Here is a 288,358-nt window from a genome sequence, read left to right as displayed (position 1 = left end):
AATCATCAAGCACTCCGATACTAAACTTCCACATATGTAAAACATAGACAACATTGTTTCCATTTTTCATCCAAAGCTTCTATGAGAAATAATGGAATGAAGATTCTAATAACACTTGTAAATTAAAAAGCAAAATAAATATGAAAAGGGAGATCATGGTGATGATGATACATAATAACACCCCAACGCCACAAAAGATTTCTTTCTCTGTATATTTATGGCCATATAAATAGCACTACATAGTGTACCATGGGACCATTTCTTGCTAAATATTCCTCTCTCTCATATGTAAAGATTTTGTGTTTTCTCAGCTATATATATGCTATGAGGATAAGAGTTATAATTTAAGGAGGGATTGCACACTGGTGACCCACAGATGTGCTTTGTCTTTAATGCCCTGACCATCACACTTTCTCTTGATCACACAGTCAAACTATTCCCTATGAACTTACCTGTCTCCTCAAACCTGCCGGACCACTACAGTATTTGAATGTGACCCCCCTCCTTGGCCTCCAAACAAGAAAGAGCATGGACCAGAGAGGAGGAAAAGCTGTTAGTTTAAATGATGGTGGTAATAAATTTTAGAGAATGTTCTTTTTAACAAAACAGATTGGTAGTCCATTATGGTTATGGATTTTTTTCTCCTCCACAGTATATATATATATATATATATATATATATATATATATATATATATATATTTGGCTATACCCCAAAGTGTTAACTGTGATTACAGCTGAGAAGTAGAATCTTTTTCCTACTAAAATAGTAAGATCTTTTTTCCAAAAGTGCTAATATTTTTATAAGAGCAAATTTTTAAGGTTATAGAGATTTATTGTGTGGGATAGGAATGAGTAAACGTGTCCAGGCAACTACTGGTCTCTGGCTTGGCTGATAATCATCTTTGCATTGATTTCTCGGGCTCTCATCCCACTCTGCCCTAGTCTATTTGAAAAGCTGCAGTTAAAACTCTTCCCCTGCTTTCACCATTTTCTGCCCAGTCATTTTATGCTTCAGCAAAATTCTTGCTGCCTTCCTTAATGGACTTCTGGGAATGGAAGAACAACTACAATCAAAGTACAGTGATGGGGCCAAGCCATTAACAAAACTCTAAGCTTGTCCTAGATTCCCAGAACATATCACATTAGCATAGCTCTTCTAGCTTTTAGCATATTCTAATGCATGCTACTTAATTTATTTAACAAATGTTTGCATTTATCAAATGCTTTTTCTGCATCAATTTAGATAGTCATATTCTTTCCCTTTTTTTTTCTGTAGGTCTATTAATATGGTGAATTCTCTTCATACATTTTCTTATGTTGAGACCTCAATGCATTCCTGAAATAAACTTTATCTGAATAATTTATTGTTGTTTAATAAACAAGTGTTTGATTATCTAATATTTAATTTAGAATATTGAAACAAGTATTCACAAGTGAAATTGGCTTAGAATTTTCTTTTATTGCCTTTACTGGTATTGGGATGAAGATTGTAGTAATCTCATTAAATAAGCTGTTAGTGCTTCTTTTCTGGGGGAAAAAAAATTATAAGATTTTTTTTTTTTAATTTAGTAGAAATTTCCTGTGAAATGACTAAGGGCTACAAAATTTTGGTGGCTATGAGGTCTTGTGTGACCATTTTAATGTCTCTACTGCTTATTGATCTATACAGTTTTTCTAATTTTTCTAAGTAGTTTATTACTTCTTATAGGTTATCAAGTATATCATTATATAGTTGTTCATAATGTTGTTTTTATTTAAAATCTGTTATGTCTGCAGCTATATTTTCTTTTCATTGCAATTTTCTGTTTTCATTTTGTTTTTTCCTTTTCTTAGTGTTTCTAGAGACTTAGTTTTATTGATATTTTTATGTTTTTTCTTTACTGTATTAATTTCTCTCTTTTATTGTTATTAATTCCTCCTTCCTTATTTCTTTCAGTTGGTTTCTTTGAATTTACTCTATTACATTTTCAGCTTCTTGAACTAAATGTTTAGCTCATTCATTTTCAAACTCTCTGTCCTCGTACATTTATTTGAAACTATACATTACTGTCACAGGACTGTGTCTTACAAATGTGACAAGTGAGGCTGCATTGTTGTTCGAGTCCTAAAACTTCATAATTCCCTTAATAATCTCCTTCTAACCCAACTATTACTTATTAATATAAAACCTGAAATTTAGGATTATAGAAACTATACATTTCTTTTTAAACATTTCTAGCACCAATTGATTATGGTCAGAGAATATAGCCTACATCACATTGATTATTTTGGAATTTATCGAGGCTTCCTTTATGATCTAGTAAATTTCCCGTGTGAGTGAACACTTTGTACTCATGAATGATTTGTGTGATCATTTGTATTCTCAGTTGCTTCAGTACTGAGTTGTGTTTGTGTGCATATGTGTGTGTTTGTGTATATCTTTTGCAAGACAAAATTTAACCCACTACACATGACAAAAGGAAATTTGTATATGTGATTAACTTAAGGATCTTGACGTGGGATATTGCCCTGCATTATCCGGGTGCCCAATATAATCACACAGACACACATGTATACATACATATGTCTACATATATAAAATGGTAAATGTAAATAATATTCGGTAAAACATGTATAGATATATCAACGTCGTCAATATGTAAAATAGTTCAATATTTTTTATTACCTTACTCAGTTCTTCTATGTCTCTATTTAGTGTTTCTCTGATTTATTTATCAATTTCTGACGGGAGCGTGTTAAAATTTCTTGGGACATATGTTGATAAATCTATTTCTCTCCACTATTATGCTACTATTGTTTTATATATTTTGAGGCTATATTGTTAAAGCATCTATATAAATGCTGATTTTACCCCCTTGCCCTATTATTTTCTTTACCAATATAGGTCACCATCACCATTTTTCCAATATAATATTTTTTGCTTTGATGTATCTGAAGTCAGATATTAAGACTGCTACTCTAACTTTCTCTTGGTTCACATTGGTCAGTATGAGTTTGTATCCTTTTATTTTAAAATTTCCTTCATCTTTTTGCCTGAATTGAATCTAAATAATGTGTTGTTGATATTTTTATTTTTATTATTTTAAATATTTAAATCTCTATTGTTTAATTGGTGAAATGACCAATTTACATTTATTAAAATTACTATTTATGACTCTTTTTAATAATTTTCCAATTATTATACTTTCCCCATGCATCTTTTTTCCCCATTCTTTTAACTAAATCAAGTTTTCTTCTCTGATACATATATACAACATTGATCTTGAGAAGTCTGATGTCAATCTGATTTCTCTTCTATTGTAGTTGATCTATTCTTTCTCTATGGAAGCTTTTAGAATTTTCTCCTTGTAGTCATATAGTTAACTTTTGACACGATGTGTAAGTGTAAAGTTTTTCCACATCTATCCTGTGTGTCAATCTCTGGGTTCTTTTAATCTAAAGTCTTACATCTTTATTTAATTCTGAGATCTTTTTCATAATTATTTTGCCCTTTGCATTCCCTCTGCCCCTTCTGGGGTACCTTATTATCTAGATTTGGGAACTTCTGCTTCTATTCTGTATATTCCTCCTTCGTTATTATTTACTGCTTCTTCTGAGAAGGTTCCTGCTCCAATTTACCTGTTCACAAAGTCATTCTTTGGCTTCAGTTTTCTTGCTATTTATTCCATCAAATTGGTTCTTTATGTCAACTCTTTTTCATATCTAATATTCCTCCTTGGTTCTTTTTGTTGTTGTTAATTTGTGCTACTAACATACTCCTGTGGTAGGTAGACTATTGCCCCCTCCCCACCACTGCCCCCACTCCCCACCCAAGATGTTCACATCCAAATCCCAGGAACTTGAGAATATATTAGTTTACCTGGTGCATTAATTTCCTAGGGCCGCCGTAACAAAGTACCTGACCTCCAGTATTGTAAGAGAATATATATACATTGTTTTAAGGTATTAAATTTGTGGTAATTTGTTACAGCAGCAATGAGAAAGAAATAAAACTCCCTTATCTCTTTGAAGGTTTTTTTTGTGCTTTTAAAAAAACTATTGACTTATTTGTCCCCATATTTCCAATTTGTGTGGTGTACAATGTTTCATTATCTATCTTTCATGAACTCACTCTCTGTCAGTTTATCTTCCCGTTACTGTCTGGTCACCCTCAGAGCAAGCCTTTGGTATCGATATGGGTTTGGCTTAAATTTTTTCTGGTAATTCCTTAGATACAGGCTTTCTTCTTTCTTGTATAGATTCTTCAAAGTGGACACTGAAGGAAGGACCCAATAATCCATGTGAGTTTCCATTTTTTCAGCTTTCTTTTCTACTATTTCCTATAAAACTGGACTACATAGTAATGCTAGGCATCTCTCTGCAAATATGAGGGCAGTAGTTAAAGTGGGCGTATAAGACAATATTGGAAGAACCAGGGCTGTATGTGAGTATTCAAAGTTCCTCACTCAGGAATCAGCATTGTCCAGGCAATTTACATGTGCACAGATGGATGGATGTCCAAATCTTGGAACCAATTTCATTTGAAATAATTTCTCTGTGTGATAAAGAATTTTGTTTTCATGAAGCTAATGATCTTCAGGTTGTCACTGGGTTCATGCTGTTGGTTCTTTTACTTTATGTCTTTATGAGGAGACATCTTATGAACCAACTTCTTCCAGAGGTGCAAAGCCAGAATCCAGCCCCCTCAGTTCTTATACTTGCATACGTTACTTGAAAATGCCTTTTCCTTTCATCTCTCTTGTTTGTATTCTGTGAGTACTACTATATCCAAATCACTTTTAGGAATTCAATCGCCCTATAAGGAGTAGTACAAATGAAAAATTCCTCATAAAAGAAGAGTTCTGAGAGGAAAAGCAATTTTTTTATAGTTTTATAAAATTTTATTTTACAGAACTTAAGAGTTTTCATGTATATTATTCCATCCAGAGCACGATAAATTATGATCCATTCAATGCTAACTAAGAAATAAGTATATTGTCTAAAACTACCTGATTCTAAATAAGTATAAGATACATTGTTCAACTCAAACTTCATCAATACAAACTGAACAGAATGCAAAAATAAGGCACCTAGAGTTTCCAATTAACCTTGGCATGCTTTAGGACTAGTCACAGAAGTTCTACAGTCCCTTTTGAAAAACGTCAGAGGAAGCAATATGGTGTTTTCAGACAATGGACGAAGAATAAATATAGGATTTTGGAAGCTGAGTACATTGAAAAAAACCTAGGAGATCATATACCTAATCCCCTCATTTACAAAGGTTTAGATTGGGGTCCAGAATGATTTTATCCAGTGTTCCAGAACTGATTAGTGGCAGAGATTAAATCAGAGTCCTGATTATTTGACTTTTAGTTCTTTTTCTTTTTCTTCATCTTGCCTCTTGATGGGAAATGGCAACAAATTGAGAGTTGCCTTCTTTAAAAACTAATTTCTATATTTCACAACTAGATGTTACAATGTTAAAATGCCCCTTACTTAAAATGCAAACCTCATAGCAGTGGAAGCTTATAATTTCAACAATTCTCCATCTGTCCCCTACCTCCAAATTTTAGTGGTTCTCTGTTGACTACAGCATAAAATTCCAAGCTTTTTGTTTGAGGTGTAAGACATAACCTTATTTATCTGTAGATAAATATTTACCTTTCTTTTATTTACCCTTGATTCTCATGGCCAACCTGTGGTCTTGCCTAAGTGAATCATTTATTTACAGGTTCTTTCCTATTCTTACTGACTTCCCTGGTTTCATTCAGGCTCTTCTCATTACACTGAATTTTATTTACTCTCTCTCCATATAGCCTTAAACTTCTCAGCAGCAAAGTTAATCTGAAACTCTGTATCTTCCATAAAGTTTTCTCTGAACCCCAGAGCTGGAATTGAGATCTCTCTTCTCTGAACTTCCTGAGGTATTGACCTACAATGTATCCATTTTTATCACATTTGATCTGCCAGATTATAAATTCTTTGCAGATTAGATTTCTGGCTGCTTGATCCTTATATTTCCAATAGCACTTCCAAAACATAATGTATTTTCTCCCTTTATTCATTTGTTCATTCATTCACCGATTCAACTAATATTGCAGGAAAAGCAATTTAAATTGATGCCCATCAAGCTTTTCTTCAGACAATTTGACCTAGTAAATGACTCCTATACAATTAAAGAGGGATTGTTAAGAATCATTTATTTTCTTTAAATGAATTACTTATAAATTGGTGGAGTATTTATTAACTCTAGCTCTGCAAAACTAACAAGCATAATTACACATATGTTTACTAAAAGGTCAAAATAATAAGACTCCCAAGAACTAATAAAAGAAAGACAATGAACCAAACAATACATACACATAGAACTGTTGAAACCAATGGCTCCAGAATTTAAAATGAGCATAGTATTTTCAAAGAAACAAAGAAGGAAAATACATTATGTCTATCAATTAATCAATAGATATAGATAGATATAGATGTATATAAGTCATCTAAGATTTCCTTCATGTTCTCCTTCCTTTATCTCTCATCACCAAACATAATTCATGCTGGAAGTATTTACACATGCTGGCTCAATTTAAAAAAAAAAAACTACATTATTGAGCTATGATTGACATACAAAAATCTGAACATATGTAATTTATATAATTTGATGAGTTTGTAGATATACACCCATGAAAACATCACCACAATCAGGCCATAAACATATCTACCACTTCCAGAAGATTCGTCCCATTTCATTTATTTATTTACTTATTTATTATAAGATCCTAGCATAATATAAATATCTAAACTGTTAAAAAATTTTAAGTATACCATACAGTATTTTTTACAAAGCTACAATAATCAAAACAGTATGGTACAGGCACAAAAACAAACATATAGACCAATGGAATAAAATAGAGAGTCCAGAAGTAAACCCACACACATACAGTCAACTGATCTTCAAAAAGGGGGTCAAGAATACAAAATGGGGCAAGGATAGTCTCTTCAATAAATAGTGTTGGGAAAACTGAATATTCATGTGCTAAAGAATGAAATTGGACCCTTACATTACACTCTACCAAAAAGCAACCTGAAATGGGTTAAGGGTTAAATGTAAGAGCTGAACCCGTAAAATTCCTAGAAGAAAACACAGGAGAAAAGTCTCTTGACGTTGGCCTTGGAAATGACTTTTTGGGTATGACACCAAAAGTACAGGAAACAAAAACAAAAATAAACAAGTGGATGATATCAAATGAGAAAGCTTCTGCACAGCAAAGGAAATAATCAACAAAATGAAAAGGCAACCTATGGAATGGGAGAAAATATTTGCAAATAATATAGCTGATAAAAGGTTAATATTTAAATATAAGGAATGTCTACAAATCAACAGCAAAAATTAAGAAAGAGGAAATGGATCTGAACAGACATTTCTCCAATGACATATAAATAAGCAACAGTTATATGAAAAGGTGCTCAACATCACTAATCATCATAAAAATACAAATTAAAACTATAAAGAGATATTAGCTCAGTATTCTTCTTATGCCTTTTAAAGTAGGGGTATAGTATTATCACCTGTGCATATGATAACCAGATACCATTTCTCCCTTGAAAGTCAAGCCCATAAAAGCAAGGAATATCATTCCCTAACAGAAGTGCAGCAGAAAGGAAGGTAGTCAAGAACTCTGGGGTCAGCCTGCCTTCTTTTCTTTAGTCTTTCTCGTGATACACAGGATGTTTTTTTGTGTGTTGAATAAAGAGCAATATTGAGCACACTCTGCACACTCAGCATTTTATAAGCATGGAACCGTTCGTTTCCAAATAGAAGTTCACAATCTCTGTACCTCATTAGTGAGGCAGCATAGAAAGAGCATAGACTAGGAATCAGGAAACCTGGTTCCAAAAATTCCAGCTCTGCCATGAAATTTTAGCCAAGTGATTTAACTTCTCTGTAAAGTGAAGATAGTACTACTTCACCACAAAAACTTCTCAGGGTTGTTTTAAGGATCAACAAAAGATAACGTAAACTCTCAAAGAGCCTAAGGTCTAACAAGGAATGTTGTATAGTTCTATAAGTACAATATGACATAAAGTGGAAAGTACAATATTCCATCTATTAAATGATGAAGAAATGTTAGGGCACCATTTTTTCAAATGCCTAATAAAATAATAAATCTAGACAACGCTCATCAATGTTAAATAACATCACACCAAAAGAGAGAGAGAGAGAGAGAGAGAGAGAGAGAGAGAGAGAAATAGACATTATCTGTGATGTATTTATAAAGGGAAAAAAAGAGAACCTAAATCAGATCAAACCATCAAGCAAAGCCTCTAAATCTAATTGCCAGTGTTCAGGAAATACAAAAGAGAAAAATTGCATGTTAAATGACACTACAAGGAAGCAGTTAGCAAAATCCAGAATTCAAGAAACTCTACAAGATAAATTGCTTGGTTTCCTCAACAAATTGCTAAGGGAAAAAAAGAGATGAGGGAATCTATTCATTAAAAGATAATTAAGGGACATGCGAGAGCCAAATGTATGTGAAAACATTGTTTAGAAACTGATCCAAACAACCAAGATTAAAAATCATTTTGGAGACAATCAAGGAAGTCTGAACTCTGACTGGATAGTTGTTGACATTTAGGGATTATTGTCAACTTTTTAGGTGTGACAATGGTATCGTGGTTATGTTTTTAAGCAATTCGTTATCTTTTACAGATACAAACTGAAATATTCCTGGAAGAAAAGATGTAATGTCTGGAATTCTCCTCACAATAACCAGAAGGTGTAAGGATGGGGGTTGCAGGTAGAAGTGGATGTGGGACAGACATAAGTCTCAAACTAAACACATCTAAATGAATTAAACTTAAATGAATTAAAATTAAACAATGAACTAAAATTTGAAAAAAGTTATAAGCATAGTACTTAAAGTATACAGTGAAATGTGTTATTTAGAAAATCTTGAACACACCATGCTCCTTGCGGAGTGAATCAGTATTCACCCAAGCATAATTTATACCACCCCAAGTTCTCACAATGGCTCTGGAGTCAAAAATGACAACACATGGAAACTTACTATTTTTCAATACTAAACTCTGCAGTCTTAAACATGCATCAATAAGAGGAGTATCTGTTTATTTCCATTGCCGATTAGACATTTTCTGGGATACCAAAGACTTTTAATTTGCACATCCTTCTTTTTTGTTTCAAAGTATAAGTGGAAGGATGGACTTTAACTTTTTGAAGAAATCTTAGGAACTCTTGTGAGATCTATGATCACTAACTATTATATAACCGTCAAAAACAAACAAACAAAGAAACAAAAAACCAGTGTTCTCAGGTTACTTTTAAAAACTGATTTGTGGTGTTCTTTAGGCTCCCCAGACTCTTGACCACACATGCTCACAATACATTTCAGGTGCAAATTATTTGCACTGTTAAACATTATGGTTTATAAAATGAGTCATGCTGATAAAAAATTTGAAATGCTAGATTTCTAGAAAGAAAGATGAAGGCAAATTGCCAGCCAGCATTCCTATATTTAGCAGATTAAATAATTGTAAATTACCAAAGACTTCAAAGCATCTCAGCTTTATATATACTTCCTATAAATATATAATACTAAAACATTTTGGAACAACTGTACATAGAAAATAAAAATGTATCATTAACCATGCAACCTCAATACCACCCAGTCTACCTTCAGCTTCAATCCTTAAAACCCGCCGCAATTTGAAAGTAGTTCTGTAACCAGGTGATGTCCCAGACAGAATGAAGAGAAAATCTCAGAGTCATTCATCTCAACCACGTGAATCTATTCTCCTTTCATTAAATGATGGGAACTATATTAGGTGCTAGGGCTACAGAAAAATGTACCACAAACTAAGTGGCCTAAATAACACAAATGTGCTGTCTCACAGTTCTGGAGGCTAGAAGCCCAATGTCAAGTTGTTGGCAGGGTAGGTTCTTTCTGTTGGCTGTGAAAAAGAATCTGTTCCATTCCTCATCCCTAGCTTCTGATGGTTTGCTAGCAATCTGTGGCATTCATTGGCTTGTAGAAAGCACCACCCTGATCTCTTCCTCGTCTTCACATGGCACTGTCTCTGTGTACATGGCTGGGTCCTAATTTCCCCTTTCCATAAGGACACTATTCCTACTGGATTAGGTCCCTCCCTACTCCAATACACCCTCATCTTAACTAATTATATCTACAACAGTCCTATTTCCAAATAAGGTCACATTTTGTGGTATAAGAGGTTAGGACTTCAATATATGGATTTGGGGGGATAAATAACTCAACTCATAACAGGAATTGAGATAATTTGCTCATATGATATACATACTCAATTATCCAGGACATACACAAGGCAGAAAAAACAACAATCCATTTAGAGAGAGGTATTCTACATATCAAAGTGGTATAGATCGTTTTACTTCAATCATTTATTTTTTCATGCACTCAAGAAAACGTATTAATACTAATGATGCATAGATACAGCTGGGCACAAAGGAGCTCACACGCCATTAGGGACAACCAGACACACGTTTTGAACCCTGCACAGACTAATAATTTTTAAAACACTTGTTCACTATTTATTTTGTGGCAGTAAAAAGAAACTAACATTCTATAAATAAAATTATATATTTTATGTCAAAATCATGTGTCAAACCTAAAATTAACGTTTCCTTTATTTGGGAAAGTCTTCCTGTTCAGTTTTCTGTCATTCATAATTAAATCATGTTAATAATTCATACTCATTAAGAATCAAGGTGGGGGAGGGCGGCCGGTTAGCTCAGTTGGTTAGAGTGCAGTGCTCTTAACAACAAGGTTGTTGATTGGATCCCCGTATGGGCCACTGTGAGCTGCGCCTTCCACAGCTAGATTGAAACAACTACTTGACTTGGCGCTGATGGGTCCTGGAAAAACACACTTGAAATAAATAAAAGTTTAAAAAAGAAAAAAAAAAGGATCAAGGTGGGTTACAAGACTATAGTTACAGCTAATTGTTCAACAAATGTTTAAAGGGTTTTTTTTCTTCTGGCTTTCATGTTGGCAAAATACTTCCTACTTTTCTGTAGTTCTTGATCTCTTTTCATTTTCCTTTTGCAATTTGCAAACTAAGTGAGGTCTTAGGAGGTATACCTCAGAGTTCAAAATTTAGATAATAAAATAAATTACTCCTTCTCATCAAATAGAACTCTACCATTTTGAATTCCAGCTGACTCTGACTCTTGACTTCAGGGAACTGTCACTGCTGGTTTCAGAGTGGGCAGCACAACTTCATGTACCTGTGTATCCCAAACATACTACAAGGAGATAAAAGAACACCTAAGAGGAACCTCTTAAAAGTTTTCCTTTGTTGGCCCTGTATAGTAAGAGGTAGAAAACAGGAATGATATGCATTTTTACGGTTGTACAAGGAATTATTTATGGAACTGTAACTTGACAAACACCATATTTCCCATTCATTCCAGTAAGATTTACCATCTTCTTATGAATTGGAACCCTAGGAAGCTCTCTGATCTACCCCTTAATTAGTTTTGCAAATTAGTAGGAGAAATGACCACATAAATCAGGACATCTCAAGATTGGAAACACCTTATATATAGGTACAGGAAACACCCAGAACACCTCTGTGGTCTGTCTTTTCCCAGCTTTACGCACCATGAAAATCAACTGTCCAACAAAGTGGTGTACAGACTCTGAAATAGATATCTGGATAGAAATCCCCCTCTTGCAATTACTAACTAAGTGACCTTGGGTAAATCATTTGACCTTTCTGTTTTTTGCTTGTCTCTTGTGCAAAATGGTAATAACAGTAGTATTACCTTCATGAAGACTTGTGCAGATTAAATATATCAATACCTGTAGACTGTTTGTAACAATACCCAGCACATACTAAGCACAAATGCTAGCTATTATTAGAAGTTTATAATTAAACAGTAACTATTTTGTTGTGATGTTACGTGTTGACTTGAACTTTAAACAAGTATTTCTTAGTTGGCATGGAGTGGGCAGTGAAGCAGTTGGACATACATATCCAATAATCTTCCTAAAAGGGAAACACCGATCTCTCTCTCTCCAGAGTAGCTCCACCCACCAGGAAGTTGCTCTCTGACCATGCTGATCCTGTCAGACATGATTCAGGAAGCACTTTGCTAAAGAAGAGAACCACCCAGCATCCTACTGCATAAAGGCTTACCAATCCAGCCTTTCTTACATTTTCTTAATTAGTATTCACAAACTTCTACCAGCACTTGAGATTGTGGGTCCCAATATCTACTAGGGTCCCAATATCTACTAGGGTCTTTCCCTTTCTCCCCTTCTGGATCAAGAAAGAATGAGAATCAATCTCATTGTGTTGTAGTTGTTTAACCTGAAAGCATGTATGTACCTATGGGTTTCTCGATGTTAGGCAGAATCAAAAGTTATAAGAAACTGAAACAGTCAGTCACCCCGAGATAGACCTTAACATGGTCTTCTGGTTCTGCCACTCAATGGGTTCTTAAATCAGTAACTGGAAAACACACAAATAATTTTAGAAAACCATAATGAAAGGCCACAAGATGAACCAAAGTTTATGGGCAGGCAGAGAAGGAAAATTACCGTGTGCTGGAGGGAATAAACAAGGGAGAGGAAAGGGACTTAGGTTGAGGAAGATTCTACAGAAGAAGCATTTAAACTAGGTCTTGAAGAATGTATGACAATGATTTGCAATTCTTTACCTGTCCTAAGAGAGGTAGGAATGGACCCATTTCTAACATAAAAATAGCTCACTGTAGCAGTGACTATAATAGAATCAGGTATAATAGGAAGAGAGTGGCATTGGTGGCTTGAAAAGAAACTCACCCATTTGTCCATTCACTAATCCCTACCCACCCATCTTCTACAGAATTGCTAATGCAAAGGAATGAAACTATGGAAAGAGCACAGGTACACATTCATTTCTTTCACTGGACATGAGTACAGAATTACAAACAGCAGGGTTAGGACTAAAAGATGAAAATAAGTGCCATGGAAATACTCAAATGTATGATTTTTCACAACTTTACACTGCATGATTTTAATTTGCCACTTATTTCAGTTGTGATTGTGCATACCCTACTGTAATTAAGTTCCTCTTTGTATTTCTTTGTCAGTTAACATGATCTATAGTGCCCAGAGGTATTATTAAACAGCTACCAAAAGGGAAACAGTTGCCCGTGACTTTCAGGATCAGCAAACACCTAAATGTGGAGTTACTGCCTGTTCCCACACGTGCCGTGCATGTGGTTAGGGATGAGCACAATCAATTCTCAATTACCCATGCATTTAGTTATGTGTGAATACTGCTAAAGATAGAAGGGAATGGTAATATGCAGTGCCTAATTCTACCCCCCTTGTTTGGAAGATTAAAATCTAGTTGGGAAGATAAGATATGTATTTATAAAAGAACAAGTCATTGTGCAAGATGGTATACAATTAAATGTCCAAATGAATGCGAGACATTTGGGAAGCCATTGTCTAGCATTGGCTTCACACTACATCGTACTACAGAGGGAAGCCATTGTGGGCATGAACAATAGCAAACCTTGTTACAGGAGGGACACAGGCCAGAACTAGAAGAATGGGTATTATTCAGCTTTTAAAAATAATTAATATGCAGTCAAGGAGAATACAACTGAGAAAAGCCAAGTCAGGAGAGCTGTCTCTACAAATTAAGAGATAAAGAGAGTAATGGAGAATCAAAGATAAGGGTCTGATCAAATTACTCGATGGGTTTAAAAGCCACGCTCAGGCATTTGTAACTTTCCTATAGTCAAGAAAGAGTTGTTGATATCTTCTATGACACATATAAGTGAAATCATATGACATTTGTCTTTCTCAGTCTGACTTCTTACACTCAGAACAATACCCTCTAGGTCCATCCAAGTTGCTACAGATGGCCAGACTTCATTCTTTTTCATGGCTGAGTAATATTTCATTGTATATATGTACCTTCTCTTCTTTATCCATTCATCCATTGATGGATACCCAGATTGCCTCCATATCTTGGCTATTGTAAATAATGCTGCAATGAAAATATGGTTGCACATGTCCTTTCAAAATAGTGTTTTGGATAAATATCCAGAAGTGGGATTACTGGGTCCTTCTTTGTCTCTTGTTACAGGCTTTGTTTTGAATCTGTTTTATCTGGTATAAGTATCGCTACCCCAGATTTTCGTTTTCACTTCTATTTTCATGAAATATCTTTTCCATCCCTTTGCTTTCAGTGTGTGTGTCTTTCAATATGAAGTGAGTCTCTTGTAAGCAGTATATGTCAAAAACAAGCAGTATAGGTCTTGTTTTTTTATTCATTCAGCTACCCTATGTCTTTTGATTGAAGCATTTAATCCATTTAAATTTAAAGTAATTGTTACTAGATATGTAGTTATTGCCATTTTATTATTCATATTTTTTTATCTTTTTTTTTTCTTTTTCTTCTTAAAGAAGTTCCTTTAACATTCTTGTAATACTGATTTGGTGGTGATGAACTCCTTTAGCTTTTTCCTGTCTGTAAAGCTCATTTTCTATCCTTCAATTCTAAATAATAGCTTTGCTGGGTAATCTTGGTTGTAGGTCCTTGCTTTTCATCACTTTGAATATTTCCTGCCAATGCCTTTTGCCTGTAAATCAGCTGACAGTCTTATTGTGGCTCCTTGTAGGTAACTAACTGCTTTTCTCTTCTGCTTTTAAGATTGTCTCTTCAACATTTGGCATTTTGATTATTATGTGTCTTGGTGTGGGCCTCTTTGGGTTCATCTTGTTTGGGGCTGTCTATACTTCCTTAACTTGTATGTCTATTTCCATCACCAGGTTACAGAAGTTTTCTGTCATTATTTCTTCAAATAGGTTTTCAATCTTTGCTCTCTCTCTTCTTCTTCTGGTACCCTTATGAAGCGAATGTTGGCATACTTGATGTCCCAGAAGCCCCTTAAACTACCCTCATTTTTTTGGATTCTCCCTTTGGGTGTGTCATGTGTGGAGGTGGTTGCATAGTGCTCTAGTGTGCTCTAAAGTTTGCCATTAGATGTGTTGGCTTTCACAGACAGAAGTTGTGGGGACTTCTCTCCCCAGCACTGGAACTTTGGACCAGGAATCCTGGTGTGGGGCTGGGACACCTCAATCCTCTGGGAGGACCTCTGCAATCAAGATACCTCTCCAGATTTATAACAGTCACACACGGGTGTGGGGCCAGCTTATTTCACTTCTCTGCCCCTTCTATCAGTCTTGACATGGTTTCATGTATGCCTTTAGTTATAGATCTTTTGTTCAGCTAGATTTCAGGTGATTCTCAATGATGGTTCTTCTGTCATTTATTTGTAATTTATTTGTAATTTTGATGTGGTCATGAAAGTACATAAGCTCAGCATTTACTTACTCCACAATATTGACCAAATATATACACACACACACACACACACACACACTTATTCTGGGGCATACGCTCAGTGGAACAACCCTAACATAGATAGTTACATCTACAAAAGTTAAACACTTACAACTCTATGGTGTGTACATTTTTGAGGGGAAGGCAATTTGAGGGCAGAAAAGAACATATGTTGATATACCTACATGACCTTGAAGGATATACCAGATGTAAGATTCTTAGTGTCAGGCATTCAGGAAGGATTTAATCAATTATAATGTCAACATTCCAAATAAAAAATAAATGAATTAAAGAATTTTTGAGCCCTCACATTATATCTGAAAGTGTTGCCTCTATGCAGTAATAAAATTTTACTCTTAGATAAAAATTTAGAGATAATTTAAGAACAGTTTCTCCAAGATACTGAAGCTTAAAGAAGTTTGTGACTTATATAACCACTGTGCTGTACACATGAAACTAACAGAAAATAATATTGAATGTAAACTCTAATTTAAAAACATATAGTATATAGTCACGGGATATAAAGTGCAGTATAGGGAATATAATCATTGCTATTGTAATAGCTGTGTACGGTGTCAGATGGGTAGTAGACTTGTTGGAGTTATCACTTTGTGAGGTGTGTAAATTTCTAATCATTATGTTGTTTTGTACAACTGAAACTAATAATAATAAACCTTTCCATGGGAATTTAGTGCCCTTTTACAAAAAAATAAAAGTTTGTGACTTGCCTGAGATAGCATAGAAAATCATATTATAGGTAAAGCTTAGCAAGGGTCTAATAACAGCCAATAAAACAGAACTAGCAGATGTATGAATTAAATCCTCTTTATGTTGTCATTAGCATGACTGTACTTAATGGACCATATCCCAAACTGTTTCATCCCAGATACTTGTGTTTCTTAGAAGACATCCCAAATGTCTTATCATGTCAACTGGTTGATATGTTCCAGGCTCTTTTCATTACCCTCCTTTTGATGTTAATGCCAAGAGATGAATGACATCATTCTAAAGGGTAGCGTGGTGCCCCTATGTCTGGCTTTAGTCTCCTACTTCCAGTCCTGGTCCAATACCAGGTTAGTTCCTTATTGATTCTGGTTGGCAAGAAACCAAAGTCTTTCTAGCCCTGGGAATTACAAAAGATAAAATGAAATGGAGATGGCAGTGTGGAAACCCAAATTTAAAGGCTCACTTCCAACTCCTGACCCAAGACGCAATTTAGGTGGAATATGTAAAATAGTAACAGCAGACATTGGAAATTGCACAGAATATGCTGACTAATTTTTGGCCCATCCACAATTTCTGCCATGAATAATGTATTAAAAAATATTAGATCATTAATGATTTTTCCCATTTCTAAAACTCTAACATCCAAAACTTTTTTTTTCGTGAAGTCTTAACTTTCAAATGGATATTAAAGGTTCTAATTCAGACTCCCAGGTGGCAGCCAGCTACATTGCTTGACCGATCCAGTTACTAGAAAGTTCTTAATTACATTTAACTAAAATCTTCCTTTCTGTAACTTTCAGATGCTGGTCAACAAATCAATCTTAAGACCATAGCACGTCAAAGCTGGCAAGAATCTCAAAATTATTCTCTCTGGAACTTCCACAGATAAATTAAATCTTTTTTCCACCATAGAGCCCATATTCATTAGTTTTTGCTGAAGAACAAGGCATCCTAAACAACAAACACATTATTTCTTCTGGGTTTGTGTGTCAGCCGGATAATTCTTCCAGTCTGGCTGGCTCGAGTGTGGCTGGATGGTTTAAAATGTCCTGACTCTCATGTCTGGCCATTGTCAGGCTGTGGTTTAGAGATGCCCTCAGCTGGGACAGTTTGTCTTTGCTCCACTTTGTCTTTCATCTTCCAGTAAGCCAGCCTGGGTTTCTTCACGTGGTGGTCTCAGGGTGTCAGAGAGCAGTACCTTTCCAGCCTCTGATGTACCATGCTTGCTAATACTCTTTTCGCCATAACAAGTCACATTGGTATAAGGGCTGATAGTGTCCCCTCTAAATTCATGTCCTTCCCAGAATCTCAAAATATGACTTCATTTGGAAACACACTTGTTGCAGATGTGATTAGTTAAGTTAAAGCAAGGTCACACTGTAGTAGTGGGGGCTTTTGATCCAATACGACTTGTATCCTTATAAGAAGAAAAGAAGAGACACAGAAACACAGGTAGAATGAATGCCATATGATGGCTGAAGACCAAGGATTGCCAGCAACATCAGAAGCTAAGAAAAAGGCATGGAACAGATTCGCCCCTGGATAATTCAGAAAGAGCATGGCCCTGCCACCATCTTAATTTCAGACTTCTAGCATCCAGAACTCTGAGACACTAAATTTCTGTTGCTTTAAGCCACCCAGTTTATGACAGTTTTTTATGGCAGCCCTAGGAAACTAATACAGATGGTCAAGCAGAGATTCAAGGGATGGAGAAAAAAATTTCACCACTAAATAGGAGGAAGTGAAATACCATGTTGCAAAGTGATGTACATACAGGGATGGAAAGAATTTATGGCCACGTACGTGTTCAATTTACCAGGGAGCCCTTCAAGCATATGACACTTGTTATAATAACTCCCCTTGATCATTCTTTCCAGGATAATTCCTCCCAGTTCCTGTAAAAAGATTTCAAAACCCCTTGTATGTAGGTTGTTCTCTCATTGTATTACAATTTTCCCATGTCCATCTGAAAAGGCAGGGCGGGGATCTTACTACACACTCCAGATGTTTTTTCTTGAATAGTACTGTTAAGTTCTGTGTTAGCTAGGCTGTGTCTGGTTGCAAGTAATAGAAAACAGGGGTTTAAAATATAAAGCTATTTATTGTTTTGCTTAACAAGAAGTCTGGAGATAGCTGGTCCCAAATTTGGCAACTCCACAATGTCAGGAGTTGAGTCAAAATCTCTGAAATTCTCTTAGCTTCCCCTATGTGGTTACAAAGAGGTCTGCCTTAGTTGTAAATGTGATATTTTTATGTGGCCTAGTTACCATGTCCAGAGCGGGACAAAGGAGTGTACAGAGGAGTGAGAGAGAAGTTTCCTACCTTGTCTTTCATGTCATCAGAAAGAAAACAGTTCCCCAAAAATCTCTCAGAAAATTTTCCCCCAGTCTCTTTGGCCAGAACTGAGCCATAAAGCTACTCCTAGCTCCATGGAGGCGTTGAAAGCACATTCCTGCTTTGTCAGCTCTGTGGTGGGTACCCGCAAGGGAGAAAGGAGGTGGGAATGGCTACTGGGTATAGTTCTTGTGCAGCCAAACAAGCGTGTCAGGCACACGTCCTCTGCAACCAACACGTGACATTTTGAGGCAGACGTATTGATGTGGTCACTTTTATGTAAAGGACTTTTAGAGATGACTAAGAAATTTTAACCAACTCTTTAAATTAGCAAGTATTGTGTTTGTCATATAGGATAGAGACTAATAATTAAGCCTGAGGGCTCTAAAGTCAGACAGTCTGGGTTCAAATCCCAGCTTATGATTTGGCAGGTGAGTGACCATAGGTAAATTATATAACTTCTCCATATCTCAGGTTCTGCATCTTAAAAATAAAGCTAATAATAGCACCTACTTATAGGGTAGAAAAGATTAAATGTATCGCACTTGTGACAATGTGTGGCACATGGTAAATATTCGATAAATATTACTATTATCCCTGTGTCCACTCCCACTATGGAATAAGGTAAGGGCAAGAGATGAGACAAAGAACAATGATGTTATTGCACATGTATTTACATAAAAAGACCTGGAAGAACACATAAGAAACTACTAAAAGTGATTACCTGTGGTAGGGAAACAGAGACTTTTTAGTGAATACCTTTTATATTTGAGTTATCTGAATATATATTATGTAGTCAAAAAACATTTAAAGTCCCTATTATGTAGTTAAGTCAACTGGCTTATGATTTCACAAAATTATAAGGCAAAACATTTTCCAAAATGTTAACAGTAGTCATCTTTGGGTGATTGAGTTAAGGACATTTATTCACATATTTTTACTTTTTTTTTTTTTTTGGAACTCTTTTATGGTAGGTAGCATACTGCCCCCTCCAAAGATGTCTGTGTCTTAATCTCTGTAATTCATGAATATGTTAGGTTACATGGCAGAGAGTAGTTAAAGTTGCAGATGGAATGAAGGTGGTTAATAGTTGACATCAATAGAGAGATTCTCTTGAATCATCGGGTGGGCCCAATATAGTCACAAGAGTCCTTAAACTTGGAAGAGGGAAACAGAAGATTCAGAGTCAGAGTGATGCTGTGGAAAAAGACTCAAATGGTCATTGATGGTTGGGGAAGGTGGAAGGGGACAATGGACCAAGGAATACAGACAGCCTACAGAAGCTAGAAAAGACAAGAAAATGGATTCTGCCCTAGAGCCTCCAGAAAGGAATGTAGCTCTGCTAATTCCTTGATTTTAGCCTAGTGAGCCCCATTTTGGATCTCTGATATCCAGAACTTAAGATAATAAGTTTGTGTTAAGTCATTAAATTTATGCTAATTTGTTATAGCAGCAATAAGAAATTAATACATTATCCATGTTTTAAATAGAGTGCATTTTAACAATCAGGAAAAAGTAAGACTTACAAACTACATATATGTACATATGAACTGAAAATGTGACTAGTGTACTAAATTATATTTGCTTAATGTGTATATGAATTGATATACACCATTAGCTTGTAATTATTCAGAGACATGGCCCCAAGACACCCAAGCAATCTTCAAAAGGCACATAGCGTCCATTGTGTGCTCCCACATTCCTGGTATTCATATTTTGCATTCTCCTCATTCCCTAGTCCTTCATCTACTGCTCCACAGGCAGCAGGCATCCCATATATACAGTAGTCCCCCCTTATCCATGGGAGATAGGTTCCCAGACCCCCAGTGGATGCCTGAAACCACAGGTACTAGTATTGAATCCTACATATACTGTTTCTTCCTATACTTATGATAAAGTTTAATTTATAAATTAGACACAATAAGAGATCAACAATAACCAATAGTAAAATAGAACAATTATAACAATAACTGTAACACAAATTATGTGAACATGGTCTCTCAGAGCTCTCTGATAAACAATCTGATTACTGGGATGCCTACTAAGAAAATAAAGATGGGAGGGCAGCGTGTACAATGTGGAGACACTGAACAAAGGGGTGATTCACATCCTGGGCAGAATGGAGTTGGATGGCAAGGGATTTCACTGTGCTACTCAGAATGGGACACAATTTAATACTTAAATATTGTTTATTTCTGGAATTTTCCACTTAATATTTTCATACCACAGTTGACCACGGTGTTACTGAAACTGCAGAAAGTCTGGATAACGGGGGGGGGGGGGGGGGCTACTACACCTAGCCATCAGCGAAGTGCAGATTTTATAGGAAATAAGAAAATCAAACTGTAAATAGGAAAGACACATATCAAAAAGATATGTGCTTGTACATCATGGTTTGAACCACAGGAAATGTTCTGAGACACCAGATAGGAATCTGTTTCTAACGTTATATACCTCGTTTTCCAGAGAACAGAAAATTGCCTGTTAAAAAAGCATTGTCATGATGACAACTGGAAAGTGAACAAAAATTGCACTGAATTGCTCTCATTCTATTATACCTTTGAAACCTAGGGGTCTAAAAATGCTTTACATTGTAGCAGCTTGATCTTTTTAAAGATGGAAAATAAAAGCAGTTGGAAAATCTTTTTTAAAACAAAATAGAAGGATAGCCGGATGGCTTAGCTAGTTAGAGCGTGAGCTCTCAACAACAAGGTTCCGGTTCAAAACAGCGACTGGACTTGGAGCTGAGCTGTGCCCTCCACAACTAGATTGAAGGACAATGACTTGGAGCTGATGGGCCCTGGAGAAACACTGTTCCCCAATATTCACCAATAAAATTAAAAAACAAAAATAGAAGCTAAGTAGTTCTTATAAGAAAAGTGTTTAACAAACTTATTCTTAAATTGTTGATTTCCTTCCTGATTATAAAAGTAATACATACTCATAAGAGAACATTTAAAGAATACAGAGAAGTACATAAAAGAAAATATTAACCGTTCATATTCTGAGGAAACCATTGATAAAACCTTTGCTGTATTTTCTCCCATTTTGTGGGCTTCTTTTAATAGTAAAGATATAATAATATATAGTATATACAATTTTAAATCTTGATTCTGTTAACATTAAAACAATAGCCTTCAGACGTCATCAAAATGGCGGCATGAGGTGAGCCTCTGTAAAGCTCCCCTGGAATTTACAACTAATTGAACAACAATAACTCCACAAAGGACTCCCTGCACAACAGACAGGCAAGACAAAGAGGCCCACTACTGAATTCACCTAAAGGTGGGCGAATCGCGCGAGCGGGGGAGGAGGGAAGGGAGAAGTGTGGAGACTGAGACATGCGGGCGCAGGACGCAGACCTAGCTCAGTGCTGCGAGCTCGCTGCATCCCAGAACTACCGCAGCTGCGGGAGAGGGAAGAACTCGGACTGCTAGGGCTCCATTTATGGCCCATAGGGCTGAGGGGGCGGCATATAATGGCTAAACCCAATGCTCATGGCAGAGACCTCGGAGAAAAGACTGAGGGAACAAGGTTGAAAACTGTGGTTTAAGCCCGCACTGCCGAGCAGAGAACAGAAGCTTTAGGCACTGAGACCAGCCGCCCCCTCCCTAACCTCCCAGAGCTCGCCCTGCCCCCATCTGCCCGGTGCTAGAAGCAGAACAGTAGCAGTGTCAGATCAAAAGAACAAAATTTTTGCTGTTCTGAGAACTGTGGACCGCAGACATTGATTCGCAACCCAACTAGTTCCGGCAAAGGGGAGGGAACTGTGGAAGCAGGACTGGCTGTGGTGGTGGTCGCCGCCATTGTTCTGGGTCACATCTCACAACTCACCCAGCCCCTGGCCCCACCTATCTGGGCGGATCCCTGCAGGAGTAAACAGAACTGCTGAAACATACGGGCTCTGAATCTGGTGCAGGAAGAGCTTTGGAACTTCAAAAACTCTCCGCATACCCACACGGACACTGAATCCTGTGACCTAGGAGAACTATTAACAGAGGAGAAGCCCATCTCCCAGGGAATCCCCCCATTGTGTGAGAAGCTGGAATAGTGCAGAGAAAACATAGCACTACCGTGTGAGAGAGAACAAAAATGCTGCAGTTGGACAGAAAATAAAACATTCTACCAACAAGTACTGGAAAACAAAAGAAAGACCTCTTCCTATCAACCTGTTGCAGAAGCCTCTCCTGTAGATGTCTGGGAAGAGAAATAATAAATCAGTAATTGCCATGAATAACCAAGGCAACAAGACAGCTCAGAAAGAAAGTGAAAAGTCTCCAGAAAAGGAACTTAAAGATATGGAAATATGTGACTTAAATGACAGAGAATTCAAGATTGCAGTTCTGAAAAAAACTCAACGAGATGCAAGAAAACACAGAAAGGCAGTTTAATGAACTCAGAAACACAGTCAAAGAACAACATGAGAATTTTACGAAAGAGGTTGAAATTTTAAAAAAGAACCAAATAGAATTTCTGGAGATTAAGAACTCAATAGAAGAAATTAAGAATAAAATAACCAGCTTAGGTAGCAGAGTTGACCAGATGGAGGAAAGAATCAGTGATGTCAAAGACAGAAACCTGGAAATTACACAGATGGAAGAAGAAAGAGACTTGAGACTTAAAAGAAAGAACTCTACAAGAACTTTCTGACTCCATCAGAAAGAGCAATATAAGAATAATGGGCATACCAGAAGGAAAAGAAAAAGAGAAGGGAACAGAGAATATATTCAAACAGATTATTGATGAGAACTTCCCAAACTTGTGGACAGAACTGGATCCTCGAATCTAAGAAGCAAATAGAACACCTAATTACCTCAATCCCAACAGGCCTTCTGCAAGGCACATTGTATTGAAGCTGTCTAAAATCAACGACAAAGAATCCTCAAGGCAGCCAGGGAAAAGAAGACGGTAACCTACAAAGGAAAGCCCATTAGATTATCATCAGATTTTTCAGCAGAAACTCTACAAGCCAGGAGGGAGTGGAACCAAATATTCAAACTATTGAAAGAGAGAAATTATGAGCCAAGAATAATATATCCAGCAAAGATATCCTTTAGATATGAAGGAGGAATAAAGACCTTTCCAGACATACAGAAGCTGAGGGAATTTTCTAATACACGACCTGCACTACAAGAAATACTAAAGGAGGCTATTCGACCACCATCAACAGGGACAATTTGTGGCAACCAAAACATAAAAAGGGGGAGAGTAAAGGCCTGAACCGGAATATGGAAATGGAGAAAGTAAGCATGCTGAAGAAAATAGAATACTCTAAATATCAAACTTTCTTTTACATAAATTTAAGGGTAACCACTCAAAAAAAATCCAGAACTGAAATATATACTGAAACAAAAGAAGAAACAGAGGGAAACATCATAGAATACCACCACACAGAAATAATAGACAACAACAAAAAGGCAAAGAAACAATGGAGACACAGCCTTACCAGAAAACTAAAGATAGAATGACAGGAAATCCTCACATATCAATAATCACCCTAAATGTAAATGGACTGAACTCACCAATAAAAAGGCACAGAGTAGCAGATTGGATCAAAAAACTAAACCTAACCATATGCTGTCTCCAAGAGACACATCTCAGCTACAAGGACAAGCATAGACTCAAAGTGAAAGGGTGGAAATTGACACTCCAAGCAAATGGTACCCAGAGAAAATCAGGTGTAGCCATAATGATATCAGATGAAACAGACTTCAAGGCTGAAAAAGATAACAAGAGACAAAGATGGACATTTCATAATGGTAAAGGGGACTATACAACAAGAAGACATAACAGTCATCAATATTTATGCCCCCAATCAGGGAGCACCGAAATATACCAAGCAACTACTAACAGAACTAAAGGGAGAAATTGACCAAAACACAATTATACTAGGGGACTTAAATACATCATTGACAGCTATGGATAGATCATCCAAACAGAAAATAAATAGCGAAATAGCAGCCCTAAATGACACATTAGATGAAATGGACATAATTGACATATATAGAGCACTTCATCCTAAAACATCAGACTATACATTCTTTTCTAGTGTACATGGAACATTCTCAAGGATAGACCATATACTGGCACATAAAATCAGCCTCAGCAAATTTAACAAGATTGAAATCATCCCAAGCATATTCTCTGATCACAAGGCTTTGAAATTGGATATCAACTATAAAAAGAAAGCAGGAAAAAACACAAATACGTGGAGATTAAACAACATACTTTTAAAGAAGGACTGGGTCAAAGAAGAAATTAGAGGAGAGATCAAAAGATACATACGAACAAATGACAATGAACATACATCCTACCAAAATTTTGGGATGCAGCAAAAGCAGTTTTAAGAGGGAAATTTATATCATTAAAGACTTATCTCAAGAAACAAGAAAAATCCAAAATAAATAACCTCATGTTACACCTTAAAGAACTAGAAAAAGAAGAACAAGTGAAACCCAAGGTCAGCAGAAGAAAGGAAATAACAAAAATCAGAGCAGAACTAAATGAAATAGAGAACAAAAAGACAATAGAAAAAATTAATGTGACAAAGAGCTGGTTCTTTGAAAAGATTAACAAAATTGACAAACCCTTGGCTAGACTCACTAAGATAAAAAGAGAGAAGACACTAATTAACAAAATCAGAAATGAAAAAGGGGAAGTTATCACGGACACCACAGAAATACAAAGGATCATCCAAGAATACTATGAAGGACTATATGCCACCAAATTCAATAACCTAGAAGAAATGGACAAGTTCTTAGAAACATATAGCCTTCCAAGGCTGAACCATAAAGAACTAGGAAATCTATACAGACCAATCACCAGTAACGAAATTGAATCAGTCATCCAAACCTTCCCAAAAGCAAAAGTCCGGGACCAGATGGCTTCATTAGTGAATTCTACCAAACCTTCAAAGAGGATCTAATATCAATCCTGATCAAACTCTTCCAAAAAATTGAAGAAGAGACAGTACTCCCTAACTCATTTTATGAGGCCAACATTACCCTGATACCAAAACCTGGTAAGGACAACACAAAAAAAGAAAACTACAGATCAATATCTCTGATTAATACAGATGCAAAAATCCTAAACAAAATTCTAGCAAATTGAATACAACAATGCATTAAAAAGATTATTCATCACAACCAAGTGAGGTTCATCCCCGGGGCACAAGGATGATTCAATATCTGCAAATCCATCAATGTGATACATCACATAAACAAAATAAAGGACAAATATCATATGATTATATCAATTGATGCAGAAAAAGCATTTGACAAGATACAACATCCATTTATGATGTTAATAAAATAGGTATAGAAGGAAAATACCTTAACATAATAAAGGCCACATATGACAAGCCCTCAGCTAATCTCATAATTAATGGTGAAAAACTGAAGGCCTTTCCTCTACGTTCAGGAACATGACAGGGCTGTCCCCTATCACCTCTGCTTTTCAACGTAGTGTTGGAAGTCTTTGCCAGAGCAATCAGGCAAGAGGAAGAAATAAAAGGCATCTAAATTGGGAATGAAGAAGTTAAATTATCACTCTTTGCAGATGACATGATGCTATATACAGAAAACCCTAAAGACTCCACCAAAAAGGTATGAGAAACAATCAACGAATACAATAAAGTTGCTGGCTACAAAATCAATGTACAAAAGTACATTGCCTTCCTATATACTAACAATGAAATCTCAGGAAAAGAAATACAAAAAACAATTCCTTTTGCAATTGCAGCAAAAAGAATAAAATACCTAGGAATAAACTTAACCAAGGATGTGAAAGACCTATATGCTGAAAACTATAAGACATTTTTGAAAGAAATTGAAGAAGACACAAAGAAATGGAAAGACATTCCGTGCTCATGGATTGGAAGAATCAACATAGTTAAAATGGCCATATTACCCAAAGCAATATACAGATTTAATGCAATCCCCATCAAAATCCCAATGGCATTTTTTAAAGAAATAGAACAAAAATCATCAGATTTGTTTGGAACCACAAAAGACCCCGAATAGCCAAAGCAATCTTAAGAAAAAAGAACAATAATGGAGGTATCACACTTCCTGACTTTGGCTTGTACTACAGGGCTACAATAATCAAAACAGCATGGTATTGGCAGAAAAACAGACACATAGACCAATGGAATAGAATTGAGAACCCAGAAATAAAACCACATAAATATGGACAGATAATTTTGACAAAGAAGCTAAAACATACAATGGAGGAAAGACAGCCTCTTCAATAAATGGTGCTGGGAGAATTGGATAGCCACGTGCAAAAGAATGAAACTGGACTGCTATCTGTCACCATGTACCAAAATTAATTCAAAATGGATCAAAGACTTAAGCATAAGACCTGACACAATAAACTGCATAGAAGAAAACATAGGTACTAAACTTATGGACCTTGGGTTCAAAGAGCATTTTATGAATTTGACTCCAAAGGCAATGGAAGTAAAAGCTAAAATAAACGAATGGGACTATATGAAACTTAAAAGCTTCTGCACAGCAAAAGAAACCATCGACAAAATAAAGAGGCAACCAACTGAATGGGAGAAGATTTTTGCAAACAGTGCCTCCGATAAGGGCTAATATCCAAAATATACAAGGAACTCATGCAACTCAACAACAAAAAACAAACAACCCAATTGAAAAATGGGCAGAGGACCTGAATAGACATTTCTCCAAAGACATACAAATGGCCAATAGTCATGTGAAAGAATGCTCAACATCACTAATCATCAGAGAAATGCAAATAAAAACCACAATGAGATATCACCTCACCCCAGTCAGAATGGCTATCATCAACAAGACAAATAGTAACAAGTGTTGGAGAGGCTGTGGAGAAAAAGGAACCCTCATTCACTGTTGGTGGGAATGCAGACTGGTATAGCCGCTATGGAAGGCAGTGTGGAGGTTCCTCAAAGAATTACGAATAGAATTGCCATATGACCCAGCAATCCCTCTCCTGGGTATCTACCCAAAAAATCTGAAAATATTTATACATAAAGACACATGTGCTCCAATGTTCATTGCAGCTTTGTTTACGGTGGCCAAGACATGAAAACAACCAAAATGTCCTTCGATAGATGAATGGATAAAGAAGTTGTGGTATATATATACAATGGAATACTATTCTGCGGTAAGATGATATAGGAACATTTGTGACAACATGGATGGATCTTGATAGTATAATGCTAAGCGAAATAAGCCAGACAGAAAAAGCAGAGAACCATATGATTTCACTGATATGCAGTATATAAACCGAAAACAACAAAAGAACAAGACAAACAAATGAGAAACAAAAACTCAGAGACACAGATAATAGTTTAGTGGTTACCAGAGGGTAAGGGGGGAGGGGGTTGTGAGATGAGGGTAAGAGGGATCAAATATATGGTGATGGAAGGAGAACTGACTCTGGGTGGTGAACACACAATGGGATTTATAGATGATGTGATACAGAATTGTGCTCTTGAAATCTATGTAATTTTATTAACGATTGTCACCCCAATAAATTTAAAAATAAAATTTTTTTTTAAAAAGTAGCCTTTCATTTACAATGTAAAGTTGTATAAGCATAATTTTTATATTCCATAGTTTTCATATTTGCATCCATTGTGTGAACACACAAACATTTATTTACACTTTCCCTAGTGTTGAGTAATTAGGTTGCTTCTAACTATTCACCATTTATAAGTAATACTGCAGCAAAGACCATCATATGTGAAGATTTTTCTACATTAAAGATTATTAATGTAGGATTAATAGAAGTGGAATAGAATAACTTAAAAGTGGAAATTCATGAAAGGAGATGACTCTGGGTGATGAACCCATAATGTGATATATAGATGATGTATTACAGAATTGTACACTTGAAACCTATGTAATTTTACTAGCCATAGTCACCCCAATAAACTTCAATTTAAAAAAAAAGTGGAATAGCTGAGCTAAGATGTAAGCAAATTTTTGAGAATTTAATACATATTACTAAAATTCTTCCTAAAGATGTATATATTTATCTTTAAGCAATACTTGAGACAGTCTATAGCACCAGCTCTCTCAAGCACTGAGTATTATTTTTTTAAATCTTTGTCAATTTGATAAACAGAAAATATTTGTTTATATTAATTTTATTTTTTACTTAGGTGAAACACTGTTTGCTTTCTATTTATATGTCCTCTTTTATCAATTTTCTAGAGACATTATTTGTCAATTCGTTTTTTTAGGGCTAATTTATGTATTAGAGTTTACAGCAGTGGGGCAGAGATACTGAGCAAATGACAAAAGCAAATAATTTATTACAGGTTTAGTTTCAGATCAGATACACCCAAAGAGCATCTTCTATGATAAGCAGGAAATGGTAACCACATAAATGCTGCCAAGACCCTGCTCTCCGTCTCCAGAAAAGTGCTTCCAAGCATCACCCCAACCCTCAGTGTTTGCACTCAAAAAAGTGCCTAATTATCAGCAAGATATAAGTCACTTGTCAGCACTTTTCTAAAAATTCTACTTTCAGGTACAAGGAGGTGGCTCTGAGGAAGGCCAGGCATATGTCACCTAGGTGATTCTAACAGAAGGAATGGAGATAAGCAGAGCAGAGCCAAAAACACCCTATACAAATGAGAGCGTTCCCCATCTATTAGATGTCTACTGAGATGAGTCTTTAAAAGAGAGAGGGTCCCTAAGAGCTACCATCATGGGATGAAGAGCTGATCATTGCGTTTCAGCAGTTATTTGTGCTCAAGAATACAAATCATAATGGATTTGTAGGCATGATGTTTTTAGAGTGGCTTTGTATCATTTTCATTGAATACTTTGTATAATTGACTTTTTACCCATTAGCAGCTTGGTTTGAGCTAAGAGCAATGTAACAAGCCCACTGGGCTTGGTGGGTTTTGTTTGCGGTGTTTTTTTATTCCCTTGAAAGTCGTTGAATAAATACAGGAAAACAATGGTTTCATATAAATAAAATTCAACATTACAGCTTTGGCAGTGAGGGGAGGGGTGTGCAGTTCCAGGTGGGTTTTCCATGTCAAAATCTCATCCATTTGAGAATTAAAAGAAAAAAAATAGCTATGTCATGAAAAAGGAGAGTCTCCCTATTGAGTGAGATAACTTACTGGTAGTTTTATGGATCTACTCCCTCAGATTCCACTTGCCTGCTTAAAATGATATGTGTGCAGCAAAATATGACTCCTTTTTTAGAACACTTTTAAAACAGAAAAGATCTGTGTAAGACTGAGACCATGTATGTTATTTCAGATTATTTTGGTTTCATCTAAAACAGAACCCCGCGAAAAATGGCTTAAACAATCAGAGAATTACTATCTCAAATAAAAAGAAGAGCAAATTAGGGTGGTCTAGAGTGGTTAAGTCAGTGGGTCAACAATGAGTGGACTCCAGTTGGCATTTCTGTGGTTTTTGTCCTCTTAGGTTTTCAGGTAGTTGCCATAACTCCAATATCATGTCCTCAAACAACAGTGTCAATAGGACATGTTATCAGGGAAGAATATTTCCCAGAAGTCCGCAGCAGAAGTCACCTTAAAATGAACTGATCAGAATTGGTCCCAAACCCCACCCTAAGCCATTAGCAAAGGGGAACAGGATTACTCTAATTATATTCAACCAATTATGATTTGCCCCTGGGCTGGGTTAGTGCTTCCCAACACCTGGACAAATCCACATTCTATTGGCAAGGAAACAGTGGAAGAATGCCTGAGATGTTAGTAACCTCCTGTCTACCACATCGTGTCTTACTCAATTTATATTTCTCCAGAATGGAGTGAAAGGCAAAGCAAACATTTGTAAACTAAGTTAATAAATGAAGGTAAATATTGGAAGACCTTTGTAAAATATCCCCAGCACATGACTTGTATCGCAATCATTCAAGAACTATGAAATATTACCCTATGTTCTAAAAGGTAACACTTAATAAGTGAACTTGTAATTATTTCCTTGAAGGAGGAAATATGCTGAATTTATAGATTCAGCATTCTTGGAAATGGAAAAACAAAACACAAATAGATCATACTGGTTTGACAAATTTGGGGAAATTAAACTGGAGAAACATTTGTAAGGAAAAGACTCAGAATTGTGCCCATCACCTCTAAACTGGAATCAACATTGATGCTATTTTTCTATTTGTATATAACTAAGTTACCTAAATAGCACCTAATTAATGAAAGAAATTTTGTTAGTTTCAGTACCTATTTGGTTAGTTCCTCTGCCTATGCTCCCATGGTACTATGATCATAACTGAGTTGGAACATTTATCACAGTACATTATAATTTATCCTATAAATTGGCCTCCTTTGCTCTTCCTTGAGGGCAGAAACAGGTCAGATTCAGCTCTATACTTAGGAGATAGTCTGTAAAGTATTTGCCCAAGACCCAGTCACGAATATCTACTAAGTAGCTTGTTCTGTTTCACAATATTTCCATCCAAGTTATTAAATAACTCTTATTAAGTGACCCACTCGTCCATACACTCTATATCCTGCTTTCACACCTGGAACTCGTCAGCTTGCTCCTGCGAAGCTCCGACACTGGAGAGAGGCTGCAGGACTGGAGGAGGAAGAGACTTGATGGGTCTTATCTGCTTCCTATTCCGGGGAGTGTCACCCCAGCAATGCTTCTTCACCCCAGGACAGCAGTGCTTTGTTGTAGCAGCAAATGAACCGGGTTGGCAGTTTTTCCAACACTTGAAGAACCAGCTTCAAGTCCCTCCATCCTGAGACTCCAGCATGCCTTCTTCAGGCCCCCCCTCAGAGCTCAGACACACGAGAAACAGCCGAGCAGAAGCCCCTCCTCAGGAGTCTGGTATCAGCTCCACAGGGTGTGTCCTCTAGAACTATAAATTTTAATAATTCCAGCCTCAGCTCCTTGTTCCCTTAGCCCTAGCTGCTTCCTGCCGTTGCTACCTCCAGCATACCTTAGGACTCTCTTTGGCCCTTTCAGTTACCTAGTAAACGTTATGCCTAGGTAACAATTTTTGTATGTCGAATTTCTCTGTTCCAATCACATGGTCCCTGACTGATACTACTACAAGTTCCCCCATTTTACTAATCCATAGCATTAAATTCCACTGATGTTTTACCATCCCTTAGAGTTTGGCACACTAGGAAGCTTCTCTGCTCCCCTGATGCAGCTCTGCAGATGGGCACATGAGATATATTGTTCTGTAGAAAGTAGGAACTGAACTCTATATTTCTGAAGATTTGTATCAAAAAATTAACTTCTAAATACACAGGCACACTGAATCATAATACCGTGTTTTCCCGAAAATAAGACCGGGTCTTAAATTAATTTTTGCTCCAAAAGATGCATTAGGGCTTACGTTCAGGGGATGTCACCCTGAAAAATCATGCTAGGGCTTATTTTCCGGTTAGGTCTTATTTTCGGGGAAACACGGTAACTAACACTGAGCACCAAGCGCTGATGGCAAGCAATAAGCAAGTGTCACCTCTCATAATGCAATGATGATGCCCTGTTGTTATCCCCACTTCTACGTAAGGAAGTCAAGGCAGACAGAGGTTACATGTCATTTGCTCATTTTCTTTACATCAGGATCAAACCCCAAGCCATCGGGCCCTTAATTTCTCTCCTGCCAGACCTTGACCGCGAGCAGCTCAGATCCGGTGTCCTCACCATTCTCTGGAGAGCAAATGCAATCCTGGGCTCCCACTTCTGAAATGATATTGGTTTAACACATTCAGGAATGGCCAGTGAGTACTAAATCAGTGTGAAAACGAAATGTTTTCAAGAAAACTTTGTTCCACCGCAGCACAAGAGTGGGCTTTTAAGCTAGACCCACACAGTGTGGCTTTAACCAGCTAGCTTCTTGGGGGAGTTTGCATTGATGACACAGTGCCAATTCTTAAAGAGACTGACATACAGGATTAGACAAATAAACCAAGTAATGGCGTAAGGCAGTAACGGGAAAGAAGTGCGATAGATTAGATGATAGAGACCTCCCTAAGGAGCAGTGTGTGTGAAGCCTCCTGGGGGAACCGAGGCTGGGAGCTGCCCATTTACTGAGGCAGAGGAGTCGAACAGAAGGAGCGCTCGCGCTTTTCTACTTGTTTTCAAGTTGGACTCCAAATATAGCATGTTATCTGCGTCTATCTTTAAAAGGACACAAAAAAATAAGGGATTTAGGCACTAAGCTGACACTGCCATGGAGTAGTCTGGAAATCTATTACCTAGAAATATTGCAGAGGATGTTGGCCAGAATTTTTAGAGTGGAACAAACTCATTTTGTATATTGACTTTCAACATTCATTAACTGACTTCCATAGACAGTGTCTCATATCATCTCAAAGAGGATTTTGATCTACATAGTCCCAAGAGTTCCAAAGCAGAGTAATACAAAACAGAAGAGGTGCGACGTGTGCGCTGTGTGTGCAGGTTAATGCAGGACCTGGCCCTGTGTGTCCACAGATCTATTCCTGGCCCTTCCCCTCTCTGCTCTACACAGCAGTGGGTCTGACTCCTGCAGGCTGTGTTTCCCAGGCTCCCCTGTCAAGTGGCCGCCTGCTGAGTCAACCAATGAGATGTGCTGGGAAGAAATCAGAGCTCAGAGGGCTGGAGGAAGGAGATACCTCGGGGTATCCGACTCCCCCAACCCACATCCCAGGGTTTTTCTCCTGATGCCCCACCATGTCACTCAGTTAACTCTATGGCTCCTGCTCCTTCTGGACAGACAAGCCAGGGTTCCAGCTTCTTCTGAGTGACTCCAGCCCCTGGGCTCTGGTAACATCGCCTCCTCCCTTTGCAGAAGGCGGGTAATGTCTTCCTGCTGCTAATAAACTCTGAGCTATCTCACCAGCCCCCATTGAGCTTCTCTACTCCTTCATGGTCTGAGTAGCCAAATTAAATGTCCTCTGTTAAAAAACATCAGAAGTAGTTTCTGTGTTTCTAGTTGAAACGTGATACAGAGGGGAAGGCTTTTCCCTTTCCTACATTAGCATCTAGAAGGAGCTCCAATTATGAAGTAACACTGGCTTCTCTCTGTGCCATACCCACGGACCCACTGACAGAGGAGTGAATAAACCTGAGCGATGAACGGGTGAGGAGAAGCCAGGCGCACAGAGCCCGGCCCCTTTCCTCTGGAAGTCAGCCCCCCTCAGTCAGTGTGTGCTGTACTCTATCAGCCATATGGTGAAAGGGCCCTAAGGAGGATGCTTGCAGGTTTCCAGGGCTTCCTATAGCTGGGTAAGTCTGCCTAATTTTAAGTTTCTGAATCAGGAAACCCACTGGCCTACAGATACAAGCACATTGTACTAGATCAGCATTACCAGCAATGAAGGTAATAGTTTGATTCCCTTATCTCCATCACTCTTGTTGTTTATATCTCAATTGGTTCAGAACTCAAACACAGAAGAGGGTCCTTATTGGGACTCCTCAGAAATCCAGCAAACATAATATTCCTATATATTTAAGTAATCATATTCCTAAGTCACTAGATCAATTTAAAATAATAGCTAACTTTTTAGCTTGCAGGGTACCAGAAATTGTTCTAAGTACTTTACATATAGCTCATTTACTACTCAAACAAATGTGATAAGTATTACTAAGATTCTTATTTTACAGCCCAAACAATGGAAACACAGAGATGATATTATATAACTTGCCAAAATCACATGGATAATAAGTCGAAGAATCTGTAATGAAATTCCAAAAGTTGGACTATAGAATCTGCACTGTGAAGCACCATGCTATGTTGCCTACATTTAGATTTTAACAAATTATTCTGTACTTCAACTAATGTGATTTTATTTTCAGTCTTGGATACATTATTTTCAAATACCTTGTATAACCCAGCATGCAGTCTCAGTTTTTGCCCCACCTCAACTTTTACATAGAACTCTGTATTATTTCCCTCTCCAAAAAGAATCTATGCCCACTAAAGACATTACTAAACTATGCAGATTTTGCCAAAAATCTCATATAAGAAATACAAAAGGGGATTTGCATCAAATATCCCACGGCAAATTACAGTGTTTTACACAATGAATGCATTCCTAAGACTCCAATCATTCTACTCTGGCAACTGGAAGATAACAATCCCCTAGAAATGAATGTAAAGTCAGATGATAATATTTAAAATTTGTATATCTGTATGAAATAACATGTATATACCTTCCACATGGCTTTCTTAATGAGGATGAAGGAAGTATTCTTCTCCATCTTTCTACCACAGAGCAAGCCAACTCTTCCCTCCAATCCCTTGTAATCTTAGCCTTCACCCACTCCACACACACAAGTTTCCAGCCTTTATGACACTCTACAGTTTACTCCTGTTTCTTCCTTCAGACGTGCTTACCTAACCCCACACCACAAGGTTCAACAAAGATTTCCCCAGCCACAGGAGCCCATTCTGCTTAGAAAAGGGAAAGAAGCAGATAGAATAGATCAATACAGTGCTGTGTTGGAGCCCATTTATACCTGCTTGCAAAAGGCAATTGCCAAATTTTCAGGAATTTGCAAGCAGTTCTTAAACACAGACGTTACTAAAAACTAAGTTATATGAACTTAATGAAATCAATTGCATTAAAACAAAGATCACAAATATTCAAAACTGATCACTCCCGGGCTGGCCCGGTGGCTTAGGTGGTTGGAGCTCCATGCTCCTAACTCTGAAGGCTGCCGGTTCGATTCCTACATGGGCCAGTGGGCTCTCAATCGAGGTTGCCAGTTCGACTCCCGCAAGGGATGGTGGGCTGTGCCCCCTGCAACTAGCAATGGCAACTGGACCTGGAGCTGAGCTGCACCCTCCACAACTAAGACTGAAAGGACAACTTGAAGCTGAACAGCACCCTCCACAACTAAGATTGAAAGGACAACAACTTGACTTGGAAAAAAGTCCTGGAAGTACACACTGTTCCCCAATAAAGTCCTGTTCCCCTTAAAGTCCTGTTCCCCTACCCCAATAAAATCTTTAAAAAAAAACAACTGATCACTCCCTAGTTCTTTTGCTATATTTTAGTATTATTTATGCTCTTGAAGTTATTTACATCTATTGTATCTGTATGGTGAAAATAGTGCATAAAAGTGTTCTACTGTGCATCACTTCCTAGTTATGTGTTCAGTGATAGCATATTGGTAGCTTCAGATGAGCCATGGTGGGAGTATTTATGGCATGGAATCTGGCAAAAGTTAGAAACAAGAGTTTGCTTGTTTGTTTTTCCTGGAGAGCCTATTATTAAATATTGACTGGCACACGACTAGATAGCTGATGAGAGATATAAAAATAGATGATAGATAAACAGATAGATGATTAGATAGATACGTAGGTAGAGAGATATATATATATATATATATAGAGAGAGAGAGAGAGAGAGAGAGAGATATGTATATACACAATTAGATATGTAGGTAGATCAACACATTTTCTTTACAGAAATACCTCTGTATTTTCTTTAATAAAAATCCTTGTAAATTTCCTCTAACCCACTACATATTATATATATTTCCCATTGGAATACAGAGCACATGTTTTCATACAGAGCATGGAAATTAAAATTCAGGCGATCCATTAAAATGCCTTTCACGTAAACAAACAACAATAGGGAAGGGCACTAACAATACAAACCATGTAGAACTGGCACAAAAGTCTCTTTGAAGAGTTAGGGGGGAAATGCTGAGCCAGCCCAGGTCCCAGAGAGCACATTTACATATTCCAAATTATAGGTGGTCAGCATAAACATTCCCTGATGCTAGGGTGTACTTAGAAACGTCTTCTCTAAACAAGAAAAATGGTATTTTAAATTGCACTGGAGGGTAACCAATCTCGACAGAAGAGAGCAAGACCAAGTGAATTTGCAAAACTCATCAACTAGAGAACCAGGGGGCTGACATTGTGGGACGATCTGCTCCAGTGCCAACTTAAGTCAACAAATTAGTTTTTAAAAATGTAATGATACTGCATAGTTCTGGGTTTTATCATAATGCTAATGACAATATACAGTAGTAACTGTAGTTTAAGACCCCAAAGAGCAGAGGCAGCTCTGCTTCATGTTTTATTCTAGACAGCCTATGTCTTCCACAAAAATACTTGCAAACACAAAGTACCTTTTCATACAAAACTTGAAAATGTCACATGTTTTATGATTGTACTTATAAACATTAAAATAAACATAGGGTAGAAGCAATTTGTTTCAAATATTTGCAATGTTCTAATCACAGTTCTCTTCACCAGAGAGCTATGATGACTATTCTACAAGGGCACCACTCTGCAGATATTTACAGTGTTGTTGGGGAGACACAGCCAAGTGTCACCTGGATAACCTGCCTAACCAGCGTGGAGTACAAATATGATCCCATGTACAATAATCCACTTGCCCGTGCTTGAATCGTTTAAGCTCTTTCTCCAGCAGACATGTGGGGGGAGAGGTGCTTACTCAGTTTAAGAAGGACCATTTGAAGTTGACAAGACAAAACTAAAAAGTCTGATCAGAGCATTGTGAGCCTGTTTATAATTTTCACTACTTCTGTTGCTACCACCTGGTGTCACTGTTGAAAATGGATCCTCGCCTTTGGCTATTAAGTCATTCTTGCTGGGTCAGATCCTAGCACAGGCTACCCTATACCTCATGCTTAGGCTTCTAAAGTTTTATCTCTGTCAGCTTGCACTCATAAGCCCACCACACCAAGGTGCCAAATCAGAGAAGTTACTAGCCCAAAAAGTTATGTCGGAAGCAATCAACCCCCATAAACAGGGACAGTGGTGGGGAATCTGGGTCACGAATCAGATCCACCTTCCTTCACAGTGAGGTCCCTTCCAGGTCCTTCATGAACTTTAGTGGCAGGAGACACATCGGAACCTTCTCCATCTCTCAGAAAAGTTACACCATTAAACTTCAGAAGGAATGAGGATGGCACCTCAATATGTCTGCTCAGGATAGTCTCTAGTCTCTCTTGCAAACATACCTAAATCTTCCCCATGAATTAGTTCTGCGTGTTGAAGGGTCCTACAAGGGTGAGGGGTAGGTACTGTCCATGCTGTAGGTGCAACCTCACATTTTAGTTGTACAGCGAAGAGGGAATGTTTAAGTTACTCTCCCAGAGCTAAAAAAAATCTGCTACCAGGTCATATTCTGTATCGACAAAGATAGATGGCCACTTCGGTCCTCTTAAAATGTAGTCTTCCCAGATATACTGCATCTTAAATAATTTAGAAAGTAATCTGGGTTATGATAAATGTGTGCACAGATTCAATAGGAGCACAGAGTACAGGGCAATTAAGTTTGACTTAATAGATTAGGAGAGCTTTCCAGAGCCAGATATTTGATCTGAGACTAAAAATGTGGATTATGAAAACAAACAGAGCGAGAAAGGTGTTTATGGGTAAAACAGCCCAAGGGAAGAGAATGTTTAAATATTTGAAAGGAAAAGTGAGCCATTTACCTGGATGACAGAAACACGGGGTTCATGGGTGGCCAGGAATGAAGGAAAGTAGAAAAAAGAAAATGAGGTAAAGACCCATCTTTCGTTCAGCTTTGAGTGTCATGTTAATGAGCTTGATCTCTATTCTGAAGACAATGGGAAGGTGCCCAAGGGTTAAGAGCAGAAGGAATAAAGTGCTTGGATCTGTAATTTAGAAAAATATTTGATACCTAAAGCAGAGAGTGGACAGGTGGGAGGCTGGAGGCAAGAACCTAAGCTATTCTCAAGGTCCAGGGGAGAGACGGCATAGCTGAGTAGAGGCATGTTTTCTCAACCAAAGGGAGAGAATTGATTGTAGTAATATTTCAGGACAGAGTTAGAAAACATTAGGAAATAGCTGTATATAGGGTGAAATGTAAAAGGAAAAGTCAGAAATGATTCTGAGGTTTGCAGTTAGGGAGACTGGATGAAAGCCATTCCATTAACTGCACTAGGAAACATTAGAAGTAGAGAGTTGTAGTGGAGCTGCAAATAATGGGTTTCTTTTGGACAAACTGAATTTGAAGTGCCTGCAAGGCATTCATGTGGAAAAGCATTTTCTAAACTCACATTTAAAAAAAAAAAGGAAATTGTTTTATTTGTCTCTAGGCTCAAAATGGTAATAACTGTGCTGTAAGAACACCCAGACACATTCTAAAACCAAATTTCTCACCACATACAAATATTCTGCTACAAAAACATCTCTGGCACCAAAAGGACAGCATAGATAGGCTGAAAATATATATTATATAATAAATGAGACACTACAAATTGATGCAAAAGGGAAAAGTTATTTCATAAATGGCAGGGGTTCACAATTAGCTATTTGGAAAAAATATGTGGATTTAGAGCTTTACCACATACCACACACCAAATTAAATTAAAGAAAAATAAGAGAGAAGAAAATGAAGGTGAATATTTATGCAATTTCTAGATCTCAGGATAGGAAATCACTTGTGTACATAAAAATAATGGGAAAAAATCACAGTGCTTCTGATTAATGAATTTGACTATGTGAGCATTTTATATCTTTCTCCTTCCATGAGAAACAGTAGCTAAATTAAAAAGACTTTGAATATATTGATATGTATAAGTAACAAACAAGACCAAAAAAATGAGTATTATTTACATAAAAATATCTAATATGATTCCTTAAGAAAATCAATAAGGAAAAAAACAAAATGAAAAAAGCTAGAAATAGACAAATATCTTTACTTCAAACAGAGAAATTTCACACATTTTTAAAAACTGTATGAGAAAACCTAATGCTAGTAAATTTTCAATAAACAGACACTATCAAATATAATTGGTAGGAACGTAAATTTTTAATTGTTTAAAAAAGCATATTGGAAGAGATCCAAGATGGTGGAGTAGACAAACACTGTACCTGCAGCCTTCCATAAACACATTAATATTACAACTAAATTATAGAATAGTCAACCTGGAGAATCATCTGAAGTCTAGCCAAACAGAAGTCCTATAACTAAAAATGTAAGGAAAAAGCCACATCGAGATGGGTAGGAGGGGTAGAGATGTGGAATGGGCCCCAAACCTCTCTGTGGCAGTGGAGAATCAGGAGGGATATCTCAGCTGTGTAGGTTCCCCCCAGAGGAGCGAGGGACCCCAGACCCCCACACCAGGCTCCCCAGCCCAGAGCACTGGTGTTGAGAAGAGGAGCCCTCACAACATCTGCTGTGAAAAACAGTGGGGATTCCGACCATTTGAGTGGGCTGGAAGACTGCAGGAAACCCAAACATCCTCTTAAACAGCCCTCACACAGACTCATTTGCTCACAGGCACTCACCTTGGGCTCCAGTGGAGGGACAGTGACTCTGGGGCCTCAGAGACATACTAGGGGGCAGGCCGAGGTGTGCGGCTTCAGAAGGCGAACTGGAGGGTGGTCAGCATTTTCTCTGTGAGGAGTCCTTCTCTTCTCCTGTGCAGCCGGCAGCCAGACGCCATCTTTCCTGTGTTGAACCCACCTCCATTCAGGCCAATCTGAATCCAATTGGCCTGATTTGCCCTGTTGACTCAGCTGGGACCCACCTCACCCAACTCATGTAGCACCAGAGGCACTTTCTCCTCAAGCAGCCAGCCCCACCCACATTGCATTCTTTCTTGGAAAACTATTGGAGTCCTGCAGGCCCCAGGCAGGTGAGAACTGGCCTCGGTGTGCTCTGACACTTTTGCTGAGTCGCTCCAAGCTCAGCACTAGCACCAAACCAGAATTTACATTAACCTGGTGACCACAATTCTTCCCATTCTAGTGACTCCCTGAGACCCTGGTTCACCCAACTTGCATACTGCACAAGGCTTCTTCAAATGTCTATTACACTGTTTTGTACACCTGAAACTAATAAAAAATAAATTTAAAAAAAATCTTAAAGGTCAACTCTTACTCTGCAGTTTAGGATCAACTGAATTGTATTCATTCCTTAATAAATCACAAAAGCTGCAATTCCTCTTTGTATCTTTCAGAAGCAGTGTAGGAATATATGAAGCCCTCACAGAAATTAATAAATATTGTCTTCTGAGAGCTCATATTCCATTTGGCTGGCAAATCAAGATTAGTTCAATAATCTAAACATCAATTGAGGCTAAATTAATGAGCTCTGTGTACGAGGTTTCTTTCATGTAAAGGGAATTGAATCCAAATCTTTAATGTTACAAAAGTGCTTGCTATTGGGACTTCATAAAACCACGGTGGTGCTATGAATACGAATGCTAATATTGTTTTATACAAAGGGGTATTAAACACGGTAATAAACTATTACAAATTTTTGCTTACCAATATCGTTCTCATCTCCAGATAAAATTGTAAAAATAACCCTTACCATGATAAATATAATTTTTAAGATTTAAAATTTGTGGCTTTTTTGTTGTTATTTCTGCCATTTTTGTTTTTTTATTCTTGTTTATACTTTCTACCATTGAAAAATGATAATATTTACCTGAATAAACTGTGTCTTTATCATGGTCTAATCATTGGGATGTATTCTAGGTAACATTACCATAACGAACATGGAAACTTCTAGACATAATATCTATACAGATACATAGAAAAATAAAGCTAATGTCTGGTACTGGCACATTACATCCTGGGGCTGCTTTGGTCTTGATCTCAGTAAGACTCTCTGTAGAATATTAAAAATAATTTCCTAGAGATTTATTAATTTCACATGAGATAAAAATACACTGCAGGGCCCAGCCCAGTGGCTCAAGCAGTTAGAGCTCCATGCTCCTGGCTCTGAAGGCTGCCGGTTCAATTCCCACATGGGCCAGTGGACTCTCAACCACAAGGCTGCCAGTTCAACAGCTCGAGTCCCTCAAGGGATGGAGGGCTCAGCACCCTGCAACTAAGATTGAACACAACACCTTTAGCTGAGCTGCCTCCGGGATGGCTCAGTTGGTTGGAGCGTGTCCTCTCAACCACAAGGTTGCCGGTTCGACTCCCACAAGGGATGGTGGGCTGCGCCCCCTGCATCTAACAACGGGGCTTGGAGCTGAGCTGCCCTCTCCACCCCTGGGATGGAAGGGACAACAGCTTGGGGCTGAACAGCACCCTCCATGGCTAGGATTGAAAGGACAACTTGACTTGGAGGAAAGTCCTGGAAGTACACACTGTTCCCCAGTGGAGTCCTGTTCCCCTTCCCCAATAAAATCTTTAAAAAAAAAAAAAAATTCATTGCATGTCCTTTCATTTTCATAACTTCTTTGTAAAAGGGAATAGGAAAAAGACTGCTTTGAGTTAAGGGCATTTTGAAATTGATCCACTTGGTGTTCAATAGAGTCAATGATTCTATCAAATTTATATTTGTAAGTAATAATTTACTGAGAAATGATTTTTTAAGAAGCCAAAATGTGCACATTATTAATACGCAATGCAGTGATTTGAGGTATTCATTTTTGAAACAATGTTGTAATTATATTTCTTTAAGAAATGCTGTTTATGAAAATGTTTACAAAAAAATGCCATAATTTTGCCTTAGATGAAATTGTAAAACTAGTAAAATAAAATAGAATGAAAACCATAGATTATATTCCTGGGTGCCTGCAGCTCAGATAATCACTGAACAGCATGGTGCACTTCATAGCATGATCGAGGGCATTCTGTGTTTAAAGAAAGAAAATCAGTACGTACCAAAATTTTTCATAGTTTTCTGTTTTATTCTGAAATTATTCTATGCTGAAATCTTTGTTAAAAAATGAAATCATTTGTTGGACTTCTAAAGTCCTTATTGCATCCGTGGAATAAACTCCACTTGGTCATGTAGTTTAATTCTTTTTATATATGGCTTCATTCTGTATGCTAATATGTAAAGGATTTTTGCATATATAGTCATGAGGATATATATGCCAAAATATGGTATTTTTCTACTGTCTTTGTCTCTTTTTGGTATCAGGCTAATACTAGCTTCATAAAATGAATTGAGACATATTCCCTATGTTCTTTTTTCTAGAAGAGATGGTATAGAATTGGTATTAATTCTTCTTTAAATGGTTAGAATTCTTCAGTGAAACCATTTGGGCTTGGAGATTTCTTTGGGGGGAGTTTTTCCATTACAAATTCAATTTAATTTGAACAGGGCTATTCAAATCATTTATTTCATACTGGGTGAGTTGTGGTAGTTTGTGTTTTTTGAGGAATTTATTCATTTCATCTAAGTTTTCAAATTTCTGTATGTAGAACTGTTTGTAGTATTCCCCTATTATTATCATTTTTGTTGTCTGCATTGGTTTTAGTGATACATCGTTTTCTTCCTGATGTTGGTTATTTGTGTCCTTTTTCCCTTTGACATTCTTCCTAGAGGGTTGTCCATTTATTATCCTTTCAAAGATTCAGCCCTTTATTTCATTGATTTTCTTTACTGTCTTTGTATTTTTGCTTTCATTGATTTCTACCCTTTATTATTACCTTCCTTCTGTTTGATTTAGGTTTGCTTTGCTCTTCTTTTGTGTAGGTTCTTGAGGTGGAAGCTTAGATTATTGATTTGAGACATTTCCTCTTTTTCAATGTATGCATTTAGTGCTACATTTCCCTCTAAGTGCTTTAGCTGTGTCACACAAATTTTGACATATTGCTTTTTTATTTTCATTCAATTCAGTGCATTTTTTTCGTTTCCTTTGAGACTCCCTCTATGATTATTTAGAATGTGTTGTTTATCTATAGTGTGTGGTTCAGTCTCCAAGTGCTGGAGATTTTCCTGTGCAAATTTCTTCCCTCTTCTTAAATGAAAGCAGTTGTATTGGATTCAGGGCCCATTCTCATCTATTATAAACTTAACTTAATTAGATCTGCAAAGACTCTATTTCCAAATACATAAGCTTACATTCACAGCTTCCAAAGATAAGGACCTGAATATCTTTGGGGGTCATTTTTCAACCTACTACATGGGCTTTGTTTTAACTCTAGAACAAAGTAGTGGGAAAAGAATCATCCTTTTTTTTTTTTTTTTTTAATGAATCCAAAGAAAACATGTAGCACATTTTACTCACAATTGTATACAGGATTAGGATGGGTGGAATTGGAGATTAGAGGAAGTAATTGATAACTGGCAAAAAACTGATTTTAACCATAAAATGTTTTTATTCAGTAAATTTGATGATAAATACAGAAAATTCCAGATCACACACAATTATAACTAGTTTGCTTTTAGTTATAATTTTGTAATGATATATGTGTCTGACTAATTGTTATTTTAAAATGTGTCTTTCTCAGGAGAGATTAACCTTGAGAGCAGGGATCTTGTCCTGCATGTTGAATCCTAAGTATTTTTAGTTTAGTACCTAATATAGATACTCAATAAATATGTGCTCAATAGATTGAATAAATAAAAGTATACAATATGATGATAGTATTTGCATGAATTCCTTGTACAAAACCAATGTTGAAATCCTCAGCCAGGAAGGAAAATGGCAGTGCTTCCCTCATGGGCCTGGTCTTCTGCTCTAATTATCTAGGTGCCCATTTCTGTGGTGGACACTTCTAAGGTGGTCTAGCCCTTTCTAACACAAATGCTGATGTGACATGCACAGAGTACTCCAAATATTTTTGTATGAAGTTCCCCAAAAATGCAGTCCTAAAAATTAGAAAATTTCTTCTTCAATTACAGAGTTCTTTTCTTATTTTTCATTTTTTTTTACATTTTTCATTTTAAAAATTTTGAAAACACAAAAATATAATGAGATAGCAAACATTCATATTCCAGCTATTCAGAATTGTCTTTAGTCTTTTTAAAAAGGAAATCAATCTAGCTATAACTAAAGTCCACTTTATTTCTCCAGTTCCATTTTACTCTCCTACCCCCAACTCTATCTCATCACGATCACAACTTTGGGTTGTATACTTTCAGTTCTCACTAAAAAAAATTGTCTACATTTAGATCTTCTATCCATCTTCATTCCTTCTTATACAGTTTGAGTAGAGAAATATTTTAATTTTTAAATATAAGTCAATTGTCCTTAGAGTGTTTATTCATGCTTTACTCACTGATTTGTAATGTGACATTTTTTAAATAAATGTTTCCTCTTATATTGGCCTCTCCTGAATACTCTATACAATTCCACTGTGTTTTTTTTTGTTTATGTCTGGCCAATAGTATACCAGTTTAATTACTACAGTTTTATGAGCATTGATACCTAGTTCACCTGCCTGAAATTAATATAAAATAATATTGAATGTCAATTGTAATTGAAAAATAAAAACAAATTTAAATCCAGTTTAATTTGCTTTTTCAATGTTATTGGTTAAAATGATAAGCTCATATTAAAAATGTAAAAGTAAAAGTGTAAAATCTAAAGTGATAAATAGGTAAATGCCATTTTAAGAGTTGTGTTGATCTAGAATATTAAATAATTCTGTAGCTGCCTGGCCATCTAATAAGAACTAAAGAATAAGAAAATGATTTTTGAAAAGGACAAAACATTCCTGAATTCTGCAGGTACACACTAATTGGAAAGGGCACATCTCGTACTGTTAATAAATAGGCCAGTGCAGATCTTTAAGGGTGTTACCCAGACAGGCGCCATGAACCACACCACGAATGGGGGGAAATAATCTCTTTATGAGGCAAAAGTTAATTATTGTTAATTCTGCCTTGAGTGATAGCTTGACTCCATATTCTCATCTTTTCAAGTTGATGTCTCCAAAATAAACATACATAGTTTATTATTGTCTGCTTGATAATTTTGCTCTCACAGGCTTATGTGATTGATCCGTGTTAGATTTACACAGTTCGATTCATTTGTAAATATTAAAAAATTATCTTCTAATCACAAAACTCCAGGGTCCTTCGTTATGCTCTTTCGAACTCAGCCCTCATGGTTCTGAGGATGGCAGACTCTTAGTCATCATCACAAACCATTAAAGCTCATCATCTCCTACTGGGACCACATCTGAGGATCGAGATCAAGCGCCCAGTAAGGCTCTGCAAAAGTTAATTAAAAATCACCTCAAATCTTCACCTCCACAATAAACAATTGCTAGGAAGTCACACCATTTCACTTTCTTCTCATTCCTTGCAGCCTCTCATTTTTCAGATATTTGTATTAATGTACCCGCCTAAGAATGGAATTGTTCTCCAAAATGCTCAGGTTATACAAAAGGTAAAGTGAAAGTCTTCTGAATGGGCTGCTTTGTAACATAGCTTTAATGATTATTCTTATTATTTGTATGATTAATCAAGTTTGATAAACAACTGGTGTGGGGACAAGGAGTCCTGGCCTCCAGGCAGTGCGGCGAGGTGACCAAGGGCAGCAGTTCTGAGTTCTGAAGTCACATAGCCCTGAGTTTCACTTCTAGCTCTGTGAAGCTGACCGAGTACTGAAGTCTTCTAAGTCTATTTACAAGTCCACCTGTCTTAGAACTTCACTGTAGGGATTATCAATAACATTCACGAAACCTGCTCAAGAAACAATATTAGCTATTATTTCATCATCAACATCTTCACAGCACTGTCTGAAGGCATGACTGCATTATTGCTCTGTGTATGAAGGCACTGACTCCTCAATGTTTAATATATTCTGTAAAATAAAACAAGAAGGTGGATACCATTTCATAGCAAGATTTGTATATAAATGGTTGAATTAATAATAATAGCAATAACTTCTGTGACTCAACATATTTGGCATTGTTCTAAATGCTTTACATATATTAACTCATTTAATCCTCACAAAAACACAGAAGGTAGAGTCTATTGCTATCCCACTTTACAGATGAGGAAACTGAGGGGAGAGAGGTTAAGTACAGTGCCCAAAGTTACAAAGCCAGGAAGTGGTAGAGTCAGAATTGAAATACAGACAATCTGCTTCAGAATCTGTGCTTAACCACTACACTACACGGCTTCTCAAAGTGAAAAACAAATTTTGAAGTTTAAGGGAGAAGTTGGAGCTGTTTAGAAAAATACACTTAAATGGAATTTCCTATTCTCCAGTGGATAAAAACAATGAAACATCTTATCCTTATTTCTGCTACCTGCTCTATAAGTATCTTCTATATACATTAAATGCACCCAACTGATTCAGTGGAGAAGTGGGATGGCTGTTCCCTCTAAAATGATAGGAGCTAGTGAGAAATGCACACAGTGGGAAAATTCATTGAGTTCCCTAGCTTCTGATTTTCTCAGTACAAGGGCATTCCAGGATAACAGAACAAACCATTGCCCTCTAGCAGCAACAGTATGTCTGCTATGTCTGAGTCAGATGCTCATACAGTTGAATGTACTGTGAGGAAATAAGACAATGAAGCCCAAGAGGAACAGGCTGCATTTCTCCGAGTTGCACTCTATACGCCTGAGCAACCTGCCTGCATGGCTATGTCTCAATAGGAGGAAGCGGGTCCCTTGACCTTCCTGGATAGATTTTATTGGGTATTCGTCAGGGCTTTCAAAACTTCTCAGTGTTCTAAACAAGAGAGGCCTAAACAAGAGATGCTACACAAAACGAGTCAGTCTTTTGGATGGAAAGCTGCAAGACAGATCAATTTTACCCTGAACACATTCAGTCTCTGGCTTTTGAATGGCTGCCAAATTCTTCAGGTTTTTTCAAGGTGATCAAGCCAAATAATTTGCTCACTGTTTCAACACTCTCAATTTTCAACACTCCCAAAACATACTGTGTTGTGATAAGAAACAACAACAACAAAAAATACACACCTCCCTATTTACTTCCCAATGCCAGAAAACAATCTAAAATGAAATTGAGAGTAAGATTTGTTTTTCCTCTTATCATATAGGATAAACTATTCGTTGGACCAGATTTTTGGCAGAATGGCAATTTCAATAAATGTGCTACTCCTCTCATTACCTCTCAGTGAAAACGGCACCTTGTTTCTCACACACCACATTCCCTAAACATCCTCTCTGATATGTTATGGGAACAGACACTGGAAAGGACATACCTATGTTCGACTCTATGAATTTTCCCACTATCTAATCGATAGAGAAAAACTAGGAGCAACAAGATCTCTTGTAGGTCAGAGTAAAATGTTTCCTTTCACTATGACTTTTCATGTATGCCGACATTAAGAAATTTTCTACAATAAGAAAAATTTCCCTAGCTTTACATCCAGCTTATCTGCAAAGAACTGCTAAAAGTGAAAGGACCTTGAGCTTTTACTAGATGTATAATAATATTAAAGAATTACTACTAATTTTGGGGTGTAATACTAGTGTTTTTGTTAAGGTTAGTGACCGATCTCATGCAGGAACTAAGCTTCCCACATAACAGGAGTATGTAAGATCTATAGGACAAATTGCTTCAACGTCTTTTGGAACAAAGGTATTAGGTAAATTATTCAGCAGAAAAAGCTTTCTTAAGTGTCGCAAGGTTAAAAGGAAACATCCTCTTACTCTCCACATTATATAATCCCTTTCAGCAATCCCCAAAACTCTCAGTGAATTACATTTCAGGTGGTCTTTACAGTAGTGTTCTGGAAATTGAAGAGTTGGGGGAGTAATGGGGATCGGGGTCTTCCCCCCACCCTGCACTCCCTCAACATTTTGCTAAGGCTAGTGTGGACACATCTGGACCAGAGAGATGTAAGGGTAGGTACCCATGGCAGAGCTGAGAGCAGGCAAGTGGACAAGTAAGGAGTAGATCGGGGCGGGGCCAGGGGGGACAGGAAAAAGAAAAAGAAACAGCAAAACTTTTTTTCCAAATATACAGAGTAGAATAACACCATATGACCTAATTAAAAATGTGAAATTAGTCTCCCCACCAGATACTTGTACTAATTACAAAAGGATAAATAGTAACCTTACAGCGGAGGAACCTGGCAATCACCATCTTAACTGATCATAGTTAACATCAACAGTAACAGGATCTCCACATCACGTGTCTGCTGATAGGATGCAGTGAGAAGAAGACAACATCACATCTGTAGTATTCCTGCCAAAATCACAAGGAGGCATCAGACAAAGCTAGACTAAGGGATAGTCTACCAAACAACTGGCCTGTACTCTTCAGAAATGTCCATGTCATGAAACACAAAGAAAGAAGAACTGGTCCAGGTTAAAGGAGACTAAAGGGATGTGACAACTGACTCAACCCATGATCTGGGGAATATTATTGGGATAAATGATAAAATCTGAATAAGGTCTGCATACTAGATACTAGTTTCATTTTAATATTAAATTCCTGGTTTTTAGCACTATAAAGAAAATACTAACTGAAGTATTTAGGAGTAGGGGTCATCATGTCAGCAACTTACTCTCAAATGATTTAGGAAAAAAACATCAGAGAGAAAAAAGAGAAGGATAAAGCATATAAAGTGTTCTTTATTGTATTCTAACTTTTTTGTAAGTCTAAAATATGTCAAAATTTTTAAAATTTGTCATGTAAAACTTAAGAAGAATGTGATGTTACCATGACCAAAGAGGAAAGGAAAAACAATAGCTTGACCGCTTCACAAGGAGTTGCCTTGAGGGGATGGTTCACTTTCTAGACTTGCTGCCCTGTCGTGCTGTTCATTCTTCTCCCCTCCCATCCCACCCACCCAAATGCTTAAACCTTTAGTGCCAACTTCCATTTCTACTTAAGAATATCTTCATCCCTTTGAAACGAGTGCAATATATTGGACTCAGGAAACCTATTTTCCAAAGATTAAATAGCTCAGTCTAGAGTGAAACGTGCAGAGGGAGGCTTGTAGAATGGATGAACAGTGAAGGACCTGACTGCTATGACATCCTTCCATTGGGATGAGGCACCAGCATGGCTCCTCAGTCTTCCTGCTCAATTAAAAACTAATAATTGTATCAGACTGGCACACCTCTCTCTCTTTTTCTAACACACACACATACACCTACATGCACACACACACATATGAAGACCAAAGATGATATTCAGAGAAAATACAGAATAGATTCCTACTAACGAATAGATAGGTCATTAAAAATTAATAATATTCACACAGTCCCCCTTTGGGTAACAAGAGAACACTGTTCATTATTAATGTGTATTCTAACTACTACTCTCATATTCATCCTTCAGTTTCAAAACACAGGGAGGCGACTGTTGGTGAGTAAGAAAATTCCATCTTTTCAAACAACAGACATATCTGCCCTTGCTTTTCCAATTCTGGTCCCCAAAAGACCCAGAGGAAGCTCTGAAATTATAGCTTTTCTATACCCTAGTCTAGATACATATTTTAGGATTGTGTGTTCTCATAGGTAGGAGAGCATATCATCATCTACCTGGGGAGCTGGAGAGGGACAGGTAACATGGGTGAAGATTTGGTACCATCACACTCCACCTTATTATTGAGATCTTTGCTCAATGTTTCTTCTTCCTAGAATCCATTCCTAACCTCAACATCTACTCCCTATACTCCCTTCATGACACCTCTCCATTTTCCCCATTGTTTCCATTCCAATTGCCACCAACTTCATTCAGGGCCCCTTGACTATAAGCTAAGACCTTAAAACTAAAATGAATCAATTAGGAAAACCCTTGGAAGATAAGCAAAATTCAATCCATGTCAAAGAAGAACTATACACATTAGTGCTAACAGATAGGAAAAAGATGAAAAAAAATAAGATAGAATAACACAGTAATAGATTAGTCGAAATCAATCAAACGAGCTAAATGTGGACTTGTAGAGAGAAGTTTTAAATAATGGATGACTTGAATTTAGAGAACTGAGGTCCTTTGACAGTCAAAAATGATGAAAGAAAAATTTCAAGGTATCTGTAGTTCTAGAGCTCAGATATCGCAGATGTCCATTGAGAGTGTAACGTCCAAAAGTGCTTGGTATGCTAACCCTATAATTGCTTGGATGAGAAAATTATTTCCAAGAGAACTAGTAGTGTTAAACCTGGAGAATTAAGTATGTATGTAAATAAAGATATAGTGCTAATACTTTTTAGTATGGTTTAGAAATAATCAATGTATTTAAGAGAATATGACCTATTACAAACATATTTCACCCTTGTGATTTCAAACTAAATTGACAGAACTGGAAAATTGATTTATATCAAAGATTTTATGTTGAAATCTATCAGTATTAGTAAATTTAAGAAAACCCACAACTTATTTATATAAGTTAAATTTATCCTATTATAATGGTTAAGTGGTTGGAAGGCTCTTTCAGGTTTACTAAGTCTTTAAAATTTTTACCATCTTCATAAGCATAGTTTAAAATGTTCAAGAGAATTTCAGTTTTTTTAACAGAACCAAACATTGTAATCAACCAGCTCCTTAAAAGAAATTCTTCAAATTTGTTATGATTAAGTTGAATTTCAAAGCTTAAGGAAGAATGATGCTTTTAATATATAAATTTAATAAATTGAATATTAATGTTTAAAAATAAAGTTTGCTTCGGCTAATCTTTTCAGGATCCAAAAACCATCCTCAAAAATAGAAAACTCCTATTGATAAGATGGCCACAGTAGTTTCCTAACATGGTACGGCTGTTTCCCCTATGTCATTGCCGTCTGTGCACAGCTGAAAGACTGATATTCTCAAAATGCTATTATATAACATCTCTATTCAGAAATCTCTAATTCTTTGATTTTTTTGCCTTTTCTGATTTAAGCAGAGAACAACTGAAATAGGAGATTTTTCCACGTTTTTACTTTATCCGTTGTTTCATGAGTCTCTTACTTACCCCTAAGATTTTATTTGTTTTTAATCAAGAAGTCATCTTACTAACTAACTTACTGCCTCATTAAATTAATTTCCCCTATTTTCTACTGTACTCAATTAAATATTATATTCAATAAGCATTTAATAAGTTTTTGTTAAGCCACAACTATTTAAAACCAGTTTCATCAAGCATAGTTCTAAAATGAAGCAAACATTTTTCATTTTTTCTTATAATTAAAACCACAATTTGAACAAAATGTAGTTTCATTACTATATCCATGGAGAACTTCAGGATTTTCATAATGCAACATTGAGAATGATTTCTGAGATGTATGGGAAAGTGGCAGAGAATACTGGCTCCCTGCCTACCGTCAAATCCATTCTTTCCTTCTCGTGGGTATCAGAATCCCAAATTTTACCTAAGGTACATTGCCAACTGAATATAAAACTAAATTTACCAACCTCCCTTTCAGCTAGGTATGGCCATGTGACTAACTCCTAGCCAACAAGACATGAGCATAACTTTTAAGTGAGACATCAGGAACGGATGCTGGCTCAGCATGCTGGGCTCGCTTTTTATTCTTATTCATTTTCCCATCTTCCAGTGTGGATGTGTGGCTGGTACATCAGAAGCCAGCTAAGACTATGAGGTGACCTTGAGGATGGAAGCCATACGTTAGCATGGTAGAGCAAAATGGAAGAACCAGGATCTCTGATGACAGTTTTGAGCCTATCTTCAGCCTTCTGTTATATGACAGAGAAAAGAACCGTCCACCTTGTTTAAACTAGATGGTTATGCACTATATGCAGTTGAACCTTATTCTAAATGACAAAAAGAGGCATATTTGTCTTAATATTTTAATAAACATTACTAATGAACATTCCTGCAACAAGTCTCTTGAAACCAATAAATAGAATTCTACGTTAAAATTAAACGTACCTATCCAACATTTATACCATTTGTCACAGAAATAATGGATTAAGTAAATTTGCATTATTAGACTACACAAAGAAAAGCATTGAGGAAAATGCCTCTAGTATCTATAATCATTTAATTTTATGTTACAGAGTAGAAAAAATGCTAGGTGCACTAAATAATAATAAAATAGTAGCTAAAATTTATATAATACATAGTGGTAAATTATCTCATGTACCTCTCATGACATTCCTATCAAATAGACATTATAATTGTTCTCCATTTTACAGATGAGGAAACTGAGGCACACAAAAGTTAAGTAACATGGCCAAAGTGATACCACTTGTAAGTGGTAGAAACTGAAGCTGAATATAGCTGTTAGGTTGCAAAGCCTAAATGTTAACCCACTAAACTAATTTAAGCAAATGCTCAAATATAACAAATTTAGCATCTTTCAAAGGAACAAATGTTACCTCCCCTCTCTGAATGTCAGAATTTCCAACTCAATAAGAAACTGGCCCAACATCTACAAAGTTCATATATAGCCATATTTATATCTATACTTATATCTGCAATTACAAAAATTAGATGGGTTTTTCCAGATAAACAGACTATTGCCCTTTATTCTCCATAGTCCCATAAGTATTACTAAAACTGTTTCATATTACATTTAAGCTTAATTTGTTTATATCTCCATTTCCTTTGTTATTTATTCATTTTTTTTAATTTGTCTTAAATTTATTGGGGTGACATTGATTAGCAAGATTATTAGGTTTCAAGTGTACAATTCTACTATACATCATCTACATATTGCATTGTGTGTTCACTACCCAGAGTCAGTTCTCCTTCTGTCACCATATATTTGATCCCCTTTTTTCTCTTCTACCACCCACCTCCCCTTTACCCTCTGGTAACCACTAAACTGCTGTCTGTGTCTATGTGTTTTTATTTCTGTATTTGTTTGTCTGTCTTGTTCCTTTGTTGCTTTCAGTTTTATATCCCATATATGAGTAAAGTCATATGGCTCTTGATTTTTCTGACTTATTTTGCTTAGCATAATAATCTCAAGATCTATCCATGTTGTTGCAAATGGCACTATTTCATCCCTTTTTTATGGTAGAATAGTATTCCATTGTGTATATATACCACATCTTCTTTATCCCATCATCTATCAAAGGACACTTGGGTTGTTTCCATGTCTTGGGCACCATGAATAATGCTACAATGAACATCGGAGGCAAGCTACAGTCAGAATAGCATGGATTCAGGAGAAAAGATGTCCCATTTTTAACAAGCTGAGGTCAGTTTTTATGAGTTCAGACCAAATAAAACAAAGACAAGAAAAGACAGGCAGAGAAGAGGAGTTGACATTTGAAGTCTGATTCTGGCAAGCAGATCTCTACAAAACGTCCAAGCTTTTATTCTCATACTTGGCCCCAGTTCACTTTACTCTTACCTTTCATGTCTCCAGCTCCACAAACCTTGAATCTGTAGTCAGTTTCCTTCCTTTATATCTTTTCTTTATAGTGATTCCCCCTGGCTTCTTTTATTTGGGCCAAATACCAAAATGTAATCTTTGATTAAGTATTGGTTCTCTTTTTCCATTTTGTGGATTCCCTCAGAGTGCGAAGTTGGCAAGAATATATAGTGATAAATGATTCCTCTTTGCAGCAGATGTTGTTTCTGAGATTTCTGGGGATCAGAGGAAAAAAATAATTGTGATTTTTCCAATAAATCTGCTAAACACTGCAGTGAATTATGAACCTGAGCAGAGGATAATTATCCAAGAGGCCCAAACACAATTGGCAAATATTTCATATTTGAAAGCTATAGCTTAAATCAATTAATCTGGAAACCATCTTGTTGAAGATAGGCATTCTATCAAATCAAAAAGTCATGGAATTACAAAATTGTATTTGATAATAATACTCATTTATCTTATGTAGTGTCATACTCAATTTTTAACAAAAAATTCTGGGATTTTTCATCTCTTTCAATACTTTTTACCTCATTATTGTCACTTTTTCTCCCTAAAATAGCACCTAATGTGATATTGCAAGAAAAAAAAGAATTTTCTTGGGAGTTTCTTTTCATTTACAATATTGGCTTTCTGGTCAATGCCGAGGAAATTAATTATAATAAAATCTCTTGTCTACACTGGTTATCTTTTCCATATAACAAACATCACACTCTTTTCAAGATAACAGTTATAATATCCACTAGGAAAAAAATGTCAATGTACATTTCCAGTTATATTGCAAACGCCCATATAAGCAAATTTAAAGAGTTTTAGATATAAGTGTGAAAGCCCAGAAATACTTTGAAATACCATAAATATATACATATGTAGATTATTTTTCCTTTGATGTACAATATACAGTTGCAATTTTACATTTATTTACTTATATAATTATTTGATTAATGTCATAAGTGCTATATGGGTCCAGAACCTATTTTTTTAGCTGACTACTCAATCTCCAATACCCAGCTCAGTGTCTAGAGTATGATGGGTACTCAATAAACTGTGTTGAATGCATGAAGAAAAATCAATTTTAGTTCCACATAACAACGATACCAAGGGGCAAGAGGAAATTTTTGGAAGTGATGTATATATTTATCATGAATGTGGTCATGGCTTTATAGGTATATACATATGTCCAAAATTATCAAATTCTACATTTTAAGCATACAAAGTTTATTGTATGTAAATTATACTTCAGTTAACTAGCTTTTTAAAATGTAAAAATCCATAATAATACTACACTAGACGTATATCCATGACACCTCTAGGGACAACTTTTAAAACAACTTTGAGATATAATTCACATAACATACAATGCACCCATTTAATGTATACATATGCCCAATGAGAACCTTTGTTGCTATCAAATCAGCCACTTTGTTCCCCACCTCCAAACATATGTTTTTCTTTTTTTTCTTTTTTTATTTATTTTTTAAATGTATTGGGGTGACAATTGTTAGTAAAATTACATAGATTTCAGGTGTACAATTCTGTATTATATCATCTATAAATCCCATTGTGTGTTCACCACCAAACATATGTTTTTCTATCATTCCGTTTACCTTAAACATTCATCAAACAATTATTATTGAGTACTTTTTACATACATGGAACAATGGCTCATTTCTATAGCCTTAACCCCTACTTCAAGACCTACTTCAACCCTGTTGATCACCCTAATTCTTGGCCTCTTCCATTCTCTCAATGGAAGTTTTTGTCCCCTTGGCGTTAAGTGTCAGCCATCTAGTTACATACTGGTTAACTTTCACATGTGCACTAAGTGTCTTTGTAACCTTGCACTCCGGCTCAGCACCTCACATATATTACACATTTAGTATATATTTTGTAGAGGATGACAAAATCTGGTCCATGAAGAAGCTGTCCTTGAATAACTCTCTTCTAAGTTCATCAGCAGTGGAGTCATAGGACCTGAAAGTTTTTAAATGATCTTGCTGACATCTGAATTGTCCTACGGATTCTGTGACAAGGTCATGTTGCTGGAACCAGAGTTCCCTGCCAGGGGCTGGCACATTGTGCTTCTTACAACAATGGAAGATGAGAAGATCTGAGAGGACTTTGAAATCAAATAGATACCGATTAGTACCATACTGAACTTCAATTAGGTTTCCGAACCAATAAAAATGTGTGTGATTTCTAGCAATCAGGAATGAGTGATTTTTCAGAAATGAGTTAATTGAAACACTCTTACCATTATTGATAAGGTAACAGAATAATCTGGGAAAGGATACACACTAAGCTATAGACTATATCATGCAATGTTCTTCTCTGTAACAAAGACCGCTGTCATTTCCTGTATGAATGATGTATGTTGTCAACTTTGCTGATGGGTTGTTAATGGGACACACACGTATAGGCACATATAAAATGAATTGCTCTATAGAAAATAGGTAATCTCTCTGGAACTCCCTCCAATTAATTGTTATTTGTAAATAAACAGCATTGAACTTCATTTGAGAGCTCAATAGGAATTACAAAGGTGATTGCTCATAAGTCAAATACTGTCATGATACTGTGCATTGATTGTAAATTAAAAACTGTCTTTCTATAAAATTACATCTAAAATGTAAATCATAAAAGCACTGTATTTCCCATGGTTTCTGTTCATTGACTTTTAAAGCTATTTTTTACTATTTATTATACTTAGCCTGTTAATTTTGTTTTAGACTTGTGTTCATCAAGCCAGAGGAAGCCTGCTTTATACTGGGAGGTCCGGGATCTGCAAGGAGTACAAATGGCCAGTGATGACAGTCCTAAAAAAGCTGTGTGCTCATCTCTCACTTTTAGAAGACCATACGTATAGATCGTGACCATCACTGAAACACATTTATCTGGAGTCCTGCTCTACCCTGTGATGTTTCCTGAACACTGGAAATACATTTTTTGGTTCTAATCCCAGCCTCTGAATGAGAGCCAAGTAGAGTGGGTTTTTCATAAATATGCATTGAATGCCTGACTCAGTGTTAATGTAGGGCAAGACTCATTGGCAAATGCTACCTGCAGGAGGCAGAGGAAATACCACAAGTGGAGATAAGATGCTATTAGCAGAGTTTATTTTTCTTGAGGTTTGGGAATAATCACTTATCTCTCTAGTCAAACCTCTATAGATCGCTCCCTTCAAGATCTGAAAGCAGTTCACATAAAAGGTCTCCATATAAGGCCCTCTTCCATCTTGTGCTGGAGGAAGAGCACAAGATAAAGAAAGAAGCAAAGTGCATCATCTAATTTAATTTATTCCTTTCTTGTCATTTCAGCTGTTAACCAGAATCTATATAAAACTTTACATCCTAACTTAAAGACGAAATCAGTAATAAATTAAAAATACTGTATTTGTTTTGATAACTTGTATACAAAAGAAAAGGTAACGAGGTTACCATGTTCTCTAGGATATGAGGCAAATTAAAATTTTACATTGCAGATTTTATACTAGGACCCCTCCTCTCCTCTTTTCAGTTAAAACTACTGCACCAATTTCCTGCAGGTTTCACTAAAAGCAAAAACCCAAAACAAAAAAACTCCCTTTTTAAGCACCTGGCCCAGTTTTTTTGCAATTCCAGAGCTTTGTCAGGCTGCAGGGCACGCACTGGGCGGGATGCACCAGGCCCACTCATAGCCAGCCCCAGACGCACACAAGCACCAGCAGCAGGAGGAAAACAGGCGCCCAGGGACTGCGCCTCAGAGCCTGTTGCTTGTGGGCCAGGCTAGGAAGCAAATACGGCTCAGACCCAGAGGGCTGGCGGTGCAGGGAGGCTAGAATTCCACCCCGGCGGCGAACTCGCGGTCCCTTTCCACTCTCGGGGCTGGGACTTAACCCTTGGCATTCCCGCCCCTTTAGCCCTTCGCCTTCCCACTCAGACCCAGCCCCACTTTCCACACCCCGGGTGACTCCATTGTTTTTAAAAGCCAGAGGGCAATGAGAGGGGTTATTCAAGGATGCAGGAGCCAGAGCAACCCTTCCTCTCTCGCCAAGACTTGGGAGAGTCAGAAAGACGTTCAGGAAGGACTGGATAAGCCGGAGTCGAGGAGCGGACTGACAACCCTGTGAGGAGGAGACAGATAGATGACAATTCTCCCCTCGCAGGGATGGTACGGTCCGAGGGGGGCGGGGCGGAGGAGGTGCTCTACGGTCTCTCCCTGCCCCTCTCCCGCCTGGCTCGCCCGGCTGCCGCGAGAGCGTATGAGCGCCCGCCCCGGCGACCCCTCCCCTGGCGCTAGCGCCCGAGCTCCGCCCCTCGCCCGGCCGCCCCCTCCGCGGCTGCAGGCAGAGCTCACCCAGCTCTGCGGACGCCGCCACCTTAGTCGCCTCTTCCTCCTGCTGCAGGCGTGTGGGGCCGCGCCCCGCGGCTGCGCTGCCCTGGGTGGGCGGCGGGGCCCGCACGACTGCTGAGCGCTCGCTCGGCAGAGCCAGATCTTCCGCCTGCGCGGCGCAGTGACAGGTGCAGAGTCTGGGCTGAAGATCCACCTGCGGCCGTCGCCACGATGCCCACCATGCGGAGGACCGTGTCGGAGATCCGCTCCCGCGCGGAGGGTGAGTGGTTGCCGCAGCGCGGGACTGTGCGCGGTGGGGGGCGTCAGGGTAGCCGGGGTCGTGTGTGTGTGTGTGTGTGTGTCGGGGAAGAGATGCCTGTTCCACCTCTTCCCCAGGCAACTGGCTGTCGCCCCTGGCAGACCCTTCTTCGTGTGGTGCCTCCAGTACACTCGCAGACCCCTTTCAAGCTCCAGAGCCCCAAGGCTTGCTTTACACTGCTGCGTGATCGTTTGGTCCCGTCGCCGAGCGCTCGAGCCCAGCCCACTTCCCTTCCCACTAGCTCATAAACCTCCCTGTCTCCACTGGACTTCCCCACCCTAGTGAACAGATTCCCATCCCTCCGCCCCCGCCGCCCACCTTTTTGTACATTACGGCTCGGGGAAAAGCGAGTTTGCCTTTCCCAGGCTGCAGGATCCTTTGATCTACAGCCCCTTGCCTCCCAGACCGCGAGGAGCCTTAATTGGGGTCGGGTGCTCAGCGGGTCCTGTGCGTTAAGGTCTCTGCAATTCTGCCTCCTGCCGCGGAGTCTCGTTTTTCATTTTTTCCTTTTGCCTGAAGCCCGCACTTCAGGCTGAGATGACTTTTTAGCAAGGTGGAAGCTGTTTCTTTTGCTTCAACCCGGGGCCAGCTGTTGAGTGGCTACACTTGTCAGCAATGAGCAACAGATGCCCAGGGCAAGTAAGCTTTTGGAGGGCCGAGACTCTTCCTAAGGAGCCCGCAGCATCCTGCCTCGCAGGTAGCAGTCACCCGGTAAATAACCTTTCATTTTGCTCATGGCAAAGCCGAGATCGTACATATCTCGAGTTTTCTTTTGTTTTTCTCTCCCGTAAACCCATACTTGAACCTTGCAAAGGATGGAATAACATATTTTTGAGAACTAGTCTATGTTGCGGTAACCACCGATTCCTTCCCTTCCCCACACTTCACCCTTTAATGTGAGGCAGTTGGTAAATGTTAGGAAATAGTAGGTAAATGTTAGGAAAATGTTAGGAAATAGGATTTCAGGGGTTTGAGACAGGACATTGTATAATTTTTCCTCCTCAGAGTCCCCATGTAAAAAATGGGGGCACTGGGTTCTAATATCTGTGATTTTTCTGATGCTGCTTGGGAAATATTAAATGAAACTGCTCCGGGGAGGAGGCCACCCCAGAGTCAAAACTGACCTGTGTCCTACATAGGAAATTAGTACATGCTTATTGTTGTTTGTAATATAAGGAAAAAATATACAGGATATTAGAGTTTCAGATGCATAGCTGTTATAAAAATGTACATAGTAAAAATGTATTCTTTTTTTATACTTCTGAGTGAAATGAGTGAATTTTTCCTAATCACTCTTTGAGTGAAGTATACAGGTAATGAAAATATTAATAGTTGGGATTGTTCTTTCAAACAATAACAATCGATGAGTCCTATGTTGTGGGACATAGGAAAGAGAGAAAAGAGACCAGAAAACAATGCAAAACCTGTGGCATGTGAGAGTATTTTATTACTGTTGCAAAAGCTACAGTATTGGTTTTGATTGGCATGTGTATTTTTCAAAGCATTTTCACAAAGATTACCTCACGGAACATTACAACACTCCTGGAAGAGGACGAAGATGGGGCCACCTGATAGTTGAGGAAACTGTGGCACAAGTGGTTTCGGTACTTGGCCAAGGTCAAGTAGCTAGTGCAGTGATATATTTGGATTAAGAGCTTTGGGAAAACAAGGACTGTTTCTTATTTAATCTTTGTATTCCCTGTGCATCCAGCATATTTCGGGGGAATAGTGGCACTTGGTAAATGACACTTCCCTCCCATGTTGGTTGGTTTCTGTTTATTATGTGCTCAGCATTGTGCTCTGGTCTGTGGTGAGGATGACATAGATAATGACTGTGGGTTGGCACCGTGGCTCATTGCCTGCTCTGCCCACACTTGTCTTTCCTAAGGAGTATTCTCCTTGGACAGCTCCCACTGCCTAAAGGGGCTTGTTCTGAACTGCAGCACCTTTGGCCTTGGCTGATGGCACCAGGGTAGGCTCCTGACCCAAGGGCAGACAATCTGTGGGTGGCTCAGACACTTGTAACCTTGTGGGTTGGCTCCAAAAGATCCTCTGTTGGTGATCATCTCTCTCATGGGATGAGTTAAGCTGGGAGACTTAGAGTGAAAATTGAAAGTAGAAAGAGACACAGGTGAACGGGCTGCTAGAGGAGAGAATGGCTGGCTGTATTAGGTCATGCAAATGCTGCTGCTTTAAGGAAGCCAAGCTACCAGTATGAGTGAACAGAAAGATAGGAGAGAGAGGGGATTAGATGGAGAGACTTGGGCAGAGAGAGACAGATGCTGAGAGGGTGGCCAGACCCTGAGCACCCCTCCCCTCTTTCCCTCCCTCCTTTCTTCCCTCCCTGAGTTTTCTAGTCCCAGTTCCCAAATCGAGTTAAAATAGGCCCCCCTTTTTTCCTCCTTGAAGTGACTTGAATGGGTTTCTGTTTCCTGATCCAGGTTGGCCAGATAGATGCATGACTATCCTGCGTGCAAGTTATTTACAACCAAACTGGGGAGAAAAGGCATGAAATAAGGACGACGTAGTCCATGAGGGGATGTTATTACTTGAACATTGCGCTTGCTCTGGGTGACGTAGGACATAAGAGCATGAGGCCTGCCAAGAGAGCACTTCATTAAGGAAGGACTTGCGATGAGTGCTCATACACGGAGCTTCTCAAACTTTAAGATATACCTGAGTCACCTGGGGGTCTGGTTAGATGCAGATTCTAGAGCAGAGATTCTGCTGTGGGGCTGGAGTTGCTGCATTTCCTACAAGCTCATGGGTAATGCAGATGCTGGCCTGCAGGTCACTGTTTGAGTAGCAGGTTTCTAATGGATATTGCCATCTTTTTTAGTAGTTGGGATGGTGTTGAAAGTAGAGCATAACCAATTGAAAAAAGGGTCAAAATGAACATGGCTTATTTGCAAGTTCTTAAGGAAATTGGCCAGGAGCAGAGGGAAATTTGGAAGAGGGAGTGGGATGGAAATTTGGGTAGGTGAGGTACTGCAAGGTTACAGAGCGTTTTCAATGCCAAGATGTGTCATTTGGCTGGAGAATCCAATATTTTAGGAGGATCTTATAGTTTGTCTAATCCAATTTTATCATTCAAGCATAAAAGGGCCAGTTAGGAGCCAAATCCCCAAAGAAGTGTTTTAGAAAGATTAATATGGAAGTATGTTGGATGGCTTGGAGAGTATGACACTGTAGATAGACTCTTTTGTAAAAAAGAAAAGAAAAAAAAAAAGAAAAAAGAAAGAAAGGTCTAAAAATGATAAAGGCCAGAATTAGTATCAGAGTGAAACAGTGAGAATGGGAAGGGAGCAAGCAGAAATATTTCTGAATAAATCATTAACTTGTTTAACAGGTATCTATTGAATGCCTACCAGTGAGCAGCGTACAAAAAGCCCAACCCTGGAGGTACTCTCTAATTCTAGTGAGGTGAGAGAAAAAGCGAACACAGTAAATTAGTAAATTATAGAATTTGTTATGTGGTAAGTGCTGTGGAAAAAGTAAAGAGAAGGTACGATGCTTAAGGTTGGTGGATGGATTGCAATTTTAAGTAGGTTGGTTAGGCGAGCCTTCATTGAAAAGGTGAAGGAGGGGATGTGGGGGAAGGGTGTTCCAAGCAGAAGGAACCACCAGGGTAAAGACTTCAAGGCAAGAAATAGTCAGGAATGTTAAAAGAACTGTGAGGGGGAAAATAGTAGAAAATGAGGTCACAAAGGTTACATCATAGGACATTGAGGTATAGTGAATAGATGCAGGAGACATGAAAATAATAGGAGAGTCTCAAGCAGTAATTTCAAATTTTAATGTTTACAGTATCTCAGGTATCTCATTAAAACTGCAGTTTCCTGGTCTGACTCACGAAGATTCTGTTCAGCCGATCATTTTTTGAGGAACACTATAGTCTTGAAACTGATTGGGAAAATATATTAAAAGATAAGGTAATTGAGAAGGAGGGTCAACACAATAAGAGATGTGAATTCCAATTTTGAGCTAATTATGGGACATCCAAATGGACATATTTTGAAGATACTTAGAAATTTGGAGGTTAGAGGTGGTAAAGATCAAACAAGAATCTTGAGTTCAGAGGTAACAGTTGAAACCCTGATAGTAGATCAATTTGCCAGAAACCAAGAGTAGGTGAAGCTGAAGGCGAAGAATTTTAGATCTCTTCACTTCAACCCTAAGTCTAATGGGTCTCTGAATACAGCATTACGATGCTAGAAACATGAACTGAAACAATAGTGATTTTACAGAGTAGTTTTTCTCTTTCTTGTAAAACTAATATGGAGGTAGGCAGTACCCACTCCATAAATTCATAAGGGACATTGGCTCCTTAGGGCTTTCTGCTTCACCATCCTGAGTGTATAACTGCCTAAAGTCATAACGTGGTCTCTGGGGTTCCAGCCTTTGTGTAGGAGTTCCAGGTAGGAAAAAAGGAGAGGGTGAGAGACCAAAGGGTTTTCCTTGAAGTACTACACAAAGACTAATGTTTATTTTGCATTGGCTCCCATATGTAAGGCACGCAGGGAAATGGAGTTTTCTAGCTGGGCACATTACTCAGTGTTTTAGTACTACAGGAAAGGGGAAGAATGGTTATCAGGTAAGCAACTAACAGGCTCAGTCACCATCAGGTACTCAGATTATCAAAGGCTTTCGTTTGAATAAAAGAAGTATTCTAGAGCTCATATTTATAAAATAATAAGCATTCAATTGTTCAAAAGTAAGGAAATGCACCCCAAACACATACCTATTCAATTATTTGCATTTTCTTCTGCTGAAGGTTATAATGCTAAAACGTAAGACCTTCATCTGATTATGGCAAACGTGCTAAGTGATAAATTTAGCAGTTGTTTCAGAGATTGCTGTTCTAAACTGGTCTGTATAAATGGCAGCTTTAAAGTTTGTAGTTAAAGAGAATACTATGTTTCATTTACTTAAAAGGTAACAAAAGACTCATTAAAGTATTTCTGTAAGAATTGTTAAAGAGAAAACTTTAGGAGGCTACTTCATTTATCCAGATAAAAGCTAAGATTCTTTGTTCATGTAACAAGCATGTATTATGCACCTGCTGTGTGCCAGCTAGTGGGGTGGTGAGACAAAAAGTTGTGGTGTGTGAAGGAGATCCCAGAGGAAACATGGCGATGAGTTAAAGATTTATAACTGGCATGGCCCTATGACAGAGAGGGTATGTGAGTTTAGTGGTATTCTTCTTGTAATCAACATTTGAGAATCTGCAATGCATGTCATTTTGCCTTGTGTAAGTCTTGGGATTTAGGTGTGTGGGATAACTAAATTATTTTAGGTTTTCTAATCTGTAGTGCGTTATTCATTTTTTCATTATATGTCATTTCAAAAACAGTGAGAATTGAATCATGTGCTTCCCTTACAGCCATAGGAAAGTTTGCATAGATCAGAGTATACTTTTGAAGTTGGTGATGTTTGCTGCCTGGGTCTCTGTCCACATAATTTCATTATTGTCATTCAGGCATCAGTTTTGTCACTCCTTACGGGAGCCCACATCTTTCAATGCTCTCATCCTCTGGATAGTAAGGTCCCTACAGGCAGGGATTTTTGTCTGTGTTCTTTTCTGATATGTTCCTCCCACTGAGGACATTGTCTGGCACATAGTAGGAGCTCAGATATCGTTTGAATGAATAAATGAATCTTATAACCTAGACAAGACCTAGAGACACATTATAATCAGACCTACTTGATACTCTCCTCCTGGAGCCTGAGCTCCACAAAGGGAACAATTTTTCTGTGATGGGTTCATTGTTGTACGCTCTGTCTTTACAGCTTTGCCGGCCTCACAGTCGCCCTCCATGATGGTCAGATAAATGGGTAACTCCGACCTTTGTTTTTAATGGAAGAATCTAACTTTGTTCTCTTGATTGTAGAAGAAACACCTGCTCATTGGAAAAACTCAGTACAAAAAAGGTGTCAAGAAAGGAAAAATCACCCCAAACTGTGCCATCCAAATATAACCATTGTTAACATTTTAATGTATACTCGTATCCCTTCCAACTGTTTTCCAGGAGAGAAGAGTATTTATTTGTTGAGAAAGATGAGATCATACTCCACATTATTTTCATCTTTTTTCCACTCTTAGTATTGCATGGGCATCCTTGCCTATCAAATAGAGATTTATGTAAACTCCATGAAAAGGATAGGATTTTTAAGTATACTTTTCTAGTTTTATTGAGATAATTGATACATAATAATGTAGTAGTTCCAGGTGTAAAACATAAAGTTTTGATATATGCATATTTGCAAAATGACCACCACAATAAGTTTAGTTACTACCCATCACCTCACATAGTTACAAAATGTTTTTCCTTGTGATGAAAACTGAAGATTTACTCTCCTAGCAACTTTCAAATGTACAATACAGCATTATTAACTACAGTCACCTGTTGTACATTGCATCCCACACCTTACTTATAGCTGGAAGTTTGTACCTTTGGACCACCTTCACCTATGGGAAGGGATTTTTGTCTACTGGCAGGACTTATATCCTCAGTGCCTAGAGCAGCACCTCACACTTGGGAGGGCCTCAGTGATTATTTGTTGAATGCATAGATCATTAATTTGATGGCAGCGTAGCATTTTTGTGTTCATGTATAATAATTTACTAAAGAATCCTCAATAAGTGGACACACAGTTCATTTCGGTCTTTTTTTCAAAATCACTTTTGAATAGCCTTGTGGGGACAGAGCCCCAGAAAGCAGTTTCCAGGCTCTCGGCCTTACATAGAAAGGTGCTGGCTCAGGTAGTAAACGGCCATCAACTGTGATTGGATGGCCATCAGCTGTGGCTAGTTGGCCGTCACCTGTAACCAGTGAGCCATTGGCCACTAATATAACTGCCGTGGCTACGCTAGCAAAAAATGGGGGCCTAGCAAGAAGATGGTGGCTGAGCTAGCAAGAGAGGATTGCAGAGAGGCGGATGCCGCCAGCGAGAATATAGTGGTATGACTGCCCTACTTATGGCTCCGTGGGTGTTCCTTTTAGGCCTCACTGTGTCCTGCGTTCTTATGTGGGGAGCGGGAGCTGAGACCCCGCCAGACGCCCTGCATGACAAGCCTCTTTATACATCTTTGTATACTTTTCTGATTATTTCTTTGTAAAAAGTCCCAGGAAAAGGGATTGCTGGGTCAAAAGTATGTACCCTTTAAATGATTGTTCATACATATTTCAAAATTGCTGGAAAGAAAATACCAGGTTACACTCCCAGTGAAAGCGAACATTTCTCTAGCCTTTCTCCAGCCTTGTCTTTTATCCTTAGGACTCTACAGGGCAAAATGTGAATGTTTGAATATATATTGCTTTGCTTATTAGCTTGAATACATTTTAATAAATATAATGATTATTTTTTTCTGAATTGTTTATTCATGTTACTTTATGAAGTTTGTTTCGTTTGAAATTTTAAGAGCTTCTCATGTTGAAGATAAGAACTCTTCTCTGTTTATAGTTTATCTTTTAACTTTTTTATATTATTTTCACATGCATGTAATTTTATGAACTATAGTCTTTCTTTTTTTCCTTAAAATTGCTGTTTTCATATCATATTTCTCATTTCAAGTAAATGATCATTTTTCACTTGTTTTTCTTCTCGTCCTTTCAGGTTTCATTTTAAATAGTTACATTTGTAATTTCTGTGTGATTTATTTTGTTGTGAGATGTGAGGTAGGGATCTAATTTTACCTTTCTCAAATTATTATCCACTTGACATGATGACTTTATCTTTAATAATCCATTCTTCCCTACTGATTTGAGGCACTTCTTTATATACCAAATTTACATATATAATTAATCATTTCTGGATTTCGTCTCTCTTTTCCCCTCTGCTCCCTCCCTTGCATTTTGATTTGTCTCTTTTGGCCCCTACTATCTAATTCCTCTACTGCAATTAACACGTTGTGTACGGATCACGAGAATCTTCACGAGGGATTTAAACCACGCCGTACGCAACGTGTTAATAAAAAAAATATCCCAACAGTGGTCCTAGTCTAAATGCTCTTTCTCTGATTTTTTTCTGGGTATTTTCATGTTTATTTTTTCACTTGAACCAGTGAATGCATCATTGAATCAAGTTAAAAAATGTATTGGGATATTGATTGGGATTTGAAATTTAAGTCTATAAATGTGGATTGCAAGAATCGACATCTTTCATCTATTGAATCATTTAAGCTTAGTTTTTCTATTGGTATTTCTTTTATGTGCTGGGGAGAGGTTTCTTCAAATAAACCCTGCCCATTTTAATGATTTGTCCCTATATGGTTTATATTTTATGAAGATATTGTGAATGTAATCCTTTCTAAAGTTACATGTTCTTGTTTGTAACTGTTAGCACAGGTAAGGTAGAAGCTGTTGATTTTGAAACCATCAGTCTGAATTCTTTCATTTTAAATAGTTTTTCAGTTAAGTTTCATCACTGTAGGTTTAAAAATTATGTCATAAAGCAAAGTATTTTTAAAGAAGGTTTTCCATAAATCAGACTTGACCAGGTATATTTTATAGTTATATTATTTTTTCAGCAAGATTGGTTCACTTTTATCTGTGGAAATATTGTGGACTCTGGTTCCAACTTACCACTTTTAAGGTTTCACAAAGTAGCCCTTACAGAATAGCTAAGATATTGTTCTTTTTTATGCTTTCTGCTAGGGGTAAAAGTCAGAATTTAGACCAACTGGGATTTAATTAATGGTTTCTTTCATGCTATGTACTTATAACACATTGGCACTCATATTTTTTATCAACACTAAAAAAAATAAAATGTGAACCACAAATGCTGGACACAGGCATAGTTTTAAATAGTAGCAACATTTTAAAAAATAAAAAGCAGCTAGTATTAATTTTAATAATATTTCACCTAACATATATCCAAAATACTGTTTCATCATACTATTGATATAAAAATTAATGAGATATTAGGTTGTTGCAAAAGTAGTTGCAGTTTTTGCAATTATTTTTACCCAGTTAAACCGCAGTTACTTTGGCACCAACCTAATAGTTTGCATTCATGTTCTTTACTGATTTTTCTAAATCTGCTGTATATTTTATATTTACAGTACATCTCAATTTGGACTAGTCCCATTTCATATGCACACTGGCCACATGTGGCTGTTGGCTGCCATACTGGACAGCACAGCTGTGGATTGTACCTCTAGCCTGGGTTCTGTGTTAGGATTTCCTAGTGTTTTTCAAAATCTAAAAATCTATAGTGGAAATCATAGCTTATTAAAAATACAGCTATGGATATTCGTAAGTAGAAATGTAAGCCTTCAACTTGCTTCCTTACAACAGAAGGCAATCACAAATGTCCTCATAAAACTTCACACATTATGTTAGTGCTTAGATAATGCTGCTTTTGTTAAGGCCCTTGTGGCAATTTAGAGGTTTTATGTAAGTACATCATGGCATCTTTTGAAGCCTGTTGTTTTTGTTCCCATTTAAAAAAAAATCCCCTTTAAATAAGTTGGATAAGCAAAAACCATCCTGCCCTACTTCCTATTAGTTTTTTTTTAAATGTTAATATGAATCTGTATACATAGTAACTTGGAGAAGTATGCTTTTATATACAATGTTGCCATCAGTTGGTTGACCTATATACAATGCTGCCATCACTTGGCTTCATGGGTTATTTACACAGCTAACTGGGCTGTATAAAGGGAAGTGTGGATTTTGAATTGAGCCTCTGTTCATTGTTTTGTGTGAGCCACCTTTGAAGATGACTGAACTTGATTCATCTGGGGCTGTGCTTAATGGGATAGGGTTAGTCAGGTGACAGTTTAAGCAGAGACTGTTACTAAGAAGGCCAAAGCCAACCTAGGCTCTGGACCAAGAAACCATTTTAGTGGGCCAGACCTATTCAGAATACAAGATTGGCTTTCGTGAGTGAAGCAAGCAAGCAAGCGGTGGTATGCAGCGGTGAATCAGAGAAGTGGATCGTCCTGACACCAAGCTATAACAATTGAGCTTCTGTAATTGGCTTAGATCCCTGTGACTAACTTTGATCCTAATGTAAAGCCAATTTGGTGTCAAAGACATCTTCCAAGTCTGCAGCCCATCTTTTCCCCTCATCCCTCCCTCATCCCATGTAGATTTAGCCCTGCCCCATTCTTGAAAAACCTTGGAGATGTTTTAAGGACTCAGCACTCTAAGGATGTGTAATGAATCACCCTGTCATCATTTCTCTGACCCTGAGTGCCTGTCACATAGAGCTCCAGGACGGAGGGCCCTGCCTCGCTCTGGGACAGGAGGCCCTGGTCCCTGACCCCAGCTTGGACTCGAGGGCCCTGCACTTGTGAACAGTCCTGATGCCATGCCCCTGCGGCCAAAGTTCTGAATATCATTTGCTAGAACTTTCTGCACTGATGCTCTTGGCCAGCTCGTCTGGACAAACTTGTTGCCCCACATGGGAGGTCTGTGGTTCTGAGTGCACCTGCTTGCTGTCTGAGACCACATTTTCTGGACCCCTTGCTCTGCCACTGTATTCTTATCCTAATGGCTGCTGACTAGTCGACCCTTTCCAGTCCCCTTCCAGTCTTTCTCAGTGCTCCTCTCCTCTCCTCTCCTCTCCTCTCCCCTCCCCTCCCCTCCCCTCCCCTCCCCTTCCTTCCCCTCCCCTCTCCTCTCCTGCCATGTTCTATCTCTAACCAAAGAAATGAAACCAATCTCTTCACATAGATTTTACCCAAATTGACCTTAAGCTTAAGTCGAGTTCAGTCCACTCCACCATTAAATCCAGAATGGTTGTGATACATGTTCTCAGGTGGATGGAGACTCAACTTTCGTAACTTTGTTTCTCATAGTTTTGAGTCATGGTTAGAGAAATGATGTGAACAAAAATGACTCTACTGTCTTTAATGCAAATGGTTTCCCATGTGGCCAGAGCAGTGGGAGACTTGTGTAATGTGGATTATCTATACAGCCATGTTTGTACCTCCGCACTCAGTGGTGCTCAACCCTGGCTGCACAGTGAATCAAATGGGGGAGCTTCAAACAGTGCTGGTGCCTGGACCCATCCCAGACCCATGGAATCAATCAGTCTGGTCCATTGGGCATATGGACCAAGCACTGACATTTTATCTCCCAGGCAATTCTAATGTACAACAGTGTTGAAAAACATCCTTGAATTTATAGTACTTTCTTGCCAAGAGAAGGAGGAGGAGGGTGTATAAAGTCTAGTAGATTGCCAACCAAGAAACCAAAAGCATATAGATATTTTTGGTAAATTTTTTGTCTGTTGCCCAGTTACTTAATGGGTCTAATTATACTTCTATATAACTATATATATATAACTATATATATATATATATATATAATTGTTTCATTGGGGAATATTGGGGAACAGTGTGTTTTTCCAGGACCCATCAGCTCCAGGTCAAGTCATTGTTTTCAGTCTAATTCTGGAGGGCTCACTGTCCCATGTGGGAATCGAACCGGCGACCTTGGTGTTATGAGCATCATGCTCTAAACAACTGAGCCAACTGGCTGCCCCTAATTATAGTACTTCTCTTAATTTTCCTTCTCAGAAATGTTAAAGTTCATGTGCTGATAACTCAGTTATTAAGTCTGGAGGACTTACCTTATAATTTTGAATTAAACATTCAGTTCAGCACAACCAAATGAAGAGTAAACACATTTGTTTTTATTTTTAGCTGGTGTTATGGGAGCTTGAAAAATATGAACCTTTTTGTCGTGTCATTACTAGTTTTTTGCTAACCTACTTACTTTGAGTATGGTATAGTAATTAATTTCTTTATTCATCTTATATTTGTAGTCCACGTATGTAGTTTTTGTACCTGGAAGATAGACTTCAAGACTGTAAAAGTCTCTGAAACTTTGGCAGCAACGTTTTCAAGGGGTTTATTTTCTTTGTGTTACAATTATTTATTTATCCCACCATGATGTTAAATACATTGTTTCTATGCATTAACCTGTCTTTTACAGGTTAATGTATAGAAAATTAAAATTGACCACAAGTCCCAGTTTACCTACCTTCCCTGGATACTGTGATGAAACTCATTTTTGAGACTCTTAGTTTAACCAGTGTGATTTCTCTGTGGCCTCATGCTTGGGTGCTGGGTGTCTGGCTTCAGGACGAGATGATGGTTATTTCAAACTCTGAGGTTTAGAAAGGAAGCACCACAGTACCATAGATGGTGTGCACTGTGTTCAGCCATTGTTTTTTTTGTTTTGTTTTTTCTTATAGTTCTCTTCTGTCCTTTTTGTTTCTGCATTTAAACTTGGCTTTTTTAGGTGATAATGAGATTTGTGCTCTACAGACGAGAATCGTTTTAAAAAGTCAAAATTTGACATAGGAGGGGAGGGAAAGTTCTGAATTGTTGGCTCAATTTCACCCCCAGATGGCTACTTATTGTTTAAAGTTCAATGGAAAAATCATTAACACAAGTTGGCCTTTTGTTGACTTCCAAGTGATTATAATTAACAAAGAAGAAAAAAGCTCTCTTAATTTCCCGAGGTACCAAGTTGAAGCTCCCTTGATCTTAAGTCACTTTCCCTGTGCAATTTATCCTTTTGGTTGGTGAACTGCTCTCCTGTGTGTTTTCATTTTAACTAAGTCTAAGTACCAAGGTCTTTGATATGAATTGGTAGTTTACTTTAAAAGATGTTAGACATTTTTTCATATGTTCAGCTGGACTTGTCCTTTTTCCTTTTAAATTGCTTTGATGCAAACTAGAATCACCGTCTTTATTGTTTATACTTCATATGCTTTGAGTCTATGAGGAACCAGTCTATTTGACATAGTAGTAGTCATGTAAAAAAGTAAAGCGCTTTTGTTCTGTGACACAACAACAGAACTTGAGACTATAACTCACTTAGTGCTCTCTCCACTCTCCTCAGCATCTTTAGCTAATGCCCTTATAAATAATTGACTTGAGAGAAAATGAAATGAGGCACCTGGGGCTCCCAGGAGGCCTGGAGTGATGTTTGACGTCTGACTCTTCCAAGCTGTGTGGCCTTGGGCAAGTCACATAACTTCTCTGAGATTGTTTCCCTGTGGCAAAATGGTAGTAATACCTATTGGTAAGTCATATGCCTGTTGGGTAGAGAGTAGATAAAGCCGGCTTGCACATTGGAATCTCCCAAGAAGCTTTCAGTATGCTGATTCCTGCATCCCACCTGCAGAGATTCTGATTTCATCTTGGGAGTAAGAGTTGCAACAAGGAGAGATGATGCTGGTTTGGATTACCAGCATCAGTGGTGGTGATGAGAAGTGCTCTGGATATAGTTTGAAGGTATAGCCAATAGATTTGTTGATATGTAAGATGTGGAGTGTTAGAGAAAGAAGAATTGAAAATGACTAAAGTTTGGGGCCCTGAGCCCCAAATGGTGGCACCATTACTCGGATAGAAAATACTGTGATGAAGAAATGAAAACCGTCTTAGAAAAGAGTGTGACAATCCACATGTGCCAAAATATGTATGTTTATGTGCATTTCTTTTGTTCTTTTAGAAGGATTATTGCATTTATCCTAAAAATCAGGATTTCCATCCTCTACTTTCTCCATCTTCTTTTCTCTGAATATTCTTTAGAGCCTCAGTAAACATAAGTATTAGTTTCTGACCTGTTCCCCATTGCAGTGGGTTTTAGACATCTTGGAACTGTGGATTCAGTCTGTCTGGGATTGATAATTCTATTGCCAGGACTTTTCGCTTCATAATCAGAGTTGATGAGAACAGCCTTTCATGCCATCATCGTGTTCCTTTGGCTCCTGGGGTGCTCCACCCTGCAGAGGTGTCCTTCAGAGTGAGGAATGAAATGAGAGCACTTGCTATAAAGCAGGTGCTAAGCACATGGTACTTGAATCTGCTTCTGGTGAGCAATCAGGATGCGATTAACCTGTTCAAATTTTGGAAGCTGAGCTTTTAGCAAGCTGAATTGCTCTCATGGAGTTTTCTTCTTATCATGCATAGGCCCATTGCACTTGGCTTAACAATGGGCTCAGGTACCCAGCACATCTAAGGGGCTGATTTCGTGATTCTAATTGGTTGGTGGTAGCATATGGAGGCAAAAGTGTTGCATGAAGAGGCTCTTTCTGCACTGGGTAATTTTTATTTATGACAGTAGAAGGTTCTTGAAATATCTGTTCAATCTCTCCTCTCATTGTTCTTGTTCTGCCTGTGAATTGGGGAAAAGCTAATGGCAATCTCGTACACATGCGTAGGTGTCATTACTTTAATGTTACATAGCACTGTTGCTGGGTCTTTTAAGTTGCAGCCCACCTGCTGTCATGCACACAGCCTGGTTTAATCTGCTGAGGGGGGGTTTGTCTTCAATTGTAGCCACATCCTGACAAACTGAAGGATGCCAACCATGCCTCACTTACTTTTGTGCACGTGGCTCCTAGATCTTTAAGCCTGTCCTGTCCAACGCGTCTTGATGGGTTCTTTAATTCTGCCCATGGCACACAACCACTCCAGAGCCACACCCATTCTCGGGGTTATGTTGGGAGATGGTGGAGTTTTCCAGTGCGCCGTTATTGAGCTCCTATTCTTCTAGCCTTGTTTAGTGCAATTGTTGGATATTTTGCATGCCAGATGGCGACCCTGCTTGTTATCCATAGGCAGATGAGAGTGTCACCCTTTCCTTATCCAGGGTGGTGTCTGGTTCTGTAGAGTAAAAAGCTCTTCTCGCTTGTAGGCAGTTTACGTTCCTGTGTGTGCTGCCCTGACTTCGCTGAAGCCATCAGTAGCAGGTAGACTTTTGTTTCTTCACTGGGTGTGTTTGATGGTTAAGGCTTTGTTAAAAAATTAAGGTGAGTTAGTTTTTCTCTTGCAGAGTCACAATGGTGATAAAAAAAACAGGTGCCTGGCAACTCCACTGACTCATTCTGAGAATAATACAGCAGCAAAAGGGTGTCATGTGGGTGTTTCTGTTCTTTTAATGAAATAAGGACTAGTCTGTTGGTTCCAGTCATGAACCGCCCTGTCTTTATGTTCTAACATGCATGCATAGCTCCAACAATGAGAGTTGTAATAATTAGATAACTTTCGTGGCTGTTTATTAGTATTCTTTCCAGTACATTTTAAGGGCTGACTCATTCAAAACTATAATCAATTATATCTTCCTATGACTGTATGGCTATTGAAGTCAGTGGGGCCAACTGTCCTGCCTGCATTTTTATCAACTAATTCAATAATGCTTTTTTCCATATGCAAAGTGATTAAAACGTACTTGTGCATTGGCACTATATTAGTGATTCTCGGGTGACCTCTTACTCGCCTTTTTCAAAAAATCTTTTTACAAAGATAGCATCACAGAATTCTAGAGTTGCAGGGAATTTAAAGATCATATACCATGTTTCCCCGAAAATAAGACCGGGTCTTATATTAATTTTTGCTCCAAAAGACACATTAGGGCTTATGTTCAGGGGACGTCATCCTAAAAAAATCATGCTAGGGCTTATTTTCTGGTTAGGTCTTGTTTGGGGGGAAACACGGTAGTACAACCCAGTCCCTGAGACAGCCTGCGAGCAATTGGTTACCCAGCTCCTACCTGAGGACCTATCAGTGTCAAGAGTCACACGCCCTTGTAAAGCTGCCCATTTCATGTTCAGACAGTTCTAATTCTTAGCAAGTTCTTTCTTGCTAAGAAAGGAACAAAAGCATTTATTTTACACACATCTTGCTAGGCCAAATCCACCGTATTATATTTGTGCATTTGATCTTTTTTTAAGGCCTTAGTATGGGACCTTCAGTTTTTACCATCTCTTTTTTAAAATTAATTAATTAATTATTTGTTTATTAGTTTCAGGTGTACAAAACAATGTAATAGACATTTATACCTCTCACAAAGTGATAACCCCCCACCCCCAATGTACTACCCCTCTGACATTGTATAGAGCTTTACAATCCACTGATTATTTCCTATGCTCCCCATCCTATGGCTATATTATATATATATATATATATATATATATATAGTCATAGGATGTGACTAGGAATATATATATATATATATATATATATATAATATAAAATTTTAGTTGACATTCATTATTATTCAGCTTCAATCTCTTAAAACTTTCCTGAATTCTGATTATTTCATGTCATCTATACATTTATTAATGGGGCCACGTATGTCCTTATCCTGTATTGGAACCCAGGCAGGGTTCATGAAGTTATGCATTTGCCTATCCCGGGGACCCTCTTGGATCACAGCAGGGCTTCATGGGACTTGGTCTTTGGGGTCTCTCCTTCTGCCTAGTAGTGCCTTGTTCTTTCCTCTGTACATGCATCCATTCCATACCCCATACCTTCCGCACGTATGTAGCTACAGGGTGTTGTAACTCCCCTCCAGCCCAGCTCTCCATGTCAGTTCCTGCTAAGTGCCAAGTCTGCCTGCCTGTATCTCAGGATCACAAGTTCACATTCCCAGAAGGAGATCTGATTGGCCCTGCTGGTCACGTGCTCCCTGTTGATCCCAACACCCAGAGCCAGGAAACTAGGTCAGGAAAGGGGCGGAGGCCTAAGAGCCAACTGTTCCCAGGGTGCACTCCTTCAGAAGGGCTTGCAGGCAGGGGGAGAACCGAAGGACAGCTCCAGTTTGAACCCTCTCTGTGCATGTTTGTCATCTAGTTGTGAATCCACATTGTTACATAATCTCAGTTTTATAAGAATGGGGCCTAGCTGAAAGTCTTGTTGAAATCCAAAATGGGCAACATCCTTATTGTTCTGACTTACTAGATAATGTAAAGGATCATTTTTAAAGGGGGAATTTCCCTCTAATCTCTGACTACATATCCTGTGTATGAAAAACACCACTTTCAAAACAATGAAGTCCTACTCAATGTTAACTGAATTTTTAATACAAAAGGGAAATGTTCCTTTTAACTTCTGAATTATTCTCAAAATTGTCACATAAATCCTTTAGAAGATATAGATCCCATTATATAAGTCTGAACTGTGAAAGCACATCTGTAGATCACCATTTTCGTAAACAGTAGTTTATAATGTACACGTGTGATCCATTATCTTTCTTTTTCAGAGCACTGACACCTTAGTTTCTTCAGCTTTTGAAACCCCTCTCATTCACTGTGGTTCTTCTATGATGAGTGACAGTTCACTTAACCATTCTGCAGTTTCTCCCAGTTCTGTAGGTTTAAAAATTTTATATATGGGCTATAAGATATGAATTCATTTAGAGCAGCTAGGTACTGCCTTTTCTTTTTTCTTTTTAAAAATAATCCCCTACTGGGGGGTGGGGGGTGGGAGATGAGCGTAAGGGGGATCAAATATATGGTGATGGAAGGAGAACTGACTCTGGGTGATGAATACACAATGGGATTTATAGGTGATGTAATACAGAATTGTACACCTGAAATCTATGTAATTTTACTAACAATTGTCACCCCCAATAAATTTAAAAAAATAAATTAAAAAAAAAATCCCCTACCTTCTTTTTTGCTTTAGTTCCTCCAACTATTGTTTGTTCTAACCTGTTTAGTCTTAAGATGATTTTCCTTGATAGAGAGTAAAGTAGGAGTTGAGAAGTTCTGCTTTTTATTTTATTATCTGTTAACATTGCACCATCTATTACAGGCAGCAGACCTATTCCACAAATCCCTTGTATTCCAAATGGAAGGAAGAAAACGTTTTGGTAGTCTCTAACATTTTTAAAACCACCTTTCCTTCTTTCTCAGATGTCTGTGCATCTGTTATTAGTCGCTGTTGAACATTTTCCAACCTTTTCCATGATCTTTTTTTATCTTCTTGTACTTGTTCAGTGAATTCCTGTGCAGCAGCGATGATCTTTTTGAAGACACCTCCCTTTTCCCCTTTGTCACAATTAGCATGCTTCTATGGATGGCCTTCCAAACTTCTGCCCTTCTTGGGTCTTGATAATAACTTGAAATGTGCCCTCCTGAAGTCTAGAATGCATGTCTGGCTTAGCCTGGTTGTTTCCCTCTTTGGCTGTCCAAAGCTTTTTGGTACAATTATATTTTCTATGAGTATTATTACTACTTTGTCATTTGTGTATTGATTAGAATCCATACATAGAGACAATTCCTCATCTTGTTTCCTGACTAAATTTGATGCCAAGATGAGTTAACGATGCTTGTAGCTAATTGAGACTTCTACGAGACGCCTGGTATACGTCTGGTAGTTGAAACTCCTCATTGCAGGTGCAGTCTGTTTCTGTGCCAATTTTTAAATCTATATGGGGAACATGCCATTTATTTCTTCTATCTGACCAAATGATCTATGGGATTTATCATAGGCATTATCATTAAATTCCCTTTATCTTGCATTGTTCTTCCTTTTCCTGTTAAGCGTGATTTGGATTAATGTTTTCATTACTAATTCCAGCAGCTCAGCATGCCCAACGTGATTTTTCTGGCTTAATATCCAAGGCTGGCAGCCAAGGAAATGGAGTGCTTACTATGTGTGAGGTGCAATGCAATGTTATGCACGCCATAAATTTCCGTGTAATACTCCTTAAGGATACACTTTTCTCTGAATGTCAGGAGTACTTTTTTTAGTGTCTGCCACTTAGAATTCATAGTACTACTTTTGGAACTTGCTGCAGTTCAGCATGAGTTCAGGAAGTGTTAAGCCTTTTTTTTTTTCCTGTTTTAGACTAGAAACACTGTTGATGTGCTTTCATACTTGTTTATTTTTACATCAGTTCCCACAAAGACACTTAAATAAAAATATCATTTATGTATGGTAGTGACAGGACATGATAGGAAAATATATTAGTGGGTATCAGGATAGGGATAAGATTATAAAGTCAGGGGAATTTTCGTTTGCCTGATATTAAAATAAACATTTTAGTGAACATTTATTGCATGCAAGGCACTTCCCTGAAGTGGTATGTTACTTACACATATTAGAGTAACATACCAGGTAGGTACATACTTACCTGTACATTTATGCCTGCCCTGTCCTCAGTGCACACGTTAGGTACATCTGTAAGGTCTATTGGTTTATTGTCAATTGCTGTATATACCTAAGTATGTGGGTCAAAAGATTAATATTGGTGTGGTCAAAAAACCACTGTATATTTAAAACTTCTGTAGGTGACAACTTCAAGGAAGAATGGTCAGGGAGAGTGCTTTGACATCTAAGGAGCATCTAACCAGGCCGTGAGGGTAGGAAAGGGTTGTGGTTGGAAAACTGTGTTGAGGAACAATAGGGCCAACAGAGGAGAAATAGAGGGAGAGGTCAGGTCAAGCTTAATTGTTGAGCGAATGAATATGTCCATCAGTGTTAAAGCTTTAGATCTGGGCTGGACTTTATCAATTTCCAAATATTGTCCTGACTCCGGTACTCATTGGCTCGCTGACCATGAGCAAGTCTCCATATGAGAAGCAAAGTTTCCTCATCTTCATCATTTCGAGAACAATTCTTTATTTAAAAAAAAAAAAGTGAATCCTTTTGTAAGATCAGAAACAACCAATTTTTGAAGCAGGTAACCACGTTTTACAACATCAGGGTAAGTGGGTATTCATTTGTTATAACTTAGATTTTATAATTTAGATGGATCAGTGTTGCATGAACAAGTGGGTAAAGGAGAGGAAGCTAGAGATGTGGAAAGCTTTTTGGCTGTTGTGCAAATTCCTTAGGGTGACAACCCATAGCTATCCCAGAACATACTGGGCCCAGGGCTAGGCTGGGCAGCTGTTCACATCAGAGGAGATCTGATCTAGCAAGTAGGGCCTGTTGCGGTAGGTTCCAGGCAGCCTGGTGATTTTGGGGGCAGGGTAGTTGCATTGTGGTTCTAGGTCATCATTCTATGCAGAGCAGAAAAGCTAGCTAGTAATTGGGATACAGGAAACAGTGTTCACCTTCTTGAAGAAGATTGGCCAAGTCCAGATTCATTGTCACTGCCCAGCTACATTAGATGGACATTGGGACAGGAGTTGGCTTCCAGCAGAGGACTAAAATGCCTCCACTAAAATTACACACTAGAGAAGCCAAGCATAGTCTTTAAGTAGGTAGAATAGTTCCTAGAATCAAATGTAAAGCTTTACAGGAAAGTCAAGGATGATCCAGGCATCTTGACTAATGGACAGTTACTTCAGGATGCCACAGATTCAGTCTTATCTGTGCTCAGCCTTTCCCTATGTCCAGACTGAAAATTGACTGCAGTTAGCTTAGAATGGTTCACCATTCTCTCAAAACTTCCAGCTGGAGAAAGGGAGATCTCCAAAGAAAACCAAGGGACTGTTTTCAGGAGAAGCAGACTCTTAGTTGGAATGAGTAGCAGATGTCCATGCATAGAGCCTGGATCAATATTCTGTGTGGGGAAGGTATATTGATGCAATTGAAAATTTCATTTTCCCTCTGGTTATTGCCGTCATGGTCTAGAAATTTGAGACATGTTGCTGAATAGTTTCTGTTTAATTTCCAGGGTTTTTGAACTATTGGATCTCTTCAATGCCATGTGTGAAAATGTAGTATTAAAGTCTTAACCTTTAAAGCACCCAGTTCATTGTGCTCAGAGTGGTGGTTCGTTTCTTTAGTGCCCTCTCTGAACGGCTGCTGTCAGGCTCACAATGGGATATTTGCAATGAGCGATCTGCTCCCACAATACAGAACATGGTATTTCAAATCTCTTTTGTACTTTTAGTAACTGCTTCTGTATTTCTAATTAAATTATGCATATATAAAGAATATCACTAAAAACAAAATAAAATACAAACATCTGAATTATTCAGCCAAAGATTTTGTTCCAGAAACTTGAGCAAAAAAAAAAAAAATATATATATATATATATACACACACACACACACACACACACACACATTAGATGAGGATTTTTGATTTATTATTATTTTCCCCCAGAGAACAATATAAGAACATATTTAACCTTTGGAATGGACTATCGGTAATGCCCACAATTTCCTACTAACTAGCGCCTATCTGCAGTCACCCCTAAGTTCTGCATTTGTGCCTTTGAAGTCGCTGGCTAGTTGTCCAGTTAATATTCTTTTAGTAGATTCTATGACTGTTGCAAGCATGTTTCCCTGTGTTTCCCCGAAAATAAGAGCAGGTCTTATATTAATTTTTGCTCCAAAAGACGCGTTAGGGCTTATGTTCTGGGGATGTCATCCTGAAAAATCATGCTAGGGCTAATTTTCCAGTTAGGTCTTATTTTAGGGGAAACACGGTAATGACCACATTCTAAGTCAAGAAACATGAGCAATTAATATGGTTTCTTTAATCTCTAATACTTGGAAGCCTTTGAACAAAAAGGATATATAATTGGATTCTCCTGAATATGTTTAGGAGTTAATATAACAGATATTCTGATTCCAATTACAGCCTTACTTATAATTGCGATAAAGTTGAGTCTACAAAAGTGTAATGGTTTTATAACCATATTACCAGGCAACAGAATGATTTTGTATCTTGTTGTCTTCTTCCTACCTACCTATCCCTGCTTTTCTGCTGCATAACCCCTACACAGATGACAATTTGGGGGAAAACGTGTAATTTATATAACTGTAGAGTAGAATCTATTATTTTACTCTGTAGATTCATTAACTGGTCACAACTTCAATTAAATTGTATCCAAATTTTGAAAAAAATGTTAATACTTACATTAGTGTTTCTAAGACTTTTGTTTTTTCCCATCTCAAGTATTTTGAAGGGGAGATTAACTTTATACTCTCTGGGGAGAATGGAGTAACAGGAACTGTCTGAGTGACAAGTATTGTGCTACATTGCTAACATAATGTCATTTAATCCTCATATTAACCCTGTTTTATGCATGAGGGAAGCTGAGGCTCAGAAACATAAAATAATTTGCCAGTGTTATGTAGCAGTGCTGTAATCCAAATCTGAACACAGGTCTGACTACAAAGCCTATTCCTTTCCCCCCTAGTCTGTTTTCTGACTTCAACAATAAAAATAGCTGGAATGTTTGTACATGAGGAGGTAGGCACTGCCCCTATGCGCTTTACACATGCATTATCTCATTTAATCCCCTCCAAAACCTGTGAAAGGAGGGAGGCCGCTCGCATTAAGTAATGTCTAAGGTTACCATAGCTCATAACTGATGGTCCCAAATTGTCCCTCTTACTCCATGGCCTCTGCTCCTAGTGCCGACTCTAATGCCTTCTTTGATTACACCCTGTTTCATTTTGTTTTGTTTTAATTAAAGTTTACTGGGGTGACAGTTGTTAGTAAAGTTACATAGATTTCAGGTGTATCATTCTGTAATACATCATCTATGTATCATATCGTGTGTTCACCACTGAGAGTCAGTTCTCCTTCCATCACCATATATTTGTCCATTGGTTCGTTTACCCTCTTCTACCACCCCCCTCCCCACTTACCCTCTGGTAACCACTAAACTACCCTGTGTTCTTGATAGTATTTGACAACTATGCTATAAAAAGAAAAAGATCCATGACATCTAAAGATAGGGTTGTTTGGTTGTAAAGAGAGATCTATAAATGGTTAATCATGTGTTGTATTTAAAACCCTACGTTTCTTTCAAGTCTTGGACTTCTGCTTAGACGAGGATCAGACAGTGGGTGTGTATGTCATCAGACAATGGTGGAATGACGGGATACGTGGAGAGGCTATAAGGGTCAGACCGCTCCACCTCCAAAAAAAATATCATGTATGCATCCCCTTCTTTTCACCTCTGTCACCACAATCTCACCCAGGCCCCATCATCTTTTACCTGGATTATCACAGTAGCCTCAAAATGACCTGCCAGCCTAAAACTTCTCAGTGGATTCTCATCCCATAAAGAATATAAATTCAAGTCTCATTGGTTATCGCAGTGTGGCCCTACCTCTTCTTGTTTGATGCTCCCCCCATTCCTATTACCAGCCCTCATGCTCCTGGAAATGCCAAGTTCATTCTTGCTTCCGGGGCTTTGTTCCTGTTCTTCCCAAGTTAGTTTTCACTGTCCCTTATCTTTCCTTATTGAGGTCTCAACTCTGTCTCTTTGGAGAGGCCTTCCCTTACCACTCTGTATAAGGCAGCAACAGCAGTCGTGACAACAGCAACACAATGAACACAGCTAACATTTATTGAGCTCTTACTATGTGCCAGGCGTTGTTCTCTCCATTTGTTAACCCACCAGGGCCTCACAACTCCCTCTGAGGCGGTTACTATGATCAGCTCCATGGAGACATGGTGAAACGAAAGCACAGAGTTTTGTCAGTGACTTGTTTTATTTTCTTCATTACACTTACTATGGTCTGTAATTGTCTTGCTCTCTGGAAGAAGCAGCCTTATCTTATTTTCTGCTGTTTCTGCAGCTTTTTAAAAAATGTCTGACCCTTAGTAGGCACTTACATTCAACTTACATTGAACATGTATGAGTGAATGAACCAACGAACAATGGGTTGATTTGATCATGATATTTGTGATGAGAAATGGAAAATTGGAAATGATGATTCTGTTGTAATTATATGAAAGGACTAACAGTCTTTCACTGAAATAATGGTTGAGCATTTTTCTTCCCTGTTACGTTATACTGTGTGTGCGTAAGTATGTGATCATGAGTCTAGACAGAGGAAGGAGGGCGGCTATATGCCAACATACTCAGTAACCCGTGGTCACTGGTCATAGATGGGTGCCAGGTACAGTAGTGGCTGGCAACAGATTATAGTCACTACTTAACCTTTTCAAAGACGGCGATTTAGCCATGATCACTGTAGGGACAGAGCCAGGAGTGCAGTTTCCAGGCTCTCGGCCTCACATGGAAAGGTGCTGGCTCAGGTAGTAAATGGCCATCACCTGTGATTGGATGACCATCAGCTGTGGCTAGTTGGTTGTGAGCTGTAACCAGTGAGCCATTGGCCACTAATAGAACTGCTGTGGCTACGCTAGCAGTAAATGGGGGCCTAGCAAGAAGATGGTGGCTGAGCTAGCAAGTGTGGATTGCAGCTAGCAAGTGAGGTTGGTTGGCAGAGAGAAGTGGACGGCAGGTTGCGGATAGTGTGGCTCCTGCTTCCTGTGTCTCCAACCCAGCCACCAGCAAGACTATAGTGGTATGACTCCCCTGTCTATGGCTCCGTGGGTGTTCCTTTTTGGCCTCACCATATCCTGTCCCTGTGTTATGTGGGGAGCGGGAGCTGAGACCCTGCATGACAACCCAGCATGACAATCACAAAGCATCATCTGACTTTGTGACTGAGTCCTGGCTGTGGATTATGTCAGGCAGCTGTTGCTGTGAGACGCCTGCCTCCAGGAGGGAAATTTTGTTTCGTTTTGTTTTTAAACATTCCTGTTTTTCTGAACAAGTGAGCTGTGGACTTTTTTCTTCCTGGTGCCCAGCAGATACTAATTTCACAGGACTTAGGAACTGAAAGAGAAAGTCAGATTATTAACCTACCTTCCTCATTTTACAAGAGAAGAGAATACTCTTCAGGAAGTAAGTGGTTCACACACGGTCACATAAATAATCAGTGGAAGAACCAGAGCTTGCCACACAACCAGTGAGAGGGCTGAATGATCAAACACTGCGAGGGGGTGATGCATATGTGTTCACTTCACAGCCTTGATTAGATCACTGACCCATCATAAGTTGTGTTTTCTCAATAAAGAAAATTATTGCTGGAAGCTGAAATGGTCACCAGGAGGATGTTGCTTATATATCCTTAGTTAGTACTGCAAAGTAATATCTTCTTGTAGCACATTCAGTAGCTAAGACCTTTTGCATGACGTAAGGACAAGGAAGAGTCTGAATGGGCCCCACTTTCTAGGAAGACTCCACGGGAACTGCTGAGAGATTATGGCCTCTCTCCTTCACTGTGCATTCTGTGAGGGGCAGATACAAGAACTGGTTCCATTCTTAGTCATCCTTAGAAGTCGAGACAGGTGGATTAAGAGCTACTAGTGAATGTGAATGACTTATATGAACAAACCCTCTAAATTATTAAACAAACCCCAAGAGTCAGAACTTCCCTCCTTAAAGGACAGACTGTTTTTTATCTTAGTTTTATCTTCTTTGGGGCAGAGTGGTAGGGGGATTGTTCCCCCAATTACCATCGCCACCACTACACATCAATGTCTCAGTGAAAGCACTGCCCAAGTATGAACGTGGAGCTCATGTCCCTGTGGTCATTATAGCTGTTGAAGGTGTCAATTTGCAGAGGCTATTTAAAGAAGAAAAAAGAAGCATAAAAATAGAGTTGTATGGTACATATTGAGTGACTGTCAAGTTGAATGTTGGTAATGTGTTTTTACCTCTAACCTAGAAGAAGTGTAAGATCTAAATTGCTACCAGCCTCCCTCAGCATGTTGATTAATTCATTCCAATGGAAGAGCCTTATTTCTTCTACACAGAGGGAGTCTGGACTATGAGTCCAGACCTAGCCTGCCTAGTTCTACAATGTAAGGTAAAGAGTTCATTGAGATTCTAAAGATAATAGTTACAAACTCTCACATTCCAAATTAGTAAGAATGCAGTGTTTTGCCCAGATGTCTTCATGGAACATTCCTGAGGATCTCTGAGGTTGCTCACAGTTACCTGCTAGGAGTAAACATGGAATTGTTCCTATACAAGGTGGGTCCTGCAACCTCTGGCCTTCAGACATCCCAGGATTAGACCTCAGATGCCTGAAGTATCTCTGTGTCACTGTTGGTGAGGGAGCCTGTGTGGCTGAGCTCGCGGGAGCCCTGAGGAGACAGGGCAAGGGTGACCACCATCTGTCATTGTCCGAGTGCCTTACCTCCATTCTGTTGGCACAAGTCTCTCTCCTGGACTACCTCACCTGCTCAGGGCATCCCACTGCCTGAGCCCCAAGGGTTCTGCTCTATACATGCAGCATCACGTGGGCTGTCTTTCCAAGGCGTTTCCATAGCGCCTGGTGATGAAGGCGTACAGCATCAGCAGTGTTCTGTGCCTAGGACCATCCATCCCCTTTACTAGCCCTACTCTTGAGAACAGGTCATCAGCCCAGACTGTTTCCCTCGTTTGATGAGATTTTCCTTACAGGTCTCTTATTATCAGAGCTTAGTCGGGGCCTACAAGTCTATTAGGATTGTTTTCTTTACTCCTATTTAAGGGAAGGGGTGATTCCAATCCCTTTGTCCCAGGAGAGTTTTTCGCTCCACAGAAATTCTTGAATACAGATTAATACATAAGGGGGAGATGTCATGTCCAACTCTACTTGGTGACATTTGAGACCCCAGTATAAACAGATATGTCAGGGAACGAGTGACACATAACTCGTTAGCTAAGAACATCCAAGGAAGGGCAAGGCCCTCAACAGTCCAGTTACATACAGTAACTGGAGCAGATTAGAGAGCTGGTCTTTCCAGTCGAGGTGCCAGAAGCAGTGCACTATGATCTTTGTGCTGTCATTAAGGAAAATCTAATAAAACACTTTCAAGAATTTGTAAGATTGACATGCCTCTCTCTATTTGATAATCCATGTTGGTCTGGTTGGGCTGCTATAACAAAATTCCATAGACTGGATGGCTTGTGAACAAACTGAAATGTATTTCTCACAGTTCTGGAGGCTGGGAAGTCCAAAATCAAAGCCCCAGCAGATCCGGTGTCTAGTGAGGGTCCGTTTCCTGATTCATGGATGGCTGTCTTCTTGCTGTGTCCTCACATGGTGAAAGGGGTGAGGGAGCTCTCTGGGGTCCCTTCTACAAAGGCACTAGTCCCATTCATGAGGGTGCAGCCCTCATAGTCTAATCACCTCCTAAAAGCCTCACCTTCTAATACCATCACATTGATGGATAGGATTTCAACATGAATTTTGGAGGGGACACAAACATAGGTTATAGCCATACACACGTGAAATTTTGGTTATATAAAACATGGGGGAGAAAGCTTGTGTTGTATCTAAAACCCGATGTAGTGAAAGATAATTATTCACCACGTGACCATGGGCAAAGTTGCTAATGTGTCTAAAACTGTAAAATGACGATCAGAGTCCTTCGCATGAGGCCACGTGCTCTCCAGAGTGATGAGGCTAAAATGTGACTCACTTGACCTGACTACCTGGAAAGCTTTCCCTGGCTTACTGCCAACAGAGGATGCGATCCAGACTTCTTTACAAGCATGAGAGGTTCTCTGAGTTCCAGGCTGTGTGCTTTTTCAACACATCTCAGCGGTCCTCACCTTGTCTTTTGTCTCTGCTTCAGCCTTATTGCCCTGTTCGCTCTCCCCTGCGCACACTGCACTGCTCCCTACCCCCGTGGTCCCTATGCTCCCGTTCCCCACCTTTGTAGAAAGCCGAAATTATGTTCTGGTTTCATACAGCAACCAAACCCCACAAGGCAAGCTCTTCTTGTACAATTTGTTACCAGTACTTGGCTGTCCTTAGTCTCCTTATCAGTGGGTGGAGAACCATTTGCTTGCCCTCAAAAAAAAAAAAAAAGACCAAATAACCGCGCCTTTGTCGTTTGATATATTTATTTGGCAAACATTTACTGAGTACCTGCTGCTTGTTGTACTGGCGTTAGGAAGATGAGTAACACCCCAGCCATAGCCCCAGGGAGTCCGCATTCTGGCAAGGGGAGACTGACTAACCAGCAGCAGGCAGTCACCAATCCTGCGGGTAAGTGTTTTGCTGGGCACAGGGGAGGCCCAGACAAGGTTCCCTGTCTTCAGCCCGATAAAATACTTCAGAAGAGACTCCATGGCAGCAGGTCTTAGGGGAGGAGATGGCATTGGCTAGCCAAAAAGGAGAAGAAAAATGGGTATTTCCGATAGAGTACTGTTGGTAACCCTTTCTAGAAAATGGGTAAGGGGCTGATGGAATCTAGTCTCATTTTATTCTCACTAGAAGGTAAAATAAGCAGTTTAATTTTCTTTTCTGTTCCTCTAGAACTTGTATGTAGTTTTAAAAGTGTTGTCAACTTTGCAGGATGGTGTTACCCAGTTGAAATTGCCTGAACCTGTTGCATTGTTACAATGATTATAAGATGATTTGAAATGATCTTAAGACATTTAAAATTTGTTTGTGAACATAAAGTCTAATTAGTGGAAAGATTAAGATGATCTTAGTGACTTAGATAATTGTGGTGGTTGCCTGCTTAAAACTTAATGTTTATTTTTTTCTGTCTTCAGATAGAAAGGAAAAAAAGCATTAAATATATATACTTAATTTTTTAAATTATATTTTAAATGACCTCTTGTTAATCTCGTCTAAAACTAATGTAAATCAGTTTAAAAATTTTTGTTACTTTTAGACATATTGTTACGTAGTGGGAGGAAATAAATTAAACATGTATGGGAGAAAGATGAGCAAAAATTGAAAATTGATATTACTGCTTTTGAAATGGGTTCGTTTTACATGACTATTAAATGCTGCCTTTTAAATTTAGTAGAAATGTTAGCTGTGGGAATTTTTCTTTAAAAGAAACAACACAGATAAGGAGAGGCATGTTGCTTATAACAGATTTTCAGATTCTGGAATAGTGATGAAATGTGTTTTTGGTCTGGATAATAAAATGAAACATTTCTTATCGAGTTAGAAGACTGTCTCTCTTAATTTAAGGTTATGAAAAGACTGATGATGTTTCAGAGAAGACTTCACTGGCTGACCAGGAAGAAATACGGACAATATTCATCAACCAGCCCCAGCTGACAAAATTCTGCAATAACCATGTCAGGTAGGAACTGCTAAAGAAAGCTGTTGAATGGGCTATCCCAGCAGAGCCCTGCAGGCCGTCTCCCACCCACACTGAAAATGCATGCGAAGAGCTTTCAGTTAAGTCAGTTAATATTTGAGAGCTTACAGGAGGCTGTATGAATCGGCTGTTTCTCCATCTTGCAGCCAATGAGGAGATGTTAATAAGACCTGAAAGCAGGAAGAAGCAGAAAGAATCAGCAGCCGTATCTACCAATTCTGTGTATAGCATATGAATAATGAAAGCTGCTCCTGGCCAAATACCTTTGTCTTAAATCTGTTAATAGAACGATAAATTATTGTTTGGGGTTAACAAGTTTTTACATTTTAGAAAATGTCTTTGCAATTCTTCATAGAGAACTCCTTTCAACAGTTAGTCTTTAAATATTGGCTTTTGAGAGTTGTGAAATTTAGCATGGTGTTGAGGAATGGAGGGCTGTGAGAAGTACTTAACTGTTACATTTTCATTCCAACAATAATATAAAAAGTATCTCTGTTATAATTCCTATTCTTTTAGTGGCCTCTGGAACCAAGTGAGCAATCCCTGTGTTATTAGCCCACTGGTTCTCCAGTGGCAAGATTCCTAGATTTGAGACATGCCCATTTAGAATTAATATTTATAACTTCAAACTTTAGAATAACTTTTCACAGTCTGGGGAGTGTGGTATGTGTCCCTTTAATCTCCTTTCTCTATAATTAACAAGAGGAAGATTGGACATTTCCAAGACCTAAATGGTGATGACTGACTGATGGTGAACATATCTGGTGTCTTTAGTGTGGCGTCCTAGCCAAGTTCAAAGAGGGGCTGAGACAAAAAATTCAAACGGAAACCCAGAGAACTCTCCATTTCTCTGAAGTTATCCCGGGAAGGCATCTCGATTTAAAGTTTCTGGTCCTGCTCAAATTGCTGATTTTTTTTTTTTCTTTTATTGCAAGATTTTATTTTTTATTAACGTATTATACACTGTCTTAACTAAAGTTGCTCTTTGTGGGCTACTGTTAGTAATGTTAAAAAGGATGATTGGCCAATGAGAACAAAAGATATGCAGGAACTTAAACTCTTACTATTTGTTTAGACAGTCCCTTTCACGCTTTTTCATTTAGGTCAATGACCATTAGCAATAATCTCCAAAATTGAAACAGAGGGCAAATGTTCATCATCTAATTTTTTATATTATGATAGTAGAATTTTGTAAATGTGACAGCTAACTGTGCAGTAATTAAGTTTTATGCTACTTTCATTTTTGTTTTCTAGCACTGCAAAATACAACATAATCACATTCCTTCCAAGATTTCTCTACTCTCAGTTCAGAAGAGCCGCCAATTCATTTTTTCTCTTTATTGCACTGCTTCAGGTAAAGTCATGTCATAAAACCTTAGTTTAACATCAAGTGTTCAAATACTAATAAATTTTTGTTAAGCCTATGACCAATCTTCTGAAGCTTCTCTGAACACAGAGAAATAAGCTGGTTTGGGTGGATATTTCTGGCTCCTGCTACAAGCAATGTTCGAATTCCACTACCTCTCAGCCTTTTGATTCATTTTTATCAGCTTATTGTGTAAATTTCATATGGCAAGGACAGTATTCATTTGGGTGCTAAAGGGGGATGGGACTTTTTCTTAAAATATCAACTTATTTTTGTAACAGTAAAACTGTCAATTCTGAACCTTGCAATACAAGAATTACCACGTTAAGTCTTGTTTCTCATTGTATTTGAGTTAATGGTAGTTAGAAAAAAAAGTTTCATATTAAAAAAATAGCATACATTCATTGTAAAAAGAATCAGAACACACAGCAAAGCATAAAGAAAAAAATTTTGAACTCATTATTCCACCACCCAGAGGCAACTACTCTCTTAAAATTTGGGTGTACATTCTTCTGCTTTTTTTTTTCCTCCCAAGCATTGTTTATTGATTTAGTTTACAAAAAGGGGACCATAGTGTACATATGTTTTATAACCTGCTTTATCCATATAATAATGTGTGGATATTTTCCCATGTGATTCATTGTGTATCTAACATAGCATTTCTAATGGTCGTATGATATTTTAGTGTATATACTGTAATCTTTTAAACCAGTCCCCCTTTGTAGGTGTTAGTCTTACACACAACTATGACCCCCAAAAGTTAATTAACATGCTTTTCCAGATATTTGTTAGATATGGACAAATTACTTCACCCAGTGTTAATCTACCGAGATAGAAAAATCAAGGAGGCATATGTTAAGGGGCACTAAGACTTTGTTGTTTTTGAATGTATTATACACTTGCTAGTTCTCACTGATTTCTCTTTTTTTTCCCTTCAAATAGCAAATACCTGATGTATCACCAACAGGTCGCTATACAACACTGGTTCCTCTCTTATTTATTTTAGCTGTAGCAGCTATCAAAGAGATAATAGAAGATATTGTAAGTAATTTTTTTCATAAATAAATGTGACTGTTATTTTTATATACATATTTTTCAATATTAGTTTCATCTTTAAGTTGTTTAGTTCTTGGCACAGGCTATTTAAAATGTCCATTTAATTTTAAAAGTATATAGCATAGGTGCTGCCACCTCTGGAGTTAATTCCTATTGATTTCTATAGGATTAGTATTAAAGAATTTTTCTTACAGTGTTCTATTATGTTTGTAGCTTATTAATGAAAGAAATGAACAGGAATGGAAGAATTGGTTTAGAGAGAAAACTATATTTGAACATTATTTTCAATTGTGCTCAATTTTCAATTTGAACTTTATTTCAAGGTAAACACAATAACCTCCAAATTATTTAAATGTAAAGGTGTTTTTTGTATTTTTAAATTTATATACCATAGCTTTCACCTAATTAAATACCTTTGATTACTTTTCATCTTATTTTAGTAATTCTAAGTTTCCTTTTCTTTTATCTTAGTTAAGAAAAGTAACAGCACGTTTGCTATTTTTACTTTTCCGTAGTAGCAGAGAAAAGGGGAAGTGAATTTCCCCTTCATAAAATACATTACTCAAAATAAGTTCAGGCTTTTGTTTGTCCTCTATTTTAACTATTATTTTAACTACCTTAGTTGAGGAAGCCAATATTTTTTTCTATGTCCTTTAACTACTTTGCCTGTCTGAAATGACCTTCTGTCAAGCCTTAGGCAAGTCAGATGGTAAGGCGAGGAAAGGCTGAGACATTCTTTAGAAAGGTTTAATTTAGAGTTGCACAAACATTCGTATTATTTCTGTGGAGAATTAAAGTGGGATCTCATTCAGAACACATGAGCCATAGCATCACTGGACCCATTAGACACGGGTCAGCTGACCATTTCCATCAGCCCTCTCATAAACATCCAAGTCTGAGAGTACATACAGAGGTTGGTGTGTGTGTGTGTGTGTGTGTGTGTGTGTGTGTGTGTGTGTGTGTAAAACATCATAATCTTCTTGATTGGAAATGACATACTTGACAGCGACCACTAGCTAAAAGTTTCAGTGACTCTCTTCTCACCTGTGTATTGTTCCACACAGACTTATTATCATCCTTTAAGTTATGGTCAGATTTGGCAGTCTATAAGGATTGGTCTCTATCACAATTTTGTCTTTCTTTGCCTTTTGTGTTCCCTTATCTTTCTTAATTTAACCTAATTTTCACTGAGCATCGGTTGTTGTACTATTGTTTTGCAAATGTTTTTCTCATTTAATTCCTTCAATAAGTTTGAAAGTTGGATATTAACCCCATTTTAAAGGTAAGGAAGCTGAGTCTTAGAGAGGTCATCCAACTTGCCCAGAAAGGGATGGAATTTCTATCCTATCTCGTGCTCTTCCTTTGTATTATTGTGGTGAGTCACCAATAGTAATAATAATAGTTATTGAAGTTCTGGGTTCCATGTACTTACTCTATGTCCTTTATACTTATTAAATCTTATAACAGCCCTTTAAAGGATAAATGATATTATCCCCATTTTACAGATGAGGGAGAGGAGGCACAGAGGAGAAAGGTAACTTGCCCCATGTCACAGAGCTATTTAAGTGGGGCTGTCAGAATTCAAACAAGGCAGTTTGGCTCCAGAGCCCTGCCGTATAATCATTGCTCTAAATTGCCTGTCCTTTTTTTTTCTTCTCTTTTCCCTAGCAGAACTGTAAGCTCTCTAACTATGGTTTCTAGTACCCCTCTCTGAAAATACATGGTAAATAAAATGATATTCAAGAACTTTTTTTTTTAAGCGTAGGTCTTATTGGCATGATGAAATAATTGGATACTATTAGAAAGCAGCTAATTAGGCATGAAGGATATAATAGTATTGTGGGGACATAATAGTATTGTTTAAAGTCATTTTTTCCAATAAAGTCAGTGTTAAAATGTGGACTAAAAATGGTCTGTAACACTGGTATAATAAGAAGTTTATATCAACCCATAAGGTGGTAGAAAGTTTGAAATATAACTCTCTAGAATGGAAAAAAAATCAAATAATAGTTTAGAACGTTGGAAGAAGAGTATCAGTAATTATAATAAATACATATATTCATTCACTCATTCAACAGACATATATGAAGCAGTACTTAGGTGGCAGGCATGCGTTAGGAAATGTACTCGGGTGTGTGAAACTTTTGCTGCAGGTAGTCATCCTGTCCCAAACGTCAGTGGCTTGCACAGGAGTTTATTTTTCAGGTCTCAAACATACAGCAGGTTGTTTTTGGGGAAGGAGGGCAGGAAGCACCGTTGTTCATTTAAGTCGCTCAGATGCAGCTGAGTCAAGGCTCTGCTATGTTTGGAATGCTGGTGGTCACTGGAGTAGAGGAAGAGAGAGAAGGGAATTAGAACTAGTGACATGACAAGAGGTGGCATAACCTCAGTATCCATTGAAGTAGAAGAGAAACTGGATATTGATGAAGACTAGTGATGTCTGCCGTTCTTAGATCAGTGAATAAAACGGAGGTGATATTCTACTGAACCTTCCTTTATATTCCGTTAAACAACACTGAAAACAATTTTAGGATAAAGCGTAGTACTAACTGTCTCCAGGTGAGATGCCTAAGACTCACTCACCCCAGTGCCTTTTAACTCCTGATGCTTTGGACAGTTTAACATAATATGATTTCCTGTTTTTATGTGTGACAAATGAGATATATACTTACTTGAAAATGCTTTAAAATTGTTGGAGAACTCTTAGTTTAAAAATTAAAAAGGTGTATCGTGTCAAATGTCAATTCTTAGGATGAGGGTCAAGATTGTTTGTTAATATTCCACCACTAATAAAAATATACCTTCTTTGCTATCAACTTAAACACTGATAAACTTCTTCATTACAAAACAAATATTTTAAAGTCTGCAATGTTCAGAGATCAAATACTGAGTATATGCTAGTGAGTAAAAGTAGCCATGATGGCGTTTGCAGTCCAATGAAGGACACAGATATGAATCAAGTAACCACACCAGCTCTTACGAAAATTAAATGATGCACATGCAGCCCTTAGAACAATGTCAAGTATATATAGTAAGTGCCAAAGAAATGTTAACTGTATTGTCATGATCCAAATATCATTTTGACTAAAATATAGGAAAATGGATTGTAAGGAAAACAGGATTTAGGTAGACTTGTTAGAATATTCTAGTAGCTGGTATGAGAAAAATGAAGATATCTTAGACTAAGTGGTATGGTAGAGATGAAGAAATGTAGGAAAATGAATTCAATGCATATTTAGGAACAAAATTAACAAGACTTACCACCATTTGACATGCTACGTACCCTACTTATTTTGTTTATATTCTGTCTCCAACCACTAGAATGTAAGCTTCATGAGAGCAAGAGTTTTTGTCTCTCGTTCATTGCTGTATCCTCAACTATAGTAACAGGGCCTGGCACTTATTAAATGTTTAATAAACGTTTGTGAAGGAAGAAATGGATTGGATGGGAGGGAGAAGGTGCAAGGATGACTTTCAAGTTCATGGTTTTTGTATGAGTGGATGGCGTATAGTTCTGTGTCTGGGACAAGGACCACATCTTGGGGGTTAAAGTCTTAGACTGTCCTTTGGACATAGTTTGAGGTGCCTTTGAGACTTCCAGAAGGAGATGCCAGGGAAGCAACTGGATCTAATTGACTTGAGCTCAGATGAGAGTCTTGACTGGTATATATTTATATATTGGTTATCATTGAAATATCAGATATGAGTGAGCTAAGAGAGTATAGAATGAGAAGCAAAGAGGGCAAGAGAGTAAGCCCTCATGATAGGAATTCTATCATGAATTACAAGGGAGGAGACAAAGAAGGGGCCAGGGTGCAGGTGGCACAATTGGGCAGTTATGCAATAAGAAATGGCTAATGCAGGGAGAGTTCCCAGAAGGAGGATTGGTTAATATTGCATAGTTAAGTATCCTAAAGTTCATGGAACTATTAATACAGTACCATTGATTGGTACCCTGTCAATCAAATATTGGAAATAATAAATTCACTAGCTCTCAGTGGTATTAAATGAATTCTGATTATAGGACAGTAGAGGCATTTGAACTCAGAGAATAACTATATTAATTTTTATGAACTATTGCTTTTAGAAAGAATAATGATCTCTTTAGGATACAAAAATGCTTTCTTTTTGTAGTCATAAGATTAGAATCTGCCTCTCTGGGTGGGTCCTTATGTGTATTCAACACAATTGTGTTTTGACAAGTAACCTAATTTATTCTGTGGTGGGAAGGTCGAGGTAAGACATGCTTCTGTACAGGAATTCTCTGTAGATGGAAAGTAATGTTCAGGATCTCCTTGGGTTGCACTAAGATTAAATTTCCTGTTGAGATGTAATGTTTCATTAATTAGCCTTTATTTGTCTCCTTCAGTTGGAAGTCTAACTATTATATATTACCAATGCGCATTGTTTCGGAAATAGTTATACCTACTTTGAATATCTGATTTTACCTTGAATCATTATCTTGGACTACAATTTACTTTGAGTTACTTTTAATTTTCTTAAGATCTTTATTAACAAATGAAAATGAATGCGTATTTTAGAGTTTTACCAATTATAAAATAAGCTCTACTGATGCTGCAAATTGGACAGAACTTTAAAAATTCAGTGAAAAATAGTTGCTGGCAAATTATGTGCTTACTTTTGGAAGCAATAATTTGCCTGTTAAACGTCTACATTATTATACTTTTATCAGTGAGATTTACTCTGAGAAAGAATTATAGTGTGTTCTGTATATGGATGTGGTAAGAAATGTGTTCCACAAGCCTCCCACAGAGGCATTTTAAATGCTCTCTTTGCATTTTGTGCAATTCAGTGGCTGATAGTTTGAATGCAGTGAGTGCACACTGCCAGCTATTGTGCCACTCTTCCTGAGTGTCGCTGTGTTCTTGGAAGCGTCCTAATTCACGACTTCAGGCTTTTCTGTTGGAAATTGTTTTCATACGTGCACTGTGGTTCTAAAAACCACGTGTCTTCTCAGTGGAAAACTTAGGATCTCATTTGTTTTCCATTTGTTCCAACCCACCTTAATGTCAAGTATGTGCAGCTAAATCTGACCTTGGATTTTAGATGATAAAATCGTTGAGCACAGAGTTAGTTACACTCAACACTTCTCCAATGCCAAAGGAGGCTGACGTGTTACACTTGATGCTGTAAGTTCAGATGGAAGCCTTGGAAAACCATTAGTTGAACTATAGAGAAGATTGTCTCCCCTGGTCAATCAAATTCTCACCTTGCCTCTGACCTTCCATTTCCTTTTCTTACTGCTGTAAAAGTTTGGCTTATGTAATGCTCCAAACTCACCCACCTAGATATAAACCAAATCACCTGTTTAACACTCAATTTATTTCCAGTGCTTTTTGGAGAAAAGAGAATAGGATCATGTGTTCCAGTGGCTTGTGATTTGGGAGGAGGGCAGCTGTTGGGGAGCAGTAGACAAGGCTTTATGCAAAGGGTAGATGTATTTGGTTCTAGTCATTGGTAGATATCAGCACATCATTAAATTATAGAGGAGGTACTCAGCTTAATGAGATAATGAATTTCATAAGTTGAAAATATTTCAGTATCATTATTAAATGGCAGTTACAGATAATTCTCTTGGGCAATCTTCCTTTTTAAGAAAATTATTTAAGCAAAAGTTCTAAGTCAGCTTTTCAGCTCAAACTGTTGTAATACATTAAAATTTTAGTCTTATTTTTATGATAACATAAGATCCTTCCAAGGACCACATACCTGTACTCCCAGAGAAGACTACTGTATAAAGATGCTGTGGATTGCTTTCAGTTTAGAATTCCTGAGTACCCTCTGATTCTCCCCATCACCCCACCCCCAGCATATTTATAACATTGATACAGGTGTGAAAGGATAAAAGCCTTGAAAAACATAAGTTAAACCTCTTTTATTGTAGGCAGTATTTTGTTTTATTAATCTTACTCACTTTTTCACTTTTTTTTTTTTTTTTTTTGCTTTTAAACTTTAGAAACGACATAAAGCTGACAATGCAGTGAACAAGAAACAGACACAAGGTAGGAATTTCACATTTTATTTCTCATATCTGTCAAACACGTTCATACTAATATATACAAATCACTTCAATTAAATGTAATTCAATTGAAAATGCTATTTATCTCCTAAGTTTTTGTTCCTGGGTAGATTATTGCTTTGTAGCATCTATTATCATGACACTTAAATTAGAATTAGAGTGATTTACAGTGGTAATATTTTTAAAAAGTAACATTTTTAATGTATTTAAGTACCGCATAGCAATGTGCTTATAAGTACTGTTCATAAAATCTGCAGTGGTTTTGACAGTGTTAAATGCTGCAAAATGTCTTTATTTTGTTTGTGATCTATAGATATTACTCTAGAGAAGATTTATAGAAAATAATCTGATGTGATGCTTGTTGGGTAAAAGGCATATTAGAAGCACTTTGAGTTAGTTATAATGTACATGTAGATGATATATGCTCCATAAATAAATAAAATTAAAACCAGCCCAACTTCTGGGAAATGCATTGCATTTTGATATGACTCTTTTGTTGTGGGTCTCATTTTGATGCCGCCAAAAACAAATGACCTTCAACATAAGCGAATAGACCATATACTCTCAGACTTTCAGAAATACCCAGGAACATGCAAAACAGACATCCTGTCCCATCCCTGAGTTTGTCCCATCTGAGAGTCTCATCTCTCGCTGATGTCCCCTGATGTGATGGGGATCAGACATGTCAGCCCAAATTAGCTGGTAATTATACACAGTATTGGTAATACTCCTGTGATTTCTATGGGACCCTGTCAAATGCTCTCCTTCTCTTCTCACCACCTTCTACCAAAGGGATTATCTACTGACTGTTGTTGATACATTTGAGGAAATTACATTTATTAAAGTGTCACCTAATAAATTAACAAAATACTTACTGAAATTATATTATACTCCCTATGGGGACATAGGAAAGAATATAAGATGGGAACTACATAAAAGCACAAAGAGATGATTTTGTGTGGAAAATACAGGGTTTCAATGACATGAGCTCAATGTCTCTCTAGATTTTTGTGGCAAATAAAGGTTCCTATGTCAAATGCTATATGAATTTAAAAGGAGAGAAAATTGTGGGATAACTGGAGCTAGATCTTGAATATGGGGAAATTATTGGATGAACAGAGGCACATGGGGAAGACATTACATGTCAGTTGAGTGAGAAAGTGGGAGGAGAGGTTATCCTGAACAGAGGTGAAGAAGGCTGTTGGATTGCTTTGTTTAACCATCATTACAGCACCAGATGAAGAAGGAGATTCATACCAAGGGAAGCAAACACATGATGAAAAAGGTAGGCCAGGGTCAAATTTTACAGGGCCTTGAATACCAAGACAAGGGGATTCCAACTTTTCTTGTGTATACTGAGTAGCTATTGAAGGTTTACAAACCAGAGACAGAATGAACATACAGGTTAAAGATGGGGAGCAGAATGAATTGGAGTATGAGGCTATTAGAAGGCTGGGAACAAAGCTACTCCAGGAAGGTAGAAAGGGACAACCACAGGGATTGAGAAAAAAAATCCCAGATGTTTTGGGGCAATATGCAGTATTTGCATTTGTTGTCATGTTGCTCAAAATGTTCGGTAACAGCTTTTGAACCAAACACTTGCAATTATTTTTACGATACATAATGGATCTTGCAGCCAACGGCTCCTGTCTTCAGGGATGGGCAGTTATTTCCAAGTCTTGGCCCAAGAAGTCATTGTACAGTGAAAGAGTAGCTGTCATAGGCATAATGATTTTCGATTGCCGCACCTTGAACCGATACGATCTATGATTTCCCAGGTATTTACTTACTTCCAAAATACTCCCTTTTGTCTACTACTCAGAGAAAGTATTCTTTCTTGGTTATCATTCTTGGTTCATCAGTTCATCCTGGACTAACAGGATTAGCAAAATGGCTAAACATGAAGAATAGGCAAGTGAGAAGGCAGGCTTTTAGAGTGAGTGCATATAAAACTCATGTCAAAAACAAAATATTAAAGCTATGAAAAACCATGTTCATTAGCAGAATACTTGGTACTCCCATACATAAGAAAGCATGGCTTTCAGTTTGACATTTGAAATTGTTTTCTGAGAGATCTTTCTTTTTTTCTTTTCCTAATTTGAGCATTGGTCATCTTTTTGATTTTGCAGTTGATAGGAGTTAACAGAAATGTTTAAAGGAGACTGTTTGCTGTCAGATAACTCAAATTGCTTAATGTGAAAGCCATCTGTTGTCATTAGACCAGAATGAAATTCAGTTTGCTTTCCTGAGGTAGGAGTGGGCGTAGGAGTGGGAAGGGGAATTTTTGACAGATAATTAATTTGTGACAGACATTCGAAGTATTAAGCTTAAATTTTCAATTTCTAAATGTTTACCAAGACCATGTAATGTGTAAGAGGACACCTTTCCCTTAGATTCAAATATTAACTCTTCTGTATTCTTAGAGCAATGAATCATTTCTCTCCATATTTTGCATTGAGGCACTAGAGTAACATTTTTCTCTGTCATTCCCTAACAACTTTAGAAATACAAATTCATAATTTTATTTCCAACAGTTTTAATCATTTAACTGTAGATCGGTACCTGCCTGATGCCTCATTTTCACTAGTTAATGAACTCAGCCAGTGATCCTATTATGGATTTTGGATCTAACTCAGGACTTTATAAAGTTTCCATGTTGAGCCTGTCATCAACACTTGAAAACAAGCCATTTCTTCTCCTTAGATATATAAGTTGGTTAGGTAGATGGTTCAGCGAGCTGGCAAATTTCAAATTTTATGTTGTCCTCTGAGGACCTAGTTGTTGAAGGAGAGCAGAGTAAACTGATTGTCAGAAGTTCAGGGAGTGTGAGTGAGTCTTGATGAATTTTGTGGTGCACGCCTCCCAGGGAGTTGTCACCACCTGTCTTTGCTCCTGTCTTCTTGTAGTGTGATGGCGTATGTGTACTAGATAGGAACACTGCAGAGGGCAGGTCCACCCTCCGGCTCATCTTTGTGTCCCCGTCGCTCCCAGTCCAGGGGCTTGTCCTTAGCAGGTGTTCTGTGTGTGCAGGGCACATGAACGGGTGGATGAACCCCTCTCCACATAGATACCTGAGTACTGATAAGGAAGGGAAGAGACTAAACATGAAATTCATCATCTGGGGTGTGAGCAAGATGCAAAGCAATATTTTCGTCACACTGTGTCCCAGACTGTTTCACAGTCCCTGATACAATACTAATGTGGCAGAAGCTCTTGCCACCTCTTTCCCTCCTCCATTGAAATCATTGCATCGTCATTCTTATTCTGCTTTGCTTCCTGTGAACAGAGTATTGTCTGTGTCCTTAGCAATTCCATTACCCAGAGTCCCAGAACGCTGCCATATTCAGAATGCCCGATGCCCTTGCATCTAAACTTACCTTCATTTTCTCTGACTTCTTCCCTCAATAGTTGAACTCACAGTATTTAACATACCTTCCTTCATGTGTCTAGCACACATGGAGGCAGTCTCTAATTGCTTTCCCTAAATGGGGTTGTTCTGCCAAATGTAGCTCTGCAGGAATTTGTAAATGATAAATTTTTAATTATTATTATAATATGTAAATTGAAGCCAATCCCCATATGAATTAATTGTGGTTGAGGTCCCTTTCTAAATTGTAAAAATGTGCTTTTATTTTCTGTGAACTGCTGTTATGGCTAGCCAATATTTCAAGTGAAATGACAGTTTCACAGTCACAGTTTGGAGGCCTGGGGAAGGATGGGGTTCAGGTAGAGACAAAGAAAGATATTTGGGAAAATTGAAAAATGCCTCCTAATGGAATAGATTTGCTTTTTAAACAATCCCAGGTTTGGATCTGTTCCCTGACGGATGCTGTGTATACATTCTGTGAGAATGAATGGGAGATACGACTGTGACATCTGGCACACCGTGATCACTTGCTTTGATGCTGTAGTTAAATGAGAGCCATCTTTATGACAATTAAATTGTTTAATACCTTATTTTGTTATGATAGTAGGCATTAAGTGACAATAGGTATTTATTTAATAAAGCAACTTTGCTCTGTTTTAATCTAACTTGGGAAATGACAGCGTGACATTCTTTTAAACTAGGCACATAGCTAAAAATAACAGATCTCATCTCCACCTACATCTCTCTTCCCCGGAGCTACACCAGCCTTTTAAGACATGAATTATATTGCTGGTTGTGGCTGGTAGCCGCTAACAAGGCTACTTCCCTGCAGGGCACATAGTTGCTTTTCTACCCCTGGAAACCATTTCACCTTTAAAGTCCTTAGTGGAAAAGATGTTACGTTGGTGCGGATGGAATACGTTTTTGTTCATTAAGCCTGAAATGACCTGCTAACAGGGCTGAGTCCACTGGTTCCGTTCATTTCAAGAGCTATTATGCTAAGGGCCTTGAAATTGCACTGCTCTCCTGGCTTATTGAAAAAGCGAGTGTGCTACCTTTTGTCCCCCTGAAGGGATCTCCACATCTGATCCATCCAGGGGTCCTGAACATAGGCTGTGACACATGGACATCGACTTAATTGTGAATAGTCCTTAAAAAGTATTGTTTCCATGGTCGTAAAATTTTGGCTTAAAATCTGAACACTTATATGCTCTAAATATTTTCAGACACCTATAACAGTGTTAATATTTTCAAATTATTACAAAGATTTTAGGATTCTATAAGTTGAACTGATTAGATATTTTCAACAATTGCTGTGGGTGGAGCTTATTTGGGGGAAAATATAATAGCAGATTGTCTTTCATGTGTCCTATTAATAAAAGTTGCCCACAAAAGAGCAAAATCCACTGCGGTCCTTTAGGGACTTTAGTTAAAGTGAGAGAGGAAACACAAGTGTGGTTCAAAGTTAGAACATTTGTTATTTCACTTCAGTAAATTTTTACTGGACATCTGCCTTGTGTAAGACCCAGTGCAGGAAATGCAGAAAGAAACCAGTCTTCATTCTTATCTATCCTACTGGGAATTATAATCTAGTCTTGAAAATAAGATGCTCACTGATGTCATAATGTAAGATAGGAAAACTAATAAAGGGCCAGATGAGAGAGGTAGGGATTCAGAAATGTCATTTGCGAGTTTCCTGAAGGACAAGTGAAATTTCAGTAAGCAGAGCTATTAGGGTGGTAGCAGTGGGTGATCCGGGAGGAAGTGGGAAGGCACGAGATACATTCTGGGAAGAGCAAATAGTCCCTTTTGGCCAGAGCATCGGACACGCCTCAGGGAGCAGTGGGCAGGGACAGGAAGGCAAGTTAGGGTCAGATTGTGTAGACTTTTGAAAACCAGGGGAAGAATTTGGAGAGAATTTCTGAAGGATGTGGCTAGGTTCCCAGCTGTACTATTGAAAGAAGGATGTGAAAGCTGGTACGGGGAGAGCGAGGAGTGAGGCACAGAGAGACGTTTGTTTTTGATTCATTGTTGAAGGGAGGAGACTAGGGCCATGGCTATGAGAAAGCAGGGAAAAATACACAATGGATAGATCCAAGTGGCTGTGGAAAAGGAAGGGAACCCTGTCACACACCAAATGCTGCTGAATTAAAAAAGGATCCGGACTGTGATACTCGCCATCCAGCATTTAAGAAGTGACATTTCATCACCAGAGTTCCGTTCTTACCTGGAAAGCAGTTGTGGAGCTGTGAAAACTGAAGCTCGATTGTAAAGAATGATGGCGTGATTGGTGAGGCAGTGGAGGGAGATTTTTCTTTGAAGAAATGTCTCAATGAAATAAAGGAACTGGTAGTGACTCATGACTCTGAACAAGATTGAGGAAAAACATTTTAAGAAAAGGATTGCTGACTCATCTTTTTTTTTATAGGTCACCAGTTCTCAAACAGCTTGCTGGGACTCACCCCCAGAGTTTTGTAGGCCTGGCATGGTGAGGACCTTTGTGAGAAGGTTTATAAGTTAGTTGATAGAAGTAGTATCAACTGAATACCTCTGTGTAGAATATGGGCAAGAGGGGAATTCAGGAAGGTCCCTTTGTTTTTTGTCAGTAGATTCCAAGCAGATCGTTGTTTACTTTGACCTGTATAGGCAAGTTGATACAGGAGACATTTGTGCATTGTCGGTTTGTGCCCTTTAAAGTTGTCTTTGGAAGTAAGGGTCTGCATAGCAAATGAATTGATGCTTTCATACGGGTATGTTGGTTTTCCTTCTTTGCCCAGTTCAAAACCAGTCTCAGCTCCCCTCTTATCTTTCTTGATGCACTAAACTTCCTCTTCAATGCTTATTCCTGGATAGGGACTGGGTCATCCTACTTTTTCTGTGGTTTGTTTCTCTGTCCCCTGTGCCATCACTAGTGCCCATCATCCTTTAGGATAACCTGCCTCTTGTTACCCACTTCAAGAACTGGCTTGACTGCCCGCGAACAGCACCCCAGTAACTTGCAGTAATGGCCCCCGTGATAGGCCGTACAATTGCAGTGGCGACTGCCTCGCAGAGGAGACCATGCTCAAGGCTCCGCGAGCACGTCTACCTGCGCAACAGTAAGCCCTGAAAGCTGCCCGTTGCTGCAGCGACTTTAGGAATTCCCAGCAAAAGCCAACAGAATGTTTTCATTTCAAAAAAGACACGCACTACAACAAAGCTGTTAGGTCGTCACCTGCTAAGGAAAAACAAGTTTTACTTGTGGTGTTTGTTTAAAGTCTGAGATCTCCTACGCATACTGTCTAACTAGAGTGTGGAACCTTTAGCAGGTGTGTTTGGCTGGAACTGGGGAAAGGTAGAGGAGTTTTGCACTTAAAAACAGAGTTGTTAAAATACTGTAAGACAGGCCATTCTGATCATTCAGTCCATAACTTGTTCTGACTCTCCTTCACTCATCATCTCCTCTACGGCTTACCTTCGTGAACTCTCATACTCTCAAGTGTACAGCCCGTAAACTTTTGGCCCAAGGAAGCTAACCGCTCAGCAAAGGAGCCAGCACCATTTCTTGCTTCCGCTAAATCTGATTAGAACTAGGTCTGAGGAGGTCAGTGATTAAAAATAACTAGGTTGCTATTTCAGTCACCAGGATAATACACGTGATGCTGTTTATTTTCATTGTTTGGTTGTTGGTTGTTTAGGAACCAGTTCCAAAGTCAGAACAACAATGAATGACATGATTGCCTTTGATCCTTGGCCAGTATGCAATCTATATACATCCTTATATTACGTACAGCAGTTGGTCTTGATTTGCACAGAAACCTGTTATATGTTGTCAACTGATTTTTTTCACTGCCCCAGAATTCTGTGTTGTTCTCTATATCCTAAGGTGGTTCTCTAGCCTCAAGTTTGAGGAAGCTCCACACTTTCAGTCTTTATTTCTGTGTTCAGTTTTGTCTTTCATGAACAAATGAAATGCAGGGTGAGATGGGTACGCTCTGTCCTAGTAAGCCCCCACGTACTGCTGGTCCCTGTGCCACCTGTGGAGTAGCAGGGTTCTATAGTACATTCAGAGAAATGTTGCTCTACTTACACAGAATGCTAATTCAGTGTAGGGACAAAAAGGAATTTACACTTTCATTAATCCAGACCACTGTAACCTTCAGAACAAATGCCAAATACACATCAGATAGACAAAATTCAACTGCTTGATAACACTGCTTGTGTAGGTGTGTAGTCAGTGGCGCTTCATACACTGCTGGTGAGAGTGTGGGTTGCTGTAGATTCTTAGGGAAATAATCTGACTGTATCTGATAAAAGCACAAACACAAATACCCAGGAGTCAGCAACACTCCTTTTGGAATCCTCTCCCATAGAAGACAATCATGTACATACATTTCAGTGTCGTTTGAGGTGGTGGGAAAAAAATGGAAGTTAGAATTTCCATCCAGAGAAGTATAGGTGAATATATTATGGTAGAATTGTTGTTTAAAACAGAATTGTTTCACAGCTGGACTGAATCAGCTCTGTGCTTATCTCTGGGACACCTGGAAGTGTGATGCTGAACTCCGACCAAGATGGATTAGGTGGTGATTTATAATGTGCCATATAGGGCTTGAAATTCCTCTGGAGGTACCCAAGACCAACTGCTGTACGTAATTTAAGGATGTATAGAGATTGATGGCTTACCTGGTTTAATATGTTATACATTCTGGCGTGGCTAATTGACTAAGGGGTATAAAACACTCCTGGAAACTTTTTCTCAGGCTTCCCAAAATTAAGATTTATCGCACATATCACAGAGGTTCAAAATCCATGTCCTAGCTTAATGAGAAGGGACCTCCGGGAATGTGCCTAGAAGTTCCTCAGGCCCCTGATGCTTGCCTGGGCTTTCATTTGCCTGCTGTGCCATATCCTCTACTTTGATTAAAGCTTTATGTGAATACATCCTGTGGAGTCTAGAGTATCTGTTCAGTTAGCTGGCCCATTGTAATGGATGCACCATACAATGAGCTATTTGTTTAAAAGGAGTTAAGTCTCTGTTCTTTGTCCTGAAAGCATCTATGATAAGTGGAAAACCAATTTGCAGAGAGATAAAATTTTTAAAGGAAAGGAAAAAAGTGCATACATACATGTTTGTCTAGAGAAAGGTGTGCGAGGAGGTATCAGTTAGTATTCCTTACCCTGAGAAAGAGGCATGACATTAGGAGACAATGTCAGCTTTTCCTTTATATACCTATCTGGTTTGTTACAAACACACGTTGGTTTTATAATTTGATAGAAAATGTTGTTGACTGAATATGTATTTAAAAGGTTCTTAGACATGTAAAATTTTGCAGCAAGCCACATTTTCCAGTGCATCTTTTCATTGATAAATTAAGAGGAAATGTTTGAGTGGAGAGTCAAATCAGAGAATGTATGTTTGGGTGGAGGCAGAGCTCCCCTAGGAGACAGAAGGACAGGTTAATAAAGAGAGAGAGAGGGAAGTATAGGGAGGTCATCTAGGGGAAGGAGGTAAAGAGGCTGGGATATGCAGAGAAGTGATGGAAGCAAGGTTGAGTGGAAGTGAACAGCCCTACAGAAGGTGGAGAAGTGAAGCAGGTTTCGAGCACTGTTTGCCGTGGTCCCATTGAAGTGCCACTGGCGTTCACCCTTCTTAGTGGAGCAAAGACTCCCTGGCATGGTCTGCGGATTTGGGGAGGCCTGTTGTGACACTTCTATCCTGTTAAGTGGAACCCAGTAGGGTAGCTCAGGGATATTTTTAGATGTGAACTAACAAACATCTGCCAAGTGGAAACATTTCAAAGAAGGCTAGTTTAGATTACAGAGCTGGAAGGGGTCGCCCTGAGCTGACATCAGAGGATGCTCATGTTACTGCATCTAATGGTTACATAACCATTTCCAGCTGTTCACACTGGAGTTGTTTCAGTAACTTACAAAACTGACAAGTCTATTTTAAGCAAATGTTTAAATAGTTCATTGGTATGTTTTTATGTCGCTGGTTTTTGTTGTTATAATTCACATACCATAAGAATTAGTTTTCAAATATACAGTTCAGTTTTTTTTTAGTGTATTCGCAAGCTTATGCACCCATCACCACTATCTAATTCCAGAATATTTTCATCAACCCCTAAAAGAAACCCCATTCATGTAAGCAGTCAGGGTCCATTCCCACCTTCTAAGAGTCCTTGAGAGCCACTGATCGGCATTCTGTGTCTATGAATTTGTCTATTCTGGACATTTTATGTAAATGGAATCATACAATATGTGGCCTTTTGTATCTGGCTTCTTTGACTTAACTTCAAGATCTATTCATATTGTAGCGTGTATCAGAACTTCATTCCTTTCTATGGCTGAATAATATTCCATTGTATAGATCTACCACTTTTGTTTATCCATTCTTTTGTTGATGGATATTTGGGTTGTTTCGATTTTTTGGCTTATAAATAATGCTACAGTGAACATTTCTGTACAAGTTTTTGTGCAAGCATGTGTTTTTAGTTCTCTTGGATATACACTTAGGCCTGAAATTTCTGTTACATGGTAACTCTGAGCTTAACTTTTTGAGGAACTTCCAAACTGTTTTCCTATGTAGCTAGTTTGTGGTGGTTTTTTTTTTAAATCCTATGTTGTGTTTAATATGAGATCTACTAGGGAGCAGGCTTGTATCTCGTAAATCTATGTGATTATTGCTATGGCTTCACATGGTACCACACACTTAAGAACAACGGTGGATCCAGCTTTCCATCCAACGACTATCTTCTGAGCACCTTTGTAACACAGGATACAGCAGTGAACAGAATAGAGAAGGTTTCTGTTGCCCAGATCTTACAGTCTGGGGGAAGAAACAGCACTTACATAAATCTTCTCTCAACTAAATATATAGTGTAACTTGTATATACTAAATATATAATAAATATATAGTAAATATATAGTATAATAAATATATAGTAAAACTTGATCAGTGCGCTGGAGGAAAAGTGCAAGAAATGCATTTATACTTGGGGGTAATGGCAAAGGAGTGAGTATCAAATGAACGTCCCCTGATAAAGGATGTTAAAACTGAGATATGGAAAATACATACCAGTTATGTAGGTGAGGATGGAGGGAAAATGTTCCAGTCACGGACACATGAGAAGGATTTGAGGCAGGAAAAAGCATGGCACAGGGAGAGGGGAGAGGGAATGGGATGGAGAGTAGGCAGGAGCTGCTTCATCCCAGGCCTTGGAAATTATTGGACTTATTTTATGAGCCTCGGGGAGCCAGCTAAAGAAGAATTTTGAGCAAGGAGTGGCCTAATCTTGTGTATGTATGTGTTTAAGGATATATGGATACATACAGATACACATGGATACATACATAATTATTACATATGTAAAATCATTTTAGATAGTCATTATAGTAGAAACTAAATTTGAAAGAGACTAAGAGTGATGCAGGGAACTAGTGGTGTGGCTAATGCAGACCTCCAGTTGGGAGATAAAGGTTTCTTAAAGTAGGGGTGCTGGTGCTGGTGATGGTGGAGATGATAAAAAAAAAAAAAATTGGCAGAATTTGAGATGTTTAGGGTATAAAATCAACAGAACATTTTTAGTAGTAAAAAATATTCTCAATTTTCAAAGGTTTCGGGGTTGTTGCTTTTTTTTCATGATAGCAAAAGAGTTTAAAAATAAAGAGATGAACAGCAGGGAATAGGCATATGAGCATAGTAAAGCTGCCAAAAATCATAATACAGCATTGTTAACGAACTGAAATTAAGTTGCTTAGAAAGTAGTGCTACAAAAAGAACAATGAAATAATAGAAAGAAACCCTTTCTATTTTTTTTTATTTTATTAAATTTATTGGGGTGACAATTGTTAGTAAAATTACATAGATTTCAGGTGTACAATTCTGTATTACATCATCTATAAATCCCATTGTGTGTTCATCACCCAGAGTCAGTTCTCCTTCCATCACCATATATTTGATCCCCCTTACCTTCATCTCCCACCCCCCACCCCCCTTACCCTCTGGTAACCACTAAAGTATTGTCTGTGTCTATGAGTTAATAAGTGACTTTAACAAAGTTATAGCATGATGGGGTCATTGTATGAAAGTTTAATTCATTCCTTTATACCACCGGTTGGTAAATGGAATAAAAATAAAAAAAGTTGACACTATAAGAAAAAAAATCATATGTCAAGAAATAAATCTAACAAAAGACTCATGCACTGTAAGCTGCGAAAATATCTGAGAGAAATTAATGAGGACATAAATAAATTGAGAGCTGTACCTTATCTATGAATTGAAAGACTTGAGTCCCAAATCAAAATCCTAATGTTTTTAAGAATTGACAATTTGATTCTTAAATGTATATGGGAATGCACAGGACTTAAATAGCCAAAACAATACTGAAAAAAAAACAAAGTGGGAGGGCTTCCACTGTGTAATTTCAGAGTGGTGTGAAGATAGGCAAATTGATCAATGGAATAAATACAGAGTCTAGAAATTGATCCACCATAGTGTCGTGTCAACTTAATAGGGGAAAGAAACATCTTTTAAACTGAATCTCAAATACGTTAATTGAAAGCTCAATACAAAAATACCTACATATTGTATAATTTAATGTGTATGAAATGCAAGACCAATCTATGTGACTAACTTATAATTTGCCTCTGGGGATGGAAAGATAGATTGTAAAGGGCCACAAGGAATCTTGCCCGAGTTCTGTACCTTGTTCTGAATGGTGGATTCACGGGTGCTTATAGCTCTCAAAACTCATTGAAGAGAACACTTAAGATCTGTACATTGTGTTGTAAGTTATACCTCGATTAACACAAGAAAACCTCTCAAGCAGGAACCAGACAAATAGGCAGGTTCCCTAAATAAGGGAAGCAGGCTGGGTATAAAGCAGCAGGAAACCTGAACGCGGTGATAGAGCTGTGAGCCCCATCGAAAGAAGTGGACATTGCTCTCTTCCAGGCCCATCTCACCATGCGGGTCCTGACCGACCCAAAAGAGCTTTCCAAAGAAGCCTGCAGTCTTCATCTGCATGTCACATCTCTTGATTTTAGAAATATTAGAGACTGATTTTTTTTTTGATTTTTTTTTTTTCTTTTTTTTTCACAAAACTAGGTATTGCACTTAGGAGAGTGTTTACTAATTGAGATTTAATCAGAAGAAAATAAATGGCAATAAATAGCTCTAGATTAATCTAAATTAATGCAAATTTTAGCCCCTTGTTTCAATGTCTGTTCATCTTGGTTATAGTTGATTTGAACAGCACTTTCCCAACTCTCTTTGTTGATTTACTATATGGTAGCCTCTGGGTTAAATGATTAAAATGATGAGTGCTCACTCATATGTGGGATATGAAACTAAAAGCAACAAAGAAATAAGGCAAAGAAACAAAAATTCATAGACATAGACAACAGTTTAGTGGTTACCGGAGGGTAAGGAAGAAGGGGGGCGGGGATGGTAGAAGAAGGTAAAGGGGGTCAAATATATGGTGATGGAGGGAAAACTGACTCTGGGTGGTGAACACACAATGTGATATATAGATGATGTATTATGGAATCATACATTTGAAACCTATGTAATTTTACTAACCATTGTCACCCCAACAAATTAATTAAAAAAATGAAGCGTGCTCTCATTTATTCTTTATTCTGGGTAACAAATAATTTTGAGGAAGATACTGCAAGGCAAAGACAGAGACGGCATCTGAAACCCAGGGGTGTTTTACTCTTAATCTTATGCTTCGAGCCTCTAGTTCTTTGGCAGCAACACTAAAGAGCAGATTTACTTCTGGGGTCGGTTTGGGTAAACTGCAGGCATTAGAGTTTTGTGTAGTAGGACACAGGTCAATTTTAGATGCCTGTGCTTCAGATCGTTGACCCCTAACTTTATGAGTACCGTAAAAATTGGAACTTTACCTTATTCAATAGTTACAGTTATTATACTGGAAATCGTTTTTTGGGTTTTTTTTTTTTATTTTAGCTCCTCAACTTGGAATTCTTTTTTTTCTTAATTAATGAAGTTGATTCATCAAAATGCACTGTAAGATATTCCTTTTTGCATGTATTCATTTGTTTAACAAGCATTTAAGTGGCTTATGTGCCAGGAGTGCCATGGGGGGCTAGAGATAAAGAAATAAATAAGACACAGCCCCTGGGTTCAGGGAATTTTGGAATATAAAAAGATTATAGTTAGATTAAAGCAATGTGTATTGTTATACTGGTTTGAAGACCTGTGTGTATGTAATTAATGTTTGATTTGCCATTTAACATTTTGGGAATTATTATTGTGAATTAGAAAAGGTTCAGGCTTCATCTCTTCTAAGATCAAAAGAAAATGAATCTAATGTTTTGATACCTACAAATTATTTATTCTGCAAATATTTGCTGAGTTGCTGCTCTGCGCCTGGGCACTGTGCTGTTTCCAGGGAATAGAGTGGTAAACAAAGCAAATACTAGCTTTGCCCTCATGGAGTTTACTGTCGGGATAATCTGTTGACTAACCTTGACTTATTCCTTTTCTTCAGCACTAAGTTCTGTGCTATTTATATTTCACATATTCTTTCCTGTTTTTGTTTTTATTTTAGTGTCTATTGGTATATTTGGTATTATGCCATTAATGCATAGTAGGGATAAAAAATGGTTCACTGAGTAATGTTACTGTTGTGAAGCAGTAATCAGACACTAGAAAATAGCAACTTTTTTATCATAATTTAATAGTACTCTGTCATTTCTTCTCCGGAAACCAACTATAGAAATGTTTGCTCTTTTGCATTATTATAAACCTAAAGCTGCAGATTCTTATCTGTTGGTTTATGTGTTAAATGTTTACTAACCAATTAGACATCTGTTCCTTCTATGCTTGTGGTTCTTTTAAAAACAAAAAAACAAAAAGACATTACTACTCTGACGGCTTTCTTTCTACCCTCAAGTTTCTTGTGGCAGGTCTAATAATCACATGGACATGAGACAGATTAGCAAGAGAAAATAACCAAATTTAACACATACATATGTATGGGAACCCCACATACATGAGAGAGAGACCCCACATGCACGAGAGGTTCAGAGATACAGGGAATATGGGCATATATGACATTTTGAACTAGGGATGAGCTAAGGTGCCTTGGGGGCTTCAAAGGATCTTTGCAGAACAATAAAAAGAGCAGATGTTTAGCAAATAGAAGTTTGCCCTGCCCTGTAAATAGGTCAAAAGGTTATTGCTGATGATTTCTTATTATGGGCAAGGTCCCTAATTCAGTTACTTCCAGGCAGTTAAGAGAGGCGTGGAAGTTTCTCGAGTTGCCTTTCCTCAAAACACTCTTCATACTACAGAGACACATCTTGGGGTGACACGTTCTGAACCCCCCAAAATGTTTTTAAGCTTGTCACTCCCTTTTTTCACATCATTTTTGTGGCTTTCTCCACCCATGGAGCTGTGTAATTCCTCTAGTTTCTGAACAAAGCCTTTGGTAACACCAGTGAGATTACCCTCTCTTCGTACTGTTATTGTGGGATCTACAGTGTACATTGGTTGTTTCTAATTCTTAGTATAATTTTACATATCCTGTCATAATTTTAAACCTGTGAAAATTGCTACTGGTTAATTTATTTGAAGCTATTTATTTAAAATGATCACTTCATCAGAAATAGGCTTTGGATTGATTAGTAGTAAAAAATGTTCCTGAAAATATGACCTTTTCTCTTTTCAGTGTTGAGAAATGGTGCTTGGGAAATTGTGCACTGGGAAAAGGTATGCATTGATTTTTATTTTGTTCCAGGAGAGTAAATGCATAGAGGTGTACTCTAGTAGATGTGATTTTTGTATGTAATATAAACAAATGTCAAGAATTCCACTGATATGAAAGCTACTTAATAGTTAATGTTGTAAACATACATGGAGTTTTCATTTATGCAATTCCACTTAATATTTCTGCAATATGCTATAAAGACAATTATCTTGAAAAGTAATATTTAGAACTTTTTGTTTCTTTCATGGTATATTTTGAGTACTGTTTTCACAGATTTCGTTTAACCATGAACTGTTTTCTGTTGTAATTTTTGCTTTAATCATCTACTGTCCAAGTAAAAATAAAAATTAGAATTCTGATATTTCACATTTGTATATTTTACTTCAAATTCATGTATTGTGACTAATCAAATTTACACACTGCTAATTCCTTAAGGGAAAAAAAAAGTCTTATAAGGGGGAAAAAAAAGTCTTACTATCATCTTCCAAAGAGCTGGAAATCAGCTCCATAACATTAAGAGGTTAATTTGCTCACAGGACCTCGAATTGGTAGTTAGTGAGTTGAGTCACAATTTAGTAAGTGTTATCCAAGTGTTCATATGCTTTTCAGACCTCAGTTTCAAAAGGTAAGCAATTGTTATTCTCCCTTAGTTCTGAAAGAACATTTGACCTCTGGTCATCGCAAATGACTAACCTTTGTAACTTGGTAAATGGACTTTCAGTTGTGAGGCCACTCTCCCCAGGGCACTTTGTTTCCTGAGATTGCCAGGACAATGGAGAGTAACCCTCATGAGTTTATTGGCACTCCAGGGTTTCTCAGCAGGTTAAAGACCATGTCTTGATTCTACCTTGAGAAGTTCATAGTCACCTTGTATCCCTGTCAAGAATAGGATTCCCTCTGAATTCATTGCCTTGTTGTTATTTTAAATCAGTGACTAGACTAGAGATTGACATCTCCTCTTCCGGATATTTGAAAATTCATTACTCTCTCTTCGGTCTTTGACATAAAAGTAACAATGAGGAAAATACCTTGATTGTGCTTTCCCTACATATGTGGTAGTCACCCCTTGTTCAGAAGAGCAAGACAAGGAAGCTCAAAGTGTTTCAAAAGAAGTTTCTTTTATGCTTTTGTCTGGCATTTGTGGATATAAACATTTTAGAGAGAAGATAGATCGGAGATAATCAAGTTTGATAAATTGAATTTTATTATAAATATATTTCCTTTACTAGAATTTTCAGTGTAGTTAACATAAATGCATATCCTGACAAATTGATAATTTCTTCTAGCCTAGAGTACTTGTTTAGAAAATACATAGTGGTAAAGTCAGAAGATAACCATCTATTACTTCACTCTTAACATTAACCTGTTAAAATGTCTTATTTTCCTAATAGACAGTCATTATTTCAAGATCCACCTGGATTATTGTAACTCTTTTTCAAATTTACAGACAAAAAAATTAAATTAACAGCCCACAATTACCTATATTGATGGCCTTTTCAGCCATTTTGCAGATCTGCATCACCTTTGAGATACTGGCATCCAACTTTGAGATACAGAGGGATAGAACTTAGTGTTGCCAAAAGTCATCCAGCCAAAATGAGCTGATGTTACTTAATAATTAGAATTAGAATTAATTAGAATTAATAAAAGTTGGTTCAGTAATCAATTCAAGATACATATTCAAAAATTAACAGCATTCTATTTGTAGACAATATAGTTTAGAAAAATATAGTGAAAAAAAAATTCCCAGTGGCATATGAGATGCTTACAAGTAAACTTAAAATATGTATATTGCCTTGATAAAGAAAACATCAAAAATTTAGGTATTAAAGATTCACATAAATGTACAAATATGTCATATTCCTAGAAAAACTAAAAATATCAGTTGTTTGAAAGTACTGATATGGTATAATCCCAGAGAAATTATCATTTTTTTCCTTCAAGAGTTGAGTAAATTTTTCATCTTAATTTCAAAAAATAAACAGTGGATAAAATAGAAAAATATTTTGGAAAACACGAAGAACAGTGTAGAAGCAAATGGAAAGCAAAAGCTTTTAAAATAGTGTGTACCTGTTGCAAAAAATAGACATTGATAAATGTCTCTTTTACTCTTAAAATAGACTATAACAGAGTACAATAGAGTAGAATCAAAGAGAATAGAATACTCTGAAATAAAGCCCATTTTGATAAAGGAGGCAAAAATCATTCATAAACAGATTGTATAATAAATTATGTAGGGATCACACATTAGCAATTTCAAGAAGTTACGCAGTTTATATATAAGTCACAGCCTATGCTAAAATAAATTCCAACTAGCTAAAAGAGTTAAATGTTAAAGCATTGTTTTAAAAAAAAAACAGACAAATAGAATAAAGACTTTAATATTTGGAGAAGAGCAAGATCTCAAGATCTATGGGATTTGATTATATAAAATTTAAAAATAATACACAACAAAACAACCACAAATAAGGTGAAATATGGAAAATAGTTGTACATAACAAAAATTTAAATTCATTACGATATAAATAGGAAATAAAAGTTGGCAATAAGAAAAAAGAGCTATAATAAGAAACCAGACTCAGTATAATATCCAACCTAGTAAAAGTTATGAATTTAAACAATATTGAAGTTTCATCTGCTATCCAATAAATAAAAACAAACGAACTTGTACTTCAGAATTTTTAATTTTCTGAAGTATATCATATATTATTATGGATTAGCAATTTGGGTCTTCATACCAAGAACCATTGAAAAGATTCTGGGAATTTACCCCACAAAAACTATCAAAGTATGGGAAAACCTGTATATGTACAAATATGTTATTGTAGCATTATTTATAACAGTGAAAACTTAGAATATGTGGATACCCAACAATGAGAGATTTTTATAAATAAATTACAACATGTTACACTCTAGTATATTTTGTGACAAGTAAACGCTATAATTTCAAATACTGTGGAAACATAGAAAAATATTACGCCATTCATCCAACAAATATTTATTAAGTGTATGTGCCAAAAGTGAGCTCACAGCAGCAAGCAAGATGGTTTCTGTGTCGTAAAATATAATCATAGATGAAAAGAACAGGATTGTGTACAATAAGGTGCTGGCTATGTAAAAATGGTTTACTGAATACGGTACTAAGTGAACCAGGCATGGCAGCAGGCTTATTGCATTAGCCAGATTGTGGGACAGGGCTTTTCTTTAGCTTATGTAGTATTTTGTGCATTTAAAAATAAAATCAATAAACCGAAACCGAGAGTCACATCCACATGCCAAAGTAATGTGATAAACCGTAGTGCAAAAGAGCTTTAGTTCCAGGTTCTTAATTTCTCTGCATTTCTAAATGTGTGGTTACTGTGGTTGCTTTAGAATGGTTCTCAAAGGACCTACAAATTTGCACAGCACATCAGTCATTCACAGATGGGCAGACTTCCGCTCTCAAACATTAACAGTCATCCCTCCAGTTGTTTCCCTGACACCTTTTCTCTGTCGCACAAGGCTAAGTTGCCAGTATCTGGGCTTTTTAAAAAAGAAGTGCAATTCCAAAGCCCTGTGCAGGTCATTGACTCCCCACTCTTGAAATGTAAGCAGCTACCTTCGTGTGCCCTTAGCACAAAATCAGTTCTTCAAATTGAAATGTAGTTGAGACTGTTCACAGGTTTCTTGAGACAGTTGCAGGGGGTGGAATTTAGGTGAAGAATCTTGAATCAATACGTTCTCCTGGCTTCCTAGAGAAGCATGGACAGGTGGGTGGGCTGTATGCATGTGTAAAAGTCATTTATAAAGCTGCTTTCATGCATGATATTTCCACCATGAAATGTATTTCTTTGGATTAAGAATTTGTATCTCAAAAAATTCTCTAGTAAAAATATAAATATGCTGGAGCCTCCAAGTGGACAAAGACAGATTTTAAGTCAGTCTGTTTTAGTTTAATAAGCTTATCCTTTTTCATAATCCTCAGTTGTAATGCTAATGTGAGTAACTTGAGAAGGTGCAAGGTAGTGGCCTAAAAGCCCTAAATATTTCCTTCACTTCAGCATTTTGGGGATTAAAACTGCTGTCATGATAGTCCTCTAATTAGAACACATGATCAAAGAATTTTTGCCATCTTGACTTTCTCTTCTGTCTGTTCCTCTTATGTACACACCAGGCTGCAAGGGGCAGTGCCACATTAAGAGCTCAGAACCCAAAAAGAAAAATAGGTGTTGGGATGTGTTTGAGAAAGTGATCTAAAACATAAGCATCATAAAGAGGAAGGAGTTCCCTGCTTTCCTCACAGTACCCTGAGGATAGCTAAGTACTTAGCACTCAAAGAGCCCTTGGCTTTTCCCAGCCACTGCGGTAACTGTGCCATATAAGGTGCTAATGTTTTCTTTAGTCTTCAGTTTAATAACCACAAGCCCTTGTCTCACAATGAACAAAGATTTTGGAAAACAGAGTGTAATCATTTAGGGATTTTCGTGAGTCTCTTAGACTCTAATACTGTAATGTAAACAAATATCTTGATTTGATGAAGCATATAATCTAATTGGAGAGTAAACATTAACACACAGATCGTGATTAAAGAGCAATTGATTGGTAACCTGCTTAGCTTTCTCCCTAAGTGTCATGGCTACAGAGAACTGACATTTCTCTGTCTTGCTCTCAGTGGGTACTATCAGAGCACTACCACCACACATGACTTAGGGGCTGGTTTACACCTCTACTTGCTGTTTTTCATTTTCCCAGTTTATTGTTTTAAGGGAGGGGGTGTTTGATTCCACAGTCCCTGGCAATGTTTCAATGCCAGGTAATCCAGATTGCAGCTGAAATAAATCTCTCTTGAATCAAGGCATCCAGAGCTTCCCTACATGGATAGCCAGGATACATACAATAGATGAGACGGCTCCATCCAACATTTCCTAACCTGTTCTGCCCCCAGTATATAATGTAGACCCCAGTGGGCTATCTGCTGTGTTTCCCCAAAAATAAGACCTAGGTGGACTATCAACTCTAATACGTCTTTTGGAGCAAAAATTAATATATGACCTGGTCTTATTTGAATATGAGACAAAATATTTGAATATTTTATATTAAAATAAGAACGGGTCTTATATAGCATAATATATAATATAATATAATACTGGGTCATATTAATTTTTGCCCCAAAACCACACTAGAGCTGGTGGTCCTGCTAGGTCTTATTTTCGGGGAATCACAGTGTGCAGTAATTTCTTACTGTGATTCCCATTGAAGACACCATTCGCTCCTTCCCCCGAATAAAGTGCTTTTAGGGTTCAAGGAAAAATAGGGAGGGGGAAGAACAAAATGACTTTAAGGACAACAAAGAAAAGCTATAACAAAAAAGGCTTTACTTGATTCAGAACTGAACTTATTTCAGGTTCATTTGGCTACTAAGAGAGAGGGCAACTTTCATGATACAATAGGAGTGGCTATCGATGTATTGTTGGACAAAAGCTATCCCTTAAATTATTCCTAACAATTTCTGGCCATAGCTTGTCTTTAATTTGTCTTCAGGCCATGTTCACAAAAGTGCTAACAGTTATTAAAATGAAAAGGAGGTTAAGCTGTTTTTGTTTTTAATTTAAAAAACAGTAATAGTTTCACTATATGCAAAATCAGACTTTGAAGAAAGTCGGATGTGGGTTTGAATTAACCTCTTCATCTCGCTGTGATCTTGGGCAGATAACTTAGACTCTAATACTCATTTCCTTCCCCTCTAAATTATGAATTATAACTAACACCTATTTCATAAGGTCATCATGAGGAGTAACGATCATATATCCAATAGTTAGTTTTTCCAGTTGTACTGACATTTCCTTAAATAGGGTAAGGTTTTTCATTTGGTAAATTCCTCCTTTTTATTTTTATGTCAGAGGGAGAGAATATGAGAAGTTGAAATGTCAATTCAATGGCTAAATTAAGATAAGTTAATATAGCTGATAAAACAAAGATATAAGTTCATTTTTTAAAGCATTGCCCCACCCTTGGCCTCACTCCTAGGTCATTTTATGCCATTTTGTGAAGATAAGTGGTTCTTGTTTGCCAATAACCATTTTTACTCTTTTCTATGTTTAAATACAATGGGTTGTATATTTGTAACTATCTTTCAATGCAGATAATTAACCAATTCCCAGTTTTCTTTCAGGTAAATGTTGGAGATATAGTTATAATAAAAGGCAAAGAGTATATACCTGCTGACACTGTACTTCTCTCATCAAGGTAGAGATACCTACTGTTGCTCAAACAGTGTAGAGGACGGTTTCTCTACCCTGCATTGACCTTGTGATTTCTCCAAGGAAATAAGGAATAAACGAAGAATTTTAAACCTCTCTAATGATTATGAATTAAGCATTAAAAAAAATTGATTGGACTTAAAGGACTCTTTCATGTTTGCCATATAGAATAAGTGATAGGTACCATCTTTCATAATTCAAAAGTTATTACAATTACGAGCCTACTCCCCCTCTGGATATGTCCAGATCCTTTTCTGTGGACTACTGACTCGTGTAAGATTTCCTGTCATTTATTTTATATAATACATGGATTGGGTTCTTTACTGATTGTTACCTTGCAATATTTGTTCATAAGTTCCTTTATGATGCATTCATATATCCAAAGTTTCTTGATCTTTATGGTGCATTGGCACAAGAAAATGGATTTATGATTTCTTTTTTTGTCATCATATCTTTTGAAATGCCATACTCTTCCAACAAAAAAATTAAAGTATTTTGCTCTTTCTTTAAAGTTCTTTCCGTTACTGCATTTAGATAATTTTTATTTTACTCCTACTTAAGATAGTCATGAATTGGTATTCAGAACATATGGCACTGTTACCCTTTAAAGAATGTGACTTTCAAATGGTCTTCGGTTTAAAAACTATAAAACTAGTCCTAACGTAAATTAAGAAAAAATGTTTTTAATGTTTTAGAGGTTGTTTATCATCATTTCCTTGGACAGTTTTATTTGTAAAATCCACATGTAAATATGGACAGTGTCCTTTTTTCAAAATCTGTTTAATCAGGTCATTATTGAAAATGATTGGATTTATGACAAGTTAGCGAAACGTAATTAAGCAAAAAGGAGTTATCCAGATATTTATAGAAGTAAGTCTATAGGTAGTTGAAGTAACTACGTATGGGTAGTTACAGTTCCATATTTTATAGTTGGGAGTTCTTTGTGCCATTTACTTATAGGTTTTGTTTTCAATAAAATTAAAATTAATAGCTTTTTAAATTAACCTTTATTTTTAGTTTCGTTTGCCCAACCTTTATCGGGGTTGGTTTCTAAAACTGAACCAAAGGTAACGGTCCACACATGGCAGTGGGAGAATAAGTTTCACCTTGAACTTGCTGTCTGTGTCTCAGGGACTGCATAGCATCAGGATTAGAGAGGTCTGCTCAGGAGGCAGAAAAACCAGGGTTCTTATCTTGACTTGGTGATTTTGAACCAAATACTTAATCTTTCAGGCCTTGATTTCCTATCTTTTAAAGTGAGGGAGATGGATTACTTGATCAAATGCTAATATTGCTCAATTCTCCTTTTTGTTTAAATTGATACTATTTCAATTAAGTTTTAAGCATGCCTGTTTAACCAACAGAATGGTTGGCACTTAGTGGTACCAAGTAAAAGTTTGAGAAATGTAATGGACATTTGACCATCTGAATGTCATATTTATATAACTAAGTTCAAAATGATAGTAGAGTATTTCAGTGATTTAAGAAAGTATTAATGTTTTCCTGATTAAACTTAGCATGGAGACGTTATCATAGAGCCATCTTTGCTGAACCATTCATTACAGTATTTAAATTGTATACTCAAAAATGTGAAGATAAGTAACTGTACTGCCCTGACTATATACTTAGTTCTAAGTTGAAAAATTTCAAAATATTTTTCATCTGCCTCTGTTCTATCCCAGAGACTCCAAGAAAGCTCTGTGCTTGTATTTCTTAAACTTGAGATCATTTTTACAGAATAGGTGTTCTAAACATTAAAAACATTCCCTATCCCTATCTGGCTATCAGTATTGGTAGATCAAAATAGTTTCTAAATTTTAATGTAACACCCATAAAGATAAACTTCCTTTAAAGATTATTATTTGTAAAAAGATTACCTGTTTTGTAGCTTTTTGTGATTTAGTAGGATTCAAAGTGATATGCAAGAGCTGGTGCTGTTAGACAGATATTTTTGTCCAAGTGGCAAAGTACCATCTTTCAGTTTTTTCTTTTTGTTCTCAAAAGAGATTTTGCATTACTTGACTCTTTTGAACCTATATTGGCCTTAAGAAGTAGATAAAAGTTCTGTCATCATTTACAGAAAGAGGAATTTTGACTTTAAGTTTTATTTTTAGCCACTTAACTTTAGCTAATGATTAGGTCAGAGTTGGAATACTTAACTCCTAATTTAATATCTTCATATGCCACACTCTCTGCTACCAGAATAAGTACATGGTGATTGTCACATGCAGAAGAGCACTGTTTAGCAGTAGCAATAAACACCAGTTTATAATATTTTAATTTCCAAATATTTTTCAATTATTAATTACTGATAGTGCATCTTCTTTGAGGTAGTTTGAAATTAAGGTATGAACATGGTTGAAAATTACTATTTTAAATTGATTTTCATTTTGAAATAAAGAAACTGAAATTTTAGCATATAATGAACAAATATATATATATGAGTTTAAAAAGTATAGAGTAAAATAACTCAAGCTATTAATTCAAGTCCAAACAGGTTCTTGGCATGTCTACTTTATACCTTTGAAAAATTTTTCCCAGATGCAAAAGATATCCTTTCCAAAACAATGCATTCCTTAGACTTTATTAATTATTAAATAACTCAAAAGACTGCAATTATGGCTTCTAAATTCCTGAGATCCATGTCTTTGCATCTTTGCATTAGAGTCAATAAGATATTTATGTAATTAACTTTGAAAGATTTTGGAATCAGAAAATTTTAAATAATATTTTTAGTGTACTTATAGTGTTTACTATAGTATAGTACAATTTGTTTTTCAAAAGCCTAAAAAGTAGTTTCCACAATTATTTCTTTTCTTCTTGGGTAGGAGTGGATATAGAATAGAAGGCATGAGAGTGAGGAATTAGAGACAGAGAAATTTTTAAGATAAAGTAGCTCTCTATAAAACTATCTTTTTATTTAATATAAGATATGCTTGTGAGTAAACTTTTAAATATCAAAAGTTTCTGCATTAAAAATTGAAAATTGGGCTTAAAACAAATAAGTAATCCTTAAATATTCCATGTTTTCTTGTGCCTTTAGACCTGATCAAAATAAATTTTGAAAAAATTGGCATTAGACATTTTTATTAACATGTATTATTTTCTATAATAATTTCAAACTTTCTGTCTCCTTTGTCCATTTGTTTGTTTTTTTCTCTGTCATTCATTTTTTTTTTTTTTTTTCCATTTTAATTATTTTAAACTGGGACCTGTAGGTGGCAGTGGGGGAAATAGTGAAAGTGACCAATGGGGAGCATCTCCCAGCAGATCTCATCAGCCTGTCCTCAAGGTTAGAACTGCTGAGTCCTACAGGATAATGTGTATGTGGGTCCTCACCCTACACCAGAGACCAGTTAAACCCAAAGATGGTCAAGTTCTGTGTTTCTTCCTTTAAAACACAAACTTTTTTACACTTCTTGGTGATGGACATTTCACAGATGTTTTAAAGGCCTTTTATGAATATTATATTGGATGATGTTCGTCCCTTCACTGGGCCAATTGAGCTCCTATTGTTACCAGTAGGAGCCCATGAAGCATGCCCGTAAATGTAGATTTTATTTCCTATGCATCATTAATATATATTCATATTTAACAACATGCCTAAATACTAAAGCTTGATTTAATACCTCTCCAGGATGTTGTTTTGAACAATGTTAAGGTTTACATGAAACAAAGTTATTGAGAAATTTCTAAGATTTTAAGCATTTGTCTTATTCTTATATTTGGAATTGTTTATACGTTCTATAGAATCCCTTCAGCAATCATGACTGTAATTTGGGCTTGTATAGGGTTTACAGAGGACCCCCTGCACAAAGCTCGATGTTGTACATTTTTGTACCGCATGCTTTGGGATCAATTTTTATCCCACTTGTAACTAGTGACAAAGTGCACGTTACTGTGATAAATTTCAGCTGTCTGTATTGTGAAATGCATCTTGTTTCATTTTTCCACCTACTAATCAAAAAGCTTGCTTTGCCTCTCTGACTGTAGTTTGTGTTTTGGATGTCCTCATAATTTGCCAAAATATTTATTATCTAGCATGATTCCTTATCTGAGACATCTTGCTGCCTTTTCATAGCACTGTTAAGAACTGCTTCACTAACAGCTGTCTTAAGGGATTAAGTATGTTCTGAATTTGGATGCATATTTTATTTGCCCCAATTGAAATAGAAGTCAGCCATTTAACTTTCTAAGTTCCTTGCCATTTAAAGTCCTAGAAAAGTTGCTTTATGAAAAAAAGATAGAAATAGAATTAGAATGTTAATGTTATTCTCGTTTAATATGAGAATGGCCTTGGATGTGCAAAGTAAAACGTGGATGCGTGTTACTGCCAAAATATGGAATCATCATTGTTCATTTAGCATTTGTTTGTCATCATGCTTCTGTATTATTAGATGTGTTTTATAATTTTATAAACATTTATGTTTCAAATGTATACATAAGTAAATTACAAATTGGGAGCAATTGCCAGAGTGAAATTACTGTTGTGACAGTAAGGAAAAATACCACGTTCAATGATTGATAGAGTGAAAATATAAATATTGAAAAACTCCAGTTAGGAAAAAGTATCAGCTTTTATGATATTAAAAAAAAATAGCCCATAGAGTAAATTGAAGAGCTTGCAAAGTTAATTTAAAATGAATCTGTAAAATAGTTGATCAATGACCATTTGTTTTAGTAATTTTCACAAATCTTCAGGCCACAAAACTAAGCTACGTGCCCATTTCTGAAACTCGGATAGTCTGTTTTGCACATGTACAAATTGGAAGTTGATTAGAAAATTCCAAGTGTTTGTAACTTAACAAGTTTCTTTCTTTCCAAATTTGAATACACATGTAACCAGAGATTACATTCCTAGTTACTTATATGATGTTAATTAGGCTTATTATATAACTGAGTGCCAATAAGATTAGTTTAACTTTAGAATGCTTCTCCTTATAGTTGAGGATCAGCTTATGGTGTTGGACTCACTTGTTTATAAGGGCAAGTAAAGTTAGCATGTGAAGCAGCAGAATTTAGATGGTCCAGGAATAGTACCTGTGAAAAGAAGTGGAGAACACAGAACTCTTATACCAGCTACTGCACACCAAACTTTACTAAAACACTCTGATGGGGACCAATAAAGTGGATCTTCTAGATTCAGGTCAAGGAGTAGTATAGCCAAGTGGGCTGATTTTAGTTTTAACTTTTGCTGCCACAAGAATCTCTGAAGCAACTTTAAGAAATAGAATAGGAGCAGGAAAAATAGGGGAAGAAAAGTGTATATCTACTTTCATTATAAAATTCTGTGCATACAGTCTTTAAAACGTAGCCTTAAAATTTAAATATTTTGGTTCATATGATCCTATTCATCTTTTTTTAAAAGGATAGTAAATGCAAGTTTTTAGAAGCAGCAATCTGGAATTTTCTAATCAACCACTTTCCTTAACCAATTTACATGTGGGCTATGAGCATGAACTCTCACTTGATATTTTTGAGCTAAAGGTAAACCTGGACACAAAACTGTTTTACACTTCAGATTCAGTCTATGTTGTGTCTATATGGATGAACAATTTAAGTGTAATTTGACAAATTTAATCATTTACAGTATCTTGAAGAGCTATACTGATTGTTGTCAGGAAACTGCTTTTGGGTCCTTCTGGCTGAAAAGCTGATCCATGAGTTGTCCTGCATGGGTTCGCTTCATAGCATTTTGCAGTTAGAATGAAAATCATCAAGAAACTGGGGAATTAAAGCTTTGTTTAGAACGAAAGGCTTCAGTGAGTCTGACTATTTAAGTAAGTTGTTATTGTGCTTTCCTTCCCCCACTAAATCTTTTTGCTTTTCAATTTCAAACAATAGTGAGCCCCAGGCCATGTGCTACATTGAAACATCCAACTTAGATGGTGAAACAAACTTGAAAATTAGACAGGTAAGATTTAATACATGTTTATGTAATTGTTGCTATATTATTACATGGAATCAGGACCTTTATTTCTTCCTGTCTTGAGTTGAAGTAATTTTATCCAATTGCAAATATTTTCTCATTGAGCCACTAGGAAGAGGTTTTATTAATTGGTATGATTAAGTAGTCTAGAAGACTCAGACTTATTTACCTGATTAAATATGATCCATCATATACATGCTATTTGTAACATTTTTAATATTTTATGTACTAGCCAACACTCTGATGATAATAATAGTAGTAATTAATTCTAAGTGCTTTGATATGTGTTAGCTTACTTATTCACCTGACCCAAATTATTAGGCTTTACCATATTGAAAAGATGTAGTTTCCATTGCTATTCTAAAAGTCACACTAATCTCAGGGAACAGCATAGATTTTTGTACTTAACTTCTCCTACCATCCCTAACAGAAAGCAACTGTAAGGATTTTATCTTTTAAAATTTTAAAGGGACTTTAAAAAACTGTGGCACCTAACCACCGGAATGCGTTCTGAGAAATGCGTCTTGAGACGATTTCATCGTTGTGCTAATGCATGGAGTTCACTTATATACACCTAGGTGGTACAGCCCACAGCACACCTAGGCTGTATGTTTAGCTTATTGCTGTGAGGCTACAAGCCTGTACAGCACGTTACTGTACAAAACAACACAAGATTAAATTAAGCACAAGAAAAAATGATGCAATAAACACGACATGTATGAGGCTGCTGCCGGCCTAACATGGCATAAGTTTTACAACAAACTTTTTTGTCTGTAAATACAAAGAGTACAACAAAAAGTATAGTATGGTAAATACATAATATAGTCATTTATTATTAAGTATTGTGTACTGTACATAATTGTATGTGCTATACTTTTATATGACTGGCAGGCAGCACACAGTAGGTTTCTTTACACCAGCATCACCACAAACACGTGAGTAATGTGTTGCACGATGACATTAACACAGCTATGATATCAGTAGGCAGTAGGAATTTTTCAGCTTCATTATAACCTTATGGAACCACCGTCACAGGCCGTCAGTTGTTGATCAAGCCATCCTTAAGTGATGCATGATTATTCTCTTGGGCTCTAGGTGAGTGGTGAGAATGACATGTAGGAGAATGGGGATGTGACACAAGTAGGTCATCACCGAGCGTCTGAATTCTGGCTGCCACAGGAAGCGGGGCCTGTGCTGTTCCAGGCAGCTCTAGTTGGCTGGAGGGGAGAACTATTTTGGAGTTTTTCTTCTCAGTGGACTAAAAGGACAGAAACATAATGCTCTTGAAACATCACTCCTGTTCATTTCTCAGCCACTTTCTGAGATTCAGCAGACAGATTCACACTGTATAATGCTAAATATTTGTTTTTGGAAGCAAACAATTCTTGAATGACTTATTTCAAAATATATTTTCAGACTAATTTGTAGTCTCATGTATTTTGGAACTTTCGCAAAATGTGCCCTATTTTTGTGCTGAAACCTGTGTTCAAGTGGCGAAGAAGGTATCCCTTAATTGTGATTTGACAAAGAGAGTATTATATAAGGGAGAGAATTGCTCATATAATAGTGGGGTCTCTTAGATCATAAGCCTGGATGAATTCAGACTATCCCCCTCCCTCCCACATACAATGTATTTAATACACTCTTTGCTTATTTCAACATTTCTAAACAGGGCTTACCAATAACATCAGAAATAAAAGAAATTGACAGTTTGATGAGAATTTCTGGCAGGATCGAGTGTGAAAGTCCAAACAGACATCTCTACGATTTTGTCGGAAACATAAGGCTTGATGGACACGGGTATGTAAAATCCGTCTTCATAAAAACAGCATTCACTGTGTCACAGTGTATTTCGGATCTGGGTACAGAATACTTTCTTGTGCTTTAAATCTGAGCACTCAGAATCTTTTTCTTAAGCACTGCCATATTACTTCTACCCAAAGTCCTTTTGTGAAAATACTAGAGCTTAATTAACACTATAGGTATCGCTGAACACTTCTCCAGGGTTCTGCCAACCTGGCAGTTGGATGTTTTCAGGTATATGCCAGGCTTCTGGCATTGCTTAATGGCTTGCTTTTTGGCCAGAATCCTTACGTTATAGGCCTAGCTGTGCAGCCCATGGCCTGGGTCCTTTCCTGTCATCTCTCAATACCTCAAGGAGTTCAGACTCTGCCCCAAAGGAGTCCATTGTACTGGATAAATTCCTACTGTCTTCTCTGCATAATTGCATATGCGTTTGCTAGGCCATGTTATCATTTATATTCATCTTTTGCTGTTACCTGCTTCCTGCCCTTTTCCCCTCTCCCCCCTCCTTCCTGTTCTTTTTCCTGCTTCTCCCCTCATCCACTCAAACAGTACTTACTAAGCACCTGTGCCAGTTAGAGATGTTAAGGAGACAGCAATGAAAAAAGCAGATAAACACTCCTGCCCTCGTGAGCTTACTTTCTTCCAATTAGGGAAGGGCAAACAGACAAACAATAAAGTGAGAAATAAGAAAAGTCTATACTATGTTAGAAAGTGTAAAATGCTTTGGAAAAAAAGTAGCCCAGGAGAAAGGAGAGATTTGGGAGCGAAGCACTTTTAGTTAGTGTGGCCACAGTGAGAGCCTCATTCAGAAGGTAACATTTGAGCCAAGGTGATTTGGAGATGAGGAGCTTAGCCATGTGGTTATCTGGAGGGAGAGGATACCAGACAGAAAGAATAGTGACGCTAAGTTATTAGTTATATCGTTATATCATCTGTAAGTGGGAAAGTGCCTGGTGTAATTGTGGAATTACAAGGGGACAGTGTGGTTGGAGTGGAATGACCAAGGAAGACAGTAACAGAAAGGCCAAGAGAGAACCGTGGGCCAGACCACGCAAGGTTTTGTAGGTCATTGTGTGTTGCTCTGAGTGAAATGGGGATCCACTGGAGAGTTTTGAGGGAGGAATATCAGCAGTTCAGTTTGGAATTGATGAATTTGTGACATCCAAATAGAGATGTTAAGGAAGCAGCTGAATATATACGCCTGGAGTTTGAGCTAGAAGTCCAGGCTCATGACGTAAATTTGGGAGTACTTGGCATAGATATCTAAAGCCAAAGAGTGGAAGAAACCCTAAGGGCGAAAGGTAAAGAACCCCAAGGACTGTCCTAAGACTCCACCATTAAGGTTGAGGGAAAAGGGAGAAGAAGGGACTGACACCACCGTGGTAGGACGAAAACCGAGAGAGCATGAAGAAACTGCCGATGCACATGGAGGGACTAAAGTGGGTCAGATGTTATGACGGTCAAGTACAACAAGGCTGAGAATTGACAGTTGGATCTCTATTTCCTAAAGATCCCTGAGCTCAGTTAGAACAGGTAGAGCCTAATAAGAGTGAGTTTGAGATAATGGAAGGAGTTGAAAATAGCAAATACAGTAAGTCTTCACTTATGTCATCGATAGGTTCTACAACTTTAAGCAAAATGACATGTAATGAAACCAATTTTATGGTAGGCTAATTGATATAAACAAGAGTTAGCTTCCTACGGCATCTCATTAACACTGTAACAGAACCACCTTGAATGAAGTGACATTATTCGAGGACTTGCTGCATAGACAAGTTTCTCAAGGAGTTGTGTTGCAAAGTGGGCAAAGAAATGGGGCAGCACCTGGCAGCAATGGTGGGTCTTTCCGGCCTCCCTTCGCTTTCCTCTTGCCCTACCCTCCCTTTTTCCCTGCCTCCCCTACTTTACAGTGTACCTTATCTACCAGGCATTTGTAAGTGGCCGACTAAATGCACGAGTGCAACCCACCACCCTGAGAGATTATCAGTGCTTGCATTATTTTGTAATTGCATTATTACGAAATTTGAATTCTGGAGGACATTTGAAATATACCCTGAACTGTCATCCTCATTCAGATCTACCAAAAGCTTTCCTGTGATTTTTGAAGTAATTATATTTTGTTCTAAAGCTTGACTTGCACAGAGTGATCTTCCCATGAACATATGGTTATAGACTAATGATAGATTGGGCCATTTATACGAGTAACGTTTCTATAGTCTGACATTCCTAAATGGCCAGCTTCCGTTTCTTATCAGTTCCCTAGCAAATTGATGCCAAGCAAATCCATGCAGGGAAGGAGAATCTGTGTATAATTGTGCCAAGATTTAGGGTACAGACAAAATTTATATAGTATGCTTTAATTTATATGAAAGGTAGAAATAGATTGTCAGTACCTTTCTGTTTGTAGCACATTTGACTTTTTTTAATTTTTTTTTAAATTTATTGGGGTGACAATTGTCAGCAAAACTACATAGATTTCAGGTGTACAATTCTGCATTATGTCATCCATAAATCCCATTGTGTGTTCACCACCCAGAGTCAGTTCTCCTTCCATCACATATATTTGATCCCCCTTACCCTCATCTCCTACCCCCTACCCCCCTTACCCTCTGGTAACCACTAAACTATTGTCTGTGTCTATGAGTTTCTTTTACTGTGATTTCCCAGAGCTCTTGGAGCCCCTTTGAATGAGCGTATGTTGATTCTATTAAGGATGAGGGTCATTGTCTAATGCCAGAAGCTTTGGAATTCCAGCTGTGAGGAAAACTAATAATAACTAACACTTGCTGAGTCCTTGTAATTGAAAAGTAGTATTTTTTGCTTTTGAAGAGTTTATACCTAATTCCAATCAATCTACACTACAGATGATAAGGTGACATATATGTGCCCCAGAGCATAGAACAGCAGCTTCCCAAGAACTTCTTAGAAACCTGCTTTAGGCCTGAAGCTCCTGCAACTCTGAAGTGTACCCCAAGTCTTGAGACATACACAGGAGGGGTTCCCTTCCAGATAGGTCTGAAAGGTATCCTGCTATGCATAAAAAAATGAGAGTTATAGTTGCTGCTTTCTTTTCCTAAATTGGAATATATTGTTTCCTAAGGTTTTACTCATTTAAATGGAAGGCTTTAGGTGCTGTTATTACCTAGTCATTTGGATTGATTTCACTGGAACCGGGGCTGTTTGTGTAGTTCCTGAAGGAAGCCTTTTACTGGACATAAAAGTCCACCAGAAATGAAAGCTTCAGTCTCACATGCCTCCACTGACAAAGAAATTTTTTTGTCTGGAGACTTCTCTTGGGGAAATTGTTTCCTTCTTTTTCTAGAAGTTATTTTTTATTGTATTTTTCTTCATATTTGTCATTTCTTTTTTGCTTTTTTTCCTTATTAAAACGAAGACTTTGTGATAGGAATCCTTGAGCCATTACATTCGAGGTAGTACATTTCCATCAAGAGTCCCACTATAGCTGTGATAGCTTGTACCCTTCTGATACCTCTGTGTGAGGTTATAGCAGCCAACTGCCTACCCTAGTGTATAGCCTGGCAAGAAACTCACAAAAGACCTAATTGACCTTTAGTCATGAAAAATGTGGTTTAAATTATATGAAATGGATAGCCTCAATTTGCTTTCATTTCATTGAAGTGCTTAAGATTTGTTACCATTTATTGGAAATTTTTTACGGTTCTTGGAGAACTGATCTTCAAATACAATAAAATGAATGTCCTAGAGATTTTAAATACAGGGGCTTATCTTTAGAGGACAGAGATGGCAAGTGTATGATGAGATCTGTGTGTTTATCTTTTTTTTTAATTCATTAATTTTTATTAGTTACAGGTATACAAAATAATGTAATAGTTAGACATTTCACCCCTCCTGTGTGTTTATCTTTTGTGTTTTTCGAACATTTATTACTGTGTTTCCTGAAAAATAAGACTGAGTCTTATGTTAATTTTTGCTCCAAAAGACACATTTGGGCGTATTTTCAGGGGATGTTTTATTTTTTCAAGTATGACAATCTATATTTATTTAAATACAGTCATGTCATCTTCGTCTGGAACATCGTCATAACGTACTAAATGCATCCATCTGGCTGACGATCTTAACTGGGGCTTGTTTTCGGGGTAGGTCTTATTTTCAGGGAAACATGGTATGCACAAAGCTATTTTTAATTTAAAGGAAGGTGGGGGAGGGGAAGCAGATCTCCTAACCTCACCACTTCCAAGAATCTCAGGATCCTAAATGGACTTACTAAATCAGGAAAAGTCTCAAATAGGCTTGAGAATTAGCCTCTGAATTCCAAAACATTGTCTACTATTCTAGATAGTGAAATTGTGGGAATTGGCTGGTTTGATGTTAAGGAGAAGCAACTAAAACATTTCTCTCCAGCTGTTCTTCTGTAAGAAAATTATTCTTCTTGGTAAGAAAATTACTTTTCTAAAAATGTGGTACATGTGAGAAGGGTTATTTTAATAACAGAACCATTTTGGAACTATACAATGCCTGTTGAATTCTTAAGCATTTTAGAAAATGTCATTTCTAATGTCAACATAATTTGTCATAGCACTGTTCCCCTGGGAGCAGATCAGATTCTTCTTCGAGGCGCTCAGCTGAGAAATACACAGTGGGTTCATGGAATAGTTGTCTACACTGGACATGACACCAAGCTGATGCAGGTGGGATTTTTATCTATGAAAACCTCTTGGACCTGAATCTTTTGAATGTGGGCGATTTGTAGCTGGCAGTGCAGTCGTCCCAAACATAACAGACCATCTATCACAGATTACTGAGCCCCACTCTAACATCCAGAAGCTCATTGTTTGCTGAGAGGGCCGGCAGTGACTACACACAAGAGTGGCAAGTTTCACCAGCGATCGCCCAGCGCGCTGAACTCGCAATGACTATATATTGGGGCATAGGCAACATTTACTAACTGTTGCTGTGACTGATTCAAGTTGTCTGTGTAACAGTGAGTGCTCTGCATTAAAGTGTGTGTCTTATAATTTTATTTTAATACAATAATCAAATTTAAGACTTATTTTCATTTTTTCGTAAAATTCAAAGAAAAGCTTGTGAATCAAATGTTGACCATTTTTCCTCGGCAGTATGATGTTAGGCCATCTTTCATCAGCTTTAATCCTAGCCACTCGTAATGTTTACACATGCCTGTGGATGTCCCTTCTCTATGTTTTAATGTAATCAGTGTTCAGTGGTTAGATTGGTGTGGTAATATAATCAATGTTCAGTGGTTAGATTCAGTTTTAAGATACTGCATGAAAATCTGCTGTAAGGGCTGGTAACTTTGCTCGTGGTAAAGGCACAAAGATGTCATCAACAGGCAAGCAGGACTGCTACCAATGATTCTACTCCTAATCGTTCTATAAATTCTACAAGCCCTCACTTTCTATTGATTATGACAGATTGAATTTTCTGTCCTGTGGCTGCCTTGGTTAGCACACATCTAGCATAATCATTTCTTATCATTATATACAGCTGAGGACACTTACCGTTCTTATTTTTTATAGCCCGGACTGCTTAGATTGCTGCTGTACAATTACTAAATGCCACCAGAAGTCTGGAAACCAGAATTGTTTTTAAATGTTGCCTTCATACTTTGGAATTTCCAGATCTCTGGGCGGATAGGCCGTCTTTTTGTCTGTCTCCCTGAGCTAAAATGCTCACTAAACTAGAAGCTTCTAGTCTACTGTTTGTTTAAGTAGTCAAGTAAAACTATTCATCTTACCTGCCAGAATGCAAAAATCTATGTTTACAAAGAAAAAGAATCTATTTTTATGTCTTTCTCTCATTATTATTTTACATCCTCGAAAAAGGCTTAGGTGACGTAGTAGCCTTTAGAAAAAGAGGTAGTTAACCTTTGACAGCTTATTACGTTATCTGTATAGCTTTCAGGTATCTGCCCATGTCTAGATTTTGAGGTGTGACTTTGTCATCTTCATCAAAATGCTAGATAAACATTACTAAATCATTTGTACACATTTCTTATTACTCATCTTCTTTCTTTTTACAGAATTCAACAAGTCCACCACTTAAACTCTCAAATGTGGAACGGATTACAAATGTACAAATTTTGATTTTGTTTTGTATCTTAATTGCCATGTCCCTTGTCTGTTCTGTGGGCTCAGCCATTTGGAATCGAAAGCATTCTGGAAAGGACTGGTATCTCAATCTACACTGTAAGCATTGAAGTTCTTAGTCACATTTTTTTTTCTTTCATTAAAACATATATTTGTTTCATAGCAGCTCTTAGAATTTCCTATTATTTCTAAAAAAAAAATCTTGTTGCCAAGATAACTGGGCATTTAATCTTTATTTTTCAATGCAGTTTCCAGTGAAAGTAAGTAAAATGTTAGAATCTCTAAAATGTCAGAATTCTTAAAAATATAATGAGCACTCCATAGTAATGTAAAATGTTATTTTATTAATGCTATTTTAATTAATGTTACTAATTTAGTGTTTAAAGATATTTTAACACAGGTAGTTCGATAACTGTCTGGTAAAGAAAGCAGATTGAGGATATTTAAAGAACCAAAAGTAGTTTATATGTTTATAAAATGTTTAAATTGAATGGCTTTCATTTGAACTCATGAATGCAGTGAGTTCTGTGTTAATGGTCAGCTTGTCTTAGGGCAAATGCTATTAAATAGTATCTTTTTGGAGCATTTATCCTTGTACTATTGTAGGACTAATGTACCACCGCTGAATATTTCTGGGAAGTGCATTGCCTTTTGATGAGTACTTAACCAATAAATACTTAATTTTCAAAAATGTGAAAACAAATTCTAGTAAAATCTTACAGCGAAATTGATTTTTTCAGGTTTTATATATATTTAGATTTTATATATATATAGATTTAGCTTTGCACCTATTCCAAGGTATTTTTTACAGTCATTGATTGACTATTTCAACATTAGAACTATTACGGCTACCATCAGTTTATGTCTTCCTATACCTTACAGTGTACTTAGGATAGCTGTTTTATTTTCATTATTGAAAAGGAAAAGTATAATTTACTTAGGGCTGAATTTACCTGGGGTCCAGCTCTATGTTGTTTTTGCTACTTGGGTTAGTTTTGCTGCTGTTGCTTTGTTTGTTTGCTTTCCAGGCATGCTTTAAAATGGAAATGCTTTTCAAGAATTTTTATAAAAATGATTCTCCCCAGTTAAGATTTTACATTTATAAACCCTCAGTCTTGTCCCTGATATCTCTAAACTTTGTGTCTGGAACAGAATTAGTAATACTGATAGTACTTTCACTTTTGGTACCATTGTGCAGTTCTTATTAGGATTAACATCATATTGTGTACAAATGATGCTATTCCATCTTAAAGAATGTATTTGAGAATAAGGATATGTTATCAGCATTATGTTCCTCCCAAACTATGTAGAGATGCTGTATAATATGGAAAAATTTTGTTATGCTTAAAGTTCTGGTTGATACAAAATAAAATACATAAAACTCTTAATGACTTTCCTTTTACCTCCCCCAACAGATGGTGGTGCTAATAATTTTGGGCTGAATTTCTTGACCTTCATCATCCTTTTCAACAATCTCATTCCTATCAGCTTGTTGGTTACATTAGAAGTGGTGAAATTTACACAGGCATACTTCATAAACTGGGTAAATATGAATTATTTTTTTTATCACTGTAGACATACGTTTTATCTTTTTTTTTCCCTGATACAGTTTTTTGACCTCTCAGGAAAAAAAAATTATACCTTAATTATACCTTACCTGCAAGATGACATTGCAAAATATTTTGGAGCCTAGTATAATTATAACAAATTCATTTGACATGTAAAATCAGTAACAACATCTCATCTCAGCATCCTACATAGAAATGATAAAACACAAGTTTATAGACCAGACATCCCTGGGGAAAATAGGTCTGCATGTCAGGAAACCTATTTTGGGTTTTTTAGTGGTCTTGGGGAAAAGGAGAACCATCGGGTTTGGAGTTAAAATATCTGGATTGTAGTTCTAATTCTGTAATTTACTAGCTGTATGAACTTTGCTAAGCCACTTGACTTCTTTGACACATACTTTTTTGGACACTCATATAGAAATGATAAAACCTGTTTTACCTGCATCTCAACATGGTTATATAAACCAAAGGAATTTCACAACATAGCAGACAGCTTCATAAACAATTGAGCACTATAAAAATTATAGTGTATTCACTAGGAACAACCAGGCTGTCTAGCATGTTTTATACATCTAGGTAGTTTATTTTACCACATTGTAAACAATTTCAGCTGTGCTTGAATTTTTCTTAATTTTTTTAAAATATTTTTTAAAATCTTGGGAAAATGTGCTGGACATCTGTTTCCTAAATGTTTTGTTTATAAAATATGTTGCTTATCCTCAGTTTTATTTTTACCAAAGTTAAAATTAATGAATTTATGTAAATTAACTAAATCTTCAGGCCTAATCTCCCTGAAAGTTTAATTTGTCTTTTATTTTGAGGCATTTTGGTATTATCTTTTGATGTTCCTTTTTAATTTTTTTTTCAGTTACAGTTGACATTCAGTATTACTTTATATTAGTTTCAGGTGTACAGCATAGTGGTTAGACTGTTATATAATTTATGCAATGATCTCTTGGTGTCTCTTTTTAAATCACTTTAAAAACTTTTTCAATATGAACAGTATTAGGATTTAAAAAAATATAACAGATGATACTTATGTAACTCCTCATTATCTTCCCATGGTAAATGATCCACTTCAACTGTCAGTCTCTTAATTCATTGGTAAAAGATCAGTATAATTTAGAAATCTAAAATGAGCTACAAGTGGAGCTCATTTCATGCAGGAGATGTTACTGGAAAATTGTGCAATAAAAATTTATGTAAGTACAATTAAAATTTATTGAATGTTTCCCACTTATAATAAGAAATAATAAGGTAACTCATTGTGAAAAATACAATAACTAGTCAATCACTTTACTATTTTTTATTTGGATTTTCAAAATAATATTGGCTTTAAATAATTATATAATTTTAGTATTGGATGAACCCAGCCGGCTTATACTTTTCAACCACCTTTCTAATATACAGATATTTTATAACATTCCTGACAGAAGAGATCTTCCTCTACCAGGCAGCTTCTTCCTTATATGGAAATGAAATTAGCAACTGCCTCCTCTTGATTCTGGTTCTGCCCAGTAGATCTTTCATGAAAATGTCTAATCTTGTTTCCAAATGGTAGCCTTGTAAAATATTTGAACTCTACTATCATGCCTATTCTTCTATCATATCCTTTCCTCCCAACAAAATACCTTCTATCTCGTTCTGTTCTGCATTTTACATGACTTCGGACCTAATCCCCATTCCAGTCACTCCTCTCGGAATCTCACCCAGGTGTTTACTATCCCTCTTAAAACATGGCACCTACAACTCAACAGCCTATTCCAGAATTGATAGTGCTACTGATCAGTCTGAAATACAGATGTGGAAGAGATCAGATTGGGCCTTTTCATGTGACATGTGAAAACCAATAAACCCTGACTTGTCAGTAAAATGTGCTCCTATAGGAAATATTAATTTTTAAAGTATTACTAGTCAAACTTCATAATTCTGGATGCAAAGCAAGTACACATTGGTACAAAAACTATACATTTCTGTTTGGGTTTTGAGAATGCGCTCATTTTGCTTTCAAGTACATGCAATGTAAGAAACTTGACCAAGAAAGTACAGCCCAGTAGGATCCCTTAGGTAATTTTTCCAGGGGTTTAAAGTTTTCATTATTTGAGCAATATGTAGTTGCTATTATGTTAGCACTTAGCGTGAAGCACTTAGATTGTCAGACACCATAGGAAACATTTTACATACATAATCTTAATCCTTACAGTAGGGCCAATAGCTAGGAAATGGTGAAATGATAGTTTCACCGGATTCCAGTGACATGCTCTAACTACCATACTGTTCTGCTCTTACTGTGAAATATAATAGTCTGTGTTCAGTACTTTTCAGGGAAATCAACTGAAATGGGATAGGGACAGTAATATAGCTCACCAATTAAAATAAAATTTGACTCTATCTCTTATTACCAGTTGTATTCAATGATTTATTTTATATATTTTTTAAAAGGATCTTGACATGCACTATGAAGCCACAGACACTGCTGCTATGGCTCGGACATCGAATCTGAATGAGGAACTTGGCCAGGTAAGTAAAATTTCTTGTTGAGGTATTGAAGTGGAAGTCAAGTTAGTTGTAATTTCTGCCGTATGTGGCAACTTCGTATGAATTGACAGCTCCTAATTTTCCATTATTTGAATAATCAGCATAAATACAGGTTAGTACATACCTACCAGTTTCATTTTTAGTAAATGAAGTTTTAAAAACATTATTTAAAGCATGTTTTCCTCTGATAAGGTATTACACTGAGGGATATACTTCAGTATATAATCTTATTAGTAGTAAAATATTGGCTGTTTTTGAGTTATAAACCTTCAGTATTAAAATTGTTCATAGGTTTTGATCAGAAAGGAAGAAAAAATTAAATTGATCAATGAAGTTTTATGAGTCGAACTATAATAGTAGTCAAACAGGAATTTTATATTTATAATTCATACAACATTCACATATATGTGTATATTTGTAATCCATTTATACATACTAGCTAAGAAAAGATTTTTTTTTTTCGTAACATTGCCATTTGCTCTTAATTTTCAAGTAACATTTGGACCAGAATTATTCTTTTTCTTACCAATTCAAATGGTGTATAAAGTTAATTGCAGAAGCTATTGCCAATTCTATAATTGTTTGTTATGTGGAAAATGCTGATAGATGTTTGAATGTTAGGTAGCAGTAATAACTCTTTCTAGTGGTAATTCAGACTATATTAAGGCAGATTTCCATATGACTGTAGTTCTTCTAATATCTTGATAGTCTTCAGTGTTCATGTATGAAGTGATTCATTGCTGAAATACTAAAAAATATAGTTGAACATAATAATGTGCAGAAAGTAGTCAATTAATAGTATTTATCGTGCCCCTACTATGTAACAACATTGATAAAAAGAACAAGGATTTTCCCCCCCTCTGTAAGAGACTGACATAAAATTACTTCTGAAATTTTAATGAGAAATTTCAAACTTTTTTTTAGGTAAAATACATATTTTCTGACAAAACTGGTACTCTGACATGCAATGTCATGCAGTTTAAGAAGTGCACCATAGCTGGAGTTGCTTATGGGTGAGTTTCCTTTCCTTTATTTAGAGTATGAAATACACATTTAAGTAGTGCTAACAGTTTGGTACATTTGGAGAGTTCTTTTAGGGGAGATTATTTTTTTAATCTAGAAAGCAACTGTTTTAATTTCAGCACACATGTATGTGTTGCATTTTATATGTAAGTATTGCTTTTCATTTGGATTTACCTATGAGGTGCGGGCTCTGCCCTGTAATATTTCGATGTTTAGAGCTGTCGAAGGTCTCTATCTGGCTCTGGTAATAAGGTTCAAATACACTTCCCTCTACCTTTCCTCTAAGTTAGAGCTTGCATGTGATGGGAACATGCAGACTGTCCGTGGGCACTTTTCAAGTGAAAACGTTGTTTCTCTGATAGTTGTCCCTTTGATTCGTTTTTGTCTTTTATCATCTTTCCTCTTTGCAGTCACAGAACAGTTTCAATACTGGATGACAGGAAGGAAATAGGGACATGAAACTCTTAAATCCAGGGGTAATGAGTATCATCAAAACATTTAATCTGTCTATTACTGTCCCATAGAATGTGCTATTGGGCACTTATTTATTTTTACATCGAGGTATGCCTGCCAAAACTGTTCAAAAGCTTTTTCTTTTTAGACACTTTGTAGGGTAAGGTGAAAAAATTAACTTCTGCCTTTCCTAAGAAAACATGATCAAAAGGTGAAACACCCTCCTGGTTGATTCACAGTCATCTGTTACCAAATTTTCCACCCATCTTTATCTACAAGTGAGATTGGTAATTATCTGTCCCTTAGCCAGACAAGCAATGGAGCTTGCTTTTGGGTTTTCTGGTCTATACCCACTCTTCCCCACTCACACTCTGTCTCCAGGCACTAGGCTAGTATAAAAATAGTATAGTGAATTCTGAGAATGCCTTAGTTAAAATTTTAAGGAACCATTTGGTAAAAAATTCTAAAAGCATCTGATGACTCCTACACTCACTGTCTACAAAGAGAAATAGATGGAAGCAGATATGCTTGTTCTTTGGGTTAGCAGAAAGTGTGACTAAAAATGGCTTCAAACTGTGTAAATGAAGCTAAAAAGACATTTGATTGAATGGCTTTTTCACATTGTAAAGACAGGCTGTTCGTGTGAGAAGCATCCTGACTATTTGCAGGGCAGAGTGCGATTGTTCATCTTTCCTCTTTGTCTGAAGATCTAATTCCCTTAGACGGAAGAGCCTTTCCTCGCTCCAACCCCAAAACTGCTACAGACCTCACTGTTTAGTCAGCTGCTGGAGCAGGAGACGTACAGCCATACTTTGTGACATCATGTGTATTCGACCCACATTATACCAGCTGGGAAAAGGAAAGGCCTGTTGTGATTCTAGAGTTTGTGGCATTATACCTGCGGACAGATTTACAGTTATAGAGGTTTATTTTTACACAAATTATGCATTCATTCATAAATGTGATTTTTTAAGAGCGATCTCTTTTAATAATTGACATTCTTTTTGATTTTGTCTCATTTCTAATTGAATAAGCAAGTTCTCCAAATTAGTAAGATTACTGATTGTGAACTTACCAGAACAGAAACCTGGAATGATACCTAGCTGGTCTTTTCTCCTGCATTTTATCAGGGTTTTTTTTCTTATTTTGGGGTAAATCCTTAAATACTTGTAAGCAGTAGTTTTAAAGAGCAATGTTCTTCCTGTATCTATTGGTGATACTGTCAATAACAACTGTATCACGGTAGCATGGGTTTGAGACTAGTAAATATCAAAGTAGTATTAGGAGTTAAGAATTGTCCTCATTTAGATTAAGTTTCCAGTGAAACAGATTTCCTCTTGAGAAAATGACCTTTGTTAGTATTGAAGTGTAATCATAAGACATGAGTTCTGGTCACAACTTTGGCACTAATTCACCATGCAACCCTAGACAATTCCTTTCAAATATTCCAAACCCTTTAAAATGAGGATAGTGAGACCAGATGATCTTTAAGGTTCTTTTTTTCTCCCAGATATAAAATTCTAATGTATTTAGAAGCTTAAAAAAATAAATAAAAATAATGTTCCTTTCTTTGCAAATTTTAACTATATAAATGGAAATATGGCTCTTCTTTGGATGCTGCATCATGCTTCTAAGTACACCAGAGCCTTGTTGAGTGGAGCTAGTTGTTAAAATGCTTCCAATAATCATGTGTAGGTTGTGGGTGTGCTTTTATGTAGGATCCTTAACCCTGAATGAGTTTTGAATCAACATCCTCGCCCCAGACACCCTGAGGAACACTTGGACTGTCAGCTTTGTAGAGTTGTCAACATAGGAAGGCTTTGGAGAAACCGTCAGACTTCAGCCTGCTCAGGTGTTTACAGTAGGAGGCACACCACTATTGCTTAATTCTGCCAAACTCCACAGGAAAAAGTAATTACCATCAGCCACCTCTCTGTGGGACTTTCCTCAGGGCACTCTTGGGTTACAGGAATCCAGACAGGGAAATAACAGGCTTTCACTAGTCCATTTGCCCCACAGCGGTGTTTTTAACACTTGTTTAATATGGGGGACCATTAGATAGGTGCACTTCTAACTGCAGCAGAAGAAAGCATGGTGTTTATCCCCCCAGGAAGTGGCAAAACAAGGAAAAGAACACAAATTTTCACATACTAATAAATGCCTTTGGGGCTATAATTTCAGAGCTGGTGCTTTTTAAGAATTTGTAAGAAGTAAGATAAAACCTACTTTTACCCTAAGTAGACTCAAAGGTGAGTTCTCTTGACTTTTATCAGTTTGAGGGACAAGTTTGATCATATAATCTTTGCCTAGTTCTGTGTATTCCACAGGTTTGTAAGAAGATAATATTTACCACTTAATGCTTTTTAGTCTTGGTAAATTTTCTCTCATTTCACATAACATTTGCCCCAAATTGGATTCATGATGGGCAATGAAATAAAAAGATTTGCACACACTTACCGATGGTAATTACTTTGTAGAGATCAACTTTGTATCAGAGATGCCACCATGCTTAAATTTATTAGAGTGTTTTAGTAGATCGTTTTTTAGTTAAATGTAAATGAATTGTGATGTCATTTATAAATTTAACTTATTACAAACTAGATACACTGTTAAACAATTAAAGTATCATTTTAGCAAATTGTTTCCTATAGGGAATAAATCAGTTTTATTGTAGTGACTTCAAAGCGAGGAATAGGTAAGGAGGCTTTTATGTTCAGTGGCTGGGATTCTCAGTATACGTAGTGAGTGTTCTAAGCTACAATCACGAGTATCATCTTTGTCAATTATTTAGACCTTACTGTTTGCATGACCTGATGAGTTGGGCAAGGCTTAACATGGTACAATCTCTAAAGTTAAAAAAAAAAAAAAAAATTATTTTAAGCAAGCTAAGCAGTGCTTTTTGTGTAGACAAATCATTTAATCAGTATTAAAAACATTTCATAGACATTTTCCCTTTAATTGAAAAATGAATGTTCTTGAAAGAAATCTTTATATTATGAATACAGTAGGTGAATAGCTTTACATGACAATATTTTTTTTAGCATTATGTTTACTGCAAGGATCAGCTACTTCTTTAACACCAAGAAGAGACTGACCAGGAGAAAGCTCACAATTACCATAATGCTTAGCCCCAAATCTAGATTATAACTAACAGACTTACCTTACTACTCACCGTGACTGGTGGTGAAGGCTGGATAAACATCCTTAATTGTTTATTTACATACCTCAGCAAATGTTTATCTTGTGTGGATGTGGCGCTTTGTTAGATGATGGGGCTCTAATGATCAACAGCATGATCGTGGTTCCCGCCTCCTCAAGTTATAACCTAATAGGGGGTAACGGGTGTTAATTAAGTAATCATACAGACAAATATAAAATCCTTACACTGTACAAAGGTCTGTGTGAGTCTGTGATTGGAGGTTGATCTAATTACAGAGGTCAGGAACTGCCTTCTGGGGAAGTGATACTGGAGCTGATATCTAAGAATGCGTTTGATTAAGTGAGGAACTTACCAAGCAGGTATAACGGCACTGACAGGCCAACAAAGGCAGACAACCAGACAGGGAGGACATACATCCCAGGGCTGCTAGAGAAACTCATACAGACAGGAGCAGGAGCAGGTGTGTGGGTGGCCTGCTGCTCATCACGCTGAGCAGCACTCCGCATCTGCCAGGGCTGGACCACACTGGGGTGAGGGACTCTGAGCCGTGAGCTCTGTGGTTTTTAGCTGCATAACTGGAGAAGCAGTGCCACTTCCTTCTCCTGGTTAGCAAAGCAGGGGCTGCTGTACAACACCAGTGCAACTTGGCAGCACCAGCTCTCACCCCCACCCCTGTAGAGTCTGGGGGCTGGAGTCCAATCCTTGATGTTGATCAGAATTGATTGCTCTAAGCCCTGCCACTGCCCTTCCTGGGAGTGCAGCCCGTAAGGGGCTTGGTTAGCCCTTCTTCTCAAGCATCTACAACAGTGTGTTAGGAGATAGAATAGTGAGTAAAAGGGACTGCCATCATTGTGGTTGGAGTGAAGGTAGTGGATACTGCACTAGAGGCAGTTCAGTGCTTTGGAGCTAGAAGAGGTGCCTTGGAAAGATGGGGCCCATATTATGGCCAGTTTGGGGAAACGGTAAAGAGAGTGGTTACCTAAGAAGTGAAAGGATCTCAATGAGGTCAATTGTACATCTGTCAAAAATAACAATGATTCTACATTTGTACTGAACTCTGCATTTTTTAAAATTTACCTATAATATATTTAATTAAAAGGAAAAATATTGAATGGACATATATAATGAAAGAAATGGGAGATAAGAAAATCTGCTCTAGTTGCTAAGAGAATAGATCTTAAATGTTTTCAATCACAAAAAAAGAAATGGTAAATATGTGGTGTGATGGAGGTGTTAGCTAACATTAAGGCGGTAATCATTTTTGCAATATATACAGGTATCAAATCAACACACTTAAACTCACACAGTGTGATATGTCAGTTATGTCTCAATAAAGCTGGGAAAAATGAACAGTAAAAAAAGAAATTTAATAAATACATACATGCATACGTAAAAGAAAATCTGCTCTATCATGTATTATGGGCCACTTCTGAAGAATACATGATTGGCTGGTTAAAATTAAAGCTGTACCTCAATCAAACTTTCTTAGTGAGCTAGTGAATGAAATTAAGGTATTGACGAATGTGTTTTCTGTTTGAGATGGCAAAAGGTTTAATAACTGCATTATGGTTTAAGTGAAAACTTTTGAATCTCAGTTCATCTTAAAATGTGGTTCCATTTAATTATAGAAATGTAATTTTACTTTAAATACCTGCTTAAAGAACCGTCACCTCATGGCGGTCAAATTTGCTTCTAAAATATATTTGGCAAATTGTATCTGTGTGATCATTTGTTCCTAGGTATTAGCATGTTTGTTTCCTTAAAACACTTTGTTCTGATTATGCAATATGTGATTGATTTTCTATTGGCTTTCGCTTATTTTTAAACTGCTAAGTTGAAATATTTCCTACTGAACACTGAAGTCTGTGCATAATTTCAGTAAATTTCATGGTGAAGAGGCAAGTTGCCTATCCAGTTATAGAATAACTTTGTAAACTTGTTTAGTTACCATAACTCATCATTCTGCTTACTATACTAACAGTCATTCTTTCAGAATCAACTAGGAGTTCATTTTCTTAACTTTTAGTGATCTATCTTTTAGTACTTGCCATATTCACACTGTTGTTTCCAGCCTTTCTGTGATGATTTTTGCTCTCTTTCTGTCCCTCCTCTTGCTTTCTGAAGCCATGTCCCTGAACCTGAGGATTATGGCTGCTCTCCTGATGAATGGTAAGCTGCATGGACCTTTCTGTCTCATTGATTCCTTTAAAAGGTTTACATTGTCCTGTTTTGTTAGACACATTCACTACTTTTGAGAAAAAGCATTACTGATCGGCTAGGGCAACAGTGCTGTAAAGTAGGTAGTTGTTGAAATTCATTGACTATCCTTGATTTCCTATGGAATGACCTTTAGTCATTTTGTCAAGCTTTAAAGTTTAGGCTTGTCAGAGTTTTACATTATGTATCAATAATTAAGTCTGTAATGATCAACTGGGGTCCATCCCTGGGCTATGGACACCTACGATTTCAGTTAAAACTCTGGAAGCTTTGAGTTATTTAGCTCAGCACTGCCACCTTCTGCCGCTACAAAACGAACTACAAAAAGATGCCACTGAAACTTCCCCAAGCAGCGGAAATTTCCTTTACATTTCTTTTCATTAATTCACTAACTCTGTTTGGGAGCTAGAAAATGAACTTTTTTTTTTTTTTATGAAATGCCTGGAACAGGTGTTGGAAAACTATGCTACCAAACACTAGAGTTAACTGGAGTATAATTAACTTTAGAATTATTAAAGACGGAATTTTGTGTTTAATTTTAATACTTTTGGGAGTTTGGGTTCCTTTTATTGTAAAATCTCCCCTCTGTGGATTTACATTTTCATTTAGAACAATAGAAGTTTATTTTGATATTTTTATAATTCATCATGATTTAGTGGCAAATGAAATTTCAGAAAACAGGTTCTTTTAAAGCTGATGACTATAGAAAACATTGTGGCTTTATAAAGTGGTGACATTTTTATTTTTGGGTTACATATGTGTTTCATGGTTAAGCCACATTTCCAATATGCATGGAAGTTCAATAACATTTAATGTTTTCAACTTAGGTTTTATTTCAACAAACTGGAGATTTGGTAACAATTTGCAGTAAACCACATGATACCTAGAGTTACTGACAGAGGCAGCTAGCTGTTTGGTTCATGTGACAATTGATGGGGCATCACATTTAAGCTCATTGCTTAGAGTGTCATGCATTTTAACACCTACAGACAACTGAATGATTTTTAGTATTTTTTTTTAAATGTGCCAAAGTATCTTACTGTTGGTGGGTAATTCAAATTTAATGATGTAGCTATTCCTTTTTATTTAATCCTTTGAGAATATAGCTAAAATTTTGACTGTATCTTTTTTATTTGTTAGTTTTCTATGGCATTAAGATAATTCTCATTTTAAACACTGTTCATTAATGTAGAATTAATACATATTTTTCTAAGAAAATGCATTTATTTTTAAGAGAAGGAAATTGCCTTTACCATATTTTTATTAAGATAGAATGGAAATGGTAAAAATTGTTTAGTCGGGTCATTTAAAATATCCTACTTTTGACAGAGTTTGTTTCATGACTTTTTTATCATTGTTGTGAAGAGAATGTTATTTTATCTAGCTTAATAAGTTCCTTGTGTAAAACACCCTTTTGAAAAATTTGATGTTCGATACTCTAAACAAGTTAACTCCAATTTAAAAAATGTCAGCGTCTTCATAAATTTTTTGTACAATTCCACTTGCAGTTACATATTAACTTAGATATTAATGATATTTTTAAGAATAAACACTAGGGAAGGCTTTTGCCCCCTTTATAATATAGTGAACTTTATTTTAAATAACTACTTGGATTCCCCATCTGTCGAGTAGTAGGCTTGTAGGCCTGCAAAGATGAAGGAATAGATATTTTTTGAGCTTCTGTTGTGTCCTGAGACCTGTGCAGTGGTCAAAGAAGCGGATTTTGAATTCTGACCACACAAGTGCACATCCTTGATCCTTCTGGTACCTTTGAACAAATTGCCTAATCTCTCTGCCTGCCTGTTCTCATCTGGTAGAATGTGGACATCATAGGGAGGTTGTGAAGATGCAGCGAGATCTGTTTTTACAGAGTTTAGAAGGGTGTTCGGATATAGTAAGCTCACAGAGAGTCTTAGCTCTGGTGTCTCACTTACACCTCATGACGTATTTGAGGAGTCGTGATTGACATGACTATTTTAAAGTTGGTGAAATTTAGGCGAAGAAGCTAGTAAGTAACTTGCCCAAAAGCATACAGCCAGTAAACATGGAAGCCAGAGAACCAGCTCGTTCAGGCTGGTTCTAAGGTCGGTGCTGTTCACATTACATCCTACAGACTTTAAAGAACTTTGGAGGATATATGCTTTTAGAGCATAAGATATCCTTTCTCTATGTCATTTTAGTTTTTCTTTGTTTCTTTCTTGTTTTGTTAAGGTAACGAGAGGAGGTACAATTTAACTTACGTGAGGAAAGTTAGCACGGGGTTGGGGGACAGCTTTGCACATTCATAAAGTTGGCATTCCCCCCAATTTCCTCCAATTGGTTTCGTGTCGTCAATGAAACCAGTAACACAAGTGTGAGCCTGGTTGCATCCTCTGCTCCAGGCACCTGACCACATCTTCATGCTGCTGGTCTGCAGGGGTAAATTAGACAGTGTGATGACTGTATGTCCAAAATCTGAAAGTTCATTCCCATCTGTCAGCAGCTTCACTTTGCAATGTGAAGTCCATTGAATTCCGTGTATAAAACCTGTGTCCTGTGTATGTTTTGCTGCCCTACTTGAACCGTATTCACCACAGTGAATGTCAACTTTAAAAAACACATAACAACACTTAAATGTATGTAGGTTATTTTACATTTAGTTGAATTTGAAGGCAAACCTGTAATGTATTATAGTAACCCTTTCAAGCATACTCTCTTGACTTTAAAGATAATTGGATGATGGCTATAGCTCTACTTGCTTAAATCTATTAATATAAATAGTTGAGAGAAATAAAATCATTTTCCAGCTAGTAGCCACTTACTCCAAAATTGGCATGGTGGTGTTGTCATTTCCAAGTACCATAGCTAACATAACCTTACAGATTAGTTCTTTCTATTAAAAATCTACCATTGGAGGAAAAAATCTGCTTATTCTCAGCATCCATGTTGCCCTAAGATACGGTTATTTTCCAAAACTGTGTATTTCCATAACCAGATTTTTCTTTTTCTCGTGTTTATTGTGGAAAATTTCAAGCACAAACAAAAGTAGACAGCTATACCCATCCACTCACTTCAATAACAAACAATGTCAATTTCTATTAATCTGTATCTTTCCCTCACTATTATTTTAAAGCATATTCCAGATAACATATTTGTTTTTCTTATCTATTTAAGAAATAGTTCCACATTATTCTTTCTGATAGTTTTTTGCCTTTTAAGTTAATACTACTAGTGAGGGTGATTCTCTAGAAGGATTACCTTAAAGTGTTCTGTGTTTAACCATTTCGCTGTGACTTTTAGTATTTTAATATTAGTGGATAGTACTATTTCCTGGTTTATTTATTTTCTCATTTCATTCTGGTATACAATTACATATGGAATGATTGGTATTTCTTTATTTTGCTCTAACAGCTAGGTTCACTAAAACATTCCTCCAGGTGTGACTGCATAATAATGAGATCTAATGCATCCAATTTAGTGTTAGTCTTCAAAGCAATTTGACAGGTAATTTATTTATTCCAATGAAGCAGCTGTTTCAGAGAATGTTTTGGAACTCCTGTTCTGTAATTGCCTTCAGAAATACTATGAGCCACACGAAAAGCAGGTCGCATTTCTTTGGTTAAAACCAGTGTCCAACAGAAATATTGTTGGATTCAATCACTTGTTCATATTCTTGAACTTGACCAGACCTGACTCTGAATAACAAATTTATTTCTAAATATTTAAGTCTTCCTTTAAGGAATTTTTTTTTTTATTAAATTTATTGGGGTGACAATTGTTAGTAAAATTACATAGATTTCAGGTGTACAATTCTGTATTACATCATCTATAAATCCCATTGTGTGTTCATCACCCAGAGTCAGTTCTCCTTCCATCACCATATATTTGATCCCCCTTACCCTCATCTCCCACCCCCCATCCTTTAAGGAATTTTGATTTGGAACCAGTAGAACCATTTAAAAGCCAGAGGTACAGATCCTTTGAAAAAACAGTGCTTCACAATCACACAGCCTTTTGTCTTCTTGTGTGTACATGTGTGTAGCGTGTCTAATGTGTACATTTAGTTTACATGTAAGGTGTATTATTTCAGGTGGCTGACATGGATTTTGTTCTTGTTTTTTATTTTTCATTTTGATTTATTTTTTAAGTTCATAATGCATTATCATGTTACAAATTCAAAGGGTGTAAAGAGGGAGAGATTTTCCTCCCTTTCCTATCTTAGAGCCCCCCATTTCCCCTCCCAAAGGCAGCCACGGTAAGCAATTTCAAATGTATCTTTCCAGATCTATACATGTGTGGATTTTTTTCTCTCATATTGTTACAGAAAGTGAAGCATACTGCACAGTTTGTTATCAGTTTTTCTTCTGACAGTGTATCTTTGAGATTTGTCCATATTTCATGAAGATCTAACCATTTTTTGGTATCGTATTCAGTTGTGTGGATGGAACACAATTCTTTAAGCGGCATACCAGATAGAACTTAGGTTATTTCTAATCTTTTGCTATTAAAAATGAACTGCAATGAATGAATTTGTATGTATAGCATTTTGCACCAGCTAAATGACTAGTATAAATTCCTAGAACTGGAATTACTGGATCAAAGGATACATGCATTTTAAATGTTGATAGAAATTGCCCAATTGCCCTTGTTAGAAGTTGAACCAATTTTCCTTCTTACCAGTGATAACATTTAACTTTTTCCATAATCACAACCACACAGAGTTGTCAAACTTTATTTCTGTCAAATTGATACATTTAAATTTCATTTCTTTCATAAAGGATTCGGCTGAACTTATTTTTAAGGCCAATTGTATTTTCTTGTCTATGCACTGTGTTTTTATATCACTGTTCCACTGCATTGTTGATTTTTTTCTTATTGATTTCTATTAGTTCCTTTTATTTTCTGGAAATGAACCTTCCATATATGAGTTGGAAATCATTTTTCCCAGTTTGTTGTTTGGCTTTTAACTTTGCAGTAGTTTTTGCTCTACAGAAATGTTGTAGCTTTATGCAGTCAGATTTATCTATTTGTTTTGTTTTCTGAATTATGTATAACACTTAGGCTTTTCCCACTCCTCAGTTACTTTTTAATTTTTGTTGTATCTTTAGTACTTTTATTAAATTGTTCATCCATCTGGAGTTTATTTTGGTTTAAGGTGAAAAGTATGGATCTAACTTTTTTCTTTTTTTTTCTGGTGACTCTCTTGTTGACAAGAATTTTGAATTTAAAAAAAAGTCATAGTTCATACTGTCATATAGGAATATAGGTAATACCAATTAAGCCATATACATTCTGAAGTCTCTGTTAATTTTTATTGCAATGGGGATTCTTCAGTTTTATATGATCAGAAAATAATTATTTACAATGTGTCATAACGTTTAAGTCAACCTTCAAGAAGCTGCAAATTATATGATGTTATGGGCTCCTGGCTCATTGTTCTCCTTACCTTAGTAGACTCCCTACCTGATTGGTTTTTGCAAAACTCTGTGATTTCTTTGTCTCCTTGTGAGCAAATTACCACTTGAAAATTTCTACAGAAAAAATTTAATCAAATGTTGATGTATTTTTATTTGTGAGCAGTTTGCAAATTCAGGTAGTTTTGTCTATTGTCAGTTTAAGGTATTTTACTTTTAATGCAGGTGGTTCTTATTTTGAAATGACAGGAGCTTCCTCATGTTATCTGTTTACTTTTACTAAAAGTGAACATTTTGTAAGAATTTTTGGAGAGGGGCAATGTGAGCTCCGTGCCTGAGTTACTCAACCCAGGCTATGTGATTAGCAGATGAGTTGTTTATGGTTTTTATGGTCGTGGAAGGGAAGCTGTGTTCCGGAAGAAGAGTTCTTATGTAGCATAATCAATGGTGGAAGCCTTCATGGTGAGTGGAGGGTAGGATGTGCCCACGTAAATATTGCAGTTGCATATCTAGTGTTATGTGTCACAAATACATTTGAAAGTTATATCAATTATGGTAGCTGTGATTTATGAAATGAAAGAATTACTGGTGAAATTAATAAGACATATCTTCAGATTTAGAAAGGCTTTCAGTCTGAAATTCTTTGAAAAGAAAATAGACTTCTATATACAAGATGTTACTGTGAATATTCTTTGACATTTCAAATAACCCAACAAATAAGTAGGAAAGTATTACTATGAACCACCAGTGAATACATTTTAACAATAGGGAGATTTCATGGAACCCAAATAATAAACTGTTTTTAATAAATAATAATGTTTGAAAGAGAACCATGTTATTTTTTTCTGTCTGTTGATCACTCATTTAAAAGTTCTTGGATTTTTCCTTGTAGCTTTAAAACTAGAGGGTTAATAATAATAATGTGTACATTCTGCTTCTCAAGGATGTTGTGAGAATTCTAAACTACTACATGTTAATAAAGCTGTATTATAATTTTGGAATTAATAGACCAAAGTACTACATGTCAATAAAGATGTATTTTATTATAAACGTTCTAACTTCTTCCTTTAGTTTATGGGAAAATATATTTCATTGACGATGTTGTGTATATTCAGTTATTCCAAATTCTCTTTTTTCTTCAATGGTTTCTCATTCCTTTTAAACTGCTGGCTTTAAAATATGAAACTCTTGGTATATGGCACATTGGCATTGATAATACTCTTTGTAACCTGTAAAAAATGTGATTAAAAGTTTTCTGGGTTGCAGTTACTTAATCTCGGACACATTTTTCCATTGGTAAATTAATTCTGAAATTTTCTTCTATGCACAAAAGCTTAGATCTATACATTTTAACTGAACTTCACAAAGTATATCTTTTGGGTTTGACATTCCTACTTAAATGTTCCTTGTTCTTACTGTGAATCTCAACATTTTTATATTAAATTGCATGGCCATGAGATTAATAATAGCTAAATTGCAAAGGCAATTCTCAGTCCATTTGTTTCATATGAAGTACATAATGTGTTTGCTGATCTGAAGATAGCCACAACACAAACAAAATCCCAAACGCTTTTATGATTTGTTCTCCTCATACCGTGTTTCCCCGAAAATAAGACCTAGCCAGACAATCAGCTCTAATGCGTCTTTTGGAGTAAAAATTAAAATTAATATATATTATATTTATTATAATAAAATAAGACTAGGTCTTATATTAATTTTTGCTCCAAGAGACCCATTAGAACTGATTGTCCGCCTAGGTCTTATTTTCAAGGAAACACAGTATATACAGAACAAATGTGATATGTATGTAAGTGTATCAGATATTTGTTAGTGATGATAAGATATGTAAACAGTTTATTCATATTTTTATATTTCATATGATAATAACGTAGTGTTAGTAACTACAAATAAAGATTTCTCATAGGTTAAAGTAAAAGAATTAAAATTACTTTTTATGATAACTATTAATTCTCAGAATTCTTAAAACCTGAAAAAATTATAGAATTTGAAGAAATGCAATTCCAGGTATTTTAGCAGTTTGTTACATTTTTTTTTTTTTAATGTATAATTTTTTTTTTATTATTAGTTTCAGGTGCACAAGACAAAGTAATACTTAGATGTTTATCTTTTATATCCCTCACATTGTGTGAACTCCCTCCCCCATCCACTAACCCTCTGACATCGCACAGAGCCATTACATTTCCACTGTCTCTATTCCTAATGCTGTACTCAGCTTCTTGTAAGTACATACATATACACATATATACATATACATATATATATATATATATATATATATATATATATATATATATATATATATATATATATATATACATACAAACTTGTAGTTGACACTCATTATTGTTCAGCTTCAGCTTCAGGTGTACAGTGCAGTGATCAGGCATCTACCTCATCCCTGAGGTGGTCTCCCTAATGAGACAAGTGTCCATCGGATACCCTACAAAATCTTTACAACATTATTGATCACATTCCCCAAATTAATTTTCAGAACCCCGTGGCCATCTTGTGGTTACAGACTGTTTTCTAATCCCCTCACCTTCCTGTCTATCCCCACCCCCGTCCCATCTGGCAACCCTTAGTTTTTCCTCTATGGCTCCAAAACAGTTTCTGATTAGTTCATTCACTTATTCTTTTCTTTAGATAGTTTGTTACTTTTTTAAAATTATTTTTTTTAGAATTTCATGTGGCTATAATATAATGTCACTCCAGGAAAATGAACTTTATGCTGTTTTTCATTATGCTGCAAAAATCTGTCACATTTTAGAATGCTTGAAAATTGCTTATGATTCAGTCATGAAATCTGTGCTGTCTTATTTAGCAATGCACTCTGTGCTATAGTTAATCTATTAGGTTTGCCAGCATAATGACTTGTTTAAAAAGTTACAAATCGATCAGTGAGCTGCTGTAAATGAACCTGGCTTGCTCCATTTTTCTCCCCTGCAGGCAGAGCTCACAGTTGGGAGACGAAAAAACATTTAGTGATTCATCATTGCTGGAAAATCTCCAAAACAATCATGTAAGTGACATAAAAGCATTATATTTTCATTAATGAGTGAAAACAAATTATCTTAATTATCTTCCATGTTTATACTTGTTTTAAGTTTTATGATTATTTTTAATAATTATCAAAATCTATTGCCAATTTTTTTTTTACTTAGCCAAAATGAATTCATGGTGATTAGAAATTTAGTTTTAATATTATTATTATCATCAATAGTCTATATTTTCAAAATGTTTTATGATGAATATTAGAGCACTATTTGTATGAAACAGCTCACTGTTAACAATTTCAAAATATGTACAGAAATGGATTAACCTGCTCAAAATGATAGGCCAGTACCTAATCTGTACAATAGGAACTCTCGACATCTGCCACCCATTGTGAACATTCCATTTATGAAGCGACTGGCACTTATTAAAATTCTGTCAGGTCAAATGGTAGGGTTCCTGGGAGTTATATGCCAAAACTTGAGCTCATGCTCATGACCCCTGAGCGTGCTCCCTCTGTAGTACAGGTGGAGCTCTAGCAATGTGTTCCTGGGGGTAGTTTTGTATCCTTTTTTCTTAAGAGTGCCTCCAACCAAATACCAGCTTCATGAAACCTAGATCTAGACCCCCTCTTCCCTCTTGCGTCCTCAGGTTCAGTAAGTGACACCATCACCTACCTTAGTGCTCTTCTAGGAACTGAAGGGTTGTTTTTGATACTTCTTGGTCCTTCCGTCTCCTGATCTATAGTCACCAAGTGCTTCTCAATACTGACTTCTAGAGTATACCCTGAATGTCATCTTCACTTCATTCCCGCTCTCACTACCCCAGTCCCGACTACCAGGAGCTCCTATGTGAGTTACCGTAATAGCCTCCTAACCAGTCTCCTTGTTGCCATTTTTACTCCCTTCCAATTCTTGCTGCGCAAGGTGACTGCAGTGATGCAAAGGGAAATCAAGTTCCGTCACCTCCCTGTTTGACACCAATCCCTCTTAACTTACAAGGTTAAGTGATCTGGCACATGCCAAAGGCACCAACTTGGGAGCCACTCTCCCCTTTTTTCTCCTCAGGCCACACTGGCTTTCTTGTAAACACGCTTCATTATTCCTTCTTCAGGATCTTTTCAGTCATGCTTGGTTCCTGCTTGGTGGAAAACTCTGCTCAGGTCCTCATGAGGCTAAAACCCCATCAGCTTAAATATCACATTATCTTGAAAACAGCCACACACTCTCCCAAATCACATTACATGATATTTTCACATTCTCTTCTTTATAGCCCTTTTCAATCTATAAATAAATAATACTTGTGTATTGATCTGTGTTCTGTTTCCCCCACAAGTCAAAGCTTCCCAGGGCAGGGGCCATGTCTGTTTTGTCTACTATTCTAGCCTGAGCACAGTTTTTTCTAACAGTGTTCTGATTTAGTTTCCCAATCACTTCACTGTTGTTTTTTTTTGTTTGTTTGTTTTTTGGTCCAACAACATAGAGGAATATTTTTCTTTATTAATTTGAATGACATTTTTCTTCATCAGGAGCCAGAGAGGCAGACAGATGTTTAATTTAAAAGGTCTGGCTTCTTTTTTCCTATAAACTCTAAGCTCCTTGCAGAAAGGATTCATTTTTATGTCTTCCTCAGGCTGTAAGGGTCCACTGTATGTAGGAATTGCTCAGTCGATTCTTTTTTATTTAATAAAACCTGTATGAGGTTATGCTTGCCGTTTTTAGAGGGAGGGAAGACAAAGCATTACAGAGGAATCCCCTGCCGTCATCACCCCAACCCAAAGTAGTGGAACCACAGTACAATTAGGATGCCTAAAATTTACATCTGATCAGGAATTAGAACCAGGTAAATGAACATTTTAGAATTTCTCTCCTGTCTTCTGAGGGCAGTATTGACCATAACTACCGTTTTTACTGTGCAATTTCTATTTGACAACACAAAAGTTGCCTTGTATAAATATTTAGAAAATGAAAGAGAAAGTTCAAGAATGAATGATTTTAGTTAAAACTTATCTTCTTCATAATAGATGTTGGCTTCTTAATTGGCTATCACCTCACACCCTCAATATTTAACAGCTATACTCTTAATAGACATAAAGTAATATTTTTATGACTAGTGTCAAATGTTTAAATTAAAAAGGCTAAATAATGTGTTTATTTCTTACAGCCAACTGCACCTATAATATGTGAATTCCTTACAATGATGGCAGTTTGTCACACAGCAGTACCAGAGCGAGAAGGCGATAAGATTATTTATCAAGCAGCATCTCCAGGTACAAATGAAGCAATTGTGATATATTGTTTTTGGTGGAAAATTGTTCTGAAATTTGATACTATCAAGAAAAGAAATCAATTTAATTTGAAAAAATAAAATAACCAAGTTATGTTTTGTAGACAAAAACAATTATTTACTAATTAGAAAAACCTTGGCTTTCAGAATTAAATATACATGTTAAAATATAAAAGTTTGTGTATATAATTTTTGGTAGATGACATAAATTATATGGAAATTTGAATAACAAAGTTCACACAAGTAAAAAGTACTTTTCTATATGTACATAGTAATTTATCCCTTCTTCATAAAAAAACTAATAATAAACTATTAGTCATAAACTCTTTCTGCACATAAGCAGACAGAAAAAGAAAGATATGCCTAAATCATATGCATTTTAGAATACCAATTTTGCTTTCCTCTTTTGACTATGATAATCAGTGAGCTTGTTGTGTATTTATTTGGATAAGGACAGTTTATACATTTGAAGGGTTCCATAATATATGTATTAGCACTGTTATCAGTAATTTTACACCTATTTTCAATGTAAAATTGGATAAATAATCGATTTGATTATTGTAAGATTTTAGGAAAGAAGGGACACACTTTGGAGAACTCTGTTATAAATATTTTGAAATATATTCTAAACCACCTGTGACTTTGCAGGATGTACCAAATTTCTACTAAGTATAAGAAATGTTACATCTCCTATTGTTGAGATAGATACTGTGTGAATGTTCTCTAATCCCACACCCTACTCTCAGCAACAAGGTTTGATATACCATAGTGATTAAAGTAAATAATGTATGATGAAGCATCAATTCATTTATATCCATTTAAATTGAATTCTCAATTAATAGGCAGATTTGTGTCATTCATTTTAGAAAGGTTTTCTACAGAATATTCTGGAGCAAGGAGTACATTTAAATTTTCCTTCTTGTGTATGACTAAGAGACTTAATCTTCAGAAATATGACTCTGGGGTCTGTACTTATCTCTGATCCTTAATATTATTCCAATCATTCCTTTGACATTGTCACATAATTTTAAAAGGAATTTCAATAATGGGCTAGAATAAAAAGAATTTTAATTCTTTTAAAATTAAACAGAAAATTATACCACATTAATATATTTCTCTAGTATCGGGAATAATTTTTATTTCACCATGTATTTGCTTTTAACTGTTTTCCCAAAACAGATGAGGGAGCCTTGGTCAGAGCAGCCAAGCAATTGAATTTTGTTTTCACTGGAAGAACACCTGACTCAGTGATTATAGATTCAGTAAGTTATTTATTTTTATCATCAAAAATAAATTTTCTTTTTCGTCAAAGTAATACATATGTATAGCTTCAAAGATAAAATGCACAATACCAAAAGCCTCATAATAAAATGGAGCTTCCCTACTCCAGTTCCCCTTTCCAGAAGCAACCTCTTTCTACTCTTTTATCTCTTTCTTCAGGCATTTATCTCATATATTCAAAAAAATATGCAATAGATGATATACATTTTGATTCTTCAATTTCAGACGTATCTATTGACTTTCTAGTCAATTCTGTTAAATGAGGATTTATCTCTCCTGACTAACCATCCCTCCCCAATCTTTTTATAATTATATTACAGTTTTTGGTTAGACTTGAACAAACATCTCTCAAAAGAAGAAATATGAATGGCCCATGAACACACGGAAAAAACATTGTTAGTCATCAGGGAAATTAAAATGAAAATCACAGTGAGATTCTACTACATGCCACCAAAAGTGCTAAAATGAAAGACATTGGCACCAAGTGTTAATGAAAATACAGAGCAAGTGGAGCACCCAGGTCTTGCTAGTAGCTACGTAACATGATGCAATTGCTTCGGAAAAGCTTTTAGAGTATTCTAATACAGGTGAACGTGGACCTGAGCCAGCCATTGTACTCGTAGTTTCCCAGGAGGAATGAAAGCTTATTTCCACAAAAAGATGTCCAGTGGAATGTTCATAGTAGCTTTAGTCATAGTAACCCACAACTGGAAACAAACCAAATGTCCACCAATAGGACAATGGACAAACAAACTGTGATATACAATTGACTATCTAAACAATAAAAAGGAAGGAATTATTGATTCATTGATAAATCTCAAAATCATTATGTTAACAACAACAACAAAAAAAATCAAGCACAAAGGAGTACCTACTCTTTAATTTCATTTATATTCACTTGAGATTAGGCAAAAGTGATTTGTGGCGTTAGAATTCTGAACACTGGTTGCCCCAGGATCAGGGAGGAGATTGATTGGAAATGGTCACAAAGGAATTTATGGGGTGATGAAAATGTTCTGTGTTTGACTGGGGTGATGGTTACACCAAGTATGCCTTTGTCAAACTATATAATTTTCATTGAACTATATACATTTAAGGTCTGTGTACTTTATTGCATATAAATTATATCTCATTAAGATGTTTAGTGTTTATATTATTACACATGTACTGGCATTCATTATTACACCTGTACCAGCTGAACATTGTTGTATTCAGCAATTATTCTCTTGTTTTAATTTTGTTTCCTGACATAGAACTATTTCCTGAAAACAATTCTTTCCTTTATTTCCTAATGATAAATCCCTCTCTTTTTGAGTTGCTTAATTTTCTTTCTACCTATTCTTAATTGTCCACCTTCGAGAACACTTGTATCAGATAATCTGTCCGTTGGCAATTCTGGTCTTGAGTCATCGCTCTTGAAGTCCTCCTCTCTCCTTGCTCTGGGTCAGTTTTGTTCTATGGCCTTCTTCTGTGGCATTTTGGAATTCCTTTTGATTTTCCCCTGTTTTGGACTATTTCCTATATCTCAAATCTTCTTCCTTAGTGAACTCCTTTATTTTGGTGGAACATGTACTGATGTACGAGTTCACAGTTGTCAGTCTTTCTCAGAGTTGTCACCCTGGAATCACTTTCCTATCTTTCTGGGGACTTTCTGTACCTCTATCCTGTGTTAGATATTTTAACTCCTAAATCCCATATCTTCCTTATTCTTGGTTTACTCTTGTTTTTGTGGAACACGTTCTTTAGTGGCTTCTTAAGAAATGATGCATGGGGAATTATTTTTTTTTTCATCCTTTTAAGTCTAAACATTTTTTGTCCTACCATTATACTTAATAATTTTTAGTCTGGCTGAATATAGAATTCCAGAGTGGAACTCATTTTCCTTAAGAATTTCGGTTGTTTTACTGTCTTCTGGCTTCCAGTACACCAAATTGAGAAGTCAGAAGCCACTGTGATTCCACATCTTTTGTAACTTGCTCCCACCCCGTCTCTCTGGAAAGTTGTAGGAGCTTCTTTCTCCCAAGAGTTCTGAAAGTTTATGATCATGTGCCTTAGTGGGAATATTTTAATGTATTATACTGAGTACTAAATGGACCCTTTTCCATTTGGAAATTGATATGCTATCTTTCAGTTCTGGAAATTTTTCTCGAATGATTCCACTTTCCTTCCTTTTTGCTCTGCTCTCTTTAGAATCCTTGAACTAAACTTTTAACTTTTTTCTCATGCTTTTCAGATCTTTCCCTTTTTGTTCTACTTTTAGGAATATTTCCTCAGCTTTGTCTTCTTAGCCTTCTATTGATTTTTATTCTCTGCTATCATATTTTTGATTTCCAGAAGCTTTTTTTGTTCTTTAAATATTTCTTTTTAAATAGTATTCTGTTTTTTGTTTCATGAATGTCATACTTATGTTACTTCTCTGAGGGAAATGATAGTTTTTTTTGAAGTTCTCATTTAAAAAGAAACGTATAAGCATTACAATTTAATTAAACAATAGACTTTTACCAGAATATAATATGGTCTTAAACTATCCCTGCAGTTGTTCTTTTGCAGCATTATTTTGGAAAAAGCATACTTTACCAAAAATTAAACATCAGCTTTCAAATGTTCTTTTTCAAAGTTTCTCATTTTTCACTTAGGAGAAAACAACAGCATTTAATTATTGTATCCCTTGCATATGGGATGTGTGATAGACTATACCAAGTCTTTGATAAGAACTGCAATATGCAGAAGAATAAGGCCAGTCTCCTCCTATACCACCAAAAAGCAGCACACAGGGTATAAATATTAATACCCCAAACATAAGAGTTGTTACGAGTGATCTTATTGTTTCAAACATTTTCTTCATCGATCCCATTAAAAAGCATGTACTGGCTAGTGAAGCAATATTTTCAAGGGTATGAAGCACTGTTAAAGTTGTATACCATCAGGAAGCCACAGCAGTGCAGTCCAAATATAGAAGAAAATGCTACAGATGAAGCATGTGACAAACCACTTCAATCTGGTGTTGACACGAAGTGAAGAGGCATCCAGGGCTTTCTCACCAGGCCCACTGGCCCATCGGAAACCCAGAACCTGTAACTTCATGAGCTGACATGAAGTTTTATTTTTGAACTGTCTTTCCTCCACTTGCTTTGATCTATGTGTTTTGGGTATCACTGTGCCATGTTAGTGGCTTTCCTTAGATGTCTCTTACTCTTTGGGATTCTCGTGGTTAAGAGTGAGGCGGTCTGTGCATGAGGGTATTTTCCAACATTGAGCTTCACTATAGGGTGGCCTCATGGGATTAGTTTGGAAGGTTGTGGTGTCTATTCCTTTAGGGCTTCTCTTGGGCTTGTTGGATTCTCCAGAGAGTAACCTCCAAGTTTCTGCCTGGGAAAGTCTGGCTGCCACAATGTAGGGAATTGAGTAAGTTTGGGTATTGGGGCCCAGCATTTGGTATAAATATAACAATGCCATATCTTCAACTTTGCCAGTCAGCTTCTAGACAGATGATGCTGTTTCACCCTGTATAGCGCAAAACCTCTGGTCTTCTGTCAGCGTGCAGGAAGGGCCCATGCTGAGCACTGCTCTTCAGGTAGCTCTGACCCGGTCCTCCCATCCTTTACTGCACAACCTTTTAAGGATTACATGGTACCAGTCGGGTTTGTTCTTAGCTTTCCCCGGGACTACTGTAGCATTTTACATTCTTGTATCTGTACCACTCATAGATCTCTGTTCTACCTTCCAAATGTTTACTGCTGCTGTCTCTTTTCTTATTTTCCTGCCGTAACGAGTTTCTTTCCTTCTTTTTAAGTATTGACTATAATTTTAGTGGGGCTTTGGGAAGGACAGAAATTAAACCTGCATGGTTAGTCTTCCATCTTAACCAGAAAGTATGTTCAATTACAGATGATGTATTTCAGAAGGGGCAATTTGTTAGTGTTAACATTTTTTACCTTAAAATTTCATGACTTAGGGTTCGTTTCCAAGAAGCCAAAGATCCTTCCAACTTTATGTAATCATGTATTGCTTTTCTTCATAGCTGGGGCAAGAAGAAAGATACGAATTGCTCAACGTCCTGGAGTTCACCAGGTAAAACATCTGCTCTGTGATTTGTGCCTATTAGATAAATTTTTATCTATTGTTATTTTTTCCCTTCTAAATAATTAGGAAGTGTGCTTTATTCTGATTTAACTAAATTTACTTAGATAAAATATTAAATTAAAATCTTCAGTACAGTATGTACTTACAAGAAGCAGAGTACAGCATTAGGAATAGAGACAGTGGAAATGTAATGGCTCTGTGCGATATCAGAGGGGTAGTGGATGGGGGTAGGGGGGTTCACACAATGTGAAGGATATAAAAGATAAACATCTAAGTATTACTTTGTCTTGTGCACCTGAAACTAATAAAAAAAAAACTGTTGTTGCAGAAAAAAAAAGCCTATCCTTGATATTAGGGAGAATACTTTGTGATACTTGGCAGCTATATACTGTTGAATGCAAGTAACCTATTTTTATTAAATATTTGTTCATTTACAAAAAAAAAAATCTTCAGTACAGTTTTCAATTGACGTAGCTATAGATAAATCATAAATAGCTTCCTTCAGAATAGTACATGGTATGACTCCTGAAGATAGTGTAAAAATATCTTTGAACATGACTCTGCATCACAACCGCAGGGTATATGTAGGACCAGGAGTCTTATGGCTTGTGATCTGGAAACACTGTTAAACTCAGAGGGGCCAATGTTTACGTGGAGTGATGATGAATCTGTTAGGAACCCACCATTCTAATGATGTGCTCATTAGATCTACTTGTCTTTGGGATTTTGGAAAACATACCTATCTCTCTGTTAGATATAAAATCATGTATCACCTAGTGAGCAAAGCAGAAAGCAGACAGGTTAACCAACTTGATTTCTTAAAGTCACATAATAAGGGCCTTTCATTATAATCAGTGATATCTCTATGAGTTTTTGACTTTTTATTCCTGTGTGACTATGTAGTTTTTCAACTAACCTACAGTCTTGGGGAAATTAGGCCTCAGCTACAAACAGGAGGGTCTTGCATTCACAGGACACTTAAAAATATCTTCAAGGCTCCAGCCAGGAAGTAACGCTGCTGTTCAAGGAAATAAGTGTCCAACTGTTTTCTTGAACTTTCTCCCACATAAGGCAGGCCCACAAAACGCATTTCCTTTTCTCTGCCAGCTTTGGTTGCTGTCTTGGTTGGGAGTGGCTACATGCCAGTGGTTAATATAAAAATAATGGGGTCTCTTTAATTTATTATTTAAACACTGTTTTATTTCCTTGTATGCACTGAAAGACTCAAAGGAAAGTGCATAAGAACTTGGATGATTAACTGTAACAGAGTATTCTTAAAATGTATCCTCCATATCTTTTCTTTATTTCATGTCAAAGTGACTGTTTCTCCTAAGCCTCCTTGTATTATAAAAATATTATAAATAGTATATCAATTAGCATTTGAATATATTTGTGTATTAACACACACTTAGAAGCATTATCTAAGTGATAAGCGCCATGAAGAATAAAGCCTGAAACCTATAGAATTTTATTAACCGGTGTCGCACCAATAAATTTAATAAAATTTAAAAGAAAGAAAAATAAAGCAAGGTTAGGAGTTGAAGCTTTTTCAGGATGCTGTGATGGAGGCAGGCTTAAGGATGAAAGTGAGAAAAGTGAATATGGTGGTATAAACACAGTCTCTGAAAGACATTGTGGTTTAGACCTCGATGATGGTAATGCAAATACAGTGAAGTTGATAGAATTCAGATATTTTTTAAAGTATTCAAGGGACTTTGGGATGGATTGGATGTGGAAGGAGAAAGGAGAGAGGGATTAGAGCCCATGGCATGAGCCGCTGAGTGGATAGAGGTACCATTTACACAGATGGTAGATGCAGGAATAGGAATAGATGTGGAGGATGAGAGGTTTGAATCGTTAAGTGTCACATGCCTGTGAGATATAAAAATGGCAGTGTCAGATGTAGGCAGTTGGATATAAGGGCCAAGAGCATAAAAGAAAAGCATGGCTGAAATATAATTTGGTAGTCACGGGCGTGTAAATGGTATTCAAAGCCATAAAGATGAGTTGGGTCTCCTGGATATAAAATACAGAGTGAGGGAAACAAAAAGGATTGACCTATGAGTAACTCCAACTTGTAAGGGTGGAGTAGGAAAAGAGGACTCAGCAGGAGAGACTGCTTTGTGGATAGAGAAGTGGAGGATAAAAAGAGGATAGTGCTACAGAGCCAAGGGAAGAGAGGGATTCGAGGGGAGAGGTCACCTGTGTCAGAAACTGCTGCAAGGTCAGGTAAGAGAAAGGCTGAAAAGTATGTGTTGGATTTAGCCATTTCGTGGAATGGTGATGGGAGAAGTGTGATGGGAAGGAGAGGGAAGTGGAACCAGTGGGTATAGCGATCGCGACTATTTTGAAAGTTGAGCTGTGAAGGATGATAAGGATAGAGTTCGAAGGGGATGTGGCTCGATGGGGGAGAGCCGTTTGGAGTGAGTTTCGTAGGAGAGAGACTAGAATGGATTGAAATAACTGAGGAGAAGGATCCTTTCTAGAAGAAGATAGAGATTCAGGAGAGAGCACCATAAGTTTAGGAGTCGGGTTACTAAGCAAGTGCGGTGAGAGAAGGTTTCACGGCACAAGGGAAAGGAAGGTCTCTGATAGGAAAAGAAATACTTTAGATAATTGTACCTAAAGCTGTAAGGCACAATTATCTCTGTATCAAGGAAAGAGACAGAGAGATGTACAGTGGATAAATGTGTGTAGGTCTTACTGGCAGAAGAAATAGGGATTCCTTGTCTGAAGCTCCCATCCAGGTGAACTGCAATGAGGATGCACTAGAAACTTGGAGAACGGAGAAGGTATTCATAGTCCTGTGGAGAGTGTGAAAGGAAGCTTGTTAGAAAAATTCCATGGGTTACTGGGCAGCAGGGAGCATCCGGTTGACGTTGGTGTCATGTATTTGCTAGTCACTGTGGATGGATGACTTTTCTCCAGCAATAGCCACTGACTCTGATGTACCACAGAAAGGGTTCCCATTCACCCAGGATTTGGGAGTTTTAAAGAGCAAGGAAGTTGATGAGTTCGGGACCTTGTTATCAAAGCTGGGTTAAGAGAGAAGAATATACAGATGTCATTACAATTACAGAGGCCCAATTAAATGTATTCCTAAAACACAGGGATGGAGATTGGAGGTACTAATACCGCCATGTGTCACTTAACAACAGGGATACGTTCTGAGAAATGTGTCATTAGGTGATTTCATCGTGTGAGTGCTTAGGGACTCTGATGAGCAAAACAACACAAGGGAGAATCAAGCACGAGAAAATGATGCAATAAAGAGAGGAAGGGAACGAAATATATGAGGTTGCTGCTGGCGTAACATGGCATATGTTTTACAGCAAGCTTTTTTTTTTTTAATAACTAGAAAGAGTACACTCTAAAATAACTATAAAAATCATAGCATGGTCAATACATAAACCAGTAACATAGTCATCTGTTATCATTGTTAAGTACTATGTACCGTACATAATTGTATGTGCTATACTTTTATACAATTGGCAGTGGTTTCTTTACATCAGTATCACTACAAACAGGTGAGTGATGTGTTTGCACGATGACATTGTGATGGATTCAATAGGTGATAGGAATTTTTCAACTCCATTATGATCTTATGGGACCTCCGTCACAAATGCAGTTTGTCATTTACGAAAACGCCATTATGTGGTGCATTACTATGCAATGGAGATTATAGGTGGAGAAAAAGAGGGTTAAATATTTTGAGATACCTCTGAAAGAAACTCCCGGCTGTATGCTATGACATCATTTCTAACTGCTACTTAATATTGAACTTGTCTCAGTTTTTTAGCAGCAGAACATTATAAGGTAAAACAAACAGATGCAGACACTTGAGAAGTCCCTTTTTCCCCTCATTTCTGGAGAGAATGCTTATATACGCTTGGTTCCCAATGAGGCTTATCCTGTGCAGGGCTGTACCAGCTTGTTCTCGTCAGTGTTATTTGCTGTCTGTTTGCTAATGTTTTGAAAGATTTTATATGTTTGACTATCAGTTTTCATTAAACTGTTTATATCACCAGCACAGTGTTAAAATGTTAGCTTAGCTTTGTAATATAAATTAGTTTTTTTTTTACATGATGCCAGTGGTTTGCTAGTAATCATTTAGAAACAATAGTTGTGAATGCTTAAGTCATTTTTATAGTGCTAGTGTTTTCCTTTACATGTGATTGGGTATGTACTTAAAATTGATTATGATTCCTGATATTAGTAAAAGCTGTGAGGTACAATTATCTTAAAAGATACCATCTTAAATATGTGTTTTTTTTTTTAATCTGAACACACTGAACCAGAATTCCCCTCTACCCTGGTGGGTACTAACTCCTGCAGGTCTCTAAAGAGCTGTTTGTAAATTGTTCCTCTAGGGCAGCAGATGGTACCCTGGTGCCTTAAAAAACATAACGTAACTTTCAAAGGTATCCATTGTACACCCAGAGGATGGTTTGTGTATATGGAGGGATATGGCTCATAATTTGGTCAAATTTATTTTTTCACTGTGAGTATTAAAATATATGAGGCATGACAAACATATATATGCATATGCTCAGTATGATGACACATTATGGAAAACCTTTTTCTTTCAGTACCAGAAAAAGAATGTCAGTGATTGTTCGCACTCCATCCGGGAAGTTACGACTTTACTGCAAAGGAGCTGTAAGTTTTTATTTTTGTCTTTTGCAGTTTAGATTTATGATGGTTTATAATGTATATGTTAAGCATTCTTCTATGGAAATGTAACACAGATGTTTAGCATGAAGTTGCTGACATCTACTTTTGTTGGTGTTTTATGGTAATAGTGTTCAGCCTCTTCTGGTGAAATGTCGAATTCCTTCTGGGTAAATTTGGTGCTTTGAAAAGTTTGGACTAGGTTATTTATATAATTTAAGTTTTGATACATAATATTTGAGGTTTATGTTATATAAATATGAAGACACTTACAGAAAATATTTTTTAAATTGTATTAGAAATGTAGTGAGCCACACCCATTTGAATGTAGTTTTTTAAAGACCATAGAAATGAGGGGAAATTTGGATCACAATTACTGCTATAATTTCTTCATGAAATGATCACTATTTGTCTGACATTGTTTTAATTATAACAGAATTTCTAACTATTGGTTGGGTTTGGTATATTGACAGAAACAGTAATATGTTGTGCTAACTGAATTTTCCTAGTAAATATATGTTTGCACTCTTGGAAAAATAAGAAATCTACTGATCAGAACCTTTTGTTGTTGTTCTTTAAATTAGTAAGTCTTTTCCTTCTGAATTATCCTTTCCAAGTACCTAGTCTACTTGGACTAGTCAGGTAACTTACCAGCTTGGAACTCTGAAGTTTTCAGTATAATCAACAGACTTGCTTTATCACATGGAACCCCGAAATAGCTTCTTAAGAAGCTCAAACTTATTACTTAATTCCTGTCAATGGTGTTTTTCAATGCCTTGGTTTTAAAGCATTGAAATGCAATTTTCCAATGCCTTGGTTTTAAAGCATTTGGTAGAACTAGTTCTGACGTTTCATGAATTTAGTTTTAGAATTCTTTTGGTTGCTGATTCAAACAATTGACATTTATTAGTTGTGTGTGTTTTATCTACCAGACTTTGATCTGGATGTTGGAGATAGGAAAATGAGATCCAAGACTTGTCATGAGCTTAAGACTAGTCAGGGAAATATATATATAAAGAGAAGATTAGGATAAAATATTAAGATGTCTTGTAAAGATCTTCCACACCTCAGTGATAACATTCAATGATAAGGGAATAAAGAGAGCCTTTAAGACCTCCCACTTTAAATGGTTGATATCTGTCCAGTTTACGATGCCCAGCTCACATTCTGTCTTTCTTAGTTTTGAGTAATCTCTACCTAGAAACTTTGTTTGGAAGTTAAAGCATTGAATAAAAAATAAAAACATTTGATCTCCTTTTTGAATAATCACAGAGAGACTTTGCACACACTATTTCCACCCCCCATTCCCAAATTGGCCGTGAATTGTGGTTAACTACTGAAAAAGCATAAACATAGAAAATAGCAAGTTCCATTTGAGCACTACAGGTAATTTGGCAGGGAATAGCAGAATGCAAGGCTGGAAAGATGGGCATGAGTTAGGTCATGGGTTTTTTTCCATGCTCAAGAACTTGTACCTTTTCTTTTGGATTGTTCTGATGACATTTAGGAAGATAAGTTAAGGCAGAAAAGAGATGCATACAGAGTTACCAGTTGAGGTTATTGACAGTCGTCCAGACAAGAGTTGATAAGGATCTGAACCAAGACATTTGCAGGGAGGATTAAGAGAACAGAGATTTAGGACTTAGTAATTGATTACATATGGGTGATGAGGAAAAAGATGACCTAGGATTATTACCAGATTTCTACTTGGCTAATTGAGTTTACTAAAGTGATACCATTTACCAAGATAGAGGGTTGGGAGCTACATCTGGGCCATAAGGCAGAAATACTTGATTCTCACAGGGGAAGAAATCTGGGCTGCCGATACAGATTTAGGAGTTAACAAGTATAGCTGGAAAGTAAAAGCAGGGGGTTAATGAGATCTCGTATGGAGAAAATATTACAGGAGTAGAGAGGAGGACTAAAGGTGAAAAGTAGAGGATCCAAGAGGGGAGACTGAAATTTGGAGGAGAGTCTGAGGAGTCTGCTGATTCCTTGGTAGAGGGAATAGTCAACAGTGACACGTGCAACAAAATAGTAATAAAAGTCAATTAAGACGTTATCGATAATACTTCCCAGGCAAGATAGCATAGTCTGTTCATACTTTGATGTATCTCCTCTATCCAAAATCAGCAGTAATGGTATAGTATAAAGAGAAAACAGAAAGATACAACCAGACTCAAAAGCAAGATAAATATTTTTTAGACCAAAATAGGAATAGAAAATCAAAGTGGTACATTGAAACGATGCTTGAGCTGAGTAGGGTGGGAGTCCCAGGCCTTGGGTTTGGAACTGGGGAGCAGTGGGCTGAAGTTCAGTTTCTGCAGGGCCATTGGGGCACATAGTGCTTTCTGTAAAATGCAGATGGGAGTCCAGCCTCCTTCTTTGAAGACTGAGACAGCAGTGCTTTTTCTAATCGTGAGATGAGGCGAAGTAAAGCTCTTGCCAACCTCTGCTGGGGATTATAGAAACCCACTAGAGTAGGATGTGGGCAAAGAGGGAGAAAGCAAGAGCAAAACTGAGACACATGAGGAAAACTCATCATGCCAAAGAGAGAACAAGCACATAAACCACTGGGCCATGAATTCACTTCAGATGAAGTCATCTGTGTATACCAGTCTGACAAAGGTGTTTACAGCTCAGCGTGATAAAGAAATTATTATTATTTTAATGAAAAAAGAAAATGGGGGAGGGAAGAAGGGGAATACCTATAAGATAAATTAGAAATCATTAATAAATATAAGAAAAAACATCAGTAAGTGGGGTAAACTCTAGATTAGACAGAGTTGAGGGGGTGGGGATGAAGTTAGTGAATTGGAAAATAATACTGAAGAGTTCATCTAGATTATAACACAAAGAGATTGTAGGTGGTTGGGTGTGTGTGTGTGTGTGTGTGTGTGTGTGTGTGTGTGTGTGCTTATGGATGACTCATTTTCTTGTTTTTTTCCAGATTTTTTGCAGTGAGGATGTCTTACTTTGTTAATTTCTAAATGAAAGAAAGTATATAATATACAATTTGTATCTGCAATAGAAGCCAATTTAGAAAAAGTTACATTTACACAAAAATTTAACTTACTCAAGAAGATAAAAATCTTACTCCAATACTCATATACCAGCGAAGAAATTAGAAACTTGATTAATACACTTCATGTTGTAAGGACCTTAAAGTGACTGAAAATTTCAAATGAAAAGCCCCCTAAGTACAATTCTGTGCCATATGCCAAAAAACCACATCTGAAATTGGTTATTTTTAGCAGTTCACCACCACATCAGTGGCAAAGTATAGATAATTCTGAGTGGCACACATAAACCCAGAGAGTGTTTGTCTACGTTTAAACGTAGATGTGTCTAAATGTCTTCAGCAAACGTTCCAGTTCATAAGGGCCCAAGCTTATTGCATCAGGTCAGTCTTGTTGTTTAACTTGACAACAAGATCATGTTCCTTGATGGTGATTTACTAATTTATAGCAAGATCATCTAGATAATTTCAGTATAAACTGCAGTGCTGCAATAAGTAATTATGGAGGCCTTTTTTTTTCTACTTGTTCCCTTCCTATTGTTGACCCTTGCACTTCCTGATAGGCCTTTATTTGAGAATATTGTCTAATGTGGTAGTCCATAAAGTGAAATTTCAGGATAATCGGGGATTACTTCAAATATTTTATTCATTTAACACATTTTTTGAACACCTGCTATGTGCAAGTCACTGTAGGTAAAGACAGAGCAACACTGGAACTTCAGTCTAAAAGATGAATAGGAAAACAAGTGTTTGAATGAAAATTCACCTAAGCATTTTCATCATGAAGCCCGAGGCCCTTTACAGTAGTGTCTATAACTGACCTCGCCCTGCCAATCCAGCAGCAGACCCTCACCATGATTTTCCACTTGGACCTGGCCAAGGGCTAGGACACCAGATCCGTAAACCCAGTGAGGATTTTCTGTAAAAGTACACTCAGTAGGTTCTAAATCTGATCCTAGGGGATGCACATGCTCTAATTCCTGTGAAGAAACCTTTTTGGTTCCTAACAATATACCAAATATTTGACATAGCCCCTCTGAATAAATGAGTGTTACTTTGGGAGAGAAGGTATCTGTACGTATATATTTTTCACATTTAAGCATGGCATTTGTGATTGTCATTTAAAAACATAATGTACAATTCATGCAAAAAAGCCTATTCTGAGCCCAGCTTTCCTTGATAATATAAAGAAGTTGGAAAATGCTCCTGTTATGAGCATCGGTTTCTGTCACAAATTGCATCAGTTGATTGCACTGCAGAAATTCATCTCGCTGGCCTTATTATCACTGTTGTTTACATGATTTTAATTTTTGAAAGATTTTTTTAAATTTATTTTTTCAAATTAGTTTTCAAATGGCCTATTGTAATTTCACTGAAAGTTTCATTAGCCTCAGGAAAAAATAGAGTTCATAAGTTATACCTTGCATTCTCAGAAAGGAACCATGAGGGGAAATTATCATTTCCTTTTGCTTTGCCCCCCTTCCCATTCTGCCACTGAAAAATGAAAAGAAATTCATAATTGGGACCTGGAATATTCCATGTGTTCTGAGGTCACTAAGTTCTGTTTCTCTCAAGGGTTCTAAATCATAGTCCATTAGCCTGCTTCCAAATCTCAGCCCTGAGACTAGAGACCCCAAAATGGGTAATACCACTGAGAAAGTAATTACAGGTAAATGATTTATTTTTTCCTGGTCTAATAAAATCGTGAAGGCTGAATACTAAAATTCTTAAAACATTAAACCCAAGCCAAAGAATAACTGAAGGAAAAATAGGCAATGTATAAAGGGGCAAAAATTGGAGAAACGTAAGTGGTGCACGAAAGTAAAGCTGAAAAGGATTTTAAAGGTAATCTAGCAATTGGATTTGACAGACTAAGTAAATTGAGTCTTAAAGCTAATGTGGCACAATCAGAAATATCCAGCTCTAAGGCAATGCTAGGTCTATCCAAGAGTCTCCCTACTACACCCACCAGCCCTCTAGGTGGATTTAGACCTGTGTCTCTCAAGAGTTTGTTCTTTGGTCATCACCGGTCCCATGAAGATGCCCTAACCCCTAAAAAGTACAGCAATGAATGAGTTTGGGGCACAACTGTATCACCCCCTAAAGATCCACCGTGCACATTCTCATCTTAAATGCTCTGAGAAGTCTTGCAGCAGGGCAAGTGTTCGGCTTTGTTCAGTCCAGCATTTCCCAAACTTTTGGAGTGCTGACCCTGCCTTCCTTGTAGCATCTCTAAACCCTGCAGTGTTTTGCACAACCTTCGGGTGTGGGGGAGGGGAGTGAAGTATTGATAGACTGTGAGATTTTGAACACTGGAATAACTACAGATTTATTCAGAGAGGAGAAAGACGAAAATACAGGACTTAGGGTCGTTCGGGACATGGTGTTATTAGGAGAAAAACATTTTATGCTTTAAAACCAATTCTAAACATGGTTGGTTGTTTTTATACTGATTTGCTGCTAATAATGTTGCCGACATCAATTTTATTAAACTTAGAATGCTGAATTTACGTGTATTATACCTTCTGTTTGTTTTCCAGGACACTGTAATTTATGATCGACTGGCGGAGACTTCAAAATACAAAGACATTACACTAAAACATTTAGAGCAGTTTGCTACAGAAGGTGAGTGTAATATGGCAATAAAGCATGATTGAAATAAAAAGAAATCATGGACTACTGATATCTGACAGGATCATTGTCATTATTTTAAGATTCCTAAAGCAAGATAAAAGTTCATGTTGATAATTAATATACATTATACTATATGCAGTTCCCACCCATTATTTTTATTTTGGTTTCCTTTTTTTTATTAAAATGTTAAGAGGCTTTGTTCCCCCAATTTTAGGAGCTGTAGGGCGTATAAATCTGTTCACTTTTTAGAATGGACACTATTTACATTAAATACTTTACTTTGTATCTCAAGCAATGCAGAAGGAAAAGAAATGAGACAGAGACCTGGGTATTCTAGTCTGAATAAGAAAGAGGAGAAGAGGGGGTGGCCGGTTAGCTCAGTTGGTTAGAGTATGGTGCTGATAACACCAAAGTTGCTGGTTCGATCCCCATATGGGCCACTGTGAGCCGCACCCTCCTTTAAAAAAAAAAAAGAGAAGAAATAAACTTATATAACTATTGAAATAGTTATGCAGTTTAGTTTCAATTCGAGACTTTCTATTAAGCCCTTAACACATGCCAGGCTCTGTGTGCGGCCTGAGCGTCTGTGGTAAACATACTGAATCCTGTCTGTTTGTCCTGCTGAAATAACTCGATCTGTACAGCAAAACCGTGCATAGTCCAGAGAGACGATCTAGAGTGGATGAAAGGAAGTGAGAGTTGTGAAGCATTAGGGTCACAATTTATAGTCTTATCTCTAAACTTAATAAAAGTGGCCAGAGCTGTATCTAAATCTCCCATCTAGGTTTTCACTGTTGTATTCTTGGGCTAGAACTGCTGCCAGTGGCACCAAACCTGACCTCTGATTAAATCCTTTTTCCTCTTAATCCAATCTGCGAAAAGATAGGAATGTTTCAAAGCACTAGGCTTTAAAAAGCAAGGACTTAAAGACCCTTCTCCCAGTTCTCTAAAAATGCAAGAACATAGAAAGACACATGTCCGTAGGGTTCAGATTCCTTAAGGCGCAACCACAGACGGGCTTGGCAGGTGTTGCCTACCCAGTATATGAAAGTACAGGCTGTTAATAAGTGGAGCATCTTTCTCTTTGGTTGTGAGGTTAGACATTCTAGCTCCTAAGCAGATGCAAATTGGCATGGCTTCCACCTCCACCCCATTCTTTCTGGTTCTGGTCTGAACAACACTTCTTAGCTATCCCAGGATAAGTTCCCAGCCAAGTTTCCAAAAGAGAAAAACATGTCCTAATACTGTTTCCTCGAAAATAAGATCTAGCTGGACAATCAGCTCTAATGCATCTTTTGGAGCAAAAATTCACATAAGACCTGGTCTTATTTTACTATAATATAAGAACGGGTCTATAATATTATAATATAATATAATATAATATAATATAATATAATATAATATAATATAATATATAATACCGGGTCTTATATTAATTTTTGCTCCAAAAGACCCATTAGAGGCGATTGTCTAGCTAGGTCTTATTTTCGGGGAATCACAGTATAGCCCCAAAGATTTAAGTTCTTCTTTCAGTGATCTGGCAGTAGACAACCCATTGCTTTCTTGGAAGATACAGTCCCCTGGGCACTTCATATCCTATGTTCTTTGCTTCTGTTTCTGACACGTTCCCAGGCCATATTTTACTTGACCTGAGATCACTAGCACCTAGTTATTCTGACCTATTTAAATGACCTTGAGCAAGAGCATTATCTTCTTGGGAACCTATTTAACTGCATTTGTCATGGCTGACAGAATCTTTTTGCCTCTTCCTTGTTCCAACCCATCAACTTTGTTTCTGGCTGAGGGTAGCCTCCAAGTGAGTTATGAAATTGACAGGCACCCATCCCTGAGAGCAGGTCCCCTCAAGCATCAGCTTTGGTTGTTTTCCCCAGGGCATTTCTGATGGGTATTTGGGGGGAGAGGGGTCACTATTCTTCAATTTTTTAAAGACTCTTCATAAGTAGAAATTTACAGTGGTAAAGAGCAATAATAAACACAACCGTGTATCACAGTAAGAGGAAGGAAGCTCTCCCAGGAGACCTCACTGGGGTCTCTCTCTTCCGGCCTTCATAAACATCTGTGAAGCCATTATGATGAGCCAGCCACCATGCTCAATGCTGGAGTGACAGATATGAAGAAATCCAGGTCCTTGCCCCTCTGGAGCTTTAAGCTAATATCGGAGAGCCACAAGAAAAACAATTTATGAAACATTGTCATTCAAACCATAGTAGTGTTTGGGGAGTGGGGGCTGGGTGAGAGCAGGATGCTTCAAAGAGATGATTTTAGGAGAAGAATCTTAAAGTAGATTGAAGGCAGAGAGCGGAGGGGAGTTAGAGAGGGTGGAATGAAGAAACAGTGGCCAGCCTGGTGTGTAGGAAGTGAATGGCAGAGAATGAGGCTGAAGACAATTGATGTGTGGAGAAACGAGCCAGACTTTGGGGTTTGAACTTTATCCTAGGGAACAAATGAAAGATTTCAAGGAGACACATAACCTGATAAAATTAGGATTTAAAAAAAGTCACTCTAGGGATGGAGGATAGATTGAACGAGCTGAGAATTAGAAGCAGGGTGCCAGTTTTAAAGAAGAGGGAAGCGTTCATATATGTTTTATACTAGGGTTTTGTCATACTTGAATTGGACTTCAACATATTGTTTCAATTAAGTCAGTGTTTTCAAAATGAGACTTTGTTGAATAAAAATGAAGTGTCAGACTTCTGCATAACATTTTATTTTGTTTTTTGGGGGGTGTATGCTACCTTTTTTCAGGGTTAAGAACTTTATGTTTTGCTGTGGCTGAGATTTCAGAGAGCAACTTTCAGGAGTGGCGAGCAGTCTATCACCGTGCATCTACATCTGTGCAGAACAGGCTGCTTAAACTGGAAGAGAGTTATGAGCTCATTGAAAAGGTACGTGGAAGACTATTTTGCTCATATAGAAAGTTTGGTTTCCACAAAACGTCAATCTTTACTCAAGGAGCCAATAAAATAAAAATCTTTATTTTATCTTGACATACTACTTACTATTGAATCTCCTTGGGTCTAAGCATTGACAAATCTTTTTTTTTTTTTTTTTTAATTTATTGGGGTGACAATTGTTAGTGAAATTACATAGATTTCAGGTGTACAATTCTGTATTACATCATCTATAAATCCCATTGTGTGTTCACCACCCAGAGTCAGTTCTCCTTCCATCACCATATATTTGATCCTCTTTACCCTCATCTCCCACCCCCCACCCCCCGTACCCTCTGGTAACCACTAAACTATTGTCTGTGAGCATTGACAAACCTTAATACTGGTTACACTTTTTGCTGACAACATGTCCCTGGAATGACTTTGTATCGATTTTGACCGGTGACAATTTGAGATCAGTTTGGCTAGTCCAGCAATCTCCTTGCCATGTATTCCATTGCTTGTGCGTCACTGAAGATACCCTTGCCCCCTCCACACACACAAACATGCGCACATGCTCATAAGTCACGTATGCTCACGTGTATAATATGAAGGTGTATACTGTGAAGTACAAAATAATATAACATATAGCTTATGACTCTGTAGCTAATAAAAAAGAATGTGTCCATCATTGTTCACTGACACAAACCCATCATTTATGTCACAACGGTAAACATTCTTGTTTTACTGTCCAAGGAATGAAGGCTATTCCACCCAAGTGATGGGTACACTATGGTTGATGCTGTACAAGTAGCAAGAAGTCTTTCTCCCTTAATTAACAATAGCAAACATTGTTGTGTAGTGTTTACTGTGTGCCAGGTGCTGTTTGTATCACTTGAGTCTTTACAACACCCTTTGGAGGTAGATACTGTTAATTATCTCAGTGTTGTAGATGAAGAAATAAAGGCAACAGAGAGGTTAAATAATTTGGCTGAGATCACACAGCTCATAAGACGGCGAGCCAGAATTCTCACTCTGGCTCCAGAGTTCATGCTCTTAGCCACTCAAGTATCTTCCTTCTAACCTTTAACTTTCCATTAAATAACTTCATAACTACACAATTCCTTCAACTGTACTCACATTTGTACTGCATAGAATCAAGCTTGCCTGTTAGCTACAATGTACTTGATCTGACTTTCAGGTAAGTAAAAGCCAACATTTTTTTCCCCTCCGTCCTCTCTCTCAAGTACTTCCTGCTACTTCCTGTCTTGAAAGGCAGCCAATACCATGGACACCTCCCTGGACTTTATCCCCCTTCTTCTCCCCACATGTCCCCCCCCCAGTATAATACTGGGAGTATCATGCTCCAACTGCAGGTGGTTTTTTCTATTGTGTGCAGTTGCCATATGTGACTTTAGATACTGTTCTGCTGTCTCCTCAATAGATAGTGATCACTGTAGGAGCTGGTTTGTTTCTCATGTCTCCCTTATATTTGAAATTATTTCTCAGAAGACTTGTGATGGCATGTAAGGTACCTTCCAACTTGATAACCCCCTCCCCCCACCCTCAATTTAGATGTGCATAAATAGTAAAGGGCTTGTTATCAATCAACTTAGTGAATTTCTCTCTCTTTTTTTTTTTCCTGACATTTTTAGATATGATTATGCCTTGGGGTATTGTGTGGTGAAATAAAATGATATTTTATTTATGAGGCCATGATCATAATCTCTTTCAGTCTCTCCAGCCAGAGTCACATGTTATCTTAAAGCACTAATGGTATTGATTTTTAATCTTCTGCTTTTCTTACTCTTTTGAAAAGTAAAAAAATAAAATATTACCTTGCTTGGAAATGATTCCTTTACTCCTGTCTCCTTTTCTACATAGCCCGAATATAACGTGGCATTTTCTCCCATGATAACAAGATAGAATTAATATATAATAAGTGACAATAAAATATTTGAAAATGGATTGTAAACATTACATTTTGTTTCTGTTCTGGAATTGAATGTTTATTATGCCTAACATTTTAAATCTGAGTGTCCTAGTGTATAGATTAGGTTTTATAGGTTGAACAATGGAGGTGGTGGTTGTGTGTGTGTTTAATAATCTATTATCAAAGCCTTGTGACTTCCATCTTTTCAATGAAATAGATGTTCAACCTTTTTCCAGCAGATGGAGATGGTGAGTCACATTGAAATTTAAGTTGCATGCAGAAATCCATAACCTGTGGATGTGTTTTTAGTTTACAAATTCAGAAGCCTCCCTTACAATTGCACCTAAAATAAATGGAAATGGGAATTTTTAGCTAATTCCTCATTCGTTTGTGCTAAGCAATGGTCTCTAAGTTTTCTTGAGAAATCTAAGACCCAGAAGGTGAAAAAGATTGGTTCCCTTGTTCAACCAGCTTGTTCCAAATTAAGATTGGTTTCCTAATCCACCCCTACCCCTGAAGCCATCGTTTCATTCATTTATTTACTTAATTAGCTTTCCTTAGGCAGGTAAGAGATGTTAGTTATCAGGAATGCACAAACCCGTAAAGAACGCTTGGCTGTGCCCCCCTGAGTGGCCTGGTCTGAACAAATTCTTTAAGGAAATCTGAAGGAACCCAGAAGAGGGACCCACAAACTTGATGCAAAGGAAACTCTCAGAGAGGTGGTAACTCTTGAAATGAGTCTCAAACGATGATATGCCCAGTGCAAGGAGAGCAGAGGTCTTGTTAGAGGAAAACAATAAGCCCAATGACAAGATGGGGTCTTTGCAACTGACAGCTGTTTTTCTTCATGAAAAGTGCTGTTTTTGACCCTGATTGTTTGAGGACGGTAAGGTTTTTAACCTCTCTAGAGCCAGGGTGATACCCTGTCTTCATTGGCCTGAGCTTCCATTCTTTCCTAAAACCAGCTGGGGTGAGCGCTCAGGAGGAGGCGTGGATGACTGCCATTAAAACCACCCTCGGGAGGCATGTTTCGACCTGGCAGCCCGCGCTCCTGCTGGCGTGTCACCCTGGCTTTAAATTTAGCCGGCATAGTCTTAGGGTTCATCCACTTGGGCTTCGTCCTTGCCTGTTTTAAATGAGACATGTTAACTATGTCATCTTTTTTTAATGTGATTGGAATCTATTTTTTATGTAGACCATAATATTGGGCTTACCATGTAACACAGTCAATTATAAAATGAGTGGTTTTTCAAGTCTCTCTCTCCGTCTTCCTCCCCCTCTCGCTCTCCCTCTCTTTCAGAGCAGAACCCGTTTTCCAAACAAAATATTGCCTGATTCATAATTTATATACCAGATAATAGTAATGCTGCTCTAAAGAGTGGAGATGGTAGGCAGAAGCCCCAGTTGGCTCTCCCATCAGCCCCTACCTGCCCTCCTCGTGTTCCATGAGCAAGACTCTGGGGCTCCACTGAGCACAGTGTGAAAAACATAATATTCCATCTGGGTGTGAAGTTTTTGGGAAACATGCTTCCCAAAATTACTATAGGCATCTTCCCTCACTTTTTAAGAAAAGATCAAAACGTCATTGTGGTCTCATACAGGATGTTTCTGAACCTATTTGAGTTATTGTTGCAAAATGCCATTGATGCATTAATGGTAGTGTTCCATTAAAAGATGTTCAAAATTTGAAAGATGTTGTAGAGCATTGCCTGAAATCAAGAGTGCTTTTCATATGTAGCAAAATAGGTGAAAATTTTATAATATGATTATTATAATTAAGGTTGTTCTTTTAAACCCTGCTCTCTATCTTATCCCTGTAATATTTGTTCGAACAAGTAATTCAGGTGTTGAAATGTAGTTAAAGCCTTATCCCCTTGGGGACTAAAACTCATAGTATAACCTGGAAAAAATATGCAAACATTCAAAAAGATAATAACATCTGTCCCTTGGTGCAGTGCTTTGTCAGTTTTCTACCCCAGCATGGCTAAGCACTAGAATGCACTCCCTCAGCCTCAGGGCACACTAACGGAAAGATGACTTGGGAGGAAGGGGGTTGAAAAAGTCTCTGGATATTGTCATCCATATTGACTGGCACTGTTAGATGAGAGGATTTAGGATTTTTACGTTCATCTATAAAATATCATCATCTCTGCTGTGAGGTTGTACGGTTTGGATTCTAACCATTACATTCAGATTCCGGATTTTTAAAAAATTAACTCTAATATTATGAGTTGTTTCAAGATGTTACTGAAACATCTTTTTTCTGTTACTAAATATACACCAAGAGGTGACATTTATTACTAAGAAGATGTTCAGGAACAAGAAGATAGTTAAAACGCAAAAGAAATTATTAGTCATATCAGATACTTGAGATGTCTTGACCCACTTTCAGGAAAATGATAGCATCACTTTGGGTTTGTGGACAGTAATACTTCTTTGTCTCTCTCTTTTATCACCGATTGAGAGAATTTACATTTGTCTCATACTGTCAGACAGCACACTTGACCTGTTCACCTTCTTTAACCTCATTCTTTTGAAAGACAATGTGTGTGGACTTGTAATTTTAGATTATGAAACCACTTACACTGTTGGTCTATATTTTTTAAACTCTGATTTTTAAAATAAAATTAAGAATTAGTTTATTTGTATTCAGTCAGGGAAAATGTCAAATAAGTAACAGAATCATTATGAAGTTTTATGCTTCATCAACAGTGGTTTCTCTGAAAGTTCTCACCTGCTTTGATCTGCCACTTTGCATTTATTCTAACATAGTTCTAAGACTCAGATTTTTTTTTTTTTTTGCCCCATATGCATACTGTGCTGCTGGGTTCCTTTGAAAATTAATAGTACAGAGGGCTATGATCTTACTTATCAGGGAATAGATTGTAATTAAACTGTTGCTTGAAATATGAAGGTGTGCCTTCGTGCTAAACATAATATTTTGAAATTTTTGTTGTTTATTTGCTTCAGTAGAAAATTTTAATTATATCTTTAGCATTGCATAAATTATAAATTAATCACTTCTAATGTTTACAAAAGAAATTATTTATCTTGAGCGTTACAGAAAACTGAGTAAGATATTATATACCTGTCTAGATTGGTATGATTGAAGCAGTATTTCTTAATGATAAAATTGTTCTTTTCTTTGTCTCTTGTTATGAGGCATGAATTGCAAAATATGGTGTTTTGTTTTTAATGCAAAAGTTATCCAATACTTTTACCTGATAAAGGTTTTTTCATAGATTATGGGACAGAGAGGATCGTTTCTGAGCTTCAGAGCACAGGCATACCTCATTTTTCGTGTTTCCCTTTATTATGTTTCACAGATATTGTGGGTTTTGGGGGTTTTTTCGTGTGTTTTTTTACAACTTGAAGATTTGTGGCAATCCTGCATTGAGCAAGTCTATCGGCACCATTTTTCCAATGGCATTTGCTCACTTTCTGTATCTGTGTCACATTTCGGTAATTCTTGAAATCTTTCAAACTTTTTCATTATTATGTTTGTTTTGTGGTCTGTTGTCAGTGATCTTTGATGTTACCATTGTAATTGTTTGGAGGTACCAGGAAGTGCTCCCATGGAAGACCGCGATCTTAATCGGTAGATGTTGTGGGTTTTCTGACTGCTCCATCAACCAGCTGTTCCCGGTCTCTCCCCTTCTCCTTGGGCCTCCGATGCCCTGAGAAGCAACAATATTGAAATTAGGCCAATTACTAACCTGACAGTGGCCTTAAAGTATTCAAGTGAAACAAAGGATTGATCGATTCCACAAACTTCATTGCTGTCTTCTTGTAACAAATTGCCACAGCCATTGTAACCTTCACCCACCACCAACCTGATCTCTTAGCAGCCGTCACCATTGAGGCAAGACCCTCCACCAGCAAAAAAAGTAGTAACTCGCTAAAGACACAGATGATGTCTAGCATTTTTTAGCAGTAACGTATTTTTATTTAAAGTATGTGCGTTATTTTCTTAGACATGCTACTGCACACTTAATAGACTACAGAATAGCATAAACATAAGTTTTACATGCCCTAGGAAACCAAACAATTCATGTGACTCGCTTTATTCTTTGTGGTATTCACTTTATTGTGGTTTGGACCCAAACCCACCGTATCTCCGAGGTATGTCTGTCATCAGAAGGCTGTATTTTGGGTACCATCTAGCTCTCCTTTAAATCAGATACCAATGTTGTGTTTTACACACATTTTATAATTTATGATTAATGTATATCTTCTGCTGCACTGAAGCTGCATGAGGGCAGGGACTCTTTTGATGGTATTCATGGCCATGTCTCCAGTGCCTGCCTGTCCGGCCTATGTGAATAGCTGAATAAATATTTGACACATGAATGAATGATTCAAGCAAATAAATTCAGAAGCTACATTTACTTTGTAGGTTTTGTTTAATGAAAGTCTCACCCCTGTTACTAACATAGTTCCTGCTGTCTGCACGTTGAAGATGCTGATATCAGTGTGTTGTCACCAAGAATATGTTAGAAAAGGGGCTAATAATTTTAAAGATTGCATTCTTTAGAAATTTAGACTCAATCATTTAAAAAAAAAAACCTATCTCCCAAGTTATTTAATATGTGAATGTGAGAAGCACATGGTTGAAAAGATTCAGAAACAAATGCCTGAACACATGGCAGGCTCTGTTCTGGGTTCTGGGGTACAGCAAGGGAAAGGATAGAAAAATCGCTGTCTTTGTTTTAATGGTGGGAGATAAGCAGTAAACGTGTAAACTGAAAAATACAATTTCAGGTAGGGCTCAGTGCCCTGGGAACTGAAATAAAGCTAAGAAGATCAGACAGTTGTGCTAGTGATGATTTTTACGTTATTTCCTTTATTCCTCCCCAAAATATGGTTGACATTTCTGGGATTTTTTTAAAGACTGCCTTGATGTGGTGTAATATAGGTCAACCATTACACTCAGTGTGACTAAGTACAACAGTTTAGCGTCCTTTGCAACATGTGGCAATGAGTGGTTTAGAGGATTCCTAAAGAAATATAAAACTTAATGGAAAACAGGACTTTTCTTGAACATTTATGACTGCCAAGTTCATAGTAACTTCTGTATTAGAGTGGAATGCTTTTTCAGATAAAACTACCACTTCTATTCTTAGTAGCTGCAAATATCACTTTCATTTGTACTAAAAAGTGAAATGTACTAGATAAAAATTTGCATGATGTGCTGGTGATTTGGTGGTTTAAAATTCCAGTAGTTTCCTATTTTACTGTTTGCTTAAGAACATTTGCACGTCTGTCAGCTCATCTACTAAGAAGACCTGCCACGTTTTGAACATTTACCAAGCTCCACGTCCTCTGCTCTTTACCCTGATTGTTTAGTTCAGGGGGCCTCTAAAGTGGGGTACACACGATCATCTACGGGCAAGAAGATGATCTAAGCAAGAAGATGTTATAACTTCTGTTTCTACTTATGTTTGATCTTTTTCATAATTCCTGTTTTTGCATTTTGCAGTGTACATAATTTATTGATATTACCAGAACAAATACATTATACAAAAACATCACAATGTCAAAGGAGAGTACTCACCATTTTTTGCTGACATATTACACACACACACCCAAAAATAAAAAAGTTTGAGAGGACTGATCTAATTTCATCCTCAGAACAACCCTGTTAAATCCATATTATTGGCCTTACCTTGCTGATGTAGATATCCTTAGGTAAGTTAAGTTGCTTGCTGAAGGACATAGATCCAGTGGTGGGTAGAGTTGTGATTCAAATCCCAGTTCTTTTAATTCCATGTTATTCTGCCAGAAGGGTTTAGAAGAAAGAGAGAATGTGTGTAAAATGTTGCAGACGTGAAAAGTAAAACGTAACCAAGTGTGTATGTAGTTGTGTAATCACTAGATCGGCACTTGGGGTTAGGAGGCATCGGCGTGTTCAGAGCAGGTCCACTTAATGAACAAGGCAGCCTCTGTGCGTCCTGTGGAATGGAATGTACTGTGTTTTCCTTTGAAACGAAGGTGGAAATACGGGTTTCATGATTTTCCCTCAATTCATCTCTAAAATCGTCTCATTCAAAGTATTTAAGATGTTGCTAGCACTCTAATCCCATGCTTCTCCCTTCTGGCCTGATAGATTTCTTATTAGAAACGTTTCGTGGTAGACTTTCCACACTGGGTATTGCTGTCTTCTCATTCAGATAAGATGGATGTGTTGTTTTTGCAGGCTACACCCAGTCGCCGCTGAAGTTCTGATTCTTTTCAGCTGGGTGTGTGAATTCTGGCCTTATTTGGTGAACCCTGGGCTGTGTGAGAGTTCAAATATGATTTCTGTGGTTCAGAAAGCACCAAGTTAAAACCTACTCCTTGGCCTTGAAAAAATTAACCGATTGCATTCTCCAGAATCAGGCCAATGAGCCACTCCAGCGATTGAATGGCCTTAGTCTGAGTGGACTGTAGCCCAGCATACACTGAAAGGAAAGAGGGATGAGATTCTCTTCTTTTAAATAAAACCCCACTGTTATGTGGTTGAGAAGAAAAAACACAAGAGTGGAATGGAGAACAGAGAGGAGCCCGGCAACCTTTGAGACCCAGTGCTCTCAAAGAATGACTGGGGATCTCACAGCCACCAGCACATCCGTATTCCAGGGTTACTGTACTTTAAAGGTAAAGAGGGGGACGATGGCGACAAGAGCCTCTTACCTGGTCTTGGCCTCCTTTCTGCTAAGCCATCCCCATCGCCACCAGTGAACTTGATGAAACCTAAATCGGATTCTACCCCTCCCCTCTAAGAGTCTCCCCCAGGTGCCCTTTGCCCTGAGATCCTCAGCAAAACGCGCAGACCCTTCCGTTTCCATTCCCTGCCAGCTTTCCCTGCCTCCTTTTTCCTAATATACTACTCACAAAAAGTTTGAAATGATTGATCTGGTTTCATCCCTAGTAATACCTATCAAAGCAGTGTTTTTTAAATCCCCGCCACACCTCACTTCAATTATTGTTTCCATATTGACTAGATGGCAACTTCTCAAATACAGTATGCTTTTGCATACCTCTGTCTTTGTACATGTGATTTTTTCTGTTTGGAATTCCTTTCCCCATCCCTCCCCATTGCTTGACGAACTCTTTGTTTAGGATTTAAGGTCAAGTGTTAACTCATGTTGGATGGGGTTTTTGAACCACCCAGACTAAGAAGATACCTCTTTCCTGTGTTTATCCTTTGTACGCACAGAAAAATTTGTGTTTACTTTTAAGATAGTTTGTAACATACAGTAATGTGATTATTTGGGAAGAGCACTGTTTCTCTCTGGCGGTAATCTTATATTCCAGGAAAAAAGGCTTTGGCCATAGTTTAGGATCGCCAGGAGAGGAGAGAGAATGGGGGCCAGAAGGTCTAAGACCAGGCTAAGAAACAAGGTTAGAGGTTGGACAAGGACACAGGCAGAGCAGTGGGCCAGGACGGAGCCCAGTGCAGGGATGGGCTTCTCCCAAGAATTCTGCATCGGGGCTGTGCAAACTCCACACGGGCAAGGCCACCCGCTGCCTGTCTTTGTAAATGAAGTTTTACTGGAGCATAGCTCTCTCTCTCCATCTGTTGACAAATTGTCTTTGGCTACGTTCGTGTTAAATGACAGAATTATGTAGTTGCAGCAGCGACTGGCCCTCAAACTAAAATAGTCACCACTTGTCCCTTTATGGAACAAAATTGTCCACCTTGCTGTAGATGCCAGTTTTCCTAGTTAGTCCTCAAGCCAGTGGCACCGTCACTGTTGCACACCTCCAGGCCTCACCTCAGACCTGCTCAGTGAGAAGTTCTGGGTGTAGGGCCCAGTGATCTGTGTGTAATAAACCCTTCAGGTGACTCAGAAAACCACCACTCTAGATTCCTGGCCCCAGGGCTAATGACTTGGGGCTTGATGACAGCCAGACAGGCAGGGTCTAGGAGAAACATTACCTGTAAAAGGCAAGGGAATACTATCAGAAGACACAGCGGGGGTGGGGAGGTGTCTCCCCCATCCAGAGAATCTCTAATGCATCTGAAGTATAAATTCCATAAAGGAAGGCACTCGCTGTTGTATCCCATCTCGCCTAGCTCTACCTGCGTGTACATTTGTGAATGAATGAATGCAGGCTTGCGTGGCTGGAGCCAGGTCCCAGATGTGACTGGGGCCTGCACATGGAAACAGAAATAGGTACACCCAGTAGGTGTGGCTCAGGGCAAGGCTGAAACCCATTCCATAGCAAGAAAATATTACTAAAGACTGACGAACAGAGACGTGTTTAAAAACCTGATAATTTGATAAAATTCTTAACTTTCATTGTATCTGTTTTACTTCCCATTTGCTTGCTGCCTTTGGCTGCATATTGGTTTTGCAGGTTTTGTTTTTACCCTCATAGCTCAGCTGTACCTTTGTTTGACCTTAGATAATTTACTCAATCTCCCCGAAGCTATTAACTGAATTAATACATATAAAGCACTTAGCCGCCAGCATCTCGTACATTTTCTCTGTTAAGGAACTATTTCTTCATATTCCTAGTCACAATCTTATTTCATGGTGAAGTAAAGGTTACCAATTACTACTAGTATTTTATTTATATTTATTCCAATGGTAAAACTTTGCTTACGATATTACGTTGTCTTTAAAGAGACTTCTACCAAATAGTCCATGTTGCAATATGAAGCCTAAGTTGATATGAGTTTGATTATTATACTTTTAGGAACATATCACAAACTTTTTTAAAATACAGAACCTAAGCACTAACAAAATATTTGCTAATATGGAAATAGGTCATTTTGAGGTTCTGTTATTTAGCAAAATATACATGTGTTGGGAAAAAACATAATATCTAAATCTGTCATAATACATTTTGCCATACAGTTTTTAAATACTCTGTGTGAAGCTTTTTATCTTCACTAGGGTATAAATTTTGCATTTATATGCCGTTTTTAGAACTCCACATACATTATCAACACGTGAAAAAGAAAATAAGATTATTGAGGGCTTTACTAAGTGAATAAATATTATTTCATGATTTTTCAGTGATAACTAAATCTATATTGTGTCAAAGAGTCATCAACTTGAAATCTTTATAACTTTTGGCATAGGGACATTTTGAAAGTAAAATTAGTGTTTGGTGTTTTTTTTTTTCTTTTTTAATTCCATAAATGCCATGGGAATTTTATCATGTTTCAACACTTGTTGAATATGTAATTCCCATAGTGCCCATTAGTGGCCATCTGTGTAAGGTAATACGTGTTTGGGATGAAATTGATTATGGCCTAAATACTCTTGTGTTATGATCAGGAAAAGCATGCAAAGTTCACATCTTTTTTTCTAATGATCATTATGTAGCTAAAGATATTAATTTCCAGAGGCAGAACAGCCTATCACTCAAGATCCTAATCTCACAATAAATGACACCAGCGCCAAAGGAAAGGAGGCTGCAGAACCTTCCACTAAAATTAGTCAGTGCTGTACTGGGGAGCTTTAGGATACAGGGGAAATTAACAGGCTTTGGAACACAGCATTTCCTTTGCAGGGATCAAAGTGGACCCATTGCAGTTTTGCTGAATGTTCAGAAATGTTTTATTACCCTATTTAGAAATTCCTGTTATCATAGCCACCAACACATACCACGTTAACCTTCCTTGTAACTTTTCTCAGCGTATGCAGTCATTTTATTTTTATTAGATTTGTGCATGGTAATGTATACCTATGTACTTGCTGAGCTCATTTATCCCCTTAGAGTAGAGCTAGGAAATGTACAAATATACTTGGTTATATATTTATAATGCACGTAGCCACACCTTGGCACTCACATTATCTACCCCAAGGTTTTATGAAACATATTACAAATACAATTTTTTGGTTTAGAAAATTTTGAGAGCTTGTATTACCCATGTAGTCCGATGATCATTTTAAAATCTTATCCTGCCTTCTGTAGACTAATATTGAAACACAGCTATATCCTGATATTCGCTGGCTTGTAGGCCAGGATGACCTAGCTGCAAATGCCCTAAAAGCGCTGAAAGAATTGATAAAATCATTGTCTAAACCTTGAAATACAACAACTGTGATGTTGGCGTAGTTGATGTTTGTTCTTCCTTTTCATTCTGGAACTTCTTGATGGTAATTATTCATCAAGTTTTAATAGATTTCAAATCTGCTCCCCACTAAAGGTAATAAAATAATATTGTCTTCTTAAAGAATGAAATTTGCCTTCCTGTCTCATATTTTATGTACTGAGAAGTCCTGAATCAAGTGCTTCTAATAGCTGTATAAGTTATTTGGAATCTAATGAAAAGAAAATGGGCTGGTATGCAGCAATTCTTAATAAAATTTGGGTTTTGGAATTCAGTTTTTTGGTCATTCACTCAGCAAAGATGCTGATATAAAGATGAACAAGACATGGTCCCTGCTCTTGAACAAAACTACCAGAGCCATACATTTAAACAGCTAATCTTAATGTGACAAACTGAGATTTGCAAAAAGCAAGAGCAAAGTTCTATCAGCACAGCAGAGGGGAACACTTGTTTTAAGATGTAAAGGAAAGCTTCAAAGAAGCAGTTAAGTATTGAGTTTGGCCTTACAGGATGAGCATGAGCCGAGTTTCCCATGGCAAAGCAATAGGAGGGGTGTGTGTGTGTGTGTGTGTGTGTATGTATTTATACACCTATGTACACACATACACACACACGAGTGCATATGCAAGCCCATCTATATGTAAGCACGTGGCAAAGACTGTTGGGGGGCCAATTTAACACCAGTCCCATCCCCCTTCTGCCTGCCACCTCCACTATGAAGGCTGGAAAAGCTAAAGACTAACAGGGTTGGCCCTGTAAGATAGTCTGGCCAGTTGGCCATATCTGGAAATATGCTGAGGACTTTTAAAAACTTTTGCTTTTAAAATAAGAGACAGAGACAGTTAGTATTACCCCCTTTTTGTCTTCTCTGGGGTTGTTGACATTCTAGCTAACAGCCACCTTGAGACACTGAGAGAGATCTGGAGAATGAGTTGAGATATGGTTGACTCATCAATCTAATACCCACAGCTACCTACTTCAATACAACTTATGTAAGGAAAGCTGCATCTTTAGTTAAGCCATTGTATGTCAAATTTTTCTATATAGCCCACAGCATTCCTCATTAATATACTCAAACTGCACACACATGCATTCACTCTTATATATAGTCAACGTTATTTTCCATGCCTACCAAGATTTGGGACTACTTTTAGACTTCCATTTTGGTGATGAGTAAATATAATAGAACTTAGCATTAGAGGAAAATAGGAAATGGAACGCTTTCTCTGTTATTACCAACCTGGACATTATCCTTAGCACTTAGTTTCCTTTGTATCTATTCTGTCTTTGTCTTATATTGTAAATGAAAAATGAAGGCAAGAAAGGAGAGTAAGGTTGAGAAGGATAAATGCTGACGTGAATCATGCTGGAGTCTAGAGTATGGGAAAATGGGGTACGACTGAGTCAATTGATTGTGGCTTGCAGAGAGAGCGCTGTTGGAAAGGGTGCCCCGCTAGTGAAAATGCCTGGTCACATGATGGAAAGAAAGATTTTAATCCTAGTCCATCCCTGCATCACTATGTATTCAGGACCAAGAACACCATTACCTGTGTCCCTAACAGCCAAGAGATTATTCTCTGTTTTCCTCTAATTCGGAAGATGAGAGTAGAAGCCATTCTTGTTTGTGAGAGAGTAGAACAGCTTTCCACAAAGCATATTATGTTGGTTGTGGTCAGTCTTGTATGAAACATGCTGTTTAATGAGAAGAGATGGTTAATGGACTCGGACCTTCTACTATGCAAATGTGAAGCAGTTTGAAAAACACTCAACCTGTTCTTTTTTTATAGAGACTAATGCTATCACTTTATTGTTCATCATTTCTAATTGTGTGTATCGTGTGTGTACATTTCCTGACACTACATCAAATTGCAATTTAACAGTGTCAGCATATATCCTTATTCTTTTTCAAATAGGTCAGCAAGATTGCTACTTCACTGTGGGGATCTACCATAGTATTTTGTTTCTTTTTCTTAGCTTCTTTTAAACTGATTTCTTATTACCCATTTCTACAGTGTTGTTGTTGTTGTTGTTTTTAGAGTCAGTTTCTTACCTTAGAGAGGAGTAAGGTAAGATGGGTAGCCTCAGTCTCATGCCAAAGGTACTGAATGAAAGTCAGGGATCCTGAAGAGTGAAAGTCAATGGGATAGTTGTAATTTACACCACAGTCCACGATTTACCATTAATCTTTGTTTTAAAAGCATATGCACACTTCAATTTTTTGTTCTTAAAGAATCTAAACTGGTTTTCTTCTTAACATGTTTGCCATTTGTTTTCCCCAGAACCTTCAGCTACTTGGAGCTACAGCCATTGAGGATAGATTACAAGATCAAGTGCCTGAAACCATTGAAACTCTAATGAAAGCAGACATCAAAATCTGGATCCTTACAGGGGACAAGCAAGAAACTGCCATTAACATTGGTAATTCACCTAATTTAGACTTTAAATTGTGATGCTTTGTAACAGGTTGATGCATTTTAGAAGATAAATTTAATATATTTTAATATTTGAAAGATTTGGTATTGCAATATTTCCATATTTGTATTATTGGGCTTATATATCTATTTATGACCTCAGTGCCCCTTTAAAATTGCAATGGTTATATACACAGCCAAACGTTTGCACTTGCAACCACGTAATACCCCTTCTCCCCTTGGTATCTCTGCCTACCCCTACATACCATCCACAACTGGCACATGTAGATAACATTTCTATAGTTGTCTCTGAAAGTCTAGAGATTGGGATTATGGCAGGCTGTGTATTAACACGTGTTTATGTGGCCAAAGTTACTTCTGAGAGAGGAAGTAATAAGAAGGTTGACAGTTTCTATTCATTCTACAGTTCATTCCAATTTTTTGGAAAGAGGTTATGTTAGCTCAGTCTGCCATAACAGAATACCACAGATTAGATGGCTTAAACAACAGGAATATTTTCTCACAGTTTTGGAGGCTGGAAATCCAAGATCAAAGTATCAGTAAGTTTGGTTTCTCCTGAGGCCTCTCTTCCTGGCTTGCAGATGGCTACCTTCGCAGTGTCCTTACGTGGCCTGTCCTCTGGGTGTGCATTCTTGCTGTCACTTCCTCTCCTATAATTGACACCAGTCCTGTTAGATCAGGGCTACACCTTCATAGCCTCACTTTAACTTCTTAAAGGCCCTACCTTGAAATACAGTCACATTGTGTGTTAGGGCTTAAACATGTGAATGGGGGTGGGGGGAACAATTCAGTGCGTAAGCAAGGTCTTACTGAGAAAAAAGTTAGTATTTGGTGTTAAAGGCCTATAGTACCAGTACTATGCAAGAAAACGTCACTCCTTTTTTTCCCCAAATTCAGTAATAGTAGGTTTCCTGAGCACTATAAACACTGATATGGACTCAACCTCTGGATATTAATGATAATGAATTACATGCAAAACTCTCCCAAAGTTGAATAACCTATTTCAGATTTTTCTCATCTGTTCACAGCATGAAACCACATTTTTAGAAAGTCATTATTAAGTATCATCTGTCTAAAAACATTTAGCTAATATTCCTTTTAGAAGTGTTAGTAATCACAGTATTCTGTGTATATAAAACTGCTACAAATGTGTAGTGAACTGATGTTAATAGAGGAAAATTAATTTTTAAAAAACCCTAAATGTTTAAATGTGTAAGCCACACAGGTTGCTGATTTTGACCATATGTGTTATCAGTGGTGTTAGAGACAAAATGTAAAGATGTACAATAATACAGAATGCATGCGAATTGGCAGACCTGCAAAACACAACTCTGGTAACACATGACTACAGGCAGAGAGAGAATACATGGTGGTAAAAAGTGACATGTGAGGAGCATAAGAAATCCTAAAAAAATAGCTCAGGATATAGAGCCATTATGAAAGGTCCTCCAAAAATGAAGAGTACGGTGATGGTTCCTGGTCACGTTTATCTTTTAGAGTCTTGTTCCTAAAAAAAAGTAGGTGAGATTCATTCATTCAGCAAACGGTTATGGTACCTATGGTGCCAGTGAAGAGCAGGGAACAAAAGCAACATCTCTACCCTCCTGGACCTAAGGAACAGACCATAAAGTAACACACACAGTATATTAGATGCAATAATTGCTATAAAGAAAAAGCAGGAAAGGGAATTATGGCATTGCACAGACGGATTGAGTTTTAAATCAGGAAGTCAGGAAGACCTCACTGAGCAGGTACCATTTGAGGAACCACTTAGGAGAGGGAGTTTGTCACTTGGATGGGTAGGGGAAGCTGTCTTCTGCAGAAAAAGAGCAGAAATGCAAAAGGGAAGAGTAAGAAGAGAGGTCAGCCGCATAACAGAGCCCAGGTTTGTTGGGGCCTCCTAGGTCATTGTCCGGCTTTGCGTTTCCTCTGAGTGAGATGGGAGACCATTGGACAGTTCTGAACAGGGGAAAGACATGATCTGACTTTCTTGTGAAAACAATCAGTTTGGCTGCTAGACTGAGAATGGACTCAGAGGGAAGCAAGTGTGGAAGCAGGAGGACCGATGAAGAGGCTGTTACGTGAATCCAGGTGAAACTTGGTGGCTTGGACCCAGGTGGTAACAATGGAGGTGGTGAGAAATGGTTGGGTTCTGGATATAATTTAAAAGAAGAACCAGCAGGAATGACTGATAGATTAGATGTAGATTGTGAGAGAAAGAAATAAATCGGGTAACTCCAAGGATTTTTAGCCGTAGTGATTAGAGGATAGAGTTGCCATTAACCAAAATTAGGAAGGCGAAAGGAGGAGCAGGCTTTGTGGGGGGAGGTCAGGTAGCTGTCTTTGGCTGTGTTAGGTGTGAGATGCCAATTGTATAGCTTAGTGTATGCTGGTACTAAGCAGGCGCTGGCATGTGAGAGTCTGGAGTTCAGGAAAGAGGTCTTAGCAGGAGATATGAGTTCCAGAATGGTCAACATTTAGGAATTTAAAGATGGGAAGGAATGAGATCACAGAGGGCCTGAGTATTGATGCCCTGTTTCCCCGAAAATAAGACCTAGCCGGACAATCAGCTCCTCTAATGCGTCTTTTGGAGCAAAAATTAAATAAGACCTGGTCTTATTTTACTATCATGTAAGCCCCAGTCTTATATAATATAAGACAGGGTATATAATACAATATAATATAATATCATGCCAGGTCTTATATAATATAATAATGTAATACAATACTGGGTATAATATAATATAATTATATTACGGGTCTTATATTACTTATTTTTGTTCCAAAAGATGCATTAGAGCTGATTGTCCGGCTAGGCCTTATTTTCGGGGAAACACGGTGGTATTAAATATGAGACCAGTCATCAGTGTTGCCTGTTTTTCTCCAGCCGCATCCAGCTGTAGGCAAACAGATTCAGAGTAAGTAGAGTTGGTTTAACCAGCCAGTGATTTTGTTTTGCCTCAAGTACAGCAAAGCAAGAGAAGGGAGGAAACTAGAGGATGTGATGGCAGTTCCAGGGCAGGGAGATGGTGGTGAGATCAGCGGTCTGACTGACAGCCAGACAACCCTCCTGCACCCAGGAAACAACCATCGGCCCATCTTCTGCTCTTCATGTTGATCATCATGAGGGATTTCCATCCACATTTATTAGTTTTCAGGACGTTGAGGAGCGTTACTACAGGCTCTTTCCACATTTGCTTATCAAGATAGCCGCAACACACCAGGTCCTGTCCTTGTATCACATGCCTCCTATAGGAAGCAAGACCATTTCTTTTTAAACTTCCTGCAAACCTGAAAAAGATCTGACCAGCATCTTCCTAATAAAACAGATACAATTTTATCTAATAAAATAGATTAAAAATAAAACTTAGATATTTTTATAGTATTATTACTTTAACATCTCCACTTCATCTCTCTAGAGAAATTAATCACATCAATTAATTTACTCTGTTTGGACATAGGACACTCCTGCAAACTTCTGAGGAAGAACATGGGAATGATTGTTATAAATGAAGGCTCTCTTGATGTAAGTAAAATGGTCTTTTTAAAAGATCCTTTCACCACTTAATCAGCTTGCAGTATTCTGTCTTATATTCAGATAGTTGTGAAAGTATTTTATCTTTCTGAGGTTAAAAGATGCCTTACTACTGTTGTTCTGTAACATAATGTACACTGTTGTAAACCACATTGATATAAACCAATTCCAGTTTCGTGTCTGTGACAACTAAAAGAAATTGCTTAAAGTTGTGAGACAAAATAGCTGCATTATGTCAAGTGGTTACTGAGTGATTACAACTTGTTTGTATCTATCAGGGTATTTTCTATATTAAGCATTTAATGTTCTGCTTTATTTCCCAATGATAATATATATTTTGCTTTTTCTTTCTTTTTTTAAAATTTAATTGTATAATTAGTTTCAGGTGTACAAAACAGCATAATGGTTAGACATTTACACACCTCACAAAGTGATAACTGCAATAAGCCTAGTACCCATCTAACACCATACATAGTTATTACAATACCATTGACTATATTCCCTATGCTGTACTTTACATCCCATGACTATAAATATATGTGTGTGTATGTATGTATATACATATATATGTATGTGTATATAGGTATATATACATATTTAATTATAGTTGACATTCAATATTATTTTGTATTAGTTTCAGGTGTACAATGCAGTGGTCAGGCATTTATATAATCTATGAAGTGATCTCCCTGATAAGTCCAGTACCCATCTGACACCCTACATAATCTTTACAACATTATTGATTATATTCACCATACTGTATTTCAGATCCTCAACGAAACAGAAAGAGATTCACAGATATTCTTGCTTCTTTTTAAAAAACCTGTGGAAGCTATTGAACAACACAAAATAACCATTCCTAATAGGAAAGTTGTGGGGTTTTTCAAATGTTCTAGCTTCTGGGCTGAAATATAAGTTCCTAGGATATCTTTTTGTCATGGCTGTGATCACTTGAATTTATATTTGGAAAAGGGGGAAAGATTTGTTAGGTGTACAGTGTAAAGTAAAAGTTAACAAAAACATATGTAGGTCAGATGACCTGTAAATCTTTTAAAGTAAAGGTGACTATTTGTAATTTAAGGTGGAAGACAGAAGAGGAGAGGTGATTATACAAGTGCCTGAAATAGTCATTGTGACACAAAGAGCAGAGCAAAGAAAATCTGATAATTAGGGATGTTGGTGAAGCCGAGAAGCTAAATATGCAGAAGAGACAATAAAGAGGCAAAGGTTTAGAAGTCAGGTAGAGAACAGAAATCCTGTGTAAGAAGTATTTGACTTCCGATTTTTAAATTGAAATGATGATCTCTTCATAATTTGTCCTCAAAACCATCCTGTGATGCCTTTCCCTTTCTCGTGAAATCTTTGAGCAACTTGTAGCAAGGAATAAGACATGATTTTGCAACCATGAAAGTTGCTTACACCTTTACATACTGGAGAAGTACTTTTTGTGAACCAAGTTTGTTTGTTTTTTTTCTTTAAAGATTTTATTGGGGAAGGGGAACAGGACTTTATTGGGGAACAGTGTGTACTTCCAGGCCTTTTTTCCAAGTCAAGTTGTCCTTTCAATCTCAGTTGTGGAAGGTGCCGTTCAGCTTCAAGTTGTTGTTCTTTCAGTCTTAGTTGTGGAGGGCGCAGCTCAGCTCCAGGTCCAGTTGCCGTTGCTAGTTGCAGGGGGCACAGCCCACCATCCCTTGTGGGAGTTAAACTGGCAACCTTGTGGTTGAGAGCCCACTGGCCCATGTGGGAATCGAACCGGCAGCCTTCGGAGTTAGGAGCATGGAGCTCTAACCGCCTGAGCCACCGGGCAGGCCCTGTGAACCAAGTTTTAATCCTAGAAGCACAAACCAACAAAAGCCAGCCTGCAGTTGGAAAACTTTCATTTTTATTTTATTTATTCAGTAGGCCCCCAGCTAGGCACTGAGAACACACCACTAAACAAAAGGTTGTGCACTCTACCCCCTTAGAACTTAGAGTTGTCTCTGCTCTCCACCCCTCATATGTATTAGTTTTGGTTTATTATATCCAAGTTACTGTGTTGTGAAAGTTTTTGACTAGGACAGCCCAGCCCTCCCAAAGCGTACAAATAATAAGGGAAGTAAGATGCATCTGAGTAACAATGCAAAAAGATACGTAAACAAAGCAGGTCTTTGCTGTGATCATAGTGTTTAGAGGGGTATTTATAAAGTGCCCTTAGGTTATGTATAGGTGAGTAATTGGGGGGATGGGGGTTACCTGGAGCAGAAAGTTATTGCAAGTAAGTTCAAGGCATATTCGGGGCATGAAAGAGAACCATTGAACTTGAACACAAGGTTATAATTTTTTCAAGTATTTTTTTGTTTGAATAAATATAAGCACATAGTGTAACATTCAAGTTATAAAAAGAGAAAAGTACAGACGGTAAAAAGTATACGAGCCTTTACCCAAGCTACCCGGTGTACTTCCCTACGGACAACCACTAGTTGTAGCTTCTTCTATGTTCATCCAGAGATATTCTGCCTTATCTACAGGATATATGTGTATGTCTATGCTCACATCCTGTGTTGTTAAACACAAATGGCAGCATCCAGCCCACACTACTTTGTACTTTGCTTTTCTCATTTCATGTATCTTAGCAATTTTCTGTAATAATATATATGAAGCTATCTAATTCTTTCTTAATGGTGACCCAGTATTTATAAGGTGTCTGTAAAGAAATGACACACGGAGTTAAAATTGGAAACGTAATCTCACGTCAAGGGAGGAAGACTGTGCCAGGTTTGAGAATTTGCCCTCAGAGGCAAGAGGAGCAACTTCATGAGCCTCTTCAAAGAGGTAAGGTTGTAGGACCGATTGTACATAAGCAAATTCGGGAGGGTAGGAAGGCATGGGGTGCAGGCAAGGGACTAGGAATAGGAGTGCGGTAAGAGGAAATGGGGGCACCAGGGCCCGAGATGTGGTGTGAGAGAAATGTAGGGAGACCTATCCCACGTGGGCCCTGGAGAAGGAGCCACCAAGGGTGCTTCCAGCACTGAGTTGCAGTTGTTCATAATTTTGCAAAACCCTCAGTGGAATCATTCCTATAAACCTGTAGATGTGTAGGCCTTTGTTAGTAACATGGGTTATATGTGGTACACGGTTTTTTTGACACTGGAAGGAAATCAGAGGTAGGACCTGTGACATTGAAGCCAAGGCATGGCAAGCCATGCTCGATTTGACATATGATCCCTTTTATCGGCAGTTAGGCTTTCAGCTAAATAGAGAGTGTGGTAACATTGCTTATTCTGTTTTCATCTGTCTCATCATTTTTCTCCAACTCTTGAATAAACATATTCTTTACGTGATTTAAGTATCAAGTGATGTAAATAGTAGTCTCAAAGGAAAAAATGTGAAATACCAAAAATATTCAATGTACTGCATCATATATTGTTAAGACAATGGCATTTGTTTTTATTTTGAAGTTTCCAAGGTGGTAATGCAAAAGTCATAATCACCCTGAAAGGTCTGTGCCCTGCCTGTTTGTACTGGAGCAAACATAGATAGGGGTGTAAATGGAATACTCAATGTCAGTGAAAGCAGGGACCACGTCTGTCTATTTTGGTTTTGTTGCCATTTTTGCCCGGCATATTGCTTAGCACCTAGTAAGTACTCCATAAATATTTGAGAAGTGAGTCACTGAGTAATTTTAAAGTAAGGGCTTCCTTTAATAAAACAACAGGTTGTATATCAGTTTTAAATTTGGTAGTAATCAATCGTGTCAAATGTTTTAAAAGGAAAGTGGCTAGCCTTGTCCTTAGCAAGTCAAGTGACAGTTTTGTGTGGAAGACCACAGGCACACACTGTGGCTGAATGGATTAACACTAATTGGTCCAGCTCTAGACTACCAACCATTCTCGAACCGCTCTCTGTGGGAGGTTTTTCTCCCAGGGAGTTAAGTGGTGACTTTACAAATCTAGCTGTTAGGGTCAGACCGGTTATGGTGCACTCATTGCTTCTCAGCAGGAAAGGAAACATCCCTCTGCATAGCGCCTTCAGATCTTGTGTCGTAAAATCCATGGCTGAGATTTCAGGCAAATCATTAGATGTGCCAGAATGCCTGTAGGTAAATCATTGTTTATTTTTTTCATTGCCATGGAAAAGAAAAGCATCCCGTGTTCAGATTGTACTGATGATAATTAAATATGGTCTTATCATTCCATCAGCACAAAGAATAATTAACATTTAAATAATAAACTTAGGGACATGTCTTAGGAAATAAGTTGTGGGTGTGTGTTTTGTCAAGTGACAATTTTAACGAAGGTACTCGAATTAGCACGGTAGTTAAGAGCACCGTTCTGCCCTAACCTGCACAGGGAACCCTGGGCACACTGGAAATTAGATAACTTCTTTGAGCCAGTTTTGCTATCTATAAAGTGAAGATAATGTTACCCTTGGCACAGGATTGGTATGGTTAGCACAGGGCATGACACATATAAAAAGATGTTATGAAATTTTGTAGAAAAATAATATTTCAATAGCCCACCAGTTGTTTTGTATAATCATTTTTATTACAAAAGATATATTATTTTCCCATCTTTTAATTTTTTCCCTAAGATAGTAAGTTATAAATGTAGATCTTCTTTTGCGTAAGTAGTGCATATTCCTATAAACTGTTCAAATTTTCTACCCAAGTGTTATTAATATTACTAATACTGTTAAAATTTTGAAGCTGAATCTTTTTTTATGTTGAACTTGTATAAATAAATTATCATATTTGAGGCTCTTAAATTTCCAAGTAGAAAAATCTTTCTCCTGGTGATGGTAATGAAAATCTTTGTCTTCCCATAACCCAGCTCATCCCCCCCAAAAAAATGCCATTTGGCTTTCTAATTTTCTCATTTTGAGTTTTAATATGATTATGCTTCTTGAAAAATTAATGACTGTTCAACATTTTTTCAAACCTTTAAATAAACGTATAAAACCAAACTACAGTTGAAAATGCAAACAGAGTAGAAGTCTTGCTCTTCAGATCTAATATGGAAATCTGATTGGCTTTGCTGCCTCTGCCCACCCAGCTCCTTTCATAGCAAGAGAAGCACCCACAGGTAGTATGATGCCCAGAGCAAAGCTGGGTGCTCACAACGTAACCTACCAAGCTCCTTTCAGGTGCTGATAGAGCCAGCAAAGGAGTTTCTTAGAAAGCTTGATCATGTATGTATATTTTTTAATTTAGAAAGTAATTTCATGGATATGCGTCATTAAAAATCCTCTAAAGTTAATCAAAATCAGATACTTACAATAAATAGATTACTTAGATTAATCAGTTAGATTAATTCGTATCATGCTACTTTGAACCCCGTTATTGGGGGGTTCTGATTATGTTCTTGGTATAAGGCATTTCCTTAAGGGTCTAAAAAGGCAGGAATGTCAAATTAGTGGCTTAAATGGTATATTGTACTTCTTCCCTAACTCCACCCTGGAAATCTCCCACAGACTTCTCAGAAACCCCTTCCACTTAATGACTTAGATCCAGGGGATTCTTCTAGCATCTCTTTTATATCTTTGGTTTGTCATAAAGTAATTTGTTCAAATAAATTTGTTTAGAGTCTGTTAAAACTAGAAACATCTAAAAATGTGAACCAGGAACTAGGGAATCACATATATGACCTATTTTTACCTTCCAGTGTCTACTTAGGGTCTTCTTTCAAAACGTTCTGAAACAATTCTGGAATGATTGGGTTTATATTATATTAAGGACTGTGGTTGTTATATTATTCAAATCCCCCATAGCATACCAACTCTTTGAATCTCTGGAAACACTTTCAGACAACACAAAATATTGTTATTTTTTTTTAATCAATATAGTCTTTCTTCAAAAAGGTAGAGAAATTTTGAAGACTTGTTTCATTGAGATAGCTCAAGCTTTTACTACCCTCATCCACCAAGTCTAGGGTGGGTGGGAGGGACCATAATTTCTTAAGCCACTAACTCTGTAGGTGCCAAAACAGTCTTTCTTGAGTCTTACCTGACATACCCTTAACCTGGTCATCTCCTTCTTCTAGCATTTCTTTTATATGGAGAATTGTAGGAGCTGTCCTGGGCAGTAGGGCTGGATCTTAAATCCATTCTTACTGTTTTTCCTCCTCCTCTCTACTGTCTGGCTTCCCCAGGAAACAAAAAAAGACAGAGAGGAAATTCCTTTACTATGTATTTATTGAATCCACAGGACTGATGATTAAACATGCATGTAAAGAGCTTGGAGAAATCAACCTCCTCCACTCCAAGTCCAAAGGCTTCCAGTGTTCTTAAGTTCAACTCCTGAGAAGCCCTGCCCACCTCTCCTTCTGATCTGGACCCAGTTTGTCTAGATTGTCTCTGCTGCTGTTGACATTCACATTCAGCCTGAGCAGGAGTCAGCACTTGATACGTGGGTAGCAGTGTACAGATCCCAAAGGAAAATGCAGCTTGCTGACTTTCTGCGAAAAGGGAACGCCACACCCCTACATTCCGTATAGTCATAAGAAAAACACTGGCTTAAGTTTATGAAGTGCTTAATTTTTGTACTAGGTACTAGACGAAGGACTTTACAGGGACCATCACATTTACACCTGAAAACATTGGTAGGTAACTACTATTATGTCCAAGCTAGGAAGGTTAACTTGACCTCTAGTGCTGAGTGTTAGTGGAGGATGAATCTAAGTCGTTGGATTCCTAAGCAAATGGAGATTTCTGGGCCTCAGCTGCCAGCAACTCTTATAAAACAAGAGTAATAATAACCTTCATCTCAAGGGTGTTGTGAGGATTAAACAAAGCAATACCTTTGAAATACTATGAAACAATGCCCGACATTTAGTAAGCACTTAAAAAATGTAGACCATTGTCATGATCATCATTATTATTATTTCTTTGAACATTATTATTCCTGGGGGGGGAAGGGAGAGAGTTCCTTGTTGCCATATACTGTAAGGTGATTTTAAATAGCCACACTTCTGTCTAAAATTTCTCTGCTTAATTTGAGACAATGACCCCAAGCCAGCCTAGGTTTGGTTATGGATACAAATGTTTCCCCTCACTGATATATTTTACAGAAAATGAATTGCTAGCCACACTTGATATTAACAAGCATAAGAATATATGTTTTTCAACACCACAGTAAAAGAAAGCCTTTACGTTACAGTACTGCTCATTTTTTCTAGCTGAATTTGATTTTCTAACACCATGTAAGCTTCAACTATAACTTACAGAACATTCATGACATGAATGGTGAAGTTGTCATCTATACCCTTTTAAGTTCTACTTAAATGTATTATGCAGGCAAACCTCACTGTTTGGGGAACCAGCCACTGTTGAATGGCCTCTGAAAGAAATCCAGAATAAGCAAGTTACTGACTTAACTCCAGAAAAGGAGGGAGAAACTGAGAATTGGGGCTACTTCAGGTTTTGTCTTGATATGTCCCATGAGTCTAATACAGTACATTTTGTATTGCTTTGAAAAATAGTTTAGGCAGGTTTCAAACCACACTGAGTTTTCTTTCACTACTCGCGTTGGCTCTTTAGTAGCATGAATTTTCTTTGACCAAAATTAGCAAAGCTGTTTTTCAGCTTTTTGGCCTGAAAATTTTAAGATCTTAGTTTAACTCTTAAGGTGTTAATGAATCCCTATCAGAAGCAAAAAATTGGATTTTATAATGTCCCATTGCAAGATTATTGTTCAAGTACTATCTGGCACACTGCCTACTCTAAGTATCTCTCAGTGAAGAAAGCCAACTTTGTTACATTTGAAAGAAATGGGTTAGCCAAAAATGTAAACATTACAAAAAATGAAAATAACATATGAACAAATAATCTGTTCTTTTTTCCTCTGATTTACGACTGTGTCTGCCACAAACCCACGTCTGCGGTTGTAAAAGTTCCATCATACCCATTGTTTGGTCTCGTAAGAACTGAATGTGTCCGCTTATCTTAAACAAAATCCAGTAACCTGGCGTGTGTGCAAACCCCTAAGTGAAATGGTTCACAAATTCAAATGGGTGTCTGTTTTAAGAAATTCTTCCTCCCCCATGCCTGAAGATGCTTTATCTCTTGTTTTGGCTAAACATCTGAACTCTTCCAAAAGCTTCCTGAGACCTAGAATTACAGATAAATGCTTTCTAACCAGTCTGCCCCTTGCCACTCACCCCACAATTCGTTGACATTTCTGAGGGGAACAGGCCATGCCTTGTGATTTTTTTTGCATCTCTGCCACCCATATCTTTTGATGAGTCAGCACAACCATAACATTGGCAGTTTTTAGGAAACCCACTATGTTTCCTATAACCCACCAGGTATATCTGCATACATTAGTCTCTGCTTCTACGAAGCTGGTGGTGTTTTCTCAATTTCAGATAGAGATTTGAGTTCACATAACCAGCGAGTGCAGGATCCTGGATTTCAGCGTACATTGCTCTAAGTCCAAGCTGTTTGTTCTTTTTGTTTTTAAATAGCCATACCTTCTCCAGTGGCAGCAGGGACTCATTCACAGAAGGAAGCATTCTGGGAGGTATTTTCTAACTTGTCCCTACCTCCTTTCCCATTCACTGCCAGAACTACAAAGCAGCTGAAAGAGGGATGCCCTTCCGGAAAAGGGTGGTGTGTGGGCATGTCTTGCGTTTATGGAATTCAAGCAAGACCCTTTGTTTTGTTTTGCTCATACCATTGAACCTAAGATTTTATTGAATGAACGTACATATGAAATAATGTCAATGGTGTGCATTTCGGATGTGCGCTGAGAAAATACAGCGGACGACGATTCTTATGTCTTCCTACATTAATTAATTCAAACCATTAAGATAATGGGCCCAACATTAGCTTTTTGTGGTTCTGGGTAACAATTTCTCACAGCCCTGGTTGTTACTGTCTCCAAACCGTTGATTTTGTAATTTGCTTATTTTCAAAAAAAATCAGTTGCAGTCTCTTCCTGGCTGAACTGAAGGCAGTAGAAGAGACTGGATGTCTGCCGCCCCAGTTCCTCCAGAATGCTTCCTTCAGCATTTGAGTCACTGCCGCCACTGGAGAATATTTAATACCAAGCTCAAAATAAGTGTTTAGGGGGCTTTCAGTGGTGGTTTAAAATAATTACCATGAGGGCTTTGGTAGAAGCCTTTATCCACAAAACTATTTAAATTATATAATTATATCCCCTACCTCACTCTTCCTTCCTTTCCCTGGATTTGTCTCTGTTTGCTACGTGCCCCCACCCCAACACTGAAACATAAACTTGGACCCAGATTCGACACTTCTGTGCCTCTCTCTCGTGTACCCTAAGTGACTAGATGCCTCTCAGGCATTATTTGCCTGATGGAATCTATCATAACCCCAAATCCCAAACCTCCACTCAGAGGCCAAGAGCAATTTACCCAGTGCTACAACTTCCTCTTCTTACCTTCTTCCATTTTGTAACCCTTCACCTTTTTTCGATGGCATGACCCCACTGGGAGATTGGACCATTTCCTCAATTACAGTGTTTTATATCTGCTCCTGCCCTAGAAAGCCCATATCTGTGTATCAGTGAAGCATGGAATGTTTTTGTCTGTTTTCCCTCTCCAATATATTTAGCAATATGTATTGATTAAATGCATTTGCTTGGCTGTCTTCCACTGAGCTGTTTGGGAGGACCTATTTGACCATATGTTTTTAATAATTTCACCTTCTGTCTGTCCTTACCCATTTTGGAAAAATTACTTTATGCTGATTTGGTTCTATATGAATATGTTTTTAAAGGTTACATTCTAGTATAGTCTGGGAGTTTAGAAATACCAAAACTTTTTGGTCAAAAACTATGTCCGAGAGAGCTAGTGATGCTGCCAGGGATGAATACGAAATGGACCGGTTGCATATAAATGTAGTTTCTCTCTACTCTCAGGCAACTCTTTCCAACTTACTACAGCCTGCAGTAGCTAAAGGAGTGGTTGATATATGTGTTGCATAGGGGTATCTGGAATGTCCAGTGTTCACTGAATCAGTAACACATTTTCTAAAGATAAGTAATGCCCAATGGTTTATTCATGTTGCTATTATATTATGAGAGTCACAAGTCACTCTTTAAGAATGTGCTAACATTGTCCATACTTGATATGGTCATAATATATTATTAAGAATGTCCTTGGAATAGTCTGTGAATTTGTGATTTTAGGGTGTGAACGTTTGAAGAGTGTAAAAGCAGAGAAAGAATGAAACATTATTTATTTGGTCATAAATTTGTAAATACTTTATATCTTAAATGATGATGAGATGGGGCTACAAACTACCAAAACAGTTAACAAAATATGTGTTAGTTTAAGATATATATATATATATATATATATATATATATATATATATATATATATATATACATATATAACATATATATATAAATACTCTTATTTGTCCTTTTAAATGAATTTATAATCAGTTTTAAAAGGTAGACCCTTAGCAAACTAAAGTTAGGGTTTCTTTTACCCCTCCAATATATATTTATTTATCTGCTTTAAAAACAATCAGTACCTGATAAGATAATAGTGTTATATGTGAAGGACATGCCAGCAAACAAGTCCTCTTTGTTTTCTTTATCATTATTTTAAACCTAGTATTTATGAAGCACTCACTTATATGTAATCTAACATATATATAGTTTTATGTTTTTTATGGGCTCTTAAAGTCTAACATGTGTATTGATATGATCATCTGTGCCAAAAACATACAGATAATAAAAAAGAAACATCAAATCAGTTTGTAACTTTCGAGTTATTTTCATCAGGTTGGAGATAGAAATTAAGAGACAAAGAACACCAGTCTAGGTTACTACATAAATATTTGTTCTCCTACCATGTACCAAGTGCTATGTGCCATTTGAGAAGAAAGAATGCTCATCTCCTAGAACTGAGGGGAAGACAGGTTTCAGATACTTTGTATGTAGTGGAAGAAGAAGCTGGTACAATTGACTGTTAGTGGTCAAAAGGTAGACTGAGATAAAATTGCTAGTGGGAGATATCAAAAGCAAACTTAAAATTATCTCAGGAGTACCCCACTTAGATTGCACTGATGTTGGGCAGTGCTTAACAGTTTGTGGATCTTTCTTCCTCAGATGTTGGTACCTCCATCAGACCTAAAGTCAGAAGAAAGGAAAGAACTAGTCTGTCTTAGATGTTAACTGTGAACAAAACACCGTGCAGGGCTCTTGACTCACACGTAAAGGAGTTAGCACATTTTGTCACCGTAGTAACCCTATAAAACAGATATGAACTCAATTTTATAAATGAGAAAAATTTGACTTAGAGAAGTTAAGCAACCTGCCTCAAGAAAGATAGCTGTAAGTATCATAGCACTGATTCAACCCAAGCCATTCTGATAGTCAAATAAAAGAATGAAATATTGAGGAGGTATATTGGAATACATTCAAGGTGTGACACTTAAGTTCACAAACTCATCCTGGAAACAGTGCTACATACCTCATTGCTGAATATCACTGTGGTCACCTTCGAAGTACTCCATTGGGAAGCTATGCACCAACTCCAGCACCTAGTCCACCCTTCAAAGCAATTTTGGAACTCTTTTTCTGGAATGGCCATCAGAGCTTTCATTGGATTACCCTTGATGTCCTGAATGTCATCAAAGTGTCTTCCTTTCAATATTTCCTTTATCTTCAGGTAAAGAAAGAAGTCATTGGGGCCAGATCAGTTGAGTAGGGAGGGTGTTCCAATACAGTTATTTGTTAACTGCCTAAAAACTCCCTCAAAGACAGTGCCGTGTGAGCTGGTGCATTGTTGTGATGCAAGAGCCATGAATTGTTGGCGAAAAATTCAGGTCATTTAACTTTCACGCAGCCTTTTCAGCACTTCCAAATAGTAAATTTGGTTAACTGTTTGTCCAGTTGGTATAAATTTATAATGAATAATCCCCCTGATATCAAAAAAGGTTAGCAACACCATTGCAACAAGTTCCCGAACTTAACTGTCAGACTTCATATATACTCCTGGCAAAAAAAGTTTACTGATAGACCATGAAATGAACTTAACTGGACACTTTTTATATATTATGCAATATAATCTTTCTAGAACACAGATCTTATCTAGCCATCTGATCCAAAAGTGTTTTGGGGTTCTTGGTATCTTTACTTAGTTTGGTTAAAATTATTCTTTATTTCTCCTTTAGTTTTGTTTCCTTTTATATCATTAAAGACTTTTTTCAAAATAAAACACTTAATATTTTCTTTTCAAGAAAGGTGGAAAAGGTATTTCATTTTTACCTTGTACTTCACATCCACTTGAAGTGGAGGAGAACCTTGAGTTCTCAGCCATAGGGTGTATTTTGGCTTCTGGAACTTTCATTCTTTACAAGTGGCTTCATCATTTTGTCTCAAACTTACCAGTGCCCAAAAGCATCATGGGATCCCTGTGGCCATCCTTGATTTATAATACATCTTAATTTTTATAGCTGCATGTTTGAATGTTATATGTGGCAATGGTTTTCTCTACACTGATTGGTGACTTATACATATCAGCTGACAGGTTCTGAGGAGTTACGTTACAGTGGCCCAGCCTCTAGCAGCTAATCTTGTTCAAGCAGAGTCACCGTCTTTGTTCAGCAAGATTCCTGCCAGTGTTTTCCTATAACATTGTGTTACATTTTGCTCTTTACAAGGAAAGTAAGTGAAAACAGAAACCTGCAGTGCTGATATTAAAGTAAGAGGTACAGGCTTCATACTTAAGTCTATCCTGACAAGAGTGAAAGCCGTGTGTCTTCCAAAAGTGATTCATCGTTAACCCCAATTGCATGCTTATTTCACTTAATTGGTGGTGAACTGATGAATGAGAAGAAACAAATCCAAGAACAATGAAATATATTGTTAAATATTGTTGTCTGAAAGTCAAAGTATAGTTAAGAATTTTGATATGTTTTTGTTGTTGTTCCTCCTTATAACGTAAGTTTATCCTTTGACCTGCACACATTTAACAGATTCCCAGGAATAAATATAAATGCTAAGTACTTGTTTATATTAAGACCCAAACACCAATATATAGCTTGTGATAAATAAGTATAGATATACTTTTTTCTTTTGACTTCTGCTGTTTGGGCTTAGCCTTGTTGATGACACCCTCTGGGGTATAGATTAGTGATTGCACATTACTTACTGTCACTATAAGTAACTGTGGCCCTGGAGCAAGGTGTGGAAGCCACTGCCGTTAGGTGTTGTGTGTTAGACTATTTCTCTGTAATCTTCACCTCGTCTCTGCTGGTTAGACTTGGCTAACCAGGCTTCTAGTCAGAGGTAAGAGGCTTTTATTTTCCTTTAACTCAGGGGTATTTCCATATTCTCTACTAGGGAGTTCCTTGGATACGTTTCTAAGTCTGTCTGTCCTGTAAACCTCTGGTGAGAATCAGGAAAAAAACCCAAAAGGCTAGAAGCTGCAAAGGGCCATTTTTATGCAGGTGCTCTGTGCAACATCAAAAACATAGTTGGTAGGTGGCCTAACATGTTCTTTGTACATCTGGCCTCTGGGTTCTTTAAACTATTCCAAGAGGAGTTTTTGCCAAAATGAAAATGACAATGACATCTTATATGTTGTGATCCTTTCCAAACAAATCAGGGCTTTCGATTTGTTTCACATAAGTTTATCTGTCTATCTATTGTTTAAAATGTGTCAGATTTCATTGTCTCGGTGTCTTCTGTGATTTTTATCAAGGGTTTCCTTGGTAAAGTTCCTATAAACGTAATGAAAAATCTTACCATAATGCTGCCAGTCTCTGATTTCTTTAAGATTGTTGTTGTCTTAGGAACATGCTATCTATTTTGCCAGGCTACACCCTAAAGATGCTAATGGAACTTTATTAAGACCTTCTAGTCATCGTTGTGAGGAATTCTACGCAGCCTAATTACCTACCAAACATCTTTCTATGTTTTTCTATCCCACGCATGTGTCTTATAAACCAAATACATACTGTCTACTTCTCATTGGTCCACTGTTATACAACCTGACGTGATCACTGAGTTACTAGTCTGGGTGTTGATTCTGTTGTATTCTTTAAACAATTTATGTTATTTGACACAGAGTAGATGTTGGATCATAACTTTCACTTTATTCTCCATTTTTTCTATAATAAGAAAAGCGTATTAACATTTTACTTATTGTCTAATTAAGAGTATCCAGCATTATACAGGAGTTTTATAAGCAGTGGAAAATGTCCTCAGAATGGTCACACAAGAAATTCATTGTAATTTCCCACAAGGTATTCTCCAGTTGTTAATAACTTTGTTATTCTTTCATTCCCAAGCTTTTATTTATTTTATTTCATCTCTTCATCAAGCACCTCTGTCTTGAGAGGAAAAGAGAGATAGCAACAGATAAGCTACTATGTACATCATGCTACGGTGTATAAGTATAAGCTAAGTATTTGGACAGCCCAAAAGATGAGCGTATTCACATCACCTGAAGGACTCAGGAAAAGTGGGGTCAAAGGACTATTTCTTGCTTTATTTATTTGTTCAGTGTTTTTAGTATATAATCTTGAAGTGAAAAAAAATAATAAAAGAGTGGCAATGGGGAGATGAAGATGCAAGAGAGAAGTGGGAGAAACAGAGTTGAGAACAGAAGACATTTCTTCCCCTGGCTCAAGAATTAGGGAGAATTGGGTAAAGGGAAGTTTTTAAGTCAAGAGAGAAAAATCAAGGGACTTCTTGCCAGTATAAATGTTCTCGGTAAAGCAGGTAGATGTTTGCTGAAGTGACGGGGGCCAAATTTGTAAACTTGGAAAAATTCCAGAGTGGAAAGGCAAGGTATGGAGTGGCCTCTGGGAAAAATGGAATCCACTAGCCATGGATAAAAGTCTAGATCAGCTGTAATGAGCACCCTTAGAAAAGGAGAGCTGGAGAGCCTGTTCTCCTGGGGAGGGGATGTTTTCCCTTCTGTGTTGTCAAGACTAAGAACCAAGGAGAATATTGGCTGTGGCCTAAATTGTGAATTGGCAAGGCAGGAAAGCATGGTAGGAGGTCCAGGGGCTGCGGACTTCTAATGAGCGCTGTGCTGTGTGCAGGGCTATGGGTAGAGAGAACAGAGGGGAATAGTTGACTGGCGTGTCCACATGGGGTGCAGGTTATGAGATCCCACTTTCCCTGTAGCTCCCTCCTTTTCCTGGATCTCCACCTGGTAAGGCACCTGAATCCCGGCCTTGCTGCCTGCCTATCTGTCTCCCCAAAGTGCCTTTGCTTCTGACTTTCCCTGATAGCAACAGATGCTCCTTTTCTGTCAGCCCACAAAGAAGACTGTCCACACTAGGAGGTACGGAGCTTTTATTTTGTTGTACTGTGTGGTCTTTTATTCTTTTCCTGATTTAGCGTCTCATTTATGTATTTTCACTTTCACATGTCGCTAAGTTTAAATGTTTAAACATTTCCCCCTTCAGTAGCCAAAAAGAAAACAAAGCAACAGCGAATATAGTAATAAATTTATTTCTAGCTACAGGAGATAAGCTTCAATGCAATACAGCCATAAAGTATGGCTCCTGGGCTTAGAGGAGAAGCAATAAACTTTCATACATAAAAGAATTTTAAAATGCTCCTAGCAGTATAAAGAAGGGCAAAATATAACTTGCAACTGGCAGCACACAGCCAACACGAGAGCTACTTATGAAAGAAAACTGAGCTAATATAAGAAAATGTTTGCAGCTTTTCTGTTGTTTGTTACCTTGCACCCTAGGTGGGCTGGCTGGAGAATTCACTGTGGGAAGTTTTTGACTTTCCTGAAATGTTATCTCTGTGACATCTCCCGTTAGATTCGCTGACGATCTGTGATAATCACCAAGGAAACCTGAGGATACTGCAGCCACAAATAAGAGAGTTCTCAACAAATGTTAAGGTGTTAGAGAACACCTTCAAATGAAGGGAAAGTGGGGCACACTGGACTGCGTCCTACAGCGTGGTTAATGAGGAAGCTTGCACAGCTCAGATGTTGACTTGACTTTCAGTCTTACTCTGCAGTTGATCTTTAAAGAAATCTGAAAATCCTCGTGAGGTCCAGCTCAGGTTTCATTTGGGTTTCCAGTTCAGGAGACATTTGGGCAAAAGCTTAAAAAAAATGCACTGGCGTTTTAGTGAGCAATGCTTTGGTTTGAAAGGCTATTGAACTAATGGATTATTCTCTAGAGAATTAAGGAGCAAGCAAGAGAATACCTCTCTCTCCCCTCTTTTTCACTTCCTCCCTCCCTCGCCCCTCTCCCTTCTCCCTCTCCCTCAAATCAGAAGCCATAATAGAGGGGGAAATGGGGTGCTGCCAGTAGGATGAAATCAGAATTTATCAGTGCTCTCATTCAATAAATGTGTATTTCCTAAGCATCTGTAATTGCAGGCACTGTGTTTGTCATTGGGAAACGGGTCTCTCCCCTCAAGGACCTGAGGGCTGTGCTAGCGGAGAGTGAGTTACACCTGGCAGCATGGAGGGCGTCTGGGAGCGCTTGGTAGGGAAAGCTTGGTTTAGAAGGTGGTTGTGAAGGGAAATGAATGTCAGTTTGGCTTAGATTGGGCCATTTTAAGAAGTTTGGGATATATCGTGTGGACAGTAGGAAGCTTTGGAAAAAAATTAGAGCAAGAAGAGACATGATTTGTGTTTTAAAGTTGTTTTATGAAGAGAAATCTCTGTTGGCGGTAAAGATGAGATGAGACACAGATGATGCGGGCTCTCGGGAAACACAGAGGGAATGTGTGGGCATTCCATTTATAATTTGCTAGGCCTGGTACTGTCTGAAGTTGGGTTTGTTTTTGCTGGATTGTGTAGAGAATGACAGGCTAGCACAGAAATTTAATTCTCAGTTTCTTTTCGCTACTTAGTAGCCATGTGTTTGTGGGCAAGGAACTGTAAGTCTCATGTTTCTCATCTGCAGAATGGGGATAACAGTAGGGTGTCCTGCATCGGATTGTAATAATTTTAACTGAAATGTTGTATCAGTATGGGTAGCCCTTAGAACCAATATTGTTTCATTTTATTTTTATTTTTTATCGATTCATTGATTTGTTTGTTCATATAATCTATGTGAAGACATAGATGGTTTTTGAAAAATCCAGGGTAATCCATCAATTGTCATTGGGAAATTTTGCTTGCAGAATCTTACCAACAATTTTTAACTCATTTTCGTAAGTCACCTTGGGCCAAAAATTTCCAGCAGTAAATAAGAGGGTGAGGCCTATAAATTAACACAGCTACTTCCCCTCTATGGGAAGTGTGAACAGTAAACTTTGCAAAGAATGCTGCTGGATGGTGGTCCTTGGTTATCAGTGTAACAGGGAACAGGGGAAATGTTAAGTAAAGTTCCAGTACTGGGAAAATTGGGCAGTCTTACTTTACAGTACAATGCGGTTCTATTATTTTGATAAACAGGTTCTGAGATTCCAGAACATAGTGTGAACCACATTTAAATATGATTGCAGAAACACCTTCAAAAATCCCCAATATAAAATTTTAATTACCTCTGCCTTTGCTTCCATCTTTGTGAAAATAACTTTGAAATGACTATACCACATTCTTAAATTGGAACAATAATTATGTCTCCCATGAACATAATAAAAATTATTACGAGTATTTTTATTGTAGGCAGTTCTATTCTATAAATATATATTTGTATTTATTATATAAATAACTGCAGACTTCGGTATTAGCACTCAGAACAAAACACTAATAAGAGGGAAATGGTTCCTTATATTTCCTTGTGCAGAGGCCATGTTCTGTTTCTTCACAAGGTCAGGGTTCTTGTGAAACAGCAAACTGGCCCCATTAGGTGATAGAAAGGGTCTATAGGATTTGGGGAGAAAAACTAAATATCCTGAAACTTTTTGCTTTTGAAAAGCTGGGAAAGCAAGCAGGTTTTGATAGAAATAGACAAATACAACTTCTCTTTATAGTTGAGGTGAACAAAGCTTTCCTTGACACGAAAGGTTTTTATTGTGCCTGAACGTGAACTTTTCATTGGTGGAAAGGGTTCTTTTATTTGATCCATCAAGATTACCAAGCCGCATGTCACCGTCCCCAACTAAACTACAGCATCATGAAATCACAGTTAAAGTTACAGAAGCCAATTCATAAAGTGGCAAGAGATTACTGATACTGCATTATCTCCTCTTGGTTACTGGGAATTGATTTTCAATAACAATGAGTACGTCTGAAAGAATACCCATAAATTATATCAATTAAATTCTCCAACTTTTCCCCTTGATTCACATCTAAGCAATTTTGACTAGTTCCTAAATTAGGACAGTGTCATTTTTTAATAACACGATTTACTGGAAATATTTTTGCCGGATTGTGATTGTGTGGTTAGAATACCGAGCCAAGATTACAGAGGAATGGGTGATTTGTAATCTAGTCCCAACCCTATAAGAGCACATGTCTGACTTCAGGCAAGTGACTTGCTTTTCCTGATAATGTTTGTCTCATCTCCTTTGAGGAGCTTTTGTGAGAATCAAATGAGTGAAGGTACATGAAAACCAGCGAAACATTAAAGAGCACTAAAAATCAGTGTAGTTGCTGAATATCCTTAAGGTAGGACAAACAGGAGTAACTGTTGAGGACATTTTTGTTTGTTTAATTTTACAGGGAACAAGGGAAACTCTCAGTCGTCATTGCACTACCCTTGGTGACGCTCTTCTAAAAGAGAATGATTTTGCTCTTATAATTGATGGAAAAACCCTCAAGTACGCCTTAACCTTCGGAGTACGACAGTATTTCCTGGACTTAGCTTTGTCATGCAAAGCTGTTATTTGCTGCAGGTAAGTTCTCCTTAATTTTGTCAGATTTCGGTGAAGCGTGACTTTAGCCTAGGTTCTTGATTTTTAAAGCTCCTTAAAGTTATTCTACCCAGAATTTGTAAATGTCAGATTACTTATTAATTTAATCACTCAAAACTCGAGGTTCACCAACTGGGATAGAATTTATTAGCAGCGTTTTTGAAAGAGAGTCATAACAATCACTAGTAGTTATTGTTCATAATTTGAATTGACAGGTTTCTTGCCATTTTCTGTGTTTAAAATTAGATTATTTACCTGCATTTCCATCTGGCATTATTTCTGTAAAGGTTCTGTTTTCTACACTTAAATCTCTGATCCTGCTGCTAGGATTTATTTGGGGGAATGGCATGATGGGAGGCACTAACTTAAATCATTTTCCTGAAGCCTTAGCTGTTTGAACAATAATTACGGCCTGTACAGTCCTTCACCTTCTAATTTATAATATTGCCTGTTATCCTAAAATAAAATCTGTTTTGAGTTATCAAGGCCTAACTCGTAGAATTGTATTTTTGTAAACCAGTTAGTTCCAGTCCTTCCTGAGCTTCTTGTCAGAGCATCTTCCCTGTCCCTTTGTCTGTATTGTTTAAACTCTGTCTTCCTAAAATTTAAAGTATATTCGTGACTATGCCCAGTCTCTTCCCTTCGGGTCGCATGAAAAGTAAGCATTTCCTTCTTCACCATCCACTTACTGAATCTTATCAGCTGGTGAGACTAGGTCCAGGGTAGCACTTTCTCAAATTGCTTTCTTTTCCTGGAGATGAAATGTTAGCAGGACTTCTGAAGAATTTCTTGGAATCTGTGTTTTTAATATTGTCTTCCAGACTGTACTGTTTGCTTTTATTATTTTCTTTAAAATTAAAAAAAAAAAAAAAAAAGAATGTTGCGCTCTTTAAACCTGTTTTTTTAGTTTGTTTATTTCGTTTTTGTTTTTGTCCAGGCTTATTCACTTAAATATCCTGTATGTAATAGTATCTCCAAACTTATATGCCAAGCCGTGTAGGTACTTCCTAAATTTCTACTGAAATATTAATGAAATATAATTCCAAGCATACTTAATAAATACCCTTTATAAACATTATTTCAGCCTATATCATTATATCATACTCAGAGAATAAGAGTTGCTTATTATTCTTCTCTGTGGCATGTATTAACAAATAATATTACTCTAAAGCTCTTGGATAAAATATTGTACAGATAATTAAGATTAGTAATAATCAGGGTCTTTGCTTAATCATGAAGAAAGAATTGGAAATTATTTTGCCCTGTCTCATTTGCACTTTGGTATTGTCATACTTGTTTGTTTTTTTTAATTAAAGCTTATTGGGGTGACAAGTGTTAGTAAAGTTACATAGGTTTCAGGTGTACAATTCTGTATTACATCAGCTATATATCACATTGTGTGTTCACCACCCAGAGTCAGTTCTCTTTGCATCACCATATATTGGATCCCCTGTACCCTCATCTGCCACCCCCTTCCCAGTTACCCTTGGGTAACCACTAAACTATTGTCTGTGTCTATGAGTTTTCATTTTTTCATTTGTTTGTCTTGTGGTTCTCGATTTTTTCTGTCTGATTTATTTCGCTCAGCATAATAATCTCAAGATCCATCCGTGCTGTCGCAAATGGCATTATTTCATCTTTTCTTACAGCAGAGTAGTATTCCATTGTGTGTATACACCACATCTTCTTTATCCAATCATCTATTGAAGAGCACTTTGGTTGTTTCCATGTCTTGGCCACTATAAATAAAGTTGCAATGAACATTGGAGCACACGTGTCTTTATGGATAAATGTTTTCAGATTTTTGGGGTAGATACCCAGGAGAGGGATTGCTGGGTCAGATGGTAATTCTATTCTTAATTTTTTGAGGAACCTCCACACTGCCTTCCATAGTGGCTGCACCAGTCTGCATTCCCACCATCAGTGTGTCCTCATATTTTTTAAAATCTGTGTTTCCAATAACTTTTCTTAGTTCCTTGCTAATCTCTTGACCAAGTCTTAGTAAAGTTCAACTCTTGACACTTCATCAGGGTAATACTGTGCCAGACTTGGTTGTTTAATCGTTTTCACTAATGGGATCACAAGGATCAAGACAAGTTTACTCCAAAACACATTAAGTGATATGACTGTTGGCTCCTCTGTGGAAACAAAACAGAATTCAGAGCTATTTAGATAAAATGACCGGCTCCCTTGAGTGGGCGGCATCTGTTCTGTGCCTACTGTGTGCTGGACACAGACGATGCACATACGGGGATGAATCAGACTCCCCACCTGCTCTCCTTTGTGTATCTTCCTTTCTTTTTCTTTTAAGGAGAATCACAGTTGGTTTGAAAGATGTGGGGGGCCAGTTTTCAAAAGGCAGTCATAGCAGCTGAGCCTCATTCTGACAGCATTGCTTAACACAGTACCTCCCACCAGTCTTCAAAAAGCTGAACCACAAATTAAACAATAGCAGAGGGAGAGGAAAAACTAGAAAGCAGAGTCAAGGGAGAAGAAATATGTTCTTTGCTTGTGAAATTCCCTCCCGAGATCCGTGTTCTGGAGGCTCACAGCTCACATGGACCTCAGCGCTCCTCCAGACCCCGGGCCCCTGGGAGGGAATCACACTTTCCTGCTCACGTGCAGCTCAGCTCTGACACGGAGCTTATAAAGATGTGTGTGGCCCCTTCCTCCCTCCATCCTGTTTTATGCATGTTTGAGGACCGTGGAGGTCCCTATGCAGACACTGAGTTTTATTTAGAGTTTTAGTCTTGTTTGTTTGTTTGTTTGTTTAAGTAAAATATCTTTCCTCAGCTTTTTTTGTCTGATTATCTTCATACTCTCTCTTTTCCCATAAGGACTGTGGTTCAACTTCCATTCTGGCTTTGAGACTTCATCGAAGCCCATAGTCACATCAGTGCCACTGCCCGATGTATGTCGCTGCACCTTCTTGGCTAGGCGCCTCTTGGCATTTAAACTATTGGCATGGGCCAGCTTCATGTCATTTAGCTTACTAACTTCAAACTATAATTTCCATGATAATGCTTCAATAACTGGTGAGGTATAGGCGGGCAATTCTGTACATCATTCTTTACAATTAAATGCAAGTGTCGCTCCTGGTGTTTTACACGATTATAATCTCCCAGGCTCAGGAAATTCTCTATTTTACTCCATTATAGGAGACTCCGAACATCATTTCAAAATACAGTACAGTACTTTTTCCCAAATTCATTGACGTTCATTCTAGCTGTATGGGTTTTCCCCTCAAATTACTTTCCGATCTATTTCTTGTCAGTCCGCACAGGAAGATAATTCAGAATCTGCCCTTCCTCTTCGGTCCTCTCTTTAGACATAGCTGGAATAAAAGTGGAGGGGAAAAGCTTTCCGTAATGGATAATGAGGCCCTCAGTATTAGTTCCATCTTCAGGATTACATCAGCCACTCTCTTCCCTGACATTATCAGCATAAAGGGCAGAAGGCAGTTTTTAGTGTTTGCCTAAGTGACACAGTTATAAAAGATGAGCGTTTTCCCAGAAGCGTCTACAATTGAAGTGAAAGAAACAGTTGTTCTCCGTCAGTAGTCATTACGTCTCTTACTCACCACCATTTTCTGAAGGGAATATTCAGAGACAGAAATAATCCCCTCGCCCCCAAATTACTCAGGGCTTTGGAGTCCTGGTTTTGGTTTACAAAGGGAAGGTTGCATGTTATGTCTCAAATAATTCTTTTTAAGTATGTAAAACCCAAGAAGTAAAATGAAATCTGTTTTTACCAGTCTATCAAGTACTGTATTTTCATGAATACCATGCAGCTTTTGTTTTCACCTCTGCACATTTACCTGTGTAACCTGAGGAGTTTAATAAGAAACATGCATCCAGTGTTGAGGCAGTTTGTGATCAGTTGTCCTGATTATAAACATAAACTTACTCCTTGTGGTCTTTCTTCCCTGCTATTCTCTTGCTCAAGTACACCGATTCTTACCATTAGGTGTGATCACAGGTACTTTTGAAGAACAAATGAAAGCTATGGACTATCTCCTCCAAAAAAATACACATACATACAAACATGTAAAATTGAATGCACCATTTTAGGGGTTTCACAGACTCCCTGAAACTCCTTGGATAGGTAGAGGGGAATTGGGGAAAGCTTGCTCCAAGACTCATGAAGATTTGTGTACCCAACTAACATCATGAGCCATTCTACAAAGTGTACTAGAAAATAATTCCTCGTGTCAGTTACCAATATTTTATGCCCTAAGGTCCTACAGCTTGTATTATTGGTATAATGGTGTTTTAGCTGGGGAGTCACGAAATTCTTATTCAAATGCTACCTCGCTGGCAATTTGGATACCTAATGGTATCTGTCTGGCCTTGGTTTTGTGACCTGTAAAATGTGGAGCTTAACATACAGTAGTGATTCAAATCATCCAGGGATCCTGATATCTAAAGAGTGGAGCTTCTCTGGCCTAGAAAGGTGAGAAACCCAAGCACACATGCACCGTTCCTGGGTCATCTCCTTCCAACATGAAGCTCTGAGCCAGACAGACGACCTCCCCTAGCCCTTTCTTTTTTTTTTTTTTTTTTTTTTGGATGAACCGTACTTCTGTTGACCACTCTGTTTTGGGAAGAGTCTGTCTACTGCTTGGATTAACTTAATTTGGGGAAGCATCTGTTCTACCTCTTTTAATATTCCCTCCAGAAGAGAATGGGAATGTTCAGTGAAGTATTACCGTGTGTTAAATAGCATGTGGTTTCTGAGATCCTCGTCAGTTCACATAACCCAGCCTTTCAAAGAATTTTACGTTTTTTCTGTAGTTGTCAGTTTAGTTTAAACATATATTGAAACTTACATTCTGTGACAGTTGGTTGAAAATTGGCCTAGAGCCTCCAGCTTTTAGACTGTCTAGTAATCACCATTCTTCCACATAATTTATGTACTCATGTCTTCTGAAAAGCAGAAGTTAAATTGAAGTAAGCATTTTTCCCTACTTGTAACATCTCTAATCAAAGTTTAACCCCCTTTTAGGTGATTTCCCCAAAGTACATAAAAAAACACTTGACCTCACTGAGTGTTGTCACTCGGGAGTGGCATTCCAGGCAAAACCTTTCACCTTAGTCCGATCAAGAGGTCCTCCAAGAAGAGGTCTAAAGGGACACTTGGCATATTTTCTCTCATAGCATGAGTGCATTAAATAAAGGATTTATTTACTTCTTGAATCTTTTGGGATTGTCTTACACTGTAAGGATTTCTCTAAATAAATGTTCTACTTAAAGGTAGTCATAAGGCACAAATGAAGCTAATAAATACTCAACAGATATTCCTTTAAAGAAAAAAGTTTGTGAACATCCCCGGATGCCAAGCAGATGTTTGGCTTTCAGAAAACTTACAAACTGTTAATGAATGTCAACCCTATATTTGCTTCCAAGAAAATATGAATAAATGTTGGAAATGTTGAGAGAATCTTTCTTTCATACATGTGTGGCTAAAAGAGGACATACTGAATAAATTTTATAACTTCATAAAATTCCCATATTTTGCTTAACATAGTATAATCATAAGTTGCTCAACCCTTTCCATCTCATTTGCTGTTCTGCCTCTACTGAGTAATATTAAAGGAACTTTATGGCCATATTAGAGCCTAGTAGCCAATTATGATATATACCACTAGGAGGTTCATATTTCATGATAAAATATCTAAAAATATATGAGAAATCTAAATTCTGTAGAATCCCATTGTAATTTGATAATATATAGTTTTAGAAGTGACTCAATTAAGATAAACCACCATCACAACACACAAATTAGAACTGCAGACTACATAATTCTGATAAAACAGTTAATCAGTACTGGAAAGTATGTAAAGCATAAGTGTACATTCAGCTCAGTGAATTTTCACAAAGTGAACACACTCCTGTATCAAACACCTGAGCATGACAACACCCCAGAAGCCCACTTAGCTCCCTTTAGCTTTATTATTCTCCTAAGAGTAACTGCTATCTTGATTTCTATTACCATCCCTCTTAAACGATATCTTGTTTATTTTAGTCTTTTTCTGTTCTGCATCTTGCTAACTTGGACTAAGCATATATATCTTCTATAACTGCATTCAAATGCTTGATGATTCTTTTCAACAATTTTAAATACAGAACTCTAGCTTTCTAGTTAAGGCCTTCCTAAAGCTTTATGTAGATCAGTAAATCAGCACTCTAATATATTCTTCAGTCAAATGCAAATCTGCCTACTACATTGCTTTTAGTAGGCAATTCTACAATGATAGAATGAAAGGATTTCATTTTCTGATTTGCTATGGACATGATACATGGAGCCTACAACACTTCTCTGATCTGTGAGTCTATTGACCCAATTGTGACGGAAAGAGAAGAAGAGTTGGTTTGGTATAACTGGTTCTGCTTGAACCCATGGTGGTATCTAGTGATTACCTTCTTTTTAATAAACCTGCCTGAGCCATCCCCACATAGGGCAAATTAAAGGCTTAGTTTTTCGAGCCAGGCTAAAGTTCCAGGAGTCTTGACCAGGTAGGATGTAGGCCATGACGGTCTAACAGCTACAGGGCATGGAGTAAAGAGAAAGGAAGACAGCATCCCAGGGAAAAGATGGTCTTGGGAAACAAAAGGCATATTACCAAAGCAACAGAGAAACAAGAAATGGACATAAAATAACAGGCTTTAAGTTGAGGCATGAAAGAGGAGAGGGTTCCAGGTAGCATTCTCTAAGAACAAGGGAGTATTTTATAGAGCAAAGGTGGGCAAACTTTTTCAATAAAAGGATAGATATTAAATAATATCGGTCTTTTGGGCTACACAGTTTTTGTCACAGCTGCTCAACTCTGCCATTGTAGCTCAAGCTGATGTAAAAAACTGGCTGCTGCCCGGATTTGGACCTGGGGCCACAATCAGCCAGCCAACTCCTAATATGGAGTGTTTGTAGAATGAACAGTAGAGGGGTCGGTTCTAGCAGACATTTCCTAGAATAGTGATAAAGCTCTCTCCAAGCTCCCAGGTCTGTAATTTCCAGACTTTTCTTGAAAACGCTGACGTTTGCCCATCTCTCCTAGCATGTTTCTCCATGAATCCTCAAATATGACTGACACTTTCTGTGGTGGCAACTGCACGGTCTGGATGGAGATGCCATTCAATTTCTCTGTGCCCTTGAATGAAATAAAAAATAAATTAAATAAATAAATAAATAAACATAAAAAGTAAATTATTTAATAAAACCTTAAAAGATGGATATTTCCAGAAGGTGATTTGTTTTAAAAATGAGGTGTCAATAGATATTTATGTACCTCAGCAAAAGATATATGATTAACCCAAGACCATAAACATCATATCCTGCTGTCGCCAAAATCATTTCCCTCTGTCCTAGAGAGACGAGCCAGCAGGGCGGTGAAGGACAATACCAGGAAAGGAATCAGGCAGGAAGATACACAGGCTAGCCTTCTCCCTAAGCTGGAGGCATCCTTAGAGCCTTGAACTAAAACAAGTTCTTCTTTGATTTCTATATATGCCCTTAGTTTTTGCCCTTTGTCCCATCACTTTCTCTTCACTCCACCTTAGCAAAACAATCTCAAGTATTTAATATGTTCCCATCCATATGCCATACTTTATTTGTATGTATGTGTAGCTATGAAAAATACTTTTATATGTGTGTTGCATTTAGGGATAGGTATACAGAGGGTGCCAAAAAAATGCATACACATTTTAAGAAAGGAAAAAAACTGTATTACAATTGTAATACTCAATATATACCGACAACAAAAGATGAATACAAGTCATGTGTGTACATTTTTTTGGCACCCCAGTGTATTTGTAATGATATTACAGCATAATTTTTTTAAGTTTTTTTAAATTTTTCTACAATTTTGAGACCTGTCCATGTTAGCAGATGTAGAACACGTTTATTTCTTCTCTCTACTGCTTACTATTATACTAATGCACATACATCATTTTATTTATTGTTCCCATAGTGATGGTCACATAGGTTGCCTCTAAATCTTTGCCTACCATGGAAGGTGCTGAAATGAGTATCCTCTCTATACACCCATGCAAGTGGTTTTCTAGGACATATGCTTAGGAATGGGAGTGCTTGGCTGTGAGGCTATATGCATATTTCATTTCAGTCAGAATTGCCACACTGCTCCAAAACACCTGCACTAGTGGGTCCTCCCAGATCCATGTAGGAGGGTTGCTTTTCCCACCTTACCATAAAACTTAGCATCCCTGAATTTATAGCTTTGCCAATTTGATGGTTGAAAAGTGGCATCTTGTTGTTTTGATTTTCATTTATCTGATTAATAGGGATATTGAGTATCTCTTCATATAACTGTTTATCTCCCTAGAGTTCAACTTTTGAAGTTCATTCATTCATTCAACGTGTCCTTCAAGCACCCACTATATGCCATGCACCTTTTTAAGAGCTATAAATAGAGAAGTGAACAACAGGAAAAAATAATTCCTGCCTTCACATTATAGCTATTGCTCGATACAGTAAATATGCATTCAAGTGGCAGTAATTGCTGTGTGTGTTTTAACAATTGATCTATTATACAGTGTTACCTCGGTCTTCGGAAGTAATCTGTTCCAGAAGACCAAGTTCTGAAACGTTCGAAAACTGAGGCACAGTTTCCCCATAGAAAGTAATGTAAAATGGATTAATCCATTCCAGACCTTTAAAGTCAACCCCTAAAACTGCGAATTTAGCCATGAATTTTACTATCTAATGATACCATAGATCCATAAAATTTACAGTTTTCATAAACCAAAATATTCATCACCGGAGATGTTTGAAAACCGAGGTACCACTGTATATCAGACAGCCATATAAAGTCAATGGTAACAGTTGCTATGATGAAAAGTTGTACATTCATGAGGGATTAGGATACTGAACTTTCTGTTGGTCAGTTCTTTTTTTTCTGCTTATGTACAAGAATTTCTTGATTGTTTTGGACATTGATTCTTTGTTGATTATAAACATGGTAAATATATTTTAGTCTGGCTCCCTTCTTAATGCTGCCTGTGGTGTTCTTTCTTGTACAGGAATCATTGACTTGAGATAGTCAAATTCCATTAATTATTCCCTTTATAGCTTGTGCTCTGGAGATAATAAGAACTTTCCACTCACAGAGATACTCTCCTACATTTTCTTCTGTTAAATTCACAGCTTTCTGTTTTCCATATATAAAGCTGTGATCAAAAACTACAGTGAATATTTAAATTTAAAAAAAAAAAAAAAAAAACTATTACAGTAAAAGACACATTGCCATTAATACCCGTCAAAATACTCCCCTTTGCTTCGAACACTTATTCCATCATTCTTTCCACTTTCTGAAGCAGTCCTGGAAGTCCTCTTTCATGAGTATCTAGTTACGCTGTCGTGGCTGTCTCGATGCCTGGCATCCATTCAAACGTTTACCTTTTATGGTCATTTTGACTTTGGGGAAGAGCCAGAAGTCAAACAGTGCCAGATCCAGTGAATAAGGTAGATGAGGACACACTGAAATGTTTTTATTTGATAAAAATGCTGTACCAGAAATGATGTGTCACAGGGAGCCTTTTCATTGTGATAAAAAACTATAGTGAATGCTGCTGCCGAGTTCCATCCAATGGAAAGACAGGGATCTTCAATATGGGAAGCTGCACGACGAACCTTAGTAACAGTGTAACAAGTTTTCACTTATTCAGTGCAGTTAGTTGGGTGTGAGCTATGGTTGAAAGAAGGTGCGTTTTAGTGTGCCATAAATCATCCTCCATCATGACAGTGCTCTGTGTCACACATCACTTCTGGTACAGCAATTTCTGTTAAATAAAAACATTACAGTGTATTCTCATCCACCTTTTTCGCTGGATCTGGCACTGTGTGACTTCCGGCTCTTCCCCAAAATCAAAATGATTCAGGACATACAGGCAGCCATGACAGTACAACTAAAGACACTCACAAAGAGGAGTTCCAGAACTGCTTCAGAAAGTGGCAAGAACGATAGAATAAGTGTGTTTGAAGTGAGGGGAAGTATTTTGAGGGGGATCAATGGCAATGTGTCTTTCACTGTAATAACTTTTTTATTTAAACATTCACCATATTGTTTGATCACACCTCGTAGGTCTTTAATTCATGTGAAGTTTAATTTGTATATCTTATGAAAGAAAAGGGATCCAGGGTTTTTCATTTCTATACAGTGAGCAAATTCTCCCAATACTATTTACTAAACAGTCCACCCTTTTCCTTCCACTTGTGATGCCATGTGCTCTAGCACTCAGACTCTGGGCCCAGACTTTCCAGAATCTAAATCCAGGCTTCACCTCTTATTAGCTGAGTAATACATTGCTTAATTACTCCAGCTTCAGTTTCTTCATCTTTGAAATAGAGATAAAAATTATTGTTTTCATAAGGTTGTTAGGAATAAATGGGTTAATGTATCAGAGCGTTGGCAGCTATTGTTAAAAATTATATTACTCTTAGAAATTTTCTGGTAAGAGAAATGCTATCACACATAAACATTTCTCTCTAACCATTAGGGCCTTTTCTGTGTCCTAAATTCTATTTTATCTGATATTAAACTTCCGTTGTTTCATGTGTGCCTTGTCTTTTTTCCCTAAACTCTTTTGTTCAATTCTTCTGGATAATAGAGTGATTAAGAATGCTGTCTCTAAATCCACATTGCTTAGGCTTGCATCATGGCTTTACCACTTACTTGCTGTTTTACCTTACGTTACAGAATCTTTCTGTACCTCAGTGTCCTCATTTGTAAAATGACAACAACAGTAACCTATCTCATGTAGGGTTCTTCTGAGCTTAAATGAGTTACAACAGGTAAAGAGCATAGCACATAGTAATCAAATAAGCGTTAAATTAACTGTTATTATAAAGTGTATCTCTTTTAGACACCATTTTGCTGGATCTTTTTGTTTTAGTCCAACCTAAGAATCTCTGTTTTTCAAATCAATTAATTTAAACCATTTATATTTATTGTAATTATTGCTTTGTTAGACCTTATTTCTCCTATATTATTTTGTGTTTTCTATTTATTATGCTTTTTGTTTATTTTTTCCCCCTCTACTTTTCACTGTCTAAATCAAATTTTTATCTGCTGTTTTGAAATCTTTACACTGTATAGCTATCCTATGTCTGGTTATTTCTGAAGTTTTGATAACCATATTTTTGCTTATTGTCTATGGTAGTATGTTTTCTTTCCCTGCCTCCATAAAGAGACAATAACTGAAGATAGTAAAGTAATTTTGTGTGTGTATCCTGTGTCAGATCTTGTTTCTTTGTAAGTAACCTGCTTTTTCTCTCTAGAAGCTTTTATAATTCTTTTTCAATCTTAATTTAACCATAATGTGTCTAGGAATAGGTACCTTTTTCTTATATTTCTTTTTAGCACTGTATGAGTCCTTTCAATCTAAGGACACAAGTCTCTTTAATTGCGGAAAATTATTAATCATTCTTTTTTGTTTTGTCCCTTCTTATTCTCTTCTTGGGGGGAAAAAAAGAAAATATATATATGTATATATATATTTCACCTCTATTCCTCCATGTTTTTGTTTATTGTTTTTTTGTTTTTTTCATTTTTCTTGCAATCTTTAATTTCCTTCTCTATTTAGTTGAATTTTGAAGGTCTATCATATTTACAACTCAGTTTACTATTGGCTTCTTTCTTCAAACAGTTACATTTTTATATGATTTATTTTCAGTTGGTTCTTCATTATAACAGCTTGTTTCAGTTTCTTGTTTCCAGTATCTTCCCATATCTTTCCAAGGTTTTTTTAAATCATACTTCTTTTAAATTCTTTTTTTTTTTTTTTAGATATGTGCTTTGTTTTCTTTTTTAAGGTTTTATTGGGGAAGGGGAACAGGACTTTATTGGGGAACAGTGTGTACTTTCAGGACTTTTTTCCAAGTCAAGTTGTTGTCCTTTCAATCTTAGTTGTGGAGGGTGCCGTTCAGCTTCAAGTTGTTGTCCTTTCAGACTTAGTTGTGGAGGGCGAAACTCAGCTCCAGGTCCAGTTGCCGATATTAGTTGTAGGGGGCACAGCCCACCATCCCTTGTGGGAGTCGAGGAATCGAACTGACAACCTTGTGCTTGAGAACCCACTGGCCCATGTGGGAATCGAACCAGCAGCCTTCAGAGTTAGGAGCATGGAGCTCTAACCGCCTGAGCCACCAGGTCGGCCGTCTTTTAAATTCTTATATCTGTTTGTACTAGTTCCCTACCTCCTTTTAAGTTGTTTAGTTCTTTTGTGCTTATGATCTTCTCCTGTCTCAAAAGTTTTTTCTATGAGACCATTTTTCCCTGTTTGCCCTAATGGCAGTAATATCCCTTTGAGAGAAAGATAAAAGCTAGGTTCTAACTTGAGGTAAATTTGGAAACAGGGCTCAGTCTGAGCTTAGTGAATCCCGGTTTCCCCCTAGTTCCTTTACCCAGCCACAGCTCTTGTTAGAGGCAGCCACATTCTGATGGAATTGAGGTAACACTTGAGGGTCTGTCAGCAGGCATGTGTCATTGGCACCTGTCCCTGACTGTCCCCATGCCCTGAGGTTGACCAGAAATCTCTGATTTTCATGGTCCAAGGCATACGGTGGGAATTTTCCTGGGTTCTTAGCTTTAGGGCATTGGAGATACTCCTGGAATTGGGTATTGTTTTTCAAACATGTTATTTTGGGGACTTTGAGTTTCCACAAGCCTAAGCCACAGTTCACAGTTGTAATAAAAGAGGAGCTGTTAGCTCCATCCAGCCCAGCTCACCCCCCTCACACTGGTCAGCCTGGGTTTGCACAGGGCATCATGGGGAATGAACAGTACAGCTGAAAAGCTTTCCCCCCGTTTGTTCATCTGTGGCCACTTGCATACCACTCTTTCCCTCTGTGCCCTTAACTTTCTAACAGGTATCCACCACTTATCTGAACCATTAAAACGGAAGACAGTAGTAATTTACCTATAACAACCTAATTTTCACAAGAGAGTTTTGCATCTAAAATACATTGTAAAATAATTAATAATAATAATAATAATAATAATAATAATAAAATGCATTGTAAAAGGAAATCTTCTTAAAAGTTACTTTCCTCTTTTGTCCTGTGGAAAGGCTATCTGTATTTTATTCCTGTAGACTCAATCTCTATATTATAAGGTCCCCTTGATGCCTCTGACTACACAATATATCAACAGACGTTGCTTTTGGAGGCTAGGAAAGCACTCACTTTTCAGTCATTTGAAAAACACAGTTCTCTTCCCCAGAAGTGGCTGAATGTTTCATTATGTACCATATGCTAAGTATCATTTTTAGGATTTGCTATGTAAGTAGCTGTGTTCATTCCAGTAATAAATTGATGGTGAATTTCTAGAAGTGTTACAATACTTGTGTAAGTTTGGAACATGTAATACAGATTTTTTTTTTTTTTGGTCATATTTTAATTCCTCCTCTGTTCAAAACCTTTTTAGTTCACAAATTTTAGTTCACGAAAGAATAAAGTTTTTCTCTTAGCATTTTCTCTCTTTTTGTAATTTCTTTATTAGTCAGCAGAATATGACTCAGTGGGGAACAGACTTACATTCACAAGGAGAAATCTTAGGAAGTTTGTTGCAAAACAAAGTACAGCAGATCACCCCACTAAGGATTCTGATCTCTAAACAGTCACCAGGAACAGTCCCCCCAGCTTAGTAAATACAGGGGTTCTATTAATACAGGGTCACTATACAAAACACTTCAGGATAGTAAAGAAAAGCTATATTCCTCCATGTCCTTAAAATTCTTTTTCTAGATTCACCTTCTAAAGGCAACTTTATATAGTAACTTTTAAGTTTACAGTGTTAAGTCTGAGATAATATTGTATTATCAGCATAATTTTTACTGTATGAGATATTTAAGGTTATTAACCTAAAACACAATACAGTAAGATAAAATTATTGTACTCCTTTTGTCTACCTATAAAAAGTCCCTTAAAATATTCTTTATTATGTGCCTGTGTATATACATGCACATATAATCTTTATCCATATTCCATTCAAAAAGGTGATTCATTTAGCTAATCCCATTAAAAAAGTGCAAAATGAGGCTCATATAATTTGGGCCACTCCATATACTTTCCAGTTTACATGGTAAAAATTTCCAGTGCTACACTCTAATAGTCACAGGGCAGTGTGAGTTATTACATAGCAAATAAGAAAAGTAATGAATAACATGTGCAGAAACTACAGCCAAAATAATATCTGAAAAACATATTGCACTCAATGCACTGTTAGGTTGTATCGCAAAGGACCACCCTCTGTTTGTGGAGCCACAGGGAAGAAAACCGGACGTTTACAGCACATAATAGATAGGTAGTCTTTTTCTGTAGAGGCTCTGGCTTCTCCCAAAGAATAAAGAGCAACAGTGGAAGAGAACTGTGAACAATTTAAATCCTGATGCAGACCCATGGGTGGTTAGGAAAAAAAAAAAAAAAAACAGGGTAGAAAACAGTGCTTTTCTGATGTTTCTGGATTATATATTGGGTCATGGTTGGTATTTGTAAAATTAGGGTTTTAGAGATACTCAACCCATGATGTGTGGTTTTTAGTAGACATTTGGAAGAATTAACTTGTGTGGTAAGATTGTTCTAGACTATTATGAAAATTGTACAAATATAGAAGCAAGTATACAAAAGTCAAGAAAATAAACTAATGAGTGAAGTGACCTTTTGTGAGGTAGGAAGAAAACAGTACAAAGGAATATATCGTAGATACTTTTTAACATGAAGTTAAAGAAATTTAATATATGCTTTGTTTCTTTTACCTGCTGTGAGCTCTTTTCCTTGTCAAGGCCAAGTCAAGTTCTGACTCATCAAGAAGCCTCTTGCAGCCCATGCTAATTTCTACATCCTCTGAAATTATCAAGTACTGGTAATTATATCAGAAAGCTTTATGCTACACTCATTGCTAATGTCTTGCAATTTGTTTTGCTGTCTTCTACCTCCCTTGTAGCAAGGAACAATTTTTAAAATGGATGCTTTAAAAGCATAGATTTTTTTAACTGAGTCCCCTTAAACCACATTCCTTCCCTAAGACATGCTGGTGGATGCCCACAGCACATCTTGCCCAGAGCTGGAAGGATATTCTTTAGGGCACGCCTGCACTTCTCCCATGGGCGCGCTTGGTGCTTACAGGGAATCTGGGAGTACCTGTTCCCTAATATTACTGTTTATTCCTGTTTTACTTTTTAAAGTAATCATCCTTAAATTATTCCATAAGTCTTCAAAATAATAATCTAGTCAAAATCCTTGCTAGGAAAACTGGGTTATAATGCTCTTGAAAGACTGAGTTGCTAAAAATTTTGCTGTTGAATTTAGGGATGGGTACTAATATAATGAACAGGGTGGAGAGCATCAGTATATTCTAGTCTCCACCTTAATGAAACCAACCATGTATTGTGTCACATGAGTGCAGTTTCTGCAACTAAATGCAGAATTTCAAGCAGCAGACCCCTATGCAAAGTAAGATTCTTTGCCCAACATCACAAGTTTTGTACATTTATATTTTGAGTTACGTGTTTTAGGTATGTACATTTTATTTTTTATGAATCCCCACTTAAGTCTGATATCTTTGTTTAGCAACAACTGGTTTTTCAAACCCGTCAGATAATACAGCTGCCACTGTTTCTAGAGTCTTCTTCCAACCAGTTGTCTACGTTAGCTTGATGATGGAAGCAGGTGCCTTTGCCAGTAGCTGTTGCAGTGGTGATTAGGGGGATGTCTGTTACTCCATCATCATTTAAAAAAAAAAAAAACAGGCATTGTTCTTGCCAAGGGGAATCGTATTCTATCTGTAACGCCTGAGTTAACCACACCCCCGTAGTTGATAAAAATCCTCAGCCACTTTTAATCTGGGGGTACTGAAAATTGTAGTGTCAAGCATAGAAAACAGTGGTTAGTTGTAGTAGTCATAAAAAAATAAGAAAGTTTAATCCAGCTCTTTTCTGATGCGTCTTTAAATCACTAATATTAGCTTACCATGCAGACATGTCTCCTTCATTACATGTTCATTTAGGGGAAAAATAGCGCTGTTCTGTTGTCTAGTTCTGTTGATCCCATGGTGTAACTTCACAATGTGTTTACATTGTGATCCTGTTAAATTGTGAAGGGAACTTGATAAATGTTTTCAAATGCCTCCCTCTTTTCATGCCCATTTCCCATTTGCTTTTTAGAACATTTCTTGGTGAATATTCTATAGTCCATGTTTAAAACATTGGCCTAAAGCCAGTGGGCTTACCAATTTATAGTAACCTGTTAAGAAAATTTAAATAAAATTTGAAAATAACATGAAAATTGCTTAGAAGAAAAATCTGAGCTGACAGTGAAAAAGCCCATTAATGGCCTGATACTCATCCATTCCCTTGTATTCACAGTCGTGTCATTTTTGTACAATTGCCCGACTCTGCAAGGAAATCGAAAGAAAGAATTAAAAATAAGTCTTTCATAAAACAGCCCTTTACTGAGTACCTATTTTGGATCTGCACCATGAATACAAAGATGAGGAGACTGGTTCACTCTGCAAGCAACTCACAGTCTGATGCAATGATTCTCAAACTTGAAGTAAAACCTGGAGCTGCTCTGACTGAAGCCTTTCAGAAGGGCAGCTGGGGCCTCCTAAAAGTACAGACGTGTGCAGAGTATCCACTGCTAGGAATTTTTCCTAAAGAAATAATCAGGAAAGTGGGCAAGATGTTGAATCTTTCAGAGGAATGATCTTCGGATTTAAATAGAATAATAAATGGTTTACCAGATGTTCCAAGCAGATATTATTAGACACCTACTCCACTTAATCTTGATGAAGAATTTTGCTCTGAGTTACTTTTTTTGTCCACTAGCATTATGTGTGTTAGTTGTTTCTTAGTATGTCATGACCATCTCCATGGTTTACTGAGCCAGTTCACGGTTTTGTTTTCCTTTCTTTCTCCTTGATCGCCAGTACAGTGTGGATAATATATTAATTATGCTGATGAATTCTGTCTTTGAACCTTTCTGTCAATTGTTGTGGGGGTTTTTTCTTAAGTGTCTTTTAAAAGTCTGCAATAAGTTAATCCAAAGTTAAAACAAAAGTGATTTTCGTATGGGTGCTGCTGTTGTCTGTTCCTTATCCATGTTTATATAAAAGATGGCTGATTCTACTTGGCCGTTGGTGAGTAGCTTTGGAGGAAAATTGAGGCACATGAACCATGGAGCCAAGCACTTGGTATTTACTTTGGTTGGTTTACCATGTGTCTGAGACCCGGCTGAGAGGTTAGCCAATTCCCTACTGTTAATTTAAGCAGAGTTTTAAGTTGTTTTAAATGTATAGTACAATGTCTAAGATCAGCGTTAAGACACTCACAACTTTTATTTTCCAGGAAGGATATAGGATTTACTTCGTTTTGGGACTACCATTCAACAGCCTTTCTGACCTTTTTCATTCAAATGTGAAGAATTAGAATTGCTGATGTTATTTGCTAGGAAGTAATGGAATTTCTGAACTCGAATGTTATTGGTTTCACAAGTTAATGCAAACTTGTGAAAAATAAACTAATACTGGTAAACTAGTGCTTAACAAGGCATTGTAGCTTCTATTTGTCTCCTACAGGTTTGTTTCTAAGACTTCAGTTTTATTTTTCCCTTAAAGTGGCAACGGAGGTTAACAGAGAACCAAACATTTGCAAACATGTAACACTTTTCCACATGGTTCTTCATAGAATTACATATTCATTTGGATCTTCTGTTGCTTTTATCTTCAAGACAATGAAATTTCAAAATTATTTTCCTTCAGCATACAGTTAATTGATCATTTGTTCTAATTTAAGGGTTTCTCCTCTTCAAAAATCTGAAGTCGTTGAGATGGTTAAGAAACAAGTCAAAGTCATAACACTTGCAATTGGTGACGGAGCAAATGATGTCAGCATGATACAGACGGCACATGTCGGTGTTGGTATAAGTGGCAATGAAGGCCTTCAGGCAGCTAATTCTTCTGATTACTCCATAGCTCAGGTAAAGCAGCATTTCTGCAAAACACATCATCCATCTCAGCTAACACTATAAAGAGGAAAATATTAATTTCTTTTCCATTCTTCTTTTAGTTCAAGTATTTGAAGAATTTATTGATGGTTCATGGTGCCTGGAACTATAACAGAGTCTCCAAGTGCATTTTGTACTGCTTCTACAAGAATATAGTCCTCTATATTATTGAGGTAATTGCAGGTTAAGTGTAAAATCCTTGTCTCTTGCATAGGCATTTAAAGAAGTTTTCTTTATGATGACATTTTCTCATTTTAATTAATCCATTTGCCCACTTTTTATAACTTCTAAACCTGTTAAAACAAAAAGTTTGTCAGCCATGGAAAATAATTAGTGTTTGAATTCTGGCTAAAAATGTTAGTAGGTTGGTGCAAAAGTAATTGCGGTTTAAAAGGTTAATTGCAAAAACCGCAGTTACTTTTGCACCCACCTAATCCATTGCATGGGTAAGAAACGTTGAATTAGAATTGCTGATGAAATAATGTTTTCAGTTCTTAAAAGACTACAAGCTATATAGAACTTTTTATGAGGCTCAAAAACATACAAGAGAAAATAATACACTGCTTAGGGATACACACATGGAAAATTATTTAAAAAGAAAAGTAAGGAATGATGGGCCTAAAACTGAGGATAGCAGTTCTGCTGGGGGCAGGCAGAGTACAATCAGGAAGGATAAATAGGTCGTTTGCTAGCATTGGTCATCTTGTAGTTCTTACTTTCTTTCAAACTTAGATATTTACATACAAGTATCCCTGCTATCCAGATCTGTTTTGGTTTCTGAGTTTGGTAGGCAGCAAGCGTTCAGATAATGAGGAATTGGTCTAAAAATTATCAGATTATTCAGTTCCTGTGTCTGGATAGCAAGAAAGTTCTATATTTCTTTTCATGTATCAAATACAACATCACTTTTTAAATGAAAAACTTAAACTGGGTCAGGAATATCACTTGTAAAGAAATGTACTCTACAGTTTTACAGCACCTACTGGGTGCCAATCTCCAAGCTTAGTTCCACAACTACAAAGTAAATCAAGCATGATTCCTATCCTCCAGGAGCTTGCCAACAGAAATATAATGCAAACCACATGTGTAATTTTAAATTTTCTAGAAGCCACATTAGCAACAAGTAAAAATTAAAGTCCAAATTAATTTTTAAGTCATGTTTTATTTAACTCAATATATTCAATATTGTCATTTCAACATACAATCACTGTAAAAAATTATTAATGTGATAAGAAAACCTTCCATGTTCCACTCCTGTCAGGGGACCCACCTACACTCTCATAAATATGCTCAGGGCTTCCTTACAGATGTTTGTTTACGCCACCTTGTCCTATAATATGTTGACTGTTCCTACACATTTATCAGAAGAGACACAACCTAACCATTTTCTGTATAGAAATAATATCCCATACTTTATACCAGAGAAGTAACACTGTCAACAAAACCAAACAAATCTAGATTTTACGTTTACCTTATTGACAAGTTAGTTGGGAACTGCTGTATGTTTGCTTCAGCTGTTCTTTATGCCTCTGTCAGAACGCTTATCTCCTTATTAAAATGTTGACTGAGCATAGTTCTTATTATGAGTCAGTCTGGTAAAATTGAAACTTAGTTTTCAAGTGTGCAGGCAGTTTCATTTATTGGTCACTAAAAATCTATAATTAGGTTACAACCCAGTAGGTAAAATAATCATACATTTTGAAACATAAACAGGATGATCTGTGAACTTACTTATTGTTGATTACTGCTGATTTGGTCTGGAATTGTCTGGGTTCTGAGACAAAAATGCACCTCCAAAATAGCTTATGAGATCCAAAAAATACATGTTCTTTGTTGTATATATAAATTTGTGATTGTTTTCTAAAATAATTACTTTTGATTACCAATTCCCTCTATAGTTACTAGCTTTTGTAATTATATTTTTTCTCATTCAAATAATATCAATTTATACAGTTTATTTACATATATTTTTGAAGATACCAGGAGTTTAAAGCCAATGGCAGTAATAAATCTGCTTGCAAATATTTAATTTTATAAGATGAAATAAGAGTACTCAACTCGTGGATTTTTTTTTTAATCTAGATCATTTGACAATCAACAATAAAGTGAGCAAAACTAATGTACTAATGGGGGAAATAAAATATATTAAACTCAAATGAAAAACTAAATTTGCACTCTGAAATCCAGAGTAATGCGATTTGTGGTTGGTTCACCCCAAATTTCACTTGGGTTTGAATTTATAATACCTCTTCATGAGATATTTAATACTGATCAAATTTGTTATACATTGAAAAGGAAGTAAGTCCTAAACTCTACTGGAAATCTCATTTTTAAGTTATTTCACTCTTAGCACTTTATGGAAACGTATTTTGAATATAATTCAACTATCTTGGAAATGAATTGACCTTTTCAATCAATTCCCAGATACCCAACTTTTGCCAGTTAAAACAAGTTCTGCAGATGTTAATGGCTCATGTCAATACTGGGAATGAATAGACAGAAAACACATCAGTGAATGTCTCTAGTGAGGACAACTGCCAGTCTCGAATCTCTCCTTTCAGTTTTTTGTGCTGATCAGGCGTGGGAGCAGAGGACTCATTGACGGTTTGTAAGCTGCTGTTTAATATGCAGAAATGCTCCATCAGGAAAATGTCTGTGAAGCTTTAACTGCCACGCCTCTGCTGGGACGTGAACTTAGAAAATAATACCAGGAGAGGCAGGTCTGAAGTTTCTGTGCTAATAAAGGAATAGTCTGGAACACTATGGGTTTTACAGATTATCTGCAAAAAGTGCTTTTCCCACTTGCTGTATTGCTGGGAATGCCACTATCTAGCTACTACTCCATTGCCATAAATTACCACCAAACAAATAAATACATTTAGCAGGTGACTGTGTAAAGCACTTTCTTATTATGGTGGCTGCCCAGCAGCAGCTCTAGGTATTCATTGCAATTACTGGCCCTTTGTAAAGAGATTTTTTTTATTATTATTATTTCTTTGAGACATCTGACTTCTTTCTACCAAAATAAGATCTTTTCTTTCAAACAATTGGTTGCGTCCAGGTTTTCTGGTAAGATCCCAAAACAATGTAGTGTTTCTAATTTCCAGAAGCTTTGATTAAAGTCAATGAGATGATATTTTCCCAGCACATTGTGCTGGGATGTGGATTTCCTATGAATTTAAATAATTTAGATATCTCCCCTGAGGGACGGATTCTGTAGTTTTGGTTGAGTCAAAGGAGGGACTTTTATGTGTTTATAGTACTATAGGTGTTGTTTTGTTTAGTGTGAGATAAGTTTCTAATATATCTTTTAGCTACGAATCCCAGACTAACTGGTAGACTTCTTTACTGTTAAAGAACTTCTCTTTCTCCTTTAAAATATGTAAACTTAAATGCCATAATAGTGATGTGAAGGTGTGGGGTATTTTTTGGAAGGTTCTGCTCTTACCTAGTTATTTCTGCATTTTTTAAAAAGTAATTAGAATATTAACTTTTTAAAGTACAGGAAGAGAATTTCTAAATACACATTCACATATCTTTCAGTAGGAAAAATAAAAAGGTAAAATTGTATTAAAATTTAAAATTTAATTCATGCATTTTTAAAATAAACTTTAAATGCAAACATGTTGGTTTATTTGCAAATTATTTGGAATTTGAAACTTTCTTAAATATTCACTGATTAAGGGAGGTTCATAAATTTCAAGCTCATGGTAGCATGTTTGTATCAGCACCTAATGTTACATACAAAGAAGCTAGGAGACCGTACATTTTCACAAATCTTCACTCACACACAATAAATTTATTAACACAGATTTTCTCTTATTATATGGTAATGACGATTGCAAATGCATTTATAGCTATAACCTTTGAGCCAGTTCATATCCATTAAATGAATTTGGTATACAGGTAGCTTTGGTTTTCTTCAAACTGACAAACATTAGACTACATCTTTATAGACTAGTGAGGCCACAATTGAAAGTTTAAAAACTGACTCTAGGTGGTGAACACACAATGTGATATATAAATGACATATTACAGAATTGCACACTTGAAACCTATGTAACTTTACTAACCGTTGTCACCCCAATAAACTTGAATAAAAACAAAATTCCTTAGATTTTTGTCATAAGCTAAGAAATGGGAGAGCTTTTTAGTATGTAATACCACAGTAGATCACAGTGACCTGCAGAGAGAGCATTACTATCACCCAGAGTATTACAAATATATATTTACATAATCCACATCTCACAAAGGCCAAATGTGAAAACAAAATAGCAAGCATTGAAGTCTGTTTTGCCAATTTGTGCATACTGACAGTTCTTAAAAAAAAAAAAAAAAAAGGTCAGCTGCACCACCCTAAGGAATAAACTTAAGTTCACGTGAAGATGCTAAGTTATTTGAAAATCTACATGCACAAGTGAATGATCTGGCTCCTTATTTAAGGTAAATGTTCAGTTTTTTTTCTGTAAATATACGTGTCAAAGTAAGCAACATTTTCAGATTTGACTCCAATTGTATGGTTTGTTGTTGTTGCTAATCTGTGTTACAACCCTAACACAATTTGAACTTATTTTTCATGTGCTATTGCTACTTTGTTTTCTTTTTCATCTCATAAAGTAGACATTCCTTTTTATCTATGCTCAATCATTCCTTTCCACTATAAAAAGGAAAAAGATCAATGTGAGTACAGAGACTGTTCATATTGGGGCCAGCCTGGGTACATATTGATAAATGGTGAATTTGTAGCAATTCATGCTTCCATAATGAGGTGAAATGAAACGTGAAGTGTAGCAAAGTCCCTGCAACTCTGATTCAAAAATTCACTTAACCGGCATGTCAAGCCTGCTTCCTCTAACAGGTTTTTTTGTTGTTTTTATGTTTTGGTTTTGTGTTTGTATTTATGTAATCTCATTGCTGGACTAGACTTTTTACTCTTACAGATCAACATGATTTTAATTACAGTTTGGGTCTGCTTTTTAAAAATAATGTAGGTATTATTGATTTACCAATATTCACTTTAATTTTCCATTTCACTTAAACATGTTGGAGAAAATTTCTCTATTTACCCCTTAATATTGTATTCAAAGTTAAGGTTTCTGTTTCTTAGAGAATTGCAAAATATGTAAGAATATTATGCTCAATTAGTTAAAGGTTTGTTTTTATCAAAGCATAAATTTAAGTTACAAAACATTTTAATATATAAATTCATATTCTGATGGCTGTAATTATCAAGAACTATAAAAAAAATTCGTATACTTTGACCCATTAATTCTACTCCTGAGAATTCATCCTTAAAGGGGGGAGGGCCACAGAAAATTTTTGGAGGTAATAGATATGTCTGTTATCTTGATTATAAAAATGGTTTCATGGGTGTGCACATACATGTTCAAACTTACCAAATTATATACGTTAAATGTGTACAGTTTTTTGTATATCAGTTATATCTCAATAAAGCTGTCTTTTACAAAAAAAGAATTCATTCTAAAGAAAGAAATGTGTAGGACTTCTGTACAAGAATATTCAGTTCAGAATTATATATAATAGCAAAAACTAGAGGCAAGCTACATATCCAGAAATAGTTATAGCTGCCCTGTAAAGGTTATACATTCATTAACATTGTTTTAAAGGATATATAACAACTTAAGAAAATGTTTATTACATGATGTTAAGAGGGAGAGGACATAATACTATTACAGATTTCCAGTTAGGTAAATTTATGAATGTGTATAAATGAGCTATAAGAATACAAACTAACACAGAAGAAAGTAACTGGTGATTATATTATTACAGGAAAGTATTTTATTTTCTAAATAAGCATTTGTCATTTTATAGTAAAAACAATAATATTTAGATAACTATCCAAAGATATTTTAAAAGGTAATTAAAGTTCTAAATATTTAATGGCATAAAATATATTCCCTGAAATGCCTTTTAGAAAACAAGGTTATATTTATTGTTTTTAAATCAATGATTGCCTATTATATAGTTCTTTTCTTGATTCAACAAGTGGAACCAATTTTGGCTTAAATAACAAATATCTTATGAAAGCGCCCCTTCTAATGAAAAAGTAAATCAAAGAAGTACCATTTTTAAGAGAGTCATGAAAATATGTTAATGCTGCTATCATGCAGTGGTTGAGTACACAACAGATTCTATGCATTGAATATTTTTTGTGTTCTAATTTGGGGGGTTTTGGGTTGTTTTCTTCCTAGATCTGGTTTGCCTTTGTTAATGGCTTTTCTGGACAGATCCTCTTTGAGAGATGGTGTATAGGTCTTTATAATGTGGTAAGTTTAAGCCGTTTGGTTATTCCTATTTTATTGAATACTTTGAGATAGTGGTTCACCCTGTCTTTGGCTGCTTGATACAACGATCACTTTGTGCACTTTAGATGTTTACGGCAATGCCTCCCTTAACTCTCGGAATATTTGAGAGATCATGCAGAAAAGAGAACATGTTGAAATATCCTGAATTATACAAAACATCTCAGAACGCCTTGGACTTCAACACCAAGGTAGGATCTGCTGTCCGGGCACACATCCGGGGGCTTGCTTTACTGCTGTAATTACTTGGGGCACCCAGTCTTCCAAAGCCAAGGGAACAACCCCAAATGCCGAGCATGGCAAGTCAGATTTGCCTAAGGTTCTGATATGAACTGAGAAGGTTTTTTGTTTGTTTTGTTATACAATTAAAATGTAACCCTGATTCACTGGGATTTGCCAAGCAGTAGTAAACTGGGTCTGGCAGACAGAGGCAAGTGTCCTTTCGGCCCTCTGACCTTCTGTCTGCAGTGTCTGGGGAAGTGCTCACTCCTCACAGGGGTCACCCATCCAGGACTGACAAGGGAAGGGAAGGTGATGAGCAGTGACATACCATTCTTTTTTTTTTTAAAGTAATTGCGGTTTTTGCAATTATTTTTAACCTTTTAAACTGCAATTACTGTTTCTTTTTTTTTTTTTTTAATGTTATTGGAGGACAGTGTGTTTTTCCAGGGCCCATCAGCTCCAAGTCGTTGTCCTTCAATCTACTTGTAGAGGGTGCAGCTCACTGGCCCATGTGGGAATCGAACCAGCAACCTTGTTGTTCAGAGCTCACGTTGTAACCAACTGAGCCATCTGGCTGCCCCGACATAGCATTCTTTGCTAATTTTCTGTTCTGTGAAATAACTTTGTCCTCATTACAATATTAGCTTGTTTGTATCGAGCATTAAAATAATGGTTTATGGGAAATAACTCAGTCATAATATTCAGTATTTTAAAGCCATAAAATTTAAAATACAAAATAAGACATCCAATATTTTATCTAAATCATATTCTGGCTTTATAGCCTGCGTAGCACACCATGGACTATTGTCATCTCTTGTGACCCACGATTAATTCATCTCAACAACAAAAATATCTCATTTTCTGCATAGTTTACTTCCCTGCAAGTATATATTCTAAAGCGTTTCCACTGGTATTTTCTAGTAATTCAAGATTTTATTTAGTGTGAGGAAAAAATTTTTTTAATTTTATAACAGTCAAGGTAGACGTCATTTTGAAACTATACTAAAAGTAATATAATAATACACCTTCACAGAATTTTTTCCCATTTCATATAGTACATGTTCATTAGCATGGTACTAGTAATCAAACATAACGTAGATTCTGTGTTTTCAATTTAGGACAGTTAATATAGGATATTTAAAATATTTCTTAATTTTTAAAGCTCTTGAATTCATTATTCTCAGTGAACCAGTAGAATAAAATGAAATCGGTGTCAGCTCCCCAACCTCACACCATAAGTGACAGTGCTGTGTTTATAGCCAGGCTGTTTTTCATCTTCTGAAACTAGGTCTTTATGAATGCACTGTGCGCTCATGCAGGTGTGCACATGTGTACACCTTGATGGTATTGTTTTAAATACCTGAATTTGGTTGGTTAAAACAAAAAAAAAAACTGAGGCATTCTTAGATTTAAATCATTGGTTTTGAAATGTATTTTTAGTGGTCTCTTAAAACTGTTGCTATTTATGCTATGAAATGTCTAGGCTTTTATTTTTGAATGACTTATTTTTGGAATTTTTTAGACTTTATTTATGATATCCAGTTTGTTTTCCACCTCCTTACCATGTGTTTCATTACCTATGGTGGATATTTTCAAGTGCTAGAAAGACACAGTCAGAGCAGAGGCAATGGACTATGAGCTCTTGTTTCCCTGAAAATGTGATCTGAGAGCTAGGAAAATTCCAAACGTCCTGGCATACCGATCGTAATCCTCACTGACCTAAACCGTTGTCATCAACCTCAGCCACAACTCCCCAAACTACTGTAGCTCAGCTCTGCGGTGCTCTAGAGAGTTAACTTTGCAGCCACAAGCTTATAAACACAAATTGATTCTCACCAGATTACCCGAAAGCATTCCTGGAAAGTCACATCCTTTCATGCCTTTTGCAGGAGGAAACTTGGACACAGGGCTGTGGCCAGGGAAAAGGTGTAGCAAGTAGCATATAGTTTTAATGTGGATGCATCATTCCTTTGCTATTCTTTTGTTGTTTACAAAGTATTTCATTATCTGCAGAGTCCATGCATTTCAAAAAGTCATCAGATCAACCCAAATAGATTATGCAATTTCTGTATCCATTTATTTCTATATCCATGAGTTGCCCACCATTTTTTAATAGGGTTTATGGATTTCTCTAATGATTTCAGTGAAAATTCTTTGATTAAATCCCACATAAGTGTTTTAAAATTCAGGGACAAATGGCTACAAAATGCATAGTTGTATACACAGTAGTTGCTGTGGGTCACCAGTGAAGAAGCATTGTTACCCTGAATGATGTTGATTACGTTTGTTATGGTAAAAAGGGTCGGAGGTTCTGAGGTCATGACAGGGGTTAAAGGATTAGCATGTGACAATAAGTAGCGGTCAGGAAAATGGAAAAGTAGAACTAATTTTTCTTGCACCCACCTGTGCTTTCTGTCAAATAAAAACTTGTGGTAATGACATAGTGAGGAGAAGAGACAAAGGTTAATGAGTAACACAAGTTCAAATGTGTAATGTATTGGAGCGTAAATTGGATCATACAATCCAGTGTGACTGTGTGAACTAACAAAGGAGATTGAGATCACGGTGGAAAATTTTGGGAGGCAGGCAACTTAATTTCTGTTGTTTGAACAGCTTAAAACTATTAATACATGGCAATTTTATTTAGTATAAGTTTTGTTTGCAAGAAGCACTTCTAAGTGGCAAAACTGCAATTGTTCACAAGGCCATAAGAATTTTGAACAGTTTTTCTATAACTTAATCTTTCATATCCATGTTACAAAGAAAGACCAGTGATACTTGCTCTCTTGTTCTTAAAATACAATTGACGTAGAAAATAATAACTATTAAATGATGTTATAATTGTAAGAAGTTTGATGTTGACAGGTGTTAAAAACTGTGAAAGCCTTTTATAAATTCAGTTATATTGGCAGTGCTTTAGGAATTATACAATTAAAATGTAATGCCTGCTAATTTTAGTATATAATTTATATGTGTGTATATATATATGAAATTTATATGTATACCTATATATATATATGAGAGAGAATATGAATACATTATATCCTTATCATTGAAAAGTTTACAGTTGTATTGCACATGGGAAAGAAAAAGTAAAAATTTCACCAAATTACCATCTTTTTAAAAGTCTATTCTTCTGGAACTATGAAACTAGTCCCACTTAAAGAATTCCAGGACCTGCATTTATTTTAAATTTTATTTTTCAGGCAGAAATTTAAACTTTTAATACTTGATTTTTAAAAAGTAGAAAAATTTCATTGAAGCTGAAAAAACATTTTGAGAAACATAAAAATAAATAAATGACCCATGAAGGTCTAAGTGGCAGAAAGTGTCTGTCAGTTCTATTAATTCACAGTGGTGGCCCGACAGAGACACGTTTTGTGAATCTAGCTCACAGATAAAAAGAAAGGTCAGAGTTCACAGAGCTAGTTTATCGCAAATGGTTCTCATGGATTTTTGTTTTCCCTCAGGTTTTCTGGGTTCATTGTTTAAATGGCCTCTTCCACTCAGTTATTCTGTTTTGGTTTCCACTAAAAGCCCTTCAGTATGGTAAGTAGAAAGGATATGAATGCTAAGAGATGACTTTTTACTTTTTTAGAAAAATAACTCATTGTTAATATATGTTAAAAATTACAGCAGTGTTTCATTATGGTATTTTCCTTAGCCTAAAATACATACATCCAAAAGTCGTACACACTTTAAAGATTTTTGTTATTCCTTTGGGAGCAAAGTGATTTAATGTATGCAAAGCCTTTCTTCTCTATTCTCATGTTTTCCCAACTTGCAGAGAGTTAAATTTTAGGGCTCTTTTTGTTCTCTGATGATGTATAGTTTGAAGACAATACTGCTAATATTTTATGTAGTCTATTTATTATACCTATGAGGCTTGTGTCAAGCTCTTTATACTGAACCTTATCAGACATGCTAGTATTCTCAAGTATACTTGAGCCGATGTCTTGAATGAGAGTTTTAATATGTTTTTATGTTCATGGTGGAGTGTAAGCTTTTCCTCTTCTTGTTTTGTGGGAGTGATGTTATTCTGTCAGTTTCAAGAGATAGGATCATAGTGAATTTCCTATACACATAAAAATGATTCAGTAGCCACATTAGAGGAGATTTCTGTGATGCCTGAGCTGGTGCTGCAGTATCCATAGGCAGACCTTGCCTTGAGGTCCTGAGGAAGACAGCTGGCTGGTCAGTGCCTCTGCTCCCAAACGACAGTAATTAAAAACACAACACACCCCTCCACCCGAGGATTTGTCTGTCAGTCTTTCGGAAGTGTAGGCCATACCTCGGTGACTATAAGTTCATGATTGCCAACAGAAGAGAGTCCTGTCCATCCCTTCCTGGCCCCTACAGTCTCCTCAGGTAGCCAGCGTGATCCATATAAAACATATATTAGACCAGGTGCCTCTCTCCTCAAAAACCACAGAATTCTATCACATTTGGAACAGAATCCACGGCCCCAACCTTGGCTGACTCCTCCACCTAATTTTTTCCGCCACTTTCCCCCTCAGCCTGCCTCCTGCCAGCCTCCGTGCAGTTTCCTCATTCTCCACCCAGATATGCCAGTGGGCTGTCTCCCTCACTCCCTCAGGTCTATGCTCAGAGAGGCCCTCTCTCATCACTCTTACCCGAAAGAGCCACCAACACTGCCCCCTCAGTTCCTGTCACTCTATCCCCTTGGTCATCGGGTATCTTCTTCATGGTACTTGCCTATCAAGGTGTGATATATTTGCTTATTTTTTTATTGTCTTTCTCCTCTGTTAGAATCAAAGCTCCAGGAAGTCAGGAAACTGTCAGTTTAACTCACTGTTGTCTTTACAGTACTTAGAACAGAGCCTAGCTCATTGTAGGCACTCAGTAAATTGTCAATGAATTAACAAGAGCATGCTGTGTGAAAGGGGTGAGTGAGTGTTAAGAGAAGGAAGTGGTTTCATGTCCTAGTTAGAGATTTTTATTTCATGTCTTTATTAATTGCTTTGCCAGTACAACAGTAAATACTTCTCATTTTTTAGGCCATGGAAATGAGTGTGGTGAGAAATCTAATTAAAATAAAAAATTTTGATCCAGCACGCTAGGAAAACCAAAATGGGATTTTTATTTTCTTAGACATAATTCACTTCATAATAAACTTCTCGTTTTAAAATCACGCAAGTCAGTGGTTTTTAGTATAGTCACAGAACTACGCAAACATCACCACTGTCTAGTAATGCCAGAACATTTCCGTCACCCCATAAACAACCCCACACCCATTAGCAGTCACTCTCCGTTTCTCTCCACCTTCCCCCGAGTCCCTGGCAACCACTGATTTTTTCTCTGGATTTGCTTATTCAGGACATTTCATATAAATGGAATTACGTAATATGTGACCTTGGTTCATCCATATTGTAGCATGAATCAGCACTTCAATTCTTTTTTATGGCTGAGTAATATTCCATTGTATGGCTATACCACATTTTGTTTATTCGTTCATCAGTTAATGCATATTTGAATTGTTTCCACTTTGAGAAGCCATGAGTTATTGAAATCCAGGGTATAATTCAGGATACCTTGACCTTAGACAAATTCTCCAGGTAATTTTTTCAAAATGCAAAATCAATATAGGTTTGAAAGATGAGACATGTCCATCTATTCAACTGCTATTTCAACATTCCAACATTCTATTTTCCATTAGAAAATAGAAATTTAATATCAAAAGTAGTTCAAACCAAGCATCACAAACCCCCGTATAATGACAGGGCTTGAAAGGAATTCCCAAATAACTCTAGCTCCTGGAGAGCAGATCCTGTGTCTTTTGTGTTTGCCAGTAACTGCCCAAGCCAACCAGCTTCAGCAGTTCACAAGGGGTCTGCCTGTGGAACCCAAATCTAGCCAAGTCCGAACACCTCATGCTTTCTCTTCTTATGAGATGAATGACATGCAGCATAAATTGCATTTTTAACATTCTCATGTTGAGGGTTTTGTCAGGGATTTTTTTGCCTTGTTTTTTATTTTTAAAGAAGGAGGAGGTTTTTGTATTTTAGCTTTTGAAAAAAAATGGAGTACGGGAGAAATATAAACATGCTTTATAATACATTGCTAAATATTAATTTATTCACTTCAGCAGTTCTCGAAGTATGGTCTATAGAAAACCGGGAATACCAAAGACCTTTGGAGGGGGTCCAGGAGGTCAAAATTTAACAGTTTCAATGGTTTTATAAATTTTCAAGACATTATGTATCGGTTTCACTGCTGATACAAAAGCAATAGCGGGTAGAATTGCTGGTACCTTGGCACAGCAGTGATAACACTGCACTAGCAGATATTGTTTTCTACACTGACATACACTCATAGTAAAAAGCCAGTTTCACTTAAGAATACCCTTGAAGAAGCGGTGAAACTAATACTTTCATTAAATCTCAAAACTTGATACATATCTTATTAATATTCTGTGTGACAGAATGGAAAGTACGTATAAAGCACGTGTGTGGCAAACCAAAGTGCAGCAGCAGATTGTCTGAGTTGTGAGCTGAACCAGCTACTTTCATGAGGTTACAGAAGATGATCCATTCAAAGTGCAAAGGGGACCAGTGCATTTTAATGTAATCGAGTACCAAAATTCCACGCTGCAACTAACCTTTAAGAAACTACCTCTACCTCTTTACAAAACTACCTGTTGAATTTTGATATAGTATCAAAGAATACCCAGTTATTGGAAACGATTGTTCAAATACTCCTTTCCAGTATAACTCCATTTCACTGTGAAGTTAGAGTTCCCTCGTATATTTCAACCAAAAAAAAAGAGAATAACCTGGCTTCCTTCCATTAAGCCAAATATTAAAGAGATTGTAAAAAATGTAAAACAATGCCTATTTTCTCATTTTTTTCATTTTGGAAAATAGTTATTTTTCATAAAAGTTGTTTATATTAATATTACCATTGAGTTTGTTACTATTATTTTTTAAGTAAATTGATACATATTTTTAAATTTTCTATCTTAATTTCTAATTTGGTAAATATTAATAGATAGAAATCATATAAACAAAAGCTTTTGGGGATCCTCAGTAATTTTTAAGACTGTAAAGAGTCCAGAGACCAGAAAATATGAGAATGACTGCTTTCCCTGAATCACCCAAATGCTAAACCTGACAAACCCAACAACAGGCTCTTATTTTTTTCCTCAGTGTGATCTTGGAATGAATCTCCATCTTCCTTATGATGACCCAATGGTGATTCGAAGGCTTAGTTGATTGTTAAAAGGCTTAGTTGATTATGATTATTTTCACTTACATTGGCCAAGGGAGCTAACCAATATGCCACATAGCAGAAGCATGCAAGTCAGGAAGTAATCGGCCTATTTTCAGTTATTTTATAGATTTCTGAGTTTGTTAATTTTGTTGTATGGCACTTCACAGATTAATTGCAGACGTTTAGAAGTTTGTCCACAACATGCCCACAAAACGTAGAGAGCACATCAAATCCTATACCCATCATCATGGAATAACCCCATAGAGAAAAGTGGTCTCTAAGGTGGCATGACTGACTTAAGCAGCCCTTCCTGGCTACTTTTACCTGAACACTTTAGAGAAGGAAGGGTCACATTTTGGAACATCTGCCATGTGCCAGGCGCCATGCTTGGTTCTTTACATATGTAACCTCATTTTAACCTAAAAGCCCCTACATGTTAGGGAGTTTCACTCCATCTTTTAAGTGAAGAAACTGAGTTCCATAGAGATTGATTGCAAATTACCCAACATGACACATCTGGTAACAGAACCAGACCTTATCTACATTCCCAAAGCTCACCCGACTCTCTTTTTCTCTTCATACCAGCACCATTCTCCCTGACTCATCCCATACTTTTCTAACATGTTTTGTCCTTACATATTAATTAGGCTTTGAATAAATATTGTTGAATATGTACATAAACAAAATGTTGTATTACACATACAATGAGTTTAAATTTTTCATCGATATCAATAATTTAATTATTCAGTGTTTTGTTTTTTTTCCTTTTTTTTAAATCAGTATTTTATTTATTTATTTATTTTTAATTATTATTTTTTTAGTAATTTATTTCAAATCAGTGATTTTTGCTTGTTAACTACAACTTCCTTCATCTAAAACCATGGTTATTGGTCATTACTAGAATAACAAAATGCCTTAATCTATACTCCTAAATTCAGCTAGATCCTCAATGAGCCATGTGCCTGGAATCATATGGTCTTCCTCAGCTCTCTGTGAGTTGCTCTTATGAATCCTTCTTGGTCCAATGCCAACAACTTTATTAAGAGATAGTAAGAATGCTCCCTAAAATCCTCATCTATATTGTTAACAGAGTTCTTTATTAAGGGTTCAGAAGGCCTTCTCCTGTCTCAATGCTCATAATATTAAGCTTTGCTTGAACAATTAGTTTAATTTTTTTTATTTTTTATTTCATGGATCCTGAGAATTGCTTAACAAGTCAGGTTTCCTTCTTCATGTTGGCTATTGGAAATTTTTTTAAATCATCTATGACCTATATTTATAGCAACTTTGTGAGACTTCTTACAGTATTGTGTGTTTTTTCAGTTTTATTTCTGGCTCCATTGCTTCCCCTTCTTTTGTTCACTACTTTTAAGTTGATTTATCTTTGAAAACATTCTGCAAGAACCTCACTTATTTTCTTTTCTAACAGCCTCTCTTCTTTTCATGCAGGTACTGTATTTGGAAATGGAAAAACCTCCGATTATCTGCTGTTGGGAAACTTTGTTTACACTGTGAGTACAGGACATTCATTTGACTGGTTTACATATAAAACCGAATCCTTTCATATGTGCTCAGTGCTCATTTTATTTTCAAATTTAAATGCGTGCATTTCTGGATTTAAGGGTTGGTTACACTTCCCTTTAAAAATGAAATGAGATGTTTGGATTAGTAAGAGATTACTTTCTATTAGGTTATTAAACTGTCATTTAGGTTCACTGACTTTATAGGACTTCGGTTGCTATTATTTTCAATATTCCCTCTTGACTCTTATTACCTCCCATTTGCCCTTTTTCTCTTCCTTATTCCTTTTTCCTCAGTTTTTTGTTTTGTTTTGTTTATTGGTTTATTTGTTGCTTCCCTTGTTTTGCTTTTTGCTTTTCTAAATTTTGCTTTTTTAAATTTATGTTTTTCTATTTTGCTTTTCTAAATTTATGGCAAATATTATAGTATTCTAGGGTGTTTAACCAGTAATTGTTCTAGAGTCTCATGTTAACTAAAATGGGAGAGAAATCTCCACGCTTTGGGTATGTTTTCACCCACACAAGGTGTGGAACCCATAGACTTAAGTAAGTATGCCAAATGCTAGAGGATACACAGATGACTACAAGCCCATTCCTGCCATAAAGAGCCAAAAAATGTTTTAAAACCATTTTTCCCTTAAAATTCAAGAGCACTACTTGAATGTGAATCCCCAATGTTGCACAATTGGTATCTGATAAAAACTTACTCTAACGTTCAGCTCTGAATGGTCAAACCAATGTTCTTTCCTCTCTGCTCTTGTGTCCCCTCCGTGATCTTTGAATGTGGGCAGCATGCCGTTCTCAATACTAAATAGCTGTGGGTATGGCAGACTCAGTTAGTGGAAAAACTATAATAGGATGTTTAAATGTCAAGTGTTTAAATAACTGAGTGACAGGCTATTAAGTAATATAGGGATTAAGGTTTTGGCAAATCCAGGGGTCTCCTTTCCATTGACATACCCCCCTGAAGGAGTAAGAGAAAGGAAAAATATGTTCTAGGGCGCTGGTGGTCATTTGTTCTCATACAATGTGAGTGCAAAACAGAAATAAGTAAATACCTGATAGAGTAAGTTTAGAAATTAATCAGTCTGTATCATGGATGTTTCCTAGGAACACATTAAAGTACCCAGGTCTTAAGAGGGAGTTTTTCTTTAATTTTATGTCAAACTATATCTCTTAACTTTAGAACTTTTTATATCACTTAAGTTATTAATATTTACATTTTAATGAGAGTTTTATTTCTACAGATATTAACCCTAAATTGCCATGGGATATCCTGCTGAGAAAGCCCAAATGCTTCACTTTACCTAACTTTATGACCCCTCTGGGAAGCATCTAAGCAAATACAAATATTTAAAATGCTTGAAAATGCCTGAAAGTGAGACTAGGCATTTGAAGCATTTATTGATGACCAGTGCTAGGCAGACGTCACACTTCAATCACCGCAAACTATTGAAAGTGCCCAGCGTTCTCTAGGCTACTAACAATGTTTAAAATTTTATTCATTCTAAATAGATGATAATAGATAACAGTGCAGTACTCAGCACTGTTCTTAATGTTTCGTACTCAAACCCCAATGAGGTAGGTGCGTTTTATCGTTTATAGATGACGTTTATAGATGAAATTGCTGAGACACAGAGATGGCAAGGAACTTGCCTTGTTCCTTAACCAAAACAGCTAATAAATGATGGAATCTTAAGCACAAATAGTCTGACTTCAGGCCAAGTTCCATTTAACCATGATGTTGCCCCATGGAAACCACAGGGCAGGTCATTAAACCTGGTTCCCTTCCTTCAGAATTCGTAGCATAGTCCCCAATGATGAGGGGTGTAGATATCACATAATTATCTCTTACATTCTGCGCTGCATGGTTTCAAGTCAATAGTTACAGAGTAAGTGTTTAGATTTCCAAATATCCAGTTGTATTACTTTTAGAATGTATCTTTAAAATTCAGGAAGTGGGGGCTTTAAGTATTGAAGATGATTTCAAATTAAAGGAAGCGTGAAAACCCAAGTTACTGCAGATGTATATTCTCCATCACTGTTCATGAGTTGTACGAGAAGCAGGCAGACACATGCCCAGGCGTCTCATGGAGAGACTGTGCTGTAAGGTGGGAAGAGACAGGGAAGGAAGACGCGTTGTGATGTTGCTGATGGGCATTCGGGTTGGTCATGATCATAAGGTTGAGCCACCCGGCTAATTCCCTGGACTCTTTGCTTGTTGGACGTACAAGGCAAGCTGTGAGAAATCTACTAGTCCGACCATGTACTTCCGAGATACTTGTTCTTTATAAATCTCACTTTCAATCACTTGATGAACTATCCTATTTATCTAAAAGAATAACATCTCCCCTTCTGTTTTAGTTTGTGGTGATAACTGTGTGTTTGAAAGCTGGATTGGAGACATCATACTGGACATGGGTAAGAGTATCTCTAATCACAACCAAGAAATAGCACATTTACTTATGCATGATTGTTCATTTGTTTGTAGTTTGTCATTCTAACTTTATACATCCCTTAACCCTGGAGCTCCAGGTTGTAAATTGTTGGGGACTCAGGGATGGAGGGGTGAGAACCAGGGATTCTAGTTTGGAAACATTGAGTAAAATAAACAAATAAGTTTGTTTACCACAGACTTCACAGAGCCTTTAATATATGATCGTATATTGTGAATATCACAGGAAGGGGGGAGGCTTTTATATTGACTGACGAGGAATCTTTTTTTAGTTGTGTGTGTCACAAGACTGGCATTTGGCAGAAAACCCATTGCAAAATGATTCTGAAGACAAATAATATTTGCCAAAGATTTGCCCTCAGACATTTGTAAATATCCAATATGGATAAAACAAGTTCCATTTTAGATACCTTAGTTTTTAAGTATATTCACATCCAGGTAGAGAGACCTAGTTAACAAAAAAAGAAAGAAAGAACAAGAAAATTAAAGTTTGATGCTCAGAGGAAAGATTGGCATAAGAAATATGGATTTGACTGTCATGGGCATACAAATAGTATTGACACAAGTGTCTAACACCTTTCAGCAAGAGCACACAGAGCAAAACTCATGGAGCCTTAAAGATGGTAGGAGGTGGGGGGAGAAGAGTTGGAGGACCCACCAAAGGAGGTAGAGAAAGAGCAGTTCCAAATGCCAGTACCACAAACATCGTAACTGTTGTGGAACAAGGTTAGCCTTTAATGAACGATCCAGTTAAAACACACATGCACACACTCACACACACAATTATTTAGAAATTCCCATAGATAATATTCTATGGATGTAGTAAGAAATTAATAAGGGAGTTTGTGAAAGTGTTATTAGTGTTTGTGTACTCGGTGTATCTAAAAGTCTTTTGACTCCAATTCCCTTCTTTCACAGTTCAGCCACATAGCGATTTGGGGCAGCATTGCACTGTGGGTGGTCTTTTTTGGAATCTACTCATCTCTGTGGCCTGCTGTTCCGATGGCCCCCGATATGTCAGGAGAGGTAATGTGTCGTAATAACTCATGATCCAACAAAGCTTAAAAATTGGTATTCATTAATGAACCTGAATTGTGTGGCTTGGATTTATATGAAAATAGCATTTGACCATTTAAAAGCTATTTTTAAATTCCACAGTTGTAAGCAATAAATCTTGAGAGAATATTTTAAACTTGGACATTTTACTTAAATCTGACTTATCCTTTCATAAACATAACAGGAAAAATAAAATATGGTTGTCAGGAGCTTGAATCATGTTAAGAATATCCATATAGAAAATTCCATTTTAAAATTAGCACATAAATCACAAATACATTTTGGATGAGAGATTTGAGGAAATGGGGAGCTTATGTCTTTGGGACAGTCTATCATTTCTTCTGTTATCTCTTATTCTAAAGAAAAGTCTACTGCCACTAGATTAAATGCACTTTTAGAGTTGTCTTAATGACATCAGTTTGGTTTTCATTTTGAAAGAGTTAGGGCATCTGACATTTCAGCCTTATCATAGTCCATTTTCAATTCTGTCTTTCAGTTTCTTGTTACACTAGTAGGAATTGAGTTATTAGGTGTTCATGGGGGAATGTCACAAGATCTCCTTTCCTTCAGAAGAGATTCCAGCAGTAGGAGGGTTTATGATTTCAATTGCAGGAAATTTGACATAAAATGTATAAAAGAAAATGTGGAAAACATTTCAGGATTTCCTGTGACCTCACAGTAACTTGCAAATCAAGGTAATGTGAGCTCCGTTACAGTACATTGTTTTCCCATAGTCACAGGAAACTTCCAGTGGTTTCCATGTACTTGCTGCCCCTAAGTACTGCCTGAGTACCTTTCACTTTTGACAGTCTGGTTTATAGATCATTTTCATGAAATTTTATCTGACAGCATTCTGCTTTTTATAAATTAGCAGAATACATACACATTAAAAAAAAATTTTTGTGTGTGGTTAAATTTATTAGAGAGAGGCATTATATACTATTACAGCAAAACCAGACATTTGTTTTAAAGAGCATATACTTCCTTCCACCAAAAGTAAAGGCTTCTTTTGAAACATGTACTGTTAGCTCTAGAAAATTTACAGCCTGTATTTTGAGTAAAACAGAGAGAAAGCTGTGAATTCATCTCCCTCTTACCTTGGTTTCTGAGTCCTTTTTTCCTGAAGCAATAAAATCAAAGACTAATGTCTGATGATGCCACTTAAAAAACCCAATTCTGTTCTTTATTTTTATTTCATACACTCTATCTGATTGGACCTGCTTTTCCCTAAGGTCAATTCCAACTTACTATCTTTTTCACTAGACCTCATTTTATCTCATTTCTTAATGTTTTATCTTGAAAATGAATAACACAAAAGATTTTCAGATCCCAATAGTTTAAGCAACTATAGCCAACAGCTTTGATGACGAGAACAGAGTTTTTGACCACTTCTAGGACAAGTGTGAAGTTTGATTGGCTTTTTGCCAACTGAATATAATTCTGCCCTTGCTTATAGAATTCCCAGTATTACTTAAACACAAAACTTAATATCATCTCCTGAGATTTGCGGTGATGCCGTGTTTAATTCCAAGTGAAATGAATGTCAGCACTCCATCACGTTTCTGTTCACTTCACATACAGTGAGAAGTGAGAACAGGGGTTCTTTTTCTTGTTGTTTTATTACCACTGATTCTTTGAATCTAATGTTTAAATAGTTTGTGCTCCATTGAAAATATGAAAATGGATTAATTCAGTGTGAGGCCTGACTAGCTTGTCCAAAATGTAAGTCTGTTTAATTTATTCAAAGAAAAGGATAATACTTTAAATTTATGTAATACTTTAGTGTTTGCCAAGCATTTTGATATATATGTGTGTATGTGAAAGAGCCTCACAACTCAAAAAAAAGACGATAACAAGAATGCTACTCAAATTCTCAATGACAGTCAGCATTTACTGTTTCCTGGGCACCAGGGTAATAGATCCCCAAAAACATTAGTAGTAATACTCAATTTTTTAACATTTTTATTAGTAGAGAGTCACTAATTCTATTACAAACCAGTTAATTTCAGAAAGAAGTAACTACCCTTAGGTTTACATGTTTCTAATCTTAGAATTATATTTCAATCAAGAGTATAGCCAAATACATATGTACATATATATGTATATATATGAAAAATTCATTTATGTGCCAATGTTTATATCTTGTGTGTGTGTGTGCATGTGTGTGTATAAAATCTTGAATAAAATTTACTTATTCATCTGTTAATTTCATAGCAAAATACTATTGTAATATATTATGTATTAGATATGTATTATTATATACCGTGTTACCCCGAAAATAAGACCTAGCTTGACAGTCAGTTCTAATGTATCTTTTGGAGCAAAAATTAATATAAAACCCAATCTTATTTTACTATAAGACCGGGTCTTTAATATAATATAATTAATATAATATAATTAATATAATATATAATATAATATAATATAATATAATATAATATAATATAATATAATACCAGGCCTTATATTAATTTTTGCTCCAAAAGACGCATTAGAGCTGATTGTCTGGCTAGGTCTTATTTTTGGGGAAACACGGTATTACATACAGGGGTGCCAAAAAAATGTATACAAGTGGACACTTTGGTTAGCGTTGCTCAAGCAGTAGTTCACCATAAATCAGAAGTGTCTGGATGCTGGTGGTAACCACTGAGCACCTCTTGTAATTGCAGAAGTCAAACACGACTTGTATTCACCTTTTGTTATCGGTATATATCGAGTATTAGAATTTTAACACTGTTTTCCTTTCTTAAAATGTGTATACATTTTTTGGCACCCTCTGTATATTATTATATGTTCTCCATAGCACTGTATTATTGCCAATAATACCAGGATAAGTATAAATATTAGCATTCCTTTACTTGACATGTCATGTTCCCGATAGAGCTTTGTGGGTTTTACTCATGGTCAGGTCAAGAGCCATTGGAGGGGTTTGAGATCTGACTTCTGTTTTCATAGCAGGACTGTAGCTGCTGTGCTATGAACCATTTAGGAGGTCACTGCAGTAACCCATGCGACCGATCATGGTGGCTTGGGCCAGGAGGGTGGCAGTGGTGGAAGTGGTCCAATTCTGAATCTGTTTGGAAGGTAGAGCCCAGCCAATAGGATTTGCTGACAGACTGGATATGAGAAGTGAGAGGTGGACTGTAACATGTAAACATTTTACAGATAAGAAAACAGAAACTGAGAAGTCAAGTACCTGGTCTGACATCCCACTAATACTCAGTGGCAGATATGACTTTGACTTAGACGTCTGGCCAGGAGCCTAAGGCAGCCCGACTACCCTAAGCGCTGTGCTCTGCTGCTCTCTGATCATAGTTCTTGAAAGGAATCCGTGGTCTGTCATCTGGAAATTAGAAGTCTGAAGGGACTGTCACTCCCTGCAGGTACTGCAAGGACTAGTGTAAAAAAGGAAATCTCTGTTTTCCTGGCAGTACTGCCTCCTCCACCTTTCTTCTTTCTGTAGACATTTCGGTAGTCTTGCATTTCTTCAGTCCATCCTCCACTTCCGAGCCACAGCAACCATTCCTGAATGCTTACACCCCATCTCAGGTGTCCTCTGCCCCTTCACTTCTTCACTCATTCACTCATACATAACAGTGTTGGGCTAGCACCCCATGAATAAGGGTTAAATAAATGATCATCCAGTAAAATTTTTTGCTTGTCTTTTGTTTTGAATAAACAAATGAGAAACAGTGAGGGAAAGGTGACAGAGAGCCAGGTTTCAGCTCAAATAGAACATCTTTCTAACATCTAGAGGTCCACAGGTCGCAGTTTCCAGCAGCTGCAGAACAGGATGCTGGTTGCATTTGATCACCCATTTCTGTGCCGGTTGGCCACGAGTGATTCTTTTTTTTGTTGTTTAAGGAGGGCGCAGCTCACAGTGGCCCATGCAGGGATCGAACTGGCAACCTTGGTGTTATTACCACCACATTCTAACCAACTAAGGTAACCGGTCACCCCCTCAAGTGATTCTTAAACAGCCTCAATCATCTACACCTCCGAGGTTGCCTGCCAGCACCTGAGATTCATATTCTCTCTGTGCTTCTCTTCACTGTTCTCCCCAAAGGAACATCTTAAATGTTGAAAGGGCACAGACTATCTTACTCTAGATAACGGGATCTCGGTGCAAATTATACACAAATTAGGCAACTTACAGGCACAGGTCTTGTGTGTCTATATTCAGTTGGATGCATATTCACACATAGATCTGGGTTTTATAGTCATTTCCAATTTATATTCTTGGTTTATCTTTGCCCCCCTATGAAGACAGAGTCATTTCTTTCAACATGTTCAAAGAAACTTCTTGCTCGCTAAGAGGGGAAGGGAAGGGAATCAACAATTAATTGTGTACCTACCATGTTCCTCAGGCACTGTGTTTGATCCCAGGCATTCCTTGTTTTAAAGCCATGTCACAAAGCTTTTTGGTAAGCAAAGCAAGTGACCCAGAGAATTCATCACATGTTTTTTGTGTGTGTTTTCTTCCCCAAATCACGTTGGTTTTCTCTAACATCCTGAGAAACTAAATACTTTGGGTGTGGGGGGAAGGCATTGCTATTCCTTACTTCTTGCATTGATTTCCCTGATTTATCTGCAGTTTCCCAGGATACCCAGGGCCTAAGTTAGCCAGATATAAACGTTTTCCCATCTCTTTTTAAAAAGTGCCCAGATTTTTAGTTCTCCGTTTTCAACACTCACTTAACTTCCTCAACACATATATAGAAATTTCATCTCACTTCATATCCTAGCCTCTTGCCTCTTCTTAAATGCAATATTAGCGTAATACTCATCTCATTAAAAAATATATGCATGAAATTGGAACCCAATCATCCCACCTCACCAGAGAACATACAGTTGCCACTCAGATAATAATAGCACCTCCTTACTGAGGGTCAGTCACTGTTATAGCACTTTTCATGTCTTCACTCATTTAACAGTATGAGCATTTAATAGCAACACTGTGAGGTATGTCCCAGTATATATTTCACAGACACAGAGTGGTTAAATAATTTTCTCAAGGTCACACAGCTTGTAAGTATCTGAGCTGCGACTGGAACCCAGCCAGAATCTACCACCTTAACCATCATCCACACTGTTCCCTTTCTTTTCCATTTCTTTTATCTTTTCATTCTCATGCACTAAGGCTGTTCTCCCAGCCTTATCAACTTTAAAGGTGTAGAGGCCTTTTAGTGTCAGTGCCACCAGGCAAGATCCGCACTTCCATCTTGTGGGTACCCTAAGCAGTCTGTTATCTGCATACAATACTTCTGTCTTCAGCAGTACTCAGCTACCATTATCACGGACCAGGGATTTTTTTCACACTACGAGTAGTTTCTTTCCCCCTTACTTCAGCACATTCTACATGCCTGAAGTTACCAGAAATCCACTCCCCAAATATCTCAGAGTTTAGTGCAGATTTCAGTTACTGCAGCCATAGCCTGAGCAGCTTGTTCTCAGTTGGTGGGCAGGGTGTTCCCTTTTGGGAAACATTCCTCCCTATAGTTCTGAGCTTTGTTTCCATTACAGTAATTCTACATCTCTACCCATAATAATGATTCAAATGGTAATGATTAGCAAGTGTCCCACTACCACAAATTATTGAAATATTTATCTATGAAAAAGGAATTCGGACGTGGGGTGGGGGTAGGGGGGTGGATTATACAAAGGTAGAAAATACAACGATCAGAAATTGTGTCAGAAAGGAAAAGAAAGAGAAAATCGTATGACAAGCTTGGCTGCAACTTTAAATATGTTGCTGTCTTCCTCTCCTCTCACAAATATGGTTGTGATTTAAAAGGACTTTTTTTTTTTTTCAGCCGTGACTTGTATTTTTTCACACCAGTACAACAATTTATGGGGCAAGGTAGGCCCTGGGGAGAAGTGCTATGTTATATAAACATGTGCTGGCCTGCTTTCCGACTTGTCTAGATGATGTTACTGGGTATTTTTTGCATTTCCAGAAGAAAATATGTTAGCCACTATGATTACTACGCCAGATTAAAAAATAAAAAGCCAGCTCCATCAAGGCTCATTTCATACCGCGATTAATACTAGCAGCTCAGTATCGGCAAAATGTTTCAATTTTCCGTGGCATTGCAGACACACACAACAGAGTCCTCCCAACAGCTCCATCTGGTTCTGCTCTCCCTGGCCTAAGGGATCTATAAAACTACTGAAGGAAATTGAAGTTAAGGAACGAGCATGTGTTTTACAGAATTTCAGATCTCTTGATTGAGGTTTGTAAAGTCTTTCTGAAAAACAATAAAAATCTTTGTTGAACCCTTTGGTGTCACCCCTGTAGGAAAGGTATTAATAAACCACATTAGTGATATGGTTTTCCTAAATTATGCTGTTACCCATTTTACCAACATAATAAATTACTTTACATATGAGGAATTTCCTGGTTAAAATAGTCCTTATTCATCTCTCAGCTTTTAATTACCTAGATAGCATGTGATAATTTATTGGTCACAAGACCAGCCCTTGCAGATGGGGTGGGGCAGTGTTATGAAACGATGGAGTTTCATCCAAGATAACTGTGCTTGGCCAAGTGGCCTGGGAGGAGCAACTACCCTAAACTCTGTCAGATGTTCTTTAGTGAGCAGTGGTTGTGAGCCCATCCAGTAAAACGTGGTCCCAGTTGTCATGCCTCTGACAGTAAATGAGGCAGGCAGACCGTCACTTCTTAAGGCAGCTGGCTACATAGCCACTTCCAAGCCCACTTTGTACAGAGAAGCCTGCATAGAAATACAGAATAGGAACGAAAGACGTGGATATGGCAAATGTAATGGCCGATCAGGACACTTGCACAGATTTTAAAGCTAAAGCTCTCTTTCGAGTCATGACAAGAGCCTCCATTGCTTTTTGTAAGCACTGCATCTTTTCCCATGATAACAGAGCGAATGTATGTGGAGTGTCTAATACTGTATGCCACGCTCTGCGTTAGACACTGGAGGATACAGAGATGAACAGCATTGGTCTTTGCCCTTAAGGATCTCATTACTGATGAGACATGAAGGATCTCATCTTAATATCATAAATGGGAGTGATGCTGTGTGTACCCAAGGTGCCATGGTGGTGAACAAGGCACAGAAAGTTGAATAAAGCCTGCTCTTGTACGGCGGAGCTTTGGCTGTTCTCTAGAGTCCATTCATTCTCATATTCATTCATTCCATAAATACGTGTTGAGTGCTTAATCAGTGCTGGGTGCTGTGTGAAGGTAACAGATTAATGAGGCAGGACCTGCATTAGCATTCAGGTTGAGAGGACCAGACAATAGGGAGGAGAAATGGTCACTAAATCAGCTAACAAATGACTAACTAATGAATGACTGAAGATAATTTCACAAGTGACAAGTGATGGGGAAAAAAAAACAAACAGGTTGGTATGATATTTGTTACAGGGACTATAATAGGTGCTCCATGAAGGTCTTTTTGAAGAAGGGACAACTAAGCTGAAACTCAAACGATGTGGGGGTAGACACCTGTTGTGTGAAAAACATTTCAGGGTTGAAGGAACAGCAGGGACTCATACTCTGAAGCAGGCATGAGCCTGGCAAGTTCAAAGACTAAAAGACCAGCATGGCTGGCACAAAGATTGGGAAGAGCTCTGTGAGATGGGCAGAGGGCAGTCACCCCTCCAAGCTCAGCATTCTAGCTGGTAAGACCAGTACAGCTTATTTTTGACTTGTATGCTGGGGATTCGATCAGAAATGTTCATGAAGGAAACCATGAATGTCACGGTGCTATCTACTTCAGTAAAGCTCATAACTGGGCATAATTGTAGCACTCCATGATACAGTAAGATAAAGGGATTGTCGATGAGTGGTCAAAAGCTGCTCTGTTCCAGGTTATCACCGAGCTTCCCTAGCATGTATCATCCAAAGCAAGTGATTGTGTATGGCATGTTTCTTTGTGTTTAAAAAAAAGTAACTGCATTGAACAAGACAGAAACTTATTTGTCTCTCACACAAAAGACGTCCAGTGGAGGCAGGCAATCCAGGACTCGTGTGGCAGCTGTGCACTCATCAAAGGCCAGACTTCTTCGTCGTGCTGCACTGCCAACCTTAGTGTATTTCCTCGCAGTCCAAAATGGCTGCTTAAGTTCGAACCATTTACCAATATTCCAGCTAGCAAGGAAGGGAAGAATTCTTTCTCTTTGAGCCTCTTTCCTAGATATTGCCTACCACATTTCCACTTGGATTTCATTAGCCAAAGTTAGTCACGTGGCCACACGTCACTGCAACAAGAGAGCGGGAGGAATATAGTCTTGAAGCTAGAGGACAGGGGTGTCCAGCCAAAAATCAAGTGGTTGCATCTAAGGAGGGGAGAGGGGATATATTAGGGGACATCTAGAAGTCTCTGTCATGAAAGTCAGTAATTTTTCTATATAAGTTATATATCAGTTCTTATATGCCTTTCTATAGCTAAGTGCTTTTTGAACTTTTGAGTTTTTAAAAAGAGTTTTCTAAAAGAGATGGTAATTACGTGACAGGATAGAAGTGGCAGCTATGCTATGGTGGTACTCATTTTGCAGTATATGCGTGTATCAAATCAACACATTGTATACCTTACACTTTCATAATGTTATATGTCAATTATATCTCAATGAAGTTAAAAAATAATTTTAATAGAAAACTATTTCCTACAATCTAAAATATAGGTCACTGTGTTTTACAGATTGAATTACTAGTAATCAAAAAAATTGGTGCTTTACGAGGTGTTTTTTTAAAAGGTAAAATACAGAGCCATCACAAAATTGTAAAAACCCATAAGAATGATAAAACAAGTAGACATAGTGAGCACTGAGATAACATACCCTCTTGTATACAGTTTATTCAGGATCCTCATAACATTTTAAAATTATATTTCTAATAATAAAAAGAATGTTTTGTTACTAATTCTATTCTCATTTTTCTGGTACTTTCAAGTTTTTTAAATAGCACAATAAAGAAGATTAAAATAAAACAAACAAAAGACAAATTCTGTTCTTAATTAATTTTACTATTCTGGGAACTATCTCCTCAGAAAATAAAGTTTCAGCGCCACACATTTCCTAGTGTTCGCCATTCCTTTTTAGAAAGACTATTTTCTTTTGCATGTTCAGTTCAATACAGTCAATTTTTACTTTTTTTTTTTTTTTTAAGAAAGTTAACCTCTGATTGATCCAGGTCCTAATTAGCCCTTTTTCCTTTTTCCTCTCTGAGCATCTTTTATAATCATTTGTTTTCTCATTACTCCTTTGCCAGAGGATGGAGATTCAAAGATTGTTTCTTGCATCATGCAACTAGATTGAATATTAGGTCAGTGTCCCAAGGGTGATCACCCCTCCTTCAGTCCCTCACCACCACGCAGAAATACCTAAGAGAAAACAGCACATAAATGCTGTGAACTATGTCTAATTTGCATATTTTCTAAGATTTTCTTTGTTTGGAACAATTTGCATATTTTCTGAGATTTTTGTTTGTTTGTTTTGGATAATTCAAGCCAAGGGTTTTCTTTGTCTCTGAGTAATCAAGAGCTTCTGGGAATAATTTCAAACATATTGGGGTTTATCTGAAACACCCTTCTCCTTAGTTATTTTCTGGGTGTTCTGCCCTGTCTATTTTTATGTAGAAAGTAGTAATTCATCCTGCATAAGAGCCCAGGTCAGCTCAATTCAACTGAGATTTATGGAGTGCTTGTGGGTCAGGACCTGTATTGGATGTGAGTGCATCAAAAGTTGAAAAAAGAGAGTCCTTCTGAAGAGTTTGAGTCTCATGGAGTAGACCAACAGATTAACAGATAATTAGAATACAGGAGACTAATTATTATGATCAGATGCACAGGTGCTGGCAGAGGGGAGGGCACTTGATCCCTAGGCTTTGGTTTGGATAGTTTGGAAAGGTTTCTTGGTACTACTGTTCCCTGAACTACCAAGAGAGGCAATGTGAGAAGGGCTTTCCAAGTAGAGAACAAACAGCCCAAGCAGAGGGAGTTTGGGGTTACTAAGGTAGGAAATAGCTGGAACTGGAACTGAAAAGTTAAGCAAAGACCAAGTCACAGAAAGTTGCCCAGATATTATTAACATCATTACTTGAAGTCAGGGCAGATGGCTTTTCCTTATGGAATATACAGTAAGTATTCCACAAAGCACCTAAAGCCATAGAATAAAGATTTGGATCAGAGGACATGATAATAAATGCTAGTGGTAAACCAGTGCCAGCCCTTCCTTTTCTTCCTGCCCATTCTACATCCTCCCCACCCCAACCCATAAAAATTATGTTATTTCCAGTTCTACTTTCCCTGAATTCACCAAAATACATATTTCTTTTGATTTGTATAGGAGGGAGGGGGAGGTAGCTTAACGTACTTAAGCTTATAATGCACGTCACTCAGCCTTTTTAACAGAAAAGACAACCTACATTGGAAAAGGATGCTTAGGGAGCTGGATCAACCTCTTCTCCCATCTCCCTAAATCACATCTAGTTATAACTGCTCCCAGGATAACTCCATGCCACAACACAGGAAAACCAATCAAACGGTAGCCACTACATCTCAGAAGCACAGTCCCAAAGCTGTGGTGTTTTGACTTTTAATCTCGCCAAACACTAAGTTCTAAGAACTTATTTATTCAACAATTATTTATTGAATACCTGCTCGGTGATTAAGCACTTGGGGTATGAAAATTTATCAAGATATAGTTCTTCCTCTTACAGAAATTAAAAGTGTAACAGGAAGACAAAGGAGCAACTAGAAATGGAAGCCCAAAAGTAGGGTCAGCTAACCCACATCGAAGGAAGGAAGTGACATCTGACGTGAAAATTGAGGAGCAAATAGGAATCACAGATGCAGTGACCCATGGATGAAAGTAAGCTTGGGCGCATTCCAGGAACTGAATTATGTTGTATAGCTAGAGAAACAACGGCTTGAGGGGACTGGCTTGAGAGATGATACGGGGGAAGCAACCAGAAGTCAGGTAGGAAAGGTCTTGAAATCATATTAAGGACTTTGTATTCTCTACTGAGGGTAGCATGAAGCCATTGAAGGGCTGAAATCTAATTTGCACTTCGGAAATATCCCTCTGGCTGCAGTGTGCAGACTGGCTAGAAGCAGAGCAAGATGAGTGTCAGTCCAGCTAGGAGGCAATTTGGAGGGCAGACCAATTTTGGGACTGGGATAATGGCAGCAAGATTGACAAGAAGTAGATAGGTGTGAAGATGCTGAAACACAACAGAACCTGGTGATATATTGGATGTGGTGTAAAAGACAATTCAAGAATAGAGCCCAGTTTCTATTTTAGTCGCTGAATTGGCATGCAAGTCATTCCCTGGAGAGACTGCGCAAAGGAAGAGCAGGTCTGCGGGGAATACTCTGTGTTCAATTTAGGATATATCTAGTTTGAAGTACCTGTGCGATGGTCAAGTTCACAGCTGGATAGTCTGCGTTTGCAGTGCAGGCAAGAGATCTAAGCCACAGGGGAAGTCAGTGACCCCATACAGACAAGAGAACTGGCCAACCTTCCTAGGGAGTGTTTGTATAACAGAAGACTCATGAGAAGAGCAGGATATTTTACCTTTCCCTTTATTCAGGACTCTTCTGAACTATCAGTTTTCTAATAATTACATTACGTGAACAGCATCTTTAATAACAGCTTGGATGATATTCTCTTAATGGATGCACATTTACTTAACCAGCCACATAGTGTCCTGTTGGTTTTCACTAATGTTTTACTATTTAAAAGAACCCACAGTGAATATTTGCATTCCCCAAAATTAGTTCCATGGATGTTAATAAGCAATATGTGGGAAAGTGTTCCAGGGTCAAAAAATACAGTTAGAAACCTTGGTTTTGAAAACTGTTCAGTAGAGGGTTCTTTACTGTGATTTCTCAAAGGCTTAAATATTCTCCTCTGTGCTGCAACTCTCAAGAGGGCATGTTTGTGGTTTGTTTATACCTGTACTAACTGTTGGGCCATGGTGTACTTTTTTTTTGGGGGGGCATTGCTTTCAGGACTAGTAACCCCAGGATTCTAGTTTGATGGGATACTAACCTCTATGCAAAAGCTGTCCCAGAGTTCAACATGCAGTTCTAGAAACTGAATTATCAAATCAACAGGAATGAATGTTGTATCCTTGATACACAAATAACTTTCTCAATGGCAAGTATATTGCTGATGGGGATATAAATTATTACAAATACCTGTTCATCATACCCCCCCCCCCTTAACTGATAGTGAATTGTTTCAATCTGCTCTAATGTGGTCGCATTTCTATAATTATGGAGAGGCTCATGACTTTTCCACATTATTAATTACTTGCTACTGCTTTTGTGAAAAACTTCTCAGGTTTTTTCCTATCTATTGGGATCTTAGCTATTTTTATGAAAATAAGTGGTCTATTTGTACAATCATGTATTATTGCAGAAATTTCATATATTCATGGCAGTCATTCTCCCAGTTTTGTTTTTTCATTTACTTTTTAGTTGTGTTCTTTTTGAGCATGTGGGGCCTCTACATTTCTACGAGTCAGTTCTCTGAGGCATTTTTTTTTTTTTTGTAGTTTTTTTCACTGTTTTTAAGCTAAGAAAGTTCTTGTGTAAAACTTTATCTAAATACGTAATAATCACTTCTTGGTTTTGTTGTGGTTTTCACATTAATTTTCAACTCCTCTGGAATTTATATTATTGTTCTGCCCTCTACCCCCTCAAAAAACCAAGTTTTGCAGAACTGTTTTCTGAATAATTTTCCCTTCCCAATTTAACATATTATTCCTATGTAGTCTTCAATAATTTTTATGAAAAGGAAAATTATCTCCATTTCCTAAATTAGCAAATTAAGGTGAATGGGAATGTATTAGTGGTCAGTTCCTTTGGCCAGTTTCAATCTTAAGACAAGCATATTTTGTGGTATCAGTGGTGATGAAAATATGACATTTATAAACTGACTTACACTTAATTTGATATTGTGGTAAAAATTTCCCTCCTTGAAGCTCATGGGAGAAATGACTAGGAAAAACAAAAGACTAGTGTGTTTAAAGAAATTTGAAAATTAAGCTGAAGAAAGGAAAGTTTGTTATTAATCCGTGTTACTAATACAATCAGCTACTTTACATCTTTAGGTTTAATTCTTACAATCCACTTTACAGCTGAGCAAGCGGAGACTGAGAAGTTACTTCCCCAAGTTGGGGAGCTGGGAAGGGCAGAGCCAGGATTTCTTTCAGGGCTATTTATCACAGTCCTGCTCCAGTTGGGGGCCACGGCTACAGTGAGGACTCCCCACAGGAGAAGCAGCATCTGTCCGTGATCTAAGAGTGAGTCATAGTGCGACATTCTGACATTTGTAGTATAAAAGGAGGGGTAGCATTAAGGACCACAGCGCTGAAGGTTCGTAGGCAGGGAGCACACTGCAAGTCCTTCTACAAGACTGAACTGGGGGACCCTGAAGGTGAGGAAATAAGTGTTCCTCTCTGGTGTGGAAACATAGGTGCTGAGGGATCACCTCGTGGTGGGTCAGAAGGTAAGCCCCTAGGCTTGGCTAAATGCACATGAGCTCCTCTTTTCTCAAAGATTCTTTCTCTGCACGTTCACATGGAAACTTCAGAACAATTCCTCATCTCTCTGCCGCATCTTGCGTTTTCAGGCAGCGTTGGTTCATTTTTGAAGCCCTCGTGGTCCGATGTTAAGCCACTGTTGCTCTGCAGAGACAAGTGGTCGTTTGTTCGCTCGCAGGGCCTGAGCCGTCCAGTGTTCTGGCTTTGCATCTCCCTTGGCTGATCCTTTCTCAAGTCCCCCGGGAGCCACTTTTGTGGCAGATTCCATTTGGTCTCACAGGGCCTCCAGGAGGGGTGGTGGGGGCCACTTGGCAGGGCCCACCAATCTCCCACATTAGGAGCAATTTGCAAACTGCTCTTGGAGGGAGCTCAAGCCCAGCCCCGAACAGGCTGCCCCTGTTCCCCCCCCCCCCCAATTGTCTGCGGGATCGCCGCCTTTCCCCAGCTGACCTGCCTGCGAATGGAGAGATGTGAAAAGTTAGAGACAAAAATGGTTTCTACAGAGGGAGGGGGAAGCTTTCTTGTACAGAAAGGAAGGAAATACCTCTGTGGGATTTTATTTTTTTTTCCCCCCTCTTCATCCAAAAAATACAAAGAGACTCTCTGTCTTTAATGCGAATGTCGGCTTTAAATCTTTTAGGTTTGGATTAACTCTGCAAAAGAAAAAAAAAAAATCTGACAGCCTTTCAGATATGACGCAGAAAAACTTTTTTTCCTCTCAATTCATGTTGTTCATTTGTAAAGCCAAAGGCTGGTGGATTGAATAGTGGGCGCCAGTTGCCCCCCATTCATAGTTAACATCACAATGGTCAGAATTAGCAGCCTCGAGTCTCCACTACCACTTTGGCCTTTTCCACCAGCGGACATTTCATACAAGGTGGCAAAGGCAAGAGTAAGTCTTTCTTCTCTTGCCCCCGAACTTAAAATCGATGAAAATTAAGCCAAGTAAACAAGGTATTTTCAGCTACATGACTTAGAATCTTGAATCTTAACTTTTCCCCCCTGCAGGTAAAAGAAATGTGGTTTTTACAGTTGTTACCTTACTAAAAAGCTTCCTTCCTTCTAAACAAAACCCACTGACTTGATTGACATTTCCTATTACATAGTTATTGTTGGTTTTCACTATTGAGGATGACAGCAAACATGGCGAAGATCATGTTTTGCTTACAAAATAAAGTGACTTTTATGTGAATATTTTTCGTGCTGTTGGTGTCTACAATATGGGTGCTATTTCATGGAATCCACGTGGCAACATTTCTTTGCTGAAATTTTTTGTGATCGCATGTTTTGAGTTTGACTGTGTTCAGAGCTGTTTGATCCATAAAGGGAAAAACCTTGTCATTCTTGAACCAACCGTCTAATGATCAGCCCGTGTTCATGTAGAAAAAATTTTGAACAGCTGTTCTTGGTCTTCGATTGAGAGTCAAAATTAATAGGTAATTTGAAGCATAATTTAAAAGTAGTAATCTTTCTATTTGATAAGGATTGATTGATTAGGACTGTTTGTGTGTGATTGTGAAACTGTCTATAAGAATTAAACTCTAGATCATTTTTAACTACTAAACCATACATACCCAGTTAAAATAAAATTCTGTGTGATTTTTTTCATAGAGTGTAAATATGCTTGTGTTAGTTGGCTACTTTTTAATAGGCATATAACAATACTTTTACTGGAAATTTACTCTTGATAAACAAATAGACTTGAAGTAGAACAAAATATTTCTTTTTATTTTATTGTATGACATATTCCTTTTAAGCTCTGTGTAATCTAATTACATTACAAAGAGATTTTTATTACAAAAGACTAATCGAATTTATTAATTTTTAAATAATAGAATCATTTTCTTGGCAACCTAAAAGGCTATGATATAGCACTTTGGAATTTGATACAAAAGAATTTAAGTTTTTTTCGATACACTTTTATTTGGGTTTTACATTCTAGATATTTGACTTTAGCAATAACAGGGTGCACCAATGTAAATTGTGTAAATCTTTAGACAGAAATTAAGATTATTCTACATAATTTCAGCTGAAAATAAAACTATTTTCATAGCTATCTTAATTTGGTTATACTATACTCATGATTTATCTGGATGATCTTTTTAATGTCATATTTTATAAAAGTAAATTAATTTTTATTTGCCAGAAATAGTAAATTTAGTTTCTAACTAGGATTTATTATTTGAATTTGCTCAAAAAGATTGATTTTGATATTCTAAGTTATAAACAAAGGTCAAAGATATTCTAAGTTATAAAAGAAGGTCAGTTTGTTACTCTATGTATTGACCACAATAATAAAATCCCACATAAAAACATGAAAAGATTTGGCAAATGATAAAACTTTGCTATATTAGCCACTTGAAGGAAAAAAAGAAAAAACAGATGTAGTAAATACATGTTTGAACTCTTTTGGCTTTTAATTTCAAATATTTTACAAGTTTAAATTTAGAGTTATTATATACCCTCTTGCAGAACGAGGTTCTCAGAATTATTTTACTTAAAATCATATAAAAACAACATGAATGATGTATTTCTTGTTTTTTAAAGTAACATTGTTTCTGTTGGTTTCCTCAGGCAGCCATGTTGTTTAGTTCTGGAGTCTTTTGGACCGGCCTCTTATTTATTCCTGTGGCATCTTTACTTCTTGATGTGGCGTACAAGGTGTAAGTGTAATTCTTGGTTATTTATGTAAAAACATAGATGTATGTTAATCCTCAGATTTCTCTACTTGTGACATCAACTCGAGAATGTAGAGTTTGCAGAATAGAAATTAATAATCTTCATTAATTCTATATAAATAAATAAAGAAGAAAGAAGTGATTGAGGACCTAGATAACCAAATTAGTATAAAAGACCGAATAAGACGTAAAGCGGGTAGTTTCAATTAACATTAGGGAGTTCATTTTTAGACGAAATCAGCCTTAAAAACCCATTCAAGGTAGAAGAAAAAATTCTGGTATCTCCAAACACACTATTATTAGTGAATAATCATTGTGAAATGAATTTTTTTGCATGCCTGATTCTAAACATGTATAAAATATAGAATAGGAGAAACTAAAACTTTACTAATGTTTCTCAAAGTCTATAGGTTTTAAAATGTTATCTCTTCTCACAAAAAGTGGTATCATTAAAGTTAATTATATTATGCTTATTTAATAGCTGAGTTTTAATATTATAAACCATTTATTTTCAGTCTGTTATGTCTATAATTATATTAATGCTCAAAATTATTATAACTTTTTCGATTCTATTGAAAACTTGTTGCTTGTACTCTGGTTACTGTTGTACTTAGCTGCATGATAATACATCAGTTTTATGAAGTCTGAAGTCTTCACGTGAATATTTCCATGTGAATATTTTTCTGCAGTATCAAGAGGACTGCTTTTAAAACATTAGTAGATGAAGTTCAAGAACTGGAGGCGAAATCTCAAGACCCAGGAGCAGTTGTGCTGGGAAAAAGGTAAAATACACTGAATATGTTCTCTTCCAAGTGAACTTTAAATTTCTTTTACTAGTGGTTGGAAACAAATGGTAAAACTTGATCAATTAACAAGGAGCTAGCAGTGTCATTGACAGGTTTTGCAATCAGCGAGATATGGATTCAAATCCACTCTGTCGTTCACTGAGCTAAGTTGCTTAGTGACCTTAGCCAAGTTGCTTAATGCTACTGGGCCTCAATTTCTCATCTATAAAATGGGGGTGATAATATTCACCTCATGGCTAGTTATAAGAATTGAATAAAATGCTGTCAATAAAGCAGGTAGCTCGGTTTCTGGTGCTTAATGAACATTAAATAAGTGATATTACAACTATTATTGTGTTATTAAACTGAAAGGGATAAAAGAGACTTTTAGTTTGAAACAGTGTCCATAATAAAATAGTTATGTGATGAAATCAGAGCTTGATATAGGGCAGAGTGCCCTACAATTGCATCTATGGTTCAGTACATTATTAGGAACTGACGTAGGCATATATAACATCACATATGAAGTGAGTTATATCTTCCATGTCCTTTCCTCACCACCACCCCCTCAAAAAAAAGCCAGGTTAGAAAGCTAACCAGCTTTACTAAATTCATAAAGCATGATAAAAAGGAAATGAAAATTATTTGAAAGCAGTCTATAATAAAACACAATTATGAATATAATACCAGATATCTATTTTTCTCTCTTTCATCACACTAAAATGAGCTAAAGTTTTGTCTAAACCATAGGAAACGTTTTGCCCTGGTTTGTCTCCTTTGTCATGATTCACTGTTGTTCGTCTGTTTGACATATGGAGTAAGTGCCAGATGGGGAACTCAAGGTGAGACCTTGGCTTCCACCCCTCACTTGCTTTCCTGAGGCCTCGGGGGCACATCACACACCAGTCTGTGCCTCTTAAAACATTAGCGCTGGCATTTGTTGAGGACTGACTGCGTGCCAGGCGCAGAACTTACAGCTTCAAGTCTACTATCTCCTTGAATCCCTACAACAACCCAAACAAATCCTTCATCCCACTTTTTTCCAGATGAGGAAACTAAGGCTTAGAGAGACTAAGTTCTCAGTCAAAAGTGACAGATCTGGGCCTTGTGCTTATGTCAATTGATTCTTGAGCCCCTGTTCCTAACCATTCCGTCTCCTTGTGCTGCCTGTTCAAGAACATGCTATAGCAACAAAAACAGCCTATCACGCACTGACATGGCAGAGACCTTGACCTCTCCAAATCAGCATCCCTGCATATATGATGAGAATGATGATACCTACTTTCAAGGTCTAGGTATTGTCCTCTCTTCACCTTCTCCTCCATCTCTGTCCCTTCATCTAAAAATCTACAGCTCTTCCATTGCCGGGCATAAATAGTCCCTCAGTAAATGTTTTCTCTCTCTCTTTTACTCTAGCTGTAAAAGGGATGTGATAAGAGTTCTAGTTCACAAAATTGTGAATAAAACCATTTATTAAAAATCATTAGAGAAAGGCCATTGATTATATTGTTACTGCTCTCAAGACTAAATTTCCCATATTTATGTTAATAAAACCTACACTAAGCCTCTCTGTGGATATTTCGTTTCCGTGGTTTGTAATATATCGGTGACTTTGACAATTCATAAATCAGGCTGAAGGTTCAATATGATGACCTCTTGGTCCTAAAGATTCAATGAGTCTGTGATGTACGTATGCCTTTCCACTAAATGAAATAAGTCAGAGAGCTTAAAAGGAAAAAAGTGAATTCCACCCTAAAAACCCACCAACTTCTCCATAGAAAATGCATCAGATATATTTCCTACTGCTGCATAGCTCATTTGTCTAAAATTGCTATTCAGCTTTTCTCAAGAACTGTGGAATGAGTCAGCTGTTAGCTGACAAACACCCCTGGTACCACACATACCCCCATATTGCTGTTGCTGCCCATCGGTGATCAGAAGGATGTTGATGGTCAGCAGGAACATAGTGTCTTCCCACCAGATGATAGCTAGAGGAGAGGAAAGAAAAAGGATCTGTGAAAGGAGAAAAATAGCAGCTAGCTGGAAAAGACTTCATATTAAACTAACTGCATTCTAAGGCAGTTAAGGAATTATCAGATTGGTTTTTACTGCCAGGATTGTTTTAGGAATCTTGGAGAATGAGGTCAATGTCAAATTTCAAAAAGTTACCTAATTTTATCTACACTTTCAAAGAGGGAGGGATAAATTGTGATTTCTATATATTCTAGCAATATTAGACTTCCTTTAGTTCCAAACACCACATTATTTTATGCCTCCCAGTCTTTGCATAGGCTGTTCCCTTGTCTAGAAACAGATACACTCTTACAGACTGGGCAGTCCAATTCCTAGCTTTCAAAACCCAGTTCAGATGCAATTACCTCAACTTTTCACCAATAAAATTTAATTCCTATTCTGCTATCTCTATAATTTGTTTATTCTTCTGCTTTTACATTTATTGCATTATATTATAATGTATTTATTTACTCTGTTTCCCCTACTAGATGGAGCTCCTTGAAGGAAAGGCCTCTGTCTTAGTCTTAACTGCAACCCAACACCGAGCATAGCACCAGGAACATAGCAGCACTTGAAAAATATTTGTTGAATAGATGAATGAATGGTCAAGAGAATGAACTGAGGAATGAATGAATAATGGAGTAGTGGGTGGTAAATAGATGGTTGACCTGTGGGTAGTTCACTAAAAATAGCATACATACAAACATAGAATTATATAAGTTATATTGGGAGAATAAGCCCAACCCTTACCCCTGATCACTATGTAGCCATGGCTTATTTTTTATTAAGAAAATGGTGTATAAGCTGTGAGAGACCCTGTTATTTGCTGTAACTTTATTGTGGACATGCTCCAACATTAGGGAGCTGAAGCATCAACAATTCCAAAATCCAAAAAACTTCAAAAATCAATTTTTTTCCATAGGTATATAGAAATACCGTGTTTCCCCGAAAATAAGACCTAGCCAGACCATCAGCTCTAAAGCGTATTTTGGAGCAAAAATTAATATAAGACGCGGTCTTATTTTAATATACTATAACACTGGTTATATAATGTAATATAATAATATAATATAATATAATATAATATAATATAATATAATATAATATAATATACCTGGTCTTATTTTAATATAATATAAGACCAAGTCTTATATAATGTAATATAATATAATGTAATATAATACCGGGACATATTAATTTTTGCTCCAAAAGACTCATTAGAGCTGGTGGTCCAGCTAGGTCTTCTTTTTGGGGAAACACGGTATTTGCTGGAAAAACCTAAACCATTTGTTCTATAAATGTAAGGACATGAATAGTGGGGATTTTTTCCTATAGTGTAAATATTTATACATTTTGTAGCAGAAATATTTATTTTGGGGGGCCTCTCAGATCCCAGTTGGGGGTATTATTTCTGTAAGTTGTGTGTAACAGCTTACTTTTTCTAAAACAAAACAAAAATTTTAAGAACTGTAAATTCAAAAACCCAAAGGATTAAAATAAGGGCTGTGGACAATGAGTTCATTGGAGACGAGCAATGACATCCATTTTTGGATACCTTGCATGTGCGCATGAAGCAGTGTCTCCTATAGACAGGCTGCTATAATAATGAGACTCATGATTTTTTATATCCATCATTAGCCAGCATATTATTGTCAGCCATTACTAAAAAGAATTTTAGCCCAGGATCTTCAGGTCAGTCCTCATTCATTTGCCCATCACCTTCGTTTGTCCCATAGCCTCAGCTTTAAAGAAGAGAGTAAGGAAGTGTGGATGTCAGATAATCTGGTCATGTGGATGGTGATGGTGGTCTCTCCCAGCTTTCTCTGTGTTGTTTATCTTGAAAAGCAATTTGAACATTGCCCCAGAACTAATAGAAAAGAAACTAGGTTTATCAGTTTTCACACTGGATTTTATATCAGTATTACATAAATTTCTTGATAGGGGTTTAGGATGGGAGGACATATCAAATGTTTCCCCCCAGCCTATTGTCACCACTGGGATGGTGGTTCTATCCAGCATTTGTAAAGAAAGTGACAGAACGATGGAATAGTCTCTCCTCCAGAGCAGAGGTTAGGCTCATGTTTGTCTCACCACCACCATCACCACCGCCTCTTAGTACAGGACAGCTGTCACATGCAACACACTAAAACATTTATGAATGAAAGTTTATTCACTTTCCGGAGATCCATTTTAATGAGTCAACCAAGATAGCTTGGCAACCCAATGTGAAGGCAAATGCAAATTTACCATTGAAAATACCTATGACAGCATGTTCCAGGATAGTAAATGGGTTTTTATCTCTACTTTTTAAAAATATTTCTAGATGAAATATTTTAAAACATGGTATCTTTCCGTCCCACCTCCACCCAATATCTGAATTGCAAAATTTTTGTGAGCTTGGAAATAACGTAAAAGTATTTAAGTGGTGGTTCTGTAATTCCATTAAACAAATTCAGAATTTGCATAGCTTGGTATGTAAATGAAAGACCATACAAGATTGAGTAAAACTACTGACTAAGTGGTATGAAGAAGATGTGGTTTTAATGAGAAGGAATTTTTGAGACTTTTTTTCTTCTCACCCTATATTAAGCTATTCAACAAAAACTGAACTTTTAACAGATCTACTAATAATTAATATGTTACCAGTATATTTTGTAACATGATTTGATAGTAATATCAGTACCCATAAACATCAGGGGCACAGAATTGCATAATTTTGACATGATGAGTATTCCCTAAATGTACGATAGGACTAGAAAAACACAATGCAATATATAGATGATGAATTATAGAAATGTACTTGAAATCTATATAATTTTACTAACCAATGTCACCACAATAAAGTAAATTAATAATAGGAGAAAAAGAAAAATACAACTCATCATCCCTATTTATTAAGCACCCTCCTGTAAATGGCATTTACATTCTCTAGAAGGGACTTTAAAGTAATAGGTAACTAAGGCAAAGTAAACAAAAACAACCTTGTAATTTCCTAAGGAAGTGTAGTGGGGGGCATTATAAATTAAACTCATGTGTAACAATAGACACCTCGTATTGAGCTAATGTTGAATATAAACCAAGGCATCAGAAATGATCCTCACAAAGTAACTTTTGTTTTGTGATGACCTCTGTTCTAGTCGATTTTTTATAATACATTTTTTGGGCACTGAGGAGTGGTGAGGGTGAGAGGGACTGACGTGTGTTGGGTGCTTCCTAAGTGCCAGCCGCTGTGCTGTAAGCTGTACAACAACCTGAGTCCTCACGTCAGCCCGAGGGTCGGGGACTGTCCTGTTATACGTAAGATGGCTGAGAAAGCTTTGCCTAAGGTAGCCCAAGGATCAGTAACAGACTCACAATTCAACCAATGGAAGCCTGCCAAGCCCATGCTCTTTCCACAGTAAGGTGCTCCTTTCAGAAGAAAGACTTTCTTACTGCTCTTTTTTTGAACACTAGACGTTCACTTGATGTAACAGCTGAGTGAAAACGTAGCCTTATATGAACCATTACAAAACAAAAGTACCTTATCTTATATATTTAAGTTGCCATAATATAAAAGACAAAATTCTCATGTCTGCCTTAACATGTTAATGTCATGATATTAAAGTATGATGCATTTAAGATAGCCTGAAACCTGGAAAATGAGTTTTGGGAAGAAGCAGCTATATAATGGTACATTGCCATCCTCTAGTCTTCTGTAGTCATGTCGATTTTAAACAGCGGAGACTTCCCAGCACCCCATCCTGCAAGGCTCTGCTAAGAAAATCAGACCACTTGCTGCTAAAGTTGCTGACTTCCTCAAAGCAGTGACATATTTCAGTGTCCCTCAGGGTCCTGGGGTCTGTAATGTTAGATCATTTTAAGAGTAGGGTAGAAAAGTGACTGAAAATGGTCCTTTCTCCTTCCCCGTCTCTGTTTATTTCACTGGCAAAAACAAGTTTTACAAGTATTTGCAAAACCACTGGAGCTTTAGATTAATTAGCTTTTTTGCCTTAATGTAGCTAATTCACAGTGACAATAAAGTATGTCTAATAAATACCAGTTAACATCCCTAGACTTTAAAAAATATGGGAGGAAGATTAGTACAAATGTCAACATTTCTAAATATTTTACTTCAGCAAAAGCCTAAATGTCTGTGTAATTACAAGTTCATTTTGCAAAGGATCCTTTTTTTTTTTTTTCCGCATATGATAAAAATTGTTCCATTTCAGGGTCTTTAAATAATTGGCAAAACACTGAACTAACATAACTTACGGCGATTTAACTAAAGCTTTTATAGTGGGGAACATACAAGATGGAAAATTTTCAACTGAGTCAGTTCCAGTGATTAAAACAAAGTTGTATAAACATTTGCTGCCACACATATAGATTACTTATTAGCTCTTCATGCTTATTATGTTCTTTGATATCAAAGCAAAGTTTTATAAATCAACCAATGGAGAAATGGCATGATTGGGAGGATTGATGATGTTGTAAAGTACATTTGAGAATTTTCACTCAAATTCATGTATTCAACAAATATTTGGGTTCCTACTGTTTGAAGACAAAGTTCCACATGCAGTGAAAAAAAACAGATGCATTATTTCTTGCAATGTGCTTTTAAAAGTTTCATAATTAATTACATGGATTTGTTTCTAAGGAACAAATCAAGGAAAAGATTATTCTAAACATTTATTGAAAAATATTTTTTCTTGTCATTCTACCTAGTGTAATTATTTTCTGAAAATAATTTATTTTAAAATGAAATTAAGGAACACATTTCATACCATATCAGAGTGGTAATGGAATTTTTCTAATTAAAAGGTTTATGAAATTTCCTTTTGTGTAATTTTTAGGATTTCGTCACATAACTAAAACAATATTGTGCACCAAAATATGTATAAAAAGATATAGTAATTATTAATTTTTCATTCTAAAAATGGCATGTTTAGAATATATGTAGTAAGTCAACCAAGCTTTTAGAAATTAATAAACTACTGGAAGATTTTTTAAATTATTATTATTAATTGCATTATACAGATTCTGTATCTCCATTTGATTTAAATATAACCGGGGCATGGAGAAATCTTTTGACTGGGTTGCTGGGAACAAAATAGTCTTCTATCTAAACTCTTGGAATCTCATCAGCTGAGAAAATTGGGGTAAAAAAGCAATCACGAGGCTACAGATTTCTCAAGCAATCTTTTGTTTAAGTGGAAGTCTCTCTGGTGGTCCTGTGGGCACACTGGGGTCTCTGCCGAGCTGATAATTCATTTCACACGTTTGCACCTGCTCTGCAGCCTCACAGAGAGGGCACAACTGCTCAAGAACGTCTTTAAGAAGAATCACGTAAATTTGTACCGGTCTGAGTCGTTGCAACAAAACTTGCTCCGTAAGTATTTGCGTTCTTATTTTTTTATTGTTAATTCTGCCATTACTTCATGGCATTCTGAGAGGAGTGTTTTGACTTTAGGGATATTTAACTATTTTAAATTAGCACCTAAAACAAGTTTTAGTATTTTGCAACATGTTACATAAATAATAAATGTTTAGAGAATCCTTTGACCACAAGCATGTCACTTTTAGCAGAAGAGATAAAGCACTCTAAAATCTTGCTGCTTTCACTTAAAGAAAAATATTTCCACATGCTCCTTGCTTCCTTACATCTTATAAAGAACCACTAAAATAAATCTAACTCTTAAAAGCTCCTTCTGTATTGTTATCTTTTCTACTTGAAAAACTTTGCAAGAGCCTTTTCAGCTTTCATACAGCACAATCAAACATATATTTCCCCTTCAAAAATATTTATGAACATTTAGAGTTGTAAGAAATTACTAGGTGTCATGCCCTCTTAACATTTCAAGAATCTAAAAAAAAAGAATATAATATATAAAGCCCGTAGTAAATGTATTTCTGTTAGTAATATATCTTTTGTTTCATGTTGTTTCTACATATAATTTATTTTTATTTATATATATTCATGTTTAATGTTTTTGCTCTTTATACTTCAAGAGGCCTTTTCTAAAGATGTGACCCCTTTGGGTGTCATTTCTTATCCACACACTGCCTCCAGCCACAGTGGGACTTGAGTGAATTTATTTGTAGGTGCCCAGAGCCAAGCAGAATATTGTCTGAGGGAAGAAGATCACTTTTCCACCATTCACAGTTATATGTGCTTATTTCCTGCTCACTTTTATTTTTCCTTCCCTCTCATCCGATGGCCTGATGTACGTGGACCTACATGTTCCCACTTGACTAGACTCCTCCACCCCTCTGGTAGTCAGGAAGACAAAATTACATGGGTTGGACGTGAGGTGTTAAATGGAGAATTGAGGGGGTGTGGGTGAGAGTGCCTGCTCATTCATCTAGGGAGCAGAGCTCCTAAAATCTAAACCAGTCATCCCACTCTTCATTTTGCACTTGCGTCTGTGTCTTTTCTGGACATTAAAAATTAGTGTCTTCCTGCTTTTGAAGGTAGGACGGATGTATTCGTTGTCCAAGGTAGAAAATGGGCACTCAGAACTCAGAATAACAGATTTCCAGTGACTTCATGATGATCATTTCTATTTTATCTTTGACTTACAGACGGGTATGCTTTCTCTCAAGATGAAAATGGAATCGTCTCACAGTCGGAAGTGATTAGAGCATATGATACCACAAAGCAGAGACCTGATGAATGGTGATGGGGAGGGCTGCCAGGCTCTGCTGCATCTCTAAGGAGAGCACCCAGGTCTTCACCGGAGTCTGCTGACCAATTCCACCCTGGTCCAAGGAGGGGAAAGGTGGATCTGAGCTCATCTGGTTGATTGACGGTCAGATTCATGTATATTATAGACATAAGCACTGTGCAACTCTACTGTAACACCATCTCTTTCCGATTTTTTTAAGTATTTGCAAAGTCTTTGTAAACAGAAATTGAAAATGATCTTGTATCTTGCCAGAGTGCTTTCTTAAACTGAGAATAGGTCAGTATTCTTAAGCCGTTACTCGGAGGCTGTAGCTATCAATTTATTGGATATACAACAAGGTGACCAACCATTATAAAACTCTAAAATGGTAATAAGCTAAAGGGACTCTTGATTTCCAGACTTAGATTTCAGAATATGCTGAAGAAGAAAAAACCAGCATTCTTAAGGAACTGGCTCACCTTACTGAGCAAAATTTCTAAACAAGACATTAATAAGTGTTTGTGTCAAAAAATTGTCTCGATAAATGTTTGCCAAAGAAGTTCAATAAATGTATTTCTCATTCAGTAGTCATTTGCCCAGAAATTTAAGAGAAAGCTTACCTCCAGTTCTACTGTAAGATCTGCATGCTTGACTTTCCAAATGTAAGAGTGATTTGCAAAACAAAATGAGTATTTCAAGGCATTTGCTACTAAAATCTGTGATGTTGCACCTTCGGCCTTACAAATGCTTTTTTCTTGTTTGTCTTGTTTATTTGTTAAAGTTAGAGGGCACACGTGGTAATGTGACTCTGTCATTATGCTACTGATTTTTAAAACTGTGTTTACGTCTCAGTCATTTCTAATGAGGTTTCATCATTTAGATTTTTCTAAAAATCTGGCTTCTGCTGTAGATTGAGTGGTGTCATTTTGTCTTAAAGTTTTCTCTCGTATGAGAAATACGCTTACATATTCATGTGGGATTTCTAATGCTTCTGTCGAGATGTTTGAAATACCATGTCAGGTAAGTGCATGGGCTTTTGTACTGTTTTCATTCTCCTGATTAGTTCCAACTAGAGATGCCTGCTGTCTTATGTAGCACACCCTGTGTTATGCTGACTGCCCTGTATTTAAGACTGAGAATTACTTCACAGTTCACTTGTCAAGCAGTTCCCAAAATTATTCACAGGCTGCTAATTGGGACAAAGAAGCAGTACATTTTCCCCATTTTAAAAACACCTATCTTACTCAAGCCTAGAACTTGACAGTCAACACACTTTTCATCCTGATTAGGTTTGAACATTATGTTCAGTTTAATTATTTTCAGCATTTTCAGGACATCTGAAAATGCCTCTTTTGCCACCAACAGTAAATCGTGGGGGCTGTTTAAAAACCACAAGCAGTTTTCTGCACTATTTTTAAAATAATGCTTTCATTTAGAAAAAAAATAAAAAGGAATTCTAGTTTTCAGATACACTTCAGAGACTGCAGCAAACTTTTTGCCTTTTATTCAAAAGCCTGTTTGCCTTTAAGTGGAATTACCAGCAAAATAGATAGAACTTCTGCTTTAAAAAAAAAAAAAAAAGTCAACTAGAACTGAGAAGTGATTTCCAAATCACTCCTTGAGTTTAATATATTCACATTCTCTTCACTCTTTTTCTCAGTCTAGATTTAAAATTAGGCTATTTATCTTTTCCTTCTCTGCATTTTTAGCTATTTAGTTCTAAGCATGCCTCCCACATTTTTTACAAGTAAGAGAGGCTATAACACGTATATAATTCTAACCTGAAAGGGGCAAGGAGTTGACACACTTCAATTCCCAGGCCCTTCCCATTCGGGGTTCAGATTAAGAGAATTGTGAATCAAAGCATCTAGCAAGACCACAGGTGTAAAATCGCCTTCAAAATTCTGAAGTCACAGCCTTTAACTGTCCACCGAATGTGTATTTAGAGCGGCTTTTCTGGGCCTCCCAGTGGTGAGACTTGAAGTCAAACCACAAAAGTCAAGAAACAAGAATGACATACATTCCTCCAGAGAAAACCTAATAGCAGTTACAGAGAACAGCTGCTTCCATTTGCCGTCCCCTCACCAGTGGCATTCGTCTCAAAATTTTAATATCAAAATATGATGAATATAATAAAATCGAATTTTCTGACTTAAGAAAACTAAAAGTTTGATCTTGAAACATGGATGTTTTTCTGTAGAGCTCTTCAACGTGAATAGAATACTCATGGTTAATAAGGTATAGGATCGTGATCTAAAATATGACTAATTGATGCTTTTTTGTCCCATGGCCCTATATTTGAAGTATCAATACTAAGTCAGTTTCTTTGCTTCTTGAGTGGGAGTCGGGGGTGGGCAGCAGGGAGTGAGTGACCTGCTTGGTAAAACTTAAAACACAATACTGCAATTGCAGTGACTTTAGAGTGTTAGAGAAAACCCTCTGTTTTTTTAACCTTCCTAAGGAGGAAAAATTTAAGTTTTACCAGGATTAAAATAAACAGTTCAAGTGACTTTTAATGTATATTTTCTGAAATAAAGGACACATGCTCTTCAGTTAAAAAGTCCCTTATAGGGACTCTGGCAAATGCTAACATCATTGCTTTACAATGTTTACAATTCAGAAAATACTACTTACAGCAGAAACTCCTCATTCATTTCGCATTGAAAAGCTGGGAGTTGCTTCTTTGACATTAAATAGTACACATTGATATTGAGTATGAACTTTCTCAATGATATATATATATATATATATATATATACACACACACACACACACACACACACACACAGAGGGTGCAAAAAAAATTGTACACATTTTAAGAAAGGAAAAAAACTATTAAAATTGTAATGCTCAATATATACTAATAACAAAAGATGAATACAAGTCATGTGTATACATTTTTTTGGCACCCTCTGTATATATGTGTCTCACACCCTGAAAGATGCTATATAGTAGAAATTATCAGCAGGAAAATGTTGTTTCTCAGGAATGTAGTAAATTTAAAATAATATACGCGCTGCCCACCCTCCCACACCCCACTCTATGTTTGCTATGAGCCTACTTCAGCAGTGTTGCAAAGTTAATGGGAAACTTTTTCAAATCAAGTCAGGTAAACATGTAGTCAGCTCGACAATATTATCCATTGACATGAATTGTATTGTCATTAAATGGAATCAGTGATTCCTCTTAATTTTGGGGGGGTCGGGGAAATGCATTCAAGAATCAATATTCTGATCATTACATTTTATATTTTAATTTTGCATTTCAGCATTCTAAATATCCAATATGAAAGTCACATGATAATTTGTTGTGCATTGTGTGCACTGTACATCACTTATAATCTGTCATTTAAAACATTCTTTCAGAAAATGAATACTAGTCTAAGAGTAATAGATTGTATATTTGTAGTTTTTTAATTATTTATAAAAATGTCATTATTGCAAAGCTAAATAGTCATTAGTGTTTATTTTTGTGCAGTTGCCCTTTGATAGTCCCTGGTTTTAAAACTTATATCAAGTAAATCTATAATCTCATAATCATCTACAAAATCAAGAAAATGCCCACCCCTCTCACTTCCTGTGGTCCAGGCCTATGAACTCTTTTTGTCAATTGCTTAATGTAACACCATGCCGTTCAGTACCTAATTAATGCTTTTTAATGATGAACATTTCTGTAATGCCTCTTAAAGAGACCATAGTCTGATTTTTCTCACATTAAAATAACTGAGTCACTTGTGAAACTTAGTTATACTTTGCTGCATTTTAATTAACCTTCAACAGCTATTAAAATGGAATGTAAGATAAATTTTGAAGGAAAGGAAATAAATGTTTTCCATTTTCCATCTGGATTTATTTTCTGTATGAGAGCAGCTGTGTTTTTGATAGATTTATGGTTTGCATGAATTAATATTTAAAGTGGTCTAGGCCAATGCATGGCTATTGCTGTAAATCTTAATGTTTATTTCTGCCTTATAAAATTCTGTCATGGCTTACCTGGAATTTAATATTCAGTGGACAAATTAATTGGTCCTCGGCACAACTTTTTTTAATAAGTAAATTATTTTACAAATTTGAACAAATTTAATTGAAACTTTTGTTTAGCTTGCCTCTGAGAACTTTTCTTAATAAAGCTCACAAAACTTCTCAGCAAATAAATCTTCCTTAAGTAGGAAAAAAAGCTAGATTTCATAGTTGCTTACTTTGAATTACCAGCAACTTTCCATAGGTAAATCTGCTCTTGCAAATATGTGAATAGAATATTAAAAAAACAATAAATATTTTTGTGTTTCATGATTCTAGAACAGAAGCCATAAATTCAGTAAATACTGTTTGTTGTTTGTTTTAGTACTTCAAGCTTCATTTTTCACATTTTCAAGTTTATTAGGTTAAAGAAAAAGGCAGCCTTGGAAGGCAGCTACTATGGAAAATTGCAGTTTGCATTAAAGATAAAATAGTATTTTCAGCTCCATGAAAAACCATTCCTGCTGAAACCAGTAGAAATTGTGAAGCTGCATGAGTGGAGAGTGTTGAATCTGTGATTATAGTAGTTTTCTCAGGTTTGTTTATCTCAATGTTCAATGCACTGTGTTTTATAAATAGTTATTAAAGTTGAGTAATATTCAGTTCTATGCAGTGTTACGTGTCACTGGCCTTTCGTGAATGTGCATGTTTTAAACTGCAAATTTTAAACATTTTGTCCTCTAATTGTTATTAAAAATGAAATAAACTTTACCATTACGTAAAGAAAATTGTTGAAGTTGTAATTGCTAGTTTTAGAAACTGTATTGCTTTATAAAACCTTCAAATCCACATAACTATATAGTCTGAGATGGTCTATCTTTTTTAATAGCATTATTAACATATCTTTTTTATATCCCCAGTGATATATAAAAGACCCCTTCACTTTTATCCAGCTAAAAGAATCATGAAGTGGAGCATGTTAACTCTAGTAAGAAGGGTAGTTTTGATAAGTATTAAAAAAGATTTTTTTTAATAAAATTACTGTATTTTTATTTTTCAGTCAGAAAAGCCTTCCAGGATTGTCCCCATTATGTATTTAAATTTGCCTGCAAGTCAACAGCTAATTCATGGCTCCATCTTTTTAGGTAGGATGAATTTCTTAGGTTTTTTTTAAATACAGCAATTTTTTTTAAGTTCCTGAGAAAGTGGCCAAGTTTTGCCAATAACGATTGAAGGAGGTAACCAGAAAAAAATAAAATTGCCATGTGAGACAAAAGTACAGGAAGCATCAGAAACAAGGACAAGAGCTTCATCAAAAATTAGCACCGTTGGGTAAAAGAGGAACAACTGAAACTGCGACTGGGTACAGTGCTAGAAAAGGATTAGTTCAGAAAGCACTGAGGAAGCAATCGGAGGAGACTGGGTTTATTAGAGGGAGGCAGTATGTGCTCAGCTGGCTGGTGTCCTTTCCCACGTCTTCCCAGGGATGACGATTGGGTGTGGGTCCCCCAAGCAAAACCATGGAAAACAATGTACAGAAAAGTTACTTGGGAATTATATGAAATGATTTTCACATTCAACTTTATTCTCTTTCAAATAAGCACCGTGTTTATAAGTGACCTTGTAGTTTAAGATGCCTTCTAATACTACCATAAGGAAACAGCAAATTTGAAATACATTCCCATAAATTCAGTACATCATCCCCATTTAAAGTTTGTTTTTGTATGCTTATGGCATCTCTAACCCAAAGCTTCCATTTCAGTAACACAGAACCGCTCATTTTAAAGAAGAAAGATCGTCCTAACCTGGATTTTTCACTAGTGGGCTAATAAAAATTGTTGGAAAACATGAAACATTTTACCATTCAGTTTTTATTTCAAGTACAAACTATGTAACTAGCAATTTAAATAAGAATTCTCAGAATATCATTAATAATTAATGTTTAATTGCAATTTTAAAATAGCCATGTACATATAAAAATATGTTAACAGTTTGTTCCCTTAATAGTTTAATATGCCCATAAAATTCTTACTTTTCTTGAGCATATACTAACTGAACTTTTTAGGTTATACAAAGGTAAACTGATCCCGACCCAGTGAAATGTATCAAATTCCTAATTGTGATTGTATATATTTTCAGGAATCTTTTTTGTTGTCTCATTTTATACAGAAAGTTTCCCATGGATTTACGTCCATCTGTCAAATTCTCCATCGTGGGGAGGAGCTAATAATAACATCAATAAAGAGTAGAAAGGTGGGTAAAATAAGAGGGAACAATCTAGCCATTTGAACAATTAAAAGTACAATCTGTTGGCTTTGGAATGAATAACCATTTTAAAGAAAGTTTCCTATATTAAATGTGTTCTTCTAAATCAGATGATAAAAACAAATTCGTAGGCCAGGAGTACCCAACAGGGTGAGAGGGTGCTGTGTCCCAGGCAAAAATGGCAAGTTGGCCAGGTAGCAAAGGAGGTCATGGGTTATCATAGACTACCTCAGTCAAACCATCGGACCCTTTTTTCTGTTCCCTGCACTTTAATCAACAGTTACATCTGCCCTCCCACAATACTTGGCCTTTCATTTTTATTCTAGGGTATTTCATCTGCTTTCTATTTATCATTAATTTACTGTGCCCTCCCCGCTAGAATGGAACTGATTTGAACAGTGACTCTTAACTTCCTATTTCTCATGACAATCCTAAGCAACAAGGGACCACTAATATTTCCAATTTACAAATGACAAAACTGAGACACAGTGAAGTCAAGTAAGTGGCCAAAAGTCACTCAGCTTATAAGTAACAGCCAGAAAACTAACCCAGACACTATGACTCCAAAATCCATGCTAAATTGCCTTCTAGTCGTGGCTCAAATTTCTCATGTGTAAAAGGAGAGACATTTCTCATCTAGTATTTCTGTTTGTGCTTTATATTATTCTATATTCTCACAGTACAAAAGCGATTGATTGTTACAGTCCCTCTATAGGGTATGTACATTACACAATCACTTTTTCCCCCGATAGATTTTGTGGAAAGTAGGTTTGGTATTTTTTTCTGAGAAAATTAGGCCTTCCAGGTATGTGTCATAAAGAATGTAGAGTTTCAAAGCAGACCTCCTGGGTTCAAATCTTGGCTCTGTTATTATTGTCTGGCCCTGAGCACAGTGTTTAACTTTTCTGCTTTGATTTCTTCATAGGAAAAACAGGCACAATAATCGTCCCTACCTCGGGGTTGTGAAGAATAAAGGGGGGAGGGGGTAAGGGGGATGGTGGCCGGTTAGCTCAGTTGGTTAGAGTGCAGTGCTCTTAACAACAAGTTGCCGGTTCCATCCCCACATGGGCCACCGTGAGCTGTGCCCTCCACAACTAGACTGAAACAACCATGTGACTTGGAGCTGATGGGTTCTAGAAAAACACACCTAAATAAATAAAATTTAAAATATATATATATAAAGAAAAGAATGTTAAATGATAGACTCCACTTTAAAAACAAAAAAGAGTAAATGGTACAATTCATAAAGCACTTGGGACATGGTGCTTGACAAATGTTACCAATTATTTGAATAACCAACCACCTTTCAAAAGGTTTCAGGATGTTAGAACTCAAATTCTTTGTGAAAGTAATAAAGCATTAATCAGACAAGTTTCCCTTGTATTTTGGTCATCTTGGAAATTTTAAGTGATTTGATTTGATGCTGGCTGTCTAATCTTCCTAAAATGAAGATGTGATCAAGTCACTCCCCCTTGTAAAATCCTTCAAGGCTTCCCCTTGCAGTTGTGTATATAGCCAACCCCCATGGAATTCAGATCTTTGATATGACCCTACTTATCTCTTCACTCTCACGCTTTCTCTGAATTTTTTGTCCAGTTCCAGAATGTTCCTTGTTCTTTCCCACTCATGGGTGCTTCTCTGCCTTGCTATGAATTCTTTACTTTGCCTAATATGCTCTTCCCCTCATTTTCAGCACTCCTTTCTCCCTCCCCCCAACAGTCTTCTTCACTCATACCCCACTCATCTCTCAAGGCTCAGGTCCAAGCTCAACCTCTCCACGATGTTACCTAACTCATTCCCTTTGTATGTGCTCCAGGGTACTCTGTACATACTTCCCCTATCATTGTAGTTACCATCATGAATTCTAAGTGTTGATTTATGGGTTCGTTTTTCCCTACCTGACTATGAGCGCCTGGAAAGCAGGAAAGATACCGTGCTTCTTTTATAAAGCATCTACAACTTCTCATCACAAGTATTGCTGTCATGCCTGAGTCCATGGACATGGTGGCTCCTTGAATCAGAACTGTATGTGATCTTAGCACCCTCATCCCCTAGCACAGTGCCCAGCCCGTACGTAGTATCCAACAAATGCTTCTGGATTGGGACAATATCTGGAAATCTGCCACAGGATGGCCTTTTTACCCTGGGATTGAGAATAATATTATCAACTATATAGCTTCCAGAGGGAAGTTTAAAGACATGTACTATATGTCAACAAGTACATGTGGATATGATTTAATTCAGTGTCATTGAATGCCATATTTCAATGAGGTACACAGTGGCGCCCTTGTTTTAAACAATTTATAGCCAGTTAACTTGATCGACTGGAGCATGCTGCTGAGGAAGAGAAGGTTACAGATGTGAGCTTTCAGAATTCCTCAGCATTGTTCTGCCTAATAGATACAAACTGCTCCGCAAAGGATGGCAAATAAAAAATACAACCATAGAGAGAAACCTGACAAACTAGATGGTTCTCAGCGGGTGCCGTTCCGCCCTCTAGAGGACATTGTGGAATGGTGTGGGCGCACCTTTGGCCTCACTGTTTGGGGTTGTGGCAGGTGTGCTATGGACATTCTTTGGAGAGATCCTGCATACATGGGACAGTCCACACAACAAAGACTTGCTGTCCATCGGCACAACTCTGGAATGTCCCACCATTCCTTTTTGGTGGAAAAATCTAATCTTATTTTTCCAGTAACATGTTTTTTGCCTTCATGTACACTGACTTTTCCAGTTATATAACTGTGTAAATTGAAGGAAGATCAAACTTTGCTTTGTTTAGAAAAACCACCTTAACAGCTGCAGTGCAACTGTGGTGTTTGGGTTGCCAGCCTAGCAAACCTGCAACAGTCTGAATTCCAGTGGAGCTGTCACTTCTCGATGATTCTGTGTAAGAGGTTTGCACCTGAATCCTTTGTTTAGTCTTCCCAAGCCGTTGCATTTTGAAATACATTACTTTTCTTTCTCCTTTCTATTTCCCATTAGGGCATTGTATTGATTTTTTGAAATTATATGCATAATAAGTAATACTATCTATGAATTTCATTTTGGGACAGTTAAAGGGACATCACAAAATACTTATTCTAAGGAGATTACTGGGTCCAACAGAGTTGACAATCATGCCTCAGAGAGAGGGACCGGGACTCATGCTTTACTATCCAGTGGATTTTGTGCACAGAGGCATCTAAACCTCAAAGCAGGGGTTCCCTTGATGTTTGAATCTGGTTTTTAACACAACTCCAGTACTGACTACCTGTGGGCCTTGGGCAAGTTACTTCATTTCTCTGGGCCTCAGTTTCCAAGTCTGTAAAATAGAAATTATAATGAGTCCTTGTTGTGATTTTTTGAAGGATAAAATGAGTTAGCGTATGTAACTATCTACAATAGTTTGGCTCATAAGAGCCCAGTAAAGAAAGATTAACTTAAAAATATGAAAGAAGGTGTATCTAACAAACATGAATAAAACCAGTCTAATGACATAGGAATGTGTTCCAGAGCTTGCTCACAAATGTGTATCCTTTTATGTTCAGCATTTTCTCTCTTCCTCCCTTGTTTCCTTCTCTCCTTCTTTTCTTGCTTTCCTCTTCCTTTCTATCTTTTGTTCCTTAATTATTTGGACTAATTTGGGATACTGGAAGTCAGGCCACTTTTATATACAGGACAAAGCAGGAGACTAGACATCAGAGCTCCTCTGCCATTAGACTGGGCAGAGGCCCAATATCTTTGAACTTATTTCTTCAAGTAAAAAAACAAAGAGGCAGGGCCAAAAGATTCTCTTAGGCCAAAATTTTACCTTTAACTAGCTGTATTTGAAAAGAGCTATTAAGGGTGACATATGAATTCATATAAACCTGTGTTCCCAAACAGCACTCACATTGGCCAGGTAGGAAACAAAACAGAGAGATGGGCCAGGAGGCTGGTGAATATCAAGTGTCCTGTCAGAAAAGGGCCGGCCTGACCTGTGGCAAAGACCCTCAGTGCCACTTCTTCTTTGTGTCACAAGAAGCCAGACATCCAGATTCTCATGAGAAATGTCCCAACACATCTGAGTGTTGGATGCAGCCCCCAGGCTGATGCCTCCAGGAAAATTCACGTTCCTTTGCTGCCTTCATGAACCCCGATGCAGAAAATAGTTTTTTAATGTAATTAAAAATCAATGTAGGATCTTTTTTCTTTGCATTTCAAAATATGAAGTGTTATTTCCTGTTATTGGATAACCAAAAGTATTGTTAGGAAATAAAATGAAACACTTTGATCTAAAATTTCAAATAGATTTCACAAAAACATGTTTATTCTAACCCAGCAGGATATTTGCCCAAATGTGTCGTCATCAGACATGGAATTCAATGGCACTTGAGATATGTAAGATTAGATGATTATAACCAACAGCTGGACTTTGAACTCCACAGTTCTTATTAACACCAAAAATTACAGTGTGACTACTAAATAATTAGTACCGTCAATGTGGTAAATCCATTAAATTACAAATCTTTACATTTGTACATAACTCATTTTACATATAAATGTTTTAAGAACCAACTGTGCAACTTTCACTTAAACACAAAATATTGCTAAACAAAAAGTCTGCAATAAATATTCCCTCAGGTGGGTGGGGGAAATGCTTTTACATACGATCTGTGTTACAATGAATATCTGAGTAAATATTTAAAAGTTTAAACTCCTCATGTGGTTATTGAACTCTTGTATTCTGAAAAAACTTATATTTTAAACAAAATTTAGTTATTAATTTAAAAAGGAACTTCTGATGATGCTAATATTATTCATGGTTAGGTTGCTCCCAAAATCATAAATAGGTTGTTCACTGTCCCCTCAGTTTATTTAGTAGTTTGGTTTTTTTAAGTGAACCTTCAATAATTACAATCAGGTATTTTTCTTTATATATATACCGGGGTGCCAAAAAAAAATGTATACAAGTGGACACTTTGGTCAATGTTGCTCAAGCAGTAGTTTGCCATAATCAGAAGTGTCTGGACGCTGATGGCAACCACTTTGAGCACCTCTTGTAATTGCAGAAGTCAAATGTGACTTGTATTCATCTTTCGTTACTGGTATATATTGAGAATTACCATTTTAATACAGTTTTCCTTTCTTAAAATGTGTATACATTTTTTTGGCTATATATATATTTGTATTATGACTCACCGAACAACTTATACTGAAAAAATAACATGTAGACCTTTTCTAAACAGCACAGCTAAGTTGTCCAATAAAACATCTTCAGCCAGTTTGCAACTTTAAAGTTGAACTGCTGTATATTTTGAATAAAAGCTAAATTGAAATGTAACGGTCACCATGTTTTCAAAGCCAGAAAGCAGTTATCTAACACAAACATTCTGTGATGAGAGCCAGGGACCTTAAGACTAGAAGACATATTTTCCTAGTACTTTCCTCAATGACTTTGCTCGGTTCAAGAGACATTTCCTCAGAAATCTTTGTGGCAATGGCAGCAGCGCTCCACCTGTCTGCCATTATACTACATGGTGGATTTATGGCTGTGGCCTGTCAACTGGAACTGAATTCTGGACAGGTCTTCCCAGGCAGCGGAGGCTCCTGCTGGAGTGGGTAAGCAAAGTATTGGGGGGACACCAGGAAACCGGATGGCTGGGTCAGGTGGATTGGGTGGCCTGTGGTGTAAGGCGGGGGTGGTGAGGGCACCAGGCAGCCTGGCTCTGCCCTAGCAAAGGAGAACCTGCGGATGGAGCCCCCTGTGGAGCTGGAGCTCGTGGCCGTGCTGGACTGCCTGGAAGGTGCTCTGAGGTTCGTGGAGGTCAAGATCATGGGCAGGGTCTCTGTCTGATAACTGCGGAGCGAGAAGCGGATTGGCTGCTGTGAGGGCTCCTTGGGTCTCAAGCAGGTACAGCAATAAATAGCCACTAAGGAGCCCAAGATGATGAAGGCGATGAAGATGGAGCCGACAATCAGGAAGGGAACGTAGACGGGTTCTAAAAGGCAAAAACAGACATAGACAGATGCTGGGACAAGGGTCTCCCAAACTCTGGGCAACTTAAGGGTGGGAGGTGGGTGGCTCAGTACTACTACTGTTGTCAGCCCAACTTCTCAGGGCTTGTTACTGATAACTTCTAGAGTGCAAACGGTGATGACAGAATATTCTTGCTCCTAGCAGGGAGGAAGGAAACTGATACTGTAGCTTCTGTTAGCAATTAGCCATCATATTGCACATCTGGAAATCAGAAGGAACAGACTCTATCCTCCTGTTCATGCACTGAAGGAAAGGAAAGAGTGAGTTTTTCTTGGTTACTGCAACGTTGTGTTTAAATCCAAGTTTTAGTAGTTTTATCACGGTGGAGCACTTAGGGCTTTGACCCATACCTGAAGGTGAAAATCCACCCCCTATCCCAGAATCTCCAATCTAAGCAGAGAGAACTAGGCGTGTTAAATTAGACCCTCAGGAATTTATCAGAGTACGGAAAGAACAGCATAAAAAACTCCATAGCAGGCTACAATTAACTGTGTCTCCTATTGCATCACAAGCTGTCATCTCTGGATATTTCCAGAAACAATTTGCAATGCCTACTCCAGCTGCCACACCTCTGCCTCTCAATTCCCACCCAAACTCTGGGAAGGTCAGGCTGAACCTTAGATCATGATGCAGTTCTTGGGGCTGGTGGCCCAGACTTTCTGTGACAGCATCCGTCAGACAGAGAAAAACCCCAGTTTCCTTCTCTCTCTAGGCAGACATAAAATTTCCAACCCCTGAGGCAGCTCTTGGGCAGTTCTCCAGGTGTCTCCCCTGTGTGACTGAGCCATACTTGGATGCAACCTCCAACTTAGAGATAGAAGAAAGAAAACCTGCATTACCTAAGGTCCTACCTGTGTCTGGTGCTTTCTTATTTATTATCTGATTCAAGTCTCAATGAGACGCTGATGTGAGTATAAGCTCTATTTTCCAGCTGTGGAAACATCAAAGAGTTTTTTACTTTCCCCAGATGTACAGGCAGAGAGTGACAGGTGACTATCAACCCCAAGACCTGTGGACTCCTAGGAGTAAGCTCTTTCGCGTACCATCCACTCTGCCATGTTTAGTAGCACCCGGTGGAAGGCGAGGCGAAAGTGACTAACCACTTATTGAGCACCATGCTAACCATTCATACAGTCTCACTTAATCCACAACCTAACTCAGAGAGCAATATGCACATTTTAGAGTTGAGAAAAGGTCCAGAGCCGTTAAGTAACTTGCCCAAGATTACACAGCTGGCAAGCAACAGAGCCACGGTCCGGGTCCATAGAATTTGCCAGATCCCAGCCTCCGTGAATACAGAGGCTGCCTGGTCCGGCTGCCCTCAGGTGGGGTCTGGGAAGGAGTCCCGGCTGTAGACTGGGTATTTGCACTTACTCTGCAGAGAGCAACCGGGTCCCCCAGGATGAATGGAATAAAGCCACGGGAAAGAGTGATTTTTCTAACAGGTCATGACTGCCTAGATTTTCTACTTTCCATTGAGCATCTTTTTTCCAGTAGCCACTGGATTCCCAATCCTCTACATTGGGAATTCTGACCTCCAGAGTTAAATTTCTTAAAAGTCTAATGGAGTTCAAAGAGCAAGCTCCCCTTTCCTCTGGGTTATCAGTCTCAGGAAGTATGTGTGGGGGGTGGGGGGTGGGAGTGGGGTGGGGGGGATGCAGGCAAAGAGCTCCAGCACCATGTTCCTCTCTCCAGCCTCCCCTAACCTCTGTCGGGGACCTTTTCTTGCCGGCTTCAGACCTCCGCGCTGGAGTTCTGGGGTGTCACGGCTCTCAGCTCCGCCTGCTCCGCTGGTTTCCCGGCCGTAAAACCGTCGCCTCGAGCTCTAAAGGATTTCCCTGATGTTCTGATTCAGGTGGAAACCTTCTTTTTTTTTTTTTTTTTTTTAACGTGTAAAGTTCCTCTGCTACAGTCGTGATTTATTCCGCTCTGAAGTGAGCGGAAATTTGACCCGTGTTTTCCGACGTGAGAATAGGGGGCGGGGAAGCCCCTGCGACCCTGGTTTCCAAATCTCCACCTCGAGGACCTGGGCAATGCTGAAAGGCATGACAATAGGGGGTGGGCCGGAGCGGGTAATTCGATGCAGACAAATGAAAGGAAGTCGGAAGAATGGGGCAGCGGTTTAGAAACGCTACCAAAAGACCACAAAAGAAAAAAAGTGGCTGAAGTTCCTTAGCCCGCAGGGCTAAGGAACAGATGAGTGCACCCCAAGAGTTGCGTTCCCTGCGCCACCGGCACTTTCCAAAGCTCCCGGGGTGACAAGGAGAAAACCCAAGTCGAGCTTGGTTCTGCCCTCACAGCCCTTCTCTGTAACCTCCTGATCGCCGGGGAGCTCCAGCTCTCTTCCCCGGGGTCACCCGGTGACCCCGCTCTATTCGCGGTCCCCTGCAAACTTTCCTTTGGGACAACCCGCGGAAAACGCGTGTGGTGGGAATCGGACTGCAAAGGAATAGGGCCCCCTGACCTGAAACATGACCACCCACTACTCCCTGATGCCTACACCTCGCTGTGTCCACTTTGCGCAGCCCCAGGAAGGCCTGTGCGCCTGCCCGCGGGGACACCCGCCGGCATACACAGCAGCGGTGGACCGGGTCTGGCCCTGGGGACCAGTACTTACGCGCGGTGATTCCAGGGTGCTCCAGCTCGCCGCGGTCGTTGGTGCAGCCGCCCTGCTCCAGCCTGGCGTCGGCCGCGGCGCAGCAGTAGCGCAGCGCGCAGGAGCCGCAGCAGATGGTGGCGTCCAGCGTGTCGAAGTCCTCCGGGCACTGGAAGCCCTCGTGGTAGTTGCCCTGCACGTCCACCCAACCGTGGCAATACTCTCCGGACTGCTGAGCCCCCGCTGGGCCCCAGCGCAACCAGCACAGGAAGAGGCAGAGCGCCAGCAGCGCCCCCATCGCCGCTGGCGCCCTGGGCGGCGGAGAGGGGCACGCAGTTGGAGAGCGAAGGGCTGAGCTGGGGCTCTGGGCTCACTACGGTTCCGCCTCCCCCGGGGCGCGGCCCGGGCGGCTGCCCCGGCAGCCGAGGCCACTCCCGCGCGGGTTAGCAGGAGCCGGGGAGGTGGCAGGGGCTGTGCTGCGAGTTCCGCAGGCCGGGGGTCGGCATAATGCGCGGGGGCGAGAGGGCAAGGGCCCGTGGGAGGCGCCGGCAGAAGCTGCTGCTGCTGCTGCTGCTGCCCTTTGCCCGGTTCATAATGCTCCTGGTGCAAGGGGCGCGCCGAATCCTCGGCCACCTCCCTCCCCACTCCTCACCGGAGCCATCGCGCCAGGGGCTGGCAACTCCAGGGCCGCACAGTGTCACGACTTGTGGCTGTCGCCGGGTCCCGAGCGGAGCCCAAAAGAAGGATTTGAGATCCCCACGTACGGATCCCGGGACAAGCCGTCGCTCAGCCCCCGCCCGTGTCTGTCACGGAAGCAGGAGTGAGCCTGGATGCGGCCAAGTGCAAACGGCCTCTGGGTTGCTGACAGCTCTGCCTGTTAGGCGTCCTTAAAAAGGAAGAGGGAGGGGGAGACAGCGAGGGTGAAGAAAGAGTCTGCCCTCCCCTGTTGCGCCGCTAGAGCTAATCGCCGCGGGTGCTGCGCGGGCCGCGGGTCCTTTGCGCTTTCTGGTTCGCGCGCCATCCTCCGCCTTCCCGGACCACCCCCGCCCACCGCGCTCCCCCAGGACTTGACTCTAAACCTAAGGAGTCCAGGCGCTCCACCCTCCCACCCCAACTCTCGCACAGCCCAGAAAACTCCGCAAAACGAGGGAGAGGGCTGCCGGGTTTCCGCGTCTATCCACGCGCGTTGGCGCGCGGGTGGAGACGCAAGTTTTGCTCCTTATGGATGTGATAAAAAAACGATCGCGGTGACTGAGGTTTGTCGAATCTTCTGTCGCCTGTTGCACAGATCCAGACTCGTCCCTGGGACACCTGTTAACATGATTTTTAGGGGCCGCCAATATATGCACTGAGTTTTCCACCTAAGTTTCCACTTTTTCGAGGAGGGCTGGCACATTTTCATAAATACAAACACACTCGCACTCTTTCCCCAAGCCCCCTAACCTGCGCGCTGCCGGTGAACAATCGCTGGTCACCTCCACCCGCCAAGGGCAGCTCGCAAAACCTCAAAGAGCAGGACTTCTCTGTTCACACCCGCAAAGGAAATCAAAGAACTGAATTAATGATAATTGAGCAGATCTGAACTTCTGTTCGGGCAAAGAAACACATTTATTTAAATGATGTGTCCCCTGTGTGCTATTTTCAGGGGCACTGCTCCTTTAGCGGTGTAAATGCCTTATGAAACTGGTGTTACGTGAAACCTGGGCTAAACTCAATAATTTATTTTTACTGCATCCTGTACTTCCTCTCATCGTTTATTGGTGTGTGCGAATATATTCCGCGTATCTCAACCTATTTGTCAAACACGCTGAATGCCCGTGTCACTGATTTAGATGTTGGCAAGTGGAGTGAAACAAAAGAGACAAAGTTTGCTGTGACCAGCAATAAAAATTGCGGTCAAAAGCATTTAGGACGCCCGTAGCTTCCCAGTCGGTTCAGAGAAGCTAAAACAAAACAAAACAAAACCTCTGAATAAAACAGTTTCTTTCTAAAAATCTAAGTTAAAGTATATCCTAAGTAAAGAATTACTTCTGATTTCTGATTTTAAATACTAGGGTTAGCATTTAGTTATGAGAATGTAGAAATAATGCCCAACACTTCAGAGATTAAGTAGGACTGTGTCAATGTTTAACTTTATTGCTCCTGCAGATATTTCTTGGGACAATAATAAGCTATAGAGCAAAACCAAATTAAGTTCAGGCTTTTATCCACAAACAAACAATGGGGGACAGTCTTTCTTGACTTAAAAATTAAGCATAGGGAAAATTATTTTGCAGAAATGTCTTAATTGCTATGTTTTTATTTACAAAAAAAAAAAGGTTCTTGCCATACTTACAGGCCTCTTTTTAAAGTTGGTTTTTAGGAGTGTTGTTTGGATTATATATATCCTGAGCAATTAAGGGGGGAAAGTCATTTAGAACCACAGCAAAAGTGAGATACAGTGATTATAATAAGACGATAAAACTACAAAGACATGTTTACTGCTAATAACTTTCCCAGAACCACACCTCTTAATATTATTTTTGTTACATTTAGAGGAATTCCATTACATCACAACTGCATAAAGTTCTGTAGCAGTAACTGCAACCTTTGCTAGTCCCCCACGGGTCAAGTTTCTCTCGTTATCCAGCTGTTCTTTGATAGCATTAATATTTTAAGGAGTGATTTGTTGGCGCTCACCTCCCATTAATTACATTCTCCGTGCCACAGTGGGATTCTTTTCCTTAGGACACCAGCTATAATTAATTCCCTCATTCAAAGCCACTGTCTATTTGACTTACCGTGTTTCTGCTAAAATAAGACCTAGCTGGACAATCAGCTCTAATGCATCTTTTGGAGCAAAAATTAATATAAGACCGGGTCTCCAAAAGATGCATTAGAGCTGATTGTCTGGCTAGGTCTTATTTTCAGGGAAACACGGTATTTAGAGGGCATTTTACTCAAATTTAGTTGGATATTTACTAGGGGAAAATAACCAAACCTCCAGTATTAAATGACTTAATACTGCATAGAACTGATGTGTATGGACATTAAAACAACTGTGCATCATGTTTTCATATCTAAAGTGACTTTAAACCATTGCAACAATCGGCTCAGGGGGTTGCATGGAGGAAAAATGTATTTGTTTCCTTGACATGAAATAGCTCCTCGAATTTTACATTGACAATTTTTAACTGCAAAAGTGCTGTTCTCAGATTGCTCTTTGGGCACAGTAAAAGAATATACACTTCCTTTTAGGTTTATAGAAACACCCAAAGTTTCTGTTATTGTTACTACTTTAATGGTAAGGGAAAATTAAAAAGTTCTCATAGACCCTCCCCTCAAAGACTCTAGGGGGAAGACATGAAGACAGAAAATAAAATCTACACCATCTGGGGTATTATGTAGAGGCTTTAGACATTCTATATGCTCCCTTTATCTCAGTAACAAAATTCCATATTTTAGTGAAGAACACAATCATAAGAGATCATTTCCGCAGGCTGCATTCTCTTGTGGCCCTGCCTCCAGGAAATTGTATAGGAAATGAGTTAAATGATATGATGTCTGGGATTTGCTTTAATAAATGCCAGAGAGAAAGAGAGAGAGAGGGAGAGAAGGGAGGGAGGGAGGGAGGGAGAAGGAAGGAAGGAAGGAAGGAAGGAAGGAAGGAAGGAAGGAAGGAAGGAAGGAAGGAAGGAAAGAAGGAAAGAAGGAAAAGGTAGAGGGAAAATGTGAAGATGGAATGATGAAACCGAAACACGATTGGAAATATGGTAATTGTAGCTGGGTGAAAGGCATTTGTAAAAATCGAAACACAATTCTATTTTTCATGTCTCAATAAAAATTACATGTTAAATATTGTTTGTTTGGTTTTTTAATTGTCAATCAATAGGAACCAGCAGCAGCATGAACCTAGCACTGGACTATATTTTAAAACCTAGTCCTGTTCACTTCTCTTTGTTTTATATTCTTTGGAGCAGAGTGAAAATTGAGACAAACAAAA

At 37.4% G+C, this 288,358-nt stretch overlaps 2 protein-coding genes across 8 annotated transcripts; one reads left to right on the top strand and one right to left on the bottom strand.

The window, feature by feature from the left end:
• Positions 1-57,633: 57,633 nt before the first annotated feature.
• ATP8A1 (ATPase phospholipid transporting 8A1) lies at positions 57,634-270,284 on the top strand. Of its 7 annotated transcripts, none has more exons than XM_019754167.2 (37): positions 57,634-57,934; positions 86,423-86,537; positions 87,810-87,909; positions 88,864-88,962; positions 94,955-95,000; positions 110,066-110,106; positions 119,562-119,635; positions 122,188-122,257; positions 123,945-124,072; positions 128,637-128,748; positions 130,101-130,266; positions 131,583-131,710; positions 134,178-134,255; positions 135,198-135,286; positions 141,034-141,078; positions 149,487-149,559; positions 151,695-151,800; positions 152,997-153,079; positions 157,120-157,169; positions 161,771-161,840; positions 167,412-167,496; positions 170,272-170,411; positions 184,660-184,798; positions 188,274-188,338; positions 206,902-207,074; positions 224,894-225,077; positions 225,167-225,277; positions 231,317-231,391; positions 231,496-231,618; positions 235,120-235,198; positions 240,329-240,390; positions 242,764-242,820; positions 243,773-243,880; positions 260,010-260,098; positions 260,803-260,895; positions 268,188-268,279; positions 269,473-270,284. In XM_019754167.2, the coding sequence occupies exons 1-37, from the start codon at positions 57,886-57,888 to the stop codon at positions 269,568-269,570; spliced, it is 3,495 nt and encodes a 1,164-aa protein (XP_019609726.2). In that variant the 5' UTR covers positions 57,634-57,885; the 3' UTR covers positions 269,571-270,284. The 7 variants fall into 7 exon arrangements, with proteins under 7 accessions (XP_019609726.2, XP_019609727.2, XP_074180727.1 ...); XM_074324621.1 differs by lacking the exon at positions 57,634-57,934 and adding an exon at positions 85,373-85,480; XM_074324622.1 differs by lacking the exons at positions 57,634-57,934; positions 119,562-119,635 and adding exons at positions 85,373-85,480; positions 116,256-116,329.
• A 9,764-nt stretch (positions 270,285-280,048) lies between these two features.
• Positions 280,049-285,239, bottom strand: SHISA3 (shisa family member 3). The gene is made up of 2 exons (XM_019754170.2): positions 284,398-285,239; positions 280,049-281,742 (listed from the first exon to the last, which is right to left on the bottom strand). Exons 1-2 carry the CDS (start codon positions 284,672-284,674, stop codon positions 281,303-281,305), a joined length of 717 nt encoding a protein of 238 aa, XP_019609729.1. The 5' UTR covers positions 284,675-285,239; the 3' UTR covers positions 280,049-281,302.
• Between the last annotated feature and the right edge of the window lie 3,119 nt (positions 285,240-288,358).

The sequence above is a fragment of the Rhinolophus sinicus genome, linkage group LG02 (assembly GCF_036562045.2).
Source record: "Rhinolophus sinicus isolate RSC01 linkage group LG02, ASM3656204v1, whole genome shotgun sequence".
Taxonomy (NCBI): Eukaryota; Metazoa; Chordata; class Mammalia; order Chiroptera; family Rhinolophidae; genus Rhinolophus; species Rhinolophus sinicus.
The sequence above is the reverse complement of the archived record's forward strand: the minus strand, read 5'-3'. Positions and strand labels throughout refer to the sequence as shown.

What these genes read in the sequence shown, in the direction of transcription:
- ATP8A1 (XM_074324621.1), top strand. Translation starts at nt 85,390, where the DNA reads ATGAGTAACACCCCAGCCATAGCCCCAGGGAGTCCGCATTCTGGCAAG. An exon ending in AGAGCAGTTTGCTACAGAAG is followed by an intron (nt 167,497 to 170,271) that starts GTGAGTGTAATA and finishes ACCTTTTTTCAG; the next exon opens with GGTTAAGAACTTTATGTTTT. An exon ending in AAAGCTGTTATTTGCTGCAG is followed by an intron (nt 207,075 to 224,893) that starts GTAAGTTCTCCT and finishes TTCTAATTTAAG; the next exon opens with GGTTTCTCCTCTTCAAAAAT.
- SHISA3 (XM_019754170.2), bottom strand. Translation starts at nt 284,674, where the DNA reads ATGGGGGCGCTGCTGGCGCTCTGCCTCTTCCTGTGCTGGTTGCGCTGG. An exon ending in GCACCCTGGAATCACCGCGC is followed by an intron (nt 281,743 to 284,397) that starts GTAAGTACTGGT and finishes TTTGCCTTTTAG; the next exon opens with AACCCGTCTACGTTCCCTTC.